The following is a 288,358-nucleotide window of genomic DNA, read 5'->3' as shown; positions in this document are numbered from 1 at the left end:
GATCCCTGTGAAAGCTTTCTAGCCATAAAGTAGCCTTGCACTTAACCACGAGAACCATTGGAGCAATTATGTGCAGAAGCCGCCGTTTGGGAGCTGTTCACTTCAGCATAAGGGTCTCAGTAGCTGTCCGTGTCAACACTCAGCCGCATTGCAGCTGCATACTTAAGCACCAGCACACAAGGAGGTATCCTCTGCAGGATCAGCCGCTGGAGAGCAGTTCATTTTAATACTTGCTCCTTAAGAGATAGTAGTTGCCGTCTTCAGCACTGGGACCAGGGGAGCTCTATAGGTGCAGGACAAGCAGCAAGGTAGCTGTTCGTTTCAGCACTAAACCCATTGGATCGTTTCTCTGCTTGGAAAAAACAGCTCTGTCCTATTAGCATAGGTCCTATTGTTCCTACCTCGGGTGGTAGCTTTGATGCACTGACTATACAAATGTTGTCGACATTTTGTCTACCCATTCCCTAGAGGCAGTCATTTCTGCATATCCTCAGCTCCAGATGATGTGCTTACTGCTGCATCACCTGTGTCTGTAGAAGATAGACCTTTCGGCCAATCTCCACTTTACGGGCACTTTACTCTTTAGAGCCACTACACATGGGCTGTCAATTTGGGTAAACTCAGTTGGTTGCAAAATGATATTAGGACACCCCTCAGTCTACAGTACCTTGTCAATCACAAAAAACTGAGTTCTGTAGGTTTTCAGCATGGTCTTTATGGCGAGGACACAATGTAACGTCATAGAAGCTTTATGGGGAAGAGCTTTCAAATTCATTTAACACAACACCACCTATGTGAACTATACCTTTTATCATCATGTCACCTGCCCATCCCAGCACGTTGTCCAGCTCCATAGCAGCCGGTATTCAGTAGACACCTTCTCTACAAGGCCTCCACATAGGAGCCCACGTTTTTCTTTTAAAGGACTTCCATTTCAGCACTTCATTAGTTGTACAGGAGCTGTCCTTTTCAACGCAATACCTCGTTTTTAGGAGCCGTCTATCTCAGCACCATGTCTTTCTCAATAGGTACTCCCGGTTCAGCACCATGGCCAGCTCTATAGGTGCAGTCCATTGTTGAACATACACAGCTCTGCAGGAGCTGTCCATCGCAGAACACACCGCTCTTAAGAACTGTCCATTTCAACCCCTACTCGGCTCCTTACGAACTGTCCATTTCCAAACATGCCCAGCACTTAACAAACTGTCCATTTCAGACCATACCCAGCTCTATAGGAGCGGTCTATTGCAGAACATCCACACCTCTCTAGGAACTGTCCATTTAAACGTATACTCAGCTCTTTGTGAACTCTCCATTTCAGAACATACCCAGCACTTTACAAACCATTCATTTCAGAACATAGCCAGCACTTTACAAACTGTCCATTTCAGTACATAGCCAGCACTTTACAAACTGTCCATTTCAGAACATACCCAGCACTTTACAAACTGTCCATTTCAGTACATACCCAGCACTTTACAAACTGTCCATTTCAGTACATAGCCAGTGTTTTACAAACTGTCCATTTCAGAACATATACAGCGCTTTACGAACTGTCCGTTTCAGAACAAACTGTCCATTTCAGAACATAACCAGCTCTTTACAAACTGCCCATTTCACCACACGCCTAGGTCTTTGCAAACTGCCCATTTCAGAGCATACTCAGCACTTTGCAAACGTTCCATTCCCACGCAAACTCAGCCGTTTGCGCATTGTCCACTTCAGGACATTCCCAGCTCTTTACAGTCTGTCCATTTCAGAACCTACCCAGCTGTTTGGCAACTGCTGTTTCAGAACACACCACACCCTGCTCTGCTATTGCTCCTTCCTCGCACCAACCATAATAATAACATTAATTACCACCCCTGTTGTGCCATCACCCTCCCATTTCTGAGGCCTCTTGTTTTTCTTCATGTTGAACCCAATATGTAGGGTTTTTTTGGTGGTAGAATGTAGGCACCCACCCCCCGCACCTTGCACCTCGACGGGGGGAGGGCTCCAGAGGCCACACAATCCCCACCTCAGGTGGCCGAAACCCATATGTAAAGGTGCTGTTCATGTGTGAGCTGAAGACTTTTCACTCCAAATTAATAGAACCATTAGCGCCCCCAATAGGGGGCAGTATTGTTTAGCATTGCACTTTATCGTCTCATCTATATTAATCTAGTCCAGTACTAGTATATAGTCGTGGAATGTACTTATAGCTCTATCTATATATGTATGTATATAGATACACAATTGTCCGTGATCGAAGGTTTATCTACGCTCCATCCGCTTGACATTGGACAAGACCTACCAACCCTAAACTTCACCGTCATTTTCAACCCTCACACTGCCGTCACTTTGCAACAAACCAGCAGATCGGAAGCAAAAACAAAAAAAAGGAGGGAAAACATTTAAAGACGAAAGCCAGCAGCGACGATGGGAAGGCGAAGGCGGACTTTCAAGACAGTGGTTCCTTTTGCTGTCACCCAAAAAAACCTACAAAAACCGCAAAAAAATTTAAAAAATAATAATAAAAGACATTATTTGCTCCATCTTTTTTGCATGAGCTTCCGGTCTTGGTGCCAAATGGTCATCCTCACCTTGGCACGCTCCTTTTTAACAGAACTCCTCATATTTGTATTTTTATACCCAAATCTTTGTTATAAATGATATATGCTCGTCTGATGTCTCATATTTGCATCTAAGGGGGTCGACCCTAGATTTATTTTTCATGACAGTCAACGGAGCGAGATTTTCTGAACATAAGGCTGTTAAAACCTGTGGCTGATCTCTGTTCTACATATATATATATATATAAATATACATATATCAGTATTTTTGGGGCGGGAGGGAAGAAAGGCGCGGGAAGAACTTGTTGGACATTCTTCGGGTTTTATTTATTTTTTTGGTGCACAACAATGTCGATGCAAGTATCGATTGGGCACGCGATGCAGTCTGCAGCAGTGGAAGCTCAACACCAACAAGCAACACCTGCATTGAAAACGACACAGAGCAAAAAAAAAGGAGCTTTTTATTTAAAAAAAAAAAAAAGGACTGTATATTTGGCAGAAGATGTCGCGTGCCCTGGTGGTATTTCCGAAATCTGAAACTGTGATTTCCGCTTTGTTGATGGAATTTGAGACTGTAACCCGGAAACGTCCAAGAATTCTATTGCACTGTTTACGAATGTCGCCAAATAACGTGTTGGTTATTTGAGTCCCCTTTCTTGGGATGTTAATAGCTGTGTTTTTAATTTTGTATTTTTTTTTATTTTTAAAAAACGCTTACTATGGTCTGATGTGCATGGAAAACCTGAATATTTTCAATAATACAATGTCATTTTATGAATACAACGAAGCAAAAAATGTATCATGACATTCTAAGAATGACCCATTGTACATTTGACACACCATTTTCACTGTATTTGGTGAATCAATAAAAATAATAAAATATAGCGGTAAAATCCAGACCTGGCGCCTCTGGTCAAATGTGTCTGAAATGCTGGAAGGATGCGGAAAACACAATAACTTGTAAAAGAGAAAAAGTTTGAAAAATATACTGCAAAAAGAAGGAATGGAGTGATGGAAGGGAGTGATGAAAGGAAAAAGAAAAAGTGAGAAAGAAGGAAAGGTGTTAGGAAGTGATCAAAAGAAGAAAGTGGGGCTGGCAGAAGGAAGGAATTAAAGTGAGAGAGAGCTAAGGAAGGAGAGACAGGTGAAAAGGAAGGGATGAAGAAAGGGGAGGAGATTGACAGAAGGGAAGAAGAAAGGGAGAACATGGCAGGTGGAATGTAGGGAGGATGGGTCAAGCAAGCGGAAGAGGGGAAGGAAAGACAATCATGAAAAGAAGGACAAGGGTGGAGGAGGAGACAGAAATAAAGAGAAAGAGGGAAAGGTGAAAAGCAATGGATAAACTAAGGAAGAAATTAAAGAAACGCCAAAAAAGGAAAGTATGGACATTGGGAAGGAAAGTAAAGAATAAAGAGGAAAATAATTGAGTGGAAGTTGATACTTGAGGGTGGAAGTGATAGAAAGGTGGATTGGCCGTAAAGGGAAGAGAAGGAATGGCGGAGGAAAGGACTGGACTAAGAATGGTGTCAGGGAGCAAAAGAAAGGATGAAAAAAGTGTTTCACAAGAGAACAAAAAAAGAAAAGTTAACACATAGGAAGAAAGAATGAAATAAAAACAAAAGAAAGTGAGAGAAGTTAAGAAATGGGAGAATGGAATTTATTTCTTCTGATTTTAAAGTTGAGGGTTTCGATGAAGAACATACTTTGTCCTTCTGACTGACTGATAAGAAAGTCCACACTGCATTATCCCAGTACCAGAATGTTGCAGTCTGTAAAAGCTCATTCCAGACCGTGAGAGCTTAATTACCCCCGCATCAGTCTCTATGAGCTGTAAGTGCACATTTGCCCATGCGGCAGTTTCTGTAGACTGTGAGAACGGTTGTGCTCCCCGTGACAGCCCTATACAGGCTAGTTAGAGCACGGTACACTAGCAGTGCTCTGAAAACAGTGACCACCTACAGCCCCTGTAGCAATCGTCAGTAGACCATGAGAGCACATTGCCCCCGCAGCAGTCGTTCTGCAGACTTTGAGAGTACAATGCCCCTGCAACAGTCCTCTGAAGACTGAGAGCACATTGCCCTTGCAGCAGTCTCCTGAAGACTGTGAGTGTACATTGCCACTGCAGCAGTCTGCTGCAGACTTTGGGAGTACATTGCCCCCGCAGCAGTCTCGTGCAGACTGAAGCCACATTGCCCCTGCAGCAGTCCTTTGAACACAGTGAGTGCACATTGCCCCTGCAGCAGTCCTCTGAACACAGTGAGTGCACATTGCCCCTGCAGCAGTCCTCTGAAGACGGTGAGTGCACATTGCCCCTGCAGCAGTCCTCTGAACACTGAGAGCACATTGCCCCTGCAGCAGTCCTCTGAACACAGTGAGTGCGCATTGCCCCTGCAGCAGTCCTCTGAAGACAGTGAGAGCACATTGCCCCTGCAGCAGTCCTCTGAAGACAGTGAGAGCACATTGCCCCTGCAGCGATCCTCTGAAGACAGTGAGAGCACATTGAACCTGCAGCAATCCTTTGAACACTGTGAGTGCACATTGCCCCTGCAGCAGCCCTCTGAAGACTGAGAGCACATTGCCCCTGCAGCAGTCTCCTGAAGACTGTGAGTGTACATTGCCCCTGCAGCAGTCTGCTGCAGACTTTGGGAGTACATTGCCCCTGCAGCATTCCCCTGAAAACTTTGAGAGTACATTGCCCCTGCAGCAGTCCTCTGAAGACTGTGAGTGCACATTGCCCCTGCAGCAGCCCTCTGAAGACTGAGAGCACATTGCCCCTGCAGCAGTCTCCTGAAGACTGTGAGTGTACATTGCCCCTGCAGCAGTCTGCTGCAGACTTTGGGAGTACATTGCCCCTGCAGCATTCCCCTGAAGACTTTGAGAGTACATTGCCCCTGCAGCAGTCCTCTGAACATTGTGAGTGCACATTGTCCCATGCAGCAGTGCTCTGAAGACTGTGAGTGCTCATTGCCCCTGCAACAGTCCTCTGAACACTGTGAGAGCACATTGCCCCTGCAGCAGTCCTCTGAAGACTGAGAGCACCTTGCCCCTGCAGCAGTCCTCTATAGACTGTGAGTGCACATTGCCCTGCAGCAGCCCTCTGAAGACTGAGAGCACATTGCCCCTGCAGCAGTCTCCTGAAGACTGTGAGTGTACATTGCCCCTGCAGCAGTCTGCTGCAGACTTTGGGAGTACATTGCCCCTGCAGAATTCCCCTGAAGACTTTGAGAGTACATTGCCCCTGCAGCAGTCCTCTGAACATTGTGAGTGCACATTGTCCCATGCAGCAGTGGTCCAAAGACTGTGAGTGCTCATTGCCCCTGCAACAGTCCTCTGAACACTGTGAGAGCACATTGCCCCTGCAGCAGTCCTCTGAAGACTGAGAGCACATTGCCCCTGCAGTAATGCTCTGAAGACTGTGAGTGCACATTGCCCCTGCAGCAGTCTTCTGCAGACTTTGGGAGTACATTGCCCCCGCAGAAGTCCCCTGAAGACTGTGAGTGCACATTGCCCCTGCAGCATTCCCCTGAAGACTTTGAGAGTACGTTGCCCCTGCAGCGGTACTCTGATCATTGTGAGTGCACATTGCTGCTGCAGCAGTCCTCGGAAGATTGTGAGAGCACATTGCCCCTGCAGCAGTCCTCTGAAGACTGTGAGAGCACATTGCTCCCGCAGCAGTCCTCTGAAGACTGTGAGAGCACATTGCCCCTGCAGCAGTCCTCTGAAGACTGTGAGAGCACATTGCCCGTGCAGCGGTCCTGTGAACATTGTGAGTGCACATTGCTGCTGCAGCAGTCCTATGAAGACTGTGAGAGCACATTGCCCCTGCAGCAGTCTCCTGAAGACTGTGAGCGTACATTGCCCCTGCAGCAGTCTGCTGCAGACTTTGGGAGTACATTGCCCCTGCAGCATTCCCCTGAAGACTTTGAGAGTACATTGCCCCTGCAGCAGTCCTCTGAACATTGTGAGTGCACATTGTCCCATGCAGCAGTGCTCCAAAGACTGTGAGTGCTCATTGCTCCTGCAACAGTCCTCTGAACACTGTGAGAGCACATTGCCCCTGCAGCAGTCCTCTGAAGACTGACAGCACATTGCCCCTGCAGCAGTCCTCTGAACACAGTGAGTGCACATTGCCCCTGCAGCAGTCCTCTGTAGACTGAGAGCACATTGCCCCTGCAGCAGTCCTCTGAACACAGTGAGTGCACATTTCCCCTGCAGCAGTCCTCTGAAGACTGTGAGAGCACATTGCCCCTGCAGCAGTCCTCTGAACACTGTGAGAGCACATTGCCACTGCAGCAGTCCTCTGAAGACTGAGAGCACATTGCCCCTGCAGCAGTCCTCTGAACACAGTGAGTGCACATTGCCCCTGCAGCAGGCCTCTGAAGACGGTGAGTGCACATTGCCCCTGCAGCAGTCCTCTGAAGACAGTGAGAGCACATTGCCCCTGCACAGTCCTCTGAAGACAGTGAGAGCATATTGCCCCTGCAGCAGTCCTTTGAACACTGTGAGTGCACATTGCCCCTGCAGCAGTCCTCTGAACACTGAGTGCACATTGCCCCTGCAGCAGTCTTCTGCTAACTTTGAGAGTACATTGCCCCTGCAGCAGTCCCCTGAAGACTGTGAGAGCACATTGCCCCTGCAGCAGTCCCCTGAAGACTGTGAGAGCACATTGCCCCTGCAGTATGCTCTGAAGACTGTGAGTGCACATTGCCCCTGCAGTAATGCTCTGAAGACTGTGAGTGCACATTGCCCCTGCAGCAGTCTTCTGCAGACTTTGGAAGTACATTGCCCCTGCAGAAGTCCCCTGAAGACTGTGAGAGCACATTGCCCCTGCAGTAATGCTCTGAAGACTGTGAGTGCACATTGCCCCTGCAGCATTCCCCTGAAGACTTTGAGAGTACGTTGCCCCTGCAGCGGTACTCTGATCATTGTGAGTGCACATTGCTGCTGCAGCAGTCCTCGGAAGATTGTGAGAGCACATTGCCCCTGCAGCAGTCCTCTGAAGACTGTGAGAGCACATTGCTCCCGCAGCAGTCCTCTGAAGACTGTGAGAGCACATTGCCCCTGCAGCAGTCCTCTGAAGACTGTGAGAGCACATTGCCCGTGCAGCGGTCCTGTGAACATTGTGAGTGCACATTGCTGCTGCAGCAGTCCTATGAAGACTGTGAGAGCACATTGCCCCTGCAGCAGTGCTCTGAAGATGGAGAGCATATTGCTCCTGCAGCAGTCCCCTGAATACTGTGAGAGCACATTGCCCCTGCAGCAGTCCTCTGAAGACTGTGAGAGCACATTGCCCCTGCAGCAGTCCTCTGAAGACTGTGAGTGCACATTGCTCCTGCAGCAGTCCTCTGAAGACTGTGAGAGCACATTGCCTCTGCAGCAGTCCCCTGAAGACTGTGAGAGCACATTGCCCCTGCAGCAGTCCCCTGAAGACTGTGAGAGCACACTGCCCCTGCAGCAGTCCCCTGAAGACTGAGTGCACATTGCCCCTGCAGCAGTCTTCTGCAAACTTTGAGAGCACATTGCCCCTGCAGCATTCTCCTGCAGACTGAGAGCACATTGCCCCTGCAGCAGTCCTCTGAAGACTGAGAGCACATTGCACCTGCAGCAGTCCTCTGAAGACTGAGAGCACATTGCCCCTGCAGCAGTCCTCTGAAGACTGAGAGCACATTGCCCCTGCAGCAGTCTTCTGCAAACTTTGAGAGTACATTACCCCTGCAGCAGTCTCCTGAAGACTGAGAGCACATTTCCCCTGCAGCAGTCCTCTGAAGACTGAGAGCACATTGCCCCTGCAGTAATGCTCTGAAGACTGAGAGCACATTCCCCCTGCAGCAGTCCTCTGAAGACTGAGAGCACATTGCCCCTGCAGCAGTCCTCTGAAGACTGAGAGCACATTGCCCCTGCAGCAGTCCTCTGAAGACTGAGAGCACATTACCCCTGCAGCAGTCTTCTGCAAACTTTGAGAGTACATTGCCCCTGCAGCAGTCCTCTGAAGACTGCGAGAGCACATTGCTCCTGCAGTAATGCTCTGAAGACTGTGAGTGCACATTTATCCTGCAGCAGTCCTCTGCAGACTGTGAGAGCACATTGTCCCTGCAGTAGTCCTCTGAAGACTGAGAGCACATTGCCCCTGCAGCAGTCTTCTGCAAACTTTGAGAGTACATTGCCCCTGCAGCAGTCTTCTGCAAACTTTGAGTGCAAATTGCCCCTGCAGCAGTCTTCTGCAGACTTTGGGAGTACATTGCCCCTGCAGAAGTCCCCTGAAGACTGTGAGAGCACATTGCCCCTGCAGTAATGCTCTGAAGACTGTGAGTGCACATTGCTCCTGCAGCATTCCCCTGAAGACTTTGAGAGTACATTGCCCCTGAAGCGGTACTTTGATCATTGTGAGTGCACATTGCTGCTGCAGCAGTCCTCGGAATATTGTGAGAGCACATTGCCCCTGCAGCAGTCCTCTGAAGACAGTGAGAGCACATTGCCCCTACAGCAGTCCTCTGAAGACAGTGAGAGGACATTGCCCCTGCAGCAGTCCTCTGAAGACTAAGAGCATATTGCTCCTGCAGCAGTCCTCTGAAGACCGTGAAAGCACATTGCCCCTGCAGCAGTCCTCTGAAGACGGTGAGAGCACACTGCCCCTGCAGCGGTCCTATAACCATTGTGAGTGCACATTGCTGCTGCAGCAGTCCTATGAAGACTGTGAGAGCACATTGCCCCTGCAGCAGTGCTCTGAATATGGAGAGCATATTGCTCCTGCAGCGGTCCCCTGAAGACTGTGAGAGCACATTGCCCCTGCAGCAGTCCTCTGAAGACTGTGAGAGCACATTGCCCCTGCAGCAGTCCCCTGAAGACTGTGAGTACACATTGCTCCTGCAGCAGTCCTCGGAATATTGTGAGAGCACATTGCCCCTGCAGCAGTCCTCTGAACAAGTGAGTGCACATTGCCCCTGCAGCAGTCCTCTGAAGACTGTGAGAGCACATTGCCCCTGCAGCAGTCCTCTGAACACTGTGAGAGCACATTGCCCCTGCAGCAGTCCTCTGAAGATTGAGAGCACATTGCCCCTGCAGCAGTCCTCTGAACACAGTGAGTGCACATTGCCCCTGCAGTAGTCCTCTGAAGACTGTGAGAGCACATTGCCCCTGCAGCAGTCCTCTGAAGACTGTGAGAGCACATTGCCCCTGCAGCAATCCCCTGAAGACTGTGAGAGCACATTGCCCCTGCAGCAGTCCCCTGAAGACTGTGAGAGCATACTGCCCCTGCCGCAGTCCCCTGAAGACTGAGTGCACATTGCCCCTGCAGCAGTCTTCTGCAAACTTTGAAAGCACATTGCCCCTGCAGCAGTCTCCTGCAGACTGAAAGCACATTGCCCCTGCAGCAGTCTCCTGAAGACTTTGAGAGCACATTGCCCCTGCAGCAGTCCTCTGAAGACTGAGAGCACAATGCCCCTGCAGCAGTCCTCTGAAGACTGAGAGCACATTGCCCCTGCAGCAGTCCTCTGAAGACTTGGAGCACATTGCCCCTGCAGCAGTCTTCTGCAAACTCTGAGAGTACATTGCCCCTGCAGCAGTCCTCTGAAGACTGTGAGAGCACATTGCCCCTGCAGCAGTCCTCTGAACACTGTGAGAGCACATTGCCCCTGCAGCAGTCCTCTGAAGACTGAGAGCACATTGCTCCTGCAGCAGTCCTCTGAACACAGTGAGTGCACATTGCCCCTGCAGCAGTCCTCTCAAGACTGTGAGAGCACATTGCCCCTGCAGCAGTCCCCTGAAGACTGTGAGAGCACATTGCCCCTGCAGCAGTCCCCTGAAGACTGTGAGAGCACACTGCCCCTGCAGCAGTCCCCTGAAGACTGAGTGCACATTGCCCCTGCAGCAGTCTCCTGCAGACTGAGAGCACATTGCCCCTGCAGCAGTCTCCTGAAGACTTTGAGAGCACATTGCCCCTGCAACAGTCCTCTGAAGACTGAGAGCACATTGCCCCTGCAGCAGTCCTCTGAAGACTGAGAGCACATTGCCCCTGCAGCAGTCTTCTGCAAACTTTGAGAGTACATTGCCCCTGCAGCAGTCTCCTGAAGACTGAGAGCACATTACCCCTGCAGCAGTCCTCTGAAGACTGAGAGCACATTGCCCCTGCAGTAATGCTCTGAAGACTGAGAGCACATTGCCCCTGCAGCGGTCCTCTGAAGACTGAGAGCACATTGCCCCTGCAGCAGTCCTCTGAAGACTGAGAGCACATTGCCCCTGCAGCAGTCCTCTGAAGACTTAGAGCACATTGCCCCTGCAGCAGTCCCCTGAAGACTGTGAGAGCACACTGCCCCTGCCGCAGTCCCCTGAAGACTGAGTGCACATTGCCCCTGCAGCAGTCTTCTGCAAATTTTGAGAGCACATTGCCCCTGCAGCAGTCTCCTGCAGACTGAGAGCACATTGCCCCTGCAGAAGTCCTCTGAAGACTGAGAGCACATTGCCCCTGCAGCAGTCCTCTGAAGACTGAGAGCACATTGCCCCTGCAGCAGTCCTCTGAAGACTAGGAGCACATTGCCCCTGCAGCAGTCTTCTGCAGACTTTGAGAGTACATTGCCCCTGCAGCAGTCCTCTGAAGACTGTGAGAGCACATTGCCCCTGCAGCAGTCCTCTGAACACTGTGAGAGCACATTGCCCCTGCAGCAGTCCTCTGAAGACTGAATCGCTTTTGGCCACTATAGGTGTGGCAGGGTATACTCAGACAGGAGTCCCTTGCTCACTGCTCCATCAGGATTCAAGCAAGCCGGGCCGACGAGGCTGAAATGCCAGAAACCGGTCCCCGGTAGCTTGTATCCTTTCTGGTGAAGAATTGGCTTGGTAGTTTGGTCTGCCCTGTTCCCATGATGCACTGGGCCAGGGACAGACTTATTTGCATATAGCCAGGTTCTGAGCTGGGATGGGGCAGTGAGCTAAATAACGGTGATGGATCAAGCCCTGATCTTTGGACTGGGTAAGAGTGGTCTGCTTAATTCAGACACTCTGTTCATCACCACCCCCCTTTTCTGAATCGTTTTTGGCCACTATAGGTGTGGCAGGGTATACTCAGACATGAGTCCCTTGCTCACTGCTCCATCAGGATTCAAGCAAGCCGGGCCGACGAGGCTGAAATGCCAGAAACCGGTCCCCGGTAGCTTGTATCCTTTCTGGGGAAGAATTGGCTTGGTAGTTTGGTCTGCCCTGTTCCCATGATGCACTGGGCCAGGGACAGACTTATTTGCATATAGCCAGGTTCTGAGCTGGGATGGGGCAGTGAGCTAAATAACGGTGATGGATCAAGCCCTGATCTTTGGACTGGGTAAGAGTGGTCTGCTTAATTCAGACACTCTGTTCATCACCACCCCCCTTTTCTGAATCGTCTCTGAAGACTGAGAGCACATTGCTCCTGCAGTAGTCCTCTGAACACAGTGGGTGCACATTGCCCCTGCATCAGTCCTCTGAAGACCGTGAGAGCACATTGCCCCTGCAGCAGTCCCCTGAAGACTGTGAGAGCACATTGCCCCTGCAGCAGTCCCCTGAAGACTGTGAGAGCACACTGCCCCTGCAGCAGTCCCCTGAAGACTGAGTGCACATTGCCCCTGCAGCAGTCTTCTGCAAACTTTGAGAGCACATTGCCCCTGCAGCAGTCTCCTGCAGACTGAGAGCACATTGCCCCTGCAGCAGTCTCCTGAAGACTTTGAGAGCACCTTGCCCCTGCAGCAGTCCTCTGAAGACTGAGAGCACATTGCCCCTGCAGCAGTCCTCTGAAGACTGAGAGCACATTGCCCCTGCAGCAGTCCTCTGAAGACTAAGAGAACATTGCCCCTGCAGCAGTCTTCTGCAAACTTTGAGAGTACATTGCCCCTGCAGCAGTCTCCTGAGGACTGAGAGCACATTACCCCTGCAGCAGTCCTCTGAAGACTGAGAGCACATTGCCCCTGCAGTAATGCTCTGAAGACTGAGAGCACATTGCCCCTGCAGCAGTCCTCTGAAGACTGAGAGCACATTGCCCCTGCAGCAGTCCTCTGAAGACTGAGAGCACATTGCCCCTGCAGCAGTCCTCTGAAGACTGAGAGCACATTGCCCCTGCAGCAGTCTTCTGCAAACTTTGAGAGTACATTGCCCCTGCAGCAGTCCTCTGAAGACTGTGAGAGCACATTGCTCCTGCAGTAATGCTCTGAAGACTTTGAGTGCACATTTATCCTGCAGCAGTCCTCTGCAGACTGTGAGAGCACATTGTCCCTGCAGTAGTCCTCTGAAGACTGAGAGCACATTGCCCCTGCAGCAGTCTTCTGCAAACTTTGAGAGTACATTGCTGCTGCAGCAGTCTTCTGCAAACCTTGAGTGCACATTGCCCCTGCAGCAGTCTTCTGCAGACTTTGGGAGTACATTGCCCCTGCAGAAGTCCCCTGACGACTGTGAGAGCACATTGCCCCTGCAGTAATGCTCTGAAGACTGTGAGTGCACATTGCTCCTGCAGCATTCCCCTGAAGACTTTGAGAGTACATTGCCCCTGAAGCGGTATTTTGATCATTGTGAGTGCACATTGCTGCTGCAGCAGTCCTCAGAATATTGTGAGGGCACATTGCCCCTGCAGCAGTCCTCGGAATATTGTGAGAGCACATTGCCCCTGCAGCAGTCCTCTGAAGACAGTGAGAGCACATTGCCCTGCAGCAGTCCTCTGAAGACAGTGAGAGCACATTGCCCATGCAGCAGTCCTCTGAAGACTATGAGAGCATATTGCTCCTGCAGCAGTCCTCTGAAGACTGTGAAAGCACATTGCCCCTGCAGCAGTCCTCTGAAGACTGTGAGAGCACACTGCCCCTGCAGCGGTCCTATGAACATTGTGAGTGCACATTGCTGCTGCAGCAGTCCTATGAAGACTGTGAGAGCACATTGCCCCTGCAGCAGTGCTCTGAAGATGGAGAGCATATTGCTCCAGCAGCAGTCCCCTGAAGACTGTGAGTGCACATTGCCCCTGCAGCAGTCCTCTCAAGACTGTGAGAGCACATTGCCCCTGCAGCAGTCCTCTGAAGACTGTGAGTGCACATTGCTCCTGCAGCAGTCCTCAGAATATTGTGAGAGCACATTGCCCCTGCAGCAGTCCTCTGAACAAGTGAGTGCACATTGCCCCTGCAGCAGTCCTCTGAAGACTGTGAGAGCACATTGCCCCTGCAGCAGTCCTCTGAACACTGTGAGAGCCCATTGCCCCCACCGGCAGCCCTCAGCAGACTGTGAGAGCTCATTGCCCCCTCCAGCAGCCCCCAGCAGACTGCGAGAGCCCATTGCCCCTACAGCAGTCCTTAGCAGACTGTGAGAGCCCATTGCCCCCACCGGCAGCCCTCGGGAGATTGTGAGAGCTCATTGCCCCCTCCAGTAGCCCCCAGCAGACTGCGAGAGCCCATTGCCCCTGCAAAAGCCCTAAGGAGGCTGTGAGAGCACATTGCCCCCAGAAGCAACAGTCAGCAGCCCTCAGCAGACTGTGAGTCCATTGCCTGCAAAAGCCCTAAGGAGGCTGTGAGCGCCGATTGCCCCCAGCTGCAATCCCCATACAAACTGCGAGAGCTTACTGCCCCTGCAGTAGCCCCAGGAGGCTGTGAGAGCATATTGCCCCCAGAAGTAGCTATCAGCAGCCCTAAGCAGACTGTGAGTCCATTGCCCCTGCAGTACCCCTAAAAGGAGGCTATGAAAGCCCATTGCCCCTGCAGTAGCCCTAAGGAGGCTATGAGAGTCCATTGCCCCTGCAGTAGCCCTAGGGAAGCTGTGAGCGCCCATTGCCCCTGCAGTAGCCCTAGGGAGGCTATGAGAGTCCATTGCCCCTACAGTAGCCCTAAGGAGGCTATGAGAGTCCATTGCCCCAGCAGTAGCCCTAAGGAGGCTGAGAGTCGATTGCCCCCAGCAGCAATCCCTGTACATACCGTGAGAGCCCATTGCCCCTGCAGTAGCCCTAAGGAGGCTATGAGAGTCCATTGCCCCTGCAGTAGCCCTAAGGAAGCTATGAGAGTCCATTGCCCCTGAAGTAGCCCTAAGGAGGCTATGAGAGTCCATTGCCCCTGCAGTAGCCCTAAGGAGGCTGTGAGAGCCCATTGCCCCTGCAGTAGCCCCAAGGAGGCTATGAGAGTCCATTGCCCCTGCAGTAGCCCTAAGGAGGCTATGAGAGTCCATTGCCCCTGAAATAGCCCTAAGGAGGCTATGAGAGTCCATTGCCCCTGCTGTAGCCCTAAGGAGGCTGTGGGCGTCCATTGTCCCTGCAGTAGCCCTAAGGAGACTATGAGAGTCCATTGTCCCTGCAGTAGCCCTAAGGAGGCTATGAGAGTCCATTGCCCCTGCAGTAGCCCTAAGGAGGCTGTGAGAGCCCATTGCCCCTGCAGTAGCCCCAAGGAGGCTATGAGAGCCCATTGCCCCTGCAGTAGCCCTAAGGAGGCTATGAGAGTCCATTGCCCCTGCAGTAGCCCTAGGGAAGCTGTGAGCGCCCATTGCCCCTGCAGTAATGCTCTGAAGACTTTGAGTGCACATTTATCCTGCAGTAGTCCTCTGAAGACTGAGAGCACATTGCCCCTGCAGCAGTCTTCTGCAAACTTTGAGAGTACATTGCTGCTGCAGCAGTCTTCTGCAAACCTTGAGTGCACATTGCCCCTGCAGCAGTCTTCTGCAGACTTTGGGAGTACATTGCCCCTGCAGAAGTCCCCTGACGACTGTGAGAGCACATTGCCCCTGCAGTAATGCTCTGAAGACTGTGAGTGCACATTGCTCCTGCAGCATTCCCCTGAAGACTTTGAGAGTACATTGCCCCTGAAGCGGTATTTTGATCATTGTGAGTGCACATTGCTGCTGCAGCAGTCCTCAGAATATTGTGAGGGCACATTGCCCCTGCAGCAGTCCTCGGAATATTGTGAGAGCACATTGCCCCTGCAGCAGTCCTCTGAAGACAGTGAGAGCACATTGCCCTGCAGCAGTCCTCTGAAGACAGTGAGAGCACATTGCCCATGCAGCAGTCCTCTGAAGACTATGAGAGCATATTGCTCCTGCAGCAGTCCTCTGAAGACTGTGAAAGCACATTGCCCCTGCAGCAGTCCTCTGAAGACTGTGAGAGCACACTGCCCCTGCAGCGGTCCTATGAACATTGTGAGTGCACATTGCTGCTGCAGCAGTCCTATGAAGACTGTGAGAGCACATTGCCCCTGCAGCAGTGCTCTGAAGATGGAGAGCATATTGCTCCAGCAGCAGTCCCCTGAAGACTGTGAGTGCACATTGCCCCTGCAGCAGTCCTCTCAAGACTGTGAGAGCACATTGCCCCTGCAGCAGTCCTCTGAAGACTGTGAGTGCACATTGCTCCTGCAGCAGTCCTCAGAATATTGTGAGAGCACATTGCCCCTGCAGCAGTCCTCTGAACAAGTGAGTGCACATTGCCCCTGCAGCAGTCCTCTGAAGACTGTGAGAGCACATTGCCCCTGCAGCAGTCCTCTGAACACTGTGAGAGCCCATTGCCCCCACCGGCAGCCCTCAGCAGACTGTGAGAGCTCATTGCCCCCTCCAGCAGCCCCCAGCAGACTGCGAGAGCCCATTGCCCCTACAGCAGTCCTTAGCAGACTGTGAGAGCCCATTGCCCCCACCGGCAGCCCTCGGGAGATTGTGAGAGCTCATTGCCCCCTCCAGTAGCCCCCAGCAGACTGCGAGAGCCCATTGCCCCTGCAAAAGCCCTAAGGAGGCTGTGAGAGCACATTGCCCCCAGAAGCAACAGTCAGCAGCCCTCAGCAGACTGTGAGTCCATTGCCTGCAAAAGCCCTAAGGAGGCTGTGAGCGCCGATTGCCCCCAGCTGCAATCCCCATACAAACTGCGAGAGCTTACTGCCCCTGCAGTAGCCCCAGGAGGCTGTGAGAGCATATTGCCCCCAGAAGTAGCTATCAGCAGCCCTAAGCAGACTGTGAGTCCATTGCCCCTGCAGTACCCCTAAAAGGAGGCTATGAAAGCCCATTGCCCCTGCAGTAGCCCTAAGGAGGCTATGAGAGTCCATTGCCCCTGCAGTAGCCCTAGGGAAGCTGTGAGCGCCCATTGCCCCTGCAGTAGCCCTAGGGAGGCTATGAGAGTCCATTGCCCCTACAGTAGCCCTAAGGAGGCTATGAGAGTCCATTGCCCCAGCAGTAGCCCTAAGGAGGCTGAGAGTCGATTGCCCCCAGCAGCAATCCCTGTACATACCGTGAGAGCCCATTGCCCCTGCAGTAGCCCTAAGGAGGCTATGAGAGTCCATTGCCCCTGCAGTAGCCCTAAGGAAGCTATGAGAGTCCATTGCCCCTGAAGTAGCCCTAAGGAGGCTATGAGAGTCCATTGCCCCTGCAGTAGCCCTAAGGAGGCTGTGAGAGCCCATTGCCCCTGCAGTAGCCCCAAGGAGGCTATGAGAGTCCATTGCCCCTGCAGTAGCCCTAAGGAGGCTATGAGAGTCCATTGCCCCTGAAATAGCCCTAAGGAGGCTATGAGAGTCCATTGCCCCTGCTGTAGCCCTAAGGAGGCTGTGGGCGTCCATTGTCCCTGCAGTAGCCCTAAGGAGACTATGAGAGTCCATTGTCCCTGCAGTAGCCCTAAGGAGGCTATGAGAGTCCATTGCCCCTGCAGTAGCCCTAAGGAGGCTGTGAGAGCCCATTGCCCCTGCAGTAGCCCCAAGGAGGCTATGAGAGCCCATTGCCCCTGCAGTAGCCCTAAGGAGGCTATGAGAGTCCATTGCCCCTGCAGTAGCCCTAGGGAAGCTGTGAGCGCCCATTGCCCCTGCAGTAGCCCTAGGGAGGCTATGAGAGTCTGTTGCCCCTACAGTAGCCCTAGGGAGGCTATGAGAGTCCATTGCCCCTGCAGTAGCTCTAGGGAGGATATGAGAGCCCATTGCCCCTGCAGTAGCCCTAGGGAGGCTGTGAGAGCCCATTGCCCCTGCAGTAGCCCTAAGTAGGCTATGAGAGTCCATTGCCCCAGAAGTAGCCCTAAGGAGGCTGAGAGTCGATTGCCCCCAGCAGCAATCCCTGTACATACCGTGAGAGCCCATTGCCCCTGCAGTAGCCCTAAGGAGGCTATGAGAGTCCATTGCCCATGCAGTAGCCCTAAGGAGGCTATGAGAGTCCATTGCTCCTGAAGTAGCCCTAAGGAGGCTATGAGAGTCCATTGCCCCTGCAGTAGCCCTAAGGAGGCTGTGAGAGCCCATTGCCCCTGCAGTACCCCCACGGAGGCTATGAGAGTCCATTGCCGTTGCAGTAGCCCTAAGGAGGCTATGAGAGTCCATTGTCCCTGCAGTAGCCCTAAGGAGGCTATGAGAGTCCATTGCCCCTGCTGTAGCCCTAAGGAGGCTGTGGGCGTCCATTGTCCCTGCAGTAGCCCTAAGGAGGCTATGAGAGTCCATTGCCCCTGCTGTAGCCCTAAGGAGGCTGTGGGCGTCCATTGTCCCTGCAGTAGCCCTAAGGAGGCTATGAGAGTCCATTGCTCCTGAAGTAGCCCTAAGGAGGCTATGAGAGTCCATTGCCCCTGCAGTAGCCCTAAGGAGGCTGTGAGAGCCCATTGCCCCTGCAGTACCCCCACGGAGGCTATGAGAGTCCATTGCCGTTGCAGTAGCCCTAAGGAGGCTATGAGAGTCCATTGCCCCTGAAGTAGCCCTAAGGAGGCTATGAGAGTCCATTGCCCCTGCTGTAGCCCTAAGGAGGCTGTGGGTGTCCATTGTCCCTGCAGTAGCCCTAAGGAGGCTGTGGGCGTCCATTGCCCCTGCAGTAGCCCTAAGGAGGCTATGAGAGTCCATTGCCCCTGCTGTAGCCCTAAGGAGGCTGTGGGCGTCCATTGTCCCTGCAGTAGCCCTAAGGAGGCTATGAGAGTCCAATGCCCCTGAAGTAGCCCTAAGGAGGCTATGAGAGTCCAATGCCCCTGAAGTAGCCCTAAGGAGGCTATGAGAGTCCAATGCCCCTGCAGTAGCCCTAAGGAGGCTATGAGAGTCCATTGCCCCTGCAGTAGCCCCAAGGAGGCTATGAGAGTCCATTGCCCCTGCAGTAGCCCTAAGGAGGCTGTGGGCGTCCATTGCCCCTGCTGTAGCCCTAAGGAGGCTGTGGGCGTCCATTATCCCGAGCAGCAGCCCCCCCCCCCCGTACATACTGCGAGAGTCCCTTGCAGCAGTCTCGTGCACTCTTTGGGGGTCGCCTTTGTGTTCGCCTCATTCTCCCATACCTCGTAAGGCGGGGGGCTGCAAGAGAATCAGGCGCGGTGCGTCCATTGGGGCGTAGGGGCGAAGCCCCACTAAGCCCCATGGACCCACCACGTCCTCACCAGAAGCCAAACACAATTATTTTTAAAAATCGCGCTATCTGCCGGCCGGGAAACCGGGAGACACCCGACCTTCCCGGAGTGCGCAAGGGGGGGTGGGGGGGGGGGGGGAAGGATCGGGCTGCTGCAGCTGCGCAAGTGTATTTTTGGGCACAAACATGCCCGCGCATGCGCTGATCGTTTTCTTGTGAATTCCCCCTTAGAGAGAGGACCAGGGGGCGGGCCGCAGCCCCCGGGGTTACACAGGGCGACTGGGCGAGGAGTCATGGTGCCCCCCCAGCCAATCCTGGCGCAGGATTGGCTGGTCACTACATAGCCCGGTTACATAACCCCTGACCGATAGCACGGCCGACTTTGGTGCTGGGAAACCAGGTTCGAGCCTCTTATCGAACCATAAAAATGTATACATGACTTACTTTGGTGTTAAATAAATAGATATTTTAAAAAACAAATAAAAATGATGTTCCGACTAAGGTGTGAAATTGGTGTCGAATAAATACATGTTTTTAAAAACAATTAATATTAATCATGTATCATTGGTGCTGGAGTACAAGGTTCGAGACTGGTATTAAACACTGACAAGCTGTGTGCAAGTTATATGGTCATAAAAATACATGAATGATGGATGCAGGATGGGTGGATGCATGAATGGATGCAGGATGAATGATGGGTGGATGAATGGATGGGTGGATGCATGAATGAATGATGGATGCAGGATGGATGCAGGATGGGTGGATGGGTAGATGAATGAATGATGGATGCAGGATGGATGCAGGGTGGATGGATGGGTGCATGAATGAATGATGGATGCAGGATGGGTGGATGGATGGATGATGGATGAATGATGGGTGGATGAATGGATGGGTGGATGCATGAATGAATGATGGATGCAGGATGGGTGGATGAATGAATGATGGATGCAGGATGGATGCAGGGTGGATGGATGGGTGCATGAATGAATGATGGATGGATGGATGGGTGGATGCAGGAATGGATGATGGGTGGGTGGGTGGATGGATGGATGGATGGATGCATGAATGAATGAATGATGGATGCTGGATGGGTGGATGGATGGATGGGTGGATGAATGAATGATGGATGCAGGATGGATGCAGGGTGGATGGATGGGTGCATGAATGAATGATGGATGGGTGGATGCAGGAATGGATGATGGATGGGTGGGTGGATGGATGGATGCATGAATGAATGAATGATGGATGCTGGATGGATGGGTGGATGAATGAATGATGGATGCAGGATGGATGCAGGGTGGATGGATGGGTGCATGAAGGATGGATGGGTGGATGAAGGAATGGATGATGGATGGGTGGGTGGATGGATGGATGGATGCATGAATGAATGAATGATGGATGCTGGATGGGTCGATGGATGTGTGGATGAATGAATGATGGATGCAGGATGGATGGGTGGATGCATGAATGAATGATGGATGCAGGATGGATGCAGGATGGGTGGATGGGTAGATGAATGAATGATGGATGCAGGATGGATGCAGGGTGGATGGATGGGTGCATGAATGAATGATGGGTGCAGGATGGGTGGATGGATGGATGATGGATGAATGATGGGTGGATGAATGGATGGGTGGATGCATGAATGAATGATGGATGCAGGATGGATGCAGGATGGGTGGATGAATGAATGATGGATGCAGGATGGATGCAGGGTGGATGGATGGGTGCATGAATGAATGATGGATGGATGGATGGATGGATGGGTGGATGCAGGAATGGATGCAGGATGGATGATGGATGGGTGGGTGGGTGGATGGATGGATGGATGCATGCATGAATGAATGATGGATGCTGGATGGGTGGATGGATGGGTGGATAAATGAATGATGGATGCAGGATGGATGCAGGGTGGATGGATGGGTGCATGAATGAATGATGGATGGATGGGTGGATGCAGGAATGGATGCAGGATGGATGATGGGTGGGTGGATGGATGGATGGATGGATGCATGAATGAATGAATGATGGATGCTGGATGGGTGGATGGATGGGTGGATGAATGAATGATGGATGCAGGATGGGTGGATGGATGGATGGATGGGTGAATGATGGATGATGGATGCAGGATGGATGGATGGGTGCATGAATGAATGATGGGTGCATGAATGAATGATGGATGCAGGATGGGTGGATGGATGGGTGGATGGGTGGACACATGAATGGATGCAGGATGAATGATGGGTGGATGCATGAATGAATGATGGATGCAGGATGGGTGGATGAATGAATGATGGATGCAGGATGGATGCAGGGTGGATGGATGGGTGCATGAATGAATGATGGATGCAGGATGGATGGATGGGTGGATGCAGGAATGGATGCAGGAATGGATGATGGATGGGTGGATGGATGGGTGGGTGGATGGATGGATGGATGGATGGATGAATGAATGATGGATGGATGGATGGATGGATGGATGGGTGGATGAATGAATGATGGATACAGGATGGATGGGTGGATGGGTGCATGAATGAATGATGGATGCAGGATGGGTGGATGGATGGGTGGACACATGAATGGATGCAGGATGGATGTTGGATGAGTGGGTGGATGGATGGGTGGATGGATGGATGCATGAATGAATGATGGATGGATGATGGATGGATGGGTGGATGCATGAATGAATGATGGATGGATGCAGGATGGATGGATGGGTGGATGGATGGATGGATGGGTGGATGCATGAATGAATGATGGATGCAGGATGGGTGAATGCATGAATGAATGATGGATGCTGGATGGATGGGTGGATGCATGAATGAATGATGGATGCAGGATGGATGCAGAATTGGTGGATGGGTGGGTGGGTGGGTATGTGGATGGATGGATGGGTGGGTGGGTGGATGGATGGATGGATGGGTGGATGGATGCAAGGTGGTTCGGGCTCGCTCGCTCGCTGCGCTCGCTCGCTGCGGTGCAATATGCAAATTAGTTTACGCCACACCACTTTCAAATGTCACCAGCCGCCCCTGAAGAGAATCCAATTGACCTACTTTGTGCCCGATACAAAACAAGAGGAAGAAAGGCGCCGATGGGGATGAATTTTAAACATTCTCCGGAAGGCCGGGGAAGCGCGCGCTCCCCGGGGGCCTGGAGGATGATGGGAGGACGGAAGGAGGGTCTGAAGCCTGCACCGGCCGGCAGGGGACTCCGCGGATCTGATGATAGCGCCTTGGGGACTCCTCAGATCTGATGATAGCGCCTTGATTCTGGATGTCAAACTATCTCCTGCCCAGCAACGTACTCTGCCCCAGCCCTGCTGCCCTGACAGGACTCTGGCTGTACGCCAGCCCTAATATCCTGGCAAGTCATACAACTGACTCTGCCCCAGCCCTGCTGTCCTGACAGGCCTCTGGCTTTACACCAGCCCTAATATCCTGGCAAGTCATGCACCTGACTCTGCTCCAGCCCTGCTGTCCTGACAGGCCTCTTGCTTTACGCCAGCCCTGATATCCTGGCAAGTCATACAACTGACTCTGCCCCAGCCCTGCTGTCCTGACAGGCCTCTGGCTGTACGCCAGCTCTAACATCCTGGCAAGTCATGCAACTGACTCTGCCCCGGCCCTGCTGTCCTGACAGGCCTCTGGCTTTACACCAGCCCTAATATCCTGGCAAGTCATGCACCTGACTCTGCTCCAGCCCTGCTGTCCTGACAGGCCTCTGGCTGTACTCCAGCCCTAATATCCTGGCAAGTCATGCAACTGACTCTGCCCCAGCCCTGCTGTCCTGACAGGCCTCTGGCTGTACTCCAGCCCTAATATCCTGGCAAGTCATGCAACTGACTCTGCCCCGGCCCTGCTGTCCTGACAGGCCTCTGGCTGTACGCCAGCCCTAACATCCTGGCAAGTCATGCAACTGACTCTGCCCCGGCCCTGCTGTCTTGACAGGCTTCTGGCTGTACTCCAGCCCTAATATCCTGGCAAGTCATGCAACTGACTCTGCCCCGGCCCTGCTGTCCTGACAGGCCTCTGGCTGTACTCCAGCCCTAATATTCTGGCAAGTCATGCAACTGACTCTGCCCCGGCCCTGCTGTCCTGACAGGCCTCTGGCTGTACGCCAGCCCTAACATCCTGGCAAGTCATGCAACTGACTCTGCCCCGGCCCTGCTGTCCTGACACTAGGCCTCTGGCTGTACTCCAGCCCTAATATCCTGGCAAGTCATGCAACTGACTCTGCCCCAGCCCTGCTGTCCTGACAGGCCTCAATCAATCAATCAATCAATCAATCACAGGCATTTATATAGCGCACTACTTACCCGGAGGGTCTCAAGGCGCTAGGGGGGGGGTGCTGCTACTGCTCGAATAGCCAGGTCTTGAGCTTCTTCCTGAAGGAGAGGTGGTCTTGGGTCAGGCGCAGGTCGGTCGGTAGGGAGTTCCAGGTCTTGGCGGCCAGGTAGGAGAAGGACCTTCCTCCCGTTGTCGTTCTTCGGATGCGGGGGACGGCGGCGAGGGCGTGGTTGGCTGATCGGAGGTGTCGTTTGGGAGCGTAGAAGTTGATGCGGTTGTTGAGGTAGCTGGGGCCTTGATCGTGTAGGGCTTTGTGTGCGTGGGTGAGGAGGCGGAAGGTGATTCTTTTGTTGACGGGGAGCCAGTGCAGGTCTCTCAGATGTCCGGAGATGTGGCTGTGTCGTGGGATGTCGAGGATGAGTCTGGCTGAGGCGTTCTGGATCCGCTGGAGTCTCTTCTGGAGCTTGGCGGTGGTTCCGGCGTAGAGGGCGTTGCCGTAGTCCAGTCGGCTGGTGACGAGGGCCTGGGTGACCGTCTTCCTGGTCTCGGTGGGGATCCACCGGAAGATCTTCCGTAGCATGCGCAGGATGTTGAAGCATGACGAGGAGACGGCGTTGACTTGTCTGGTCATGGTGAGGGAGGAGTCCAAGATGAAGCCCAGGTTGCGTGCGTGGTCTGTCGGTTTGGGTGCGCTGCCCAGGGCAGGGGGCCACCAGGAGTTGTCCCAGGCAGAGGGTGATGATCCAAGGATGAGGACTTCCGTCTTGTCAGAGTTCAGTTTCAGGCGGCTGCTCGACATCCACTCGGCTACGTCTTTCATCCCTTCGTGAAGGTTGGCTCTGGCGGCGGCGGGGTCGTTGGTCAGGGAGAGGATCAGCTGGGTGTCGTCAGCGTAGGAGATGATGTTGAGGTTGTGTTGGCGTGCGATGGCCGCGAGGGGGCTCATGTAGACGTTGAAGAGTGTGGGGCTCAGCGAGGATCCTTGAGGGACGCCGCAGATGACTTCGGTGGCCTCTGACTTGTACGGTGGTAGACGGACTCTCTGTGTTCTTCCGTTGAGGAATGAGATGATCCAATCCAGTGCCTTCTCCTGGATTCCGATGTTGCTGAGGCGCTGCACTAGGGTGCGGTGGCAGACAGTGTCGAATGCCGCGGAGAGGTCTAGGAGGATGAGGGCCGCTGTTTCTCCGTTGTCCATCAGGGCTCGGATGTCATCGGTGGCGGCGATGAGGGCGGTCTCGGTGCTGTGGTTGGCCCGGAAGCCCGACTGAGAGGGGTCGAGGGATCCATTCGTCTCGAGGAAGGTGGCCAGCTGCTTGTTGACGGTCTTCTCGATGACTTTGGCCGGGAACGGGAGGAGCGAGATGGGGCGGTAATTCTTGAGTTCGGTGGGGTCCGCTGTAGGTTTCTTGAGTAGGGCGCTGAGTTCGGCGTGCTTCCAGCTCTCCGGGAAGGTGGCGGTGTCAAAGGAGGTGTTGATGATGTCCCGCAGGTGGGGTGCGATGATCGCGTCGGCCCTGTTGAAGACGTGGTGAGGGCAGGGGTCGGTCGGAGATCCGGAATGGATGGAGTTCATCAAGCGGATGGTGTCTTCGGTGCTGATCGGAGTCCAGGCGCGGAGGGTGGTGGTGGGGGGCGGTGGTTCGGTTGTGACGTGCGTCGGTTGAGTGCTGAAGCTGTTGTGTATGTCCGCGATCTTGTTGTGGAAGTAGGAGGCGAGGGAGTTGCAGAGGTCTTGCGAAGGGGTGATGTCATTGTTTCCGGCGTTGGGGTTGGAGAGCTCTTTGACGATGTTGAAGAGTTCCTTGCAGTTGTGTGCGTTGTTGTCCAGCCGGTCCTTGAATGCGGTTTTCTTAGTGGCGCGGATCAGTTGGTGGTGCTTCCGGGTGGCAAGCTTGAGGGCGGTCATGTTGTCCGGTGTTGGTTCCCTTCTCCAGGCTTTCTCGAGGGCTCTGCAGTTCTTCTTGGAGCTCTTGAGTTCGTCGGTGAACCATGGGGCCTTCTTGCTGCCGTGTCTGCTAGGCGGGGTCCTCAGCGGGGCGAGTTCGTCCGCGCAGTAGTTGATCCACTTCGTGAGGTTGTCGGCGGCCTGGCTGGGGTTCGTTGAGCTGGCGGGGGGGTGCTGGCTCAGGGAAGCGGCGAGCTGGTCAGCTGTGATCTTGTTCCAGTTTCTTCGAGCAACCGGTTGCTGGTGGTTGTGGATCGTCCTTCTTGTGAAGGTGAAGTGGATGCAGCTGTGGTCTGTCCAATGGAGTTCGGTGGCGTGGCTGAAGGCGATGTCTTTGCTGGATGAGAAGACGGCGTCGAGTGTGTGTCCTGCGCGGTGGTGGGGGTGGATACCAGCTGCTTGAGTCCGAGGTTGGCGAGGCTGTCGAGCAGGGTGGTGGTGTTGTGGTCGTTGTTGTTCTCCAGGTGGAAGTTGAGGTCCCCCAGGAGGATGTAGTCAGCGGAGGGGAGGGCATGCGGGCTGATGAAGTCGGCGATGTCCTCGCTGAATTGTGTGCGTGGTCCCGGGGGTCGGTAGATCAGGATGCCTCTGAGGGTGGTCTTCGGGTCGGTGCGGATCTGGAAGTGTAGGTGTTTGGCGGTTTTCAGGGTGTCGTCGGTGTTGGTCGTAATGTGGATTGTGTCCCTGTGGATGATGGCGATGCCTCCTCCAGTCTGTTTGATGCGGTCTCTTCGGGTGATCTTGTAGCCCTCTGGGATGGCGATGGCGATGTCGGGCGCTGAGGAGTCGTTCATCCAGGTTTCCGTGAGGAAGGCGACATCAGGAGCTGTGGTGTCGAGGAGGTTCCAGAGTTCGATGGCGTGTCTGTGGACGGAGCGGGTGTTGAGCAGGATGCACTTGAGGTGGTTGCTGCTGGTGTTCGGCTTGGCGGGTGCTGGAGTGGGGCAGGTCCGGATGCAGGTGAACTTGCAGGCGTGGCAGCTGAAGGGTCCGTGGGTGCGCTTCGGGGTGGCTCGGTAGCATCCAGGGGTTCCGACGGTGTTGAGTGCGAGGAGTTCGGTGGCGTTGTAGGACAGTCGGGTCGTCTTCCGTCGGTGGGGGCCAGGGGTCCGGGCCCTGGGCGCGGTCCAGGCGCGGACGGGCGCAGACGGGCTTACCTTTGGTGCGCCTTCGGCGCACAATCGGCGCGCCCGCTGCGCGTTCGCACGGTCGCCATATATGGCGAAGTGCGAGGGAGGGCGGAGCAGCTGGGAGGCGGGAGCGGGGAGGGTACAGAAAAAAAGGGCCGTGGTTAGCGGGGGTGGCGGGAAGCGGGGAGCGGGGAGCGGGGAGGGAGGAGACCGAGAAACAGGGGACAGGCGAAAATACAGGCACAATACAAAAGTACAAAAAAGAACAGAAATTGAACACAATATTACTCAGCAGTCAGGGGGGCACACAGCAGGAAAACGGGGTACAGGAGCACAGCGCTATCATGCAGGAGACCACGCCGCTCGGAGGCAGGGGGCGTGGTCACACGGCGGCAGCAGGGGCAGCGAGGAGGCACACGCAGCAGCTGGTGGCCGTGCGGCGCGGGGGTGTCCTAGATTAAGTCACCTCTGGCTGTACGCCAACTCTAACATCCTGGCAAGTCATGCAACTGACTCTGCCCCAGCCCTGCTGTCCTGACAGGCCTCTGGCTTTACGCCAGCCCTAACATCCTCCTGGCAAGTCATGCAACTGACTCTGCCCCAGCCCTGCTGCCCTGACAGGCCTCTGGCTGTACGCCAGCCCTGATATCCTGGCAAGCCATGCAACTGACTCTGCCCCGACCATGCGGTCCTGACAGGCCTCTGGCTTTACGCCAGCCCTAATATCCTGCCAAGTCATGCATCTGACTCTGCCCCAGCCCTGCTGCCCTGACCGGCCTCTGGCTGTACGCCAGCCCTAATATCCTGCCAAGTCATGCAACTGACTCTTCCCCAGCCCTGCTGCCCTGACAGGCCTCTGGCTTTACACCAGCCCTAATATCCTGGCAAGTCATGCAACTGACTCTGCTCCAGCCCTGCTGTCCTGACAGGCCTCTGGCTGTACTCCAGCCCTAATATTCTGGCAAGTCATGCAACTGACTCTGCCCCGGCCCTGCTGTCCTGACAGGCCTCTGGCTGTACGCCAGCCCTAACATCCTGGCAAGTCATGCAACTGACTCTGCCCCAGCCCTGCTGTCCTGACAGGCCTCTGGCTGTACGCCAGCTCTAACATCCTGGCAAGTCATGCAACTGACTCTGCCCCAGCCCTGCTGTCCTGACAGGCCTCTGGCTTTACCCCAGCCCTAACATCCTCCTGGCAAGTCATGCAACTGACTCTGCTCCAGCCCTGCTGTCCTGACAGGCCTCTGGCTTTAGCCAGCCCTAATATCCTGGCAAGTCATGCAACTGACTCTGCTCCAGCCCTGCTGTCCTGACAGGTCTCTGGCTGTACGCCAGCCCTAATATCCTGGCAAGTCATGCACTGACTGTGCCCCAGCCCTGCTGTCCTGACAGGCCTCTGGCTGTACTCCAGCCCTAATATCCTGGCAAGTCATGCACTGACTGTGCCCCAGCCCTGCTATCCTGGCACGTGGCCGACTCCACCACAGTCCTTCTGACCAGGCATGCAACTGGCTTTGTCCCAGCCCTGCAGACCTCGCATGCAGCGGACTCTTCCCAAATCCTGTTCCCAAAATGCTTCACTCCATGGCTACTAGCCTGGGCGCGACTGCCTGCCTGCCCCAGCCCCGCCAACCTCCCACTAACTTAACGTGCTACCCAGTCTTCCATAACCCTTCTAACTTGGCTCACAACTGACTCTATCAGAGCCCTACACGTAGTGCTTAATTTGTAAAATATTAAATGCCAGGGCTCTGACCGGGAGGCCACTGCAGCTTGCACCACCCATTGCCCTTGTCATCGTTGCCAAAACAGCTACTAACCATCTCTCTCGCATGTAAATGCGACAGTTCAGAATATTCCAGGCCCCCAAAGCTAAAGGAATGGCTTGGGAGGCAGGTATGAGCATTATTTTAATGTATATTGTATTTCTAAACTACGGTTGTTCTCCTCATCTCTAAATTAGATGAGCAGCACACCATGTGTTGGATTGTTCTAATTATGGTGTTGACAATTAGGTGCCAGAGCCAAGCACCGGAAACAAATTAAGTGCCGGTGCTTAGCACCAGAAAGCTCCGGCTCAAATTAAGCACTGTTAGTGCAACAGCCTTTTAAGCTCGAGGCCCACGGCGGATACAGCCAGATTACCCACGGTTCCATTTTGTGGTGCTTAAAAGTTATTCACTGGTTAAGTTCCCAATGAAAAAGACGTAACTACCCAACAGCTCACAACATGGCTCTTCACCCTTCCTCCCCTGTACCAGTGCCCCCCTCAATCCAATGCTACTCGCACCCTCATCCACCCTCTCTGAAAAGTGCATCCTAGCGCTTGGCGCTACAAACCTTGAAACCTCAAGACCAGTCTAAAATCCTGGCCTTGGTTTAACGTCCTGGGATTCTGGACAAGTCAGCTCACCTCCCTGGGGCAGATTTACAAGCCCCTTGCGACACTTTTGCGTTGCTGTTGCGTCATTTTTGTGACGCAACTCAAACAATGCGGGCAATTTACAACATGGCGCATTACGTGACGCATCTAGGGAGATGTGTCACGTTGTAAAGCCCTGCGTCACGTTATACCTGCATCAGGTATAATGTATGCAGGGTAGGCGGCCCCTCACGGGAAAGCCTTGTAAAAGTGACCCAGTGAAATCTACAAGATTTCCCGGTGTGACTTTTAGGATGCCACTGCTTCAAAACCTTACGCCTGCTTCCAGGCGAAGGTCATGCTATATATAAAAACAAGCATTGGCAAAGCCGATAGGTCTCTGCAATGCCCGAGCTATTGGCCTTGTCAATGTGAAAGTCTTTTAGCCATGCTGTCTGGCAGCGCATCTGCTGTTCAGCATGGCTGAAAGTTACTGAAAGCCCAGAATCACAGCGAGTTGAGCCGACGCCGAGTCTCTTCGCCCTCTCATGTTGAGTTTATTGTCCTGCCCTTCCTAACAGAAATAGGCACTATTATGAGGTTGCTCTGGCTGCATTACAGCACTTTTTCAGTGACTTTCAGCCATGCTGAACAGCAGACGTGCTGCTAGACAACATGGTTAAAAGACATTCACATGGACAACGCCAAGAGTTCGGGCATTGTGGAGATCTATTGGCTTTGCCAATGCTTGTTCGGTGTTGACACGGTCTTGCTGAACAAATGTGGAAGTGATCTTGTGAAACAGTTGAGGAGCTTTGAAGTGAAGCGAGGATGTGGTGTAACCAGCCACGGCCCGTGTAGGGCGTGCCACCGGGCGGTGACGTGGGGCAGGGGAGGGGCAGGGTTTTAAAATGCGGGAAACGGACAATTTCAGGTAAGTACCGAAAAAAGAAATAAAATGAATTTCGTTGCGTGAGATGCATCGCCAAATGTGATGCAGCGGGCGCAACAAAATTAGTTTTTTTTTTTTCCGGTACTTACCTGAAATCGTCTGTTTCCCACATTTTAAAACCCCCCACTCTCCTGCGTCCCACGTCACTGCCCGGTGGCACGCCCTACACGGGCCGTGGCTGGGTGTAACATCCAGAGCTGCTGACAGGGGAAATATTGAACCATGTCCGAATCTCGGGGTCGGCTGAACAATTTGGGATTCTGGGTGAATCACTTACACTTCCCCTGCCTGCGACAATGAATGTGTCATGGTGTAATGGAACTGGTGAGCACTAAAAGCTCTCCAGTACCATCGGCTGGTGTTAGCCCTAAGGCCAGATGGAGGACGGAACAAGCGCTCCAATACCAATGGATCGTGCAAAAAAAAAAAAAAAAATCAGCAGTGGCGAGGGAGGTAGTGGGGGGACGCGCCAAGCAGGGAAGCAGGAGGGGATGGGGAGATGGGCAAGCAACAATGGGAAAAACAAACCTTAATTGAACAGTGACAAAAATGAATTTGTCATTGTGTAACGTAACTGGTGAGCACTTAACCCCTTCCACGCTGACGACGAGCTGGGCTCGTCATGAGGTAGCCTCCTGGTACGCTGATGACGAGCCCAGCTCGTCATGTAAAGTGCACTTTCTAAAACCGCCGCGTACGGCGAAAAAAGCCGCCGCACGCATGCGGTTAAAGGGCCCCAATAGCTTTGGCTTGTGTTCACGCTAAGGCAAGACGGACAACAGAGTGTGCCCCCCAATATCATCAGATGGTACAAAAAAAAGTACTGTTTGGGTTTTGACAACTTTGTAAGAAATGCACTTGTTTATGTACACCTGCATTCCTGTTAGTGGTATGTGTGTATATCTAAAAGGGGATGGCCGAAAAACACAAGCACTCCTATGGAGTGCTTAAAATTGAAGAAAAAAATAGCTCCTCAAACCGGGAGCAGTGTAAGGAGACATGTACGTGGTCATTGCGCTGTGGGAGCCCCAAGCACAATTAGAGCGAATTACGCCTGCATGCCATGTTGAATGGTATCAAAGAAAATGGGAGCGACGATGAAGTTTACCAACGTTGGTGGCGGCTTATCCCGATGCGACGTGGTAGGGTGGCAGCAGGGGGAGGATACATAAATATAGAAACAAAGAATAACCTTTACAAACAGATAAATTATGACTAACCTTAAGCTGTGTCCGCTTCCTCTTGCTCCTCTCCCAATCCTCAACTGGTGCACACTGCGCAGGCTCCCAGATGCCAATCCCAGTGCTTCTCTCATGCTGGGAATACTATTGGGATTGGTCCGAGCAGCCTGGTTAGGCGCTCAGACAGTGCCTGGGACTGTTCTCCACCTGGCTGTGCAACACAGCTGAGTGGAGAAATGCTAAGTGCGCATGTCAGTTTGGCCTGCCTAAGAGCTAGTAGTTTAGAAAAACAGGGTTAAACCCACAAAAGTCTAAAAGGACCTGGGTGATTGTCGGTATGAAAGGAAGGGGTCCTAGACATGAAACAAATAGTTCAAACTTTTCAAACTTATGTTCAATAAATTCCAAGAGCAAAGCTATTGAATGCAAAAAAGTTTAATTCAGATTTGCATATACATCCTATTGAATGGTTGATTTTCATAATACACTAAATTAATACATTTTCATAAATGTACGTGCCCACATTCACAACGGGAGGGGGTGAAGTGAGGGAAGTGTCAGGGATAAGGTAGGGTGTTCTGATTCATTCAGTGACAACAAGTCTTATTCTCAATATTGAAGACTATGTAAGAGTGGTCCCTTAGACCAAGGGCCACATCATAAGGCTCAAAAAGAGTCCAAAAATTAACTGATGAACAAAGGCCTAACTCCGCTGTAGCCGTCAATGTCTTGCTTGGGGTTGGAGTTGGTTGTTGGTACTGTAGTCTACGTTTCGACCCAGATTCAAAGTAGGAGAGTGTTACTTACAAAGTGGGTCTTCATCAGGACAAAGGGAGTTGTGGGCGGGCACCCTCCTGGGGAATGGTTAAAAAAGAATCAGTTAGACCTCTCCTGTCCTATTAATTGTTACAAGGAGGGCAGATCATTCGGAAAACACTTTTGAAAGAAACGTGTTGTCAAATTGTGTCGAAGACACAATACACATATCGTTGAGGATTATATAGATTGAATTAATAGCTCACCTATCGCGAGGGCGAGAGGGGCTGGATCGACAGAGGTTTGGATTCTCCTGGTCAAATTGATATTGTGTAACTGCGAATAACGAGAAAGCAGAGGGATTACCAGTTGTTAAACCTCTATACAAATTACAGAAAATGCTTGTCTGGTCAGTACTACCTATTCAGTAACACCCTGAATGTAAAAAGGTATCTCAAATTACCGACATCTTGTCCAATATATGATAAACCATATCTAAAAAGGCACCCGATATCAGCAGCCTTACTCGTCTCAAGTTGAAAAAAGCCTTGCTCTAATATTCATGTACAATTTCATGATTAAATAAATTATCCAACTATATCAGGATTGTAAATAACTACTAACCGTGGCTTATAATTTCTCTCTAGTTTCTGAGGGTTCTTGGAACGTCTTGACCATGCAGTAAAGATTCTTCAGGAATTATGGATTGGATCACCTTAAATTAGGAAGACAAAGTTTTTATTCATTGAGGCAAGATGTTTCTATTACTATGAACATCCAGGATAGTCCATTAAGTATGGCTTACCACTCTATTCCATTTCGATAACGAAAAAGATGGATTCTATGAGACTGTGCACTTCAAAGTGTTCAGAGCCTATATATTACTGAGACCAGAATTTTATTACAGGCCACCTACGTGGGGACATAGAAAAGAACCAAATTGTAAATTAATTAAACCACTGTCTAGGCACATGTTGAAAAAACAAACATAAGTGGTTGCCGAGATTACCTCACATGGACTGTAGTTTCTCGGAGCATCGGTTAGTGATATTTGATTTAGATTGAGTTAAGCCTGGAAACATAGGAAAAGCGCCTTTAAGGATATTCGTACTTTAAAATAATTAAGGAACGGGGCGACTAAGTTGTAAACCTTACCCCCACAGGTGGAGACTCATCTGGAGGTAGACCGCATGTGAATTGATTTGTATACCCTCCTGTAAGACAGTAAGGCATACCCGGGTTGTAATTTAACTATGTTTCTTAAATTAATAGAACCAAGAAAACGGGATGAACTAATTACCTTGGAAATTTAGAAACCCTCTGAAATCAATCCGACCTGTTCCCGACGCTACTTGCTCAGCCACAGCTTGCGTGTATGCATTGACTTCCTGGTTAGTGGGAAAGGGGCGGGGCATTCACTGGGGATCATGGATGTCGAAAAAACACTCAAGCCCAATCTGGTGTTTTTGTAATAAACGTGATATTCATTGCTTCACAAAGTTAAAAATCTTCTAGAGATTATTTGGGTTGGTGACTCTCTTTTACTCGAAATTGTAACATTATTTCAGAAAAAAACGGGTGGTTCAATGACAGTACACAAATGAGAACGGGCGGTCGAACCAATGCAGAACTTGATTACAGATCGACCCCTTCATGGAATACTGGTTTCATTGCTCTGAAAGAGCTAAGTTCAACACACCTTGCCATATTAAATGGTATTTTACACAGATCAGCTCTACACCATGAAATGCATGCGTTATGATCTATCAGGACACATTTTACTCATGTGTGTAGAGTGCACTTATCTCAAAGGATAGTGTAGACTCATACAATTACCGTTCACAAGAAAAAAAAATTTTGGGGGATAAAAAATAAAAATAATAATAATAAATCAAAATACAGAGCACTTTACATCCTAATAAGTTATACTTCTAAACATTTCTACGATATGTTATCAAAAACATTCTATCTATAGAGTAGAGTGCACTTATCTCATAGGATAGTGAAAACTCAGACAATCCATTTATAGTCTTGTTTTGAAACATACTCGAAACATTCAGTCAAATATACTCTTATGTGATTCTAACAATTGCATATGTTATAACACATGACCCTGGGAAAGAAAATCAGAGACTTACTCGAAACATTCAGTCAAATATACTCTTATGTGATTCTAACGATTGCATATGTTATAACACATGACCCTGGGAAAGAAAATCAGAGACTAGCTAGTTGCACAAAACTGTTCTCAGATTCATTTAAACCTTCGGCTACAGAGTTGAAAATATGCATCCATTTTAGCTCTCTGACATTTAGAATGCTGGTTAGGTCACCACCCCTTGGGCCTAGTATGACATGTTCCAAAACCACCCATTTCAATGATTCAGGCTGATGGTTTTGTCTAGAGCAATGTTCAACCAGGGGTGCCCCAGGTACCTTACATCTGATTCGGCTGCAATGGGAAAGAAATTGTGCTTTAACACGCTGCTGTGTTTGGCCTACATAAATGAGATCACATGGGCAGAGTATGCCATAGATCACATTCTTGGTGTTGCAATTAGTATGGCTTTTATGAGTATGTCGGTGATTTTTGAAAATAAATTCTTTGGATTGGATCGTTGAAGGGCAAGCTTTACAGTTACCGCATCGAAAATGTCCGACTACAGGTGGTTGTTTCCAGCAGGATGCCAAGGTAGGTTCTGGTGGACACTCCAAGAAGGATGAAACTACATAGTCTTTCACATTCCTCGCCTTTTTAAAGGCGTGCAAGGGTACATTCTTAATCTCTGATTATTTGCGATCAGACCCCAATGTTTGTTTATCGCCTTTTTGATGGAATGGCTCTTCGTTGAGAAAGTTGTTACACAAATCAAGCGTTCTTCTGGTTGGCGATTACGTGCGGAAGGTTCCAAGAGTGTTTCGCGATGGCAAAACCATGCTCTCTTCCTAGAGCGTTTGATTAAACGTTTAGGATAGCCTCTCTCTATAAGACGTTCCATCATGATGTCAGATTGTAACATATAATCTTCCTTTTTACTACAGTTCCTACGAACCCGAAGGAACTGACCATAGGGCAAATTGTCTCGAAGGCTTCGTGGGTGATGACTAGAATACTGCAACAAAGAATTCCGTTCAGCAGGTTTTCTGAATAGCGTAGTATACAGAGTGCCCTCCTCTGCTACTAGCGTGATGTCGAGGAAATCAATCTTCTTGTTGCTAGATTGCATCGTAAATTGGATATCAGATGATTTAAGATTCAGCCAGGAATGAAATTGTTGAAGTTCCATGTCGTTTCCCTTCCATATCAACAGCACATCGTCAATATAACGGACCCAAAGTTGTATTTGGTGCCGAAAAGGGTTGTGGTCACAAATGACAAAAGTTTTTTCAAAAAAGGCCATGAACAGAATCGCCAAGTCCGGGGCAAAGGCTGCCCCCATTGCCACGCCCTTAGTTTGCAGGTAGAATACATTCTGGAACATGAAGAAGTTTCTCATCATTGCGATCTTCAATAGAAGAATTATAAATGAAGTAGGTACTTGTACAGGTGCTTCCCGACTGTCAAGGTCTGCAGTAGCCACCATTAGGGCCTCCTCTTGGGGGATGCTCGTATATAGCGACACAATGTCGCAAGTTACTAAAAGTTCGTCATCAGGATTGAAGGGTTTCCCATCTACCAAAGTAATGGTATGCGTAGTGTCTCTTAGATATGTGGGAGTGGCTTCCGCTAATGGTTTTAGAAAGAAATCCACGTATCGGCATAGAGGCTCAAGGATGGAACCACATCCGGAGACGATAGGTCGTCCCGGGGGATTGTGTATATCTTTATGCACCTTGGGTAAGGTATATATAGTTGGTATGCGAGGATGACTCAGATTGAGGTACTGGTATTCGTGATCCGTGAGGAAACCTTGTTGGACACCTTCTTGTGTCACCCTCTTGATTTCTACAGCCAGGTCCCTCGTGGGGTCGGATGATAGTCTTTTGTAACTAATACCATCATTCAATTGACGCCAGATTTATTCCTTGTATTTAGAAACATCTTGTATTATGATGGCCCCACCTTTATCAGCTGGCTTCACCACAACATTGTGATTGGATTTGAGGGTGTCAAGCGCTGTTCTTTCCGTCTTACGAATATTGTACTTCACATAGGTCTTCTCACTCAAGATTGTCTTGACCTCTTCCATGATGATACTCTCATATGCCAGTATTCGATGGCTCATTGTATTGGACGAGGGTACAAATGTAGAAGGTACCTTAAAACCGGTTATAGATATAGTCTTAGGTGGTGGTCTGTTCTTAAAGAAGAATCGCAGTCTTATTTTACGGAAAAATTTAGAAAGCTCCATTAATGTGTTGAAACAATTTGGAGGAGTTGTAGGGACAAAGGATAGGCCCTTACTCAAGATCCTGAGCTCATCTTCATTGAAATCATGTGATGACAAGTTGATAATAGGTGTGTCAGTAGGTTTGTGGGCACGTACATTTATGAAAATGTATTAATTTAGTGTATTATGAAAATCAACCATTCAATAGGATGTATATGCAAATCTGAATTAAACTTTTTTGCATTCAATAGCTTTGCTCTTAGAATTTATTGAACATAAATTTGAAAAGTTTGAACTATTTGTTTCATGTCTAGGACCCCTTCCTAAGAGCTAGTAGTGGCCACAACTCCTGCTCCTGAAGCTCAGGATGGCCCGGCTTGGCCCCGCCCTGTGACTCGGCTACTCAGCAGAGGCAGTGGTGAAAAAGAAAATGATTATAAAATTATTTTATTATCATTTTATTTTTCATGGTTGCCTCTGCTAGGTAGCAGCAGTGGGGCGACGCTCCTGTGAGATAGTGAAGGAGCCGCCCCTGACTAATAGTAGGAAATTGGTGGCCTGTAAGCCCACAGATAGAATAAGAACACAACACGTCACGTCGAGACATCATATGCGCTGTCTAGCCGAGACCTAAAAAGGCAGCCTCTTCTCTGATCAGCCAAATCACCAATCACTCCATGACCTCTATGAGTGTATTCAACAATTCACCAAGTGGCATACCTAAAGAACGGCGATAAATAAACGCAAAGTGCGTTTAGCGCTTTTTTATTTATTGCCGCCTATCGCTGTATTATATCGCCCTGATAGCGCGTTATTTACAACGCGTTTCCCCAGGGCGATATAATTACCAGCGATAGCGGGGAAATCGCTGTTTTGCACGGAACATAGCTGGTTTTCCAGCGATGTTCCCTGCAAAACGGCGATAACATTGCTGATACGACCCTGTGGTCTTATCAGCACAATCCACCCCCTATGTTAAGCATAAGTAGGTCAGGAATTTAGCAGACGTTAGATTTTGGCGAAAACTGCAGTTTTCACCAAAATCTAACATGTGCTAAAATCCTGTGGGCTGCCTTGTAAATATCACTATGTGAATATCAGCGATATTTGCAAGGTAGTCCATCTGGGGTACACCCAGTGTCGCCCACGTTTCATCTAATTAGAGATGCAAAGGGAGGCGTTGGGAAAAAGGGTACTAACATACAATTATGCATGTTAGCACCCTCTTGTAAATAGGGCGATTGTTTTATCTCCGCTTTTTTGGCTTTTTAAGCCAAAAAAGCTGTAGATAATGCCCTTGTAAACATGCCCCTTAGTTTGCCTTAAAAACATGGGGCTGCGCAAAGTTTTTTTCCGGCCCTAATCTTGCTAAATTTCTCATGTTCATCCTTATGAAGCAGGCAAAGTTTTCCACCTTCTCCCATGCAGTTTTTTTTCTCAGCAATAGAACCACGTCACACAGCAGCAGCTGCATGCAGGCATGCTACCTGAATATTTGGGACATATTTCCAGGAAGTTCAGGAAACCGAAGATATATATAAAGAAGTTTTAATGGATACAGCACAGTACACGCAGACTGCCCAGGGGAAATCCTTCAGAGCATAGCACCTGCTTACAATGGGGCATGTAACCTACAGGGTAGCAACTGCTTACACACAGTGGGCCCGATTCACAGAACTAACTTAAGACAAAATCCTAAACTTACTACTTTTGGTATTCACAGAAGTTAGGATTTTGTCTTAAATTTGTCTTAAGACAGACTTAAGACAGACTTAAGTTAGGATTTTGTCTTGTCTGTCTTAAGACAAACTTAAGACAAAATCCTAACTTCTGTGAATACCAAAAGTAGTAAGTTTAGGATTTTGTCTTAAGTTAGTTCTGTGAATCGGGCCCAGTATTCAAACATAAGCAGGGAAAATGCCACAGTAACAAAGAAGACACAAATATAATATAATAATAAATAGAACAACAAACTTACATCATTCACAGCTTTTCTATGCACAATGACTTTTCAGATGGAAAAAAACTGTTGTCTACAGAGTATATTTCTATAGACATGTTTGTTTTAAATCATTACATGAGGCTGTGTAATAAAAGCCATGATTTTCATCATGTGGACAGTGCTTAATTTGTGCCGGTGGTGACAGTGGCGTAGCTAGCCCTCTGGCCGCCTATGGCGGTCCCTGGGTTTGCCGCCGTGAAGAGCGGGGGGTTGCTGGTGAGTTTTCTCCATTTGCCACCCGCAGCAAATGCATTGAGTAGTGGGGGGGGGGGCAGGAGTGAAGCGAAAAACCTTGTATACTATGAGAATTCTGAAAGCTGCTTAAAATTTAAAAACAGATAAAAAATAAAAATAAAAATTTGCAAGGCCAATAGGTGTGGCTTGCGTTTCATCCTGGTCATAAATTTAAAAACAACTCGCTGCAGTGGAAAAAACAAAAAAAAAGATTGTTTTCTGTTAGGAATGCATCTATGCAATAAGAAATTTACTGCATACGAGGTGGAATGATGCACTAATTTGTGCTGGTGGTGACAGTGGCGTGGCTAGCCCTCTGGCCACCCATGGCGTCCCTGCGTTTGCCGCCGTGAAGAGCGGGGGTTTGCAGGTGAGTTTTCTCCATTTGCCGCCCGCAGCAAATGCATTGAGGAGTGGGGGGAGGACCCAGGAGTTAAGCCAAAAACCTTGTATACTATGAAAATTCTGAAAGCTGCATAAAAATTAAAAAAAAAAGATAAAAAATAAAAATAAAAATGTGCAGAGCCAGTAGGTCTGGCTTGCGTTTCATCCTGGTCATAAATTTAAAAACATTCCCCTGCAGTGGAAAAAAAAAAGACTTTTCTGTTTGCAATGCATCTATGCAATAAGGAATTTACTGCATACAAGGTGGAATGATGCACTATGCAGCCAATAGCAAGAGGTAAAATACTCCTGGTTGGCATCAAAGTATGTTCTGCATATTTTAAAGAATTGCTAACAACTGGTCTTGCAGATAGCTGAGATGTCAAACCACACCTTCAAACTTATGCACTCTAAAAAAAAAAAAGAACATTAGGAGAAGAACACTGGTCACAACAGCGTCTACAACCACTCGCCCGAGCTGGTTGGTGGAAAGCCGCCAAGGGTTTTGATGTAATGCTCTAACTCAGATGGCCCCTACTCCGTCAGGCAATTGGAGGAAGCATTCCATCGACAGAGCCAACAGGGTCTCTGCCGTTGGACCGCTGATGGTTCTCCCGACTCTAAAGGAGGTGGGCATACTTAGTGTTTCGAGGACAGGGTACTGTGTCATGTTAGTGTACCTATGCTTTCCCAGGTAGTTATAACCTAGTTTCCATAGGAAAAACATTTTTTGATTTGCTAATAACTTAGGCATCATTTGACGAATCTTCGTGAAAATCTCAAAAACAAGTCTATCCATGTCAGCTCCTATCCTGAAAGTTTGGGGGGGATTCGTCAAGTGGGGGCTGATAAAAAAAAGAAATATATAAAATAAATACCACTGTGCTCACTCATATCTTATCATGCACACAGAGCACAACTTAACACACAGAGGAAGACACACACACACGCAAGAACCCCACCATACCAGTCACACATTACTCAGAAACACACATTTGCAGATTTCCCTACAGTACCTACACAAATATACCCAATAAACCATTGTATGTGCATACAAACTGCTTCACACAGCCACAGAAAAGTACCCAACTAAGAATACATAAAATTATCTACATATCACCACAGAATTCCACCACATAACACACACAAACACATGAACACCCAACTCTACCAGCCACATTTGTCAACAGAAGTTCACAAACACCTATTAACAAGCATAGCTACACAAGCACACCAGTTTGTGCAAATACACACTACTTCACAGAAACACAAACACCCACCCTTTCCACTGATATATTGGCAATTGATAATGTGCAGTCAATGTAAGTGCAGGTCGAGGTAAAAAATGTCATGTTTTGGAATCTAAACAAGGGGTTGGGGGGGGGGGCTCAGGGATTAATCTGGTTCCGCACACGTCCCTCATTCAATATAGAAAAAAACCACAAAATGGTGTGCTGTTCCAAGAAAAATTTTGCGTAAAAAAATCCCTGAAGGTGAAGTTTTTTTGCCATGTGAAAATTTTTCACAGAGAACCAAAATAGGCTTTTATTTTATGCTTTTTTACATTTTTTTACAGGTCGTTAATGGGGAAGCATCCCTTGTCGGATACACAATCCCTCACCCCGAAGTGTCATGCTTCATCATAGGGCTGTGCTCCTCGTTGGGCAGGCGCTGCAATGCCCAGCGGGCCCCTACGAGGAGGCTCTTTGCCAGAGATCTTTTATTACCCAAAAATCCAGGTATTGCTTCTACCACCAAGTTGGAGAGAGGGATGAAGTGGTTTATTGGGAATATCAGTGGTTTAAAATTGGCAATGGGTTCAAGATGACGGAAACCTTTAATGAAAACAACTGAGAAATCATGCCAAGCTATAAAAAAAAAGCGACAAACCCAGAGAGACGCCAATGAATCCTGGGTTCATGGAAATGTCTACATGTTTCGTGCCTGAAACTGCTCAGGAAGGCGTCAATGGCCATTCATCAGGATAATGAGATAGTGCCTAATGTACCTAATCAGACATACTGAGTGGATATAGATTACATCCCAACTGTGATATAGGAAGCACCAGTCATATTAGATTAATGTATAAAAAGGGATCCCACCGTGAGGATCCCTTACGTGTAATGCGATGTTGAGATCCAAATGTAGCGCAAAAGAGGCCCTGGGAGAGAAACTGAAATGTTGAGATACAAAGGGAATATAAGGGGCAATTTGGACTGGAAAAAGGGAGAGCCACTGGAAGGTTGAGATCCAAATGTAGAGCAAGAAAGGCCCAGGGAGAGAAACTGAAATGTTGGGATGCAAAGGGAATAAAAGGGGAAAGTTGGACAGCTAGGAGAGAGCAACTGGAAGGTTGAGATCCAAATGTAGAGCAAGAAAGGCCCAGGGAGAGAAACTGAAATGTTGGGATGCAAAGAGAATAGAAGGGGAAAGTTGGATGGCAAAGAGAGAGAGTAGCACAAGTGTTGCAATTAAATGGAGAGGAAAGGGGATGTTGGGATGGGTAGGAGAAGCAAGAGGAATGTCTGGATTCAAAGGCAGGGTAGGGTGATTGTTAGAATGGCTTTTGAGAGTAACATTCATGTTGTAGTGCACTTGCAAGCCAGGGGACATTCCGAATGCTAGGGGATAGTAACAGCACAATCTGGATGCATAGAAAGGTGACCTGCTAAGGAAGTTCACTGGGAAAGTTGGGAGTAAAGGGAGAGCAATGAGAATGTTGGGACATTTGGGGCAAGCCAGGATTCAGGGAGGCAGAGGGAGAAGAAGGGAAAAGTGTGAAGCAGATGAAAATGGACACATTGTGTTTCTCAGAGTGGAACGCGTGCAATGTTGGGGTGCTTTACTGTTGAAAGCACAAGGACCATTCGGGACACACGAAGAGCAACAGGAATTTTTAAATTAAGGAGTAATGTTGAGATGCAGGGGATGATCTGTGGCCAGGCGTTTCCCCTTTGTTTTTCTCAATGAAACATACCAGGGGCCAAATTATGGAAATTTGGCGGAGCAGTGGCGCCGGCGCACCACTGCTCCGCCAAAGCTCGCATTGCCCGCCAGAGTGCAATGTATTTTTAGTCTGGCTGGCGGGCGGCGTGGCGGTTCCCATTGCGGTGCCTTTAACCCTTTGCGTGCTCGTGATGGAACGGTTCCGTTACGAGCCTCGGGTGGGCTGTGCTGGTGACGGAACGGTTCCGTCACGGCCCGCTCGCCGCGCCTGCGCGGCGCAAATTCCGCGCCTGCGCTGATGTTCTAAAGAGCGGGCGGGGCCGTGACGGAACCGTTCCGTCACAAGCACAGCTCACCCGAGGGCCGTGATGGAGCTGTTCCGTCATGAGTACGGGAGCGCCACGTGGCCCCGCCTCCCCCTTAGCGCTGCGGTGGAATAGACGCCGCAGCTAAGGGGTTAAAAGGTGGCTGTGCCTTTTAACAAGACACCGCAATGGGGACGCCTCACAAGGTTCCTGCACGGCATGGACTTGTGAGTCCATGCTGTGCAGGAACCTGTGTGCATGCACACATAGGGGCACATGTTACGCCCCCCTGTGTACATCCATATATGTCTGAGGCACAGGGGGCCTTGTAGGGCCCCCTTTGTTTTCTCTGTCAGGCTTTTCATGGCGATGGAACTGCCATGAAAAGCCTGGCAGAGAGGAAACTCGTAATATGCTTGGCAGGACAGTAGCGGTCTCACCAAGCATTTTGCGGTCTCTGACCGCCACTCTTGCACCAGGGAATGACATTTCCCTGGCGGTACCGGTTGTCCTGGTATGGTCTGAGTGCCCAAGTTGTAATCGGGCGGTCGGACCACAGGTGCGCCGCTGAGCCACCACGAGTCTGGTGGTCCGAGGACTACCAGACTCGTAATCTGGCCCTAAGTGGATCAGGTATTCCAAGACATAGGACCTGTAGCTTGCCGTGTGGTAGGCATCAAGCTCCTCCTTACTGGAGAGGTACCGGAAGACTTAAGTCAGTCTAGGATTGCTTGTGTTTGCTTAGGGGGTGTGGCAGGGCTCAGTCCTAAAAAATAAAGTAGGGGGACTAACCAAGTTAGGCAGTATGCAAGTGACATCATGGCACATGACATCACAGTGCGTGACATCACAGTGTGTGACATTGCACGTGGCCTAACAGGAAGTGGCATCACAACGCATGACATCACTGGAAGTGACATCACAAGAATGATCATATCTTAAGAGCTCACACATATGTTTACCAGGTCTATCATGAGCACAGTTGAGCGCATAACAATATTTAAGAAATTAGATTTTGTGTCAGGGTTGTGCCAAAAAAAGCGAAGCAACCCAGACACAAAATCTGGACCTCAATTTATACATTTGTGTTTTAAATTCCTGTCACAAAGAAATTGGCAACAAAGAGAAGGTGGCAGTAAACATGTTCTGCTCAATTGGTTGCAAAGTCTGCATTTTGAAATATCTTATGGGGGTTAAGGCATCTGCTGTTGAGATCTTTGTGTGCCAACTAAATCTTAGGGGATTATAATAATGGTAAAATAACTCGGGAGATTTATGTATTTGCTGGAGAGATCTGTGTTTTGTCTAGTCCCAGTTTTGAATCAGAGGGTTAATATGTCTCCTGCAAAGCACATTTTGTAACACGCAGATGACAGATTCTTATTTTATGTAAATAGGTAAGTGGGTTACTGCTTTTAACACTGAGATCCTTTTGTTGCCTGCAGTTCATAAATTGCAGTTCTTCTAATATAGCACAGAGAGCTGTGAAGGGCATGGGGCTCCCACACCTTGTAACCCTCACTGTCTAATGTATCACATCCTCACACAATGATTAACACACATATGATTCATTGTCAATGTTTAATGTGTATGTGTGATGTAAAGTGTTTGGATGCCCTGCATTGGGATGAGTAGCGCTATAATAGAAATAAAACAAAATAATAGTATTAAAATTTTTATTTGTGTAAATACTGGATGCATATCTCTTATGCACAAGAACTGAACAAATTAAAAACCATGCCTCTCTTGAGTACCTGTGAAGTGATGAGTTGTGTGCCTTTGTTTCCCCTCCATTACATTTAGGTGTGAGGCTCCGGGTAGCTCCCAACCAGGATACTCTAACAGAAGGAGGCCTGATGGCCCCCTTAACTGTGTCATTTGTAATGGGCAAACAACAACGGAAGAGTAGCTACTTGAAACAGCTAATAAAGAAGGGACACACAAAAGTTTGTTTTAAGGACCCTCACTCACCAACCTGGTGGTGACATGCTTCATAATGGGGTCCCCACCATGGAAGCCGAGTGCCTCCCTGGTGTGCTACAACGCCTGCAACTGCAGCGGAGCTGGTTGTTTTGTGTGGAGGGTCAGTGTGAATTTAAAAAGTCGCCAAATACTACCTATAAAATCATTTATTCCAGGTGATTTGGTTACTGTTAAAAAACTTGGTGACGGATCTGTACTAGCTAATAAGTGTAGCCAGGGGGATCCTATAGATTAACGTGAAAAACGGTCAACATGTTTCTGCTTATACATGCACTTTCTGCAAAGCTTTCATCAGGACCAACAAAGGAAAGACCATGGCGGTATACGCGCGCTAAGGCGTATCCTAACCTCTGTTCTTAAGTGATGGCAAAACTCACGGTTTGCCACTTCGTTGTTGTTTGTAGATTTATCTGGGGGACTAAGAGTGCTATTTTCCCTCACTCTCTAGTTGTTTTGATCATTTGTAATGGGCCCAGCTGGAATCTTATATGCCCCTACCCCCTGGACGTTGCTGCTCGGAAGGAAAGCAGACAATGTACAGGTGCTGCTGAATGTGTCTGAAAATTACACTAGGACAAGTTTAGCATATTTCTGTGGGACCCAACTTCTCAGCAGGGTAGACGCCATCTACCCATGTGATCTACTACAGGCACCCCCTGCTTATGGCATAAGTTGCACAAACCACCAAAGTAAATGGCATAATTATGAGGGGAGTTATGTAGCTCTTGCACATGCAATATGGTGCAAGTGTGACGCAAACCTAAAATGCGATTTATGAAGCCACGCAAGGTCACCTTCATTCCATGGGCGTAGCTGCCACTGGTGCAGGAGGTGCAGTGCACCGGGGCCCGAGGGACCAACTGAATCCCGATCAGTGCTGTATTTCACAGTTCGAACAGCGTCCGGGGGGCCATTTCCTTAATTCACTAGGGCCCATGACCCACTTCCTATGCCACAGCTCCATTCCCCTCGGGAAATATCCTTTACAACGGAACCGTTACAACGCAATACCGTTACAACGCAGGATTTACAACGAAAGTCGTTACAACGACTTTCGCTGGAGGGTGCTCTAGGATAGGGGATAGTTTAATTTACTATCCAACACCTTCCCTACTATCCACGGGGACTGGAGTTGGAATAGTAAATTAAACTATTCACTATCCAGCACCCCCCAACGCAAGTCGTTTCAACGACTTGCGTTGTTAAACCTGCATCGTAAAGGTACTCGTTGTAACGGTACGCGTTGTACCGTCACACATCCATTCCCCTCTGTCTCTCTCACTGTGCACCCCTCCACCTCTCTCTTCTCCCCATCTCTTTCTTTTCCAGTCCCCCTCTCAGGTACCACCCTGTGAAGGCTTTCTGTGGGTGCAATCACACGGAAGGACAGCGCCAAACGTCACGTGCATCAGGCCTCGCGCATCCTTTGGAGTGTGCAGTCAAGGGCAACATGGAGTGGAATCTCCCCCTGGAGGTCAGGATAACCAGAAATAATGGCATTAAGATGAAATGAGCGCCAGCAGCAGCTCTTCTCTGAGAGGAGAACAATGCAGAGGCCTGCAGCTAAGAGGATTAGAGGGAAACACACAGCTCTTTGAGCCAGGACAAACATGAAGTCAATTGTGATGTGCGCCTGGGCAGGAGAGAAAATGGCCTTATGTAACATTCTTAGCAAATGGATTAGCTGAGAAGGGCAGTGCCTTTGGGGTTTTAGTGACAGTCTGTCTTGGGTCTAGTGATGTCTATCTATTAGTCGGAATAGCTACCCATCTATTTATCCCTTATCGTTGATATTGCGGTCTCTCGCGTCAAATGAGTGCACAAGACCATCTTGTCTCGATGGGCTCCCAATGTGGAGTTATGGATTGATTGCTGATTCCCAGATTCAGCGATGCTATAGTTATTTGTTACCGTTAGCTCCTCTGAATTCAATACCTTTCAAGAAAACCTGGCTATTGCAAGGGTTGGGCAATTTCGTATTATCGACACCTTGTCCTGAGGATGGTCTTGCATACCCATTTGACGTGAGAGACCGAAACGTTGACAACATATTCACTTCAACAATCACTCAACAACACTTAACAGCCAATGGACGTTTGCTATTGGACTGTTTTTCTTATGGATATAAATAGGTTGGGTCAATTGACCAGTTGCCATTAGTTACCTCCTGATTAATTTTGATTGCAATACTTTATGACTACTGTGCACATGGTATACAATTTATATTTGTGACCCTAAAGTAAAATCAATCGAACATCATTATTAAAATATTATGGGGCAGATTTACAAGCCCCTTGCGACACTTTTACATCGCCGTTGCGTCACTTTTGTGACGCAGCGGCGGCGTAAACTATGCGCCACGTTGCAACGTATTTACAACGTGACGCATCTAGGCAGATGCGTCACGTTGTAAAGCCCTGCTCCACATGAAACCTGCATCAGGTTTCATGTGGGCGTTCTGTCGCAGGGTGGGTGTTCCCTCGCAGGAAAGCCCCGTAAAACTGACGCAGTGAAATCTACAATATTTCACTGAGTCAGTTGTACGTCGCTGCTGCGTCAAAACCTTACGCCTGCTTGAAGCAGGCGTAAGGAGTGAGGCACCATGTTGAGTATGGGCAGCCCCTGTGCATTACAGGAGTTGCGTCACTCTTGCGACGCGACTCCAGCAATGCGCCGCCCATGCGCCTCAAGATGCATCATGCATCTGCTCCTCCTTGCACCATGGTGCGCCGCATTCTAAATGCGACGCATCTGTGGTGGCGCAAGGGGGGGGATTACGTGACGCATCTGTTCTGGCGCATCCCTGCTGATTTGCAGAGATGCGCCAGAAGACGAAAATATGCCCCTCAATGTCTCTTAACTTATTCAGAGTACACCTCAGCATTTTCCATTGCTTTCTCTTTTCTGATATTTTTCATTATTTTCAGTGATTGGATTCATGTAATTCCAACGACCCTTATTAAATTTGAATTGTATGGAAGGTGCCCCTTCAGGAGACTTTTCTGCTTGTTGGTACTTCTAAAGACTGGCTCTGTTCACAATTACTTGCCACCACTCTCCTGTTAAATCTAGAGTTCAAAGTTACATTTTAAATGCTAGAATGGCATGCACAGTCATATTTTGGGTATAGAAACTGCTAGGTCTTTTGTTATTTTGTGGTTGGGCTTATTCTATCTGTCCTTCCTTACATGTAAATAGAAGTTATAAGTTTGGACAGTTATTTTATTGTGTGCAATTACCGTACACTTATGTACTGTCGGGACATGTTAACATTACATTTCTTCATGTCTTACTTTTCAATACCATGCACTCTGCCTTGTGGGGGACAACGCCTACATAAAGGTGGTTTAAAATGTTTTTAAAGGGTGGTATTGACCTTTCAAAAAGGTTTCTTTTGACATTTCGAACTGCAGTTTAACACTGTTACTGTAAGGCTAGACTGGCAGGCCTGCAGTCATGTTTGCACTGCCACTGTAGAGGATGGCACAGTAGGTGCTGTAGGCCACTAGTGACATTTAAAATACAGGCCCTGGCGGAATTTTGTACCACATACTAAGGACTTATATATACAATTTAGACATACCAATTAGGAATATGTTAATTTCACCAGATTTAAAGGAGGAACCAAGGCACGTTATCACTGATTTTCAGGGCTAACCCCTTCCATGCGTTCGCCGGCCAACGGCCGTCGCAAGCACTACCTCTGTAGTGCTGCACATGTTCGTTGGCCGACGCGGCCCCACCCACTCGGCTAAACTGCCGCACCGTGGTGGAATTGCTGCCGCGGTTAAGTGGTTAAAGTGCACAAAGGTCTAACACTAGCAAAAATAAAGGGTCCAGTAGAAGGCTAGAAATACAGTGTGACGAGGCAGAAAAAGCTAATTTCATACACCTATCTAAGGATATTGACTTTGAAAATACTCCAACAGGATGTTAAAATTGAGATTTTTCTAATCCATTGCTCCGCCTTCTGTTTTTTGTTGGATTTATACGTATATTTGGAGGATGCATTAGGCTGGTGCCTTTAACTCGTTTTTGTGTATTTACTCTCAGTTATCTTCTCTGTCGAGCTGAAAAATGCACAATGTTTGTTCTTAGTTCTACTTTAGAATTCCATAGCCCCCTTGTTTGCTGATCATGCCTTTGCTTGCTTGGACTCAAAATACTTACACTGAGCACAAATCCCAACTTGAAAAATCTCTAGCAATCTCAGCCTTGTTTTCAATATTAGCCACTATACTGGAGGTCCTGGTTGGACCTGAGGTTCAGAGCAATATGCTGTTTAAGTCAATTCAAGAGCACTTTTTCCCAGGGTCGATGAGCCGGCTACAGTATTACCCACCCCAGTTAATTTGCCCAACGGGCCAGCATTTGCTAGCTTAATCGAATGCGCGCCGTAGGGGAAAGAGCTTTGGCAAGCCCTATCGACCAGCTGGTAAAGGGTGAAGAGATATCACTTGTGATCATATAGAGTCAACATAGTTAGAGCACCATCCCAACACAGCACAGAAACCCACACGAGGGACCCTTACACTATATCACAATACACGGAAACAACAGGCTAATGTTTATTATTACAACACACTGTAGAGAGGGGGGACGGGGAGCTATTAGAAAGAAACTCAATCAATCAATCAATCAATCAATCAATCAATCAATCAATCAAAGCATTTATAAAGCGCGCTACTCACCCGAAAGGTCTCAAGGCGCTAGGGGAGGGGAGGTCCGCTACTGCTCGAACAGCCAGGTCTTGAGCTGCTTCCTGAAGGCTAGGTGGTCTTGGGTCAGGCGGAGGTGGGTCGGGAGGGAGTTCCACGTCTTGGCGGCTAGGTAGGAGAAGGACCTTCCTCCTGTGGTGGCTCTTCGGATGCGGGGGACGGTCCAGTACCATTGCTCCCAAGGACTAACGTGGTATACACTGAGGGGTAGCAGTTCCTAAAGAAGAAAATAGAGTGGCAACCTATTCTGGTTTGCACATAAGTGTAGGAGTTGCATGTCTCAAATCAGTTGGGATATTTTAGAAAAAGGGTGAAATTCTCCTTTAGTATGTAGTGCCCTCACACATCCTTGCGAGTGTCATGCTTCATCATCGGGCATTGCTCCTAATGTGGGTGGCGCTGCTGTCCCCCACAGGCCCCGCGAGAGGGCTCTTTATCGGAGATCTTTTTAGGAGATGCCACTATTGTGCATGCGGGTGTGTGGGCCTAGAACAATGAGTGAAAAAGTGAGTTAAAATGACCAGCCGGTACGAAAAACCTAGTTTTATTCGGGGGTCTGGATGGTAAGGTTAAAATAATTATTACAATGGATATGGAGCTCCTCTTGGAAAACAATGTAGAGGGGGATAAATGTGGATGTAATCCCGTCGCTCTCAATATCCGTAAGGGTGTATAAAAAAGATTAGTGTCAACATGTTTCGCGCATCGTGAAGGTCCCTAAGGTATCCATGGGCGCTTCGTCAGGACCGAAAAAGGTGAAAATAATAATTTTGAAAAGGAAAGTGACCAGGGATCAGGGACAAAAGAGACCCCTGTATACCTGTGATACCTATAATCAGGTGTTGATGCGCTTCAGCGCTAGTAGGAACATGTACTTCAAGTTCCTTTGCCCAACCCCCGATTTGGAAGTGGAGGTTGGCATTCACAGCGGCTAAGTAGGAGAGTATAGTCACTCATTCCCTCTGATGCCCTGTACCTGCCCGTCCGTCTGGAAATCGCTAATGTTTTTTATGCCTTTGGAAACTGTTTTCTGAGCCACTACATACACTGGAACCATAAAAAAAACTGGATCCAGCTTTACTGCACTGGTCTGTGGATGCAATAATTGTACATTGTGGAATGTCAACTACAGCTTGAGATTTTCATACTGAAATGATGAAGAGTGAATTGTGTGAACTCAGTAGACACACTCCCCGTTTTCAGCCTCAAGTCCAGTAGAGTCACAGAGCGCCTGATGTCTCTAAACTGACCCAGCCAGGCTTTGATACCCGTTAGTGGTCTGCACTCACTAAGACCTACTGCACTTGCCTTAGCCAAGTGGTGATGAATACTTCTGCCACAAACCAGTTTCAATCTTGGACTGAACACCACATTTCCATCAATCCAATAAAAGTGGTCATTGCTTCCCACTTGACTACAAGGGTCATCCTGGCCACGCATGTGTGATGCTCAGCATCAGTACCACGGCAAGAGTCGCTTAACTGAATGGACCGCAGTTAATAATACGTCCTCTTTAATGGTGATGACATGGATCTGATGATCTGCATAATCGACCAATTCTTCTAGTTGAAGAACATCTCAGGAATTGCCCCCTGTACCGTGGGATGCATATGAAACTTTCCTTTGTGGTCACAACATTTGGACAGTAGACAAATTGACTGAGCTTTTGGGCTGGTTGACTATTATAAATAGAGATTAAAAAAATGAAATCCAAGAACATTCAATTTTGATACAAAACAGCCTCTTAAATCTGTTACTTTAGGGGTCTGACCAGAAAACCAAACTCAAGAAAAACTAGGACAGTAATCTGGGAAGTGTAGGGCAGTAACAAAGTGGGCCCCTTATCAACATGTATGTCAGACACTACGAAGACCACCTCTAACTGCATAATAGAAACTAAGTCCTTGACTATGAGTACCTTGATAAATTGAGGTCTATGGTGGGAGGGGATTAAAGGGTTAAAGAAGTCCCTTCTGGCACCCCTGGATGTCTAGTGAACCAGCATCCTTGGTGGCACGCCCTCTGACCCGTGTCGTGTGCGCAGCATCCCTGTATCCTCAACCCTTGGTGTCTGCCCTTTTTACTGCCACCTTTCTTGAGAGCCCATTGTCCTCAATCCATGGCCTCAGCTCCCCTCACACACATCCTATATAGCTCGCTCTTGCTTGCTGTGCTGTGCAGACTCCCTGTGAGGCTGCAGACTCCCTGTGAGGCTGTGCTGACTCCCTGTGAGTCTGTGCAGACCCCCTGTGAGGCTGTGCAGACCCCCTGTGAGGCTGTGCAGACTCCCTGTGAGGCTGCAGACTCCCTGTGAGTCTGTGCAGACTCCCTTTGAGTCTGGCTGACTTCTTGTGAGTCTGTGCAGACTCCCTGTGAGGCTGCAGACTCCCTGAGAGGCTGTGCTGACTCCCTGTGAGGCTGTGCAGACTCCCTGTGAGGCTGCAGACTCCCTGTGAGTCTGTGCAGACCCCCTGTGAGGCTGTGCAGATCCCCTGTGAGTCTGCAGACTCCCTGTGAGTCTGTGCTGACTCCCTGTGAGTCTGTGCAGACTCCCTGTGAGTCTGTGCTGACTTCTTGTGAGTCTGTGCAGACTCCCTGTGAGGCTGCAGACTCCCTGTGAGGCTGCAGACTCCCTGAGAGGCTGTGCTGACTCCCTGTGAGGCTGTGCAGACTCCCTGTGAGGCTGCACAGACTCCCTGTGAGGCTGCAGACTCCATGAGAGGCTGTGCTGACTCCCTGTGAGGCTGTGCAGACTCCCTGTGAGGCTGCACAGACTCCCCGTGAGGCTGCACAGACTCCCCGTGAGGCTGCACAGACTCCCCATGAGGCTGTGCAGACTCCCATTGAGGTTGTGCAGACTCCCTGTGAGGCTGTGCAGAGACTCCCTGTGAGGCTGCACAGACTCCCTGTGAGGCTGGGCAGCCTTCCTTTGAGGCTGCACAGACTCCCTGTGAGGCTGGGCAGACTCCCTTTGAGGCTGTACAGACCCCCTGTGAGGCTGCACAGACTCCCTGTGAGGCTGCACAGACTCCCTGTGAGGATCTACAGACTCCCTGTGAGGCTGCGCAGAACCCCTTTGAGGCTGCGCAGACTCCCTGTGAGGTTGGGCAGACTTCCTGTGAGGCTGCCCAGACTCCCTGTGAGGCTGCGCACACCCCCTGTGAGGCTGCACAGACTCCATGTGAGGCTGCACAGACTCCCTGTGAGGATCTACAGACTCCCTGTGAGGCTGCGCAGAACCCCTTTGAGGCTGTGCTGACTCCCTGTGAGGCTGCACAGACTCCCTGTGAGGCTGCACAGAGTCCATATGAGGCTTCACAGACTCACAGTGAGGCTGCACAGACTCCCTGTGAAGCTGCACAGACTCACAGTGAGGCTGCACAGACCCCCTGTGCGGCTGTGCTGACTCCCTATGAGGTTGCACAGACTCGCTGTGAGGCTGGGCGGTCTACAGCTCATCTTAGCTGTCATCTTATCTTATATTGACTAATAGAGCGCATAGGTACCCTGAGGTTTCCCAGCGCTGTGAGTCAGAATGCATACACCTGCAAGTGAGCCATGTGGCCCTCGTTAATTAAGATTAGAGCTCCCGGATTTATGGTATTTTTTTTGTGACATTTCTGTCTGTATTTATCCATATTTATTTTGGGTTTTGTGAAACAAATGAGGCTGAAACTGGTATATTTCCACTTTTATTTACAGATAAATATGAACTCATGCTTGAAAGCCTGCCAGGTTTCAGTGTTACCCACATCCGAAGAAGATAAATCAATGCGCCTTATGTGAAAATATGCAAATTTCAGTATCAACCTTGTGCATATCTACTGCTGTTAAATCCTCTGCAGTAAATTCCCTTTCTTTTTTAACCCTTTAGTCTGTTATTTGAACTGAATAGGATAATGGAGGGATAGAAGAGGGAAGAGTCTAGAAAGTATTTTTTGGGAGATCACGCTAGTCTTTGTTGTTAGGCGCCATTATTTCCCTTTCTTCCTGGCTCCAGCCAGCCCTCATTCTTTCCTGATTTTTCTGTCTTCTGCACTGGAATTTTATGAATACCAGAAGGTAAAGAATCACTGCAAGTGATTTAAAAAAATATGATAATCTTTATGTAAGAATCTGAGATCCTCAACGAGGTATGGAAATCAGCACAAAGGCTGCCTGAGATTCGAACTACTCACAATAAATTACAATAACAATAGGGTCCTTGACTGAGTGCAGCACTTTGCAGAAATTGCCCCCTGAGTCCAGTTTAGTGTTAAGAAAAACAATTAACTCTCAACTCCCTCCAACCTCATCTCATCTGAATGCAGATGTGCTTGTGAACTTTGACCTCTGATGAGACATCGATTTCCACTCTGCACATGTATTGATCGCACTGACATATATTGGATTTCTCGTGGGTGTCAGAAAGCTCCATGGTCTGTGGCCATCACTCCCCACTTAGGGCAGGGTGAATTCTTCGACACAGGTCTACTGCTAATGTGCAAACAATCCTAAGTGTGCACTGAAATGCACTTAATACGGATTAAAAGTTGACAATTCACCTAAAACAAAATCATCCATATTTACAGAGACTTAACAGTAATTGCTTACAGAACTAGTGCAGAGTAGCAAAATCTTTAGGTGAGTTAATGGAACCCTATCTCCTCCTTTCTATAGCAGGACATTTTAATAGGAGAACTCTCACTTTTGGGCCTTTTGGTGGAAAGTAGAAGCCACTGCATGAGGCTATGGCTAGCGCCATCAGGTGAAGTCAAAAAAGCAACTTGCAACAGTCGTGTAGATCTCCACTTGCATGTGATAAGTTTCTAGTAGTAACTTTACACTCATAAATCCCTTTGGGGGAGGCTTCACCGGGGTGGAGACATAGATATAAATCTACACTCGGAAATGGTGAACAGCAAAAAAAGGTTTCGCCTTTAACCTAGATGTAGTAGAAATAATTTACATGGCTTAATCTACACTTCTATAGTTACATTTGTGAATCGGCCCCAAACCATGGCTTCCAGTCACTAAGAGGGAAAGGCGCCTCGTATGTCCATCTCCCATGGAATGGAAATCAGCTTGTAGTCAGGGCCGGACTGGCCATAGCGGGTACCGGGCAATCCCCCGGTGTGTCGCATGGGTGGGGGCCGGGTTTGGGCCCCTGGGGGCCGATTTTGGTACAGGGCCATTTTTGCAGCATAGCTGTAAAATCGTCCCTGTACCAAAATCGGCCAAAAACCAGCCCCGGCAAAGAGCTCGGCGGCACCTCCAATCCCGCCACCCCAAGTGGATAGGGTAGGCCGGCCGAGCACTTTGCCAGGGCCGGTTGTGGTTCCCAGTCCGGCCCTGCTTGTAGTGGTGTTTTACTTACTGCGATATACTGCCTCACAGAAGCATGTATCAAATACTTTACACCTGCAAACAACGCTCCTAATAGTCTCAATATCTCTTGCGTGTGATTTTATCATTTTGCACAAATTGGATCCCTGCATCCTGGTTTTTGTTACATTCATTTCTTAGAGCAAATATATATGAAAAAACTCCATGGCAATAAACCATATATGCAGATGCACAGAGTATAATATGCTATTTATTACCATTGTTGAGGAACCGGGGGGCATGGTGAGTCACCGACACGAAGCAGCATAACTCCTATTGGTACTTTGTATTTACGCACATACATTGGATGTTAATTTGCATAGAAACAGTGATGTGTTATTGCCAGCTACAGTATTTGAAACTAGGGCCACTTCTATGTGCATATGATTTAGAAACCACAAACATATGCCTGATTATGGAGTCGGGTGATTTATTGTAAGGACAAAATATGTCTCTTGGGTCCTGTGGGTGGTTCTGAAATACTAGCATACCTCATTAGTTATCCTTCAGAACTTCAAGTAAAATCTATTGCTTTTTAACATTATTTTTTAAAGATTTTGCTGCATAGTGCACCGTTTGATCTATTTTTTTCAAAACATTGTTCCTCCCCATTTTTCACACTGGAGATTTTCTGTTGCTATGTTTGTGTGCTGAAGTTTGTGGCTGTTATTAAAACAAAATCCAGGCTGCTTCAGGTTCTTAGTCCAGGCCTGTCTAATGGCAATTCATCATATACCCTGCTAGTCTTAACATTATTAACTCTACTAACTATCTTGCTACTTATCTCTTCCCCACCCCTAACCTTTCAAAATCCTTAGTTCATCCCTTGGATGAGTCTGATGAACAGGACTCAACACCATACTTAGAAACTCTGCCAACAAACTGGTCCTAGCAGGCAATGGTACAACCATCATACCACAAATCAGGAAACAGCCATCACAACGCCGGCACAACAACGCACTACCATTACAACAAAACTTTTACAACGCAAGATCCATTACAACGCATGCTATTACAACGCATGCCATTACACCGCAGATGCTATGACAACGCATGCTATTACAACGTACGTATTGGTAAGTATTTAATGTAATTAATATTAATTTAATTTAAATTTAATTTACTTACCCAAATTTTTATTAATTTAATTCAATGTAATTTTAATTTAATTAAATATATTTTAATTTTATTTCATTTAATTTTAATTGTATTTATTTTAATCAAACCCCTACACTATCCAACACTTACCCTACTATTACACCCCCTTGGAGTTAGAATAGTAATTGTAACCCCTACACTATCCAACATTTACCCTACTATTACACCCCCTGGAGTTAGAATAGTAATTGTAATCCCTACACTATCCAACACTTACCCTACTATTACACCCCCCTTAAGTAAGAATAGTAATTTGAACCCCTGGATGTATGACATTACAACGCATGCTTTTACATCGCATGCCTTTACAACGCTGTTTTTACAACGCATGCCTTTACAACGCATAGTGCTTTGGGGCGCTGGATAGTGAATAGTTTAATTTACTATTCCATCTCCAGTCCCCGTGGATAGTAGGGAAGGTGTTAGACAGTAAATTAAACCTATTCCCTATCCTAGAGCGCCCCCCAGCGCAATGCATTGTAATAGTTTGCGTTGTAAAAGTTGCGTCGTAAAGGCACTGCGTGGTAAAAGTTGCGTTGTAAAGGATGTTCCCCGAACCCCTACACTATCCAACACTTACCCTACCATTACACCCCTCTGGAGTTAGAATAGTAATTTTAACCCCTACACTATCAACACTTTACCTACTATTACACCCCCCTGGAGTTAGAATAGTAATTTTAACCCCTACACTATCCAACACTTACCCTACTATTACACCCCCTTAAGTAAGAATAGTAATTTGAACCCCTACACTATCCAACACTTACCCTACTATTACACCCCCCTGGAGTTCGAATAGTAATTTTAACCCCTACACTATCCAACACTTACCCTACTATTACACCCCCCTGGAGTTAGAATAGTAATTTGAAACCCTACACTATCCAACACTTACCCTACTATTACACCCCCCTGGAGTTCGAATAGTAATTTTAACCCCTACACTATCCAACACTTACCCTACTATTACACCCCCCTGGAGTTCGAATAGTAATTTTAACCCCTACACTATTCAACACTTACCCTACTATTACACCCCCCTGGAGTTAGAATAGTAATTTTAACCCCTACACTATCCAACACTTACACTAATATTACATTACCATTAAGTAAAATAAAAAAATACTTACCCATACTTACGTTGTAATGGCATGCGTTGTAATAGCATCTGCGTTGTAATGGCATGCGTTATAATAGCATGCGTTGTAATGGATCTCGCGTTGTAAAAGTTTTGTTGTAATGGTATGCGTTGTGAATGTATGCGTTGTAACGTCATACATTCCCACAAATCACCCAACATCTCGCCCAACAGGGAAGACACAGCCCAGGTCTTTACTCTCAGGCATGAAAATCATATAAACAAAAGGCCATCCCGGACACCATCATTTAAGCCATACTAATCACAGCAACTCTCAGAGCAAAACACAGAGAACCCTTCAGAGCAACCACTAGAACTACCACCAAAGCGGTCCTATGTCAATCTCTGCTCAAGTGTGGCACGCCCAAATGAGCCATCCCAATCAACAGAGCAGTTCATATCCTCATGGCATATTCACTGCAAAGGACATCTTTGTGGTCAATGGATACAGCTGGTTATCGGGAATGGTCACCATATCACCTCAACGTAAGCCTCCCATCTGCATAACCGGCCTGCCCATCCAGCGCCGTCTCTTTTAACAGATCAAAAGATGTGGCCTAACGCTAGAGCGGTCAACCTCGAAGCTGGGGAACGGGGTTCGGGTCTCGGCAGGGACGCTCATCATCCTGTGATTTTGGGCAAATCACTTAATCTCCCTGTGCCTAACAAAATGAATGCGTCCGTCTGTAACGCAACTGGTGCTCATGTAAAGCGCTCTGATACCTTCAGGTCAAGTTTGCGCTATATAAAACTCCACAAAAAAATAAATCATAGATGAGTTTGAACGTTGACGCATTCTAGTTAGAATTCTCTGCAACAAGAGTACTGAACCCATTGAGGTTTGTTAACCAATTTTACCTCTGGCCCATTGATGTTTTCAATAAAGTGGTTTCTTCATGCTTCTCTACAGAGGGAACTACAATAGAAAAGAAAGTGGACTGGCTCAATTCAAACAGAACCCTAGAAAAAAATGAAAATTAGAATCTCAGAAAAATAGTGGAGAAAAACATGATCTGGAAGAGACACCCTGGATCAGAAGCAATACAAAAACTAGAAGGCAACAATTAAGAAGGTGAAGAATTCTATTTACTCCCTAAGTATCTCAGTTGCCACCAACTAGCAAAAGGACTATTCAAAATTACTGACAAATTTCAAAAACCGGATTGCAGCCTAGACTGTGCCCATTACTTGCAAGAATTCTGCAACCATTTCACAGTAGACTTTGAAAAAAAAGGCAAAATAACTGAATACCCACTTCCTCAAAGAGAGAGTCAGGAGCGAAATCTGCCTGCCAATCAGGTGGAATTATTCCTTTGAGGTTCTGTAATTTTCGAGTCTGACTCCATTTTGTTTTGTGCCACCATTTTGTGTTGCCCTCACGTAGGCCTGTAAAGGTAGCCTGGAGAACAAAGTGGCCTGGCCTTCTTAGTTCATGTATACATTAACTAGGTTTCTTTTTGACTCTGAAATGAACTGTAAGAAACTGACCTCTTCACCTGAAACTGACCTCGCAAAGCCAATTTCCCTGATCAATCTTTGTCTGAGATTGCCAATCAATGTTCAGGACATCGTTAACTTTTTAGTTTCCTTGCACATGCCTTATCTTGTTCAGCATCTGTTACTGTTTCTATTTTTATGTTTCTTCATTACATGGGTTATACTTTCAATTATAGGTTTGTCCGGCTTGTGGAGATTGAATTTGGGACATTCCTAATAATTAACTTTTGGGTTGGGATACTGTAAATTGAGTTTTTGCTATGTGATACTTTGTTTGAAAATGTATCTTATTGGCTAGAATTTTGTGCAGTGGGTGTACATTTATAATGTGAATATTGGGTATAAAAGGAGACGTCTCGCCTTAGTAAAATTAGCATTCGCCTGAGAATTTACACCGTCATGTATTTCTAGGATCACTGTTACTAGCTGCAGCTAATAAACTTGGTCTCTGACGCCATCCAGAAGTATTCCGTGTCTTTGAATACCAAGACAGGTGAACTCGAAGATCTTAGGCATGCCCCTGACACGGCTGGGTTAAACCCAGGTTCTTCACCTTAATCTTCTCTCCATAAGGAAAACAGAACAAATAATGAAACTCTCCATGGCTGGACCACTTGCTGACCCTTGACCCCCAAGTATGTCCAAGTACATTCTTAAAGCCACCTCTGTCCGATTTGCAGAACCCCCAGCACGCTTAAAACAGAACCAACTACTAACCATTAAAGTGGGGAGGAGATGTGGTGTAATGGCCAGAGCTTCTGACTTGGGAGCCTCGGCATCTGCTCAACGTCCTGTGATTCTGGGCAAATCACTTAATATTCTGTGCCTACCATGAATGTGTTCTTAACTGGTGCTCATGAAAAGGTTGTTGATGATTAAGTGCTGGTGCTGAGCACCGGAAACGACCCGCTCAAATTAAGCACTACATCAAGCCAACCCTCAAGAACCATGGACCTGACCACAAAAGACCTGAACAGCACCTGGAGTCCCTCACGGATGACAAGTAGCGCTCTACAAATCTACTGAATGATTGATTAATTAAACCCAGACCTATTTCAAATGGACCACTTCTGGGTGACAGGTAGAAAGAGCAGCATTCAGTCATATCTCAGACTTCCTCAGGAGAAGCGACCTTCTCTCTGACCAACAGACGGGCTTACAACACAGAAGAAACTCTGAGTTAGCATTAATTATGGGGATAACCTCAAGAAGCCTGTTGATTGCGTTGGAGCTGATGCATCCCTCCTGCTTGACCCAGCAGCAGACTTTGTTACAGCCAGCTACCAACTTCTACTCCAATCAAGGGGTGACACTTGAGGGCAGAGCCCTACAATGAATACTGTCCTACCTCACTGAGAGAACATGAATCGTGTCTCCGTCTCCATTCCTTTCACCACCATTCATGCAAAAAGTAGATGTTCCCCAAGGGGTTGGCCTCTGGCTGTGAGATGATAGTGAAAGATTGGATGTGAATCTATAAGGGGAGAAAGGTTGGATTCTGAGATGAAGGTGGTGTAGCTAACATAGGAGAGAGGTGTGATGCTGGGATGAGATCGCAGAATGGTGCAAGCACAAGGGGGGAGAGGTGTGATGCTGGGATGAGAGCGGAGAGAGGTGTACCTGAGAGGGAAGGAGAGGTCTGATGCTGAGATGAAAGTGCAGAGTAGTGCATCTAAGGAGAGGGTGGTCTGACTGTGAGGTGAGAGTAGGCCACCAGTATTGGAAAAGAGTGAGATCTAGTTTTAAATGCATATTGAAATAATAATCAACTGTTGTTCTGCTCATCTTTAAATTACACAAACAGTGCCACCATGACTATTATAAGTGCAGATGTTGGCAATTAAGTGCCAGTGCCAAGCACCTGAAACCCCAGGCTCAAATTAAGCACTGCAGGGGAACCTAAGAGTAGGTCACGGGTTGATAACACAGGCCATGACTTCTAAAAGTTCTTAACAAACTTTTCTCTGCCTCAGGACATTTGTAAGATATGAGGACCTGTGAGAATGTCAGTTGCGTTTGCCTATCTGTGTGAATGGTGACCTATACAGCACACAACACACGCTTAATTTCTTTTATATTTAATAAGTGCCAAATACTACCCCAGGGAATTAATTTTTTATCTATCTTGAAATAGCAGAAGATTGAGTTAAAAGCCCCAATGTTAAAACAAACGCTTTGTAGTCTACAAGGAGTTATTTGAAGCAGCCACAATACTTCTTCAATTATTTTAACAGAATTGTAAATTGTGACCACAAGTAATACAAGGGTTTCTACAATAACCTCATGAACACCCTGGTCCATCTTACTTAAAAGAACAAAGTTGTGGTCTAGTTCAGAACTGGCAAATACATGAAAAAGGGGCAGATGTATCCACATCAAGATTTGCGAATCTCAAATAGCGATTTTTTAGAAATCGCTATTTGAGATTTGCAAATTGGTATGTATGTAGAAAATCACATTTTGTGTGTGATTTCTTAAAATTCCTTAATTGCGATTCGCAAATTGCGAATCGCAATTAAGGAATAATTTCCCATTCATTTCTATGGGCCAGGAGGCCCATAGGAAGGAATGTGAAGTTATTCTCAATTTGCGATTCTCAATGTGAGAATCGCAAATTGAGAATAATTTCAAGGGTGCAAGGTGTCATAAGGACACCCTGATGCACCACTGAAAGTCACATATGTGGGCATATGGCGCACATACATGCCCTAAGGGCATGTATGTGCGCCACATGGCACCTTCACAAATGCAAAAAAGTGCTTTTGTGAAAGAAATCGCAAATTACCACCAACTTCAAGTTGGTGGTAATTTGCGATTTCTTAATGAGAAATCGCACAACTTGGGTGCTTCCTACATTGCATTTAAGGAATCGCAAAATTTGTGATTCCTTAAATGCAATCGCAAAATAAAGAATCGCAAACTTGCAATTCCTTATTTTGCACTCAAATTTGCTACATACATACCATTTAGCGAAAATGAGTTCGCAAACACTGAAATTCTGCAAATGTTGGTGTTTGCGAACCCATTTGAGCTTCATACATATGGCCCATAGTGACTGTTGAGAGAGGTCGCTACTGAACTCTCTTTTTGTTTCCTGCCTGTCCTTCAGGGACATCTTAATTATTTTGGGGCCTTGGCAAACATATTTTTGGGGCCCCTGTTGGGAAGAACTTTGAATTTATGATCCAATTTCAACTCTTTCATACCTTCTTTTTCCAGGTCACTGAGAGTGCACAGGCACACTCCTCCAAATTCTAAATGTGTTTGCATCTAATATTTATGGATAGCGATGTGTGTTTTCATTATTGCACCATAGCAGCTGCTCGATAATATTGCTGCAAATAATGAGGTTCTGTGAATTCTGAACCCATGGGTTCCATTTTGTGTATGGCAGCCATTTTGTGGTTGCCCTCACATAGGCCATGATTGTGGCTGAAACAAGTCTTTTAAGGACATGTAGACCTTAGCTTGAGTTCATGCTGACTCCTGTTTGACCTGAGTGAACTGACCCTGTTGCCTGAAGCTGACCTTGTTAAACCAGTTCCTGCCCTTAAGCTGATCAAGATTGAGGATCAAAGCACAGGACATTGTATAGTTTGGTATGCACACACAACCCTTATCCTGCTTTCTGTTCCTTCTTTTATGGTCTGTTTATGATATGGGTTGTGGTCCTTTTATTATGGGTTTGTCCGGCTTGTCTAAAGAAGAATGTTGGGTTTGTTCAATGATTGATTATGGGCTGGACAACTGTAAAATGGGTTTGTCGTTTGGCAGACCTTGCATGTCCATGTTAGGCATTTTTTGCATGCTTGCAAAAGCTAGGACTGCCCCTTACTTGTATGCTGAAGTTTGTAACCCTAAGCATATAAAAGGCCTCAGTTGCTACGGCTTCTGTGTGACGTGGCCTCACTTATTAAATTTAATAAAGATGTCTTTTCATATTTTCAGCTTCTGTGCCAAGTTCTTTTTTATTAGTAAGTATTCCCTGAGAATGAAGATTTCAGTTCTACAAATGGCGCGGCCAACGTGGGCTTCATCAGAGAAGTGACTTTCTGAAGGAGTGATCTTGTCAGGAGACTGAAATCTACTGAGGAGGAGAGGATGGGACTCTGCTACTTTGTGCACAAGGATTCTGGAGATTCTCTGTCTTCGCAGCCCGGTATATTTCTGATCTTCCTGATTTTGATCCTCCACATGATGTCACTCCAGACTGAGAACCTTTTTGGCGTGAGTATTCTAAAAAAGACCGTTAGGTCATGTAGAACTTGACAGTTAGAATTTGGATAACCTTTTGATTAGTAAAAATAAGAAGTACAAGTGGGTCGCTCCCACAACTTTGTTTGGTTTCTTGGTTTTGATTTGGTTATTGCAATTACCAAAGCCGAGGGTCTCGTATATTTGCGAGTATATCGTTTTTGATAACCCCTTGAAGTTTGAAGCTAGATTAGTGAGCTATAAGATGCCTGGTCTTAGCAAATTTAGGACTGTAACTTTGGAACTTAGGAATTTGTGTTGGCCAACTTTGGATTTGTATAGGTTTGTATATGCAAATTGCAATTTGTGTAGAACAGGTAATGAGGAGAATTTTCTCTATTCGGTTTAGTGGAACGGTGCGCGTACGAAAAGTACATTAAGCACTACATTGATTATAATATTGTATATTTTGCAATATTTTTGGCATGCCTGTTTAAAAGCTCACATAAGAATGTGTGGCTTTATTTGGAAGGTACCATAGTGTGATGTGAAATTAATTAGCCGGCTCTCCTAGAAGAAATACTTAAATAGGTTTAAGTATACAAACATATTTCTTACTTTTTTTTTTTTTTTTTTTTTTTTTTTTCAAAAACCTTTATTGTGCTTGAGAAGGAGAACAAATACGGGCCTACAACCAGCAGGCCGGCCACGATACTGTAGGCACAGATGTAAGCAATGCAATTCCCCAGCGGCATCAGACAATACAGCATCAATTAGCAGCAGTTACACTATACGGGAGCAGGTCGCCAAGGACAGGAGCAATGAGGTTTAAGTTTTTTAAATATGATCTAAATAGAAGTCAGTGAAGAATAGATTCAAGAAGAGCTGAGTCCGTACAGTAGCTTCACAACACGGGTAGGCAGCATAATTAGGATCAACAATAGAGATAAACACCCCATGGTATGGCAGTACAATGCAAACAACAGGAGTATCAGTACACATTTATGCACCACCTACAGCGCCACCCACTCCCCACTAATCCCATGTCAGACCCAGAGCAGAAAAAGAACAAGAAAGCGCAGAAACGATAGAAAAACAAGGCCCATAGAAACTAAAAAGAAAAACTAAATCCATCCCCCCACCCTACAACAATCCGGAGGCTACGGCCTACCCCCCCCGGTAAAGTGCCTGTCGCCCTCTAAAGAACCCGAAATATAGAGAAGAGAAAGAAAGAAACGAAAAGAAATAAAGATTCTCACTCATGAAGAGGAGAAAAGGTAAAGAAAAAACTCTCACAAGTGATAAAGGGAGCAAGGAAGGACAGTCCCAGAACTCCCATTAAAGAAGGGGGGGGAGGAGCCAATACAACAACAGAACTCCCGGACACCCAGCCAAAAAGGACCCATACGCCAGTAGAATCGAAAAAGGACAAAGGCCGAAAAACAAGGGGGTTACAAATGCGGTACACAAGAGCACAAACCGGACCCATGAAACACCACCCCAAGTGTAGAGTAGACAACAGGACATGAGCCGCTCCAAACCACAGTCGAGGTGTCAGGATAGACAAGAAGCAAATTAAATGTGAGGAGCTGAAGCGTTGATACGCGCCAAAAAGGCGCCACAGTTATGAACCACAGAAAATAGGCCATTGCAAGTGAACAGTCGGAACCCCCTACCTCTACATCAGTCGCAAACGATAACTACATCATGGTACCCGCCCGAAACCCGCCCCAGCCAGAACAAAGATTAAGACGGCCGCCCCAGGCAGGGCAGAGACAAAAAGAAATAAAATGGACGCCACCCTGTACAGGCAATCCCCCGTCCCACGGAACATTGCTGGCAAGTCAGGCACCCAAAATTATTTCAACAGAGCCGACGGCTCGCTAGGTACAGGATAGCCTGTTGTAGCGCCGACTACGCCGCAGACAAGAGTGCTATGGTAGAATGGATGCACTGCGAGCGAGAGCTGAGCCATAAACAATAACATCCAACCAGCTGGAAAATCAAGTCGCACTCTGCGTGTGGTCACACAGCCCCCCTTACAACATCTCAAACCCAACCCCCATCAGGTAAGAGAACAGTACAGCAAAGAGACCGTCTAACCCTGGCCCGACTTCAGACGCCCTCCAGTACATAACCCTCCATGAGTGTCGATCCCCTCCACAACAAAAGAATAAGAGGGAAACAAAAAGGAGGGGGTAGACTCACGAATACAAAATGGAAGGCGCCACACATCCACGAATGTATCGGTCACAATAAAAGGAGTCACAAAAGTACTCAGAGAAAGCAGATACAACAGGGGGAAAGGCGGAGGCTCTGAAGAGATAGTTTTCAAGGGGGCCAGGAGTAGAATAGACAGCAGTCCCATCTCCGGTAATAGCAGCGAAGGTGATGAAACCGCAGCCGACTGTGGGAACAATGTATCCAAGGCAGAGTCGATGTGCGATCGTCCGCAAACGCCAGTCACGGCAGAACTAAACTCAGTCCAACTGGAAACACTCGGCAACACAGTGTCATTAGCAGGAATCATCAAGGGAGCGATCAGTGATTGACGAGAGCAGCCCCTCCGAATCTGCGCCAGGTCCAAGGCAATGTCGTCGAGCGTGTCACTTAACCCCTGGGAGCCTCGTAGTAGCGTCGCCCGCAGGTCACACAGGGCCGACAGGATATCTCCATAAGACAGAGTAGGCAGCGCGCCCCCACTGCCCACAACACCGGTTGAAGCAGGCAAGGCGATCCCCGGCACAGCCACGATATCACGAGCAAGGGGCAATGGCGGACGGCCATCCCCGTCCCACAAGTCAGCGGGGACATACATGGCGCCCACAAGCCAGTAGCAGGAGCCTGGGGGGTGCGACACAGGGCAGCAATTACTCCGTCTCCCACCGCTGCGAGTTAAAATATAGCGTCGCCAATGAGGAGCCCCCGTCAGCAGATTCAGGCAGTTAGGGCAAACGGGCGGTCAGCCAGATTCGGGAGAGTCCCGCAATGGATTCGAGTCATCCCCTCTCAGCACGAAACAAAGGAGCCGGAGTGCCGTGCGGTCATCCCTGTAGTGCTTGTCGATCACAATGTGTAGCACTCTGCGGCATCCGAAACGCTGTCGACCACGTTCCAGGGAGAGCTGCCACTGTCAGGATGCGGGCGCTCTGCAGGCAGGTTTCTCGTCCCCACCACGCCGAGGTCCGGTAGTGAGCGGCGAGGAGCGCTGGGGCAATGGCGTCGGGACGGGCACCCGGTTATCTAAGCCTTCCGGACGAGCTGAGAGTCCGGCGGAACACGGGCGATTGCAGCACTTCGCCCCCGTCAAAGCAGTCGACGGGTCGGGCAGGATAGTAGGCAGGATAGCTTGACGGGGCTCAAGGGCTGGCGGAGCCGGGAGCCTACGCGTCCGCTCCGGTCGCCATCTTGGCTCCTCCCCCCCATATTTCTTACTTGGTGATTCTGTAATCCCCAGGGAATTAAAATATGACATAATACATATAAGGATCCTTTGTTCTGCGCAATGTTATGAAGGAAGATATGCAGAGCGATTTTTTGGTGTTCTGCTAGCCAAAGCTAGTGAATTGAGTGTATTTTCGCTTCTTGGACATACATCAGTCTGTTGGGCTGTTTTTGCAGTCTTTTGAAACACTATTGAGAAGCGTTTCTTGTAAATATGACTTATTTACAAATGGTTTTGTTTAAGTACAGTCTGTGGGCTGTCCTTGGTTTCTGTCCTGAGTATTGATTTGTGGGTTAAATTTGTGTTTAAATGTCTATGTGGTTTTCCCATTAGTGCAATTTCTGTAAGTGAATAGCGTTGGCGCTATTTATGAAATGCATGTCTAAAGCGCGCCGTATTGTGTGTCCTGAGTGTTTCACCCCTTTCTGTTTAATTCTGAAATAATGGATGCAGCTTGCTTTTATATGTAAAATTAGCCAAAATGATTGGATTTATGAAAAATAATTATTAAATTATGAAAAATAATTATTAAAAATAAGTGCTACAAAATTCGTGTTTTACTATTCATGAAGCTTAATGCTCATACTGTGACCTCCTAGCATTATAATTTAATTTGAGTTGTGTTGCACTGCATAATGAGGACATTAGCATATGACATCTCACTTAGCGCAGGCGTAAAAAACTCATTTTTCTAAGGATTTACATGAGATATGTCTAATGTCTAATATCTGTAATATGTAAAGAATATTCTGAGGATGATTAATATGTAACATACTTATAGGATATTTATTTTTAAGTGCCCCAAATATCAAAGTCGAATTTGGGTATTTTTGCCATTTAAAATAGCTTTAAAGTGCCTTAGGCTTCAGTAAATGCATACATTTAGGTATAAAACACAAATGTGCAGGTTATTCTCATTTGGGGATGCTTTTAATGGCTCAGTCAGCCAGTGTGCCTGGTACAGAGGTTTGAGTTTAATATTAGGGTTGAAGGTTTTTAACTTTGGCTGGACCCAACTGAGACCTTCATCTATTTAAGGTTGATGAAATAAGTACCATTGCAACAAGCACTTGTTCTAAAACTGGTATGTGTGTTATTAGGTTCTGTGAATTATTCACAGTAAATGTTGTTTAATAATCTGGAAACAGAGATCATTTTTTTAGCGCATAAAAAGGAGACATTATTTTTCAAAATAGAGTGAATTATTGCAGGTTAGGAGGAATTAGGAAGGCTTTTTGCCTTTATCAGCCTCAGAATGAGCAGAGGGTGGGGGCTGGAAGAAGCTGCAGCTGGCTCAAGTCGCGCTGAGGTGCTATTTTTGGTTTCCCTGTAAACAATGGAAGGAGGCTGTCATGTTGACATTTGTAACCTTTTAAATTAGGGACTTGTCTCTGTGAAATGCAGAATGACCTTGCTAAACAGGCCTCTAAAAGGAAGGGTTTCTGGTTTCTCCACAAAATTAAAGAACTTAATTCCAAAGGGAAAATATGAAAAAGGTTTCTTTGAAAGTCCCAACACATGCTAAATGCTCTGCAGAAATGATATATTTGTATCTCTGCCTCTAAAAAATAATGTCTGCTAGTTGCTTTTATTGGAGAGGTGTGGCGCCGCGGCCAGGGCGACTGACGCTGGAATCTGGGGATCACGGTTCGATCCCCGGCTCCGGCGGCAGGTTAGCCCAGCACCATGCGACTCTGGGCAATAGCTTGCTTAATCTTCCCGACGGCCCCCAGCGCCTAGAGACCCTAACGGGTGATTGTGCGCGATACAAATGTGGATTATTATTTGACCGAAAATGGAGCATTGCATTAAGTTTTAGACAGAAAATAAGACGAAGCTTTTTATTGAAATTTTGAAGGCTACATGCCTAAGTGAGAATGAATTGTGGCGCAAGGCTAACATGGAGTGTCAGTGAAAGAATTTTACTTTTGGAAAGATAAAAGGGCTTCATGTTGCAAGGTGACTGACAAGATGGTAATAGTTAAGTAATGGAAATTTATTTTTGTGTCTGTTAATGTGTATTATGTTTTGTCTTCTGATTAAAAGTTATAATTGATGTCTGTTTGTTATGAGAAATGTCTCTCTTTTGTGTGTTGTGTATTTTTTTTTTGCTTCTGCCAACAGATCATTCATGGATTGTTCTGGGTGATTTTAAGGCTGACAAGACACGTGAGTTCGGTTGGTTGAAAAGAGATGTGTTTTTGCGTAATTTCTTTGAAAAGAAATGTTTGTGCATTTTACATATTCTTGCATTTTATCCTTTTATGAATTGTTCCTGCTGGTCCTGTGTGTCAGAAGTGACACACAGTAAGTTGCATTTGACAGCTAAATCTCCACTACCTGGTGATCTGCTGTCAAAAAGGAGGGTAAGGAAAGTAAAAGTAAGTGTGAGGAAAGTAAGTGTGAGGAAAGTAAGAGAAAGTGTGTAAAAGAAAGTGTAATTTTGATGAAAGTGTAATTTTGATTTTAAACCTGACAAATTAAGAAGGCCTCAATAGTGGGTTTTGGGCTGCAGGTTCACAGTGCATAAAGTACAGGACTTGAAGTGGGTGCGTCACCGCTCATTTACATATGTTATTGTCTTGTCTATGTTTTTTGTGCTTGATATACAGCAAGTATATCTGATGGCTTGACATGTGCGTTTTGTGCGTTTTTTTTGCATGTTTTTTGTTTTATGTTGCTGCTTTTAATACTATTACAAGTTTACCTGTGTTGTGAAGGGATATACATGACGATGTGTATCCTGCAAACAGTTGGGTAGATTTGCTTTGACACTAAATTTCACAGAAAAACAGACAACACTTCATCAGTGTATGTCAAATTTAGCTTTAATGGTATTTGAAGGAAAATAAAAAAGAGATATACAGAATCAAAGTGTGTCACATGCTGTTAGTCACGTACTGCCCCTCCCCTTAAGGAACAGGCAGCCCTAAAATTATATATCCTGAATTGGACGTAAGGATAAATTATAGATTTGTGACTCTTGTACATGGTGACCTAATTTTTATATTACATTAGTCAGTTTTGTTCTGCTTCCTAAGTAGTGTATGGCTTTGTACCATAAAGGAAACAAGGTTTCATTTTTCCCTGAAGAAGGGAACTGGAACATTAGCTAAGATTACCGTATATGGTGTAGAGGCCAGCGGTAGAGCTGACTATCATGAACTATTTTGATTTTTTATGTATCACCCCCACTCTTGGTGTTGTGTCACATGCCTGACTATCACCCAAGTAATTTCTTGTTCTTCCTATAGATTTTTCTTTCGTCACTTCTCCCCTGATTGATGTTGCATCGTCCCTAGTAATTGGGGATGTTAGCTGTGTCCTAGTCCCATTTTCCCTTTTCCATATTCCTTTCACCAGTTAGCCTTCTTTTATTATTATTATTGTATTAGGTTCACACTTCCAGATTGCAGTAATGTACCAGAGACCCCCTATATAATGTATAATTCCCTTTTGTATGACTAGACTGTTTTTTTAAGAATTTTCTTTAGGCCTAACTCGATGTTTTTCAGTCTAACCGTCATGGTAGTGATGGACTGGTTAACTGACTCAATGCTATTATAAGACAAGTTTCCACATTTTGATTATTAGTCTGTGTATTGCGTAGTGCACTTGATGCACAGTTATTAAAAGGGAGGTATCTACATGTCCATGATAATCTGTATTATGTGATTTCTCTTTTGAAATGTTTTAGATAAGGAATTTAGGAACACCTATATGTAATTATTGAGAGAAAAGATGTGTTTACCCCATTAGACGATGTCACTATGTGTGAGGACATCCATTTAGATAAAATTCTCATATAGTTATCTACCCTTAGATGGTAGAGGATATGCTCTCACATGGAAACCCAATTGAAGAAATTAGAGGCACTGTTTTGCTTATTGCCTTTGTCTTTGTATTCTATGAGAATGACAGTGTGTTCTAGACCAGAATTGTCTCATGGCGTATGGCCACTCCCTTGCAGATTGCAGGCCACCTGCTTGCAATCCTCTTGTTAAAAACAAACTGTTTTTCTACTAAATTGAAGGAAAATAACGAATGTGTCCCATTTCCTACGTTACTAGGTTCTGCGGGATTAAGTCATAATAACCTGCGGACCTTTGATGAAAAGCTAATTCCCATCAGTGACAGTCCCAGCACCCAGGCAGCGATCGCCAACGTGCCATCAGTGGTATCTCCAACGTTTTGTACTTGCTTCATCAGAAGGCGTTGAACATCAGAAAAGAAGGAGGAGCTGGTTTTGCCACAGAACCAGAGTTTCAGTGCAAAAGAGCGAAAGAGAAGGATTCCAGTTATTTTAAGTTTTTAGTTTCTCACCTGTCATGTGCTGGTAACCTCTGACAGTAGGCAGTCCATTGAGCCCCTTGGCCTGAGTTTTGGCCACCCCCCCCCTTTTCTTTGCTCCAACAGAAAGGCAGTGCACCAGAGGATCCAGGATTGGAAAAAGGCACTACATTGTGGTACCTATGATTAAATGAAAGAGCAGCCCGAGCATCCTCTGACACTGAAAAGCGAGTGTTGGAGTCTGAAAGTGTTGCTGAGTATGAAAGCCTGTTGCTCTTTCCTGATTAATAGTACTTGGGTCTGCATGAGATGATCTGTGCCCATGATCAATGGAGAGCACACTATCTGTAGTGCCTGCCGCAGAGGAGAGATATTGGTGCACTGCCTTGAGACATTGAGACTGTCAAATAAGCTGCGAGTGTTTGCCAGGAGGGCACTCCAACGGATACTGGGAAGGACCATTTTCATGAAAGGCCTGAATGAAGAGGCCCATGCGGAAGAAAACAACAGAAGATGATTTGATGAACAATAGAAGCCTGCCGGAGAGGCTTGGACGGACTCTGGGTATTTCCCGTGCGATTGCATAAAATGGGTGTTAAGAGACTGATTTTTGCTGTTTTGCTGGCATTTCTTTAAAGTAGTATTCTGTTTAGTAAAAGCAGAATAAAGTTCATTCCCTGTGGAAGAGTATCCCTTTTCACCTCAGAGCATTGATGAGGATCACCACTGTTTCACCTGAACATATAATAAGTTACTGAAATGCATAGGAGCCATAAAAAAATGTTACTATATAATTTTAGGATTTGCTTTCTGCTTAGAGTTGTGAAAAATTATAATTTTGTTTGTAATAGTGGTCATTACTTTCTCCTGTTGTCCATATGTTCTTAATAACATGTTTTCTAGTATTTTTAAGCATGACGTTGTCTTTTGTGGGTTGGATCGTTTTCACTACCCAATTGACTTCTGCACCCACCTCCCAACCTATGTCTTTTCCTACTACTACTTCTTTGCATTCTTTTCATATCTTACCTGAACACGAGCAGATTAGAAGGTCGGAATTTGTGAATAATTCCTTTGTACAGTTTCAGCATCAATACCAGTTAGTAATGAACACCACTAATTGTTGGGTGTGTGGTCTTATGCCACATACTACAGATAGAGGTATTCCCTATTTGGTTCTGTCATTTAGTTACAATGGGTCTGTATGGGCATATCAGACGATGTTTTATGCCAACGAAGTCTATCCCTTGCGTTCCATGAAAGATAACTCGAGTAATAATGCCTTAGTGAAGGGAATAACGGATAATATTGACATCGATTCAGATACAGACTGAGTGATTGCCTATGTAAGGGCAAAAGGAGGGTCTGAGGTTCTGTGAATTCTGAACCCATGGGTTCCATTTTGTATATGGCAGCCATTTTGTGGTTGCCCTCTCATAGGCCATGATTTTGGCTGAAACTAGTCTTTTAAGGACATGTAGACCTTAGCTTGAGTTCATGCTGACTCCTGTTTGACCTGAGTGAACTGACCCTGTTGCCTGAAGCTGACCTTGTTAAACCAGTTCCTGCCCTTTAGCTGATCAAGATTGAGGATCAAAGCACAGGACATTGTAGAGTTTGGTATGCACACACACACTCCTTATCCTGCTTTCTGTTCCTTCTTTTATGGTCTGTTTATGATATGGGTTGTGGTCCTTTTACTATGGGTTTGTCCGGCTTGTCTAAAGAAGATTGTTGGGTTTGTTCAATGATTAATTATGGGCTGGACAACTGTAAAATGGGTTTGTCGTTTGGCAGACCTTGCATGTCCATGTTAGGCATTTTTTGCATGCTTGCAAAAGCTAGGACTGCCCCTTACTTGTATGCTGAAGTTTGTAACCCTAAGCATATAAAAGGCCTCTGTTTTCTGTATTCCTCAGACTACCTCATTCAGTTGCTACGGCTTCTGTGTGACGTGGCCTCACTTATTAAATTTAATAAAGATGTCTTTTCATATTTTCAGCTTCTGTGCCAAGTTCTTTTTTATTAGTAAGTATTCCCTAAGAATGAAGATTTCAGTTCTTCAATAATCTCTGTGACACCCTCCTGTGAGAAGTTGGCCTGATATATGCTGTCCACTAGTTATAGTGGACACCTTGCACCAGTCCAAACAACCCTTATTGATGTTTAGGTTTAAGACAACCTTTATTGAAAGCTATCTTAGTGGTAGCTATGGAGAGCAGCCTTCCGGCTAAGTCTTGAAGAAGTGTAAAGCAGCTTGGTTTACCAGATTATAGCCTCTTGAATGACCAAATGAAAGGAGAACCACACAAGGTATATATAAAATATATGTATTTATTGCTAAACACTCTCTACTAACCTCTTTATGAGATTAGAGAGCAAGATACACAATATTAAAGCACTAGAACGACAGTAAATAGCACAATATACAATGGGCCCCAGGGGGAGACCAAACCATATATTAAGAGAGTGGTATAAGAACCACGACTTGACTAGACGCAGTGCTTAGAGCATGTAGAATCGCTAGGACCCCAAGGAACCACCCAAGGTACTGACACAGGGGACCCACGGGGGATGAGTGCAGTGTGAGAACACAGCCGCGAGCTCCATACAATCCTATGGGAAAGTCGCGATTGGAATTTTAAAGATTTGGGACAATTTGGAGAGGACTTAGAGCAAACCCTTTTAAACGTAGAAGGTTCTATGGCCAGCACCCATGTGAGCACCGGAGTACTCGTGCTACCTCACCCAGGGAAGCCGGGTGCATCGGTGTCAAATGGTGTCGGGAATCGTCGCTGTTTTCAATGGTGAGTTGATGCAAAGTGCTGCTGCACTGGAAAGGAAAAGTGTCCGGTGTGATCCAAGCCTCAATCAGAGCCGTGAAGAACCTGAAAGCAGAGGGGACAGAGTCTGGTTCACTTCAGGGTGACCAGGGGCACGGTAGACCAATGCCCACCAATGTCAGGTGTCTCAGGTGCGATGAGGTAAAGCTTGACTCCACTGCTACGGGGACCAGGAGACATCGATGATGACCAGAGTCTACAGGCAAGCTGTCCCACAAAGGATGTTGAGTGCTGGGGGTCGGTACCCAGATCAGAGACCAACAAGCCTTGGCAACAGCAACCCATGCGGTGAGAGTAAAAAGGCTTCGGTGTGGACCAGCAAGGTCCTGGTGACTCCCAATGCGATGGAGAGTCAGGGCACATCTGGAGTACCCAGATAAGCCCATTGAAAGTTTACAGTACCCTTCTCAGGGACCCACAAGTAAACGGACAAGGGATCGCGAAGGGTCAACGAGAGGAAACACTAAATACTAGCCCACGGGACACTCATGAAGTGTAGGCCAGTAATCTTCAGTGGAATCACTGCTCGGGTTTGGACTACAAATAGCCCAAAGCACAGCCTCAGAGATTACAAAAAAGCATATGCTGCTGCAAATGTGCACCGTGTCCAGGGGTTCGGGTTGCACGGTCCCCACGATGGCTTTGGATCTCAGGTTTGCTGAGAGCACGGATCGGCCTCGGGGAAGCTTGGAAACCCACCTGCTGTGTTGCTCAGTCTTCAGAGTCCTTCAGGAGCTGCGTAGTTGCAAACCAGACAGATGCGTCTTTGGTGCCTGCCTTGCAGGGGAGTAACTCCTTTACTCCTAGGGAGATTCTTGGGTCATCCAACAAAGTGTAGATAGTTGAAGTTCTGGGATTCTGTAGCAGAGTTTCGTCCAAATAAATCTAAAGTCCTGTAGTCAGGGGTTCCTACTTTATACCCAAGGAAGGGGTGGGACAAACTCTGGGGACCCACCTATGGGAGGGTCAGGATAGAGGGGTGGCTACACCCATATCCTTTGTTCAGTTTCACGCCAGAGCAGGGGCTTATAGCCCCTGCAACCGGTTTGAGCTGGACTATGCACAGGGACACCAAATGTGCCCCCAGAGCAGACTTCAAAGCACTTTCCGAGTGCACCCACCCAGCACCAATACACTAAAGCCTGTCTGGGAGTTGGTCACATCTCCCTGTGACAGGAAACCTATTGTCCAGCCTCCCCTGACGGAGTTTCGTCCAGCAGTAGGAAGGCAGACTCGTGTCTGTGGCTGGCAGCATCCATTTTGTGATGCCAGGGCTGGCAAAGCTGGTACAGGGTGTACAGGTGCGGTCATGGTTCTGCCTCTAGAAGGGTGGAATCATACCTCCCACACCAGTTACTGGTGTGGAGGTATGTTTCCAAGGTGTTTGACACCAAACACGACAGGTTTCCACGAAGCCATTTCAAAGTTAGCATTTACCACAAGGTTATCATGCACTTAAGAGTATATGGTCTGGCTGCATCACAAACAACCCCGCAATAGAGGTTCCAAAGGCTGCATAGGGGCTCTGCTCATGCATGGACAACCTCTCACATAAAACCTAGCACCCTGCCATCAGGGTTAATAAGGCCTGCCATAGGGGTGACTGATAGGTATATATATATATATATATATGTATATTGATATGGATAGATATAGGGAACCTATATCTATGTAAGGGGTGCATACACCAAATTACACATGCTGCTGTAGCGGACCTGTTGTGTCATTTTGGATGGTCTCTCAGGGGTGGCTTAATACATGCTGCAGCCCCTGAGAGGCCTCTGGGGTACCTCTGCCCTGGGTACATAGTATACCATATACTAGGGACTTATAAGGATACCCCCGAATCCAATCTGGAAAGTACCTAAAGCACATAAACAACCACTTTAGGGAGAAAGCAGAGAGACTGGGGTCCTGATTAGCAGGATCCAGTCAAACTAAGTCAAAAAACAGCAAAACAACAGGAAAAAAGTAGGGGTGTGAGAGGGGAGAGAGAGCCGAGAGTGAGAGGGGAGAGAGAGTGGAGAGGGAGAGGGGAGAGAGAGTGGAGAGTGAGAGGGGAGAGAGAGCGGAGAGTGAGAGGGGAGAGAGCGGAGAGTGAGAGGGGAGAGAGAGTGGAGAGTGAGAGGGGAGAGAGAGTGGAGAGTGAGAGGGGAGAGAGAGCGGAGAGTGAGAGGGGAGAGAGAGCAGCGAGTGAGAGGGAAGAGAGAGCAGAGAGAGAGCAGAGAGTGAGAGGGGAGAGAGAGTGGAGAGTGAGAGGGAAGAGAGAGCAGAGAGTGAGAGGGGAGAGAGAGCAGAGAGTGAGAGGGAGCGGAGAGTGAGAGTGAGAGGGGAGAGAGAGCAGCGAGTGAGAGGGAAGAGAGAGCAGAGAGTGAGAGGGAGAGAGAGCGGAGAGTGAGAAGAGCAAGAGAGTGGAGGGTGAAAGGGGATAGAGGTCTGACACTGAGATGAGAGTGCAGGGACGGTGACAGCAGAGAGTGCTCTGACTCAGAGGTGACAGGCGGGTGAGGGGGTGGTTGGGGTCCGAGATGAGACAGAAGCCGGGCCTCAGCACCGCCGCGCCCCACTGCTCAGCATCAGATCCCCCCACACCCCCCTTTACCCGCGCGCTTCACACAATGGGACATTAACGCAGCGCTATAATACACTGCAGGAAGGTGCCTGTCCCCACGCGGGCCGGGGGGCGGTGACTCGTGTACTATACAGCACAATTTGCATGCACGTCACGGGGACACAGCACTGAATCACACAGTGAACGCAGGCACACTCACTCCCTACCGCCCCTAGGAGCCACCCCCTTCCCCGCAGCGCCCACCCCCCTCCCCGTCAACGCCCCTACACCCACTCCTCCCCCGCAAAGGTGGGATGCATCAGTGACTGCTGCTTGGAGCATGTGGGAGAGCTCCCAAGGTGGGCAGCCGCAGCCTGGGGGTCTGCAGCCCCCACACACCCGGGCACATCTGTGGTCTGTGCACACACACCCCCTGAAGGCAGGCCTGGAATCTGCGGCCTGTGCGCCAAAGCATGGGTGTTCACAGCCAGCCATGGACTGAGGCACGCGCACGCACGCCATATGGTCTGGAAGACACCTGTTACCTGTGCTGTGAAACATGCATGATCCAAGTCTCACATAAACATGCACGCGCGCGCCTGGAATCTGTGGCCTATACTCGAGGCACACGGTCTCCCAAGACACACCTTGAACACAGGTCTGCAATCTCTCTCAAGTACGCACCACGCACGCACACACACACACACAAGGACAAGTGTGGCTCAATGGTTAGAGCGGCAGACCCTGATGCAGAGGTCTGGCCCGGGACCAGGGTTCAATTCCCGCCTCGGAGGGTCTTGGGCTCAATTTCCCCGGACCTGATAATTCTCGCCTCGGTGCCTATTCTAATCATGGGTCCCACTCTGCAACTCTGGGCAATAGCTTGCTTAATCTCCACAACGGCCCCAACAGCGCTGGGATGCCTGGCTTCACCTTGGGGGTGCCCAGGAGAGGACACCTCACAGGGGAAGGCCAGGATGGGTTCCACAGCGGTATGTGTACAGCGACTTGAGACCCCTTCGGGGTGATTTGTGCGCTATATAAGCACTACATTTACATTTTTACATTTACAAGTCTTTCTTCTCCCCTTGCTCAACCCAAGGACATGGCTCGAATCGGAAGCCCATATTCTGAACATATGGGCTCCCTCGGCCACCCCCCCCCACACACACACACAAACGCAATCACACTTGAACCTGCATAACGATAACTCTCTGCAGGGCTTTAAGTGGGCCGGGTCTCACCAGGGCTGAGCACCGGCAGTTTTTTGAAAAAGTGATGTGTGAAAGCGTATGTTGATTTTTTCCTGGGAAGTAAATTAATTGAGCATTATTCCCAAGAGTCTAATTAAGTGCTAATATGTACTGATGGGAGGTGGGGAGGGCATAGGCATGTGAATGACATATTTGTGTGCCCTTCAAAGATTCGGCTTAAACAATGAGGACTTATTTTTAAGAAAGGGGGGGGGGGGGTGGAGTACAGTGTGTGAATGGAGGAAAGGACAGATGGGCGAAAGATGGAAATACGGTGAAAACAGAAAGGCGAGGCGGGGAAAGGGAGAAAAAGAGGAGGTTTTGTGCCAGAGCGAGGAGAAAATGTGGTTAGAGCAAAATGAGAAAATAAAGACAGTCGGTGGAAGGAACAGACAGGGATGTCAAGAGAAATGAGAGGAAAAATAAAGGTAGGAGACAGAAATGTGAAGAGTGAGAGAAAGGGGAAAACAAAACAATACCAGGTCCAGGATGACGAGCAAAATAGGGATATGAGTGTGGGGATTAGGGAAAAGAAAAAAGAAAAAATAGCAACCAAAAGCAGAAAAGAAAGAAAGAAAGGGAAGACGCGGTGAATGAGGGGAAAAAAGAACATATCAACTGTGAAAAGGGGGAAGAGAAGAGAGAGTGGAACAAAGAGAAGGTCAAAGGTGATGGGCTTGGGGGAGCTGTGTCGGGCATGAGGACAGAGGGGTGCACGGACCGAGGAGAGGCGTTTACAGAAGGCGGAGAAAGGGAGGGAGAGGAGGCCGCGAGTTGAGCCCAAGGTACCCCCTCCCCTCCGGGCCCAGAGATGATGGATGGGAGAGTTACTGTGATTCAGGGATTCTCGGGCAAATACATTACCAGGCGGAACGAGCCGGGCTACTGGCAGCGTGCCACTCCGGCGAGAGCGGGAGGGGGGCACCGGAAGTGACGTCACGCCGAGCACGTCCCGAGTGACGCAGGGTGCACTGCTGTCTGTGTCCTTCTCTGTGCACAGACGGCGTGCTCCCCTCTCTTCGGTGCCTCACTGCCCTCAATGACCCCCTGTGCTGCTAACCTGCACACAAGGCTGTGATCACCCCTTCCACAAACCCTTCTCACCTCCTCTTTCCTACTCACCTCATATCACTCCTACCAGAAACCCTTCTGCCTCTACCCTATATAAGCCATAGATTGCATTGTTTTGTATTGTAATTGCCTTTGTATAGCGCTTACTACCCCTGACGAGGCGTCAAATCGCTTTTTCGGCGAGTAGCACGCTACTCCGGGACCCATAGAGAATTAGTGTTGAATTAGTATAGTGAAACATGTAAATACATTTTAAGTGGTGGATAGGTTAGTCCGTTATTTGGCTTCGGAAGGATGTTATGTTATGTTATGTTAGGGTGATTTATTATGCGCACAGATACTCCAGCCAAGGAGCGTCCCGGCGCAACGACAAGGCAGAACATAACACAACAGGAAATAAAAACCACACAGCTAAAACAAGAAAGTTTTTATCGCCCTCCGGAAGGTCAAAAGGTCCTCCATCAGACGGATTTCAACAGGGAGGGAGTTCCATGCTGACGCAGCCATGACCCTAAACGAACGGCCTCCCATACGACTGAGCCTGAATCTGGGGACCACCGCAAGGGCCAAACCCTGGGAACGGAGGCTGCGGGTGGGGACATAAAAGGAAAGGCAGCTCGACAGGATTTCCGGACCGATACCTCTCAGGATCTTAAAAGCAAGACACAAAATCTTAAAGAGAATGCGCTTCCTAACCGGAAGCCAATGTAAAGAGTGAAGGACACCTGCCACAGAACTGAATCTGGGCAGGCCAACAATCGCTCTCGCCGCGGCATTCTGAACCCGTTGCAGACGGGTTAGTTCGGCCTGGTTAGCCCCAGCCAGGAGAGAACTGGCATAATCCAGGCGAGAGATGATGGTTGCCTGGATCACCAGTTGCCTGGTTGGGGCATCAAAGAACTTGAGAACTGGTCTCAAGCCCCTTAGGAGTCCAAAACAACAGGCCGCAGTTTTTTGTGTGTGCCCTACAAAGGAGAGGCCGGCATCCAGCCATACCCCCAGATTTTTCACCTCCGACACCGGAATCGGAGTGGGTCCCAGCTCTGAAGGCCACCATTGGTCGCCCCACAGCTCCACTCCCTTACCGACGACCATCACCTCCGTCTTTGTGGCATTAAGCTGAAGGCAGTTGCCTGTCAGCCAACTAGCCACCGCCTTCAGTCCAGACTGAAACCTGGGGGCCGCAATTTCCGCGTCCCCGCTGAGAGTAACCGCCAGCTGTGTGTCGTCGGCATATGAGACCAAAGTTAGGCCCCACTGCCTAGCGACATCAGCCAGCGGTCTCACGTAAAGATTGAACAACGTGGGACTCAGCGAGGACCCTTGCGGAACCCCCATGGCCAGCGGTTGGTAATTGGACTTGAAGGGAGGGATGGCAACACAGAAGGAGCGGTCGTCTAAAAAGGAGCGGAACCATTGCAGCACCTGACCGCCAATACCAGTCTCCTCGAGCCGGTGCAGGAGGATGCTGTGGTCCACCGTGTCAAAGGCGGCGCTAAGGTCTAACAAAATAAGCGCCGCCGTTTGACCAGCATCCAACCTTGCCCGGAGATGTTCCACCATCACAAGTAACGCGGTTTCCGTACTGTGCCCAGCACGGAACCCGTTTTGTGTGGGATCGAGGGCATTGGTCCGTACCAAATGCTCAGACAGGGCCAGATTGACGTGGGCCTCAGTAATCTTGGCTGGCCAGGGTAGCAACGAGATGGGGCGGTAACTTTCAGGCTTAGATGGGTCCAGGGTGGGCTTTTTAATAATTGGGGACACCACGGCTTGTTTCCACTTGGCTGGAACAACTCCCGTTTCCAAGGACAGGTTGACAAGGGAGCATACAGCTGAACGCCCCATAAAAGCCTGATCCCGAAAAAGAGCAGGCCTTACTGGATCGGATGGAGATCCAGATTTAACTTGCAATGCAAGTTTGTCAAAGCCGTCCAAGGTGAGGGGGGGGAAAACAAGCAGAGTAGTCTGATGGTGAACCCCATTAATACTTTCCTCACTGTGCCCTGTACCAGGGAATGTCCGATAAATAGCTTGCACCTTCCCTAGAAAGTAGGATGCAAGGGATTCACAGTGGGAAAGAGAGCTTTCGGTCGTAGAGGTAGTCCGCTTCGTCGTAAGATCTTTGACGGCCTTAAAGATGGCTTTCGACGGATTAGAACTGTTCCGGAATTCAGTGGCATAGAAAGCCGCACGGGCTCGGCAGATAGCTCGATGGTAGAGCTTGACGGACCTGGAGTATGCGGCTTTTAGATCAGCCCCATAGGTCTTCCTCCAAGCCCTCTCAGCCCGTCTGCAGGCACCCTTTAGGGCCCGAAGAGCGCCATCGTACCAGGGGCTCGACTCTCTGGAGTTGATTTTAGTTGATACAGTAGGTATCAGAGAGTCCAAGGCCCTGGTGATCCAAGAACAGAAGAGGTCGTACCCCTTTTCTACATCCGTCAAAGGGCCGAGCGGCTCCTCTAATAGAAGACGATGGAAGTCTTCTAACCGAAGCTTTTTCCAAGCCCTCTTCTGAACCCATCTAGCCGAAGAGATGGAAGGGGTGGCAAAGACAGGGCATAGAATGGATACCAAGAAGTGGTCTGTCCACTCCACCGGAGAAACAGAGGTAATTTGAATCCCCGGCAGATTAGTGAACAAGGGATCCAGAGTATGCCCCCCTGAATGGGTAGGCTGGGAAACCATCTGAGGGAGTTGAAAGGCCTCTAAGTCAGAGGAGATGGAACGTACTGTCAAGCCAGAGAGGGTGTCGAAATGCAGATTTAAATCTCCCATGATAGAAAAGTTGGCACAGTCTGCAACCAGAGGGCCAACAATATCGGGGAAAGCTTTTCTAAACGCCACATCACTGCCGGGTGGACGATAGACGACCATCCCGGACAGGGTAAACTCAGGGCTGACAGAGACCTTGAACAAGGCACTTTCACACCCAGAGATGCTTAGGGCAGTCCAGACACAGGGATAGATGGATTTTACCACTAACGCTACACCCCCACCCCTACACCGCCTATTCAAGGTGTACATAGAATAGCCGGGTGGGCAGGCTAGATTAGTGATAGCGGTGTTGGCATCCTGTAGCCACGTTTCAGTCATGGCAAATAAGTCTGGAACTTCCTCCTCAATGAGGTCATAGATGTTCTGGTAGTGTTTCAACACAGACCTCACATTCAGGTTCAAGATCTTCAGGGTAGAAGGAATGTCGGTAGTACGGCAGGTCTCCGAGGGCAGAATCCCTGGGAGAGGACGCGGAGAATCAAGAGCCCACCCATTACATGGGCAATGGTATGGGCCACACAATGGGTGTACCGGTGGAAGGGTACAACAGCGGCTTACCTGACCGATGGCAAACAGGCAGTCCCGCGAATACGTCCGCATGATGAACCCACGAAGGAGTAATAGTCAAATAGTCAATAGCCAGAGCCAGCCACGTCCAGCACGTCCTGTCGCGGACGGGCGCAGACGGGCAGGACTCTGGCACGACTCCGGCCACGCGAGGACGCGCCCGCTACAGAAGGATAGAAGAGGAAAAAAGGTTTGTATTTATATAGCGCTTGTAACCCCTGATGAGGTGTTGAAGCGCTTTTTTGGGCGAGTAGCATGCTACTTCAGAAACCCATAAAGGGTTAGTAATGAATTAGTATGGTGAAATATGAAAGTAATTTGAGTGGTGGATATTAGTCAGTTATTTGGAGTGAGAAGGATAGCGGAGGGATAGAAGAGGGAAGAAAGATTTGGATTCGTATAGCCCCTGTTATCCATGATGGGTGTTGAAGCGCTTTTCTGGCGAGTAGCACGCCACTCCGGCAGACCCTCAGAATTAAGTACTTTGCTGGGCACTTCAAGGAGCTACTTCCATGGTACAGGCGAACTCCCAACAGCTCCAGAACCATCTTCAGAGTCCATCTCACCCCTTTCCTAAACCCCCCTGCTATACACCCTTTAGTGTTCACCCTTTCACCAACCCTTTCTCCTCACAGACAGTCTCACCCATGCTTCTATGCGCCTCTCGCACTCCACGTGCCGCCCATCTCATTCTGTCTCACTCGTTTCATTGGCTCTCCTCTAAATTACCTCTCCTCTCATGCGCGCCCGTGCCCTCCTTTCCAGCCACACCTCTCTCTTCGCTAGGCCTTAGAGTCACTTTCCACACTTTTTTCTCTGTCTCTGCACAGCTGCTAAGTTTCCCAGGTCCCTGTGTGATGTGCTGCTCTAGTCCAGGAGTTTTTTCTTTGAATTCTAGGACTTATAGGCCCATTTTATAATGGAAGAAACAAGACTACAAGTCCCAGAATTCAATGGAAAAACTTGGACTGGGGCAGCACATCACACATGGACCTGGGGAACCTGGTTTGGGACCCTCACCCTCGCTATTTCGGGCACAGTGTTGTGATGCCAGGTCTTCCCATACTGCATTATAAGCTACTGGAGCTGTTGCCTTGAGCAGCATTGCACAGCTCTCTATATACCCCCTCCTGTCCTTACTTCAACTACTTCCCTGTCATCTTGCTTCTTCTCTGACCAAAGCCCCTCTGCTTCTTGACCTCTACTTCCGGATCTTTACCAGCTCCCTGTAACCTACTCCTCTCCCCTCTCTGTTCAGTGCCCCTCCACTCCATACGCTCTCTCCCCTCTTTCCTACTCCCTCTCTCTATATACCGCCAGGGGCGGCTCTAGGCTCATGGCGGCCCTGGGCAGGGAGCGTAGGTAGGGGGCCCCGGAAGAGGGGGTCCGGGCGGGGCGGAGCACAGAGGCTAGTGAAGAGGGGGGGTTAGGGTGTTTGCAAGTGGAACAGAGCCGGAGACCGCCAAATCCCTGCCAGGGGCCGCCACGCAAATATGTATCCATCCTCAGAGGATTATTATATTAAGGATATATATTGGCGTGGCGGCCCCTGGGGTTTGGCGGCCCTGTGCAGGTGCACAGCTTGCACATGCCTAAGGCTGCCCCTGATACCGCCCTCCACACACTTCAAATTCTCATGTAGTATATTTTCTGGTTGTGCGAGAGAACCCTGCTCTGCTGCTGCATACATGGTCTGTGTTACCACCATTTTGTTTTGTGGGTGAGTGTCATGTGAGTGTGAGACAGGGATTCCTGCATACCCATTGCCCATGTGTTGCTTATTCTATGTGTTTATGTGAGGGTGTGAAGCAGCTTGCCTTTCTCCCTGTTGTGTGGAAGTGTGCACTTATGTCTCAGGAGACGCTCTTGACTGGTTGGGTTCCTTTTTGAGCGGAAGGACCTTCCAGGTCATTGATGGCGACTCCTGCTCCACTAGCAAACCTCTAAACTGCGGGGTACCCCAAGGCTCCTCCTTAAGCCCCACGCTGTTCAATGTGTACATGAGGCCGCTAGCTGAGGTCGTCCGACAATACGGTATCAAGATCATCTCGTATGCGGACGACACTCAGCTGGTGGTCTCTCTGGCACAGAAGAACAGCCGGCTCCCCCAGTCCAACCTAGCAGCTTGCATGGAGGACGTCAGGAGATGGATGACAGCATCCTCATTAAAACTCAATGGCGATAAGACCGAGATAATGCTCCTTGGCCCCCCCATTCTCACTCCCCTGGACCAGCTATGGCCTCCCAGTTTGGGTCCTCCTCCATCCCCGAAGGAGGACATTAAAAGTCTGGGAGTCTGGCTGGACAAATCCCTCACCTTTAACACTCAAGCAACCAAAACAGCAGCAACTTGCTTCGGGATTATCCGAATGTTGAGAAAAATCCTGCCGATCCTGCCCATGGAAGCCAAACAGGTTGTCATTCAGGGCGTCATCCAATCTCGGCTCGACTTTAACAATGCCCTTTACTTAGGAGCCCCTGACTACGTGCTGCAGAAACTCCAGCACACACAGAACTGTGCAGCTCGCACGCTACTCCAAATCCCACGCAGAGAATCAGCTAAGCCAGGGATTAGGTCACTTCACTGGCTCCCGGTTAGGGATAGAATAAAATTTAAGACCCTGTGCATATCGCACCAAGCCTTCCATAGAGCCAGACCTGAGATCAACCACACACTTCTCACTCCCTATTGTCCCGGTAAGTCACTTCGCTCAGAGAACGCATTCCTTGCTGCAGTTCCCAGAGTCAAAAGGTCCAGAGCAGGAGGCAGGTCCTTCACGCTCAACGCTGCCAAATTATGGAACTCCCTCCCCTTCTCACTTAGGTCCAACCCTATCCTTTCATCCTTCCGTAAAGAGCTAAAAACATACCTTTTCAGAAATTAGCTCCCCACCTGGACTTCTCCCCTTCTCCCTCAGAGCTCTGTTACTTTTTACATAGCGCTTGGACGCCTTCAGGCAGCAGCCGCGCTTTACAAATCCCCTTCACTTCACTTCACTTCACTTCACTTCACTTATGCTGCCCGTGCAGTGTCCTTGTCCGTGTATGTATGATTTGCCTTCCTACTGCATGTACTCTATCAATGTGTTCATGTGTGTGGAGCTTGTGCTGAAGCTGCCCATGTGGTGCATATTGTGTGTGTCTGCGATTGAACGAGTTTTGCACTTCTGCTCAGATGTATGTATGCATATATGCGTGTGGGTGTGTATGTGTGTGAGACTTGCAGTGGTGGTACCTTCCAGTGCTGGGTGTGTGTACATGTATGAGATAGAGTGTGCAGGTGTATTTGCATGTGTTTGTGTGTGTCTTTACCTCTTCTCGCTGTTTGATACATGCTGCGTGTGCACATATTTGCGTATGTCTTGCACCGCTTCTTGCTGCTCTGTACACTCGGCTCTGTGCATGTATGAGCAGGGGCGTTGTGAACCACCACTTCAGTAGCTACCGCAGGGATGGAGGTCATGATTGGCCTCTTCTGTCTGCAAATCGTCAGACAAAGGCTCATAAACAACGTGGAAGGGTGGGTGGGTGCCTGAGTGACTGAAAGTATGAATGGATGTGTGAGTGAGTGAAATGGTGGTTGTATGTGTTAGTGGCGGAAAGTATGGCTTAGTAAAAGTGTGGATGAATGGGTAAGTGAGTGAAAGAATGGATGGATAGATGGGTGTGTGAGGGAAAGGGAGGACGGATGGGTGAGTAACAAAGTATGGATGGGTGTGTGCGTGAAAGGGAGGGTGGGTGCATGAGTGACTGAAAGTATAAATGGATGAGTGTGTGAGTGAAAGGGTGGATGGTTTGATGGGTGAGTGAACCGGTCAAAGGGTGGGTGGATGGATGAGTGAAGTAATGGATGGATGAGTGGAAGGATAAAACTATAAATAATGAAGGTATAAAGGATGAATGGATGAATGGTGGGTGGATAAGTGAAAGAATGGATGGATGAATGAAAGGAAGGGTGGATGAATGAAAGCATGGATAGATGGATGAGTCAAAGGGTGGATGGATGGATGAGCAAAAGGGTGAATGGATGATGAGAAAGTAAAGATGCATGAGTGAGTGAAAGTATTGATGACTGAGTAAAAGGATGAATGGATGGATAGATGGGTGGAGTAACAGGGTGGATAGTCGAAGGTAACGGGTGTATGGATGAATGAAAGAAAGGATGGTTGAGTAAAAGGATGGTTGCTGGGGCGTCATGGACCCCCAACTTTAGCATCTACAGTGGGAGGTGAAGTTCTTGATGGGTCTATTGTGTCAGCAACTTGGCAGACAAAGATCAGTGAGTGAAGGCAAGAAGGGATGGTTGGATGTGAGTGAAAAGGTGAATGGATGGGCGAGTGAAAGGATGGATGGATGAGTAGATGGATGAATGGAAGGATGGATGAGTGAAAGAATGGATGGATGAGTGTGAGGGAGGATGGATGGATGAGTGAAAGGGTAGATGAATGGATGATGAGAGAAAGGATGGACGAGTGAGTGAAAGGATGGATGGGATGAATGAAAGGTTGGATGGACAGCTGGAATGGAGAAACGGGGGATGGATGGATGAGAGAAAGGATGCAAGGATGAGTGAAAGGATTGATATACCTAATAAAGGATGGATGAGTGAAAGAATGGATGGATGATTGAAAGGGAGGCTGGATGAATGAAAGGGTAGATGGAAGGATGAGTGAAAGGACGGAAGGATGAGTGAGAGGGAAGGTGAATGGACAGATGAGTGAAAGGATGGATGGCTGAGCGAAAGTGTAGATGGATGGATGAGTGAAAGGGAGGATGGATTCAGTGAAATGATGGATGGAGTCAAAGAGTGGATGGATAAGCAAAAGGATGGACGGATGGATTAATGACTGGAAGGATGAACGTATGAATGAAAGGGTGGATGGAGAGATGGACTGGTTAGAGGATAGATAGATAGAATTGGAGCTGGGTGGATGGACGGAATGGTGAAAGAATAAAAGGATGACAATGTAAAGGTGAAATGGTAGATATCAGCAGGTGAATGGAAGGGTGAAAGGGATGAATGGATAGATACTTGGATGGAAGAGACAAGAGAGCTCTTCTGGGGACGGTCGTGATGGCTTGCTTCTTTTGCTAGGTGCCATAAGAGCTTTGTTTCCAAGCAGGGTATGTTAATGTTCTTGCTACTCCCTGTGTATGAGCTCAAGGGGTGTAGCTATCAATGGTGTAGTTGGTGCATCGACGGCAGGGCCTAGCGACATGACAGCCGCACAAACCATGTTTATTGGTGTAATTCACAACCCAAACAGTCGAGGTCCATTTTCCGTGCTTGCGCTAGGAACTGCGGCCACTGATGGGTGCATGTGTGTTTAGGAGCGCGCGCATCTAGCATTGTGTTTGGGGTGTGTCAGCGCAAATGTCTCGCGCTGCTCCCCGCGCGCGCTCTGAGGGGCAGATTTACAATAACTGGTGCATCCCTGCATATCAGCAGGGATGCACCAGTTATTGTGTGTCAGGGCTCTGCCACCATGGATGCGCCGCATTTACAATGCGGCGCACCATGTGGCAAAAACGGACAGATGCATGGCGCATCTGTGCCGTAAAGGCGGCGCATTGCTGGAGTTGTTTTGCAAACACGACACAGCTTCAGCAAGGCTCTGGGGTGCCCTATCTGTACAATGCTGCGTCAATCCTTACCCCTGCTTCAAGCAGGCGCAGGGTTTTGATGCAGCATGGCCCTAAAAGTGACTGAGTGAAATCTTGTAGATTTCACTCAGCCACATTTAGGAGGTGTTCCTGCACCGGAACGCCCCCCTGCGCAGGAACGCCTTCTTGTGGCGCAGGGCTTTACGAGATGCGTCACGTTGTAAGTACCCCACACCATGGTGCTGGATATGTGCCGCCGCTGCGTTACAAAAGTGACGCAACAGCAGTATAAAAGAGGCGCATAGGGCTTGTAAATCTGCCTTAAGTGCTTGGGGTCCTCGCGCCGCTTCCCGCTTGGGAGTGTACGTTGCGCGCGCACGTCTCGCGCTGCCGCCCTGTCCTCGGCACGCCGCTGCCACCTTTGTTGATAAATATGGCGCCTCCCGTTCTCGCTCCCTCGCCTCAGCTCGCTCAGGAGCCCTTCATGCATGCATCACTCCATCGTTAAATCTGTACAAGCCAGCTGAAGTGGTTAAACTCCTCTCCGGTGGTGCACCCGCCCACCCCCGCCGTCCCACCCCCCGAGCAGTCGGCCTCCGAGAGAGAGGACATGAAGGAGGCCATTGATTTTTTGGAGAGACGGATCCATCAAAACCTCCGCGGATCCTCCCGCCTGTTGCGTGTAAAGAGAGTGAGACGGATGCCACCGGAAGAGCGCCTCGTTTCCCAGCAGCGCCTTTTGAATCCGAGGCGCTGGAAGGCTTTCCATGAATCCACGCTACCAAATATCTGAAGAAGCGTAAATCAAACTGTTGCAACCACACACACACGTGTCCGTAGCTGCGTTTAGTACAAGAAGCACATGAGAACAAAGGGGGCACATTAGTGAACATAGCTCCACTGCAGTGCTGCAGCTGGCACTGACTGACTATTGGACATGGTCACTCTTGCACCTGTCGATCACTCTAAATTACCTTTTATTTTTTTTCGTTAGTCCAAGAGTGGATCTTGCAATGGTTAGGTCGGTGCAAAATTGCACAACACTGGGATAAAGTTCAGGTAATGAGGTTTCCGCATCGAACAGCCACTTTTAATGCACGTAGATGACGTCCATGAACCTGCTAACGGCATTGTGCGGACCCGGTGCATGCTGGGATCCTGACTCTGGGGTAGGCCTGAAGTAGGTAATGTAAACCTTCCACTGCTGCATCCGAGCTTGAGTGGTAGTGACCCAGGGCTTCAGCCGGGTGGAGTGACCCATGAGTGAAAACTGGATGTGATCGGTGTATAGGTGGATACTGACATCCTTGACCACCACAAGGACTACCAGAGGTTCCCACAAAGAAGTGGCACATGGCTGGCAAAAGGATGGATCCTTGAGTGATGAAACATGGCGGACGGATGGTGTTGGGTAAGGGGAGCTCACCTGGACTACTTTGGTTCTGTTCATCTGAGAGGACATAAACCGCTGATGTATGATGCCTTCATAGCCCATGTAGTGCACCTTGATATGCATCATAGTTTCGTGGTCAACAGTATTGATATGTTAAGTAGGATGAGAAGTCTGTAGTCGTAGTTGCAGTGATCTGCGGACTCATCCACTAGTTGGACAGTCACTGTCTCCATGCTGCACTGTGGCTGGAAGCTGGACTGGTGTGTTTGTAGAGGGTGCTGCATTTAACCTTGTGATGGAGAAGTTTGGTTAAGACCTTTCCCAGTGATCTTTCTGACAAATGGTAAATACCTCATTGTGCTATAGACAGCCAGATCAATCAATCAATCAATCAGAGTACTTGTAAAGCGTGCTACTTACCCGTGAGGGTCTCAAGGCGTTGAGGGGAGGGGGTGCCGCTACTGCTCGAAGACCCAGGTCTTGAGGAGTTTTCTGAAGGCGAGTAGGTCTTGGGTCTGCCGTAGGTGGGTAGGGAGGGTGTTCCAGGTCTTGGCGATGAGGTAGGTGGTTGTTCGTTGGATGCAGGGGACATCGGCGAGGGTGAGGCTGGCGGAGCGGAGCTGGTGGGTGGGGGTGTAGAAGTTGAGTCTGCTGTTCAGGTAGGCTGGTCCGGCGTTGTGGAGTGCTTTGTGTGCGTGGGTGAGGAGCTTGAAGGTGATCCTCTTGCCGACGGGGAGCCAGTGTAGGTCTCTCAGGTGGGGGGTGATGTGGCTGTGGCGGGGAACGTTGACGATCAGTCGGGCGGAGGCGTTTTGGATGCGTTGTAGTCGTCGTAGGTGTTTGGCTGGGATTCCTACGTAGTGCGTTGCCGTAGTCCAGTCTGCTGCTGATGGGGGCCTGTGTCACCGTTCTTGTTTCGGTCGGGATCCACTTGTAGATCCTGCGGAGCATGCCGAGGGTGTTGTAACAGGAGGAGGAGACGGCGTTGACCTGTTTAGACATGGAGAGGGAGGAGTCGAAGATGAATCCTAAGTTGCGTGCATGGTCGGTGGGTGTCGGTGCTGTTCCCAGTGTGGTCGGCACCAGGAGTCGTCCCAGGCTGAGGGGGTGGGTCAGAGGATGAGCACCTCCTTCGAAGAGGTCTTTTGAGGAGTACCAGGATCTGTCCAGTTTTGAAGGCATCTGGGAATGCGTCTTCTAAAAGTGACACATTCATCACACAAAGTATCTGCATGAGTGGTTCTCCATTTATTTTCCTCTCTATTGTTAAGGGAAAATGTCATTTGTGCAACATGTGGCATACAAAGACAAGATTATACTTGCAAGGTGCTCTGCGAAGGGGCTAGAAAGTGATCCATTCAGGTGTGTTGCGCGGAGGTATTGTAATGAAAATTTGCGGTGTTGAAGTTCTGCTTATACGGTGTTGGATTTTGTTGATCTTACTCCTGAAGAAGTTGTTGATAGCAGAATACCTTTTCTTTGAGTAGGCGACTGTGAGACCAGCCGAGACGTTGATGCAGTGCTTAATGAATTTGTAGAGCTCTCTAGGTTTGTTAGAGACCCGGCTGATGGTGTTTCAGCAATAATCAGCCTTGGTTTGGGTGACTGGCGGTTGGGCTTGGGTAGTGCAGAGAATTTTTTAGGCAATTGTGGCGATTTAACATCTCCACTTCTTTTCCTGGTGCCTCATTTTACTTTTGCTGACAGTTCTTTTCTGACGGTACCCATAGTATGAGAGCAGCACGGGGATTGCCTGAGCCGTTGGAAAGACGCTCCGCTCAGACTAGAGAGTCTGTGGGGGTTTCTCCAGCCTAGCTGTTCAATACAGCCGGGCTGGAGAAACCTAAATGCGCATGTGTGTTTTGGTCGGCCCGAGCTGGCCGGCCAAACACATATGTGTACATGCCCCGCCCCTCCCTGCACAAGCTGGCTCAGAGCCGACAAATGGAAAAATAAAACAATGCTAGAACATAGTTTTATTTTTCATTTGCTGGCTCTGTGTCAGGCAGTGAGGCGACACCCCTCCGCCATTGCGGAGGAGCCGCCACTGATGGATCAGCGGAATAGTGGTAGATTTCCTGTTTGTAAAGGGTGTCATTCTGTCATTTTATTTTCTGCTCACGCTCACCTCTCCATGAAGCCTTGATTGTCATCAGCAGAATGAAAGCTTCCTCACCTCTGCTGGCCTTGTGTCCACTTCTCGTTATTGCGACCGTGCGCTCAGGTCAATGGCGCACAAAGGCCTCCTTCGATCAAGACCAGTTTCCTGGAAGATTCTGAAAAGACAGTCATTGTCTCGCTGTTAAACCAGATATTCTTCTTTGATCCGGCTGACTTAGCAAACCCGCGGACTCGTCGCCAATGTGAGGCCTCTTTCCAAGAACTAACAGACGACTGCAGCTCCGCAATAACAGCGCCAATCGGTTATTTTATTTGAAAAAAACAATGATTACATTAACTTAGAGCTATATGTAGGTGGCTAAATACCGGTCGGTAACGCCGAAATTCCATAAATTTCAGCATTACCGACCGGTATTTAGGCATTTGAGATGTAGGGAGGATTCGGTATTAAGGAATCTGTATATACCGATTCCTTAATACCGATTCCTTATGGCCTTGAATTTAAGGAATCAGTAATACCGATTCCTTAAATGCAATGTAGGCAGCACTTAAAACTGCACCTCAGCCTTAAGGAATCGCTATTTACCACCAACTCCAAGTTGGTGGTAAATAGTGATTTCCTTTCAAAAAGCACTTTTTTGCTTTTTGAAATGTGCCATGTGGCACACATGCATGCCCTTAGGGCATGCATGTGTGCCACATGTGCACACATGCACATTTCAGGGGTGCAACAGGGTGTCCTTTGGATACCCTGGCACCCTTGAAATACCTCCCGGTATTACTGATTCGCTAATACCGAATCGGTAATACCGAATGTCTTCACATTCATTCCTATGGGCTTCCAAGCCCATAGGAATGAATGGGTTGGTATTCGTTAATACCGAATCTCAATTACCGATTCGGTAATAACGAATATTAAGAATTCTGCATTTTTTACCGAATTCTTACCTTCATCTGAAATAACGATTCCTAAATACCGAATCGGTAAAATTAAGTATTTAGGAATCGGTATTTCCCAGTTACCTACATCTAGGCCCTTGGGGAAGTATATGACATAAATGTATAAGAAATCGTACTCCAGTTAAACAAAATATCTGATTTAGTTTCCCTGTTACAACAAAGTATTGAATCCTCCAGCAAATGCACAAAATAAAATGTTCCAAAGCCCCTCTTCAGACTGAATAGCTCCCATTAGCCATTGTGATCCCAAAAAGCTCCAAAACCCTGCAATTAACAGGTGTTACAGTTACCCAATTTACCAACATTCACTTTTCTGATATTGGAAGGATGGAATGCTGGGTTGACCTTGCCAGGATTTGAAATCATAACTTATAGCTTAAAGGAGATGTCAGATTGGAGCCTTTAACTTACTGAGCAATTCTACCAGATATTCCAGGTGGATCTTGGTTTCCCCACAGGTGAACTCTCCCAAACTGCACTAAAAGGGGGCGCCAATCAGGACATGACGAAGAATGAGGGATCTTTGCTGCTTGGGGAGTTTTAAAATGGGCCATGCCAAAGTGTGCAGCTTAATAGGTAGACAGGCCTCCCCTGTTGTGAAGGATTGGCTTAAATTGGGGGAGACACACAGTCTGGATGTGACACCTGTAAGATAAAAGACAGAAAAACGTGGCTTGCACACCCTGTGCTACATTTCACTTTACACCACATAACAAAACACTATTAAAAACTTGTTTCTTTACCTAGGCATTAATACTACATTTCTGCTGTTTCCAAACAATTTAAGTAAGAGCTGCTACTCTTAGGCACTCAAATTACATACTTTGAGACTATGTAACGCAGATTCGGCCGTGTCAGATTTCAAAATTGTGCCTTGCAGATCACAACAATCAATCAGCGTTAATTCACTGTGTCATCATGTCAAAGTTATGTTTAGTTTCAGTGACTTTTGCTGAAGTTTTCAACCTGAAAAACCCCTGATGCTATGCATTACAAGTGAGTAGTACATCATACAATCCACCCCCACCCCCCAAATCATTCAAAGGTATGTTTAGTAAGGCCTGCACAAATATGTGTTCATTACCTTAATAGAAAGTAAGGGCAAAATGCTTTATGAAATCCTTGTAACCTAAACAATTATGAAGTCATTCAGACATTAGTGAAAGTGTTACAATGAGCACAAATGTAAATGAAACAAATATAAATGAAGGAAATGCAATTCCAGCCAGGACTAAAAATTGAAGAATAATGGGTTTTGTAGATCAGTACACAATATTAGTTCTGGGCAATTGAATGCATTCTTTGAGAGACATTCAAAATCCAAGTTAAATGTAATGCAAGAAGCCTTAAAACATACAGGTTTGTTGAAATAATATATATATATATATATATATATATATATTCCTTGAAACGCGATTATAACAAAAGCGTGGCGCACACAGTCTCTTATATTTTCAAATTACTTTATTCTGCTCCCCTTGGCAGACAAACGCGTTTCGGCCATGCTGGCCTTTGTCAATGTCGTGTAAACATTATTTTCTTACAAATATATATATGTAATTTCCCATAATTTTTTCCATCAGTTGAGACAGAAAGAGGACGGGGTATCAGAGTCTCTCCCAGTTTCTGTTGATTTCACGGCGGCCATTTTATACTGCACATGTGAACAGTCTAAAAAAATTATATATATATATATATATATATGTATATATAAATATATATATATGATTCAGTCTGCAATGTGCAGTGTATGAGTGCAAGTGATCCAACGCACTTGGTGAATGAGTGAGTTGTCATAGAAAAACAAATCAATGATGGATACTAATTGCCTTGAGGAATAATATAGAAAAAATGTATGCTTAAAGGGTCATTCTAATTCAAATGACCACAGGGTGTAATTAATTGAATTAATCCATGCTTCTCTAAATTCAAGCGGTTGGGTTGGTGTCAAAATGATGACTGGGGCAAAAGTAAGATACATAGCACCCGGGATGATTTTTGAATTGATCTTATTTCTTTTAATGTAACATTTGTAAAGCGATTTGATACCCTCACCGGGTCTAGTTCGTGCTATATAAAACGATATAAATAAATAAACCTTTAGTTAATCATTCAATTCAACATGTTTGTCTTCAACACGTTTCGACCCATTAATTATTACTAAAGGTCTCATTAGGAAGGTTGACCGACCCGGTGTATAATTATACATACTACCCTTAAACACTACCCATCCATTAAGCTCCAAAACCCCTTACTACCTTTCCCATCCCTGAACCCGATAAATCCCACAGTACTTCGGTATGTTAGCCACTTATGACACCTAAAGACTCTTTACTACCCTATACGCTAACCATCCATGAACCTTTAAAATCTGTACTTTCCCTAAACAACCCCTGAACCCTAAAATCCATACGACCCCTTTATGCCACCCGTCCCTTAATCCCAAACCCCCTTACTACTCCTATACACTATCTACCCCTAAACCCTTAAAACTCGATACTACCTCTGTACACTACCCCGCCATAAACCTTAAAACTCCTTACAACCCTATACGCCAGCTATCCCTTAATCCTACAAAAACCTTTATTACCCCTACACTCTACCGATTCCTGAATCCTAATAATCTTACTACTCCATACACTACCCATCCCTGACCTCTTAAAATCCTATTACTCTAATACACTCCCCATACCTTAACCCACAAAAAAACAACCCCTTAGAATCGTTGTACACTACCCAGCCATGAACCCTAGAAACGTCTTACTACCCCATACAGTACCCATTTGGGAACCGTAAAAAACCCTTACTAACCCATATACTACCTATCCCCAAAACCTAAAAACTCCTTCCTGCCCCATTCACTACCCCGCCACGAACTCTAAATATATATTACTACTCCTATGCACCAACCACCCCATAATCCTAAAAATCCTCTGCCACCCCAAAATGTAAACCATGCCTAACGTTCTTACTAACCCCAAATACCACCAACCACTACCCATCCTTATACTCTTAAATGCGTTGCAAATGTAAAGTCTTGTAACTTACCTCGTTACTTACCTCATTGAGTGGTAAATGCATTGTTGTAAATGTTTTGTATTGGTCCATTGTAGCGGCTTTATTGTAGTGGTGTGATAAAATTTTTGAACACAAGATTGGCATCACAAACCGCCAGCACTAGAGTTGATCGCCACTTTTGTGCAATCAATAGTACAATTGTACAACAGGCATTTTTTAACAGGCGTGGATCAAATTTGAGGATATTGACAACCATCACCTGGAGTTTTCTAACACAGATAGCCCACTCCAGTGGCCCTTCATCTCACGGTGTTGCTCCTGCTAGCCAAGAGGGCTAAGCCAGTTTGGAAGGCGTTTTTTGCACTGCGGAATGACACCAAATCTGAACATTATTTTACACAAATTCTGCTGTAAGCGGCACAGAATTCCAATCTCACTGGTAAATGATATTAATATGCGTCATATGGTGCACTAATGTCTCATTTGTACGTTCTGGCTGACAGTTTGACTAAGGGTTGTAGCCAGAGGATAACTAATACTTGATCTATCTCAAGCAACAGTTTGGAGATTAACAAGGTCTCTAATTTAACAATCTTGTAGGGAACCCATACAAATAGGTCAGAGGTGGAATGGCAAAAAGTATTAATTCCATTTACATATAGGACAAAATATAGTAATTTGATAGATGATAGATACTGTGAGGTGCTTGTAGAATGATTCAACCAAAAGGTCTCACTCCTAGTATTTTGTCTTTGGCATGCCTTGGAAATAACAGTAAATATAAAATATGTCTACCAAAAAGGCTCAAAAAATTAGGAACATAAGTCATAGGATTTAGTTTGTACTTATTGCACTACCTACTAAATGATCAAGAGCTTATCATAGGATTAATGCAAAGAGTTCTTAATCAGAGGCAATCGGAGTACATACACGTTCTGCCCAATCGTCTGTATGCACAATTTGTCATAAGTGTGCAGATGTAACACCCATTTTAATATAACACTTCAAATTCCAAATGGACAATGGCAGTCACGAATTTGAAATCAAGGTTAAGGGGAATTCTCAGGTAGAATCTGAAGTTACTTAAAAAATTACAGTATTCACGAACCAACATTTCTGAATCATCAATACCCAAAATGATCAAATTTAGAAAAATAAATATTAAAAAAAAAACATATTTTATTTCAGTCAACAGCTAAGAATGTGCTAAATAGATTCCCATCAAACTTTATAAGACCACTAGGTTCCCTGACCAACCAAAACTGCCAACTCCGACGGCAGTAAATTACATACACCAAATCATTTTAATGTTAAAAAAGAGAAATTAAAACTACATTTTATCACATATATAGTCCATTTTATGTCCATTATTATTGCTTATAGGGCCTCGGATCCAACGGGACTTGTGAGGAGCACCGCTGTAGGTTTTAGGTTCCAATTTTGAGAAGTCACAGCATTTAGTGAGATTAACGAACACTATTGTACGCGGACCACCATTTGTAAGTAAATACATGTGTCTTGTCTTACCCTGTACTCATTTATTAACCAGAAGTTATTGGATAAATTACTAGTGTCACTCTTGTGGGCCTGCAAGCAACAACTGCATTGATTTGTTTTGAAATGTTCGGGTTGTTGAGCAATTTGACAGAACACCAGACCAGTGGTCCTTAGGCGTATATCAATAGGTCATCGTGAGGGAGCCCCAGGGGATGCTCTGATTGGCACTATTGACTGTACCCAAATTAGCATAATGGTAGAAGACTGTGCCCATCCCACACCCCTAAATAAGGTATTATTCTGGATCCATACTCTTTCAAGTGATCAATGTTCTTGTATCCTCCTGAGTGTAAAATAAGGCATACTGTGGCGGAAGATGAATCGAGCCTGTGGTCCCCTTTACATTTTGTAACATTTATCAGAGTGATGTAAATCTCTTCCATCGAAACGCGAATGCGCAATCACTCAGTTGTGGAATATCAGGGTTCCTTACTGTTTTCTTATCTGTAGCATCTCACAAATTGTTGGTGGTTGGTTCTACAAGTCAATGGCATTTAGGTAGTCCTCGTTTTCTTCCGCATCGAGCATTCTGCCGGGAGGTGGTGGAATGTTGGGTTGCCAGAGCTTCTGTCCCAGCTCGTGGTCCTCAGCGGACAGCTCCTCCCCTTTGCGCATGACGTAGAAGAAAAAGTGGAAGTCGCTGCCGTAGGTGGAGCAGCTGATGGACCACGAATAACCCGGCTGGGCATAGTGGCGCTTTCGAAAGTGCGGCTGAGCAAATGTAATGGAGATGAATCGTCCTCCTGGGCGAAGAACTCGGCTCACCTGTAATCACGATAGAAGGACACAATATATTAACTTTTAATAAATGTCACCATCTTACATTCAATACTAATGTGTAGGGTAGTCCATTTGGGACACAAGTACTCAACAAATGGCAACAACTTAACAACCGATAAAAACAAACATGGAGGAAGGGCAGTGGCTCAGGTCTGTGTATTGATAGCTGAGATAAAGCTTTTTAAAGAAAACTCACAGAACTTTTAAATGAGTTTCCCTTTACGGTTGATTATGCCATGCATATCCATTGTACTTCTAAAAACACTTTAAAATGTAAATATCTTGAGGCAATCATTTACTGTTTGTGCAAGATACATTTCCAGTGCCCTCCAGGGTTTGCCAGCGGACTAAAAACATCAAAAGTCTTGCCTACTTTGGTAATCCGTGAGATGCCATGTAACTAAAAAAAAATGTCTACAGGCTTTAACACAGAACAATAATAATCCATCATTTAATGCCTGGTAGCCTTAACATTGGTATTTCAAAGGAAGTACATTAGATCTACTTGTATTTTTGTAACTTTCCATAAAAACAGGTCAGACCTATTGCTTCTGGTAGGACATTCCCATTGAACCCATCAGACCTGTTGCTTTATCAATAACTTGTCATCGTAATTAACTCCAGCATATTGTATTGAACATACTCTGTCCTGCAAGGCAACCATCAGGCTTATCGTCCTAAAGTTACAATTGTCAAAGCACTGTACGGTCCCTTCTATGAGGGCTTAAATAGGCTTATTACAGTGCAAATCTTCTTCCCGAAGGCTTTATTAGAAGGGACAACCCTTGCCTACTTGTAAGAAAGTGGGTTTCTGTTGCAGTACCCTCCCCCACACTTTTTGACTGGCTGTGATGCAACTTTGACTGAATGTGCACTGGGTCATTGCTAATCAGGTTCCTCGTACCTGTGTTCTTTCCCCAAACTGTACCTTTGTTTCTACAATTGAGGACTAGTGACCAGAGGGATGTATGACAGTACAACGTGTGTTTTTACAACACGTACCGTTACGACGCAGGTTTTACAACGCAAGTCGTTACAACGACTTGCGTTGGGGGGCGCTGGATAGTGAATAGTTTAATTTACTATTCCAACTCCAGTCCCCGTGGATAGTAGGGAAGGAGTTGGATAGTAAATTAAACCATTACCTATCCTAGAGCGCCCTCCAGCGAAAGTCGATGTAATGACTTTTGTTGTTAAACCTGCGTCGTAACGGTACTTCATTGTAAAAGTTCCGTTGTAAAGGACGTTCCCCGACCAGTGAGGGTCTCGAAGGGCTGCAGCATGTATTTTGCCACCCTCAGAGACCCCTCACCTAACACATGCACACTGCCTTTGCAGACTGGGTTTTGGTGCAGACAAAACTTAAAAGTCGACATGGCACACGTCCCTGTGTGCCATGCCCCCAAACACTGCCTGTGGCATAGGTAAGCCACTCCTACAGCAGGCCTCACAGCCCTAAGGCAGGGTGCATTATACCAAAGGTGAGGGCATAGTTGCATGAACAATATGCCCCTACAGTGTCTAAGTCCATTCTTAGACATTGTAAGTCTAGTGAAGCCATAATGAGTACATTGGCTGGGAGTTGTCATTACGAACTCCACAGCTCGATGATAGCTTTACTGAACGCAAAGAAGTTTGGTATCAAACTTCTCAGAACAATAAACCCACACTGGTGTCAGTCTTGGATTTATTGTAAAATGCACTCAGGGGTCATCTTAGAGATGCCCCCTGAAAAACGACCAGCTCCCTGGTGTACAGCTGACTGGTCTGCACCAGCCTGCCACACACAGACATGTTTCTGACCCCCCTGAGCCCTTGCGCTCTTGTGGGTCAGGAACACAGCCTGCTTGGGGTGGAGGTGCTTCTCACCTACCCCAAACAGGAACAGCATTCAGTGCAGTGAGCCTCATAGGCTTCCTGCCCTTTGTTATGCTAGCCAGGGCCTCACCAGCTAGTGGTGGTGCACTACCCTCCGACCAGGCCCCATTTTTGGGAGCAAGGTTGGCGGGAACATTAGTAGTCAGGAGAGGTGTATCCCCTAAAATGTCAGAAACACCCCTACGGTGTCCTGAGCTGAAGTGACCCCCTCCTTGGAAAATCCTCTACAATGGATTAAATATTTTAGCCAATAGGATTAGGGGATGCCCCCTCCCCAAAGGAGGGGGGACACAAAGGGTGTAGCCCATTGGCTACAACCTGGCAGTACCTATAACGCTCCTAAATTTAGTATTTAGGGGCACCACTTAACGTTGACCCTCAGATTCCTGCAACCTACGAAGAAGATGCCGTGCAGCAAAGCTTGAAGACGACTACTGACTTGACCCCAGCCCCATACGCCTGTTTTCAGCTTTAAAGACTCTGCAAAGAAGACTACACCTGTCCTGTGGCTAGCAATTTCCAGAAATCGGAGGAAGACTGCCTGCTCTTCAACAAAGACCAGATCTTCCGAGGACAGAGGGTCTGTCCAGAAGAATGCAACTACAAAGGACTCCGGATTCAGCTGGAACGTGACTCCTGTCCACTCTGCACCCGACGCCCACGGCAAAGTCTGAGGGGCTCACCTGTCCAGTGAAGTCTCACCTGCGATCCTGACCTCAACACCATCTGTGGCTGACCTGTCTTGGACTCCACAAAGCGCCTGCAGCCTTATCACTAAGGGTCCCTTTGAATGCAACTGACTCCAGTAAATAAAACACCACACCTAAAGGCCCCCCTGCAAGCTCAGACCCTAACTTTGGGGATCCCAGCTGACGGTGCCCAGGCGTCCACCGACACCTCTACTTACCTGCGCCAGCTGTTGGTCACCTTCGTCCGGCATCCTGGTCTGAGCCTGCAGCCTCTTTGTGCACCCGAGATTCCCATTCGCTTGCATTTGGTGCCCGGCGCCGATTTGTACCCTACTGCCTGTGTGCCGCTTGTGATGTATGGTTGGTGCTGTCTTGTGCCCCCCCTGTATTTGCTTTAACCTCTTAAGGTACTTACCTGCAACCGGCACCTCTTGTGGGCGCCCTAAGTCTCCATTGACTACCATTGGGCCCAGAGACCTCTACACCCGGCCGCCCCAGTGCTGCTGGTGGTGCAGCCCCTACCTTGATCTGACCCGTGCCCAGTGTTGGTCTAAACCACCGTATACTAGATGTATAAGTTGAGTACTTACCTGTAAATGTACCTAACAGTTTTCCTCCCATAGGATTGCATTGTCTTTCTTGTTATTTGCACTGTGTCTATCTTTTACGGTGCTAAGTTACTGCTAGTGCTGATTGACACCACAAAGTATTTTCACTATCACTGTAAAGTATTTTTAGTGCTTTTGCAAACACATTTTCACTGTACCTGAAAAATATTGCTATTTTAAAACTGGTACTTACCTGCAACTGAGTTCTCTTGGTTCTAGAAATAAAAGTAACAAAGTAATGTTTTTATACAAAAAAATTGGTCTTGGATTCAGTCTTTCAGTGTGTGTAATAATTTCTTGCCTGAGTGTGTACAATAAATGCTTAACACAGCCGTCTGATAAGTCTAACTGCTTAATCACACTACCACAAAAGAGAGTAAGGTATTATCTACTTTAACCTCTGTAAAGCAACTGGGGATCGACTGGACTCTGTGCACACTATACCGTACTTTGGTATAGTTTAGACAGAGTCAGCTTCCTACAATACTACAGTCGTCTGTGAGACTGCATTCACAAAATATTTGTTTACGGGATTTAACAGAGTAATAAAAATCGACCCTGAAAGGTCAATCGGCTCTAACTTATGCTTTTTGCAATAAATAAGACAGCCTATAGCGTTTGTTTTTAACTTGTCATAAAAACTAAAGAATGCCTATGGCCTCAGATTTAACTTTTCCAATAACCTAATGAAACCAATCAGATCTATACCCTTTAACATCGACTTGTTACCATAAAATCGTAGGACCGCTCTATTGAGGCATGAGGCAAAAAGCACTCTTTTTCAGTGGAAGCACATAACTTCTACCCAATCAAATGCTGTAGGGAAGGGGAGCAACAAGTGGGTGGAGTCAAAGTCCCTCTCAATATTGCTTCTTAGAGCTCTTTTTCTGGTGATTACACAAGCTCTGGCAGAGAGTTGTGTTGTATAACTAGACCTAAAAAGTACCAGCCTCCCTGTGGCGGCTCTTCCGCAATGGTTAAGGAGCACCGACCCACTGGCTCTGAGCCAGCAGCAAAAAAATAAAACGATATTTCAGTAGTGTTTTATTTTTAAGCCGCTGGTTTAGCCAGCGTGTGCAGGGAGGGGCGGGGCTGAGGCATGGGAGGGGGGAGGAGGAGTGCTATGTGCACTTCACTCCCTAAGTGCTCATGTGTGTTTGGCCGGCTGTCTCAGGCCGACCAAAACTCACATGCCCTCTTAGGGTTCTCTAACCTGGCTGTATTAGAGAAACCCCACAGACTCCCTGACCTGAGCGGAGCGACTTTCTAGCCCACTCAGGCCGAGCGCGGGGATTGGACAGGGAGTCTGTGACATAGTCACAGTGTCTGCTGGGACCAGGAAGTCCCAGCACTGAGGCATGACGTGGTAGGCGGCCGGCAGTACCCAAGTTTAACGGTATTTTTTTTTTAACATTATTATTAGGGTTCCCCCACACCCCCTCCCGTGCTCCATCTCGCGATCCTGCCTCGCACTCCCTCCCTACCACATTTTGTATGTGGCGGCCGCCACTGCAGCCTCCTTTGCCCGCATTTAACAGTCAGCCTGAAACTTTGCCCCCTGAGTGCGGCTCGCCCGCAAAAAAGGTTTTTGATGCCACACGAATGACCTCTTGAACCTTCCCAGCTCGACCATCTCAGGGCAACAAAGATTATGATAAGCCCGGGCACTGGTGCTCAAGGCACCAGCATCTATGATAACACAGTCGGCCTCCAAAAGTACTAGGGATTCTGACCCATGACACAAGCGTATAATGTCATCCTTCGCAATTCTAGTCACTGAGGATAGCTAGCGCTACCGGGCACGATGGTGGTGCACTGCGCACTAATACCGTCATCGATACATCTAGATGCAAGAGGTTAGTCTAGAGTATTCAGGCACGGCACTAGTGCGTGTATCACGAGTGTTGTCATTTACACTCTCAGATCACAAGGATGGTGCATCACAGCCCAGGGCAGTAGTGCACTGGTCAGCAGTGGTGGCATTCCCATCAGTGATGGCATAACACAGGCCCCCACAGCCCCCGGGGTGCAGGGGGACCAAACTTGCAGGGGGCCCCTCAGCAGAGTACCAAGTACTGATTAACGCCTCCCACGCTTGTGACGGAACCGCTCCGTCACGCCCCTCGGGTGGGATGTGCTGGTGACGGAGCGGTTCCGTCACGGCCCGCTCGCCGCGCCTGCGTGGCACTGATTTTGCGCCTGCGCGGCACGTTCTATTGAGCGGGCGGGGCCATGACGGAACCGCTCCGTCACCAGCATCTACCCGAGGGGCATGACGGAGCGGTTCCGACACAAGCGTCGGAGCACCGCGCGCCACCCCCGCCCCTTAGCACTGCGGCAGAATTGCCGCCGCAGCGAAAGGGTTAAATCCGGAGCGGGGGCCCCTCCATGCACCTTGCAGGAGACCCCCTCAAGTTCTGTTACGCCATTGGTCTGGTGCAGGTTTCCACTGCAGGGTCCCTTTTCGCAGCATTCGGGCTGCCCTCCACCCAGGATCTTATCTCTCTTCCTCTCTCTCTCTCTCTCTCCCTCTTTCTCTGCATTGGGGACATAAAACACTCTCCCAGGCATCCTGAGGCGCGAGGCGGCCAAGCGCCATTTTACCCGCGCAGGAGGAGCTCGACTTCCCGCTAATAGGACGAAGACGAGCATTAATTTCCCCGCTCGGCTTTCTCCAATGTCAAAGGGACGCTCTTCAGGCAGCGGCTGACGTGCTCTGGGTGCTAACGGCCTGCTTATGGGCCATCAGCGCCGGGATCTCCCTGCCTGGTGCTCCCAGCATGCCCTGCGCGTGGGCGGCGGGCCAGCAAGGCCTCCTCAGACCTGATGCTAATATGCAAGCGAGCAGGGTGAGGAGGGGGGCTCTGGGGGCGAGCTGTCATGGGGGGGGGGGGTGCGAGAGGGAGGACACCGCCCACCAGGACTGGGATCACCCCATTCCACGGGGAGTACTAGGGGTCCATTGTAGACCATTGGAAGAGGAGCACACCGTGCACATACGTATGCGCTGAGAGTTACCTGGATGTGTCCATATCATGTCACCTGAAAAATAAATCTGACAGTTTGTAGCTGTCAATGGTGCAGCAGGTGCATTGAAACCGGGGTGTTAGGTGGGGTGTGGGTGGGGGAGATGGGGGATGCAGTCAGGCGTGCAACGCCCATACGGCTCAAAGGGCTGGAGTCCGTCTTATTGCAGTCGCACCCCAGTACTTCACAGGTCTTTAACGCCTTCCACGCGGGGCTAAATCCCCAGCGGTGCGGGGTGGGGGGGCGCGCGTGTGGCGCCGCGGTGCTCGTGATGAGCCCAACCCGTCATGCTGCACAGTGGAGCTGTGCTCATGGCGAGCTGGGCTCGTCACGACTCCGCCCACTCCTATAGAACGCCCGCACAGGTGGGGAATTAGCCCCGCGTGGGCGTTCCGCAGCAGTTATGTCGAGCTAAGCTCGTCATGAGCACAGCTCCACTGTGCCTCATGACGAGCTGAGCTCGTCATAAGCATGCAAGGGGTTAAAATACCATATACTTGTTAACGAGGCTTTGTTGTTTTTCCACCCCTTCTTAGAGCCCCTGCATCTCCACTCTGTCTATTGCTGGATGAATTAGCCGCCCCCTCCCCCCCCCCCAAAAAAAAATGGCTCTAGTTGCGCCTCTAGGTGCAGTGGCGGACTACCTAAAGGGCCCACTGAACTCCGATTACTGCTGTATTGTACTCCCCAAACAGCAGTCATGTGGGCTCATTTTGCTTATTGCACTAGCCCATTGCACCCCTGCTATGCCACTGGAATCTGCGTCTGCACCCACAGTGTTTCTGCCACTGCAGAAGGTGGGACACATTTTATAAGGTGCCTCACCCAAGACTCTGCACTCTGTTGTAACCCTCCTTCTGTGGTGCAGTGGGAAAATAAGGAAACACCCTACTGCCCATGAAGAACTATACTTTGGTTCTACTACTATGGTAACTCACCTGCACCCAGGGCCCGATGTAGGTAAATTAGATTTACCGATTCATAAATACCGAATTTTACCGATTCGGTATTCATGAATCGGTAAATCTAATGTAGGTAATCTTTCGGTAAAAAATACCGAATCGGTATGATTTGGTATTTACTGATTCTGTAATTACAGAATCGGTATTTGTCATTGATTCCTATGGGCCTTGAAGCCCATAGGATTCAATGGCAAATACCGATTCGGTAATTACAGAATCGGTAAAATTACCGAATTGCCAAGGGGGACAGGGTGTCACTTTGACACCCTGTTGCACCCCTGTTTGTGGCTTGTGTGCCATGTGACACACATACATGCCCTTAGGGCATGTATGTTTGCCACATGGCACAGGTGTACATGCACAGATGTGCATGTACACAGGTATTCGTTATTTACCATGCAATAGTATTACATGGTAAATAACGAATCGGTAAGGGCCTGTGGCACTGTTTTTAGTGCCACCTACATATTGATTTACCGATTCGGTAAATTTACAGAATCGGTAACTTTACCGATTCGGTAAATATACCGATTCTGTAAATTTTAAGGCCCCTACATCTCCATTTGCAAATACCGGTCGGTAACGGCCGAAATCGGCCGTTACCGACCGGTATTTGCCGACCTACATCTGGCCCCTAGTCTCTTGTCTCTTTCCATTATCAACCTGTGGAAATCACTATTACTTAGGGGCACTCCCCAAAGCTGTTGCTTTAGCTGTTTTTACAAATACAGACCTTAGAGCAACAGTATTGCACATGCATGTGTACATCATAGGAGGCACACCGCCATTTCTGCATGTATGTGCACCATCGCCATTTATTTCAATATAGGAGCCAATCAGAGTATGTTTTCTTTGATCAATGAAGTAGTCTGCATAAGAGTAATGGAATCACCGTAAAGTTAGCTTCATCCTACTCTTACAACTTGGTCCCTTTCCTTTCAAGAACTTTGAGTAGGTTCCACAGGACCTGAGAAGGTGACATGGTGGGGGTTAAATGCATCACTGGGCAGCTCAGACATAGGGAAAGAAGTTTTGTGGAAATTCTTGGCCTAATTTGACATAATTTCAGGAGTTAGCCTCTAGGGCATGGTGTCGGAAGTATACATAGAAATCGAGGTCAGAGAGAGATTGAAGCAGTTGTATCAATCATTATAAAGCAGGGGTAAAGGGGGCACTTCAGGTTGAAGGAAGTGATGTGTGGGGGTTATTTTAAAGCAGCTGTGGGTGGTATGAGTTTCAGAGCGAGGCTGAGTGTGGTTCAGTGGTGTCTGGAAGCAGCAAGAATTGAGTCTGGTGGAGGCCCGTACAGGTTCTGCAGTGGTGTGGTGACACTGGATTTGAGATCCTGTGGTAGTAGGCGGTAGCCTTTGCAAGGCAAGGTGATGGTGAGGCCTTGAATATATCTTTTTACTACTAGAATTAGTGAGACATAGAGAGATCAGTAGTACACTGTGAGCTAGTTGACTGGAGGCAGGTAGAAAAGAATCATGGAAGCTCCAGTCATCCATGTAAGGAAATTCACACCATTGGACACCAGGATACCAAACGATAACCCAAAATAAAAGAGAGACTGTTTGGACATTTTCTAGGCATGCCAATATAAGAATATTGAATTGGAGAAATGTGGAAGATTGTGCCTTCTTGAATTACACGTGTTTATGTTGATCACATTTCTAGCATCCTTCGGTATTTTTCAAGTGTGTAGTATTTATTTATGTTTCCATACATGGAACAGGAACAAGGGTAGTGAAGGAACAGCCGACACGTGTTTCGCCCAAATGGCCCATCGGCTGAGGGCTTTTTCAAGGCTTTAATACGAGGTATGATGATCTCTGCAGTCAATTCAAAGGGTCTCTGCGGTCCCGGGTACAGTAGCTATTGAATATTGAATTGGACTCAATAGAAAAGGAGAGAGGAAGCTATTGAGAACTATGTAAAGTGTGCCTGCCTGTGTGTAAGAGAGAGTGAGTGGGAGAACAACCAGTAGAAAGAGGCAGAAGGAGAGAGAAACAAAGAGAGAAAAAGGAAACGAGAGAAAGAGAAAATGGAGAGATGCAATTTGTAATGGTGTGAGCAAAAGTAAGAGGTTATAAAAATTGTATAAAAGTAGGGAAAAGAGTGCTGATTATCAAAAATAATGAATTTACTTTGAAACAAGCATTAACCAATAAAGATACTTCAATATTTTTTTAATTCAGAGACCTTTTAAATCCACATCTTTTCTAATTTCTGCATTAATTCGCTTTCCTTCAAACTTAAACAACACTTTTTGTATAATACTACGTTCATGTAAAAATGAAGATACATCATGTGGCATTTTGTAAAATGCTAATTGAATTCTTTGTTGACAGCTAACTCCTGTCTTGAAAGTAGCAAGAACATTTTCCACCTCTCCACCTTCTGTTTTAGCTGCATAGACTTTTAAAATTGCAAGTTTAGTCTGGCCAATTAAAATGTTTGAAAAACAGAAAACATCATCTTTAGCATATCTAGTGACAAAAATAGATCGGCTCTGAAAAATAACATTCTAGTTCTGTCAAAACATTAAAAAAAAATCTATAAGGTGCGATAAAAGCAGAGACCGCAGGAAAATCAGAACCATCCCATGCATATTATAAAAAGAATATACCATATTGCTTGGCTGTTTAAAAGTGAGTCTTGTGATTGGAGGGCTCACAATACACAGGGACCAATGAGAGAAAGTGACAAGAGGTCACGCTCCAAGTCATGCCTCCTCCCAAAAAAATATATTCCTTCTGGAAGATGTCCTACTACCCTGACTCAACCGCCTGCAACCAATACAGAGGAAGCACTCCACCTACTCCCAGTCACAAATGAACCATATGAGGGAGGGCTTGGGGGGGGGGTTGTATTGCTTAATTTGAGACAGTGGTTACCGGTGCTCTGTACCGGCATTTAATTGCAGACACTGGCACTTATGACACTCTGCCACACGGTGGCGCTGTTTGTCTTATTTAGAAATAAGCACAACAACAGTTGTTTATTAATTCAATATATATTATAAAATACTAATATATGCCACCCAAGCAATTATTATAGCTTAAGAAGCCAGGAATAGATTGACATGTTTGCTTCTAGCTCAAATGGTTCAAAAGTTACTAATAATGCAGCAACATGAGATGCCACGCAGTGGAAGGCCCTTTGCAGAGTTGGAGTGGCCACCTTTCTGTTGCTTGCTGCTATATTTGGGTGTTAAACTGGTACTGATGAGGTGCAACCAATGCCAAACAGTGTTACCAAGTTTACATATGATGAAATAATGAAGTAATACTATTACAAAATGTGCTGCAATATGCCACATAATTTGCCTTTTCTTGCTGCATAACTTACTCAACCCTGCCGCATAGTTTGGCCCTCTCCTGCCACATAATAAATAACATTCTAGTTCTGTCAAAACATTAAAAAAAAACCTATAAGGTGCGATAAAAGCAGAGACCGCAGGAAAATCAGAACCATCCCATGGATATTATAAAAAGAATATACCATATTGCTTGGCTGTTTAAAAGTCGGTCTGGTGATTGGAGGGCCCACAATACACAGGGACCAATGAGAGAAAGTGACAAGAGGTCACGCTCCAGGTCATGCCTCCTCCAAAAAAATTATATTCCTTCTGGCAGATGTCCTACTACCCTGACTCAACCGCCTGCAACCAATACAGAGGAAGCACTCCACCTACTCCCAGTCACAAATGAACCATATGAGGGAGGGCTTGGGGGGGGGGGTTGTATTGCTCAATTTGAGACAGTGGTTACCGGTGCTCTGTACCGGCATTTAATTGCCGACACTGGCACTTATGACAGCCTGCCACACGGTGGCGCTGTTTGTCTTATTTAGAAATAAGCACAACAACAGTTGTTCATTAATTCAATATATATTATAAAATACTAATATATGCCACCCAAGCAATTATTATAGCTTAAGAGGCCAGGAATAGATTGACATGTTTGCTTCTAGCTCAAATGGTTCAAAAGTTACTAATAATGCAGCAACATGAGATGCCACGCAGTGGAAGGCCCTTTGCAAAGTTGGAGTGGCCACCTTTCTGTTGCTTGCTGCTATATTTGGGTGTTAAACTGGTACTGATGAGGTGCAACCAATGCCAAACAGTGTTACCAAGTTTACAAATGATGAAATAATGAAGTAATACTATTACAAAATGTGCTGCAATATGCCACATAATTTGCCTTTTCTTGCTGCATAACTTACTCAACCCTGCCGCATAATTTGGCCCTCTCCTGCCACATAATTCCAGCGGTCCTGCTTTTAATACGGGCCCAAGAGTGCGAGCTCTGTAAATAGCTCAGTTGACATTAGCTGTGTTTTGTCATCCAGGATCCCTCTTCAAACTGTAACCATTTTACAGGTACGGCCTTGCTCAAGCATGCAATTCATCCTTCACCAGTTACGAGACGTGATTTCACAGGGAATAGTCTGAACTATTGATGGCTTCAATGTTTCCTTATATCATGGGCCAGCCTGGCCATCGTTTGTTGTCTGTAGGTAACTATATTGTAAATATCCACATGTGAATGGGAGTTTGAGTGCAAGTAAGACTGCTGCTACTATATGTATATGCATCAGAAACTTATAGGACTACGAAAAAGTTTTACGTTAGTGTTCAATGAGAGTGTAGGACCACACAGTGGTTGCAAAAGTGTATATTTCACCCCATGATATGAGAATTCATCTTATTTACTAGCAGTGTTTAATTTGAGCCAGTGGTTTCCGGTGCTCGGCACCGGCATTTAGTTGTCAGCACTGGCGCTTATAACAGTCTGACACATGGTGGCACTGTTTATCCAATGTAACTTTTGAGTGCAGTAACATCTGTTTGTTAATTCATCCTACATTGAAAATGATACGTGCCTCCCATGACATTCTTAAAGCTTTGGGGGCCTGTGATAGTCTCAATTGTCATGCTTGAAGGGTGTGATGGTTAGTAGTTGTGTTGCTAATTGTCATTGGCAGCGCTGGCAGGAGTAATGTGTGGTGCAAGCTGCAGCGGCCTCCTGACGAGAGCCCTGGTACTTACTCTTTTACAAATTAAGCACTGTCCACCAGTGAGTGAATTGATGTCTTTGGAGAATATTAGCTGTCTGCTATCCTGAGGAATCTGCATATTGTCAAGGCTGACATCAGTTAATTCTTTAATATAATTGTCATGATAAGTATGAGAGAGAGAGAGAGAGTGTGTGTGTGTGTGTGTGTGTGTGTGTGTGTGTGTTTTCTCTCAGAAAGATGGGTGAATATGTGCATGCCCACAGCCTGGGGGTCAATTTAGCACTATGAATCCAGCAGAGAGGGTGATTGTTTGAAACTGACTGCACTAAAGTCTAGATTGTGTGTGGCTTTACACTTCTGCAACACCAGCCAATCATGGGACCTGTTTGGGTGGTTCTGGCACTGCACGAAAGACTGGTAGTAGAAGGAGGACCCCCTGAATTCGGATAATGTTCCTAGGACAGGGCTAATACAATTTTGAGAAAAATTTCCTAGGCAACAAATGTCCTGAGCATGCTCAGGTAACCAGTTCAATAGTACATATATTGAAACCTCAATGCACTGACTTAACCACAAGTTATTTAAAAATATATATTTATTTAGAAATATTTCATACACCAAAAACACAGTTGAATTGTTAAAATAGGTGGCCCAAAAATAGAGCTAGGTGGCCCCTAGTTTAGTTAAAAATGAATTAATCTACACAAGCAAACATAAAATAATTTTTGTATGAATTGAAACAATATACACATGTCAAAAAATCAATTTTTTCAGTTAAACCATATATAAGTGATCATCATCATTTGTCTCATCTGCACATCCCCCAGTCCATTGCCCCTCCTAAGCTCCAGAGTGCACTCAGTCCAGACAGGCACTGCTGTTTCTCACACTGAGTGTGCTCAGCTGCAGAGAGGTAGTCTCAAGCTAGCAAGGAACACGGTCTGCAACAAGCCGCTCACAGTAATCACGTCCTCAACCACAAAGGGCAGCTCCTAACCCTAGGCTGGTTGGAAGTTCACAGCTCAACAAGGCTTGGCAAGTCAAGAAGAAAAGGTCTGCAAAAAAGCATGCATAGTTGTACATTGCAAACACAACCAGATGATGGACAGGGCGCTGAAACATTTCAACCACTCCCCCCCAGTCAAGAGATCTGGGTTGAATCCATCATTCTTTTGCTCAATACAGCACCCCAGTTTAGACCCAACGATTTTCAAATTAGTCTTGACTATATTCCTCATGGGAACGGTCCAGCCGGAACTGCCAGGCCAGGTCCTCCCTGGACCGGAAACAAGCATTCTGGGACCAGTTTCGGGGTATCACTCCTCATCAGGCAGGATAGCATGAATCCAGTGGCACAGTGAGCAAGGTACCCACCTTTGGGCACACCCTGGCCACTTAGTTGTAGGTTGGGCACATGCACAAATAACTTACATGAGACTATGATACAAGAGGGTGTCAGTAACGCATCACTGATACTTGCTACTGAGCGCATGTGTTACAGAAAACTTTAGCCTTTCTCTAGAACCATACACAGCCATGTTGTTACAGGTCTCCATGCAACCGCAGGGATCAACCATGTACTTACAAGCAGTCCTGATTTGCACTTTCACCCTACCCATCGGATTCATGGCAGTGGCATCCCAATATTTTAAAGCGTTATTAGGAGTAATGTGCATTCTAACACTGCATCCCCAGATGTAGCAACTATGCTTATGTTCATGCATTACAGTTTGCATAAGCAGGGGGATGATAGAGTTTTTAAGAATCGCAAGATATCTGTTAAAAGGGCCAACCAGTGAATGACGTCACATTGGGTCTGAAATAATCAAATAAAGAAGCATTCTGGATTTGATATTGATGAAGGTATGGGAAAAAATAACTTTTCCCCCCATTTTATTTGAGGGCCCCTTCTTACTTATGTGGGCCATGGACATGGAGTTCTATCCATCCAGGGAGGATGATGCAAACAGTTGGACGAGGCTGGGTTGTGTCACTAGAGCAGAACAGACTGTCATGGCAGAGAAACTGTTATGATCAAACTGCACAAGCATCTCCATTACTAGTTGTGAAGACCAGATGTGGAACCAGATGGCTTTCAACATAGCACAATCTGGGCGCCATATCTTATTTTAAAATGATATACCCATTGTTCTGATATCTTATACCGAGTATAGCGCCAAGTGCTGGTCACTGAGATATACTTGGATGAACGCTAGAGCCATATTAAATGAGATTGAACTATTAGATGGTACATGTGTCAAAGCTTGTAATATTTAGGAATTTACAAATGCTGACATTATGTGAAGCTTTTTGAAATACAAGTGTCAGCTGAACATTTGAGGCACTTGTTCAGAAAAGATGTATTGTGTTCAGCATACATGTGACTACTTACGGTTCGATAATCGCGAGGCAAAAATTTAATCTACCATTATAGTGTAGCGGAACATATTTGATGCAAACAGAGGTAAGTATATGTGAACGGTATGAACTGGCTGCAAAGCATGGGGAAACAGCCTTTACAACAAGGTTTTTACCATGATGTACCTTTAACACGCATTTTTTACCACGTATGTTTTTAGAACACATATGCTTTTACAATGTGTGTCTTTGCCACATATTTAAAGTAAGTTCAGGAGTGTGTGTGGGGGGGGGTCTCCCCCCACAAATACATTGTTTATATATGTGAGCAAGGTGACAGGGATCGCCGAAACACGTCTACGAAATGCACTGATGAATGAATAAAGAACTTTGTATTGCACCTGCAACCAGCGTATGAAAGTGTCTGTTACTCTCCTGACGGTGCTCGTCATAGCATTTGGAGTTATACCTGATAATATATATATATATATAAATATATGTCAGAATAGGTCACCACACGTAACTGGGTGGAACACAAAATACTCGCACTCCAGGGTCCGTGTAGGAGTCGTTTATTGGCGACGCGTTTCGACCTGACGGTCTTCTTCGATAGCCAGGATATATAAATATATATAAATATCTATATATATATATATATATATATATATATATGTTTCAGCAAGAGCGCAAGCGCTTTGATGAGGGCTCACCACAGCGGCCCGAGCCTCCGGCCTCTATGTGGCACCCAGTGCAGAGCCTCGATTCCCTCCTAAGTAGAAGAGATAAGTCCGACGCGTTTCGGGGCCTGAACACGCCCCTTAATCATGGACTGATGAAAGAAAATGCCAAGTTCACCTTACAATGTTCAAACACATATTTATTTGATCATGGGCGTCGTCCGCCCTAAGTGGGAGGAGTTAGCAGCGCCAGGACTTCTGGGATTTGTAGTCCTGTAAGGTGAGTAATGCGTTATGCCCTTAAGTAGGTTTGGCATTCCTTCGTGTTTAGCTGTCCTTTAAAACCTTGAGTAGGTGGCGAAGGAAATCTCCAGCTCTGCTATCAATTCAGGGGTCGTTGTGCTGACAGGCGACTGTCGTTTCCTCGCCTCAGCCTCCAGTGGCAGAGAACCCTTGATCCGCCCTCGGAGTGGAGCTCCTCATCCCGGCCATGGCGGGCCGTTAGTAAATGTTTCAGCAAGAGCGCAAGCGCTTTGATGAGGGCTCACCACAGCGGCCCGAGCCTCCGGCCTCTATGTGGCACCCAGTGCAGAGCCTCGATTCCCTCCTAAGTAGAAGAGATAAGTCCGACGCGTTTCGGGGCCTGAACACGCCCCTTAATCATGGACTGATGAAAGAAAATGCCAAGTTCACCTTACAATGTTCAAACACATATTTATTTGATCATGGGCGTCGTCCGCCCTAAGTGGGAGGAGTTAGCAGCGCCAGGACTTCTGGGATTTGTAGTCCTGTAAGGTGAGTAATGCGTTATGCCCTTAAGTAGGTTTGGCATTCCTTCGTGTTTAGCTGTCCTTTAAAACCTTGAGTAGGTGGCGAAGGAAATCTCCAGCTCTGCTATCAATTCAGGGGTCGTTGTGCTGACAGGCGACTGTCGTTTCCTCGCCTCAGCCTCCAGTGGCAGAGAACCCTTGATCCGCCCTCGGAGTGGAGCTCCTCATCCCGGCCATGGCGGGCCGTTAGTAAATGTTTCAGCAAGAGCGCAAGCGCTTTGATGAGGGCTCACCACAGCGGCCCGAGCCTCCGGCCTCTATGTGGCACCCAGTGCAGAGCCTCGATTCCCTCCTAAGTAGAAGAGATAAGTCCGACGCGTTTCGGGGCCTGAACACGCCCCTTAATCATGGACTGATGAAAGAAAATGCCAAGTTCACCTTACAATGTTCAAACACATATTTATTTGATCATGGGCGTCGTCCGCCCTAAGTGGGAGGAGTTAGCAGCGCCAGGACTTCTGGGATTTGTAGTCCTGTAAGGTGAGTAATGCGTTATGCCCTTAAGTAGGTTTGGCATTCCTTCGTGTTTAGCTGTCCTTTAAAACCTTGAGTAGGTGGCGAAGGAAATCTCCAGCTCTGCTATCAATTCAGGGGTCGTTGTGCTGACAGGCGACTGTCGTTTCCTCGCCTCAGCCTCCAGTGGCAGAGAACCCTTGATCCGCCCTCGGAGTGGAGCTCCTCATCCCGGCCATGGCGGGCCGTTAGTAAATGTTTCAGCAAGAGCGCAAGCGCTTTGATGAGGGCTCACCACAGCGGCCCGAGCCTCCGGCCTCTATGTGGCACCCAGTGCAGAGCCTCGATTCCCTCCTAAGTAGAAGAGATAAGTCCGACGCGTTTCGGGGCCTGAACACGCCCCTTAATCATGGACTGATGAAAGAAAATGCCAAGTTCACCTTACAATGTTCAAACACATATTTATTTGATCATGGGCGTCGTCCGCCCTAAGTGGGAGGAGTTAGCAGCGCCAGGACTTCTGGGATTTGTAGTCCTGTAAGGTGAGTAATGCGTTATGCCCTTAAGTAGGTTTGGCATTCCTTCGTGTTTAGCTGTCCTTTAAAACCTTCAGTAGGTGGCGAAGGAATCTCTTCTACTTAGGAGGGAATCGAGGCTCTGCACTGGGTGCCACACAGAGGCCGGAGGCTCGGGCCGCTGTGGTGAGCCCTCATCAAAGCGCTTGCGCTCTTGCTGAAACATTTACTAACGGCCCGCCATGGCCGGGATGAGGAGCTCCACTCCGAGGGCGGATCAAGGGTTCTCTGCCACTGGAGGCTGAGGCGAGGAAACGACAGTCGCCTGTCAGCACAACGACCCCTGAATTGATAGCAGAGCTGGAGATTTCCTTCGCCACCTACTCAAGGTTTTAAAGGACAGCTAAACACGAAGGAATGCCAAACCTACTTAAGGGCATAACGCATTACTCACCTTACAGGACTACAAATCCCAGAAGTCCTGGCGCTGCTAACTCCTCCCACTTAGGGCGGACGACGCCATGATCAAATAAATATGTGTTTGAACATTGTAAGGTGAACTTGGCATTTTCTTTCATCAGTCCATGATTAAGGGGCGTGTTCAGGCCCCGAAACGCGTCGGACTTATCTCTTCTACTTAGGAGGGAATCGAGGCTCTGCACTGGGTGCCACACAGAGGCCGGAGGCTCGGGCCGCTGTGGTGAGCCCTCATCAAAGCGCTTGCGCTCTTGCTGAAACATATATATATATATATATATACAATGCGTGGTAAAGGCATGCAAAGTATTTCCCTGCGTTGTTACCTCCTACAACCCATAGAATGTGAGTACATCTTTGAGGATCAGCAAGTTCTGACCCAGTGATGGGCTGGGGAGCATGTGGTATCCAGAGGGATTTGCCACCACCAGCAAGGAAGAGTTTTGGCTTTTGTAGAACTTACTACCAATGCTGGAGTGTTTAGCTACTTACACAATATGGCTGAAGGGAGGTGCAGTGAGCGAGGGGAAGAGCAAAGTTAAACGCCATCTGAGGAGTGTGTGAAGATTGACCATTAGCATCCTATGGATTCAGAGTTTCCCGCCAATGTTGGGTGTGTTTAGCCGAGAGAAAAGTTTGCCTCGTCTAGGTACTCACCTCCAATCCCCGCTTCATACATACCTGAGGACTTAGCCCCAATTTGTTGCTCTTCCAAGGAGGACTCAGTGGAAGAGAAGAGGCCTGTTATGGTGCCCTTTTGGGATGAAAGGAAGGCTTTGTGGTAAGCGGCGGCCGGCACGGATCTGGGGTGGTGAGGCAAGGGGGCGAGGGGGGTAAGGGGGTGTACAGGGCCGGACTGACTACCGGGCGTTTTGGAATTCTGTCGAGCTGGGGGCTGATTTCACTGCGGTGGGGGCTCATTTCGTTCCTGGAGACCTGTGTGTACTTCGAAATAATTAGAGCAAAACCAATTTTGTTCAGTACACGCAGGTCCCCATCAACGAAATCAGCCCCCAGCTCAGCAGCATTCCAAAACACCCGATAGCCAGTCCGGCCCTGGGAGTGTAAAATAAAAAAAAGACACTTACCTCCTCACTGCTCTCTCCCATGTCGTCTCGCCTCCTCGTCGGCCAAACAGGAAGCAGCCAGGCTCCCCTGAGCCAATCACAATGCTGCAATGTAGCATTGTGATTGGCCCCCCTAAGCCAATCACAACGCTGAAATGCAGCATTGTGATTGATCTGAGCGCTGTAGTTCGTCGCTCAGACGGGGACTGGGGGCCTGGGCTTGTTCTCCACCCAGGCTGTAGTGCTGCCTGGGTGGAGAACATTGAAAGTGCGCATGACTGTTTGGCCGGCCAAAGCCTCTTGTGCGCTTCAGTGTGCCCACCACTGGCCTGCTCTGTGAGCGGAGAAGCCCCGTTCCACCCCCAGGCTCCCACAGCAGGAAGAAATAAAAGAATAATATCAAGTTATTATCATTTTATTTTTCCTTTCTTTCACTGCTGCAAAGCTGTGAGGCGTCACTCCTTCGCCATTGTGGAGGAGCCGCCACTGTTTTTGGTAGACCTTAGACTAAGAGGGGACGATTATTCAAGGTATCTGTACGCAGTCACCCATCTGCCAGAGAGCTAGAGAAAGGCTATGCAGCTCCTGGCGACAGGGTGCCCGGTGGGCCATACTGCGGCTCCCTGGTAGGGCAGGGGATTTGCACTGCGCGTGCGTGATGCGAACACCATCAAAGAGCTGCCCCAACGCCGCAGAACGAGCGCAAAGTTCGTAAATCAAAGGGGAGCGCTTGGACCAATTCACCACTTGGCTGACCAGAGAAATTGGATTTTTAATTAGCCGCTAACCTGGCTAGAGATTTACTTCATCTGGCAGGCGGTTGAGCATCGGCGCGGGCTGTGAATGCGTGGGGGGGGAGAAACTCAGGAAAGAGTGGGAGGAGGACGGGGAGAGCAAAGAGAATGGAAGACACTAGGCAGCAGGGGCGGAAGGCGGGGGGTTGCGGGGTGCACACAGTTAAGAGAAATGGCGGGAAAATAAGAGTAGATGTTAAAAGGCACTTTCTGGTGCAGAATTGTTTATTCAAAGCTCAGAAAAAATGGCCACTGCGCCTTCATGCTATATGGTGATTTATGGGCAAGAATATTGTCGCTTCAATGTGCTTACATAGAGGGGCTTAATCAAGCAAACATAACTTTACCAAGCATGTTGTGTATATTTATGTATGTATAAATAATTTACATTATGCTATTTAAAAATAAAAATCCCTTCCGGCCTTCCCATCCTCCTCCCTCTGTCTCATCCCAAACCTTTCTGACTACTGTGAACCTCCAAAAATCCTTCTTAAACTTTTACCCTTCTTTTTTAGCCATGCCACCCAAGTAACAAGCACACGCCACCACTATGTACAAAAAAAACATACTACCTCACCCTTTCGATTCCATTCACATCCTTCTAGCTCTATTCCAAACTCTCGCTTTTCAAACCCATTCTTATCGTTTGGTCCCTACTCCAAACTCTACTAAGCACGCATGAAATCAGGAGCACAAATCGAACACAACTAATGCTCAAGAAAGAACTACGGGCCATATGTATCAAGCAAATTCGCATTCGCAAAGGCCGAAATTCGCAGAATTTCGGCCTTTGTGAATGCGAATTTGCTACATGGTATGTATTAAGCAAAATCTGGTGCAAAATAAGGAATCGCAAATTTTGCAATTCCTTAAATGCATTGTATGAAGCAAAATAAATTTGCAAAATGTCCTTAAGGAATCGCAAATTACCACCAAGTTCTAGTTGGTGGTAAGTTGCGAATTCTTTGAAAAATGCACATTTTTGCATTTTCAAAGTGCCATGTGACGCACATACATGCCCTTGGGGCGTGTATGTGCGCCACATGTGCACCCATGCATATTTCAGGGGTGCAACAGGGTGTCCTTTGGACACCCCTGCACCCTTGAAATTATTCTCAATTTGCAATTAGCATATTGCGAATCGCAAATTGAGAATAATTTCCCATTCATTCTTTTGGGCCTCCTGGCCCAAAGAAATGAATGGGAAAGTATTCCTTAATTGCGATTCGAAATTTGCTAATCGCAATTAAGGAATTTTAAGAAATCGCTAAAAAAATGTGATTTTGTACATACATACCCATTTGCAATTCTCAAATAGCGATTTCTTAAAATTCGCTATTTGAGAATCGCAAATGGGTATCTTGATACATATGGCCCAAAAATATTTGTATTAACTACTAATCTTGGGTTCCGGAGTGGCGTGCTACTCGCTGAAAAAGCGCTTCAATGCCTCATTAGGGGTCGTAAACGCTATATAAATACATTTACAATTTACAAGATGGAAGCACAAGGTGCTAAATCCATACAAACTCACTGGTAGGTTCAAATAGGCTCTGCAGCGTATAGCGAGAGCCTGTCATGCGACAGGGCCCTGCAGTCCTACAATAATGCTTGTTAGATGGCCTGGTCCCGGGCCAGCCCCTAGGAAGTAAAGACACAAACACTGGATGTCCAGTTACAGGAATGACTACGAGCGGTCGCCACCCCTTTATTTCAACCCTTGGCCGCGTCCGTCCGTAGGGTGGCTTGCTGAAGACCCTTAGTACGAACCGGGTGCATCAGTACATACCCCAGTATCTGATAAACATTGTAACCCGTGAGCAGCATACATATGCCCCTTATAGAAGAAAGCAACTGAGAAAAGTGGGGTTCACTCACAGCTAAGAAAGGTTCGAAAAAAAGGCGAACAATTAGTATTTTACAACACATTTTCCCAAATAAATTAACTAAAATTTTTAAATCTGCCTTTTAACCCCCCTCTTAGACTAGTCGCTGTCAGGTCCGGACTGGCCATAGCGGGCACCGGGCAATCCCCCGGTGCACCGCACGGGTGGGGGCCGGTTTTGGGCCCCTGGGGGCCGTTTTTGTTACAGGGCCATTTTTGCAGCGTAGCTGCAAAATCGGCCCGGTACATAAATCGGCCGAAAACCGGCCCGGAAAAGAGCTCGGCGGCACCTCCACCCCCCCTGAGTTGGAAGGGGTGGGGGGCGGCCGAGCACTTTGCCAGGGCCGGTTGTGCTTCCCAGTATTTGTTGACATTATATGCCAAGGTCGGAACCAGGACCGGACTGGCCATAGCAGGCACCAGATATTTCCCCGGTGGGCCGCCAGGGTGGGGGCTCGTTTAAGACCCCTAGGGGGACGTTTTTGTTACCAGGGGCAACAAAGCTGTAACAAAAGCAGCCACAGTGTTTTCCACATGCCCCCCCACCCCCGTGAGGCCTGTCCTTCTCATTTGCCAGGGCCGGTTTGCGTTCCCAGTACGGCCATGGTAGGTGCCCTTTTTGAGGGCCACAGACAGAGGGCTCATTGAGAAAAGGCAGAGAGTAGGGCATGCACTAAAGATACAGATGTATGGGGCAGTGACTGAAGCAGCTGGCAAACAGGGCCTCTACTAAGCTGCCTATTCCAACATATCCCCTCCTTCTCCTAACATTAGCTGAGTCGACAGACACCTTGCGTGACTCAGCTAATGCTGCCAGGTGGGGGCGCTTGGGGAGCTTTTGGCATTGGATAGGGTAAGAATGTTCAGCCTGTGTGTACTTGACACTTGTGTTCATGTTCCCTGCACTCTTTGATCAGATCAAGGTGACCTTGGAATCCAGACCAGTTGTACAGTGTGTACCAGTGCTCCAAGTGCATTCAAAAAGTATGGAGGCTGTGATCCTGAGTGCAGTGGGACGGGGTCAGTGAGTGTGGGGGCGGGATCAAAGGCGTGGCTAAAAAGAGCAAAATATTCTGCAACTATTTTGTTGTTCTTTCACCTTCATGTAACTGCATATAAAATAATGCACACCTGAAATAAAAAAACGAATGCACGTCTAACTAATCTGTGAAAGACACAATTTTTACTACAAAACCTCGCTTAGTCAATGCAGTCTCTGCACATATTTGTGTATGTGACAGAGAACGACACCTGAATTCAGGTTGGTGCAGTGGGGAATAGTGACCTGTGTGTTTTTAGTGATATGAGGTCCCAGCCTATGTCATCGAGCAAAGTGTATATCTCATTTGCTCGACTGAACATACACATTCTCCCTGTCTAATGTTGGCATCCCTCTCTCTCGTTCATCTAGCAGGCTCGTCTGCTTCTTCAATTTCTTGTATTCTCTTACATACAAGGGTGACTGTGTAAGTTACTAAATTTCCTTTTGCATAATTATGTAAAATGCAAATCTGGCATTTAGCTCTATATTTTTGATGCAAGGATACATTTTGCTCTAAAATTATTGCGAAAATAACTCAAATGTCGCGAACAACAGACGCTCCTTTTCTGTTCACCTGCACTGTTCCTGTGCTCTCGGAATATATGATTTTTACCCGATCAGACTGAAAAAATTCTGCTACGTGGCGTAATTTTGGAATTTCACATACCAAGCATAAATGAAATGCAGAAAGCGTATGCAAGATTATGCCGGCATAATGAATATGTCGCTTAGGGCTTTGTACATACCTTATCTTGCCCCATGCTCAATGATATTTTCTTGTTCTGCCTGGAGCTCTATCTGGCCCACAAACCCCTCTTTGTTTTTGTTTTTTTAGTTTTATATATCACAAACTCGACCCGAAGGTATTGGAGCACTTTACATGAGCAACAGTTGCATTACACAAGGCCACATTAATTTATGGTAGGCACAGGGAGATTAAGTGATTTGCCCAGAATCACAGGATGTTGAGCCGACACCGAGGCTCGAACCTGGATTCCCAGCTCCAAAGTCGGCAGCTCTGGCGGTTACGCCACATCCTCTCCCATGTTCATATTTGTCCCGACACATAAACCTCACTGGATCCGATGTTCCTCTCTCTCTGTCTCTCTCGCCTTCCCTGGTTCGGGCACACTTTCCTCCTTGTTTTGTAATGCAGCATAGACAGGAGATTAGGAAAGAAAAGGGAACACGGGCTTCAGATACCAAGCTCTCGAGGGACACAATTATCCTAGATACTGAATTATACATTACAGGGTTTTACACTGAGAAAAAATGAATGGAGCAAAGGATGACGGGAGCAAAACAGAATGAGAACAAGGAGAAGGAGGAGAAAAGGTTGAAGACAAGCAAAAAGTCAAAGGAAAGAACAGATGCAGACAGCGTAAGATAAAGAGGAGCCGTTACAAGGTCTAAACATCACAGAGGGAGGTATCAAGTATGGCATAATATCGAGTACCTACACATTCATAGAATCGACAATATCTACTAAAAACCTAACGTCAAGGTAAACGTACATTGGGGAGTATAGATTTATTCAGTGCTCAATTTGAGCTGGTGGTTTCCTGTGCTCAGCACCAGTACTTAATTGTCTGCACCGGCACTTAATTGTCAACACTGGCACTTATGACAGCTGCCACATGGTGGCGCTGTTTGTATAAATTAGAGATAAGCAGAACAGCAATTGTTGTTTAATTCAGTACACATTAAAAACAACTAATATCTGCAGCCCAAGCTATTTTGTATAGCTTTGGGGCCTGGAATAGGCTGAACTGTCACACTTGTAGGACTGTGATGGTTAGTAGTAGTTGTGTAGGTTCTGTCATTGGCAATGATGGCAGTGCCAAAGGGTGTTGCAAGCTGCCGTGGCCTCCTGACTAGAGCCCTGACACTTATTTGTTTTACAAATTAAGCACTGGAATTACTATTCTAGCTGCACATCTGATTACCATTAGTCGATATTGCGGAGTCGACAAATGTGCAGGTCGATATTAAAGCTTCGGTATCATGGTACCACGTCACACAGAGGGGCCCTGAAATGAAGACATCTCAGCAGCCAACGTGGCTTCTTCTTTCCGGATAGTAGTAAGCTATGGCCCAGCTTAACCTATGTTTAAGGGACATTAACAAACCAATAAACAAGAAAGGCAGGTGAGAGCATATATGTAGAGAAAGGAGGAAGACAGAATTTCAGAAAGCTGGACACCCCATCTCAACTATTCATTTTTTTCCACGGTCACGCCCTCCCTGGCAATTGATACCCTCTGGGTAACGTGTTTTGAGCAACTGTGTGGTTGAGTTGGACCATCACTGAACCCTGCTTTTCATCCGTTTCACTGTGAAGCTGGTAATCACTTGCAGGGGAATGGAACATACTATCTGAAAAACCAGTTAAGAGTCAAACTGGTTCCTAAAGCTGGGTGAAATGGCAAGGAACTCCCACCATTGGTGGGATGACCAATGTATTCCCCATAGGGAAGAAAATCTTCAGAACGGATCCTTTGGGGTCAGAAGTTTCGGTTGGTATTTATTTAATTATTTATAAAGCGCTACATTTATCCCTTCGGGATATCACGGCGCTAATGTGGCGGGAGGGTGGTGAGCTAAGCTGGTCTCTTTGAGGTCGGCGGCAACAGTCCTAAGGAAAGAGGTAGGTTTTTAGTTTCTTCCTGAACGCCATATATTCTTTAGTCAGCCGTAGTTCCAGCGGAAGCTCGTTCCAGTGCAAAGCTGCGAGAAGCGAAAAGGTGCGCCCGCCTGCCCTGCTCTTGCTGATTTTTTTAGTCTCAGCTAGCGCTTGCGAGCGTGACCTTAGGCACCTGGACGGGGTATAAAATGTAACTTTATTCTGGAGAATCTTCGGGCCTGCATGATGGAGTGCCCTGAGTGCATGTCCTAAGAGCTTAAATCTTGCTCTTTGGCGCATCGGTAGCCAGTGGAGTTGCCTCAGGCATTCCGTCGCGGAACTGTATCTGCCCTGGTTACACACCAGTTTGGTAGTAGCATCTACTTGGTCCACTGGATCACCAGTTGTGACTGGGGAAATGGGGTGTAGGCTTTTGGTACAACAGTCTTAACACAATGTAGTATCTTGAAACCGTAAGGCCTAGTAAGGAGATTAAACTTTTCTGGATCAGGGTGACTGGCCGTAACCAAAAAGATTTGATCGTAAAATCTAGGTTCATGAATAAAAGAGTTTGATGTCCCACAGTGGCTTGAAATGGGCAAATAAGGGCTCGCCCAAACACAGAGGTGATAAAGGGCTAAGAGGATGCAGGTGTGCCATGCAGCCCTTGAGTCCTCCTACGGGTTCTCTCTTGACCGCACAGGCGCTCTGTGGTCCATTCTGGCGAGCTTGGCTGCAATGTTCTTATGGCTCCTGGGTAGGTCGCTTGCTCTAGCCGACATCCAGGCCGGCATCAGACAGATGGGTCTTGCCTCCTGATTGTCGTCATCTGGAGCCTGCTTCTCTCTACACCAGGTCACAGAAGAAGGGTGTCCACCCACATCCTAGCCTAGTCCTGGAGTGGGTGGGGAAAGAAACAAGCCGAGTCATGTCTCCGGCAAGCGTTCTTCTGGATGGATGGATGATGGATGAATGCAATTCCCGTTGGAGTCTTGATGTAGTACAAGTTAGATGCTGATGAAGGCCAATAGCTTTCAACTTTTGGACCAGTGGTGGTGGACCATGCTAATCAAAATGCAAGTCGACTTCAAAATGTAAAGACTCTTGCAATCCGGACAGAGAAGAGCTTTCTGGACTTCCAATGGTCTTCACAGGCTTTCAGAAAAGGGGGAGAAGAGCCTGTCAGCAATTGGTCAAGCTATGTATATTAGCAGTAAACAAACTCAGACTCTCTCAGTTCTCTTGGTTGCTAGGTGACACTTTGAACAAAGCTTCAGGGATGGAGGAAGCAGCATCATGCACTGGCCTGGGCAGATACTTGTCTTTGACTTCTGCTAGCTTTCCAGGACATCTCCAGGACACGTGGGATTGACTCCTAGGAACAGTACCAGGAAGGTGGTCACACCCACAAGCAAGTCAACTTCAAGAGGAAGCAACATGTAGTGGAGCAATCTTCGTTATTTAGACAGAATATCAGAAACAGAAATATCGCGGACCAAAATATTGTGTCAAGAATATCGAGGACACAAATATTGAGAAGTAAGCTTCTTTATGTAAGCAAAGATTTGCTATATATAACTCCACATATTTGTACCTTGATGATATATATATATTCAAGGTACGTAGAAGTGGAGTTAAGAATAGTGAGTTGTACTTACCTTCGCGATATTATGTCCACACAATATTTCTGTGTCCGATGTTCTGCCGGTGATCTGTATTCTTCACCACTGTGCCGTCCACAGGACACCATTCACTCTGCACACAAAACACATTGCAACACACAGTACCGACACCCAGTTGGAGACATAAGCACCACAGTTATGGTGACTATGCACATATCGCCTTTGGGGTTTCAGGGACCCAGCAGACCTTCCTCCCACCAGAGGTATTGGTAAAGAGGACGTGTCTTTGGAAATTCAGGACATACGTCACTTAATATTACATGCTTTACATATGAAATTAAATGAAAGGCATTGGTAAAGCGCACGCATACTCCAAAGACTGTCTCTGCAATGAATTGTAAGGTTGCCTTGGGTAGAAAATGTAAGTTTTTTCTTATTAATCTTTACTAATTATATTACATTTATATCAAGTGATAATGTGTAGTTTTTGGAAAAACAAAATCTATTTTTGATAAGTAATTCCTACCTCTGACATGAATTTATGCTTAAAAAAATTTATTTGACAACTATATGGAGGAAGAATGTACAGAAAATGAATAATTCTGATATCCAAATATAAAGTTTCTATTATCATTCTAAACTTTGTGAGTTTGAGCTTTTCCCACTGATTGCATTGACCCATACACTCTTGCCGCCCAAACATACTTGTTTGGTTTCCTTTTTGCTCTGGAACTTATGTTTTATTGGTGCACAAAGTCAGTGCTTCCAGTTGAGGAAATGCTAATATTTGGCCAATAAAACTGTAAATCAGCAGCAGTAGCAGTGGCATCTGATTGCTGCAAACAGCAGCCCTTGGTTTGGCGTCCTTGCTGATGGCTTCACTTTGGCAAATGTTATGCCTGCTGTTTGTGGTGGTATTTTATCGAGGTACTGCTGCTATTTTTAATGTTACACAAATTTATATGCAGTAGAGCTACTGTGAGGGTTTTTAAGGCTTATCGGGGAAGGCCACACGTGGGTTATTACCACATTTGGGATAGTACAGCCAAATTTAAGTATGTAGATGAGTAATCTCTGGTGGAATTTAGAAATTACCAGTGCACTCTAAGGGGCCGATTCCAATCTCGGTCGGAAGGGCACCGAATTGGGTTCAGCATTAGCGGATCCGATTCGGATGCTGGATTTCCGTCCGAGTCGTACACGGGTCCGGACATCGAAGTACGATGCGAACAAGCGCGAAATCTCCAACCGAACTGTTTCCGGGTCCGAACCGCTCCGTATGACTCAGTCACAAGCAAACCGTGGCACGCAATGGAGACGTTTCACGACCGAGCTAGTACGATGCTCGATTCGGATAGCCGGATCGAGTCGGAGCGTCCGGCTCGCAATAGCTCTTGGAGTTGGACTTTAGGGGTCCGCGTCGGACCCCCTGTTACCCACAGCCTTATGGCTCGGGGGCGCACTTGTCCGCGACATACCCATTCAGTCAATGAGAGGCCATGTACACGTTGTACAACCGGCTCCCATTGACTTCTATGGGGGTCCGACCGAACCGAGTCCGACAGCATATGACCGCATCGTACTCGCTCGGTCGGACTTCAGGAGTCCGGATCGGTCGGAAATCACCCCGGACCCGGATCGGTCGGAGTGCTTTCCGACCCGGATCGGAATCAGCCCCTAAATGAGAAACCCCGAAGGTGAAAAGTGTCCTCTAGTTCATGCAAAAAACAAAACAATTTTTTTTTACCAGTTGGCCTGGTGTAACTGTGCTCTCCCGAGGACCTTTTTGTACTATAGGTTTCTATTCACGGGGGAATTATGGAGTACTTAAAGGGGTATTCCTGCACAGTGGCGTAACGAAACTTGAGGGGGTCCCGTGCAAAGTACAAGGAGAGTACCCCCTCTCATCCGGACCCAGTCAGGAGCTCTCAGACCAGAGGCCACCCGCCCGTGCACCGTGCCGGAAGGGCTGCTTGGTAAGCCACTATTCCTGCAGTATCTTTTATGCACTTGTACATGACTTTGAGACTTGGCCCCAAAACATATAAAATGCGAACAAAATGTGACTATTCAGGGAACATTCATCTACACTTAGTACAAATAGAAAGGACTCTGCCTTCGTTACACTCTTACAAATAGGAAGCTGAAGGCATCTGTGCTGATTCTTAAAAGCACGTACATCTAGCATACTCCTATAATACTCCCTCCCATACAGATAAATACTTTCGTGAATCAGCCTATGAACGCACAAGAGAGCATCAATACATTGACTGAACACCTACATACCAGCCACCTCACACGGTGCCACAGTGTGAGACACGATATCGACTCCCATCACACGGTCTCCCGGCGAGGAGCCGATATCACACAGTGGCAGGAAAAACAAGCTGAAAACCAATGTAAATAGAGATTTTCCAGCTTGTTTTCTGAGGCTGTGAACTGCCCACATCCATTAAGAGGTGGGAAAACACCACAGGACATCAGCACCAGCCTCTGCAAGCTTTTGTTTTGGGGACGAGAGGGCTTGGGGGTGGGGTGGGGTTCAAAAGTGTCTCCTAGGTACTTCTCGGCATGATACTCCACCCCCTTCAAGGCCCTGCCCCTCCTCATGTGGTGAGATTGTTCTTCAAGTTCGCCGTAATGCACCTATCACGACAAATGAGGGAGTCACACGTCTTAAAAATACCTTGCTCCCTATGCAGGGCTCGGGTCGGGTCGGGGGTAGATACGGGTAGATGCCATCTATCCATTATTTTCAGAGGGTAGGTACCATCTGTCCGGCTGCAAAGCTGGCCGATTTCAGCGGAGTGCCACATATGCTCGTCCCGCTGTAATTTTCTGACACGGGACAATTTCAGCAGCGCTTGCACGTTGTCTACATTTGTTCCGAGCAGCAACGTGCATGCGAGGAAGGGGCTAAAAAGGGTCGAGCTGGGCCCATAAGAAAAGCAGAGTTACAGGGCCATTAGGCCTCTTTTTGTTGGAGTATCCTGCTTGGGAGCTCTCAGGAGCCTCACGCCGATATGCACTGGAGGGGAAACAAAGGCTCACATCTTATCACTACACAGGTACTTAAGAGAGAAATGCTTTTGACTTTGTTCAGTCCCGGAGATATGCACACGTGGGAGAGGTGTGGCGCCGCGGCCAGGGCGACTGACGCTGGAATCTGGGGACCCCGGTTCGATCCCCGGCTCCGGCGGCAGGTTAGCCCAGCACCATGTGACTCTGGGCAATAGCTCGCTTAATCTTCCCGACGGCCCCCCAGCGCCTAGAGACCCTTACGGGTGATTGTGCGCTTTACAAATGTGGACTTTACTTTACTTTACACACTGTAAGAATGTCAGATGTGTAGGTCGCCCCAGTATTAACACAAATAACAATTTAAATACCACTATTTTGTTTTATTTAGTTTATAGTGCTTTAGCACTACAGTAGTGCTAAAGCTCTATAAAAGAAATTAAAAAATATAGTGGTATTTAAATTGTTATCTGTGTACATGTGATGTAAAGCGCTCTGACACACTGACTACTCATCCCAATGCAGGGTGTCAGAGCGCTTTACATTACACGTACAGATTATACATTGACAGTCAATCATATGTGTGAACATCAATATAAAGGACGTGTTACATAAGACAGTGAGGGTTACAAGGTGTAGGAGTCACCTGTCCTTCATACCTCATTGTGCTATATTAGAAGGATTAGAAGTTATGAACTGCAAGTAACAAAAGGATCTCTGTCTTAAAAGCAGTAATCCACTTACCCATTTACATAAAATGAAAATCTATCATCTGCGTGTTACATAATGTGTTTTGCAGGAGACATATTAACCCTCTATGCTACTTCGATTCTAAACTAGGGCTAGGGAAAACATGGATCTCTCCAACAAATACGTAATCCTCCATAGTTATCTCACCATCATTAATATTCCCTAAGATTTAGCTGAAAAACAAGGATCTCTGCAGCAGGTGCCCTAACCTCAAAAGATATTTTAAAATACAGACATTGCAACCAATTAAGCAGAACAGATTTACTTGTTTCTCCTTGTTGCCAATTTCTTTGTGGCAGGTTTTCAAAAAAATAAATGTATAAGTTCAGGCCCAGATTTTGCGTCGGGTTGCGTCAAAATTTTGGCACAACTCCAATTTAAAAATCGAATTTGTTAAATACTGTAATGTGCTCAAATGTACTCATGGTAGACCTGCTAAACTTATGTGAGGTCTAAAGATCTGATGTCACTTCCTGTGAGGTCATGTGCTCTGATGTCACTTCCTGTGATGTGTCACACGCGGTAATGCCACATGCGGTGATGTCGCACCCATTCTGCCTAACTTGGTGAGTCCCCCAACTTCTATTTTTAGAACTTGAGCCTTGTCCCTACGCTTATGCACAACAAACAGGGACAGTGTCTCACACGCCGCCATATCACAGCCAGTCAGGCAGGATGGGAAAATAAAAACATTTCAGGCCTTTTTGCAAGATAGCAGCTCTGAGAAAACATGTCGTTTCCATCTTCCATCTGCCTAAAAATATGTTTGAAGAAAGCAGGCGTCGCCTACGCCGACATCTTGGCGCGCGCTCAGCGAGCCAGGCTGCAGCGATGCTCGGATTAGCACTAACTAGAGGTGGCTTGGTGAAGCCGGGCACCCGTGGGAAAGCCAGGTTGTACTTTAAGAAAGCAAAAAACAAGCAATATTTCAATTCAAAAGCATATCTTAAAAAGCAGGTTCCAGAGCTAGATTGGCCCCTTCCACATGCAGATTCAAAACCTGTGTTTACTTGGCTTGTACTATTGAAAATGTGCTTGTGTGTTTTGGTTTAGTACGCAGTGGATCCAGAAGTCTTCACAAGACCTCTGCCTTCGAATTTCCAGATTTTGTTTTTTCCTTGCTATATGTTATTTCAGTGGCGGCTGTCATCTACTGCGGGGGGCGATCAGCAAATAAAATTAAAAAAATTAAATTAAATGAAACACAGAGTCCTCCACACCAGACCTCTTCTTTCTTCAACTGCAGCCCGGCCACCAGGAATGTCCCTTGACCAACCCTGGCACTGCTCTCGTGTAGGATAAGACAAGTGTCCTGATTGGAGGGAGCAGCCTCACTCAACGCTCCACAACGCTCTGGAGGCCTGCACTTGCTATAATCCAACAGTTTTAAGACAGCTGGGTTAGTGATGTTTAAAGTGAGCATGTGTGGCTGGCTGTTGCAAGACGGCCGGCCTAAAAGACATGTACACTTTAAACAGAGCACATACAGCCCACCCACCTCCCTGCTGCTGTCACTCAGCAGACTCCGCCCGATGTTCTATTCTGAATTACCATTTAAAATGTTATCTCTGGGACTTTTGGGTCATTTAAGAGGAGCCGCCCCTGTGTTATTTACACTTCACCATATTGGGTGGTTTAAAAAACATAACAGGTACAAAGTCACTTTTTTATTTCCTATACGTCTATTTTACATCTTTTTTTTTTTTTGCAGAGTTTTATATAGCGCGAACTTGACCCGAATCACGTATCAGAGCGCTTTACATAGCACCAGTTACGTTACATGAGGACACACATTAATTTTTGTTAGGCACAGGGAGATTAAGTGATTTGCCCAGAATCACAGGATGTTTTAGCGTCATTACCGAGACTCGAACCCCGTTCCTCAGGTCCGAGACCAAGCGCTCTAGCCGTTAGGCCAACTCCTCTCCCTGCTCTACCTGCACATATGTCATATTAAACCAAATATTTTTGCAGTGGAGAAAAACAGCTTGCGGAAGTTGACACTGAGAAAGTGAGCTCACAGGCAATAAGTGTGATGATGCTTATGTGTTTACTTTGAAAATGCTAATACTCCTCTGTGGTGTTAAGAGCGCAGCCGCACATTGACAATCAATTACGATTCATTCTTGTACCAGCTTGAAGATCACTAAAATCTTAGTATCATTGCACATCTGCAAACATTTTAAATGAACTATAGTTCTGTTATTCCTTCTAGCACACTGTACATTTCTGATGAACTATGCTAGCAGACCATAGCCTGGAGAAAAACGAGAACGACCTACCGCCCATTCTAGATAGTCTGTACTTGGGCACACAGAATACGTTTTGTGAGGAGGAACGGAGAGAACGAGAAGGGGAATAGGTTTTGACAAGAGATTGCAAGTAACTGGGAGCATTCCCAGCCTTGATCTTGTGCATGTAGCTCAAGGCTTTAAATTTCACTCGGCTCTCAACTTTAAGCCAGTGAAGTTCTCGGAGACGTTCTGTGATGTGGTCAGTTTTGTGACAGCAACAAAGCAAGCGTGCAGCAGCATTTTGTGCTAGTTGGAGTCGTCTCGGGACTGCCTTGGTCGCCCCCAGGTAGAGTATGTTACCATAGTCAGTAGACCACCATGTCTGTGATTGCTTTTTAGGTCTCGGCTAGACAGCACATGCGCTGTCTCGAAGAGACGAGTTGTGTTCTATCTGTGGGCTTACGGGCCGCCCATCTCCTACCTCTGGAAAACGTCAGCATCGCTCTCATTTTCTTTGATGCCATTCGTCATGGCATGCTGGCGTGATGCATTCTTCTTGTGTGTGGCCTCCCATAACGCATGGCCCAAGTACATGCCTACTTACACCGCTCCTGGTTTGCAAAGCGATTTTATTCTTTGTTTTCAAGCACTCCATAGTACTTGTGTTTTCAGGCTATCCCCTTATACACATACACACACCACTAAAATGCATGCCTGTGTACATAAAAAATGCATTTCTTAAATAGTTATTAAAACACGAACAGCACCAGTTTTTTTTTTTGCACGGTCCAATGGTATTGGAGCGCTTGTTCCGTCCTCCATCTGGCCATAGGGCTTACACCAGCCGATGGTATCAGAGTGCTTTAAGTCCACATCATTTAAATTACACAATGACACATTCACTGTCGTAGGCAGGGAGAAGCGTAAGTGACTTGCAAAGAATCACAAATTGTTCAGACGACCCTGAGATTCGAACCTGGTTCTCCAGTTCCCGTGTTGCCAGCTCTGGCCGCCACACCACATGCTCGCTTTACTTAAAAGCTCAACTGTTTCTCACTGTCATTTCCACATTTGTTCAGCAAGACCTCGTCAACACCGAACAAGAATTGGCAAAACCAACAGATCGCAGCAAGGTCCAAGCTAGTCGCCATGTCAATATGAATGTCTATTAGCCACGTTGTCTAGCAGCATATCAGATGTTCAGCATGGCTGAAAGTCAATGAAAAAAGCACTAAGATGCAGCAAGTGCAGGCCACGTCATAGCGCTTTTTGTGTTAGGAGGGGCAGGACAATACACTGAACATGGGGGACGAAGAGAGTTGGCATCCGCACAACATCCTGTGATTCTGGGCTTTCTATCATTTTCAGCCATGCTGAACAACAGATGTGCTGCTAGACAACATGGCTAAAAGACATTCACATTGATAAGGCCAATAGCTTGGGCATTGCTGGGACCAATTGGCTTTGCCAATGCTTGTTAATAAAGTAGTCTTATTTTTTTATTTTATTTTTTAAATGCAGCCCGCTTTCCTTAAAGAAAAACAGGATGCATTAAAAAGAAAAAATGAAACTTTGCAGATTCATTTTTTAAGACTAGGTAGTGGTCTTAAAAAAGTATTATTTGGTTGGGGGGCCTGGCATAGGCTTGTAGGGGATGCTTTGGAATTGTCCTTTTGATTCTGTATGTAATTAACCTTGCATTGTCCAGTTTGTTACATACATCCTTCTGTAATCATGGCATCTTGCCGTTTTGCTGGTACTTTGTTAAAAACCAATAAAAATGTGTTTATCAAAAAAAGTATTATTTACATTCTCAAAGGGGAACGGGTTACCACCAGTTCTAAACTGGGGGTAAAGTATTACTATTTTACGACCAGAATTTGGTCACAAAAAAGTTATACAAGCCATACCAATTCGGTATTTGGATGGGATGCCCTAAACATGCCCTTTTCAAATACCAAATCACAAATGCAAAATGCAATTCAGCAACAAGTTACTAAATCGCATTTTGACTATCAGAAAAAACATCTATGAATCGGGCCTTTTGTGGCTGGAAAACTCCTTTGTACATCTGGCCCTATAATCACAGTTCACTTCGGTCACATGTTTTTTTTTCTCATCACTTGTATTGAGTTAAATGTTGTAAATGCAGCCTGAAAACCTGTGGATTTTAGCATTACGTGCTCCAGGGAAGCTCTGGTCCGTTGAAACAGCAATTGCCTTGCTTAATTTTGAAACCTTGCTGGCTATTGTTGCATTAGACATGTTAGACTTCTGTGCTTTCCTTTAATACATGATTAGAACATTTTCACCCAATAAAATATTTCTAGCTCAAACGGATCAAAAGTTACTAAACAAAAAGTGCCACGCGTGGTTCCGCACAGTGGCAGAAGCTTTGCATGGGTTAACTGGGAACCTTCCAGTTACTGGTCAATTAATTCTGGTGTTAACCTGGTACAAATGAGGTGCAACTTTAGTTCCTGGCACTAATAATATTTGTTGAAACAACAAGATATTCAGTGGCTTTGCAGATGGGTGCATCAGGCGAAGAATCAGTTTGGCAACGATCACCGCTGTACTGTTTTGTATAAGGATAGCAAATCACGTACAAGCAAATAAGAGGTGAGGTGAGACCATTACATACTAGAAAGAAACCCAACTATTTCATCTTTCTAGATCTCAGAGGTACCCCATTGAACACCTACTGTATCTATCGATAAACACTGCATGTTGGTAAGTCACTCCTCTATCACTTAACCCCTTTGGTGCTGCGGACGGCCCCCGGCCGTCCCACGTGATGGTGGGCGTGTGCGGAGGACGGCCAGGGCCTGTCCGAACCATGTCCACTGATTAAAACGTCCGCACCGCGGCGGAATTCGTGCCGCGGTCAACGGGTTAAGAACTTCCAGGCCTAGAAGCTTCTCCTGACACTCGTGGGGGGAGTTTGAAGATCACTTTCCATTGGCGGCTCTATATAGTGCATCCTTATAGATCCTGTCCCAGTCTTTATAGGAATTACATATAGAACATTGTCACTAGTGCTATATCTAGAACAGTGGATCCCAGCATGTGGTCCGGGGACCACGTGGGGTCTGCAAAGCCTCCTCAGGGGATCTGCACCTACTTAGAAAATTAAATAATATTAACAGATTAATAAAGCGTATATAAATAAAGAAGCTAAATGCACAATTGAATATTTTAAAATGTACTTTAAATGTGAAGGAATTTGAAATTGGAGACTAAAAATTAAATTATTAGCCTTAGATGAATTTGTGGGAGCAGTGAAGGTGCATCAAAGAGAATATAGTGTGGATGATGAGGGGCCTCAGTGAATTTAGAAAAGCTCCAACCTTCATATTAAAATTTAAATTTTTTTTATTTATATGTGTTTGCGAATTAAATAAAATGTGTCATCATTTGTATATGTGCTTGAATATTTGTTTCTGTAATGTTTTGTGTACTGTTTTGCAGTTCAAATCATCGACAATGCTTAGGCTCAGGCCGTCGGCTAGCAGTCATGACTCAGCGGGGGTCCCTCTGATTCAAATAATGATATTGGCTGGGTTCCAGGAATGATTAATTGGGGGTCCCCAGAATTCAAAGGTTGAGAATCACTGATCTAGAACATACCACTGGGTACCCTACGGCTCTTTTGTCACCCGAGAGGATCTGCAGTGCGCTATAAAGGTGTGACACATATGCACGTACAATACAAAGTCTCTGCATTTATATAACACACACATCTTATATTGTCAGAGTGTGTTTTTATTGATTCCTCTGGTGGTTTACATGTGTTTAATTAACTTTTGGAAATCAATATGTATGGGTTCTTATACAGCCGGATCCTCCTCTACGGAAAATATCGATGGATGCGGTGCTTTTCCAGTAAATGCAAAGTATGTTTTTGTAGCTGTGCATGTTCAACATGCTTATGAATATTGCAAGCTGCAGATGGTTCTGCTCATTGGTAGTGCAGGTAATGGACTTCTTCGTGTTGACCTTAATGACACATATTGCCTCCCTCATGTCCATGGACCTGGGTTGGTTGATGGGGCCATTAATAACTCAAGACTTTGTTATATTTTCATATTGTTTTAGAAACCAATGTCTACTAATCGTTGAACTACTTATTAGAACATTGGAACGTTGAGAGCTCCACTAAAGAGAATGGAGTGCTCCGGGATTATAATGGCTGGTATAAGCCTTCTGCTCCAACATTCAAAATGTTTCTCCCTTTTTAATTTAGAACATTCTACCCTCAGTTGGTGGAATGTTCTAATAGACATATATCCCTTTTGCCTTGAGCTAAACCAGTTTTCTTTGGGGGTTTTATATAGTGTGAACTCGACCCGAAGGTATCAGAGCGCTTTACGTGAGCACCAGTTGCGTTGCAGACGTACTCATTCTTTTGAGCGTCCCCGCCAAGACTCGAACCCGGATCTCCAGCTTCAAGGTCAACTGTGGCTCTAGCTGTTAGGCCACACCCTCTCCAGATTCTGTACCAGACACATTGAGTGGGCTCCTGCTTCATGTATAAGGAACGCCTGTACCTGCACTCACGTGCGAGTTTCTGTACCTGGCCGGGTGTCCAGGTACCGGCCCATGTACAGGGAGTTTTGTGCACCCGACAGAAACTTGTTAACATTTTCTGATCAAAAAGAAGTGGGATTTTTCGTGTTTTTAAAGTGCTAATGGTATTGTAATCAGAGCCGGAATGGAAACCAAAACTGGCCCTGGCAAAGCGCTTGCCAGGCCCCCTGGGGGTTGGGGGTGCGGCCGAGCTCTTTGCCAAGGCTGGTTTCGGCCGATTTTGTTACAGGGACCAAAAACGGCCCCAAGGGCCTAAAACCGCCCCCCGCCCAGGCGGCCCACCGGGGGAATGCCCGGTGCCCGCTATGGCCAGTCTGGCCCTGATTGTAATGTCAGAGGAAATGGCATATGACATTTGACCTAAAAATCACATCACAGGAAATGACATCACGTTATAACTACGTACACAAAGAGCGACCAGGGAGATTTACACTGACGCAGTTTCCGTTACTGTGTTGCGTTTTCATCCTCACAGGCTCTGATTGGAGCTTGCTTCATTTGAAAGGGTACCTATAATTTAGCTGGCAATTTTATGTAACAGGCTCATTAACCCAATGAGATTACTTTAATTACTAACCGGCTGTATACTTAAAAGCTATAGTTTCAAGGTATCTCCTGTGGTTTTATGGAGGTAGTGACGTCATTTCCTTTGATGTCATTGTCATTTCCTATGACAGCCCCACCCCATTTGAAAACTGAAAAATCCTCCCTCTTTTTGGTCACAGAATGTTGGAAAGTATGGTGGAGGGCCCCGGCCCACGTGCACGCCTCCGGGGATAGCCGGGCCCAGCTCCATGCCGCTGATTATCCGCTAATCTCATTAAAGCGAGAGCTCAGAGCGGATCTGTAAGGGGATTAGAGGCGCTGGCTGGAAAGTCCCTTCGTCCCAAGCCACAACCAGATTATTCGAAGTCAGATTTCCACATCCAGGTCAAGGCACAGTCAGCGCAAGAGGATGTGGCATAATGGCCAGAGCTGCCTACTTTGGAACTGAGGAACCAGGTTCGAGTCTCGGCGTCGCCTCAACATCCTGTGATTCTGGGCAAATCCCTTAATCTCCCCATGCCTACCAAAAATGAATGTGTCCTTGTGTAATGTAACTGGTGCTCATGTGAAGCGCTCCAATACCTAAGGGTCGAGTTTGCGCTTTATAAAACTGCAAAAAAAGAAATCAGCCCAACACTGATTGATTTCTGAACAAAGAATGCATGCAACGTTAAGTTAATCAACATCCGCAATTTAGTTCTCATTTATATTTTATTTAATTTTGCATTCCTTAAGAGTGTTCACTATTTCCAGGATGTTGTGTTCCTGTACTTTTTTGTGCTGCATACTAATCTCGGATAGTGCATACTTTGAACCGAGTCGCCTCCAGGTGTTTATAAAGGGCCACAATTGAGAAGTCTGGAGTTGAGGCTGTAGGTCATGAGAGGTTCTCAGAGCGCCTGTCAGTGGGTCAAAAAGGTGTTCAGAACTCATGCTCATCCAATCTTTGGCCTCTCTGCGGAGGGCACAGAACAGTGGTCTCGTATTCCGGTTGCGATTGTTATTTTGTGCAAATGTGTTTGAAGTAGGAACACAGTTGACAAAACAATGATAAGGCAAAAGTAAAAGAAAAGCAGGGCTTACAGGTGACTGTGTGCGTTGTGTGTTGTGTGTTTGGAGGGTGGTGAAAGAAGGAGATACGAGGAAGAATATATGACATTACAACGCAAACAATTACAATTCATGCTTTTACAATGCAGTTCTTACATCGCAACTACCATTACATCGCATGATTTTACAATGCATGCCATTACAACGCATCTTTTTAAACTACCATTACAATGCATGCCATTACAACGCATCTTTTTAAACTACCATTACAATGCATAATACTTTTAGGGTCACAGTAGGGTAAGTGTTGAATAGAGAAGGGGTAAAAATTACTATTCTCACTCCAGTGAGTGCAACAGTAGGGTAAGTGTTGGATAGTGTAGGGGTAAAAATGACTATTCCCACCCCAGTGAGTGCAACAGGAGGGTAAGTGTTGGATAGTGTAGGGGTAAAAATGACTATTCCCACCCCAGTGAGTGCAACAGGAGGGTAAGTATTGGATAGTGTAGGGGTAAAAATGACTATTCCCACTCCAGTGAGTGCAACAGTAGGGTAAGTGTTGGATAGTGTAGGGGTAAAAATGACTATTCCCACTCCAGTGAGTGCAACAGTAGGGTAAGTGTTGGATAGTGTAGGGGTAAAAATTACTTTTCCCACTCCAGTGAGTGCAACAGTAAAGAAAGTGTTAGATGGTGTAGGGGTAAAAATTACTATCCCCACTCCAGTGAGTGCAACAGTAGGGTAAGTGTTAGATGGTGTAGGGGTAAACATTACTTTTCCCACTATAGTGGGTGCAACAGTAGGGAAAGTGTTGGATGGCGTAGGGGTAAAAATTACTATTTTCATGTACCCCAAAACCCATACACACCCTAAAACAAAAAAATTACCATTACTTACCTTATAATGCGTTGTAATGGCATGGGTTGTAATGGCATGGGTTGTAATGGTATGTGTTGTAATGGCATGTGTTGTAATGGCATGGGTTGTAATGGTATGTGTTGTAATGGTATGTGTTGTAATGGCATGGGTTGTAATGGCATGGGTTGTAATGGTATGTGTTGTAACGGCATGTGTTGTAATGGCATTTTTTGTAGTGACATGCGTTGTAGTGGCATGCGTTGTAATGGCGTGCAATGTAAAGGCAGGTGCGTTGTAACAGTTGCGTTGTAACAGTTGCGTTGTAATGACTGGGTTGTAATGGATGTTTTCCACGAGGAACTGTGTGAAGGAAAGAGTGAAAAGTGGGTGCTGATTAAGAAAGAGATGTGGTGAAGGATTGCAGATGGAGGGGATGTGGGGAGAATAACTGAGTAAATGTCTAAAAGAGTGAATATAACTGGAGTGTTTGAGACAGTCTGCAAAATCTTTAGGTGGCTTCCAGTCACCATCAGAAGGACCATCACAGAGACCCTCATCACCAGCAGGCTGGACTACAGGAACGCACTCTACGTCGGAATCACCGCACGTCCCTCCTGAAGAGACTACAAATAATGCAAAACTCAGTGGCATGACTCAACCTCCCCAGAAGGACGCACATCACACCTCAAGAAACTACACTGGCTCCCAATCCAGAAGAGATGCCCGTTCAAGATGCTGACCCACGCTTACAAAGTCCTACACAATGAAGGACCAGCATACATCAACAAACGCCTGACCTTCCACCAACCGACCAGACACCGACTATCTGCTTCCCTCTTCCTCGCAGACCACCGAACCAACAGCGGAGGACGTTCTTCCTCTCATCTGGTGCTTATTAGCTGTTTAAGGTAAATGAGTAGCAACAATCATTTTTTTGTATATAATATTGAAAATATTTCAATTCGGAAATAGTGAGACTGTGAATTAAACATTACGGAGGCCTGTGGAAAGGGTAGTGGTCTTCCAAGTGTCAATCAATCAATCAATCCACCAGTCAATCAAACATTTATATAGCGCAGCAGATCACCCACGAGGGTCTCGGGCACTGGAGATACTGGCTGCTATGTGGTGGTTTGTTCATTCGAACATCAAGGTCTTGAGTTCTTTCCTGAATGGCTGGATCGATTGGGGGGCAGTCCTGAGGTGCAGGGAGAGGTTGTTCCACGCTACTATCAGAAACTACCCCCATCTAGCCCCTAGTTGGTCACTTTCCACCTCATCGAAGACATTTTAGTCACGGAAATCATTTAGTTCCTCAATATGGCACCGGTCAACTACTCCAAAAACAGATCTCAAAAGACTTCTCCACCAAGTAACCATAAGAAAATTCTCTATAACCTCCTTCACAAGCGCTACCTCAAGCAAAATATCACCAAAACTAACCCCTTCCAAAGGAAACATCCTATGTCTCTATCGCAATTGCAAAACCTATACGCGACTCGAGTATGACACTGAACGAGACAGATTGGTACGCAATTGAGTCCATCATACACCACTCAAGGACAAATCGTGGCGACCAAGCAACTGTTGAGGTCCTTCAAAGAACTAAAAACTCATCAAAACCAAAATTGCCTACTAAACATTATACATGATGAAAATGTTCTACAGAAGGCAAGCCTGCTTCAGAAGTGGTAGCAAGATCATTCAACCACGCTAGACTTGCGTACACTGTACTCAGTTGATAAGTGCAACATAAGTAAATGCTTCATCGCGACGAAAGTAGACATTGTGAGGCGCTGCATCAGCAGAAACATGTCGGCTCTTACCAATGACCCATCACCTCATACATCATATTACAAAACGACTACACTCAAGACGCTCTCGAACACAGACCTTAGCCACTACTCGTGAAGATGACATCGACTCATTGAAAACCTCTCTGCGGAGAAGCGCAGAGTCAGAATCTTACTCAGGCCGGGCATCTTCCTAGATGAACTTGATAGACAGATTTTCCCAGTACTGAAGAATGCAAGCCACAACATTTCGAATTTTCAAAACATTTCCAAACTCCCTCAGTACAGAAGAAATTGACAGCTGTGGTCACATACAGGTGGAAGCATGCACCTGGTTTTCCATCTGACAATGGGACTAAACTTTCTCTGAGGTGAAAGAGGTTTGGAGGAGCAGACAGGGCGGCTGAGTCCGGAACACCCGGGCTAACGGTTCGAACCCCGGTGCCAGCAGCAGGTTAGCCCAGCACCATGTGACTCTGGGCAATAGCTCGCTTAATGTTCCCGACGGCCCCCAGTGCCTTGACACCCTTAGAGGTAATTGTTGCTCCTAAATAGCATTAGTGGGGCGGGTTAAAAATTAAAATTAAAACACTTACCGGCCGGCCGCCGCCTCTCCTTGGTCCTAAGCGTCCTCTTCCTTCGTTCTGCTTAGCTGGAAGCAGGAACAGGAACCACACACCCACCTCCCCATAGCTAATCAGAATGCTACAATGCAGCGTTGTGATTGGTCTGAGCACCGTGGTTCGGCGCTCAGCCAGGGAATGGGAGCCTGGGGCATGTTCTCCACCCAGGCTGTAATGCAGCCTGCTTGGAGAACATGCAAAGTGAGCTTGAGTGTTTGGCCGGCCCGAGAGGGCCGTCCAAACATTCATGTGCACTTGGAGAAGGCAAACCCCTCCTCCCCTGCGAGCAGAGCAGCCCCGCCCCGCCACAAAGCTGCCTGAGCATGGAAAATTAAAATGATAAGAACATCTCGTTATTATCATTTATTTTTCCTTTTTTTTTGCAGTGCTGGAGGCAGTAGGGCAGCTCTCCTCCGCCTTAGTTGAGGAGCCGCCACTTATTATAGCAGCGCTTCATAACTAGGCCTTTGTCTGGAAAAGGCTACGAAGCTCGAGCTAGTCAGAATATGGCTGCTCACAACACCGACACCCGGCCACATTCTGCATCTCAACACAACATGACAATTGGGTCTGGAAACGTTGGTATGCGACACAGGCCCCCGTATCTGTGGCACAAGCGGATACACCTTTCAAAAATCCATTCAAGGGACTCAGCCAGGGTATCTCAGACACGTGCGGCCACATGCATGCAAACAGTGCGAATCGCATTTTTCGGCCGTTTGCGAATGCAATTTCCTGATTTGGGATGCACCAACCCTTTTCAGAAATTCGCAATTTAAGAAAGTGCACAATTGCGATTTCTTAAATTGCGAATGCATTTAAGGAATCTCAATTAGAGATTCCTTAAATGCAATTCATCATACTTTTATAAATTGCGAATTTTGAAATTAGAAAAGCAAATTACCATGAAGTAGACCTTCATGGTAATTTGCAAAAATATAGAAAAATGCTTTTAAATGCATTTTTCTTTGTTACATGTTACACACACACGTGCCCTTGGAGCATGTGTGTGTGTAAGATGTATCCAAAAGCAAATTTCAGGGGTGCAACAGGGTGTCTTTTGGACACCCCTGCACCCTTGAAATTGCATTCTCAATTTGCGAATTCACAATGATGAATTGCAAATTGAGAATGCCCTCCAATTCATTCCTATGGGCCTCTAGGCCCATAGGAATGAATGTGTAGAAATTCCTTAATTGCGATTCTCAATTAGAGAATCGCAATTAAGGAAAATTACTGAATCGCAAAAAAAAAAAGCGAATTATTCATGCATTGCCGTTTGCGAATCCTTAATTGCGATTCCTTAATTTTTGCAAATAAGGATTCGCAAACGGCAACATTGATGCATGTGGCCGATGGCCTCAGCAATAGGCTATGGAAAGGTTCTCTTTGTCTTACAACATCAATGAATCAGAAGTCCTAGCCCAATTTAATAATCTTGGAAATTGAGTCATCCGTTCACAAATTGATTTACGAACACTCCTTCGGCTTTTGACGTCAGATGTGCCTCCAATTTCCGCCAGTTCTACACTCGATGTACGCTTCAAGCTTTTACCTTAAGTTGATTTCAGCCTGCCCATTGCATGTGCGTGGGTGAGTATCTCAGTTTCCTGTTGATGCTTGCTTCCTAGTTAAAACTTTAGAAGTCCTCCTTAGAAGGGGTCTGGTGGCTCAGTGGACTAATGCATCCATTGCAGGGGTCTGTGTTCGACCTCATGGTCACAGGTTCAAATCCCGACAGGTCCACTCAGCCTTTCATCCATCTGAGGTCGATAAAATGAGTACCATTGAGTTGGGTAACAATGAACATCTGTTATTCAGCGCCAAGAGACCTCTGGGTGAACGTGCTCTTTACAAATACACGTTATGTTATGTAAGGGGGAAAGGAGCAACACTGTAGCATTATAGCCCACTGCCGAGGACTACGGTGGTCGTTAAAGGCCCGTTTCAGAAGGCCTATAATGAAGTACATTTAACCCCTTGGGCGTGGGCGCGATTCTGCGCCTGTGCGGCACTTCTAAAGAGTGGGCGGGATCATGACGCCCCCCAGCCGTCATAAGCACACGCCCACCGTGTTGCATGACGGACGGGGGCCGTCATCAGCATGGAAGGGGTTAAAGTCTCAGATTAGTCCATTACAGATAGGATGTGATGCTACTAGAACATTCCACTAACCGAGGGCAGAATGTTCTATACTAGGGAGAAACAGATAGATAAAACAACCTTTGACGGTGCAGATGGCCTGCGTCACGAATGATTGCCCCGCCCCCCACACCACTGTCTTCAATTCAACTCCGAACATGATTCAAACTGCTTAATTCAGAAAAAAACCTGTTCGGTAGCCTGGCATTGTGAGGTGGCTGAAGGAAGAGAGAGGGCTGCCAGGAAAAAGGGTGTAGAGTTGTTGAAAGGAGAAATGCGGGCAGGGAGGGATGAGTCAGACGCAAGAATGGCGGTCCCGGGTGAGAGGATAAAAGGAGGCGAGGGAGGATAAAAGGAGGCGAGAGTGAAAGGCGGAACAAGAAAAGGAAAACACATGAATGTATAAAAGGAATGACGAATAGAGGGAACATAAGAGTCTGAAAACATGTGGACATGTTAAAAAGAGCGGGAAGATCTGTTAAAAGATAAAGACGGTAAGGGGGGGGGGAGGACGAGGGAGTGGGGAGAGGGAGCGTCTCTCACTATCTACCTAATTAATAACAGCCCCGTAGGCATCTTTTGCTTCCATAGCAACATCAGGGCCTAGTCAATACTGAGGATGGTCTCCATGGCAACCGGCGGAGAGTGTGATCTGGTCCAGGTCTCCCTCAACAACTTGTGTCTTCATCCAAGAAGATCGTCAGGGGCGGCAGGCGCTCCGCAGCGCGGCGAGGGGATGGCGGCGCTTTAATTAAAACTAATGTTAAGAGAGTGCGCGCAGATGGTTTGCCTCAATCAATATGGCCGCCTGGGAGGCCCGCGACAGGGTGTCGCGACACTGGCAGCTGCAGGGAGCTGCACCGCGAGCAGGGAACAAAAGAATGGGCTCGCGGCCCACTCCAGTGGCGGGTCGCTACTCTGGCTGGGGCAGGCTACGGTAGATCTACAGAGACCCGTAGGTGCCCGAACGGTCCCCGCGTGGTCGCCAGAAGTGCTTCAGGCATGGAGTGGTGTAAAGTGGAGTGGTGCAGAGTAGAGTGCAGTATAATGGAGCGGAGCAGAATAGAGTGGAGAGGCGAACACTGGCAAAGCGCCCAGTAGAAGCCATGGCTGAATATAAGGGACCACGGTCTGCTATTTTTGGGTACAAACAGTGCTTTAAGGGGGATGAGAAAGATACGGGGTTATCTGAAAGCAGAGTGGCCAAATAACCGTAATGCTGAATATTTTTAAGCAGGCTTGACCTATGTAATTAAGGGCATGGTTTTTAAACATTTCATCTAAAATCCTGCACATAACAGTGTGGCGCCTGACCAGTATATGGCTGCGCTTCTGCTAATTTTCTGTTACTGCATCAAGTCATGCCATAGAACAAGCGACTTATTAACCTTTAACCAGCCAGATCTATTGGCTTTGCCAGTGCTTGTTAATGGTATCAAATTAATGAACAACAACAATTTTGTTGTGAACAATTAGAATTGACAATATTACAATTCTGGAAATATATTACTGTGAAATAAACACTACTATGGTCTGTGGAAGGGGTAGAGGTCTTCGGAGTGTCTCAGACACTCCTCCTGTTCCCCCCCGTTCACATCCTTTACTTCTGCAGTCTCACAATCTGTGAGACACTTACGCCCTTTTTCTCCTCACATCTATCTGCACATCTCACTCTTTATGAAATTTACAGATATGCGACCATCACTGTGGGCTCCGCAGAGAGGCCAATAATTGTATGTGTTTGTAGACTGCACAGGCCCTGTGCAACACTCTCACTGTGTTCTGCCTCATCTTCAGAGCTCTCAATTGGGCGCAGTCATAAACACCCACCCACAACGTAAACGCACTTAGACATCTGGAGGCGACGCAGTTCAAAGTGAGCCCTACACTAGTGGAAACAAGATGTGGGAAAGCAACGGGGAGTATTCGGGGGCACGAGGAAGGGAACAACATAGGGGTATGTGGGGAGAAGCACATGAGGGAGAGAGAAACAGTGTGGGAGGAGCAGCACGTGAAAGAGAGAGACAGCAACACAGAGTGTGGGGGGGATGTAGGGTGAAGAAGTGCAAGGGGGAGAGAATGAGCAGCCATGTGAGAGAGAGTGGTGGGTATTAGGAGGGGGTGGAGACAGACACACAAGAGGGAGAGAGCTGGAGAACACATGTATTTTGATAGAGTGCTTAACCAAAAAAAAAAGAAGTTCCCTAAAAGTGAGCAGTGGAGGGATACAAGTCAGCCAGGAAAAAGGATAGAATAGAGGATATGCTAGAGGGGACGGACAAACACAAACAGAAGCTGAACAAGGGAAACCATCAAATAAGAAGTCAAGAAGTGAGAGTGGCAATAAAGCCAACAATTGGTAAACAACGGCGGGGAGCGCTCTAAGCCTCTGCAAATTCTTGGTAAGCCCACAATAGTCTTTTGCAAGAATCGCAACCAAACAGCTTGTGCAATCTGGTACACTCGAACCAACAAGCATAGACAAAGCCAATCGGTCTTGCCTATGCAAGAGCTATTGGCTTTGCCAATGTGGTATAGCCATGTGGTACACCGGCGTGACTGCTGTTCAGCATGGCTAAAAGTTAGTGGCATGGAGGAGAGTGGTGTGGAGTGTCATAGAGTGGAATGACAAAGCGTGGAATAGAGTGTTGTAGAGTGAGTAGCAGAGAGTGTTGTGTATTGGAGTGGCATAGAGTAGAGGCGCGTAGAGTGGCGTACAGTCAAGTAGCATAGAGTAGAGTGGACTGGTGTGGTCTGCATTGCCGTAGAGTGTTGCAGAGTATAGTGGTGTAGAGTGCAGTGCTGTATTGTGCAGTGGCATAGAATTCAGTGGCGTACAATGCAGTGGCATATATTAGAGTGTTACATAGTAGAGTGCAGTGGCGTAGAGTGCAGTCATGCAGAGTGGAGTGGTGGAGAGTAGAGTGGCACAGAGTGCAGTGGTGTAGAGAGGTGCATAGAAGAGAGGAGTCTCGTAGAGTAGAGCAGAGTGGACTGGTGTAGAGTAGAGTGACGTGGAGTGGCATAGAGTAGAGTGGACTGGTGTAGGGTGTTGCAGAGTATAGTGGCATATAGTGCAGCGGGGTAAAGTGTAGCAGCATAGAATTCAGCAGCGTTCAATGCAGTGGTGCTGCATAGTAGAGTGCAGTGGCGTAGAGTGGTGCAGAGTAGAGTGGAGTCTCAGATGGACCCTCGTAGAGTGGAGGTGCGTAGAGTGGAGGTGCATACCGTGTAGTGGCGTAGACTGCAGCGTGTAGTGTGCAGTGGTTTAGAGTAGAGTGGTGTTCAGTGGAGTGGACAAGAGTAGAGTGGCGTAGAGTAGATTGTTTGCAGAGTAGAGTGAAGTGATGTAGAGTGGAGTGACGCAGGGTAGAGTGCAGTGGCATAGAGTAGAGTGGCGCAGAGTGTAATGAAGTAGAGTAAAGTGGTGTAGAGGGCAGTGGCTTAGAGCGCAGTGGGCCAGAGTAGATAAGAATGGATTACAGTGGATTGGCGTAGAGTGCAGGGGCATAGAATTGGGTGTTACAGAGTAAAGTGCATTGGTGCAGTACATTGGCATAGAGTGCAGTGTTACAGAGTGCCAAAGAGTGGAGTTGTGCAGAGTAGATTGGAGTGGCCTAGACTTGAATGGTGTAGAGTGCAGTAGCGAAGAGTGCAGTAGTGTAGAGTAGAGTGCCACAGAATAGAGTAGAGGGGGGTAGAGTGCAGTGGGGTGGAGTGGTATAAAGTGGAGTGGTGCAGAGTAGAGTGCAGTGGTGTGGAGAGGTGCAGAATAGAGTGCAGTGACGTACAGTGGCGTATGCATAGTGTGGTAGCACACTGCCATCACAGACAACACATTTTTAATTGAAAATGACCATTACAATTGCACAGACATACAATTTTACTCATAAAACTATACAGCGTACAAACGATAATGTGTGGAAATGGCATCACCTAGTGTAATCATTTGTTTTGATTATATTCAAGTATTTGTTTCCAACACACTTCAGAATCACCACAAACATGTGCTTCATTTGTGTTCCTAATTCTTATATATTCTGAAATACTTGCATGGTTCATTTAAATATTGTTGTGTGCTAGAAAAAAACTTTTCCTACCCCCAGTAGAAGATTGTCACATAAATCCTCTCACTTTTAAGTCGGAAAATAAAAGCAAACAATACACCAAGCTCCATCTTAAGACAGTTTGACCTCCCTCTTTGAATGCAAACAAATGTGACAAGATAAGAACAAGATTTACAGGCCTGTTTACAGAAATGGGAACTAGTGGAAGAGTAAAAGGGCAGATAGTGTGAAAAGACTGTGCTTCTTGGGAGGGACGAACTGAACCTGGACAGACTAAAACAAATAAAGCCAGCAAATAGAAAGCCAGAAAATGTGAGTTACTAACCACAAAGCCAATGGTAAGCAAGGGACAAAATGCACTCCTAGGTCGGCTTTCCGAATGTACCCAAGATGTCTTTAGCAAACCAGACAGCTGCACTGTCTAGTAGGCTTCAAACTTGAAAATGGCTTTTCAATGGAACATTTGGCTAGACCATAACTACACAGTAGTAACAGTCACTGTGTGATAAAAGACAAGCAAATCAAACCTGTGGCTATGTCTGATACACCTTGAAATACATTTTCCCATTAACCAAACAGCTGTAGAGCGAGCCCTCGGTTACTCGGCATTACTTCACCAATTTGCTGTCTTCTTTTTAGTGCCTCTTGCACTACTGATTTTACTGGTTTCTTTTTTACCAATGTATGTATATGTGTACACTGTTCTTTGAGCATTGCAAAAACAAAAATAAAATAATAACACAATGGTATTATCATTTTATTTTTCCGGACTGAGGCAGTTTTATGGGTTGGGCGGGCGGGGCTGGGCTGTTGTCACAGCCAGCGGAGGTGGGGGAGGGGGGGGGGACGGAGTGGTTGGTGCACTTAAGTGCACATGACAGTTTGACCGGCTGTCTTGTGTCGGCCAAACATACATGCGCACTTAGCATGTTCTCAAACCTGACTGTATTGCACAGCCTGGGCAGAGAACAAGCAGAGGCTCCCAATCCCTGTCTGAGGGCCCAACCATGGTGCTCAGACCAATCTCACATAGTTTTCATGTAACTTCGCAGAATTTCGCAGAGCGAAATCCTGCAAGTTCCGCCCACCCCTTGCTGTGAGCGGATATCCCAGCTGTGGTCCACTGAAGGCCACAATGGGGCTGATCAATTCCAACCCACGTCCTGATATGTACAATGGAGCATAATGTATCAGCAGAACGACAGGAGCACTGCCACACGAAAAGGAAGAGAATGGAGGAAACGCGACTGCCAGAAAAACTAGGAAACTAAGTCACAGAAGCTGCTTGAAAAGGCTCATAGCCATCAGAACCTGGCATGGTAGACAGCCTTCCAAGTAAGGAACAGGACACATCTTAAGGCTCCAACCCATTTACCAACTAGGAATACGTGTCCCACAAGAACCTTTGCCCTGAAGAAGACCTTCCTCATAACAACAGCCCAGATCCACCCCAGAAGGTTGAAACGCGTCGGCAAAACCAGCAGAGGCCAAGAGCTAGCAACTACTGCTACAGTCAGTGCACAAGTGGCACTGTACCCGAGCCTAATACCAAATGTTCTGACCTCCCACGGGCAACATAATAGCATTGATATGTAAATAAGATAGAGGACTAAAGGGAACTATGTCCCCACTATAACCACCATAAGGACACGAGTTATAATATTTGATGCTTGTTACACTCAGGATTCATCCTGAAAAGATTTGAGGTGTGAGGAATTTGTAAATATGTGTTGTATATATGTACTGTAGAACCATACTGTCATTTTTATGTCTCTGTAAATGTAACACTTGTGCAATTTAAAGTGTTGTACGTTGTCTAAAAAATTGGTAGATACCAACTGTCCTGTATTGTCATGGTGAAATATGTAAATAATCTATGTATATGTAAAAAATGAGTATATCATTTGAATCAGAAAAAAAGATAAACACAAATTTGGCAAACTAATGGCAAAAGATTATTCTTTAAAACAAAAAATCAACTACGGGGCAGTACTTTCTATTTAGAAAAAAATAACTAAAGACAAAAAGTCAATTTTTGGACTTGAATAGGACGACTCCTGTAGAGTCTTATTCCAAATATGCATGAAAATTCGAGGTCTGGGAAGCACATTGATGTTGACAGACATGTACAATGGAGGCACTGGGATCATAACGGATTCATAAGGTCAATAGTGAAAATCTGAGTTACACCAATGAAATATCCAGGCTCGCACACGTCACAATGTTGGATTGCCCAAGTGTCTCTATAGGGGCCTCCCATGGTATGGAAGCTTCTTTAGAGGTCATGTGACACCTCAGAGGGATAACATAAACAACATCTTGCTTCCCGCTGCTTGAAGAATATATCTAGTCTATTTAAAAAAAAAAAAAAAAAATAGCGCAAACTTGACCCGTATCGGGTGTCAGGGTGCTATGCATAGCAGCAGTTGCGTTACAAGAGTACACATTAATTTTTGTTAGGCACGGAGAGATTAAGTGATTTGCCCAGAATCAAAGTATGTTCAGCGTCATTGCTGAAACTCGAACCCAGATCCCCAGATTCGAGGTCGACCGCCCTAGCCGTTAGGTCAGCTACTCTCCCCAAATTCCCAAATTGAAAGATTTTTTTTTTATTTTTTTATTAGGGTATTTGAAACTTTTAGGATAAACATTCGCAGAGGTAGACAAGGGTGTAGGCAAACAGATAGAATCAGTCCATACAACCAGACATAAAGACATCAACAAAGAGCTAGAAAGATAGGCATTCAGTTAGACAGAGCTATATAGAATAAGTGACAAGTATATCTATAGTCTGTGTCGCATGAAGCAAACAGCCTTTCAGTGATGATTCGAAGAGGCATTCAAGTAGCAAGCAAAGACCCTTTCAGTAAAAAAGCATTCACTATCATTAGCAATCAAGCAAATAACAATTTGGTAGAAAAAAGGAACTAGCCAGTAAAAGAACACTACATTAAAACATATTGATAGCAGAGCAAAGGACAATTCCATAGACACAGCAAATAGTTATAATAGAGCAAAGAGCCCCTCAGGTGCTGAAAAAAAGTGCCATTCCGTACTTCAGCAAAGAAGGGCTTGGTACCATCAATAATGAAGCAAAGAAAAATTCAGTAACTAGCCAAATTAGTATTCTGTAAGAGGAGATAACCATCCAGTAGGATAAGCAATAGAGCACAGAAAAATTCAGTAACAAGGAAAGTGCCATTTCGTAACAGAAGAAACAACCATTCAGTAGGATAAGCCTTAGAGCAAAGAATAATTAAGTAACAAACAAGGAAAGTGCCATTTCGTAACAGAAGAAACAACCATTCAGTAGGATAAGCCTTAGAGCAAAGAATAATTAAGTAACAAGGAAAGTGCCATTTCGTAACAGAAGATACAACCATTCAGTAAGATAAGCAATAGAGCAAAGAACAATTCAGTAACAAGTAAAAGTGCCATTTCATGATAGAAGAAACAACCATTCAGTAGGATAAGCAATAGAGCAAAGAATAATTAAGTAACAAGGAAAGTGCCATTTCGTAACAGAAGAAACAACCATTCAGTAGGATAAGCAATAGAGCAAAGAATAATTACCCACATCAATGCTACAGCAATTCATCCTCTGTGCTGCAGATCCTTGAATCCCATTGTTCATGACGAGCTGAGCTCGTCATGAGCATAGAAGGGGTTAAGTAACAAGGAAAGTGCCATTTCGTAACAGAAGAAACAACCATTCAGTAGGATAAGCAATAGAGCAAAGAATAATTAAGTAACAAGGAAAGTGCCATTTCAGAACAGAAAAAAAACATTCAGTAGGATAAGCAATAGAGCAAAGAACAATTCAGTAACAAGGAAAGTGCCATTTTGGAACAGAAAAAAACAACCATTCAGTAGGATAAGCAATAGAGCAAAGAATAATTCAGTAACAAGGAAAGTGCCATTTCGTAACAGAAGAAACAACCATTCAGTAGGATAAGCCTTAGAGCAAAGAATAATTAAGTAACAAGGAAAGTGCCATTTCGTATTAGAAGAAACAACCATTCAGTAGGATAAGCCTTAGAGCAAAGAATAATTCAGTAACAAGGAAAGTGCCATTTTGGAACAGAAAAAATAACCATTCAGTAGGATAAGCAATAGAGCAAAGAATAATTCAGTAACAAGGAAAGTGCCATTTCGTAACAGAAGAAACAACCATTCAGTAGGATAACCTTTAGAGCAAAGAATAATTAAGTAACAAACATGGAAAGTGCCATTTCGTAACAGAAGAAACAACCATTCAGTAGGATAAGCCTTAGAGCAAATAATAATTAAGTAAAAAGAAAGTGCCATTTCGTAACAGAAGATACAACCATTCAGTAAGATAAGCAATAGAGCAAAGAACAATTCAGTAACAAGTAAAAGTGCCATTTCATGATAGTAGAAACAACCATTCAGTAGGATAAGCAATAGAGCAAAGAATAATTAAGTAACAATGAAAGTGCCATTTCGTAACAGAAGAAACAACCATTCAGTAGGATAAGCAATAGAGCAAAGAATAATTAACCACATCAATGCTACAGCAATTCATCCTCTGTGCTGCAGATCCTTGAATCCCATTGTTCATGACAAGCTCAGCTCGTCATGAGCACACAAGCAGTGTACTGCATGACGAGCTGAGCTCGTCATGAGCATAGAAGGGGTTAAGTAACAAGGAAAGTGCCATTTCGTAACAGAAGAAACAACCATTCAGTAGGATAAGCAATAGAGCAAAGAATATTTAAGTAACAAGGAAAGTGCCATTTCAGAACAGAAAAAAAACATTCAGTAGGATAAGCAATAGAGCAAAGAATGATTCAGTAACAAGGAAAGTGCCATTTTGGAACAGAAAAAAACAACCATTCCGTAGGATAAGCAATAGAGCAAAGAATAATTCAGTAACAAGGAAAGTGCCATTTCGTAACAGAAGAAACAACCATTCAGTAGGATAAGCCTTAGAGCAAAGAATAATTAAGTAACAAGGAAAGTGCCATTTCGTATTAGAAGAAACAACCATTCAGTAGGATAAGCCTTAGAGCAAAGAATAATTCAGTAACAAGGAAAGTGCCATTTCGGAACAGAAAAAATAACCATTCAGTAGGATAAGCAATAGAGCAAAGAATAATTCAGTAACAAGGAAAGTGCCATTTCGTAACAGAAGAAACAACCATTCAGTAGGATAAGCCTTAGAGCAAAGAATAATTAAGTAACAAACAAGGAAAGTGCCATTTCGTAACAGAAGAAACAACCATTCAGTAGGATAAGCCTTAGAGCAAAGAATAATTAAGTAACAAGGAAAGTGCCATTTCGTAACAGAAGATACAACCATTCAGTAATATAAGCAATAGAGCAAAGAACAATTCAGTAACAAGTAAAAGTGCCATTTCATGATAGAAGAAACAACCATTCAGTAGGATAAGCAATAGAGCAAAGAATAATTAAGTAACAAGGAAAGTGCCATTTCTTAACAGAAGAAACAACCATTCAGTAGGGTAAGCAATAGTAACAAGGAAAGTGCCATTTCGTAACAGAAGAAACAACCATTCAGTAGGATAAGCCTTAGAGCAAAGAATAATTCAGTAACAAGGAAAGTGCCATTTTGGAACAGAAGAAATAACCATTCAGTAGGATAAGCAATAGAGCAAAGAATAATTAAGTAACAAGGAAAGTGCCATTTCATGATAGAAGAAACAACCATTCAGTAGGATAAGCAATAGAGCAAAGAATAATTCATTAACAAACAAGGTGCCGTTCCGTAATACAGCAAGTTTCCATTCAGTAGGATAAGCAATCGCACAAAGGGCAATTCAATGATAAAACCACGTGGCTTGGGCCTAAAACCTGTGGACAGGGTCCTGCTGAGGACTATACCGGATGTTACATGAGGACTATACCAGATGTTACATTCAGTAGTTGTACAAAGACGTTAAAGTGGATTGCAAAGTATGAATGAATGAATGAATATGTATTTATATGGCGCATGGCTACCCTAGGGCATCCCAGCGCACAAGTAAGCCATGCAGAGTGCGCCATCGAGTTCCTCGGCTCCACAACAGGTCACAATGACACAGTAGAGACAGGTAACCTCTCAGAGTGTACTTTATAAGTGTTTTTGTAAATCAAGCTGCCGCCACAGACTGAGCATGCTAAGTGTTCTCAGGAGGCCATAGCATTATCTATGTTAACAATATTCTATATTGTCAGTAAGGGATGGCCGCATGGTCAGCCTGGCGGCCTCTCCAATGGTAAGATGGTTCGACAAAAGATATCAGGGGGTGGACCACATACCCAAGCAGCCCACCCGGTGAGCCCTACACCCAATGACAAATAGATGCACTGGAGAGAAACAGAGAGAAGGGGATCTCGTGAGAAAGTTCCACCCCCACTGCCCTAAATGCGGCTCTGATCAGCCGCGAGCTGACCTAAGAAGCAACTCCAACACTGCCTGGACAGAAGAGAGCAGTTAGCACCTGATAAATGTATCTGTTTTTTAAAAAGTAATTTCCAAAAGCATGGATACATGTGACAGCCATGTTCATTCTGAATGGGTAATACTCTATGACACCAGAAAATATATTTTAACTCATGAATTCCAAAAGCAGGGTTTAAAAGGCTCCCATTTGCAAACCCTTACCTTGAAGCCCTTTCTCTAACCTCTCTCTCGAGGGTCCATCAGTATAGTACCGTCTCAAGGGCGCCCCCGAAAGAAGACTCTTACAATTAGAATTGCTTTTGCCCTCTCTGGAGTCACAAACCAAGACGGCTAAGCCAACCAGCCTTGATTATGAAATACTTGATCAAAGCTTCTTTATTAACTCGCCTTCATTGTGGGATCATTGGCCAAGGAGTTTTCGTCGACTAGCCATGATTCAGGAATTGTTGGACAAGGCGTCTTCATGAACTAGACAGGGCCGGTCCTAGGACTTTTGGGGCCCTGGGCGAAAGGGAAGATGTGAGGCCCCTCTAATTGGGGACATCCAGTGCCGGCGTTAGTGCTGGTGGCCGTCGGTGCGACAATGTTAGTTGGTCGCCTCGCCAATGAGCTCCTTCGCTATGAATTCCCTCACTACCACCCTGTAACAGTGCTCCTCAAGTTATGCTATGTAGATTTATTCTATGCAGATTTATAAAGTAGTTAGCCGCCTGAGGGCTTCCCAGTGCTGCGTGAGTCGATCGCCGTGTATACTAGCGTGATTCTGAGGCGGTACATGTCTAGAGCAAGTGGGGCAAAGCCATGTTTTAAGCATTTTCTTAATCTGGTCCATTTAGTTTCTGAGATCAGTGGGCATAGCATTCCAAAGCTTAGGGGTCAAATGCGAGAAGGATACACACACCCCAATCTGATCTTTGGACCTGTAGCAATCAAGCATTGTAGGATGTTAAGTCCTGCTAGGATTGTAAGGTACCAGGAGGGTCCATTGTAGTTGATTCCCCTATGCACCAAGGAAAGTGTCTTAAATTCTACCCTTTCCTTCACTTGAAGCCAGTGCAATTTTTGCTGAGGTATGTTTGGGAAGCTTTAGGATAGTCCTTGCTGCCACACTTTGGGCTAACTGGAGTCTCTTGGTGATATATTTGGGTGAACCCATATACAGGGAATTTCCATAGTCCAAGCAGGAAAAGAATCAGCACTTGGGCCACTATTCTCCTAGATTGTGTAGGTAGGAGGTCTAGGATTTTCCGTAGGGTTCTGATAAAGCCAAAGCAAGATGCTGTAAACGTTTTTACTTAGGCCTCCATAGATAGGGAGCTATCCAACCACATACCTAAGATCGTAATGGGGAGGGGGAGAGATTGGTAGTGCCCCCAGACACTCTGGCCATCCGAGGGTTGTTTGCGGTGTTGGCTTGTTTCTTAAAATCATCAGCTTGGCTTTGTTTCCCTTCAATTTAAGTGAGCAGTTAGCCATCCATTATGCAACTTTCTCTAAAAAAGGGACTAGTTGTTGCAAACCTTTTCCCAGGTAAAGGGAGACTGCCAGTTGGGTGTTGTCGGCAAAGGAGACCATCAACTCCTACAATTCCTTGACGATGTCTGCCAATGGACTTAAATAAATGTTGAAAGGTGTAGGTCTCAATGCAAAGCCCCACGGAACCCCATACTACTCATTCAACAAAGCCCAGCATTACATTCCACTGTTTAGTTGGAAGGCTCAAGGAACAGCTTGGCGTCAAAAGATTACAATCATTTTCATTATTTAGAGATTTTTCTTTACAGCCTAGCGCATGAGCATATATTCCACAGTCAGATATTAAAAATCGATGACTTCATGTCAGGAAACTGCCCTGCGATCAATACTTAGAAGCGGGTGTTACAATCTCCTCTAATGAGGACAACTGCGTTTGCTAACCTGATATTAAAGGTAATTTAAAAAGCTCTGCCCGGTAGTGATATGTGGCAGACCAGTTATTTTTGGCACATGCCAACCCTCTGTTCTGGCCCGGAGGTCTATATACTTCAGACCTGGCAACTGAAATGGTGCCACTGCATGATGTGCTGTTCCAGTCCAGGTTTTTTCTTTGATTTCTGGGGCTTGTTGTCTTGCTTTATAATAGCATGAACAAAACTACAAGCACCAGAAATCAAAATAAAAACTTGGGCTGTAGTAGCACATCTTGCATGGCCCAGGGAAATTTAGCAGGTGGCCCCTTAGTGACATACAACCAACCTCCAAGCCAGCCTGTTCTCGCCCAACGCCATTATATGTGTATTAGAAAAAAATTACATCCTATAGCCTTTCCTTTTACATCAGCAAGATTGTCACATAGATCAATTTGTAAAGTCCTCTCACTTTGCACTCAGAGAAAAGAAAACAATCTCTATGTTAAAAGAATAGGCAGCAATTTGTCAGAACACATCCCCAGATATTTGATGTCTGTCTTTGAAATTTACAGGCATCTTTATTGCTCATTCACCTTCCAAACTCCAGCATTTTAAAGTTAGGGGTCCTGCAGCTGCCCCCCCCGCCCCCACACTCCTACTTCCAGCACCTATAGCCTTCTTTGTCTCCTATACGGCATGTATTTATTTCTTTACACTTTTCCTTACCTCCTCCTGGTCTAAGCACACTGTTTCCCCATAGTCAGAGTGTGTTGCTGCTATTTACTTCTCTCAAGTATCCCCTTTGCTTTCCTCTCTCAGCCTCCCTCCAGCATCTTGTCTCTTTATCACCTTTCTCGTCCTAACACAAACTGTCTCATGTATGAAGTCTTCCCATTTCCCCTCTATTGCTATATGTTATCTTCACACTTTCGCTCCGCACACCCCCATCCACTTATCTCCTAAAGGGCAGGGTACACCACAGACCCAGATGTTAACACACACAACAAATGTGACAATATAAAAGCAATAATTCAAAAGCATCTTTATTGCTTATTTACCTTTGGAAAACAGCAGGGTTATTTAGGGGGTGCTGTAGCACCCCACTCACCCCTATTTCCAGCGCATGTGAAAATTCTCTGGACTGCCCACACAGCAAATGCACCCACAAGTGTAAAACTCGCTGTGTTACATGGACTGTGGCAGTAAAGTCAGGCATGACTCAGTTCCAGAACGTGAGTGGGGGCCCTACCCTGGGTGTCAGAGTTCTGAATAATGACTGTATGTCCCAGGGCAGGGGCCCCCAAACTTGGGCTTAGAGGTCTGATCCATTGCTGCAGGGCACAAGGGGCCTCTCCTACCCTGGGCCTCTTTGCGCTGGATAAGGGATGTGAGGCCGAGAGAAAGGGGCCCCACACTTGGGCCCTGATCCAGTGCATGGAAGCCCAGGGAAGTGGGGGCCACCTCCCCCGGGCTTAAAAGAGGTGTGGTGCTTTTACTATAAACTTTGCCCAGCCACGGCTTCTCCCTCTTCTACTGCGCCGCCACTCCACACCTATTACATTTCAGCCGATCCTGAAAACAAAAGGGCCATTTGTTGCTTGGAAACGCAAATGGCACCTTTTCAACAGAGCCCAGCCTGGCCCTTGACCTGCTCACACACAATAGTCTTCCCTGCTGTTCCAAGACCCCTGGCCATTCTTTCCATCCCTCCATGCCCGTAATCCCAGGACTGACACCACGCCTTTAGAACTGCTCAGGTTTAGGCACCTCATTAGCAAAATGTAAAATTGCAGTGATCGGAGGGGAGGGGGGCCTGACTTTAATGAAGCCTTTCACGTGGAAGCGAGGCCCCATGTTTTTGAGCTGAGCGCGAGGCCCTGGGCGGCTGCCCATACTGCCCATGCCTAGCGCCGGCCCTGGAACTAGACACCCTATGCATATCTGTGGCTAGTAAACAGAGCATATTACACCCTACTCTTCAAGAGGTCGAAGCATCCTATGTGTATACGTGGCTAGTAAACAGAGCGTGTTACCCAGATTCTATAAGGCATGCTGGCACCCTATGCATATCCATGACTAGTAAACAGAGCGTATTACCTACATTCTATAAGGCATGCTGGCACTCTATGCGTATCCGGGACTAGTAAACAGAGCGTATTACCTACATTCTATAAGGCATGCTGGCACTCTATGCGTACCCGTAGCTTGTAAACAGAGCGTTACCCATATCCTATAAGGCGCAGCTTGCCAAACTTTTCATGTTGGTGACACACTTTTTGGAGACGCATCATTTTGGGACACAGTAAGGCAGTGTAGCGAGCGAGCGTAGCGAGCAATCCCGAACCACTTAAGGGGGGTTCGGGAGGGACCAAAATTTTAAAATAAAAGTGGGCAAATGGTGCATTTTCAAGCAAATTTGAGACCATGAGGTTGAGCACAGGCCCCTGCAGCGGATTCCTTCGTCTACTGAGCCACCAGACCCGGCATACAACCATCTTTTTCTCTCTCTCTCCCTCCCTCTCTTTCGCCCTCCCTCTCTCTGGCTCTCTCTCTGTGTCTCCCCCTCTTTCTCTCTTTAACTGTCTCCCTATCTCTGCCTCCCTCCCTCTGTCTCTCTCTCTCCCTCCCTCTCTCTCCCTCTGTCTCCCTCCGTCTATCTCCCTCTGTCAGGCTTTCTCCGTCTCCCTCTCTCTGTCTCCCTCTCTCTCTGTCTCCATCTCCTTCCCTCTGTCTCGCTCTCTCTCTCTCTGTATCCCTCTCTCTCTGTCTCCCTCCCACTCCCTCCCACTCCCCCCCTCTGTCTACCCCGGACTCCCTCCCTCTGTCTCCCTCCCTGTGTCTCCCTCTGTCTGTCTCCCTCCCTCTGTCTCCCTCTCTCTCTCCCTCTGTCTAGCTCCCTCTGTCTCCCTCTATCTGTCTCGCTCCCTCTGTCACCCTCCTGCCTCTGTCTGTCTCCCTCTGTCTGTCTCTCTCCCTTTGTCTGTCTCCCTCTGTCTCCCGCTCTCTGTCTCCATCTCTCTGTCTCCCTCTGTTTCCGTCCCTCTGTCTCCCTCCCTCTGTCTCCCTCCCTCTGTCTCTCTCGGTCTCCCTCTGTCTCCCTCCCTCTGTCTCCCTCCCTCTGTCTCTCTCGGTCTCCCTCTGTCTCCCTCCCTCTGTCTCCCTCCCTCTGTCTCTCTCGGTCTCCCTCTGTCTGTCTCCCTCTGTCTGTCTCCCTCTGTCTGTCTCCCTCTGTCTGTCTCCCTCTGTCTGTCTCCCTCTGTCTGTCTCCCTCTGTCTGTCTCCCTCTGTCTGTCTCCCGCTGTCTCTCTCCCGCTGTCTCCCTCCCGCTGTCTCCCTCCCGCTGTCTCCCTCCCTCTGTCTCCTCTCTCTGTCTCCCTCTCTCACTGTCTCCCTCTGTCTCCCTCTGTCTCCCTCTCTCTCGCTTTCCCCCTCCCTCCCTCCCTCTTAATTAGCAGAAGTTATGTGCTAAGTGCCCATAAATACTGGTGTCATCCTACGACACACCCACTATTTGCAGGCGACACAGTACTGTGTCGGGACACACAGTTTGGAAAGCTCTGCATATAAGGCATGCTGGTGCCCTATGTGCACCCGTGGCTAGTAAACAGAGCGTGCTACCCACTCTGTATAAGGCATGCTGGCACCCTATGCATATTCGTGGCTAGTAAACACAGCATGTTACACCCTACTCTTCAAGAGGTCGGAGCAACCTATGCATACCCGTGGCTAGTAAACAGAGCGTGTTACCCACTCTCTATAAGTCACGCTGGCACCCCATACGTATCCGTGGCTAGTAAACAGAGCGTGTTACCCATATTCGATAAGTCATGCTGGAGCCCAATGTGCACCCGTGGATAGTAAACAGAGCAAGTTACCCACATTCTATAAGGCATGCTGGCACCCTATGGGTATTCATGGCCAGTAAAGAGAGATTGTTACACCCTACTCTTCAAGAGGCAGGAGCAGCCTATGCGTATCCGTGACTAGTAAACAGAGCGTATTACCCACTCTCTATAAGTCATGTTTGCACCCTATGCGTATCCGTGGCAAGTAAACAGAGTGTGTTACCCACATTCTAAAAGGCATGCTGGCGCCCTATGCACACCCATGGCTAGTAAACAGAGAAAGTTACCCACAGTCCATAAGGCATGCTGGCACCCTATGTGTTTCCACAGCGCCTAAACAAAGCATGTTACCCACACTCTTCAAGCACTTGTGTCTATCTGTAGCTTGTAAACAGTGTTACCTCCACTCTACAAGCAGTGCTGGCCTCCTATATGTACCCGTGGCTTGTACACAGAGAGTATTATCAACACACTATAAGCTGCCACACTATGTGTCTCTCCAACTTGTAAACAGATCATCTTTCTCACCCTCTACCAGCTGCACTTGCACCCTCTGTGTATCGGGAGCAAGTAAAGATTGTGTGCTACCCCCCACCCTACAAGCAGCGCTTGAACCATGTGTATCCGTTGCTAATAGACTGTGCGCGTTAACCATTCTCTACAAGCCATGCTGCCACCCTCTGTGTTTCAGTAGCTTGTAAATAGTGTGTTACCCACACTCTACAAGCCGGGCTGACTCCATACGTTTCTCATTAGCTAGTAAATAGCGGCAGCGAGCAATGACCAAATTTGTTTTGCACAAGCTGTCTGTTATCGTTAACAGTGGGCTTAGAGCCTGCCCATTACTTACCATTGGTTGGCTTTACTGTCACTCTCAATTGCTTGCTATTCATTAGTTAGCTTGTGGGACTTTCCTTCTTCTTCTCTTGTTTGACCCTCCCCTGGAGCTAGGACACTTACTTGTGCCTTTCCACTGTAGGCTTTTCAAGCAGTATTTTTTTCTTTTGGGTGACCCCCTCCATGAGAGGGGCTTACCCCTCTACATGATGCTTCCCCCACCCATGTAATTTTTAACGCTTCCTTCCACCAGGGGCGGCTCTAGGCTCATGGTGGCCCTGGCCAGGGAGCGTAGGTAGGGGGCCCCGGAAATGGGGGTCCGGGCGGAGTGCGGAGGCCAGTGAAGAGGGGGGGGTCAGGGTATTTGGAAGTGGAACAGAGCCGGAGGCCACCAAATCCCTGCCAGGGGCCGCCGCACAAATATGTATCCATCCTCAGCTGATTATTATATTAAGGATATATATTGGCGTGGTGGCCCCTGGGGTTTGGCGGCCCTGTGCGGGTGCACAGCTTGCACATGCCTAAGGCCGCCCCTGCTCCCACCCATCTCCTTTGTGATGCTTCCACCCTCCCCCCACAACATCCTTAGTGCTCCGTCCTCACGTGCATCAAAACAATAAAAAAACAAAAAATGCTTTTGGGCTACCTATTTTTTTATTTTATTTGCTGACCCAACTCAGTAAATAATAGAAAAAAAAGCGCTCGCATCATTTTGTAGGCAAGTGCATGGTGCACACATACACAAAATAACGTGTCTGCCACGTCTTGCCACTTTTTTTTTTTAGCCATGCTGCACCATCGGGTGCTGTACAGCATGGCTACAAACCAATGACAAAGGCAATAGGTCACAGGCATAAGACCTATAGGCTTTGTCAAAGCTTCTTTGTTCCAGAAGTCCAAACAGTAGGTTATGACTTCTTCAGTGTCTTTGCATCTTGCCTTGTGATTGGCCACCAGAGCATGCTGTTTGCAGTGATCTGGACTTGGCAACCCCTTGTACTGCAGACCTGCAAGGTGCTGGGCGTCCTTTGATGAAGAGCACAGAGAGTCCAGAGCACTGCAGAGCACAAACTGACTGCTGAAAGGCACCAGCTGCTGATGGACGCACAATGCTGCAGGTGCAGACTGCCATGGACCACTGACTGCAGAATGGTGCAAACTCCCCAAAAGCTAAGACTGCAGAGAGACTTACATTGCAGCAAAACACAGGCTGCGGAGAGACATACATTGCATCGGGGCACAGACTGCAGAGAGACGTCCATTGCAGCAAAACACAGACTGCGGAGGGGCACAGGCTGCAGAGGGGCACAGATTGCAGAGAGCCATACATTGCATCACACCAGAGACTGCCGAGAGGCACAGACTGCAGAGAGACATGCATTGCATCAAACCACAGACTGCATCGGGGCACGGACTGCAGAGAGACATCCATTGCATCAAACCACAGACTGCAGAGAGACATCCATTGCATCAAACCACAGACTGCAGAGAGACATCCATTGCATCAAACCACAGACTGCAGAGAGACATCCATTGCATCAAACCACAGACTGCAGAGAGACATCCATTGCATCAAACCACAGACTGCAGAGGGGCGTAGACTGGAGAGAGTCACACATTGCATCACACCAGAGACTGCCGAGAGGCACAGACTGCAGAGAGACATACATTGCATCAGGGAATAGACTGCAGAGGGGCACAGACTGCAGAGAGACATACATTGCATCAGGGCATAGACTGCAGAGGGGCACAGACTGCAGAGAGACATACATTGCATCAGGACATAGACTGCAGAGGGGCACAGACTGCAGAGAGAAATGCATTGCATCACCCCACGGACTGCAGAGGGGTTCTGAGTCAGACTGCAGAGAGACATACATTGCATCACACCACAGACTGCAGAGAGACATACATTGCATCACACCACAGACTGCAGAGGGGTTCAGACTGCAGAGAGACCTACATTGCATCACACCAAAGACTGCAGAGGGGCACAGACTGCAGAGAGACATGCATTGCATCACACCACAGACTGCAGAGAGACATACAACGCATCACACCACAGACTGCAGAGAGACATACAACGCATCACACCACAGACTGCAGAGAGACCTACATTGCATCACACCACAGACTGCAGAGGGGTGCAGACTGCAGAGAGACATGCATTGCATCACACCACAGACTGCAGAGAGACATACAACGCATCACACCACAGACTGCAGAGAGACATACATTGCATCACACCACAGACTGCAGAGGGGTGCAGACTGCAGAGAGACATGCATTGCATCACACCACAGACTGCAGAGAGACATACATTGCATCACACCACAGACTGCAGAGGGGTTCAGACTGCAGAGAGACCTACATTGCATCACACCACAGACTGCAGAGGGGTTCTCAGACTGCAGAGGGGTTCAGAGTCAGACTGCAGAGAGACATACAACGCATCACACCACAGACTGCAGAGAGACATCCATTGCATCAAACCACAGACTGCAGAGAGACATCCATTGCATCAAACCACAGACTGCAGAGAGACATCCATTGCATCAAACCACAGACTGCAGAGGGGCGTAGACTGGAGAGAGTCACACATTGCATCACACCAGAGACTGCCGAGAGGCACAGACTGCAGAGAGACATACATTGCATCAGGGAATAGACTGCAGAGGGGCACAGACTGCAGAGAGACATACATTGCATCAGGGCATAGACTGCAGAGGGGCACAGACTGCAGAGAGACATACATTGCATCAGGACATAGACTGCAGAGGGGCACAGACTGCAGAGAGAAATGCATTGCATCACCCCACGGACTGCAGAGGGGTTCTGAGTCAGACTGCAGAGAGACATACATTGCATCACACCACAGACTGCAGAGAGACATACATTGCATCACACCACAGACTGCAGAGGGGTTCAGACTGCAGAGAGACCTACATTGCATCACACCAAAGACTGCAGAGGGGCACAGACTGCAGAGAGACATGCATTGCATCACACCACAGACTGCAGAGAGACATACAACGCATCACACCACAGACTGCAGAGAGACATACATTGCATCACACCACAGACTGCAGAGGGGTTCAGACTGCAGAGAGACCTACATTGCATCACACCACAGACTGCAGAGGGGTGCAGACTGCAGAGAGACATGCATTGCATCACACCACAGACTGCAGAGAGACATACAACGCATCACACCACAGACTGCAGAGAGACATACATTGCATCACACCACAGACTGCAGAGGGGTGCAGACTGCAGAGAGACATGCATTGCATCACACCACAGACTGCAGAGAGACATACAACGCATCACACCACAGACTGCAGAGAGACATACATTGCATCACACCACAGACTGCAGAGGGGTGCAGACTGCAGAGAGACATGCATTGCATCGGGGCACAGACTGCAGAGAGACATGCATTGCATCAGGGCACAGACTGCAGAGAGACATGCATTTCCTCACAACACCGACACCACAGGCTGCAGAGGGGCACAGGCTGCGGAGGGGCACAGACTGCGGAGGGGCACAGGCTGCGGAGGGGCACAGGCTGCGGAGGGGCACAGACTGCGGAGGGGCACAGACTGCGGAGGGGCACAGGCTGCGGAGGGGCACAGGCTGCGGAGGGGCACAGACTGCGGAGGGGCACAGGCTGCGGAGGGGCACAGGCTGCGGAGGGGCACAGACTGCGGAGGGGCACAGGCTGCGGAGGGGCACAGACTGCGGAGGGGCACAGGCTGCGGAGGGGCACAGACTGCGGAGGGGCACAGGCTGCGGAGGGGCACAGACTGCGGAGGGGCACAGACTGCGGAGGGGCACAGACTGCGGAGGGGCACAGGCTGCGGAGGGGCACAGACTGCGGAGGGGCACAGACTGCGGAGGGGCACAGGCTGCGGAGGGGCACAGACTGCGGAGGGGCACAGGCTGCGGAGGGGCACAGGCTGCGGAGGGGCACAGGCTGCGGAGGGGCACAGACTGCAGAGGGGCGCAGACTGCAGAGAGACATACATTGCATCACACCACAGACTGCAGAGGGGCGCAGACTGCAGAGGGACATACATTGCATCACACCACAGACTGCAGAGGGGTTCTCAGACTGCAGAGGGGTTCAGAGTCAGACTGCAGAGAGACATACATTGCATCACACCACAGACTGCAGAGGGGTTCTCAGACTGCAGAGGGGTTCAGAGTCAGACTGCAGAGAGACATACATTGCATCAAACCACAGACTGCAGAGAGATATCCATTGCATCAAACCACAGACTGCAGAGAGACATCCATTGCATCAAACCACAGACTGCAGAGGGGCGTAGACTGGAGAGAGTCACACATTGCATCACACCAGAGACTGCCGAGAGGCACAGACTGCAGAGAGACATACATTGCATCAGGGCATAGACTGCAGAGGGGCACAGACTGCAGAGAGAAATGCATTGCATCACCCCACGGACTGCAGAGGGGTTCTGAGTCAGACTGCAGAGAGACATACATTGCATCACACCACAGACTGCAGAGGGGTGCAGACTGCAGAGAGACATGCATTGCATCGGGGCACAGACTGCAGAGAGACATGCATTGCATCAGGGCACAGACTGCAGAGAGACATGCATTTCCTCACAACACCGACACCACAGACTGCAGAGGGGCGCAGACTGCAGAGGGACATACATTGCATCACACCAGAGACTGCAGAGAGGCACAGACTGCAGAGAGACATACATTGCATCACACCACAGACTGCAGAGAGACATACATTGCATCACACCACAGACTGCAGAGGGGGGTAGACTGCAGAGAGACATACATTGCATAGCACCACAGACTGCGGAGAGGCATAGACTGCAGTGAGACATGCTTTGATGCAAAGCATGGACTACAGAGGGGCAGGGACTGTAAACTGGCACAGACTGCAGAGTGGACAGCCTGCAGAGGGGCACACCTCACAGTGGGTCACATGCCACAAGGGTCACAAAATCGTGGCCAGAAGATTCACATGTGTCATGGACCTCTGTGTAGCACAAACTGCCCAAAAGCAAGGGCTTCTGAGTGGCACAGGCTGCAGAGGGCATAGTCTGTGAGGGTGATACAGACTGCACAGAGGTCCCAGACTGCGTAGACAGCACACATGTCCAGAGGGTGCAAACTGCTGAAGGGAACTGGGCTGCACAGGGGCAGAGACAACCGCGGGGGCAGTTTGCTCCGAGACACGTATCAGGGGTGCCCTGAAAGCTGAGCAAGTGGGGGCAAGCAAGAAAACTTTCCTATGTGGGTGGTACAATCAAATACGCTGCACCCTCAGAGTAAAACAGAAAAACTGCCGCCAGAATTTGCAATTCAAAAATAAAATACAAGTTTTTATGAATCTATACAAAACATTAACAGAATATTCAGGCACCCTCTCGAACATAGATGTTTCACAACTACAAAAACAAGCATTAGAAATGCAATAGGTCTCACATTTTTTTGAGTTGGAGCTATTGACATAGCTCAACAGCTACCGGACAGAAATTGCCACTTTGCCAGTGCCGAACAGAGCATTATTGCTCCTTGAAACGGCCTGAAAAACTTAAAACAATGTTGATATCCTATAAAATAAAAAGGAAGATCAGGATGACCAGGAGGAACTGGACATATTGGGATGGCCAACGCAAGCAAACAATGAGTGAAATCGCCTGGGCGTGACCCAAGCACACAAAGGCGGGAGAATCAGACCCAATTCACCAATAAACACCCTGTATTTCTAAATGGCACAACAACGAGCAAATGGCAATTTATGGGCATGCCAAAAGCAGATAGAGGAGATAACAACAGGTCTTGCAGACAGCGCTTGCACGCTGCCTAGGATCGACCTAAAAAGATATTAAGATCCACAACTTCCATATTTTCACCACAACCTCTTAGGCTGCAATTTTTTTTTCATTTCAAACTGTTTTCGAATTAGGTCATTAACCCCTTAGCTGCGGCTAAGGGGGAGGGGGGGCCGCGCGGCGCTCCTGTACTTGTGACGGAACCGCTCTGTCACGAGCCTTGGGTGGGCTGTGCTTGTGACGGAACGGTTCCGTCATGGCCTCGCCCGCCTAATAGAACGCTCAGCGCAGGCGCGGAATTCGCGCCGCGCAGGCGCGGTGAGGGGCCATGACGGAACCGTTCCGTCACCAGCACAGCCCAGCCGAGGCTTGTGACGGAACAGTTCCGTCATGTTATGTTATGTTATAGGTATTTATCGTGCGCACAGCTGCTCCAGCAAAGGAGCGTCCTGGCGCATGACATGGTGAAACACAACACCGCTAACAGCAGGAGCAGAAAAAACAGCTATAAACAAAATTAAAATAAGAAAGTTTTGATAGCCCAACGAAACTGTAGAAGATCCTCCAACAGACGGATCTCAACCGGGAGAGAGTTCCAGATAGCCGCAGCTCTCACTCGAAAGGAACGGCCACCAGCACGACAAAGCTTAAACCGGGGCACTATGGCAAGAGCCTGGCCCAAAGATCGGAGAGAGCGAAACGGAACATAAAAAGATAAAAGATTAGTCAAGATCTGGGGAGCAGTGCCCTTCAGAATTTTGAAGGCCAGACCTAAAACCTTAAACTGGATTCTCATCCTCACCGGCAACCAATGGAGGGAGCGGAGGACGTTAGAAACAGAGCAGAATCTAGGCAAGCCAACTATGGCTCTAGCGGCAGCATTTTGGACGCGCTGTAGGCGAGTAAGTTCAGCCTGGTTAGCCCCCACCAGGAGAGAGCTGGCGTAGTCAAGCCGGGAGATGACCGTCGCCTGAATCACCAGCTGCCTGGTCGGGGCATCAAAAAATTTAAGAACAGGTCTTAAGCCCCGCAGCACACCGAAGCAGCAAGCCGCAGTTTTCTTTGTATGGCCAACAAAGTTAAGGCTAGAATCTAGCCAAACTCCCAGATTTTTCAATTCAGAGACCGGAGTCGGACATGGTCCTAATTCCGAAGGCCACCACCTGTCTCCCCAGAGCTCCGCTCGCCTACCGACAACCATAATCTCTGTCTTACTGGCGTTAAGCTGGAGACAATTCGCAGTCATCCAGCTAGCCAGTGCCTTCAGTCCACTCTGAAACCTAGGGGCATCCAAATCCACATCCCCGCTGAGAGTAACCGCCAGCTGAGTGTCGTCAGCATATGAAACCATAGTCAGGCCCCACTGCTTGACGACCTCAGCCAGCGGTCTCACGTAAAGATTAAATAACGTGGGACTCAGCGAGGAGCCCTGCGGAACCCCCATGGCCAGAGGATGGAATTTGGACTGATAAGGTGGAATGGCCACGCAGAAGGAGCGGTTGTCGAGAAAGGAGCGGAACCACTGCAGAGCAGACCCCCCAATGCCAATCTCCTCCAACCGGTGTAGCAGAATGCGATGAGAGACGGTGTCAAAGGCGGCGCTAAGGTCTAATAATACAAGCGCCGCCGTCTGACCAGCATCCAACACCGCACCCAAATGCTCCACCATAGCAAGGAGGGCCGTCTCCGTGCTGTGACCAGCACGGAAGCCGTTCTGCGTAGGGTCCAGAACATTGGCCCGAGTAAGGTGGTCTGAAAGGGCCAGATTGACATGGGCCTCCGTGACTTTCGCCGGCCAGGGGAGTAATGAAATAGGGCGGTAGTTCTCGGGTTTCAAAGGATCCAAAGAGGGCTTCTTCAGGATCGGAGAAACCACCGCCTGCTTCCATTTGGTTGGTACTATACCAGAGGCCAACGAAAGGTTGACTAGGGAACACACCATAGAGCGTCCCACAAACGACTGGTCTCTAAAGAAAGCAGGTCTCAATGGATCCGAAGGGGAGCCAGATTTAATTTGCTGGGCCAGTTTGTTAAACCCCTCAGGTAGTAATGGTGGAAAAAAATGCAAGATGGTATGTCCTTGGGCACCGTCAGTGCCTCCCAGAGCTGGCCCGGTATTAGGAAAGGCCTGGTAAATAACCTGGACCTTCTCCAAAAAAAAGGATGCCAGAGCCTCACAGTGGGCGATGGAACCGGTTGGCAGGGAAGAGGTCCTTTTTGCCAAAAGATCTTTCACCACTTTGAAGATGGTTTTTGATGGATTCGGGCTATTGCGGAATTCCAGGGCATAGAACGCCGCGCGGGCTCTACAGATGGCTCGATGGTAGAGCTTAACGGAGGCCACATAAGCAGCTTTCATATCGGCCGCATAGGCCTTCCGCCACGCCCTTTCCGCCCGTCTACAGGTACCCTTCAGAGCGCGTAAGGCACTGTCGTACCAGGGACTCGACTCTCTAGAGCTCAATTTGCTCAGAGTGATGGGAATCAGGGAGTCCAGCGCTCTAGAAATCCACCTGCAGAACTGATCATACCCCCTTTCCACATTGTCCAGAGGGCCTAACGGCTCTTCCACCAGGATCCGATGCAGATCCTCCAACCTGAGCTTACTCCAGTGCCGCCTATGGACCTGTTTAACAGATGGGATGGACGGGGTCTCTGGCAAAGGGCACCGAATGGACACCAAGAAATGATCCGTCCACCCTAGTGGAGAGATGGACAGGACACTGGGTCCATCTACGTTTGTAAAAAAGGGGTCTAAAATGTGGCCCCCAACATGGGTGGGCTGAGATACCTGTTGGGATAGCTGAAGGGCCTCAAGATCAGCTAAGATATTACTAAACACCGGGATGATCTGGTTATCGAAGTGAAGGTTCAGATCGCCCAAGATGGAAAAATTGGCACAGCCCATCACTAACGCGCTAACGGCATCTGGAAAGGCTTCTCTGAACACTACATCGCTACCCGGGGGTCGGTAAACAACCATCCCAGAGAACGTAAACTGGGGGATGATCGAGACCTTAAAAGAGGCACTTTCGCACCCCGCGATGTTAAGTCCATTCCAGATACAGGTAAAACAGGACCTAACTATAAGGGCAATGCAACCACCTCTAGTAGGCCGGTTCAAGATGTAAATAGAGTACTCAGGGGGACAGACCAAGTTAATAATGGCCACATCAGCCTCCTGAAGCCAAGTGTCCGTGATGGTAAGAATATCGGGAGATTCGTCCTTGATAAGGTCATGGATAGCTTGGTGGTGCTTCACCACAGACCTAGCATTCAGATTCAACACCCGAAGCATACGCACGGGGCAATTGCTCCGAGGGACAGATATAATATCCCTCTGGCGAATAGGCACAGGGGAGTTGAGCATCCATCTCTTGCAGGCGCAATGATAAGGGCCACGCAAAGGATGAATCGGTACACAGAAGGAACTAACCTCAAATGACCGACTAGCCCGCTGCGCCCCGCGCGTCCTTAGCGCGGACGGGGGCAGACGGGCAGGACTCAGGCACGACTCCGGCAACGCGACGGCGCCCCAGCTGCGCGTCCCGCTGCGCGGGGGGAGCGACATTAAGTAGGCGTCCCGCGAAGCTGCCAGAGCGCTACCACGCTCAAAATGGCGCTTCCGATGGTCCGAGCCCTCACCCAAGATGGCGCCCACAACACAACTGCCCCGGGAACCGGACCCGCCCAAATGGCGGTGAGATCACAAAATTATGTGCAGAAAGGGGGCTCCTATTAAAAACAAGGGGTAAGGGAAACAAAAAATTAACAAAAATAGCAAAACGAGGGAGAATTAAAATCGAGCGCGAGCGCTACCACAATTAACGCAGCCGCGTTAGAAACCTTGTCAGGTGCAGGCAACGGGTTAAGTCTGGACTTAAAGCTTCAGATTGGAAAAAAGGGAAGTTGATGCATTAGAAATCTCTGGCCTGCATCCAGTTTCCAAAAATGTTGCCATAACAGCCTCCTGGCTACTGCAGAAGCTCCTGTCCAAGTTGCAGAGGATCACAGAGTCAAAAGTCGAGTCCGATAGACATTTTGCCAGGAACTCCATCTTCCCCAATCAATGCTTAACATGAGCCCCTGGTTTCCTGTGCTCGGCACTGGAACTTATTTGTCCACACCAGCACTTTTAAGGTTCTGCCACATGGTGGTGATTTTGTCTAATTTAGAGAAGAACAAAACAACAGTAGTTTATAAATTCGAAATACACTAAAATTACTAATACCTACCGCCCAATCCATTCTTATAGTTTTGAGGTCCTAGAATAGTCTGAATTGTCACACTTATAGGACGATGAAGGTTAGCGCTTGTGTTGGTACTGTCCTTGGCAGCGCTGGCAGGGGCAATGAGTCGTGAAAGCTGCAGTGGCGTCCTGACGAGTGCCCTGGAACTAATATTTTTGGGACAACTTATACACTACCAATAGGCCAGGTAAGAGCTAGAAGTCATATGGGATAGGACTATATTTACTTTGGCGCTTGAGGGAAGGCCTCAAGCTGATCCCTCATTCAAAAGAAACGAGGAAAACTGGATTTAGATGTAGAATTGTATTTCTTTATCAAAAAGTTCTTTAAATTGACATGAAGAGGAAGGCGCTCCATATCCTGGGCATCACGTTTAGCACAAAATCCTTCGCTTGGCCACTGAGAGCCGACTGAGAGGACCAGCATATCCTGGAAGGGAAATGTCCTTCAGACAGAAGCCGGGATCCCGCTGTGCCTTTACAGCACCGGCAAAAGAACGAACGTGTCTTTAGTACGCATTCGTTCAGCACTACAAGTCGTTATAACAATTTGCCTTAGGGGGGGCGCATCGGTGGAACGGTGTTGGATTTAAAGTCCAACACCTTACCGACTGTTGCACATATTGGAGTTGGAATAGTAAATTAGCCTATTCCAAAATCCACCGCTCCTCTAAGGCAATTCGTTATAACGACTTGCGTGCTGAATGGATGTATGACGTTACAACGCAGGCTGTTACAACGCCTGCCTTTACAACGCGGTTTTTACATCGCCGTCCATTACAACGCATAGTGCTTTTGGGTGTTGGATAGTGAATAGTTTAATTTACTATTCCAACTCCAGTCCCCGTGGACACTAGGGAAGGTTATTGGATAGTAAATTAACCTATTCCCTATCCTAGAGCGCCCCCCAGCGCAATGCGTTGTAATAGTTTGCGTTGTAATGACCGCGTTGTAATGGTAGTGCGTTGTAAAAGTTTTGTTGTAAAGGTTGTTTACCGTGCTGAATGGATGTGTACTAAAGATGCATTGGTTCTAATAACGGCGCTGTGAAGGCACAGCGTGATTCTGGCTTGCTGAATGCCGTCCCACACATTCATCCTCTAATTAAGCCCTTTTGCACAGCTCTGCAGTCTGGCACTGCATCCCAATCGTCGCCAGTTGATAGTTCAACTACTTTTGGGTGCATGGCTCATTTAAAGTGGCTGATGCCGCCTCCTGAATCATTGTCTGTAACTCGTTTCTTGTTAAAGAGATGACCTCATGATCATCTTCCTGCTCTGCATGGTGCCCACTTTTGGGAGAATTTTCTGGGCACCATATTCATGGTAAGTGACCCAACTATCGTGTTCACAACAGTGGGTACTGGTTCCTAGGGGGTTTTATAGCAACCAAATATCTTCTTGCAGGATCTGGTACACCCTAGAAAACCTCTGGTGCTTGCCAAAGTTATGTCCCTCAGCGCGCTAAGTGACGCAGAAATAGTTCTTCCTCCAAGTGTTGGTACTATGAGAGAGAGCGAAGGTGGAGGAGGTAGAGGGGGAGTGGACATTTATGATTGGAAAGAGAAGTGGAATCATGAAAATAGAAGAGTTACTTCCTCTAGAGAGTGTGGGGAAGAACCGGTCTCCAGGGGGTGGGGCACCTCCTATTCCAAGGACTGTGATGTTAAGGATGGCTGAAGGCCAGTGTTTAAATTGAGCCGGTGGTTGCCGGTGCTCTCTACTGGCACTTATCTGTCAACATTGGCGCTTATAACAGTCTGCCACAAGATGGCACTGTCTGGCTAATTTAGAGATGACCACAACAACAGTTAATTATTAATTCAAAATACATTTAAAAAGACTATTGCCGGCTGACCAAGCCATACTTATAGCTTTGGGAACCTGGAATAGTCAGAATTGTCACACTTGTAGGAATGTGATAGTAGTGTGTTTTGTACTATCATTGGCAGCTTGGCTGGGGCAATGTGTGGTGCGAGCTGCAGTGGCCTCCTGACAAGACCCCTGGCACTTATTTTCTTTTTTTACAAATTAATCATTGGGGGTAATGCACACCATTAATATATTGGTCACTAATTGATGCTGCTAAGATACACTTGCTCCTCTGTTATGCTTATTGTGATAGTAGTCACTAAAGGCCTCATTACGAGCCTCGTGTTAATTCATATTTGGTCAGTAAAGGGAGATGCCAGTTGAATTGGTATTACAGGCATCAGGGGTCTTTCACCCACAGATTTAGACTGCTGAAGTCAGACAAAATCTTTGGCGAAATACCGGGCACAAATATGCGGAAATAGGTACGTAAACACCCATTTCTGTTTGTTATAACCCAAATTCTGTATATTAGAATCAGCCCTCTACCCCCTGCCCCCTGCACTTCCACCTGAGTTATTGATGCCCCCGGAACTCCTGGGAGGAAACATTTGGCAGGAGGGCACCTGGATGGTAATTGGCGTTTAACCCCTTGGGTGCTTATGACGAGCTCAGCTCGTCATGAGGCACAGTGGAGCAGTGCTCATGATGAGCTGAGCTCGTCATAACGGCCGCGGACGGCCCACGCGGGGCTAATTCCCCGCCTGTGCGGGCGTTCCATGGGAGTGGGAGGAGTCGTGACGAGCTCAGCTCATCATGACAGGGACATCTTAAGAATTTTGGGGGCCCTGGGCCAAACGTAATTTGGGGACCCCCGTTTGGAACAGTTTTGAATTGATGATACAGTTTCAGCTCTTTCAGGTCCATTTTGGCCAGAGACAGACACATTGGTCCAAATTCTAAATGTGTTTCCATCAAATATTCAGGGATAGTGACAATGGTTTCGATATTGTAACACAGCAGCAGCTCACTAATATTACTGCAGATAATCTCTGTGACCCTCTACTTTTCTAATATGAGGTGTCCTCTTTCCATCTAAAAGAAACTTCTTTATGGGCGTTGCATGGTGTCCAAACACATAAACACAACATTTCTGTGCAAAATGTCTGTAATAGACTCCCACACATTACCCGTATTAAAAAATACAGAATGATTTATTTATTTATATAAGGAGTTTTATATAGCGCTGGCTAGACCCATGTGTATCCTCATTCAAATTCATCAGGGCAAGACTTTCTGCAGAGCAGAGCTGGCCCTGTCAGGGATGACCCTGAAAGGCTGGGGCCCTGGGCCAGAGCCCACTTTGCCCATGCCTTAAAACGTCTCTGCATCATGAGCATAGCTCCACTGTGCAGCATGACGAGCTGGGATCATCACGGGCACCGCGGCGTCGTGCGCGGCCCCCCCGCTCCACGGGGAAATTAGCCCCGCGCGGAAGGGGTTATGTGTTTATGAGCACTTAAGATTATTAACTACTATTGATGAAGGAATACTAAGAAACTAATCAGTATTGATGGCTTTTGAGATAATTATCAATAATGTTTACTTGAAACAAATCACTAATGTGATTTGGTGTGTGTGCACGGTGTGTCTCCGTATATGGAAATTGATGCTTTGCACATACCTTCCAACTTGAAGAACAATCTCACTGTGTGAGGAGGGGATGGGCCCTTGAAGGGGGCAGGGCCTCCATCCGAGAAGTACCCACGAGGCACTTTTAAACCCCGCCCCCAAGCCCCCTCCTCCCCCTCCCCAAAAAGCTTGCTGGTGCCGACGTCCTGGGATGTTTTCAGACCCCTTAACAGACGTCGGCAGGTCAAAGCCTCCGAAAACAAGGTGGAAATCTACTGTTTTCAGTTGTTTTCAGCTCGTTTTCCCTGCCACCGTGTGGTACAGAGTTTTATATAGCGTGAACCTGACCCAAATCGGGTATCAGAGCGCTTTACATAGCACCTGTTGTGTTACATGAGGACACTTTTTTTTTTGTTAGGCACAGGGAGATATGGGGCCATATGTATCAAGCGCAAAATAGTATGTATCAAAGAAATCTGCGTGTAAAATAAGGAATCGCAAAATTTGCGATTCCTTATTTTGCAATTGCATTTAAGGAATCGCAAATTTTGCAATTTCTTAAAAGCAATGTATGAAGCATAAAAAAAATGCAAGTTTGCTTCAAGGATCGTGGTAATTTGCGGATTCCTTGAAAAATGCTTTTTTTGCATTTTATTTTTCAAAGTGCAATGTGAGGCACGTACATGCCTTTTGGACACCCCTGCACCCTTGAAATTATTCTCAATTTGCGATTCTCAAATTGCGAATCGCAAATTGAGAATAACTTCCCATTCATTCCTAAGGGCCTCCTGGCCCATAGAAATGAATGGGAAAGTATTCCTTAATTTCGATTCGCAATTTGCTAATCGCAATTAAGGAATACTAAGAAATCGCAAAAAAATTGCAATTTGGTACATGCATCCCTATTTCCCATTCTCAAATAGCGATTTCTAAAAAATCGTTATTTGAGAATCGCAAATCAGGTTGATGATACATATGGCCCTAAGTGATTTTCCCAGAATCACAGGATGTTCAGCGTTGTTGCAGAGACTCAAACCCAGTTCCCCACATTGGAGGACGACCGCCATAATAATAATAATAAAGCCATTTCTAAAGCGCCTGGCTGCACTAGAGATAGTGTGTCCCCGCGCTAGGTAGAGGCTAAATCTCGAGAGGCAGGACGTTGAGAGCGAGCGAAGTCAATATCCGAGAAATGGGGAAATTAGATCGCTGGAAACAGGTGGGTTTTGAGTTTGGCACGGAATCTGGTTTCTGAAGGTTCCATACGGAGGTCAAGCGGTAATTCATTCCAGTGCCTAGGAGAACAACCTCCCATCCTGGCTCTGCGAATGCGGGGATATTAACAGCATCGCTCCGGACAACCTCAAGTTCCGGGTGGGGCGGTGAATGGTGAGGAGCTTTTGCAGGTAGCGTGGGCCTTTGCCCTGGGCGATGCGATGCGTGAAGCATAAAGCTTTACATTGGATGCGTTCCTTGACCGGTAGCCAGTGAAGCCTCGCTAGGGCATTCTTCTTGCCATAGCCGTTAACCCAACTCCTCTACCCAATGTGAAATCAGATCCTCACCGGGTGACCGTGTGATGGGAGTCGATATCGTGTGTTGCAGGGTGGCACCGTGTGAGTTGGCAGGTATGCTTTGCAGCAGTGAGCATCCGGTGCCAGAGGGTTACGAAAGGAATTGGCCTCAAGGCTGTTTCAACCAAGAAATCTCTGCAGTGAGAACAGGAGGAGGAGGAGGATTCCAAGAACTGGGACACAAAATCCTCTTTATCAGCAGATCCGAGGGCTCTTGATGGCTTGTCAGCTTTAATTTGTTTTCCTAAACAGAGAGGCGTATTAATGCCCTACACTGTTCGATGAAATGTTATGAGCCTCTTGAAATCAATTCTCTTGGTTATTGGAAGCCCAGGAGGTTTTCTGTCTGATAACAAGAGATGTAGGCTAGGGCCACCATGCTCTCGTTCATAGAAAGATCGTATGAGTGAATGAATGAATGAATAATTTATTGTATGATTACTTAAAATCATTACACGTTTGTGCAATTCAAGATACAAATGTATAATAAAGTGCAAGCATTGCTTTAAATCATTACAAGTTTGTGCAATTTAGATAAAAACATATAATAAAGTGCAGGCAAATACTAAAATCAGTTGATACATAATAGTAGTGGGATGCATTAAATGCTTCTATTCCAGAATCAAGATGGTTCAGAACATACATGTTTCCAAAGAAAGATTAGCAAATAAATTCAGTTTGTACCCCCAGTTTATAGGGCCCGGAGAAGCAGATATTATGGGTCAGGTATGAGGTAAGGAGCTTGTTAAAATCAATTAATTTGTGCTGACCAATAAAAGACATTAGTATTTTTTGTTTTTAGTGCAGCAGACTGCTTGCAGCGTTTAAGCATTTCCAGATTCATATTAGCCGATAAGATCAATTAGACCCCCTACACAGTAATCGATGTTATGGGTTGGGGCTAAATTTGTTGAGCGATCAGCTGGTCCTTATTAAGGGGCTAGAAAGATTGTATGTCTTCTGTGGCAGTGGGCAGAAGCACAAAAGCTTCCGTCATTTCCTTCCTTTTCTTACTGAAACTGTGTCCGCCTGCAGGATCCTACAGAGGGAGGCTTCTGGGCGCTATCTGGAAGTCGCTGGACCGTTTCAACTACACAGAAGGAGTTTCCTGATCAGGCTTTGCATTGACTTGCATACTGCGTTGGCACCATGCTAGGAGTGCCTCCACAGGCCAATGCGTGAATGAATGAATGAATGGAACTTGTAAAGCGCACTGTTACCCAAGACTAGGCACCCTGGTTCCAGAATGCACTTAAGTAACACCTCCGCAGAATAGATTTTCCGGGTTAAGTATTTAGAATATTACAAGATGTCTTGGCAGATCCCCGACTCACCAGAGGGAAGTGTTCCCCCTCTCTCAATAAGGGCAATGGTGTATTCTTGATCTGCTGGCACAGCCGCAGCAGCACCCACGCAATACCAAACTTGAAAGCCTCATTTACTCATGAATGCCCCCTATTCAGTGCTTTGCAAGCTCCTTTTTTTCACTGCTGCAATAAAATGGCTCACAGGTCTAATGAATCCATTGTAGAGAACTGTGTGTGATCTGAAGGACACAGGTTTGTATCCAGATAGATCCTTTAGCCTTTCATCCTTCAGAGGTTGATACAATGAATTGGATAATAATGGACTGCATTTATTAGTATCTACAGCCGAGACCAAAAGTAAAGTATGTTGATGTATGCTGGTCCTTCATTGTGCAAGGCCTTGTCGGCGTGGGTCAACATCCTGAACTGTCATCTCTTCTGAGTCCGGAGGTAGTATAGGTTCCTGAGGTGGGGTGTGATGTGATCTAAAACTACTTGATGGTTAATGTCTTTAGCTTTGTAATTTATTATTCACATAACCTCTTGAGGGCATCTTCGGGCCACAATGCACCATTATCGGCAAGAACAATGGCTGTCAAACTCACTCCCCCTACTACTGTCCCGCCAAATCAGTGGTGTTGCCAGTGCGACATGTGACCTTGTGCAAGGGAGGGGGCAGGGCTCGAGTCAGGGTACCTCGAGGTACTCACTTATTTTACTGGGAGCTCGGTAACTGGAGCAAATGGAGCCACACATTCACTCTTTGGCCTCTCTGGGGCGAGATCGGAGCCCATTCAGAACGCTGCTCACGCGCTGGCTTCTCTGATACAATCGCATCTAAGCGGTGAGCGAGGGGAGGTAATGAGTCTGATGGTGCAAGCCACCTTTCGCAACGTCACTTCCTGTCATGACGTCAGCGTCCCCCCACTTCTTTTTTTTAGGACCTGTGCCCTGGGAGAGAGGAAATGGCCCCCCCTAGACACAGTTTGAATCGTAAAGGACAGTAATAATCAGCACGTGGAGGGCCCCTCGAACCTTTGGGTACCGGTTTCACTGCACCTGCTGCACCATTGGAAGCCTTGCATTGACCCAAGGGTATCCACAGTCCATGCAACTGGTGACATGATCTTCGCTTCCACTTAAAGAACATTGGCTGTACAGAGGCCGCGCGCCTGCCTGCCTGCCAAAGTAAATTAAAACGAATAAATGTCTGCGAGATATATCAGCTACATTAGTAGAGTTTCTGCGTGACTCAGGAGGAAGTACACGCTTTCTTTGAGGGGGTGTTGGGGGCCACGCTGCCCACGACCCTCCTCCAGGGACCGCTGCTGAGCATGAGGTGTTGTCCACAAGAGCACCTCACCTTCACCGACTGCGCATGCGCGACTCACAGGCCCAGCCAGGGCACCCGTCCTGGACTCTCCCTGCCCCTCCCTCCAGGGCGTGAGGCCTGCTCGGCCCTCGCGCTGCTCCGGCCACGCGCCACTGGCCAGGAGAGCTCGCGGGCTCTGCGGCGCTGCCATGACAACGGCTGACTCATCCCAGCACAGGGATGGAAGGTTGTGGAAGGAAGGGATTTTTACACCTTCATAGGCAGGAGCTGCAGGGTTAACCCCTTCCGGCAGGGATCCAAGCACCCACCCGGCATAGCACCAGGCAAGCAGGGGAAACAGGCATAGGGGGAGACTCCGGGAAGAGGAGCATCTCTCTGGAGCCAGAGAGGGAGGACGGGGGTCAAGCGCATTATGCCCTCTTTTTTTATTTATTTATTTATTTTTAATGCGATTTTCTATAGCGCGAAAATTACCCGAAGGTGTTAGAGCGCTTTACAAAAGAACCACTTGCGATGCATAAGGATTTAGGATTACATAGTTACATAAAAGATACAAACAGGGAAAAAAATGCAAATGTACAAGTTGTAAAGTCTCACAGGGAAGAGATACAAATAGAAAAGAATGCAAATGTACAAGTTGTAAAGTCACAGGGTAGAGATACAAATAGAAAAAAAATGCAAATGTACAAGTTGTAAAGTCACTCAAGGAAGAGATACAAATGAATACACTCTAAGAATCACATAGGAATGGCAGTGAGTACAAAGGTCTACTCTACTGCATATACTAGTGGTTAGAGTTATCTCTATATACATATATAGTGGAAGAGGTGTGGCGCCGCGGCCAGGGCGACTGACGCTGGAATCTGGGGACCACGGTTCGATCCCCGGCTACGGCGGCAGGTCAGCCCAGCACCATGTGACTCTGGGCAATAGCTCGCTTAATCTTCCCGACGGCCCCCCAGCGCCTAGAGACCCTTACGGGTGATTGTGCGCTTTACAAATGTGGACTTTACTTTATATATACAAAAAGTAGATTTTCTCTGAAGGCACCTATCCCAATGAGAGGCTGCAGCATCCCTGTGCATCCGACACCGCACACAGAAGATCTCCGTTTCTCCAGTGCACCTCTGATGAATGGTCTGATGCACCCAGGGCTTTAAGTGGGATGAAAAAACTGGGGAGGTCTCTCAAAGGGGCGTGACTTAAAAACACCGAAGCTGAAAATCTGTGCTTAGCTTAGTGTGCTATCCGACTGATATTTTGCTACTTCTGTCAATTACATCCAGATATATATTACAGCAAGTAAAATTACACTCTCAGCAAGCCAGTACTATTGCCGCTGTCAATGGTTGTTAGTTGCATAACATAAATAGGCAACAACCATGGCTGCTGCAGAGTGAAGGTGTATTTTTTTCACCCTGAGGGTGAGGGCATGATTGGAGAGCCCGATAGGGACCCGTCTCAGCACCTGCTTTTTGGAACTGAGCACTGGCAAGACCCGGCCCACTTAAAGCCCTGGATGCACCCATGCTGCTGCCGCCAAGCCGCTCCCACGACCGCACCTCAATCCTCACCCGCCACGCACAACTGTCCTATTACCAGGGCTTTAGTGGGATGAGAAAACTGGGCCTCATCCCCTGGCCTGGAGACTGTGGAAGAGCTACATAAGTGTAACTTTGTTGATCTTTGCACAAGAGACCTGTGAAATATTTAGTTGCATGGACACATGCAGTTGAATCCATGCCTGTGCTCTCTCCCCACCCACGTCCTCAGAGCTGTGGACACACAGCTGGTGAGGGAAAACCGAAGCATACACTGCACTTAGGCCCCCAACCTACTTAGAATCTCAACCACAACAGCCATAGCAGGGTATTAGCCTCACAAATAAAGAAACTTTTCTTGAGTAGGCTGGCTGAGTGAGGAGAGACCTCCCTGCAGTATTAAACAGAAGAAGCGTGCCCATGTCACAGCCAGGGACATCTTAACCGCTTCGCTGCGGCACACATTTCCCCGCTTTGCGGGCGAATTCTTCGCGTGCGCGAATCGGAGGACCCCCAGCCGTCCAATGCACATGCCCACAGTGACAGCCGGGGGCCGTCCGATGCACGGAAGAGGTTAAAGATTTTGGTGGCTTTGGGCCAAACTTATTTTGGGGGCCACCGTTCAACAGCTTAGAATTTATGATCCAGTTTCAGCTCTTTCATGCCCTGTTTGGACAGTGCACAGGCACACTTGTCCAAATTCTAAATGTGCTTATATCTAATATTCAGGGATAGTGACCTGTGTTTTCAATATTGTAACATGACAGTCCCTCACTAATATTACAGCGAATAATCTCCGACACCCTTCCATTTCTCATAAGTGAGATCTTGTTTTGATCTAAAAGAAACTTTTTGATGGATGTTGCATGAAACATAAACACAACATTTCTCTGCAAAATGTCTGTAATAGATTCTCACACATTACCCACATTAGAAAAAAGTTGAAGGAAAACGGTATTTAAAACAATCTGTTTAATAATTATTCAAGGTCATCAGGGCAAGACTCTCTGCAGAACAGAGCTGGCTCTATCAGGGGGCCCCTGAAAGGCTGGGACCCTGGGCCAGAGACCACTTTGCCCATGCCTTAAAACATCTCTGGTCACAGCTGTGATACCAACACCGAATAAGCGTTTAAAAACATGTCACAAGAGAGGACTGAAAAGGGAAATCCTCTCCTTGGGGACATGATGCTTTGAAAAAGTATTAACACATTGGGAGGCCATATCCTTAACTCCTATTTACAACAGTCACAGGATTAGGACAGGGTGGTCCGCACTGGCGAAGGGCGCAAAGATTTCCAGTAACAAGTGTGCTGATGTGGACCAGTCCAGTAGGTCAACGAGGGCAGACAACCAGAGTCGATCCATCTTCTGTGGTTGCCGAAAGCTTGTCCGCCCCATGTCAAGAAGTGGCCTATCTAGAATGAATATGTGAGAACAGACTACTGTTTTTTTCACCCTGTGTTTGGCAAACTGGAATCCGGTCTTCTAGTCACTATGGGCCAGATGTATCAATAATCAGTTTTGAGATTTCCCAATTGCGAATCCTTGCAATTCGCAATCAGGAAATCAAAAAACGGCATTCATGAAAGTGTTTTGAACACTCTCTGCGATTCCTAATGGGTCGCAAATGACCTACCTCATGAATATTAATGAGGTAAGTCGCAATTTGTGATTCAGTAGGAATCACAAAAATCACAGGGATGGTGGCCTGCTGAGATCAGCAGACCACCATGTCTGTGATTGCTTTTAAATAAAGCAGTTTTTTTTTGTTGTAAAGCAGCCCGTTTTCCTTAAAGAAAAAACGAGATGCTTTACAAAATGAAAAGTTTTCTTTTCTTTTGCTCTTAAAATTTGTGAATGGGTTACACCTACTTAAAGTAGGTGGTAAAATGTGAATGTTTTGCGACCGCATTTTGGTCCCAAAACATTCCTACATACTGATACGATTCGGTATTAGGAAGGGATGCCCTATTCACGCCCCTTCCCTTCCTAATAGCGAATCTCAAACCCATTTTGCGATTCGGTAACAACCTAATTGCAAAATAGGGTTTGCTGCATCTGAAAATGCATTTTTTGCGTTCGCAAATGGGCCGATTTCGCTAATCGGCCCGTTTGCGAAGACAAAAATGCTTGATGCATGTGCCCCTATATTTTTTAGGGTCAGACAATGATGGTGCCAATGCCATTTTGAGGCATAAAGGGACTGGGCATGTTGTAAACCTACGGTTACTGGAAGCTAATGGTGGATAGGCCTACACTATGGATTAAATTAGGGCATCCCTACATTTGTTGGTAATCCCAGGGCAAACTTTTAACTGGAATTTTCCCCCTGAAAGATGGTTGATAGAGTCCAGAATTAGTTGGAGAACAATGTTGGACTTCTTAGGGTCCTCGGAGGATGTAAAAGATACTTACCCTAAAGTGTTTATTTTCAATTCAGCAGTCCGCAGCATGAATTTTTTTTAACGCCTTAACCGCGGCGGTTTTTCTGCCGCGGTGCGGGTGTTCTAAAGGATGGGCGGGGCTGCGTCGGCCGTTGGCCGACGGCAGCACTGGGGAGGGAGTGTTCCCGTCGGCCAAAGGGAGCACGGAAGGGGTTAAAGAAAAGAGTCAGGTTAGTTGCATAACACCTGTGAAGGCATTCTCTGTACGCTTTGTGCTGTCAGCTAGCAGCAACAAACATTTTAAAAGCTCCTTTTCGGGAGCTGATGCTTCCAGACCTCGCCGGCGTAAAAAAAAATAATTTTCTTGTCTCATTAGGTGAGTCTTTCTCTGCCAGCCTTAGTAGTTATGGTTGGCATTCGATGCACAATTTGCGTCCCTGTTGCCTCTGTAATGGCTTCGCCCCCTGTTACCATGGAGAATACTATTTCGAAAGTTTTTTTTAAACGAGGACATAATTTTGGTAGGAAATCATCTGTATAAACTTTTAACAGCCTAGTTGGGTAGATGCTCCCGGCATCACCATGGTCACCCGGCTATTCAGGATCCTAAGTAGTATCTTGAAAGATAATGTAATAATGATCTAATCTACATATTACTTCTTTGGAGATGGATTCCAAAGGCCTTGTTTCTGTCACTAGGCTGATGTGGATACAGATTGAGTGGATGTGAGACAAACACTGGAAATGATATGATGTCTGTCTGAACCAAACATCGCTTAATTTGAGCAGGAGGCGACCGCCGGCACTCATTTTTGGGGTCTGGGTCTTGTTTTTCATCATCAGACTTTGACTGAGAGCAAGGTAGAAAAGGGAGAAAAATAATGACGAGAATGAATGAAGAGTTTCTTATAAATAAGGCTCCCTGTTTTCCGTTTTTACAGATTTGTACAGATAAAGAGACACAAAACCATTTATTTTCTTGTCTGCATTAATTTTTAATTGTGGATAAAAACAGAAAATGGGTACTTTTTGAGTGATTCTAAATACACTTTGCCATGACTGCCAGGCCAATAACTGTGTGGATTGCGAGGTAAAGGGGTTATAAAAAGCAATTTTAGTAAAGAGGCTTAAACAGCAGTAGATATACACAAGGTTGATACTGAAATTTGCATATTTTCATATAAGTGCATTGATTTATCTTCTTTGGTTTTCATATCACTGAAACCTGGCAGGCATTCAAGCATGAGTGCATATTTATTGGTTAAATAAATGTGGAACTATACCAGTTTCAGCTTTATTTTTTTCACAAAACCCATAATAAAAATGGATCAACACAGATAAAGATGACAAAAAATAAATATGGATAAATACAGATGGAAATGTCAAAAAAATAAATACCATAAAACCAGGTGCCCTACTTATAAAGCCAAACCTCTGCTTCAGTAGGAGCGTCCTGGCGCTGCACGGGTCAGGTAAGCTTGGAGGGTTCCAGTAAAACCAATCAGGAGTGGTTTTAGCTAAGCCTTGAACAGGCTTTCACTGGAGTTGGTGCCAAGGGAGGGTGGGAGTGGGTTCCAGAGATGGGTGGCCAGAACATCAAAAGATCTGCCTCCTGATCTGGCATTGTGGAATATGGAAATGCACAGAAGCTGGCGGTAGCGAAGAGCCCTTGTGGGAGAGTAGTAATTGAACTTGTTTTGGATGTATCTGTGGCCTTTCTGGTGGAGAGCTCTAATCTATACTACTATAATAAAGGAGAAACTTTCAGGCTTGGAGGCGTGTAAACTCCGGAACCACTGCGCCAATCTACACACCCGATACACCGTAGAAATCGTCAGGGTGTGTAGATGGTTATAGGCTATAGAAAGTTTAAAAATAAACCTTATTTAAAAAATGTATTTTAAAAAAAAGTAGTCCCCCCAAAGTAGCGTCGGCTGCGACGTGCGTGCTCACGTCGAGGAGCGGCGTCAGAGCGGCGTCAGAGGAGCGGCGGACATGGCGCGGGGGAGGAGCGGTCACGTGAGGAGCAGCGGACAGGCCAGCAGCGGTGTGACCAGCGGAGAGGCGGACATGGCGCGGGGGAGGAGCGGTGGCGGACAGGCGGTGAGGAGCAGAGCGTCGAGGAGCTGTCAACTCAGGAGCGGCGGCTGAGGTAAGCAGACGGGTGTCGGGCCAGGCGGGGGACGGGGAGTTACAAAAGGCAATATCGGGGCAGGCCGGGGTCGGGGAAGGCGGGGGACGGGAACTAACACCTCCATTGACTCAGGCCAGGCGAGGGTCGGGCCAGGCGGCAGGCGGGGGCACGGGCTGCTGGGCAATGTCAGGGCAGGCGGGGGTAGGGGGAAGCCTGAAAGCTCCCGGACAAGGTCGAGACAGGCTGCTAGTAATTATCATAAGTATCTTAAATTTTACTCTGGAGTTGATTGGGAGCCAGTGTAGATTTTTAAGTCCTAGTCTGATGGACTGGTGCTTGGGAATGTTCAGAATGAGTTTAGCGGCGGCATTTTGTACTCGCTGCAGACGAGACAGCAGATACTGTGTGTCGCCAAGGTAGGGCACTTTGGCACCATCTAGTGTGGAGGTGATTAGTGATGTCTGATTCCGCTTTCGTGGAGGAGCGTCGCCCCACCGCTTCAAGCAGTGTAAAGGAAAGGAAATATAAAATGATATTAACTTTTAGTTATCATTTTATGTTTCTTTTTTTTGCGGGTAGGCGGGGCTGCTTTGCTCTCGGAGCAGGGCAGGGGAAGAGTGGTTTGCCCACTCGCAAGTGTGCAATGACTGTATGGTTGGCCCTCTCGGGCCGCCCAAACCAGTCATGCGCACTTTCCCCGTTCTCCATGAAGGTTGCATTACAGCCTGCGTGTAGAACAAGCCCAGGCCCCCATTCCCTGGATGAGTGTCGAACCAGGACGCTCAAAACCAATCACAACGCTGCATTGCAGCGTTGTGATTGGTCAGGGAATGCTGGGTGCTTACCACTCACAACGTTGCATTGTAGCATTGTGATTGGTCAAGGGAGCCTGGCTGTTCTTACTGGCTTCCTGTCCCACGAGGAGAGCAGGAGCAAGGTGCAGGGACGCAGGACCTGGCAGCAAGGTAAGTGAGCAATTAAAAAAAATAATCTTGTTTTTCATTGCGCTACCTCTAGCCCGCGCCCCCGCCCTGCCACCAGCGAGTCATGATGGTCGCTGCTGGGCATCAAGAGTAGTCCAGCTCAGTATTCGTTTGGCAACCATGGCAGTGGACATCAATGAAAAGATTTGGGCTCCAGTACTTATGTTTTGTCACAAATTAAGCACTGCTGACTTCTCATTGCCTGGAGGGTGTGGCTGCGGGGCGGCCCTGCTCACTGCAGACTTCAAGAGGCTCCTCCTCCCGGCAGAGGACCTCAGGCCCAGAGGAGGGCGTGAAAGTGGCGGTAAGGGCCACTTTCATGGCATGTCCTCTTTAATGCAAACACATGCACAGCTGACTTCCAGTCACAAATCAGAAACATTCCTGACAGATCTTGAAGACTTGTGACACTGTTTGATGGCTCCCTTCGTGAGGGCTAAATTTAGCTGTAATTCACAGCTACTGGTGCATACCACCACACTTAACGTGCCAATCACAGACTATTACTCAGATTTTCTGCTAAAGAAAACAGATATACTGTATTTAAAAAAAATATCTTTTAGAAAAGTTTGCTTCGGCTTTTTTCTTGTCGGCTGCAGAGCTGCTACTTTTGCGACCATTTTAGTGGGTGACGGAATTAGGCGATTGCCTCCAACATCATCAGAGCTGCAGAAGGACTGCCAAGCAGCCCTGGAATATGTTGTAATAGAAGAAGGCCTTTATTAACTAAACAAACACAGCATGCACATCTTACTCTCTGTCGGGCTATTGTGACCGACAGAATCCGTCAAAATGCAAAGTTTAACCCCTTGGCCGCGGCGTGAATTTTGCCACGGTACGGGGGGTCGTGACGGAACCACGCCGTCATGAGTCACGGGCGGCATGTGCTCATGATGGCGTGGTTCAGTCACGGCCCCGCCCGCTCATTAATTCACCCGCACAGGCGGGGAATTAATGCCGCGTGGGCGGAGCGGCAGCCGCATGATGGAACCACGCAGCCCGCGGCTCGTGACGGCGTGGTTCCGTCATAAGCAGGCAAGGGGTTAAAGACCAAGATAAGCACAAAAGCTGCATTTGTATTTTTCCTCTCCAGGTTTTATTTGTTGGCTTCAAGCATGGCAATGCTCTGGTACCTTGAGAGGCATTGGCCAACTAGAGATGGCCCTTATTTCAGGCAGGTTGATTGGTGTTCAGTTTGTCTCTGCTTTTCAGGTGCTAGAGCAGCCTTTGAAGAAAATGGACACCGGAAGCGGCGGCCAGGGTAAATCCATCTTGGGGGAAGGGAGAGATGCTATTGTATTTCTTCAGTTATGTGATGTGGTGAGTGGAGTATTAAGGAAGCTTTTGGTGGTGTTGGGGGCATCAAGAAATCTAGTGGGATCTCCTAGTTTTCGGGTGGGAAACCAGACCAGGGTCTGGGAGGGTATTCTCAAGTCTACTTTGGGAAGATATCACGTGAACAACACAACAGAGATGGGGTCAGAGCTATTTTCTACCTGCACACTAGTCCACTGTATATAGTCTTTTATCAAGTGCTCAGAAACCTGTGCGTATTGGTCGAGGGCGTGACCAATAAACACCCCCTAAATAGTGATGCAAAACATCACATACAATGAGAAAAACAACGTGACCCGCACAAGGGAAATTATATACAGATTATATTTTTTGCTAAATAATGCAACAGTATATTCCAGACATATAACATGAACGCTTTCCAGAGAGAAGTGAAGTCCGAGTCTTGAAAGTTGTATTGGAAGACTTTTTATTCATGAAAAATAGAAATTCAGAAAATTGCTAGCTGCCAACGCGTTTCGTCACCAACGTGACTTCTTCAGGGCTCTAAAGTCAGTAGAACTGTAATAGATAGAGCTTGCATCGCTTGGACAGAGATACATCAAAGAGGGGACATTTAAAAAACTGTTTCCTAGTCCCCCTCGTGTTCAGTCTGGCTTTTTAGATATGTTCTGTGTTATACAGCAGTTTTCGATATTTTACATCTGCATCACAAAGATAATGTCAAGGGTAATCTGATGTATCCCCAGTGATATCTTTCTTTCTTTTGCATGTATAGATTTTGTAGTGTTATGGGGCCCATCAGGGTTTCTTCAGTAAATGACAGGCATTTTTAGCGTACCGCCAGCGTCTTGTACATGGTCCTTTCCAAGTGAGTGGAAAGGACCATGTACAAGATGCTGGCGGTACGCTAAAAATGCCCGTCATTTACTGATTACCCTTGACATTATGACAAATGTCCCCTCTTTGATATATCTCTGTCCAAGCGATGCAAGCTCTATCTATTACAGTTCTACTGACTTTAGAGCCCTGAAGAAGTCACGTTGGTGACGAAACGCGTTGGCAGCTAGCAATTTTCTGAATTTCTATTTTTCATGAATAAAAAGTCTTCCAATACAACTTTCAAGACTCGGACTTCACTTCTCTCTGGAAAGCGTTCACGTTATATGTCTGGAAAATACTGTTGCATTATTTAGCAAAAAATATAATCTGCATATAATTTCCCTTGTGCGGGTCACGTTGTTTTTCTCAAGATATCACGTGACCCTGCTTAGGGGGTCATACTTAGCACCAGACTGTCTGTATTTTCTTGACAGTATAGGCAGGGGCACTGGAATTATGTGGCAGGGGAGAGTCAAATTATGTGGCAGGATTGAGTAAATTATGCAGCAATAAAAGGCAAAGTATGTGGCTTAATGCAGCACTTTTTATAACCGTATTATAGCATTACTTTGTCATTTTTAGTTCGAGCCTAGACAGCGCTCGCGCTGCCAGGTGATCTGTTGTATGTACTTTGTGGGGCCTGACTCCTCCCATGGGTTTGGATTTGTCTAATCAGTTGTCTTTTAAAAATCTTGCCTTGCCAGTGGGTAATTGGGCTTCCTGTCCCTCCTCTTTTTGAAGTTGTTCACTACCCTGGTGTATTCACGTATTGTTTCTCCTGGTCATCCCTTCATTAATTCTGTGCAAGTCACATCACCTCACAGAACATTACACTTGTAAACACTGTCTGGGAATTGGTTGCACTTTATTTGATCCAGATCAACACTCAAATATAGCAATATGTAACAGAAGGAAGGCCAGTCAATTTTTGCAAAGGTTTGAGCTAGAAACAATTTTTTGGGGTAAAATCTGCAGATTATGCAGCAGAGGGTGGATTTTGTGGTAAATGCAGAAAATCTATAACTATGCAAAAAAACGCAGTGGCCGCACAATCGCATAATTCCAGTGGCCCAGACTACAGGTTCGAGTTCATGGTCACTTAGTGATTTTAAGTATGTAGGGAGTTGTGGTCTGGAACATCCAGGTTTAAGTTGTGGTCCCAGTGCTGATTTGGACTTGTTTGGTGCAGACGACGATAAGATTGCATTCCATGTCGTTCAATTACAGTTTGAGAGGTCAGCGCTTCGCTACATGATAGGTTGTGGAGGGCTAGTCAATGTCATTAATTGTGGAGACTGTCAGGTAAACTTTACGTGTCAGATCCTGATTCCACCAGTAGGAATGGATACGCTGAGTGCTTCCAAGTGTGGGTGGAGTCACAAGGGAGAGGATGTATCCATTTGAACTACAGTCCACTGGCTGCCGAATAAAAGAGCTATGCATCAATGTTTTACGTGGTTTGAGGGAAAGGTGATAGTGTGACCATGTATTATATGAGATAAAGTACCCCCTGGAGATGCCAATGTGGACAACATGGCATTGTTTGCTGTCAGTGAATCTCACACAAGCTTAAAGTGTGTTGATGAGGGTTTGATGGTCAATTGTAACTGTGACTGCTGAGGTGTTGAGTAGGACAAGGATGTAGGAGTCATCCTGTGAGCAACGAAGATGCAATCATCAACAATCTGGACAGCAGCTATCTCTATGCTGGAGCGAGGTCTGAAGCCGAACGGATAGTCGTACAGAAAGCCAATTTATGTTGATCTGTTCTTATAAATGGATGGGATTGTTTTGTCTATTATAGTGCTTGGATACCCTCACAGGTGACAAGAAGCACTCTACAAATCTACTGATTGATTATTTTTCACAAATGTGTGATGGCAGAGAAGTTAATTGACTCTTTTTAGTAGGAAGAGCATCTATCCTGTTTCAATTGTGCCCAGGAAGATGCCTTACAGGAGGGTGACCGCTACGGGGAGAAGCAAGGTGAGGTGATGGAGGCGAACATGTCACTTTTGTAGGCGGTTAACTTTAGAACTTCAAGACAGCCTGTGATGCTTGTCATCGAAAGCATTCTCAAGCATGGGCCACTGACATATAGTCTGTAGTTCTGTTGGTGGCGGGTGGCTTTCGACTTAGTGCTTTCGGTATTGTTGGATGGTGTTGATTTTATCTACGAAAAAAGTGTTCATGGCCTTGAATTTGTCTGTTGAGTGGTTCATGGGGGAAGCCCATTATATGGATGGAGTGTTTGGTGCATGTGAAAATGTTTTTGCTTCCATTACAGTCTTCTGTAAACAGTAAACATTTATTAGGAAGTTGCCAATACAGTGGTATGTTTCTGAATGTGGGTCAGAAACTGGAGTTTTAAGAGGTCATCTTGGGATTGTGTTTTGTGCCATTTAATTGTACGTTTGAGGAATGAACATCTTGTTTTGGTGAATTTCTGGATGAGCCAGACAGCAAAGGGTGTTGAAACATGGAACTCCCTCCCCGCACACCTACGACTGACCCAGGACCATCTCACCTTCAGGAAACACCTCAAGATCTGGTTATACTAGCAATAGCGCCCCCCCTCCCCCCTCCCTGCAGCACCTTGAGACCCTCACGGGTGAGTAGCGGGCTCTACAAATGTATTGATTGATTGATTGATTGATTTCAAGGATTGAACGTTCTTTAGAGCATGGATATTGATATTGGGTATAATGGTCCCGTTGAGAGACTCCAGGAGTGCGCAGACACTGATTGTGAACTAATCGCGGTTTGCAGCGCGATTGGTTCTAGTTTATTGGCATTGATTGGGACTCCTGGGAAGATGGGGAGGGTAATATTAGTTATTTAGAACGCGCTGGCTGGAGATTGTTAAATGGTGGCGCCACTTTATTTGAGAGGCTCAATGGCCCTAAAGAGACACTATATCATCTCATTATAATACGTGGCATTCTGTAATCCCTTTATAAGCGTCAGCCTCTCATTCCTTTACAATCGGTGAAGCATCAATAAAGAAAGGACATCAGCACTAAACTATTATCAATTATTACAGTCGGGTGCTGGTGTCACAATACCTCCTACCAGCAGCTGAGGTGAAAGACAGGTCAGGTCAGGTCACAGAGCACAATTAAAGCAGCTGTTTAAAGCAACAACAACAGAATGTTACTTTTATTTTGTCTGCTCTATTTCAATAGCTTATAATGACAAGCAGGGAAAATATGTTTATATTTTGCACACCTTTGATAGAGAAAAGCTAGAATATTTTGCATGCTTCTACACAATTCAGTTACAGCAGCTTTTTTTAGGTCGAGCCCTGAGCTAGCACACAAGTGCTGCTCTGGGGTTGATCTGGGGTAGTTCAGTACGGGAGAGCAGCCCCACCAATATTTTTCATTGGCTTGTGTGTTTGTCCTTGTAAATGCTGTCTTCTGATTGATTATGAGGCTTGTTAGTCCTGCCTTATTATGGCCATGCCGTCATCTGTACTCTTCCATGGCTACTGGCCCCTTTACTACGAGTGTTACGCCGTAGGGTATATGTTATATAGACTGTGAGCACTATCTTTTTCTATGCCTTCTCCGCCCTCCCCCCACCCGCACTCTCGTTGTCCGTGCCTCCCCCCTCCCGTTGTCCGTGATGCAATGCAATAGGTCTCACATAAATCTGAGTCCTATTGCATTGCAGATGCTTGATTTTGTGTGTTTAAACTGACTTGTATTGAACGGTTTCTAATATCTGTTTGCCACAAATATCTGACAGGTTTTTGCTGTGCTTAATTTTGCACTAGAGGTTTATTATTATTTTTTCATGTTTGCAAGCATTGTCGCTCTTTCACCTTGGTGCATCGCTCTTTCAAAGGAAAGAGCGATGCACCAAGGTTTTAAGTGGTTTGTGGGGAAGGTGATGGTGTGGCCCTGTATTACATGGGATAACGTATCCCCTGGTGTACATGATAATAATAATAATAATAAGGCATTTCTTAAGCGCACAGCTACCCCAACGGGGTGTCCCGGCGCTGTCACAGACAGAGAGTGGAGCCGCAGCCAGGCTGGAACTAGTCCTGGCGACTAAATAGCCAGGTTTTGAGAGATTTACGAAAGATAAGGGTATTGCAAGTCCACCTTGGTGTTCCATAACCTTATAAAGGAACGCCAAGGTGGCTTGTAATATCAGTATTATGCATGCAGGGGGTACTTTATCCATTTATATCATAACATTACCGTCTGAGACTGTAACTCTGGTTGCCATGTCCACAAGAAGTGCATTTTTTCCTTAGGTAATAATTTTCCTTCTTTTTGTTGAAACAGAATGAAATCTGGCAGCAAACTTTCTGCACAGATTAAGGGGAAATGGAAGACAAAGTTATTGTGGGTGGGGGGGGGGGGTGCTGGCTGGAATGTCCCCTGCATGGTGTACAGGCATGTTCCCTTGCCCTTGAGCACCCAGTTGCATGTATCTGTAATCCTGGTGTTTGATTTTTGGCCCTTGTGTCACACTAATGTAGCACGTGCACCGAGGCCTTGACATGATATTACTTGACATTAGGAGGTCCTCTACTTATCCCGTAACCTGCAGGGGTGCACCAAGGGTACCCTCATGTACTAACATCCCTCTCCTGAGTTTAACTTACAGAGAGGTAGCATCAGTGAACAGTGTTTTGAGAAACTATAGTGTGATCAGAGCTTTTTACCAGAGTCACTGGAGTGAACACTGTGGCCCACTCATGTAAAGTTATAGTTTTATCTATGAGCTTACCCAGCTCCCTGCGTTAACATCTCACATGTGTGATGCATGTTGATATGTGTAGCCTGCATTGTGCATTCGTGGTGTGTGAGTGCACCGGAGTATAATAGATGCCAGTGGGATCCATTCTGGATAACAATGGCCTGGCTTGGAAAGGTGTGGTACAGCGGCCAGGGCAGCTGACTCCGGAGCACAGCGTTCACGGTTCGATCCCTGGCTCTGGTGGCAGCTCAGCTCAGCACCATGTGACTCTCGGCAATAGCTCACTTAATTTCCACGACGGCCCCAGCGGCTTGAGACCCATAAGGGTGAGTAGTTCGCGCTTTACAAATACGGATTTACATTTGCTTTGCACAAGATAGAGAGGAGGTTGTGTTCCCAGACAGTGGATGTGTATTGATCACATTCCTGAAGCTGGAGGGAGGAGTCCTAGACACGGAAGTGAGGGCAGAGGAGAGAGGGTTCCTTTAGATATTAATTGTTGTTGTTGCAGTCTTATATAGCACATACTTGACAAGGTATCAGAGCGCTTTACATGAGCACAGGTTGTATTCCAGATGGGCACATTCATTTTGTGAGGCACCGGGAGATTAAGTGATTTGCCCAGAGTCACAGGATGTTGAGCGTCCCTGCCGAGACTCGAACCCGGTTCCCCAGCTTCAAGGTTGACCACTCTAGCCATTAGGCCACATCCTCTAGGCCTTTGGCTGAGAAGGGAGCTACTGATAATTCTTCCTGAACATTGCTATCTGGTGGAGGGTAAAGGTGGGGAGTGGGACTGCACCCTATGTTGTGCAAGGAGAAGAAACCTTTAGATGGAGCACAGACTTTGCCTTATTACCCCTTCAGTTGGTCTGATGACAGCCAAGCGCAAAAACATCACAGCTCTTTGTGCCTCTGATGTAGTTGCTCTATTTTCGAAACAACCCTGCTGTGAGAAGCATCACCCTACACAAAGGCTGTGTCTGGAGAACAGCCAGTAAATGACCATTGAAAGAAGAACCACTGTAAACCTCTTCTACAGTTTCAGACTGTGGATTCATATCTTCGGTTTGACATTTGTGTATAAAAATGGGACCGAGAGCCCCACGAGTTACTCCAGTTCCAAGTCCTCTGTGGTGAAGAAATAGGATATCCCGTAGCAGACTGATGTGCAAGCTCAGGTACACCTGACCGGCAGTCTCCCAGAGGCGAATGGGCATTACCTGAAGTCTGGATCACTTGTGTAAGAACTTTTTCACCAGTCCGGAAGGGGAACATCGTTTACAACGCAGGGATTACATTGCAATGCTATTAAATTGCGGTTTTCACAATGCAAGTCGTTACAACGACTTGCGCTAGATGGCGCTCTAGGACAAGGAATAGTATAATTTACTATCCAACACCTTCCCTACTGTATGTAGACTGGAGTTGGTATAGTAAATTATACTACTCCTAAGTCCAGCGCCCTCCAACGCAAGTAGTTGTAACGACTTGCGTTGTAAAAACTGCAATGTAATGTACTGCAATGTGAATGTATGCGTTGTATCGTCATACATCCATCCTGAAGGGTCTAGAAGCCTGCCTGCCTGCCTGCTGAGAGAGGGAAGGAGCCTACCAACCCACAGAGGACTGACTGTCCAGGAGGAGAGAGGTGCAGCATGACAGAGATGTGGTCTACCAGAAGGGGTAAACTGTGGAAAGCAACCTGCATGCCGCAGAGAGGTCAAGCAGAAGCCTCTCCCCTCTGTGGTGCAGGATCGAAGATCGCAGGAGTCCAGTAGGGGCTCTGATACTCAACAATGTGAACAGAGCCCATGTGCCAGAAGAGAAAAGTTACAATGTGACCTCAGATACTGTGACAACAAAAAAGTTGAGGCGTGACCTGAGCTACCGCACCCAAAGACAACCCCGCAGAATAATGTGAGCCCCATTCACCATAGAGTGAGAACTGTGCCACCTCAACAAGACTGGCCTGTGTATGGCTGCATTATCCCAGGACTAAACCTGTGTGGGTGCAGCGTCATGGATCCAATTGGCTGAAGAAGGGCTACACGGATCTTGGAATACATTCTTAGTTAGCTCATGTGCCATCCAGAGTCTCTTGGAAGAGCCATCCTTGCCTGTGAGGCGCCGCCACAGTCATCGAGGAATGCTGGCTTGTGCGCTCTCAGAAGCGAGAGAGTAGGCTAGCAGAATCGGCCACAGGTGTGCCCAACCCAAACTCGTTCAGAGAAGTCTTGGTTCGTGGGTGAAAGAAAACTGTGGGAGAAACTGTGCATTGAGAGAGTAGGAAAGTTCTGCATTGTAGGCTAATCACATATGACACTGACCCTGTGGGAGGATTTTCTGGACATATGGGTCAACAGTCGCAAAGTGTGCCGACAACCGCAAGGACCCAAGACCCAGCTTCTTCATGTTGTACGTGCAGTATTTGGTCATTTTCTTCCTAAAAGTAAAGCACAGGGGTCGCCAATCATTTATTACGCTTGTGTGTGTTTGTTGAGTGCTAACCTCAAGCACCCCTACCCTACCACTATAAGAAGCCTGTGACTGTTTCCCATCGCTATCACTGGGAGTCAAGTGCAGAAGGGGTTGTACTTGGACGAGTTAGCAGAGCCATTGTAGAGTGGACTACGGCACATCAGAGGCAAATGACCTCCCTCCTCGCTTTAAGGTCCAGTAGCTGCTACTTACAGGGGGGTTTAAAAGATCTATTTACCATTGTACTTCATTTTGCTCTTTTCTACTGCTAATTCTGCAGCACAGATTTACTCCAGTTTTGACATGGATGGGAACTGGGAAGAGGTGTGGCGCAGCGGCCAGGGCGCCTGACTCCGGAGCACGGGGGCTCACGGTTCAAATCCCAATGGCATGTTAGCCTAGTACCATGTGATTCTGGGCTATAACTCGCTTAATCTTCTCTTCGGCCCCCCAGCGCCTTAACACACTCGGGTAATTGTTCGCGCTTTACAAATACTGGATTTCATTTCATTTCAACTTTGCTCAGAACAGATCCTGCTTGATGCAGATTTGAACCACGTGGCGGAAAGAGCCCTTTTAAGTACATATCAAACCAAAACAAAATCGGTTAACTTCCTTTATGTGGTCCACGGTTATAGATTACCACATGGCATTCACACATCCCTTGGTACAGTGGGTCAGGGTTACATACACACAAGCAGCACTCAAATGTTGCTGAACTTGTAGTGAAATAAAACTTTGACCATGTCAAGAGTCTCTAGGAGTTTTAGTTTGGAATAATTGCAGCTTATTATCAAATCCTAGCACATATAGTCGCATTGGCAATAATGGGCTGTTATTTCTGCTCTTTTACATATTTCCCCATCAGACGCCCACTTTTCCTGATGAAGTGCAATTCATTGGACCTGCCATACAAATACCAGAAAATCCCCCAATGGACTGGAAGAAAAGAGGCTGCTTCTAAGATACAAGGGTCTAAGAGTCCAGAGAAGGTTAGACAGGCTTTGCTGCTGGGGACAAATAACTCTCCTCAGCCTCTTCCAGATCCTGAAATACTGTTAAGTCAAACTAGTTTACCTTCAGCACTGCCCTTTAATTCTCTCTCTTGTTGCCAATTTATCAGAAGATAAGTGCTGTTATATCCATCATTTGGTCTTGCGTTGGCTCGGACTCACAAGCCGTGCATGGGTGGCCCAAAATGGGGCTAGTACTGAATATTTTCAACGGTTGCCTTCAGTAGAATCCTGTTGCCCCGGAACCTCTGCAGAACTTACAGCCTTCGACTCATGATCTCCAATAGAACACGTGCTTTGACATGTGGACGATGCAAGCTCTATTGAAATCTCTATATAAACAAGATGGCGTCCTTCACTTCACAATCAGAAACAAAAGACAACTTCCAATCAGAGAAACTGGAGTGTTTTGTGTTTGCTGTAATTTCGCGATCTTGTAGCTCAAGGTTCTGTATTACGCATCACCGATGTAGGCTTTTCTTTCAGGAATAATTACAAGGCTTGGTTATGCTTGATGGAGAGATACCAGTCATCAGGGTAAGTACCACTTCAACCATCTTCAAGAGGGAAATTAGTTCTGTGGAATCAATAGCGCCGGGGACACAGTAAATGCCAGAAGCAGAACCAAAATCACAGAAGGACAGGAAGGGACATACTCGTATGAAGGTTTTAGAGATGGGAGGTACAGACGTTGACATTCGCATTGAAAGGTGATTTTTAATTAATTTCGATGTTATATTTTCTATAGCGCTCGAATGCCCGGAGGCGTCTTGGCACTGCTTATGCAACAAACTATTGCTGGTCAATAGTGACCTATAAATGAGTTCCAAAGAGCCATGTTTTCAATAGTTTCCTGAAACATTGGGGCAGTTTTTTAAATTTAAGGGTAGCCTGTTCCATAGCTTGGCTGTTCCTGCTATGATACTTCTCCCTCCCCAGTCTGCTCTCTTAGTTCTGGGGATCACCGCAAGTTTTCCAGTGGATAATGGCAGAATTCTTTTTTGGAATGTACCAGACAAACTGGTTTTAGGTCGAGCATTTGAACCCTCTTGTATATACTTTAGTATATACTTATATGTGTCAAAACAAAACCCTTTCAGGCATAGAGTGACGCATAAATTATGCAAAAAAGAAGGAGAGAACTCTGGGTAGGTCTCAGTTTAGGTGGAAAGCAGCTCCTGTTTGAACACTCTCAACACCAGCGACACTCTAGATCTGCTCACCTCAAATGTCTGTTTTTCTATCAAAGTTTTTAAGCATAGGATTAGACAGTGCTATCCATGCCGAGATAGGAAATGACAAAGCCTTTCGCCATTTAAACAGCAAAGTCTTTAAGCATAGGACTAGTACAGTGCAGTCCTTGCCGAGCTGTCAAATAACAAAAGCCATTTATCACTCCAGGCACAATATTACAGCTTTGAATTGGTAAAATACCAACTCAAGCCAACCTGAAATGAATAAAAGCAACCCCGGACACAGTATTTCGCTCTAATTAGAGCTCTTCAGAGAGGCGTCTTGGCACTGCTTATGCAACAAACTATTGCTGGTCAATAGTGACCTATAAATGAGTTCCAAAGAGCCATGTTTTCAATAGTTTCCTGAAACATTGGGGCAGTTTTTTAAATTTAAGGGTAGCCTGTTCCATAGCTTGGCTGTTCCTGCTATGATACTTCTCCCTCCCCAGTCTGCTCTCTTAGTTCTGGGGATCACCGCAAGTTTTCCAGTGGATAATGGCAGAATTCTTTTTTGGAATGTACCAGACAAACTGGTTTTAGGTCGAGCATTTGAGCCCTCTTGTATATACTTTAGTATATACTTATATGTGTATGTACTTTGTGGGCTCTGGAGGTCAGCCCTAGGACTTGTCTGCTTCCGCTTAGGGACTTTTTTTTCTGTTCAACTACCTCTATTTAACTGTCTTGATAGAAAATGACCTGTAGAGGTCAGTAAAATACCAGAATTGCTTACTGCTGAGGGATTTGTATTTTTTTTTATTTTTCTGGCGACTGCCTCTATATAACTTACTTGATAGAAAATGACCAGCAGAGGTCATTAAAATACTAGAATCACTTTAGCATTCTCTAGATTCCAGTCCATGAAAATTGTCTTCCACGAGCACCCGTAGACAATAATATTTTTTTCAAATCTTGTATTTTCAGTGAGATGACCAGCGATGGCCCTGATTTTATATTAAAAACAGAGCTTTGGATAATACCTTTTAAAGCTGAAAGGCATTATTTCTCTCCATATGTTCCCATACCTGGAGTGTCACGCAGTCTGGTGCTTACTTTCCCTCCATGTTAAAGAACAGTAGATGTTTCAGCACCCAGGCTAATGTGCTGCATAGCTAAATACATATAAGGTCCCAAAGGTGAGACCGAATGCATTGCCAATGCTTGTTTTAAGTAGTCTGGGCCTGCATTGTACAGTGCTTTATAAGCTAGACAAAGGGACTTAGATTTGATCCTATTAGCCACTGGAAGCCAATGCAGTTTGATTAGACCTTGCAATGCTGACTGATGCTTGGGAGTGTCCAAGAGCAGTCGGGCCACGGAATTCTGTAAGACCTGCAATTTCTGTAGGAGTCCTTTTTGTATATTTAAGTATAATGCATTGCCATAGTCCAATCTGGACAAAGCCAGGGCGGACACAAACGTTTTTTTGCAAATCCCTAGAGATAAAGGGGCATGTTTTCTTAGTCAGTTTTAGAATAAAAGCACTGCTGAAGTTAAAGCGTAGACCTGTTCCTTAAAAGCTAATCTGTCATCAAAAGTAATCCCGAACAGGCTCGAAAAATCTGAAAAATGGTACTAGTCCTGCAGGTCTAGTACCTTGAAAAATCTCCTCGACCTAACAGTAACCTACTTGACCTCCGTCTCTGAAAGCGGAGGAAATGTGACAAGATAACAAGATTTAAAGGCATCTTTATTGCTCATTTGCTTTGTGAGCAATAAAAAGGCATTTAATAATATTAATAATAATCCTGAACTTATAAAACGCCTGGTTACACTTAGCCAGTGTGTCCCCACGCTGTGCCGCTGAGGAACCCATCCTGGCCTGTTCCTGTGAGGTGCCAACTCCTGGGCACCCCAAGGTGAAGCCAGGCATCCTAGCGTTAGGGCCGGTGTGGAGATTAAGCAAGCTATTGCCCAGAGTTGCAGAGTGTGACCCATGATTAGAGTAGGCACCGAGGCGAGAGAATTATCGGGTCCGAGGACATTGAGCCCAAGACCCTGCCGCGATGGGAATTGAACCCTGGTCCCGGGCCAGGCCTCTGCATCAGAGTCTGCCGCTCTAACCAGTGAGCCACACTTCTCCTCTCTTCTTTAAATCTTGTTATCTTGTCACATTTGCTCTGTTTTCAAAGACAGAGGACAAACGTTAGTAGGTTTTCCGACTCGCCAGAAAGGGCGAGTAGGACCTAAAAGTAGCTTGACCTCATAAAATTTACCTCGCAAATGCGAGCGGTCGAGTGGATTTGTCGAGCCCTGCCCTAAGTTCCTCACCATATTCACTGGTGAAGCGAGAGAACCCAGCTCGTTCGGCCACCAGCTGGAGAACCAATAGTCAGGATCATTGCAAAGTAAAAACACCTCAGTTTCCCCTGAGTTCAACTTTAAATGGTGACATAGTTCTGGGCTAACGACTTGCACTCTGCACTGTACGGCCCTCCCAGTTTAGCCATGGGGGAATGTGTGTAGAGAATGCTTGTGGCAGCAAGAGCTTCCCGGAGTACTCTTGTAAATGCGGGAAATTGCCGTACTTGACAGAGGTAAAAAAGGCGTACAACCATACGCGGGAAGTACTCGCAGGCTATAACCGCTTCCGGGTTAGTGGTACATAGTCATCTCGCTGTCCTTGGCTTGCTGACCGACAAATTGGAGCGCTTGCACATCATGGCCTTCAGAAAGGTTTTCAAGCATCCATATTCGACAAGGCGCACACTGATTCATCTAGAATTCAATATCACAGCAATGGACATAGAATGTAAAAAAGATATAGTAAAATTCCATCATCATGTGATTAAGGCAAGTCCAGGTACTATCAGGGAAGCACTACAAATAGCCTTCGCCAATAACACTAGTCGTTGGGCAAGGTACCTCGTGACAGCCAACATTACAATGGGTTTGCCAGCTGATCTTCTAACGGATAATCAATTAACAATGGCCAGTCTAAAAAACCTGCCAAAGAAGCAGGGAAAGTTCACTTCAAGACAACAGGCTCTCGAACGGATCAGATCCATTTGAGGCACAACGGGCCTTGTCTACTCACTCAAAGCTATCCCATGTCAACCATACTTGAAAGCAGGACTGGGCAGGCAAGCCCTACAGAATGTATTGAGGACCAGGCTCCGCAGTGGATGTAGTTTGTGCCAATATCACACAGAATCTGCAGAGCACGTCATCTGCTGCTGTCCAGTCTTGTTAAGCCCGAGGCGTCTATACCTAATAACTATGTTCATCCAAAATGGAGTAAGATCATGCAAGGTGGCTCTAATGTTTATCCACACCACCACAGTGCCGATGGAGCTTGCACGAATTGGGAAGTTCTATGCGGGAGCTGGAATGACTACGCTCAACGCAAGAACAGAAGACAACAGCAAAATATTATACAAGCCACACATCACCAACTGTGGTAGCAGTCTTGGTATTACGACTCTGTACCTACGCTTTTGCACTATCACTCTGTGGAAAAGTAAATTTTGCCATGTTCTGTGTCCCTACGCCCCATCCATCATATGTTATGTATGCATGACCAATATGCATATGTTATTCCCCATTTCTGATTAATGACGCAATTACAGTTGTGTCCACCTCTAATATGTTAGTTTCCAGTCCTCGTGAATACTACGAATATCAGGCCTATGTAAAATAATGTTGCCACGTTTCTCAGTGTGCACGTTATTCCATTGTAAAGTCCCCGTTTCTAGGCCTCAAAAGGGCCCGGACCCTGGATTCAGCTCCTGTCTCCTGAAAGCCTCGCTGAGGAGCGATACAGCCCCCACCTGTATCCTCGACCTTTCACTTACTTCCTGCCTCGCACTGCCCGGTGCAGCCCGGCCCTGCCTCTAAGTCTGCCAAAAGTATGTTATAGTTCCAGCTATCAGTTCAGTCCTCCTCCTTTGCATTCCTAAGCTACTGAACTGCATCAATAGTTTCCGTCGTTGTCTAGCCTTCTCGTCTCCCTGTTAGAGAAATACTGTATTTAATGGTCATTTAGTATTCTTCATCACGCATTTCATGTAGAATAATGCATGGTCCAGTCTTAGAATCAAGTTAGCCTCTCCCCTCATGACTTCTAGTTTATATCAACATGTTCCCTAAACATTAGATACCAGATAGGGTTTAGGTACATGTCGCTCCGACCCTCCAGACTCTGGTCTCTGCTCCTAGCACAGAGTTCGTAGCCCCCAGCTTCTCCTAGTAACACGTCATTGCCAGTTTTCGCGCACCATTAGGTTAGAGGTCCCGGCTCCTTAGGTAGCCCCCTCCTATGTGTCCGCCCATTCATGACATATTCTGTTACGTTTTACTTCACATGTCTAAGTAAACTCCCAGTTACACCTCTTTTTACTGTTATCTCTCGCGACTGCTACACGTCATGCCTTCTGCTCCACCCACTGCTACGCCTACTGCAATGTAATGCTATGTGTTTGCGTTATGTATATAAATGAATGTCTTGTTATTGAATGTTAGCGAGCTCATCCCAGACCAAGCCCCGGCAGCTGCCGGGCCTCTTTTCCCCTGTCATCCTGTTCCTATGCAGGTTGTCCTGATCCTGTCCTTATGCTGTAATAAACCTGCAGAAACTCCTACTACCTCGAATCTTGACTCTTATTTTATTGAGCTATCTGTTATTCATTCATTCATCCAAAAATAGGGTATTATTTATTTATTTACCACATAATGGCGCCCGAATAGGTACTTGCCCTTTCCCCACGCGTCGGTGAAGCCACGCCGACCCCCTGACCCTCTGCAGTCGTGACGGAACCATACCGTGCACCTGGCAGATATTTCTGCTTCAAGTATCCCTCAGGCCCACGGAGGAGACGGAGGAGGCGGTCCAGCATCCGAACGAGACGGTGGAGGAACGCGGCGAGTCCCGACCAGAGCCCAAGCCGAGAGTCCAAGGTCCGAGGTATCCGGAGGTCCACCCGTAACTGAAGTCCGAAGTCCGAAGTTCGTCGTCGTAGTCCAGTCCCGTCCGAGGCCTTCCGTTCCGTGCTGCCCGGTGAGTACCATTGCTGGGGTAGTGTCTAGACAGGGTCAGTCTAAATTGACTCTGGTCCGTGGGTTGGTGGTACCCAAGCTCACAAACGAAGTGTTCACCTAGGTGGATACGGGTCTTGATGTGTTCCTTTATGGGACCGGTATGTTCCGTACTGTTATAGCAGTGCATCCAGTAACTCTAGTCTGTTCCGTTCTCGAGAATTCTGTTCTGTTTTCAGTATTTTCAGGTAGTATTCTGTTCGAACTGTTATTTATAATATTGTTTAATGTATTTCCAATGTCGTGGTATGCCTGAATTGTTTCCCCAATTGTTATTGTTTTTCGTGTATTGTATTGTGTTCCGATTCAAGTTTAGAATGCCGCTCTTTTCCAAGTTACGTCAGTTAAAAACTAGAAAGGGTCTGCTGGAAGCAGCAGTTCCTGTTCCGCCTAGGGACAGTCCAGGTCACTTTATGTATCAGAAACATGGCATAAGCGCCATATTGTATCTAGATTTATGGGTAGAGTATACCAAACAGTTAGAAGAAAAGTATAGATGGCCCGTATCGGGTACATGGGATGCCGAATGTATCATGCGAGTAGAAGAAGCATTATGGAAAAAGAAAGCCAGACAGTCACAGAAAGATGCCATCGAGTTATGGCGTAAGGAAGCTCATAAAAGAACGGAAAAGGAAGTCAGAAAGTCAGAGTTAAGTAGAGAATCCCAAGAACGAACCCAAGAAAGAGAATTAATCGAGATAGGTGAACAAGTTAAAGCCGAACAGTCAGACAGACAGAGGCATGCCCTTATTAAGGGTATGTATCCTCTCCTTGCCGAAGGCTCGCCAAAAGCGACCCCAGAGGCACCCAGTAATTTCCCGCCACCATTAGTTCCGACCAAGCTACGTCACAAACCGACCGCTGCTGATATTTTTATTTCGTCCTATTTGGACGACACAGTCCCAGAATATGCAAATCCTGTTCGCGCTCCGCTAGTCCCTGTAAATCAGGCACTTCCCGTTCCTCCAGACACCGGAGTACCTGTTACGGTACCCCCGGGTCAGCCTGCCATACAAGTTCAGCCCACGTTACAATTACCGACCCTGCAAGCACGAAGAATGTCAGTCGACGATTCTAGTCTAGGGGCCGCAGGAGGAGGTCCTCCTCAAACCCCGCCGCCACACAAACGTTTATCAGCACTCGAATTACATGCTCAAGCATCACAGCGTACTCCTAAAAGTAATAAGTCTGTTACAGAAATCAGACAAGCCCTTGCCGAATGTGTCTATGACACAGTCCCAGGCGAGTATAATATGGTTTTATATTCCGTACGTGTAAGAAGGGTGACCGAGTATCTAGTCACCTTACCAAATATGAAAGAAGATCTAGACAGAATATATCGTTTCATCCGTACAGGGGATGATCCAGAAAGTATTGGCGAGATCATGTCTCAAAGGAAAGCCGAGATTCAGCTCATGATATTAAAGTTCCTGATCAATTGTCTAATAAGAGAACAAGATTACCCGTCTAAAGATCCCGCCGAAATGAGAATCCTGACAAGGTGGAGTGATAATATAGCCGAGGGTAAGCACAAGACCATTAGTGCCATGGAAAGTATGTACAAGAAAATTCGTAAAGAAATAGTAAGGTTACACGAACAGCGTAAAGCAGCACAAGTAAGTGAAAAAGAAAGTATCTCTGATCCTGAAGAGGAAGACGAGAATCCCGCCAGAATAGCGTATGTAGGGAAATCCAGATTTCCAGATCGCCATTTACGTCTAGAACCCAAGTCTATTTTTCATCATCCAGCACCAGAACGAGAGCCTTGTTCTCTAGAACAAGTATTTCAAGCTACCGATCACATTCTGAAATCACGAGTCGGTTATAGCGAGTTAAGCACCATGCATGAACAAGAAGTAGCCCGATCAGCAGTCCGATGGATTACTGATTCTACCACTTTTCCAGACGAAATAGTGGCACAAATGTTTCTGAAACTGCCCCCAGCCGAGCAACGACTGGTGGGTATGTATATGATCCAGCACCTCATTACTCAGTATGAGGGTCAACACTCTGATCCAGGCCCGTTACACGATATCCTGAACGAGTTACTCCAGTACAGATGGAGAGGTCTAGGTACCGATTTAATTAGTGTTATTCTAGAACAGCGTCACAAGTATAGAACGTTCCTGAACCCGTATTTTGTTCACGTCTCACCCCCAGAAAGTAAACCATTCTACATAGACAGACAGAATCCGTTACGAGAAGTCCACCCAGTCCAAGGGACGGGTGGCGAAATGCAACGAGTGTTTGTATACACTCCGATTTCAAAGATGGAACTCCTCGAAATGAAAAAGCTAATTCCCTGTCATGACAAAGATCCAGCAGGGTTCCATAGAGAATTAAAAGACATGCTCCGTATGGGAGAATACACGTACCCAGATGTCATTAAAATGTTAAAGGTTCTGCTACCCGCAGGGGTGTATGAAAAGTTAAAGGAAAAAGAATGGGAGGTGGGAGAGAAAAAGATCGATTGGACAGCTCTAGAAGCTGAAGACAAGGCACGAGTACCAGGTACCGGTCTTGGAGATAAATGTAAAGAATTACCAGAATTATTGATTCAAGTTTTACCCAGATTATTGACAACTAGAAAAGAAGACTGGGATGCCATCTCAGCCTGTAAACAGAAACAAGATGAAGACATTAGTGATTTTTATTCTAGATTTGAGAAATGTTTCAGTATTAATAGTGGTCTCAAGACAAGTAGTGAGTCATACCCTCATCTTTTCGTTACCAAATTAGTCGAGAATTCAAGTCCACAAATTAAAAACCGAGTTTTGAAAGTCGAAAGCACCTGGCAAGCAAATACTCCGTCCCAGATGCTCCAGATGCTCCAGTATCACCAGAATAGAATTAGAGAAGAGCAAGAACACGAAAGAAAACGTATGAAAGACACGAAAATGAAAGTGCTAGTTGCACAATCTATTCCTCAAGACAGTCAGAAGAGGGGTCCGATTCAAGCCAGTCATCCTGCGGCTCCCGTTAAAGGGAACTGCAATTATTGTAAACAGCCAGGTCATTTTATAAACGAGTGTGCAGTTCTGAAACATAACATAGCTACTGGTAAAACTAAAGAAAGACCACGTCCGCCTAGACAAGAACAAGTTTCACAGATTCCTCAGTCACAGAATGCACCACAGACAGTTACAGTACCGCAGCCTATTGCTGCAACACAGCACGTTACATCGCAGATGTACCAGTATGCACAGTCCGAGTATCCAGAATACCAGTCATATTCATGAAACAGCCTAGAGAGGGAGGTAGGCTTGCCTCTCATCGAGATACCTGTAGACCAAGAAGGTCCCTATGTACACAGTCAAGTATTAGGGAAAGACAGAAAGTTTCTGATCGATACAGGGGCAAGTAGGACCACAATTAGTCACGCCGAAGTTCCAGGGGCTCCGCTCTCAGGCTCAAGAAATGTTTCCCTTGGATTTTCAGGAAAACCCATAGTTAATGAAATATCTCAGCCAGTTACTCTAGAAGTAGGTCCATTGTCCCGTACTACTGATCTGTTACTTACTAAGGCATGTCCAGAAAATCTGTTAGGTATTAAGACACTGAAAGAGTTAGGTGCAGTTATTTGCTGTTCCCCAGAGGGAATACGTCTGTTCCTACGTGACTTTAAGGGTCACTATGTATTACGAGATTTTGATTCCAGATTGTCTAATGTTCCGCAGCATTTATGGGCGCAAGGTCCAACTGATGTAGGTTACATGCAAATCACACCCTATCGTGTGACTCTCAAACCAGGTGTAGTGTTACCCCGAATCAGACAGTACAGATTGCCACCTGAGGCTGTAGCAGCCTTATCCAAAATTATTGACGAGCTCATGGCTCAAGGAGTAGTTGTAGAAACTGACTCCAATGTATGCAATTCTCCGATCATTCCAGTCATGAAACGTACTGATCCAAATGCACCCCCAGTATATCGATTAGTGATTGATTTACGAGAGCTTAATAAATGTATTATTCCTCAGTATCCAGTTGTTCCAGACATTTCTTCCCTGTTAACTGCCATTGATTCCGAAGCCATGTTTTTCACTGTTATTGACCTCAAGAATGCATTTTTTAGTGTTCCAATTCATCCAGACAGCCAGTTTCTTTTCGGATTTTGTTTAAATGGAAGGAGCTATATGTTTACACGCGCTCCTCAAGGTTTCACAGAAAGCCCTAGTATTTACAGTCAAGCACTCAAGAGACAACTAGACAATATTCACATGCCAACTGGCACTGCCCTGCTCCAGTATGTCGATGATCTACTGATCACAGCCCGTTCTGAACGTGCTTGCGAGCGAGCATCACTTACAGTTCTGTATTTTCTAGCCGAGATGGGGCACAAGGTGTCACCTTCAAAGCTTCAATTCTGTGTCCAGCAAGTGGTATACTTAGGACACTTGCTGTCCAAGAGGGGTAGGCAGTTGACACCCGACCGTATCCAGTTAATAGCGAATCTTCCCCAGCCCAGAACCCAGAAGGAGGTACGTGCTTTTATCGGCCTTACTTCTTATTGTAGACAATGGATTCCCCAGTATGCATTTCTAGCCAAGCCACTGATACAGTTAACGACACAGGAGGCAGCCGTATCGACTGTCCTCCCTTGGACATCTGAACATACACTTAGTTTCAACGAGTTAAAGAAAGCCCTATGCCAAGCTCCAGTTCTAGCTACACCGAACTACAGTAAGCCTTTTACACTTTTCGTTACAGAACGCGAAGGTACAGCATTATCTGTTCTCACACAAGATCAAGCAGGTCAATACAAGCCCTGTGCTTATTTTTCAAGCACATTAGATCCAGTCGCCCAGGCGTTGCCTGCGTGCCTCAAGTCAGTTGCAGCCACAGCACTAGCTATCAGACAAAGTGATTCCATAGTTTTAGGACATTCCCTGACGGTACAAGTTCCACATTCAGTAGAAGTTCTTTTAAACCGAACACAAACTCAGCACTTGACAATTGCACGTTTAACAGGTTATGAATTGACACTGTTCCAGCCACACATAGAAATTAGACGCTGCAATGTCCTGAATCCTGCTACACTGTTACCATCAGTTAATTCAAATCCAGACACACATGACTGTGTGGAAGTAGTTAACGTTACGACAAAGCCAAGACAAGACCTGACAGACATTCCGTTACCAGATCCTGACCTGACACTTTATGTGGATGGTTCATGTATGAGAACTAGTACAGGAGAACTAGTCGCCGCATATGCAGTGACTACTGACACTGAAGTTATTGAAACACACCGTATTGATACCCTGTCCGCTCAAGCAGCAGAGCTAGTTGCTCTGACACAAGCCTGTATACACGCCAAGAACCTGAAGGTTAATGTTTACACAGATTCACGTTACGCATTCGGAGTTGTACACGACTTCGGAGTGCTCTGGCAGGAGAGAGGTTTTATGACTTCTCATGGAACCAAGATTCAGCATGGTCTCCTTATTCAAGCTCTGTTAGATGCCATACATTTACCGACATCTATTGCTATCATGAAGTGCAAAGCACATACGAAAGTTACTGACATTATTTCCCAAGGTAATGATCTAGCAGACCGCACAGCCAAGCTTACAGCACAGACACCAGACATTCCAGTAAACATGACACATACTCCAGATCTGATTACATGCATGACAGTTAAGGACCCTACACAAGATGTCATAGATATTCAGTTACATGCTACTCCCGATGAAATCAAGAAATGGTCTGTACAAGGAGGGGTCCAGACAGATCAAGGATGGTTAACGAAGGGTAGAGCCACATGGTTTCTCCCCGATTCTATGGTTCAAGTTATTATCAATACCGCACATAGTCCAGCACATTTAGGAGAAAAAGCTATGTTAGACAGTATCCAGAACATTTGGTTCAACAAGCATTTACGAGCTGCAGCCAAGCAGAAAGTCCGTACCTGTATGATATGTTGCCAGTTTAATCCAGGTAAAAGTGTCCCGGTGGAACAAGGTGGTTTCCAGCCCCCTGACCACCCTTTTGAGGTCCTCCAGATGGATTATATTCAGATGGAGCGATGTCGAGGTTTCAAGTATGTCCTTGTAGTTGTATGCGCTTTGTCCAGGTGGACAGAAGCATATCCAGTCCCAGATTACACAGCCGCGACCACTGCCAAGCAGCTGGTTCGTGAATTCTTCCCTAGATACGGACTCCCTAGAGTCGTATATTCTGACAACGGCCAGCCATTCTCATCCGAACTCATGAAACACGTTTCCCTGTTGTTAGGGTACCAGTGGAAGTTCCATTGTGTACGCCATCCAGAAGCAGCTGGACTAGTCGAAAGACATAATCAGACTCTGAAAATCCGTATAGCAAAAATCTGTAAAGACAAGGGTGTGGACTGGTTAGTAGCTTTGCCAGTCGCTCTATTTTACATACGTATGGTCGCACATTCCAGATCAGGTCTGTCCCCGTATGAGGTCGTATTCGGCCGCCCCCCTAACATGTGGGGTACTCCTAGACCCCGAAGTATTACCGATGTTTCATGTAATATGCTGACAGATTACCTAGCTTCCTTGATGTCTGCCCTCAACTCATGTCGTTCACAGGTTGCCGCCGCATTTCCAGACAATACAGAGGTGGCACCGCACGAGATCGTTCCAGGATCCTTGGTGATGGTCCGCAATTTTGACAGATCAAGTCCGCTGGAACCACGTTGGAAGGAGCCACGTCAGGTCCTCTTGACCACCCGAACTGCCGTCAAGTTAGAAGGCAGGAAGGGGTGGGTCCACCTCTCTCATGTAAAACTTTTCAAAGGACCAAAGCCGGACTTCAAAGACATTGCCAAGAACATTTCCCCGGATTCGAAGGATTGCCAGAACATTGTTTTAAAGGACTGTCCCGCACCAGACTTTATTACAACCCCTCCCTTGGTAGAGAAAACTCCGCAACAGGAGTATAAGTTAAAGCTCAGGTCTAATAAGTCAGCCAGTTTGATTGTATAAGTCCTCCCCTAGGTGAAACGGTTAGACTGTTTCTGACATGTATAAAATAGACCCCCATAGTGAGAGAGTCAGTCGAAGTTCACTGCAATGTATCGTTTTTCTGAGTTTCATACTATTCATCAGCATAATGATTTCCTGCACCAGTTATGCTTTCTATCTGTGTTTTCCAGTTCCTCATGTAAATATGTCTGCTCATGCTACAGTAGAGCACACGTTTAGTGATCTGCCTCCTCACGAATATTCATACCGCCTCGCCATGCGTAATAACACATTCATCCGTATGTTACATTATTCACACCAGACCAGCAATGCCACTAATTGTTGGGTGTGTGGTCGACTCCCCCCTTTCCAGACATCGAAGGGAGTTCTGCCACTGTTTCCTTATCCATTTTCACACAATGGTTCGTGTGGAGCATGGTCTACGCTAACGTCATCCTCAACAGATATGTCTTTTCTTAACAGTACATGTTTCCCAGACAAGCAAGGTTTCCCCCATAGAACAGGTTTAGATCTAGAAAATGAAGTATATAATTTAGGAAATTATTCGTCGAATTTCATGGTTCTGAATGTTCAGTCTGATACTACTCCAGATTCACCCGCTATTTCAGTACTACCAGTCAAAGGCGAATTATGTGTCCGTAGTTATGGTTCTGTACATATAGGTCATAGTGAATGTACTACTGTTATCCAGTATAGTGACAGTAGGAAATCTATTTTTAAAGCTTCACGTCATTCTTATTTTGTTTGTGGTCAAACTGCATATGTCCGTTTGCCCCTCGATTGGGAGGGAACCTGTTACATTGCTTTCCTACTGCCACCTGTTTTTCTAGCCCCACCTGATTATCATAGGAATTCTTTCTTAGTACACACTAGACACAAGAGAAATCTCCCGATTGTCGATTATACTGAAACCGCCGCAGAGCAATTCATTGATATAGATAAAGGTGTTTTCCCTTATTTAGGTACAGTTGTAAATAGTAAGTTAATTCGTAGGTTAACAAGAACCCTTGAAGCTGTAGTAGATGAGACTGCCTCTGCTCTAGGTAACTTAACTGAAGAACAATCCTTTATGAGAATTGTCGTTTTACAGAATCGTCTCGTCCTTGACGTCATACTGGCCGATAGGGGCGGGGCCTGTAGAATTCTCGGATCCAGTTGTTGCATTTTCATTCCAAATAACGCGCCGTCTGTTTATTCAGCTATAACCAGACTCCATAAAATTGCCCATCTGTTACATCAAGATCCAGGCACCTGGACATGGTCCGGTTGGTTCTGGAATGTAATTTCCGCATGGGGATGGAAAGTCCTGTCCTTTCTAGGTATTGCAGTAGCGATCATATTTAGCTGCTGCCTCTGTATACAATGTGGCCCTGCGATTTGCAGCATGTGTGCTACCTCTTGTATTCCCAGTCCCAAGCCCCGTTCTAAATCCCGTTCCAAGACAATTCGAGACGAGCAAATGGTACTGTATGAAATGATAGACGGTATCATGAATATTGATGTTTCCTGATGGAAACGTAGTGACAAGGAGGGAATGTGGAAAAGTAAATTTTGCCATGTTCTGTGTCCCTACGCCCCATCCATCATATGTTATGTATGCATGACCAATATGCATATGTTATTCCCCATTTCTGATTAATGACGCAATTACAGTTGTGTCCACCTCTAATATGTTAGTTTCCAGTCCTCGTGAATACTACGAATATCAGGCCTATGTAAAATAATGTTGCCACGTTTCTCAGTGTGCACGTTATTCCATTGTAAAGTCCCCGTTTCTAGGCCTCAAAAGGGCCCGGACCCTGGATTCAGCTCCTGTCTCCTGAAAGCCTCGCTGAGGAGCGATACAGCCCCCACCTGTATCCTCGACCTTTCACTTACTTCCTGCCTCGCACTGCCCGGTGCAGCCCGGCCCTGCCTCTAAGTCTGCCAAAAGTATGTTATAGTTCCAGCTATCAGTTCAGTCCTCCTCCTTTGCATTCCTAAGCTACTGAACTGCATCAATAGTTTCCGTCGTTGTCTAGCCTTCTCGTCTCCCTGTTAGAGAAATACTGTATTTAATGGTCATTTAGTATTCTTCATCACGCATTTCATGTAGAATAATGCATGGTCCAGTCTTAGAATCAAGTTAGCCTCTCCCCTCATGACTTCTAGTTTATATCAACATGTTCCCTAAACATTAGATACCAGATAGGGTTTAGGTACATGTCGCTCCGACCCTCCAGACTCTGGTCTCTGCTCCTAGCACAGAGTTCGTAGCCCCCAGCTTCTCCTAGTAACACGTCATTGCCAGTTTTCGCGCACCATTAGGTTAGAGGTCCCGGCTCCTTAGGTAGCCCCCTCCTATGTGTCCGCCCATTCATGACATATTCTGTTACGTTTTACTTCACATGTCTAAGTAAACTCCCAGTTACACCTCTTTTTACTGTTATCTCTCGCGACTGCTACACGTCATGCCTTCTGCTCCACCCACTGCTACGCCTACTGCAATGTAATGCTATGTGTTTGCGTTATGTATATAAATGAATGTCTTGTTATTGAATGTTAGCGAGCTCATCCCAGACCAAGCCCCGGCAGCTGCCGGGCCTCTTTTCCCCTGTCATCCTGTTCCTATGCAGGTTGTCCTGATCCTGTCCTTATGCTGTAATAAACCTGCAGAAACTCCTACTACCTCGAATCTTGACTCTTATTTTATTGAGCTATCTGTTATTCATTCATTCATCCAAAAATAGGGTATTATTTATTTATTTACCACAACTCAACTATTATCACTGTACAGTTCGCCCATCTTTCACTCCGCATATTGTCTTACTTTTTAGATGTACTCATAAAAACGCATTTATCTATGATGTAAATGTCATCGTATTGCACGCCTACGCTGTATCTTGCCTTCTCTTTCAGATGTTTTTACAACTTTTTTAGAATTTTTAACCAAACAAATGCTTTTTTCAATGACGTAACATGTATTGTATTTGTAAATGATTTTAGGTAATCATACAATAAAGAATTTCAAACATAGTGGTACACTCTTTGCTCTTGCCAGTTTCTCATGAGGTTTGGTAAACTTATGGGACATAACTTGCATTTAGCTTGCGTCCACATATCTGGCTATACTTCGCCTCTCGTCCCCACCCGCCGAAGCCGCATTCCTGGTGTTTCCTGTATCCTTCGAAGAACACACGGGGAGTGCGTTAAACCATAGTCACCAGACTTATCCCCCGGCACAAAATCCGTGAGTACTAGCGCATGGAGCGTAGTCTGAAAAACTCTGCTTTTGATACTTGAACAGGTGGATGAAGCGTTGATGAAAACCCTGTTTATTGGGTATACACTTGCGCATGGAGCGCGTTTGAGACAGTGTTTATGTATAATTGAATACGTGCATGAAGCGCGTTGGGGCATTACTTATAATCAACTGAACACATGCCTTAAGTGCGTTTAAAGACATTTGTTTATTGTGATCGATGACGCGCATGAAGCGCGTTTGAGACACGGCTTGTGTAGTATTGAACACGCGCATGGAGCGCGTCTGCAAAGACTACACTGAGATTATGAAACGCTTTTGGAGCGCGTTTTCAGTACATTTCCACACGCTGAAACAGGCCGCAGGATGCTGTCCAGTTTGTGTGCCAACTCACAAAACACAGTCAGTGAAACCTTAAATTAGCCTTTCTTTGGAATCCTGAACTACCAACAAATCCTATCATATCCAGGTTATTATCCTTAGGCACATTCCAAGTGGCCTGAATGTATGTGTATGGAAGATTAAGTGTTTTTGTGTTTTATAAAATCTTTCCTCCTGGGTGGTTCCACAGCCCAGCTACTTCCGGTACTTCATCCTACACCCAGAACCCAACTGATGCATTCACATGTGTCCCTTCTGTTTTGCAGGTAGATACAAGTACCTAGGGTTGGCGGGAGCACACTGGGGGACAGATACACTTTTATGAGTACTGACCCAGTTCCTCCCTATTCGAGGTGGAGCAGCGCTTACCGAGAATGAATACTGCTCTGGAACACCCAGGGCCTCCCCCCTGTGCCCCAACCTACTTCCTTGTCATGTTGATACACAAGAGGAAAGGGACTGTGGAGTTGGTTCACATCATCTCTGAGAGGCCACATTGTGGGCTCAAGGTAAGGTTTGCGGTGGTTTGACAAATGGTTGTAGAAATCCCTGAGGTTGGACAGACCCTCATAATGGGTTTGGAAGGTAGGGCAATAGCAAGGGACATCTTGCATGATTATGTACAAACAAGAACTGCTTGTCTTGAAGGTAAAGCTTTATGGGAAGATTGGAACGGTCTGTAAGGTGTATCGAGCTCTTAGGATGACGGCTAAGTACGAAAAGGGCGAGAACGCTAGTGAGGTATCTGAAGTAAATGAATAGGCCGAAGTCTAGAGAGAGCCTGGGGGTAAAGACAGGGAGAGGTTATAGGAAACGATTGGTGATACCTTGGAGGTACAAGAAGGAACCCTCGTAATTTCACTATCAGTAGCCCGATTGGTTGGATGGTGCAGAAGCGACCTTTGTTCAACCATGCCTTGATACGGATGCAACATGGGTGTCCAGCTGCGCTTCACCACCACAGGCAGAGACCTAACTGTTCACCCAAGTCACCCAATGTGTTACTGTTACCCTAAAAAGAGATGTGCTGCCCATCTTACTCCAGGATTAGTCAGTACCAGAGAAAGCGGGCGCTGTTGATGCATCTGTGCGGTTATCACAGAATTCCTGGTGGTCCCCGACATATCAATTCTGCAGATCTCCAGGAAAGTACAAACAACAGATTCCACAAGCCTTGCCCTCTTTCAATCACCTTACTGAATAATAAGACTTGGGGACTCAGATTCCTCCTTTGTTACATCATGCTGTCTTCTGTATTTTTTTTTAACGCCTTAACCGCTGCAGTTTTTCCGCCGCAGTGCGGGCGTTCTATTGAGTGGGCGGTGTAGTACTCCCGTCGGCCAACGGCAGCACGGAACGGGTTAATATAGCTTTTACACCAGAAAGGCTAAATATGATAAAATAGTGGTACATTAGGTCATTGGTAGTAGATTTGCTAGAGAGAAAGGTAAAGAATGGGAAATCACATTAAATGTAAAAATTTAATGATGTGCAAACCCTGTTATATCATATTATTAACAATTGGGGTTTTTAGCAATTAAGAGCATTAGAAAATGATGTGCTTAGTCGAATCATACGATTGTGGCGCAAGTACCGAAGGAAGGGTTAGCACGCTGGTCTCTGGATCTCAAGGTCAGCAGCTGAGCCACTGCACCACATCACCTCCCAACGCTCCTCACCTCTTTCAAAACTTTATCGAGGAGCTCTGCTGTTTGCGGAGACACGTTCCAAGGATCTCGCTCTTCGACCATCATGGCATCCAAGGTGCCCTTCTCCAAGACTACATCGAAGCTCTCGTTGGGGAAGGCGAGGGCTCGAGCATCCATGACGGTCCAAGCCATTCCATGGCAGTCGGCGTGCTGCCGGCTCATCGCTTCGATGCACACTGGTGAGTAATCGATGTTGGTGATTGAGGTGTAGCCCTTCTGGAACAGGTCATAACTCAGAGAGCTGTCTCCACAACCTGGAAAAAAAAGACCTTTGAGTAAGTGTTTACACTTTAGTAGGTGTTGTGGTCAGCAATTAAACCAGCTAGCCAGTCCATAGCCCTACTACTGGTATGCTTCAAAAAAAGGGCGTTAGAGCGATGCTATTCCCTTACTTCTGCTTCTTCGTGAGGGTATCACACTATCATGTCTGTTGCGGGAATGCACATGTATGACATTGTAGGATGGTTTGTCTCAATCTGCAAACCATACAAAAAGTACACTGTGATTATTTTTGAAACGCGGGTTTAACACAAAACAAGTTCTTAAAGAAGAGGCTTCTTGATGTAGAGATGTCTTCTTACAAATCACAGCGGATCACTCAGTGGTTACTAAGAAAACCTGGAAGGGCTTGCAACGAAACTTGCATAGTCCATGCAACTCTATATTCAGGACTCTCAAAATGCCTTCTCTATGAGTCGTAGAGGGAAAGGCCTCTACAGTATCCCACTGTGGGACCAATCAGGGCACTTCTTGTGTGCAAGGAAGGCCACTCGTGATTATTCTGCAGAGGTAGGAGGTGCTACGCCTAAATTGGATCCCTCTATTTCCCCACTCAAAAGCATCTTGGACCACGCAGGTTATACACAAAGATATTAAAATAAGTGCTAACTAAGGAAATGCACACCAATCTTTAGTTTAAAAAGAAAACCCTCATTCGTATATCTGCTGATTTTTCTTGGTATTTTTAGGACTTTATAAAGGCTTTTGATGCACATTGTTTATGTGTCAAAATAACACATTTCTTGTGAAAGAAAAGCACTCAAACGACGAGATCAAGCCCCATGTACAATCAAGTTGGACGTAACATTACAGACATATCTTTAGGTGGGTAAAAGACACAATAAACACCATATCTCTGATTGCTGTACTGGAGTACATCAAGAATTCAGACAGCTTCAGTGATCCCCCAGCACTGCATATCCTGGACACATTAACATAAAAGTGTCTGTAATTTGCTATCATTATTGGGTCCATATTTTACAGTTTTTAGTGTGTTGATCCATTTTTCTTAAATACATTTCACTATTCCCTCCTCTTCCATCAGACATTACCTGTTTGGCCAATCGGATTCTCCCTAATATATCTCTTTCAGCTCACACATATTTATGTATATTTATGTTCCCCTAAAAGTCCAATTATTTGTTCAAACTTAAAAATCAAAAAATGAAAAATTTCTGTGGGACTTTCCACAATTAAAAAAATGCTCTGTGCACCACTAATAGGTATGTCAGTTCAATTTCGCGTAATTCAGGATTCTTCCTAGCAAGGACTTGAAGTCTTACCCCTTTTCATTGATTTTGATCTATCAAATGCTAGAATTTTTCAAGAAGTTGTTCTCTCTGTGGGACTGATAGTATTTCTTCTTGAACTATACAGTACATTTCATAACTTAAGACTTCCAGTATGCACATCTGGTAGCTCACTTTTTGTGCTCGGTTTTCAGTCGACTGGGTCTGATGTTTTTTTCACCGACACAGACGTCTGCTAATACTCATATAGTACAAAACCATCTATCTCATACCGGTATGTGAGCATAATTTAACTTTCTCTGGCAGTCTAGACATATTTTGAGACATTTGCTAATCTTCCTTTAATTTTTGTCTTTATCTTTTGTTTTTTTTCTACCCTATAGAACTAGCACTCCAAACGGGATTGATGCTTGAATACATTTTTAGAATTTCAGAAAATATACAGTGATAGGCTACACACAAAATAAACAATGATATGCTACCTGAACGGAAAACAAATAAAAATCTGTTGTAGACAAGACATTGGGCCAGATTACGAGTTTGGTGTACAAGATTACTCTGTCACGAACGTGACAGGTATTCCTCGCCTCCAAATTACAATGATCCCGGAACTTGTGATCTTGGCGGACGAGGATTAACTGTCAGTTCAGTGAAGGGTAATCCCTTGTACACCAAACTCCAGTAATCTGGCCCAATGTCTTGTATCAATAAAGATTGACTTTACAAATATGACTGTTTTTTTTTCTCATAATGAAATAATCAAATTAATTCAATTAAAAGATGCTTGATTGATTTACAACACATGATATAACTAGATAAATATAAACACAGGATAAATATACACATAGATACAGAACACAGGACAGCTGGACGCATAGACATAAGATAAATGTACTTGATATACATAGCTATAGGATAGCTACATATATGCACAGACGTAGGGCACATGATAGTCAGACAGTACACAGGAAAGGTATCTACATAGAAATAGCATGCAGGATAGCTAGATACACTGACATTGGGCACAGGACAGATCTGTACACAGCTCTAGGGTACAGGGGAGATAGAATCAAAGAAAGAGGGAGACAGAGGGAGAGAGAGCAGGAGAGAGAAAGGGGTAGAAGAGAGTCGAGAGGGGGACAGAGAGGGGGGAGAGAGAGGGAGAAAGAGGGAGAAATAGGGAGAGAGAGAGATGAGAGATGAGAGATGGGATAGTGAGGGGAGGGAGAGAGAGAGAGCGGGGGAAGAGAGAGGGGAGGGAGGGAGGGAGGAAAAAGAGAGAGAGAGAGAGAGAGAGAGAGAGAGAGAGAGAGAGAGAGAGAGAGAGAGAGAGAGAGAGAGAGAGAGGGGTAGGGATGAATATGAAAAGACATCTTTATTAAACTTAATTAAGTGAGACTACGTCACACAGAAGCCTTTAGCAACTGAATGAGGCAGTCTAAAGAGTACAAAACACAGAGGCCTTTTATATGCTTAGGGTTACAAACTCCTAATATGGACATACAAGATCTGCAAAATATTAGCCAATAGGAGAACATTCAAAAAAAGCATCATATAACCAGAACGTCCCCTTACGTTGTGTTTCTGCCCAACCCACAAGTAAATTAATTACAGCACCTATAGGTCAATCAGTAATGGCAGGACATGTCTGTATGCAGTTAGGCCAGCTGGTGCCTGAGATTGTCAAAGCAAGGACAGAGGGGGGTTTTCAACACGTTGCAGTCAAAAGGGCAGAGACACTTCATGAATAGAGCAGCCTGTGTAAAGGCAACGCAAATTGACGACAAATGTAAGATCGAGTCAAAATTAAAGAACCTCAGGGAGTGGGAGAGAGAAAAGGAGATAGAAAGAGCGGGAGAAGAGTGAGAGAGAGGAGTAGAAGACAGAGAATGAGAGGGTAGAGAGAGAGAGTGAGAGAGAGCGCAAGAGAGAGCTAGGGGAAGATGAGGGGGAGAGAGAAAGAGAGAGAGAAAAAAGGAGGGAGAGAGAGAGAGAGGGAGGGAGAGACAGGGGTGAGAGGGGTAGAATATAGAGAGATGAGGAGAGGGGGGAAGAAGAGAGCAAGGGGTCGAGAGAGAGGACGAGAGAGCAAGAGAGAGAGAGCGAGGGGAAGAAGGGGGAAAGAGGGGGAGCTAGAGAGAGAGGGGAAGAAGAGAGGTGGGGCGAGAGAGGGAGGGGAAGAAGAGAGAGGGGGAGGGAGAAAGGGTTAGAAGAGAGAGGGAGAGAGAGATGGAGAGAGAGATAGGAAAGGAGAGAGAATAAGAGTGGGGGAAAGAGAGAGAAAGGGAAGAAGAGAGAGGGAGGGGAGAGAGAGAGGAGGAGAAGAGAGAGAGGAACAGAGGTGGGGAGAGAGAAGGAGAGAAAGAGAGAGAGGGGTGAAGAGAGAGAGAGAGGAGAGAGAGAGAGAGAGAGGGAGATAGAGAGAGAAGGAGAGAGAGAGTGTGAGGTGGGTAGAGAGGGGGAGAGAGAGAGAAAGAGAGAGAAAGAGAGAGAATCAGCCTGAGTGAAAGACTGCCTGTGAGAGTAAACGCACAGTGGCAGTGACAGGAGAGTTGGGGCGGGGGAGGGTTAAGAGGATAGAGACAGATGTAAAGAGAGGTCTGGGCCCTTACCCTAACCCTATGTAACAAGCACATGAAATAGCAGCAGTCTGGGATTATAGCCGAATGAGACACAGAACAGCCGCCCGCCCTGCAGACGACCAGGCCCTTCAATGCACTAGAGTGGAAGCCCTACAAAGCAGCCTTGGAGCGCCAGAACCCCTTATAAACAATGGCAGCTGATAATTATCAATTCAAAACACAAAGTCAAGACTTCCCAGCAAAAAACCTAAAGCAGAAGCCAACCAAAGCCAGCTTAAGCTAAATGGGAAACATAAAATATGCACATAATTTAGCACTAAGGTCATGAAGGTTCACCCAAGTCTGAAAAACCTCCAAAAAAGGTAATGCAAGCGCAGTATGTAGGTCATAAAGAGAAAACATCACAAATGAACCCAGGACGAAGAACAGCACAGTCTGCCTACATGAAAGAACCACTGAATTAAACAGAAGCCCAACAGAAAGCACCCACCTGAGAAATGGGAAGGTGTACTGCAGTGCTTAATTTGAGCCGGTGGTTTCCGGTGCTCGGCACCTGCAATTAATTGTCAACACTGGCGCTTGTGACAGTCTGCCACAAGATGGCGCTGTCTGAGATTAGCACAACAGCAGTCAATTATTAATTGACTGCGGTTGGCTGCGGTACAAGCTTTAGTCATCCCTCGGATAGACTACGGACTCGTGGCCCTCAGCGGACTCCCGCTATCCACAACTGCACCCTTAAGAGCCTCCCTGAACGCTGCAGCGAGTCTCATAACTGTCTCAAGAAAGCATTCACATATATCCCCAGACTTAAAGTCTCTAAAATGGCTGCCTTTTGAAGCCAGAATACAGTTAAAAATTGCAATTATGACACACGCGGCCGTGCACCACAATGCACCCAACTACCTCGCTCAAAAGTTGTCTCTATCAGGAGGTTCGAGATCCAATAGAAGTTCAAAAAACTTACTCCTGAAACCTCGTAGATTCCGGAAAGAGAAAACATACAAGCGCTCCTTCTCTGGAATGGCACCCAGGATCTGGAATGCGCTCCCACCTGAAACCAGGCTGATCTCCTCCACTGCACTCTTCAAGAAAGAGGTGAAAACCATCCTTCTGGCCAAGATCTCCTGAACACTATTGGTGCTGGATCGGAGACTCTGCATTGCTTTGTATCACTGCTCACCTGTCCTCTGGCACTATACCTCTAACTTGATGTTGTCACTACCAATATATGATACACGTTGGTTTACTGATTCACTCTCCCGATACCCCCTCTCAGTGTTCTCTCTACACTAAGGCTTTGGTTTAAGCCATCCACACACCCAAGGTGCACCTGAACACCTCTGTGTTGAGATCAATGACTTGTACCATCTTATATTACTTGTTTACCTGAGTGTATATTGATATGCTTTATTTATGTTACTATTATCCTACCATGTTAGTGACTACTATACTGCTCCCATTATCTCTGTTCACTCCTATTGCCCCTACCCTGTCTTTGTGAAGCGCTCTGAAATCTGTAAGGATCTTGTTCGCGCTATATAAAACTTTGAATAAATAAAATAAATAAATAATTCAATATACATTCAAAATGGCGAATACTTGTTGTCCAATCCTTACGCGGTCTGGAATAGTCCGAATCGTCACACTTGTAGGAGTATGAGGGTAAGTAGTTGCCTTGTTACTATAATTGGCAGCACTGGCAGGGGCAATGCGTGGTGCAAGCTGCAGTGGCCTCCGGACGAGAGCCCTGGCACTTATTATTTTACAAATTAAGCACTAACTGAATGACCACAGGAACACCCAACAACACCCGCTGAATGCAACTAGGAAGCCAATCATTTCTCGCGGCATGGCAGGCAGCCTATGAGTGAGACCGTTATTATGACCCCAATGGTCACATTCCCTTTCGCCATGATGTATGGACCCCCGCCTGCCCTGTACCCTTACCGGGCCAGAAATGTCCCAATGGGAAATGATTGGGTAAAATAATAACGTTTATTTTTTCCTACAAAATATGAAAAATATTTGTATGTAAAATAAAAATGTAAATTATTTAAAATAATAATTAACCGAGAACATATAACATAAATGTTAAAGCACATTAGGTCATCAAATTAAATACTTATGAAATAATTAGATTCTATTTAATGTATACATATTTTTCATCACACTAAAAAATAAAAATCGCTAGCATTTTAATATTTAATGTTTATTACATTTTATAGTTGTATTTTTGTGTTAATTTAAAATAATTTTTCTTTCTGAGAAGTGTAGAATTTTTAGGAGTAAGTATTCCCCATTTTCATGCTACTCTCCCTTTTTCTTTCTACATTTACTACCAAACGAATACATACTGGCGCAGACATATCTGCACATGTGGGAGGGATCGTCGCACATAAAATATAGGAGTGCAGCCAGCAGCGATGTCTGAAGGGAGGTTTGTGAATTGCTTTTTGTAGTACATAAGTTCTTCCACTACAGCACTACTGAACGTACTACAAAATGTAGTTTGTGAATCGGATCCGAAGGCAATAAGAAAGACTCATCCAGATTCCACAAACCTAACTACCTATTTTTTCACTGCTCAGCTCTACTCGTGATCGCGCCAACACCATCACTACATTCTCTATTGCCACATCATCAGATATTGAAATACTTTTGTAACAATTAACTATAAATTCTAAGATATATACACACATATATATATATATATATATATATAGCTTTTGTTTTAAGAAAACCATTCCAAGATGGCTGCTGTGCATCCACATGCAAAACCACCATCTTCAAAAACGTTTTCTTCACGCAAAAGAAAAAGCATTCCATAATACCCACTATGTGTGCACTTGGAAGCCCTCGTTCTAAAAGAAAAATACATTACAGATGTCAACCGCATGTGCGCACAGCAGGAAAGGAATAGGCAAAGCAAATTGTTCTGCAACCGGTGTCGTGGGCATTACCGATTGCATTTGCTAATGCTTATTTACAAGAATAGCTACTCTGCTAAAACACTGAGCAGCTCATTAATGTGTACAGTGTACAAATAATGAGATGGATAAACAGCATATACTGTAGAAGAGTAGGGGAAACAGGGGTGATGGAAGGAGGCAGATGTGGGTCTTGGGCTCAATTTCCCCGGACCTGATAATTCTCGCCTCGGTGCCTACTCGAATCATGGGTCCCATTCTGCAACTCTGGGCAGTAGCTTGCCTGGCCTCACCTTGGAGGTGCCCAATAAGGGGGAATCTCACAGGGAAAGCCAGGAAGGGTTCCACAGCGGTATACAGCGCCAAGATACGTTTCAGGTGATAGTGCGCTTTACAAGTATACACACATTTACATTTACATGTGAGGGAAGCCCAGGAGAGCGGAAAGGAAGAAAGCAAGGAGAGCAGAAAGGAAGAAAGCAAGGAGGGAAATAAAGAAAGCAAGGAGAGAAAAGGAAGAAAGGAGAAGAAAGGAAGAAAGCAAGGAGCGGAAAAGAAGAAAGCACGGAGAGGAAAGGAAGAAAGCAAGGAGAGGAAAGGAAGAAAGCAAGGAGGGAAATGAAGATAACAAGGAGAGGAAATGAAGAAAGGAGAAGAAAGGAAGAAAGCAAGGAGACGAAAGGAAGAAAGCAAGAAGAGGAAAGGAAGAAAGCAAGGAGGGAAATGAAGAAAGGAAGAAAGCAAGGAGAGGAAAGGAAGAAAGCAAGAAGAGGAAAGAAAGAAAGCAAGAACAGGAAACGAAGAAAGCAAGGGAGAGAAGACGAGAGCAAGCAATGAGTTAAAGAGCACACTAGGGGAGGCAGTAGGTACAATGTCACTCTGTGGCTATTTCAAAGCCCTGAGTGGGAGGCATTTCCAGTCTGCACCTGCTCTTTGTGAGGTACAAGTCACTCGCGAAGCTGTCTCTTAATACCTGAATAATGGTTTAATTGTCTGCCAATTCAAAGGGACATGTTTTATCGATCAGGCAAGGAGGACATGATGAATCAGGCTTGGGTGATCTCACACCAGTCCTAGACTAAAAGCTGTGAGCCATCCTACAAAGAAAAAAGAAATAAGGCACATGTGAATCATGGCCGTCTGTAGTTTATCAAGGGCCAACCCCCACATTGAGAAAAACAAATCTGTTTCTGTGAGTTCTGGGGAAGTCCTTGCATTACCGCATATTGGTAAACTGGTTTACCCCTGATGTCCAGGGCCACAATACTGGATAACTGGATAACCTGTGCTCCCTGCAAGCACTGGACTCCCTCAAGGTAGCGAGGGCCAGCAGTCAAGACTTACTCCCGGAGGGGAGGGGCTTAGAGACTCCGATTCAGTAGGAATTCCCCAGATAAGCAGTTTTGTTTTCTTGTTTTTTTTATATTCTTTTTATTAACGTTGCAGAAAACAGTGGTGATCGTCACAGTAATACAATACATTACATACAATTTTACCTTAGGAAGCCAAAGCTTACAGGACATGCAAGGTTGGAAATACTCATTGCAGTTTATCGCTAAGCAGTCAACAATGCGAGTGGTTCGTCAACCGGGGCAAACTGGGGGGGTTCGCACATATGACCCCTGTATTCGTTCCAGTTGGACCATATTGCAGCCCACTTCCGGGGACACCCCCTGGCCACATAAACCGTTTTCTCCTGGAGCATGCACCAGTCCATGTCTGTTTTCCGTGAGCCCACTTTCGGAGGATCCACTGCCCCCCATAGCCTAGCTATGTTTCTCTTTGCTATTGCGAATCCCAGTGCGGCCCAGATCCTCCCACGGGGCGGCAGATCTGTGGGCTCCCAGATATTCAGGAGACACCGCTTTGCCTCAACTCTGAGCTCCACCTCCCACACCTTTTGCATGCATCGATGTATCCGTTGCCAATAAGTCTGGATCAAAGGGCACGCCCATATTATGTGGAAGAATGTCCCCCCGTCTCCACATCCCCTCCTGCAGAGCCCATCCTCACGGCGGCCCATCAATTGCAGTCTAGTCCCTGATATGTAAACTGGGTGGAGAATTTTAAGCTGAATCAGCCTGAGTCTGGCCGATATAGCTACTTCCTTTGGGGACGCTGGGGCACCCCTCCACTCCTCCTCATCTATTTCTAACCCAAACTGCGGTGGATACGACGCCACGGAGCCGAATGCTACAGAGATAAATATATGTTGGAGATATAAAAACCCAACGTATTACAGATCATAACAAAGAAACAATCTGACCAATGGATACCAGAAAAGATACTGTGAACACTTATAAGAGATTTTAACGCAGTATTCTTTCTTGACTATACTGAGGAAGCAATCTATTTAGACTTAACAATAGTGAAGGAGCGAATTTTCCGGTACAACGGGAATCCAGAAAATCTTTCCATTGAGAATTGGATCTACATTTACGCTAGCAGAGAGGTTCTCCTTATGAACTTTAGAGACCGACCAAAGTTTATAATCTTAGCCCTGAAGAAGTCCTTGTTGGACGAAACACGTTGGCATTGGCTACAGTCTGTTTTTACTGAAGAAAGAGCTTTTGGAATAAATAAAGAATTTATAAATACTCCACTGAAGATTCATCATTTACCAAGATTTAATAATATCAACATCTGAAGAAATTGAAATAATCTTGTGTGATATAGACCACTATTACCTGTTTGTAGAGTGCTGGACTTGAGAATATTGTGTACTGTTTGAGACTTGCTAGTCTTAGGAGATCTAGGGGCTTTGGATCTTCAGTCATTTGCACCTTGAGTTTAAGATAAAACGTGACACTAATGGATAGGTGCAATTGCATATAGCCCCAAGCCCCAAGGTTCTGTGTGTATTAAATCTATTTCTAACCCATCCGCCTCCCACTTCCCTTTGAGGGGATTAAGTAAGTCTGGGGAGTTATTAATGATTTTCTTGTAAGATAAGCAGTTTTGACCACAACAAAAAGCTGCCAATCCAGTGAAATGTTGCTCGGTAATTGATAAACCTAGTATAAGGAGGGGCCTTACACATGTTTATATCACAATAGATAAGATAACCTAGTTTTAGAACATTGTCCAAAGTGGCCGGGATCCAGTTTGGAAGAGTGGAAACAAATCTGCATCCCCCAGCTAGGACTCCAATTCATGTAGCAGCAGTTTTGCATTAGCCTTTGATCTCCGCTCCCATGAGTACTAAAAACCTAACTTTTTTAGTTGTGAAGAATCAACTTCCTTTATAAATGCTAACACCACCTGGCGAGAACTGCACTGGAACCTTTTGCTGTGCCAAATTGGGTTCCAATTTCAACAAATTGGGTTCCAAGCAAGAGATAACCTACAATTTAGAATGGGACAATTTGCATATAAGAATCTGAGCACTAATTAATTTCTGGCCCTAAAAGCATGGCCAGAAGCCAAAGTTATAATTTTCCTAGTTGGACACCGAGACCATTGCTTTATATATAAATTCTCGAATGCATAGGCAGCTAATGTAAGTGCTTGAAAATTGGGGTGATAGGTCAAAATGTAACCCACATGATCAATCTTAACCAGCTGGACATCTAGGGGAGGAAGTGCCAGCAAGACAGGATTTCCAATATCATTGAAGGACAAAGGAAAGACCCGCGCAAGTGTCTTAAAATCAGAAAATGCAAAAGGACGCATTCTGAGTGCAGCAAGTGAGAATCAGCTGCAAACTTTTTCTAATGCATTTTTACACATAGCAGCCATAGCCGGCACACCGGGGGTTTGTGAGAAATTTACTCCAGGTCTTAATGGGAGGGAAATGCATGGACAAAACAGCGCAGTGTGGGAAAAATATGTGCAAAATCACCCCACCCCAAAGAAACTAAAATTACACCAAGAATAAATTACACAAAAAAACATGAAACACATAAACCGGAACAAAAAATTACCCAAAGAGGAGTACAAATTGTATTTCAGCAGGCGCCTTTTACACTGCACACCCTGAAATGCGGAATGAGGCCAAAGTGCATTTGAAAGTTATAAAATTGAAAGAAAAAAAAAAACTTTCAGGGTGGCACCGAGTCCGAGGGAAAAGGGAAAATCAACCTACCTTCCAGAAATTTCACAAACGGGCCCGGTTAACTGGCAGCGGGCTGGTGGAAGGGCTTTCTCTGTTGGCTCATATCTCGGCATTTCTTGGAAAGCAGGTTTTTATCTAGCAAGGTTTTCACTACTATAAGTCTGAGGAAAGATGCACCCACCAGGACTTGCTATAACCATGACAGGGTCTGATGGCCTTTGTGTTGATCTGTGACGAGAGGGTATAATTGTCTGCCATCAGCAGACTGCAAGACAAGGTCCTTCAAACAAAGGGTATGAAGCCTGAGCTGGTAGATGGCAGACACACAAAATGAGGAAGGCTCTTGGAAAAGGACCAACCTTGCACCCCATCTGGTGTTCTTGAAACCAATAAGATTTATACAATTCTTGAATTTAGCGACAAACAAAAAACACAAAGCCCAGCTGTCTGGAAACAATGTCACGACGAAAGCCCAGGAGTACCATCTGTGCAAGAGTCAGTTCGTTTCCCCAGCCCAGCTGACCAGGAAGACGGGCTGAAGGCATGCCTTAAGGATTTTTGGGGACCTCTATTTTAAATGGGATCATGCAAAGGCAGCTGAAATATGTCTTGGTGGGGGTTGCATAATCCATATTATGACACTCGGTAGAGAGAGGAAGAGTCTGGGGTAGGGACAGGAAGAGAGTGGTGACGAGGTTTTGTTTTGACATAAATGTTGATGAGATAGACAGAAAAATTACTTTCTTGGTGGGAACCTGTAAGATGAGCGCCCTGGGAAGCTGCCCACTTTGCCTAGGCTTTAAAACCTCTCTGCTGCCCCATCGCCTTCATCATCATGAAGCTTGAACCTGCAGAGTTCCTGAACTGCCCGGTGAGTTTACGTACCTTTCTTGATCCCAGAGGGAGCAGCAGACGGCTGGTCCTTCCACCTGGTTGTGGGTTCCGGTTCTGCAGGGTAGAGGGGACCTCAGTGAATCCAGAACCATTTGAACAGCCTCTCTGGCCCCTAAACTTCCACATATATTACAGGTGAAACCCACTGTCCTATTTTCCATGGTGTCAATCAGAAGTCTGTGGTTATTGGTGCCACGTGAGCTGGCTGGCCAGCACTCTGAAAACCTCCAGCCAGACCCCAAGATCCAACGGCAGGACCCCCGTAAAAAAGGCATCTTTGGTACATATAGTGGCAACTGGCCCACTATTTTCCAGACGTCCCCAACTAAAGTGAATGCAAAGGCCTTTCACTGCTCTCTGGGCTCCAATAAACTGGGTCGTGTCTGTCCTCTAAAGGATGAACTGGCAGTGTCTGTACTCTGAAAGAGGGTCTGGGCGTGCCTGTCCTCTGAAGGAGGGTCTGAGCGTGCCTGTCCTCTGAAGGAGGGACTAGCCGTGCCTGTCCTCTGAAGGAGGGGCTGGCCGTGCCTGTCCTCCGAAGGAGGGTCTGGCCGTGCCTGTCCTCCGAAGGAGGGTCTGGCCGTGCCTGTCCTCCGAAGGAAGGGCTGGCCGTGCCTGTCCTCCGAAGGAGGGGCTGGCCGTGCCTGTCCTCCGATGGAGGGGCTGGCCGTGCCTGTCCTCCGATGGAGGGGCTGGCCGTGCCTGTCCTCCGAAAGAGGGGCTGGCCGTGCCTGTCCTCCGAAGGAGGGGCTGGCCGTGCCTGTCCTCCAAAGGAGGGACTGGCCGTGCCTGTCCTCTGAAGGAGGGACTGGCCGTGCCTGTCCTCTGAAGGAGGGTCTGGCCGTGCCTGTCCTCTGAAGGAGGGACTGGCCGTGCCTGTCCTCTGAAGGAGGGTCTGGGCGTGCCTGTTATCCAGAGGAGGGACTGGCCGTGCCTGCTTCTGAAGGAGTGACTGGCCGTGCCTGTCCACCAAAGGAGGGACTGGCCGTGCCTGTCCTCTAAAGGAGGGACTGGCTGTGCCTGTCCTCCAAAGGAGGGACTGGCAGTGCCTGTCCTCTGAAGGAGGGACTGGCCGTGCCTGTCCTCCTAAGGAGGGACTGGCCGTGCCTGTCCTCTGAAGGAGGGACTGGCCGTGCCTGCTTCTGAAGGAGTGACTGGCCGTGCCTGTCCTCCAAAGGAGAGACTGGCCGTGCTTGTCCTCTGAAGGAGGGTCTGGCTGTGTCTGTCCTCAGAAGGAGGGACTAGCCATGCCTGTCCTCTGAAGGAGGGTCTGAGCGTGCCTGTCCTCTGAAGGAGGGACTAGCCGTGCCTGTCCTCTGAAGGAGGGACTAGCCGTGCCTGTCCTCTGAAGGAGGGGCTGGCCGTGCCTGTCCTCCGAAGGAGCGTCTGGCCGTGCCTGTCCTCCGAAGGAGGGGCTGGCAATGTCTGTACTCCGAAGGAGGGTCTGGCCGTGCCTGTCCTCCGAAGGAAGGGCTGGCCGTGCCTGTCCTCCGAAGGAGGGGCTGGCCGTGCCTGTCCTCTGATGGAGGGGCTGGCCGTGCCTGTCCTCCGAAGGAGGGGCTGGCCGTGCCTGTCCTCCGAAAGAGGGGCTGGCCGTGCCTGTCCTCCGAAGGAGGGGCTGGCCGTGCCTGTCCTCCAAAGGAGGGACTGGCCGTGCCTGTCCTCTGAAGGAGGGACTGGCCGTGCCTGTCCTCTGAAGGAGGGTCTGGCCGTGCCTGTCCTCTGAAGGAGGGACTGGCCGTGCCTGTCCTCTGAAGGAGGGTCTGGGCGTGCCTGTTATCCAGAGGAGGGACTGGCCGTGCCTGCTTCTGAAGGAGTGACTGGCCGTGCCTGTCCACCAAAGGAGGGACTGGCCGTGCCTGTCCTCTAAAGGAGGGACTGGCTGTGCCTGTCCTCCAAAGGAGGGACTGGCCGTGCCTGTCCTCTGAAGGAGGGACTGGCCGTGCCTGTCCTCCTAAGGAGGGACTGGCCGTGCCTGTCCTCTGAAGGAGGGACTGGCCGTGCCTGCTTCTGAAGGAGTGACTGGCCGTGCCTGTCCTCCAAAGGAGAGACTGGCCGTGCTTGTCCTCTGAAGGAGGGTCTGGCTGTGTCTGTCCTCAGAAGGAGGGACTAGCCGTGCCTGTCCTCTGAAGGAGGGTCTGAGCGTGCCTGTCCTCTGAAGGAGGGACTAGCCGTGCCTGTCCTCTGAAGGAGGGACTAGCCGTGCCTGTCCTCTGAAGGAGGGGCTGGCCGTGCCTGTCCTCCGAAGGAGCGTCTGGCCGTGCCTGTCCTCCGAAGGAGGGGCTGGCAATGTCTGTACTCCGAAGGAGGGTCTGGCCGTGCCTGTCCTCCGAAGGAAGGGCTGGCCGTGCCTGTCCTCCGAAGGAGGGGCTGGCCGTGCCTGTCCTCCGATGGAGGGGCTGGCCGTGCCTGTCCTCCGAAGGAGGGGCTGGCCGTGCCTGTCCTCCGAAAGAGGGGCTGGCCGTGCCTGTCCTCCGAAGGAGGGGCTGGCCGTGCCTGTCCTCCAAAGGAGGGACTGGCCGTGCCTGTCCTCTGAAGGAGGGACTGGCCGTGCCTGTCCTCTGAAGGAGGGTCTGGCCGTGCCTGTCCTCTGAAGGAGGGACTGGCCGTGCCTGTCCTCTGAAGGAGGGTCTGGGCGTGCCTGTTATCCAGAGGAGGGACTGGCCGTGCCTGCTTCTGAAGGAGTGACTGGCCGTGCCTGTCCACCAAAGGAGGGACTGGCCGTGCCTGTCCTCTAAAGGAGAGACTGGCTGTGCCTGTCCTCCAAAGGAGGGACTGGCCGTGCCTGTCCTCTGAAGGAGGGACTGGCCGTGCCTGTCCTCTGAAGGAGGGACTAGCCGTGCCTGTCCTCCGAAGGAGGGGCTAGCCGTGCCTGTCCTTTAAAAGGAGGGACTGGCCGTGCCTGCTTCTGAAGGAGCGACTGGCCGTGCCTGTCCTCCAAAGGAGGGGCTGGCCGTGCCTGTCCTCCAAAGGAGGGACTGGCCGTGCCTGTCCTCCAAAGGAGGGACTGGCTGTGTCTGTCCTCCGAAGGAATGACTAGCCGTGTCTGTCCTCAGAAGGAGGGGCTAGCCGTGCCTGTCCTCCGAAGAAGGGGCTAGCCGTGCCTGTCCTGCGAAGGAGGGGCTAGCCGTGCCTGTCCTCTAAAGGAGGGACTGGCCGTGCCTGTCCTCTGAAGGAGGGACTGGCCGTGCCTGTCCTCTGAAGGAGGGGCTAGCCGTGCCTGTCCTCTGAAGGAGGGGCTAGCCGTGCCTGTCCTCTAAAGGAGGGACTGGCCGTGCCTGTCCTCTGAAGGAGGGACTGGCCGAGCCTGTCCTCTGAAGGAGGGACTGGCCGTGTCTGTCTTCGGAAGGAGGGTCTGACCGTGCCTGTCCTCCGAAGGAGGGTCTGGCCGTGCCTGTCCTCTGAAGGAGGGTCTGGCCGTGCCTGTCCTCTGAAGGAGGGTCTGGCCGTGCCTGTCCTCCGAAGGAGGGTCTGGCCATGCCTGTCCTCCGAAGGAGGGTCTGGCCATGCCTGTCCTCCGAAGGAGGGTCTGGCCGTGCCTGTCCTCCGAAGGAGGGGCTGGCCGTGCCTGTCCTCCGAAGGAGGGGCTGGCCGTGCCTGTCCTCCGAAGGAGGGGCTGGCCGTGCCTGTCCTCTGAAGGAGGGGCTGGCCGTGCCTGTCCTCTGAAGGAGGGGCTGGCCGTGCCTGTCCTCTGAAGGGGGGTATGGCCGTGCCTGTCCTCTGAAGGAGGGACTGGCCGTGTCTGTCCTCTGAAGGAGGGTCTGGCCGTGCCTGTCCTCTGAAGGAGGGTCTGGCCGTGCCTGTCCTCTGAAGGAGGGTCTGGCCGTGCCTGTCCTCTGAAGGAGGGACTGGCCGTGCCTGTCCTCTGAAGGAGGGTCTGGGCGTGCCTGTTATCCAAAGGAGGGACTGGCCGTGCCTGCTTCTGAAGGAGTGACTGGCCGTGCCTGTCCTCCAAAGGAGGGACTGGCCGTGCCTGTCTTCTGAAGGAGGGACTGGCCGTGCCTGTCCTCCTAAGGAGGGACTGGCCGTGCCTGTCCTCTGAAGGAGGGACTGGCCGTGCCTGCTTCTGAAGGAGTGACTGGCCGTGCCTGTCCTCCAAAGGAGGGACCGGCCGTGCCTGTCCTCCAAAGGAGGGACTGGCCCTGCTTGTCCTCTGAAGGAGGGTCTGGCTGTGTCTGTCCTCAGAAGGAGGGACTAGCCGTGCCTGTCCTCCGAAGGAGGGGCTAGCCGTGCCTGTCCTCTAAAGGAGGGACTGGCCATGCCTGCGTCTGAAGGAGCGACTGGCCGTGCCTGTCCTCCAAAGGAGGGGCTGGCCGTGCCTGTCCTCCAAAGGAGGGGCTGGCCGTGCCTGTCCTCCAGAGGGACTGGCTGTGTCTGTCCTCTGAAGGAGGGACTTGCCGTGTCTGTCCTCAGAAGGAGGGACTGGCGTGCCTGCCTCCAAAGGAGGGACTAGCCGTACCTGTCCTCCGAAGGAGGGGCTAGCCGTGCCTGTCCTCCGAAGGAGGGGCTAGCCGTGCCTGTCCTCTAAAGGAGGGACTGGCCGTGCCAGTCCTCCGAAGGAGGGGCTAGCCGTGCCTGCCCTCTGAAGGAGAGACTGGCCATGCCTGTCCTCCGAAGGAGAGACTGGCCGTGCCTGTCCTCCAAAGGAGAGACTGGCCGTGCCTGTCCTCTGAAGGAGGGACTGGCCGTGCCTGTCCTCTGAAGGAGGGGCTAGCCGTGCCTGTCCTCTGAAGGAGGGGCTAGCCGTGCCTGTCCTCTGAAGGAGGGGCTAGCCGTGCCTGTCCTCTAAAGGAGGGACTGGCCGTGCCTGTCCTCTGAAGGAGGGACTGGCCGAGTCCGTCCTCTGAAGGAGGGGCTAGCCGTGCCTGTCCTCTGAAGGAGGGGCTAGCCGTGCCTGTCCTCTGAAGGAGGGGCTAGCCGTGCCTGTCCTCTAAAGGAGGGACTGGCCGTGCCTGTCCTCTGAAGGAGGGACTGGCCGAGTCCGTCCTCTGAAGGAGGGACTGGCCGTGCCTGTCTTCCCAAGGAGGGTCTGGCCGTGCCTGTCCTCCGAAGGAGGGTCTGGCCGTGCCTGTCCTCCGAAGGAGGGTCTGGCCGTGCCTGTCCTCCGAAGGAGGGTCTGGCCGTGCCTGTCCTCCGAAGGAGGGTCTGGTCGTGCCTGTCCTCCGAAGGAGGGTCTGGCCGTGCCTGTCCTCCGAAGGAGGGTCTGGCCGTGCCTGTCCTCTGAAGGAGGGGCTGGCCGTGCCTGTCCTCTGAAGGAGGGGCTGGCCGTGCCTGTCCTCTGAAGGAGGGGCTGGCCGTGCCTGTCCTCTGAAGGAGGGTCTGGTCGTGCCTGTCCTCTGAAGGAGGGACTGACCGTGCCTGTCCTCTGAAGGAGGGTCTGGCCGTGCCTGTCCTCTGAAGGAGGGTCTGGCCGTGCCTGTCCTCTGAAGGAGGGACTGGCCGTGCCTGTCCTCTGAAGGAGGGTCTGGGCATGCCTGTTATCCAAAGGAGGGACTGGCCGTGCCTGCTTCTGAAGGAGTGACTGGCCGTGCCTGTCCTCCAAAGGAGGGACTGGCCGTGCCTGTCCTCCAAAGGAGGGACTGGCCGTGCCTGTCTTCTGAAGGAGGGACTGGCCGAGCCTGTCTTCCTAAGGAGGGACTGGCCGTGCCTGTCCTCTGAAGGAGGGACGGGCCGTGCCTGCTTCTGAAGGAGGGACTGGCCGTGCCTGTCCTCTGAAGGAGGGACTGGCCGTGCTTGTCCTCTGAAGGAGGGGCTGGCCGTGCCTGTCCTCCAAAGGAGGGACTGGCTGTGTCTGTCCTCTGAAGGAGGGACTAGCCGTGTCTGTCCTCAGAAGGAGGGACTGGCGTGCCTGCCTCCAAAGGAGGGACTAGACGTACCTGTCCTCCGAAGGAGGGGCTAGCCGTGCCTGTCCTCTGAAGGAGGGTCTGGTCGTGCCTGTCCTCTGAAGGAGGGACTGACCGTGCCTGTCCTCCAAAGGAGAGACTGGCCGTGCCTGTTCTCTGAAGGAGGGACTGGCCGTGCCTGTTCTCTGAAGGAGGGACTAGCCGTACCTGTCCTCTAAAGGAGGGACTGGCCGTGCCTGCTTCTGAAGGAGGGACTGGCCGTGCCTGTCCTCCGAAGGAGGGACTGGCCGTGCCTGTCCTCCGAAGGAGGGACTGGCTGTGCCTGTCCTCTGAAGGAGGGACTGGCCATGCCTGTCCTCTGAAGGAGGGGCTGGCCGTGCCTGTCCTCTGAAGGAGGGACTAGCCGTGTCTGTCCTCAGAAGGAGGGACTGGCGTGCCTGCCTCCAAAGGAGGGACTAGCCGTACCTGTCCTCCGATGGAGGGGCTAGCCGTGCCTGTCCTCCGAAGGAGGGGCTAGCTGTGCCTGTCCTCTAAAGGAGGGACTGGCCGTGCCAGTCCTCTGAAGGAGGGACTAGCCGTGCTCGCCCTCTGAAGGAGAGACTGGCCATGCCTGTCCTCCAAAGGAGAGACTGGCCGTGCCTGTCCTCCAAAGGAGAGACTGGCCGCGCCTGTCCTCCGAAGGAGGGACTGGCCGTGCCTGTCCTCCGAAGGAGGGACTGGCCGTGCCTGTCCTCCGAAGGAGGGACTGGCCGTGCCTGTCCTCTGAAGGAGGGACTGGCCGTGCCTGTCCTCTGAAGGAGGGACTGGCCGTGCCTGTCCTCTGAAGGAGGGGCTGGCCGTGCCTGTCCTCTGAAGGAGGGACTGGCCGTGCCTGTCCTCTGAAGGAGGGGCTGGCCGTGCCTGTCCTCTGAAGGAGGGACTGGCCGTGCCTGTCCTCTGAAGAAGGGGCTGGCCGTGCCTGTCCTCTGAAGGAGGGGCTGGCCGTGCCTGTCCTCTGAAGGAGGGGCTGGCCGTGCCTGTCCTCTGAAGGAGGGGCTGGCCGTGCCTGTCCTCTGAAGGAGGGGCTGGCCGTGCCTGTCCTCTGAAGGAGGGGCTGGCCGTGCCTGTCCTCTGAAGGAGGGGCTGGCCGTGCCTGTCCTCTGAAGGAGGGGCTGGCCGTGCCTGTCCTCTGAAGGAGGGGCTGGCCGTGCCTGTCCTCTGAAGGAGGGACTGTCCGTGCCTGTCCTCTGAAGGAGGGACTGTCCGTGCCTGTCCTCTGAAGGAGGGACTGGCCGTGCCTGTCCTCTGAAGGAGGGACTGGCCGTGCCTGTCCTCTGAAGGAGGGGCTGGCCGTGCCTGTCCTCTGAAGGAGGGGCTGGCCGTGCCTGTCCTCTGAAGGAGGGACTAGCCGTGCCTGCCCTCCAAAGGAGGGACGCTTGCACTGGGGTTGCCTCCACTTTGAAGAGTGGCGTTTCTATTGCTTTTGCCCTGTATTACTAAAAAAATAAATAGGATATTTGAATATATTAGCATAGCATGCTTAGCCCAGTCAGAAGCATTTGCTGGACCTACAGCAAAAAACAGTTGCAGGGCCCTGACCCAGGAACTCTGCTTTCAGTCACAGCTTGACCGACCGCTGTGACGTTCCTTTTCTTCCCTTTGCCTCCTTTTCTGTGAGAAACTTGAAATAATTCAGGTCGGAATGCACACTGAACAATAATCTCTTTCGTGTATGGTTTTATAGACCATACTGTTGCTCCATCTGTAAAAATAAGGCCTCATATAGGCGAAACAAGACAAGGAACTTGAGTCAGTAACAAAATGGTCACAGCAGAAGGGTGTGGGTCACTAATTCTAATACAGGCCACTCGTTGTGTTTGTCCTGCCTGTATAAGAGAATTGTGTAATGTTCTTCCTGCAACTGCCACCTGTCCTATCCTCCTGTGTTATTCTGTGTGTTAGGGCAGGTTGTGCTGCTGTCCATGTTGTACCTTTATTGTATAGGGACACTTGGAATAAAACTTTCCACTGCACTTGAGAAAAATCTATCCACATTACCAATGCTTGTTTTAATGCATGATGCGCATGTGTGAAAGGGTGGACACAACATATGGAAGCCAAGTTTACGTTTGCTTTTAGGCACGAAACAAGCTGTTTTGGAGAAGGAGTTGGCAACGTTGTAAAATGTTAAACCAGGGCTTACAAGTGGGTCTCTGTCATGGTAATAAATACCTCGAGCCAGTTCTGTCATTTTAGCCAACATCTCTATGCATGTCGGGGTTTTATGACCACAATAAAACTGTTAAAAGCAAAAAACTACAAGTCCCACAATGCAACACGCTGTTGGCTGGAAAGAAACAAACAGCAAAAATAGTAGATGGCGTCCTAAGTAGTAGTGGCACAGCTCAGAGTTGTAAATAAAAACTAAAATGTTGTTCCTGGCTACCTGCCTTTTTTTCTTGAGACCAAACATGGGCAGTGGGTGAAAGGGGAGAGAAAGCCTTTCGTATGCTAATCAGAGCATCTGACTGTTAATAGGTTGAAATTAGCACTCCTGGGCAAACTGGCCAAAGGCACTGTTTACCCTCAACAATGTGAACAGTTAAATGTGTCTGGGGGAAGATGAAAGGTCAAAAGGGCGTCCGCTCACACTTGCCCAGCACACCCAGCGCCTAGAAGTCGCTGTGCTCTGTGTTAAATAAGTGTAGCGCTTGCTGCAGCTGAGGCCCCGCCAGGGCTCCTCAGCACTAGGGTGTTATCTACTGGCACAAGCGCCTTGGCGCATCGTCTCGGGGAATAAAAAGATCTATAAAAATTAAATTACAACACACAGCAGCACAACTGCAATTTTGGAAACACTTTTAAAAAATAAAAATTAAAACTTTACTCGCGTTACCCTCCTAAAATATTTCAGTGGCTTACACTGAAATGTTGAGTGACAGCTGTCACGCCTTGGAAGGAGGGCGCCACACGTTTGAAAGGGGGCCTCTACAAAAGCTTACATAAGGGGTTCACTTGACCCCCCACCCCAACGCCCCACCTCCCCGCCCCCCATCGTCCTTCTTACTAGGCTTGGGCGGAATTCGCGTAATGGCGTTACGCAAATCTCCGCGAAACGGTAAAAAAATCTCCGCAAACACTCAATTTCTGCGAGCACGCGGAATTGCCTGTTCGCGATGCTTTTTCCCCGTTCGCAATTGCTGTTTGCGTGCTTGTGGGGGAAATATCTAGCGTACACGCATTTTGAGAACGCGAACAAGCAAAAATTTTGGGCAATTTCACGTTCTCCGTGAAATGCGAAATTACCCAAATTCCGCGAGCGGAACGGAATTTGCCACCCAGGCCTACTTCTTACTCCCTGGGACAGACAGAACCCACTGTTGTCGCAAACATCGCCCCCACCTCAGAGGAATCCCTCTCCCTACACCTCCCTCAGCGGCTCGCCCTTAAGTGAACCTATCCCCCTATCCATCACCCCCACGCACCCGGTGTTGCTTCCCCTCGCGGGTGACTCAGCGATGCATCAGACCCGTTCCAGTAATTTTCATCAAATAGATTAAGACGTTCAGTACAATATACACCCCTCCGGCTGATTAAATTAACGAGGAGGAGGGGGCTTCGGGCTCTCTCTGCACGTCACTCCTGAGACGAAGGAGCCTGTGCTCGAGAGAAGCCACACAAGGGGGGGCCTTCCCCCTCTCCAGAGACACGTGAACGCCTCGGGGTACCCCCCATGCTATGAAACCCTCCAAAATGATATTCATAGCACACTTACCCCACTCCATGGGTCTCTAGGCGCCGATGACTGCTGTTTAATATCATGCAACGCAAAAAGATGATGGACGGAATGTTGAACATTGTCAAACATTCACCCCAGTCACAGATCTGGGTTTAATCCATCGTTATTTTGATCACCACGCCACCCCAGTTCAGCCATGGCCATATGCAAATCAGTCTGGACCCTGTGCCTCATGGGAACAGTCCAGACTGAACTGCCAGGCCATGTCTTCCATGGACCAGAATCAGGCATCCTAGGACCGGTTTCGGGGTTTCAGCCCTCATCAGCCAGGCTAGCTTGACTCCAGTGGCGTAGTGAGCACGGGACCCACGTCTGGGCATACCCGTCCCACTTAGGGTGAAAATGCAACACAAAAAGATGATGAACGGAATGTTTAATATCACCCACCGTAGTTCTACTCATTTTATGACCATCAGCAGGATGAAAGGTTTGGTGAAGGCAAGCAAAGCATAACATAACATAACATAACATACCATAACGTGTATTTGTAGCACACGTTCCCCCCGCAAGGGTATCTTGGCGCGGAGTAACAGATGTTTATTGCCTAAAGATGTTTATAAACCTACCTCTGGAAAGGACAGTGTCCAGGCTAGAGCTTTGAAACATCCACATAGGATGGAGTTCCCTGATGAAACTCAAGGAAACTTATTTACAAAGCCAGTGGTTATTGTAAAAATATGGCACAGATCCAACCGGCTAGACTCCTCTCTCTCAATGTCCAGACAAGTCAACGCAGTCTCATCCTCGTGCTTCAACGTACTTTGCATTCTCAAAAAGATCTTCCGCTGGATCCCCCTCGAGACAAGAAAGACCGTCACCCACGCACTGGTCACTAGTCGGCTGGATTATGGTAATACATTATACGCAGGAATCACAGCAAAATCACAGAAAAAACTCCAACGCATCCAAAATGCATCAGCGAGACTCATATTAGACGTCCCTCGCCAAGATCACATCACCGGACACCTAAAAGACCTCCACTGGCTTCCCGTCAACAAAAGAATTACGTTCCGTCTTCTCACCCACGCACACAAGGCCCTCTACAATCTAAGACCCGAATGCCTCAGCTCTCGACTGTCCTTTTACAAGCCCACCCGCCAACTAAGATCGTCCAATCAAGCCCTCGCCGCAGTCCCGCGCATCAGAAAATCCACCATGGGTGGAAGATCCTTCTCCTTCCTGGCTGCCAAGACCTGGAACTCACTCCCCACTCACCTCCGCCTTACTCAAAACCATTTCTCCTTCAGAAAAGAACTTAAAACCTGGCTATACGACAAATCATGAACCCCTTCCCCAAGCGCCTTGAGACCCTCTGGGTGAGCAGCGCGCTATACAAATGCCCGAACTTGAACTTGAACTCCTTCACCTACCTAGGTGTGTTAAAAAAACACAACATGCGGCAAAAACCATTAGCCAGTGGCGGCTCCTCCGCTAAGGAGGAGGAGCGCCGCCCCACTGTACAAAAAGAAAAAGAAAATGTGAAAAACGTATTGTTAATATCGTTTTAGTTTTCCTATTGCAGTCCGTGACTCTTGGGGCGGGGCAGGCCAGGGCGGGGCTGGCCAGAGCAGGGGGAAGAGAGGATTACACTCCCTAAGTGCGCACGACTGCTTAGCCGACCCTCTTGGGTAGGTCAAACACTCATGCGCACTTTGCATCTTCCCCACCAGACTGCATTACATAGCCTGGTGACGAAAATGCAAAGCCTCCCAATCCCCATCTGAGCGACGTGGTACGGTGCTCAGACTAATCACAACGCTGTATTGCAGCATTGTGATTGGCTCAGGGGAGCCTGAGTGCTACCTGCTGCCGACCAGGACTGCAGGAAGAAGGAAGATGACGGAAGAGAGGCGGCAGCCGTACGTTCCAGGTAAGTGGGTTTTTGTTTTGTATTTTTTGTCGGCTTTCTATAAGCCCCCATAAGTAGATTATATATAGGGCTCCCGGTTTTATGGAAATATATATTTGTAGACATTTCCGTCTGTATTTATCCATATTTATTATGGGTTGTGTGAAAAAAAGAAAGCTGAAACTGGTATATTTCCAAATGTATTTAACCAATAAATATGTAGTCATGCTTGAAGGCCTGCAAGGTTTCAGTGATATGAACACCCGCAGAAGATAAATCAGTGCACTTATATGAAAATATGCACATTTCATTATCAGCCTTGCGCATATCTACTGCTGTTTAAGTCTTTTCACTAAAATTCCATTCCTTTTTAACCACCTTACCTATCAATCCACAGTTATTGGCTTTGCAGTCATGGCAAAGTGCATTTAGAATCACTCAAAAAGCACCCAATTTCTGTTTTTATCCACATTTAAAAAGTAATACAGACAAGAAAATAAACGGAAAACAGGTAGCCTTAATTATATATATTCTGAGTAAAATTGAAAGGCCTTGGCTAAAGCAAGACCTAATAATGTGCCAAACAATGTGTTTTTTTAATATGAATTGCAAGCCAAGCAGGGTACTAAGGAACAGCCAAATTTCAATGGATGTATGACATTACAAAGCATGCTTTTACCACGCATGCCTTTACAACGCTGTTTTTACAACGCATGCCTTTACAACGCATAGTGCTTTGGGGCGCTGGATAGTGCATAGTTTAATTTACCATTCCAACTCCAGTCCCCGTGGATAGTAGGGAAGGTGTTCGATAGTAAATTAAACCTATTCCCTATCCTAGAGCGCCCCCCAGCGCACTGCGTTGTAATGGTTTGCATTGTAAAAGTTGCGTTGTAAAGGATGTTTCCCAATTTCAATATGTAGGCACTATTTAGTGCTATGAAGCAGATACTTGGAACTTTTAAAACAGTGTGTAAAATATACAAATAAATAACTGAGCTCGGAGTGCGCCAAGCTTGGGAGCGCAAGGAGACGCAGGCCCCCCGCCCCCATATTTTTATGCATTTTCAAATAGTTATTTTTAAACAGTTTTATAGCTTAGTGTACCTCCCTGCCTCCTTATGGCTTCCATAAAAAGGTAGCAGTGGCAAGTGCAATGAGATCAGAGCTTATGAACGATTTCATACAGAGAAAATGATACGTTCTCCGCGAGTCACGTCGCGTAAGAAAAGAAAGTAATAACATGCACAGAATACATATTTTTTCCTGCATTCTGCAGGTCTTTCTCCCAACAGAGAAGCAACAAAGCACAGGGGAGGCAATAAACGCTCTGGAAAAACCCACATATTCAATTGCTTTATGAAGCTAGTGAATTTTCTGCATGTTTTGCGGAGCTTAATTGTGTGTTCCATAGTAATTTTTTGCTTTCAAAGTTTTTATTGCATAGCACACACTGAAAAATTACCACCCCGCGGCGTTTGCGTTAACACATCGGGCCTGATTCACAAAGATTTTGCTATGAGTAGGTATGACGTCCTTCTGAAATCTTGAATAAGCCAGGCGTATCAAACAGTAAGTCACAGGCAAATCTTTGCGAGTCAGGCCCAGGGTGCCAATTTGGCAGGCATGAATGGTGCTACGCTGCGACGTCTATCCTCACTTCGCCCGTCAGCGTCCAGCGGACCGGGGCTCGGCAGGTAGGGGGACCATCTACTTCCAGGTCATTACAGACACTGTTTCCAGTCCTGGACTTTTATCTGATAGTTTAACCCGTTCCGTGCACGCGTCGGCGCACTACCTGCCCAGTGCTGCGCACGACCGTTGGCCGATGCAGCCCCGCCCACTGTTTAGAACTCCCGCACCGCAGCGAAATTCGCACCGCGGTAAAGGAGTTAAGGCATTGTGTGTGTGGTGTTGCCATGTTGTAGTTCCACTGAACTACTTAGTCTAACACACCTAGGGTGACCAGATCTTGAGAACCAAAAACCGTGAATTTTGGAAAAATAGAAGAAGGACTACAATTTTTCTTTACGGAATGGCGCAGAATGACAGCTCTCATCAACATAGGATCACAGAAGAACCATTAAGAAAATTAACCCCTTCCATGCTGATGACGAACCCCAGCCGTCACACTCCACGGTGCTCGTGTGCTGATGACGGCTGGGGTTCGTCACGGCCCCACCCTGTTCTTTTGTTTACCGCACAGCGGCCGAATCGGCCCAGCATGGAAGGGGTTAATAAAATGTAATTTCTACAACCAACATCATACCTATTAATTAAATTGCTTACTTATAACGGCTGCTAACTAGCACAGCTTTACAACACCCAAGAAAGTGCCTCTTACTGTTTTCAGTTGACCCCCTATAAAAAAAAAAGGGACATGAGCCGAAATTGCCAAAATCTGCTGGGACAGCTGGTGAAAAACCGGGCCTGTCTGGGCAAATCCGGGACATCTGGTCACCCTAAGCACACCTGAAATGAATGATTTGTAAGTGAAACATTCAGGGCTGTCGACGATGTCCATAATGACCTGTAGGGAGGTGGTCACCATTCTGCCTGGCTATCAACCCAATAGGGCACCGCATTCCGGGACGCAAACCACCAACCAATGGCCAACCTCTACAGAGACAATGCAATGATATCTAGATTACTTACCAGTAATCCCCATTACTCCTAGGCCCACTCTTCCTTGTCACAGTCCCTCTTCTGTTTTAGTTACAATTCTGGCCCAGCGACTTTGTTTCGGTCTCCCCCAAAGGGATAACTGCCCGGTTATCCGAGGAATTATCGATAGAGTACCCAAGCAACAATGTCGAAGCCAACACCCCTTGGAAGCAACTGTGGCTTGTAAGGACTGACAAAATGGAGTGGGCATGGCAGTAATCAAGAAGACAGTAAGTAATCGAAGCATTACCCCCTCACCGCTCTCCTATACTAATGTTCCACAGAAACTTCCTGCAACTCGGAAAAAAGGATGCGATGTTCCCCAAATGGATTTTACCTGAACCCCATCCGGAATGGCCATTTAAGAAGATCACAGATTAAAATTTGGGTAGGGCATACTTAGCCTTTCATATTTTAGAGTCCAATAAAATAAGTACCATTAAGGTGAGCTCTGACGAAATAGCAGCCAACAATGACGCGCCTAGAAACCATTCAGATTGGTTCATGGCCTGTTTGGGCATAGACATAGAAACTATGCCCTCTGTCACCAGTCCTTCCTACTACTCCCCCACATAGCGGAAAAGGACAAAGACTACGCACTCTTCTCAGCCCAAAGATACCAACAAATGAACCACGCCCTCAACCTGGCCAACCAACTTGTGTGTAACCAGTATACACATGTTCTTTCCTTTGGACTCATAGCATGTCTTGGTGGAAACCCCAGCACTTGAACATCAAAGCAAAGAGAGCACCTTTCCCGTAGGAGGCCTTCGCCTCTTCATGCTTTTCCAGCTCCCAAAATGAAGTCCTTTCTTCTGGCGCCTACAAACCCACGTTTCTTCCCAGAGCAGGTTTTTAAATAAGGGCGGCCTCTAACTCCAGGCTTCACATAGGCCGTTCACAAATGGATTAAAATACGCTATTCAGAACAATAACTATTTTCTCTGTGCCTTGACGATTGGCTTTGTCATGGCTCTTCCTTGTCCAATGGACTTACGGTCTTGCCCGCTCATGGTGAGTGACTGCCTGTGGTTTATCGAACGGGGTCGTCCAGCATCCAAACGGATTCCTCGATCAGGCTTGTGCATGGCACACCGGAGTAGTAGCTCACTACACTTTTCCTAGTGTCTTTTCCATCGCTGATGAGCCGCCCAAGTGGACTTCACTATCAGAAGTGAAAATGAAAACAGATGGCGCCCTGAATTGACAGGGATCGGTGTTCTATGGCGGATGCTTTTTGGTCGAGCTTGCAAAGTTGGCTCCTATACGGCTTTCGAGGTTCTCTCTCTAATCCCGAGTGATACTGAAGTTTGTAAGTTTGCTGAGATGCTCCATCATCCTGATGGCCCCGCTAAGGACCGCTCATATCCCTACTTCAGGTGGTCGGACTGGAACCATCTATTGGTGACGGCCACCGTCTGGACAGAGCGCACCAGGTAACGCAGCATGGTGGACCAGTTTGGGCCCCTTGGCACCTGTCCCTTGGCTTTGCCAAGGTAATTCAAGAGATCTTAGTTTACAAACTTTTCAGTCGACTAGCTGGGTGTTGTCCAGGCTGCTGCAGTAAGGTCTTCACGACAAAAACATTTACCCTCTCTCTCTCTTGCAATTTCGATAAGTTTTCTTAGGTCTGCATCTGAGCAAGTCTGAAACAAAAAGGAAAGCCTGCAGATTCCTCTAACATGTACAATCAGGCCCCTGTGGGAAATTCAAAACCTATCATGAACCTTCATTTTCAATGTCTGATAGGCTTTTCCCTTTGTTTGGGGGCCTCACCCAGTGTGGGATTAGACTTTTTGGTGCTTTCAGTCTTGGCTTATACGCCTTTTATGTCTAAAGTTACCAAGAACATCAACCTATTGGCATTAAGATGGGTTTCTCTGGATGCCATTACCTTTGTGGAAAGAAGGAGTAATTTACAGGCTCCGGCTTGTTCCTAGCCTTACATAAAGTTGGGTATCTGCCTCTCATTCACTTCTCCTACAGGCACGGTCAGATATTCATGTTATCCTGTAGAATGTGATTCCTGTCTTTTTTCCCAAACCAGTTCACTGAAGTCAGGAGGAGCTGAGGTTCTACTTGTACAGGATCAAACCCATCTCTTTTTCTTGCAGGCTGTCAGTTGGCCATGTTGGTTCTTCGTGTGAAGATGGCCTCCAGTGCTCGTCTGCTGGTCATCAATATCTGAGAATGTCACAAAGTTGTTGGTCTGTCGCCTTCATGCACCATGGTTTCTTAACCCGTTTGCTGCTTCGAACGTTCAGCGCCAGTGCTGAACGTTCGAAGAAACGGGTGCGGCCGCGTCGGCCTTTGGACGTGCGCAGCACCAGGGAGGTAGCTCGTCCAACGGCCGACGGCAGCAGCGAAGGGGTTAAAGGTTACTTGTGAGGTGGTTACCCCACATTCCCCAAACGCTCTCCTACGGATAGGAGCTCTCGTGTCTAAGCCGTGTTCTTCTGGTGCAATTGCCTTCTTCAACCCAGTATCTCATAGCTGGAGACAAGCTACTCTGCATTTCTTCTGCAAATATTTATTTTTATTTATAAAGTTTTATATGGGGTGAACTTGACCCTAGAAGGGTATCAGAGTGCTTTACAAATGGTTAGGCAAGAAGAAGCAGGACAACCGAGAAACACAAACGCTGATAATACCCGTTGCAAATCAGGAACAGGTAAATGAGTTAACAAACCAGGACGTAGACGGTGAGTGATAACCATGGATGAAGACATTGCGTTGAATCAGTATCCAGATAAATGAGTCACTTAAACGAAAACACACATCTTAGTATCAACCATGTGTATATCTGCTGCCGTTTATGCCTCTTTACTAAAATTCCTTTTTTTTTTTTACCCCCTTGCCTGTCAATCTCTGCAGCTATTTTTGCAATCATGACTGACAGCATTTAGAATCACTCAAAAAACAACCCAATTTCCGTTTTTATCCACATTTAAAAATAAATACAGACTGGAAAATAAATAGGTTTCTGACTGTATTTATCTGTAAAAATCAGTAAAAACAGGGAGCCTTAAATATAACCAACAATGAGATAGACATTGTACCTAACCTCTGTGCATGTTGAACCGTCATTTTGTGAAGCCAGTGCACGGTTCCAAAGGTATGGGAGAAGCACCCCAGTGCAATGCAATGCACACACACTGGGTGTTACAGAAAAGCTGGTCAGACATGCCATGACTCGAGAACCGTGAGCCACCAAACACATTCCTAGTTCGGCAAAGGCACTTTTGTTTGTCTTTTGCTTCTCAAACGTTGGGTTGATTAAATGCAGCATTTGAGGCACAGTTTTTCACGGAAATGTTCCTCTGGTAATAAGGGATTTTTAACCGCATCAGCGCTAGCGGTTTTCCCGCTGTGCGCTGACTTTTTGAAAATACCGCGTTACATGACGAGCTGAGCTCGTCATGAGCGCGGAAGGGGTTAAAATTCAAATGTGAAATGTTACAAAAATAATATTTTCTGTTTTTGTGCCTGTCCACAAGGGGGAGCTAAAAGTGGGAGACAATCTGAGGATGAGTTTGGCAGTCCTAAAGAATGATTTGCCAAGAGAATATATGCTCCAACAAGCTCCCAAAAATAAAGCAGTTTACACCAAAACAAGGCATTCATCTGCTCCCTGAAGTCTGCCAGACCACAGGACAGAGAGGAGGAGACAGTTGCGAGAGGGGTTCAAAAGTTACTTTCTTGACGCGGTGACACAAGCAAGCTTACTACCTTTGGCGTGACTCCGAGTAGAGGAATACCAGAAATCATCGCTAATTTAGGTTCAATTTTGGGAGAGGAAGTGGCAAGTTGACATGCCTAAAATTTTAGGTCAAAATTCCCCCTATTTGAATGTTTAAATTCAGCGATGGACAACATTTTGGGAGAAATTGGATGCCATGGTAAATAATCATTGGCAAAGCCAATAGGTCTCGCGTTTGATACCTCTTGGCTTTGCCAATGATTCTAGACATGCAGTGTCTGAAAAGTTTCAGCGCTACGTCCATCATCTCCTTGTGTTTGCTCGAGCCATGCAGCATGCCTTTTAACCCCTTACGCCTCTCATACGCTCATGACGAGCTGAGCTCGTCATGAACCGCGGGTTTTCGAAAAAGTCAGCGCACAGCGGGAAAACGCGTAGCGCGCATGGGGTTAAACAACAAAAATTGGCGATACAGGCCACGCCGCTTTGTAGGCACATGCATGATGAACGTCCACCTAGAAACTGACGCGAGTACTTTTTTTTCCCTGTTTTCCAATCCGAGTTTATATGTAAGCCACGATTAAAAAAATTAGGGCAGGTGGTGGAAGCAACACAGGGAAGTGGAAAGCAATGAGCGTGGGGGGCCACACCAAGGGAGGGAGAAAGTAACACTGAGGGGAAGTAAAAGGATTGGGTGTTGGAAGCAATGCAGAGAGGGGGGTGAGGGTGGAAGAAGAAACAGAAGATGCGGGGAAGGAAAACAGAGGGATAGCAAATGGGGAGAGAGAGAGGTACATGTGCTGAGGAAACAAACAAGAGAGAGCGTAATGCAGAGGTGGGGAGAAGCACAAGAGCGTAAAAGCAACACAGGGTGTAATAAGTGCACAAGGGGAGAGGGAAGCACAGCATCGCGGAGGGAAAGACGCACACAAGACAGACAGCAGGAAAACACGAGCACTCTTTCAGAGTGCTCACACAAAAAGACAAAAGTAGCACCTGAAAAAGGTGTGTGGAAGAAGGACACAAGTAATAGGTCCATGCTCCATGGGAGGGACAAACCAATAAAGCGAAGTGAAGCAAACATGCACAAACCAATTAGAAGCAAGCAAATCAGAGTGACAATGCAGTCAACCAATGGTAAGTAAAAGGCGGGCTGTAAGCCTACTATAAGTAAACAAAATGTCATCCAAATGACAGAGCGCGCTGTCTGAGGAAACCTACACACGTGGAAGACAATAGACTAGCGAGGTGCCAGGCAGAAACATTTCGTATTGTTTTTTCTTTATTCTGATATCAAAGCAGACAAAAAGAGCAGTCAGTCAAACACATTTGCAGGAGACCCAATCAGCCGAAAGGGAAAACACTGGCCATCATTGTTTTAAGGTTACTTCTCTCAGTAGCTGGAAGTCATAGTTTAATCACAATGCCATAAAATCTGATTTATAGGCTCCTATCTCGATGTTGTGATTATTTTTCCTGGACTATACAAGAGAAAGGTGATAACCTAAGAGACTGGCAACATATTTTACACTTAGATGTTCTAATTTTTATGTGCATTTTCATCTGGACAGGAATGGGTTGTTCAAGGTAGGTCATACAGGAGCAGACCAGTCACATTTTCAGAGTAGCACTGCAAGCAAAATTTACATATAGTGATTTAAACTTTTGTTTGAGCAGTTTTATAGAGCGCGAACTGGCCTCTAGCTTCACATAAACACCAGATTATATTACACAAAATCGGATTCATTTTTAGAGTGGGATTATATAAAGTGATTTGCTCAGAATCACAGGATGGTGAGGCGGCGCTGAGAGTCGTATTCTCCCATGGACTTATTTACGTAGTACGTGATAATCACCTTCAAGAAAATCTTAATAACCTATCCTTGCCATGCCTCATATACAGCATCCTGGGCGAAGGTGGCTTTCCTGGCGAGTGTGACACCCCTGGACAGATGTCCCCTGCAGAGCCCCGTTTTGTGCTCTGACTCGTGCATAGGCGCCTTGCCGTTTCATTAGAGGCCGCTGACTGCCGTCTTAAGCACCGGGGCTTACAATTACCACCACGAACTGGAAAACAGGTTTGTTTTTCTCAAAAGCCTGCAGACGGTATCCGGGGATGCACCATAAAGGCCGGGTGGGGGAGGGGCGGGAGCGAGAAGATGAGAAGTCTCTCCCGCGTGTTTAATGATCAGAGAAGCAAGCAGCACGGTGCGTTTGAAGGAGCAACAGCGCCCCCTGCTGGAACTCAGTTGCAAATGCGAATAAAAAGAAACCGATAACGTTTTTGTCCTCTAATGCTTCTCTCAATTTGCATAAGGTTGAAACAAGTCTGATTGATGTATTATGGAATTTAGGCGCCAAATGTATGTCACTGAAAACAATTTTCCCAACACACTTTTGGCGTTTTTGGTGCAAATGCTGGAAAGTTGTGTTGAAACCAAGCTCAAACTTATTTATAAATTAAGTTAACCGATCAAAGGGACTCCCCTCAAGCTTCAGAGGCGGAAGCAGCACGGGAACTTCAACTAGAAATTGTCCCCAAGGCCCTTCGAATATTGATTTTTTATTGATTTAGTGCATTTTTATAAAGCGTGGCGAATACCCGAAGGTGTCAGAGCGCTGTACAATAGAACAAGTTACGTTACAAAAGAACAGTGGGAACACAATACGACATAACAAACTAAAAATGAAGATTACATAAACACAAAATCCAACAAAGCACGCAGGAGAGAGGAATGTACAGGAAAATAAATAAATAAATAAATAAATTAGCTAAATAACAGAATATTGAAAAAAAAAAAATTTACGATGAGTGAGTGAACTTCCAAGAGGGGCACGAGGGACTCGTCTTTCCTCAGTCTCCTGGACTTTTCAGCGGCCTTCCCCACGATGAATCACCCCCTCGCGCCTGAGTTAGGTGTCACTCGCCTAAAATTGCCCCTGCTTCAATATTAACGAACGGGGGAAAATACATTCCCCCGATTTTTTTCAAAATCTCCCAGTTTGAAAATGTGGGCATGTAAGCAACAGTGCCTGCGAAATAACTGCTACTTTAAGTACTGATCCGGTGATGTAACCGTGACTTTGCAAGAAGAGTGAAACAAAATATGAACGTGACAAAGAAGGGATGTTCTTGCCTCCCTGTTTGAATTACATTTACGTATGTAAGGTGTCTGTTTCCTGCTGCTGACAAAGGCCCAATCCCCCCTCCATCAGCAGGGCGTGTTCTCACAGTGCATGTAGCATTCTTCCCTGTTTAACTCCCCGGATGTATCAACCTGCAGCTTACAGGTGGTATTTCAGCGTTTGCCATGTCCGGGAAACCCTCGGTAATACAGAAGTCCTGGTTTTCAAGGAGGGCTGAACAGATGCTTATATGGACATTTGGTGATGAATTAACTATCACCGCTGGCTCAGATCACTCATTTCCAAGGAGCAAGCATCAAAGTCAAAACACAATTCAGTGGTTAATTTGAGCCGGTGTCTTCCAGTGCTCGGCACCGGCACTTATTTGTCGACACCGGCGCTTGTGGCAGTGTGCCACAAGGTGGCGCTGTCTAATTTTGAGATGACATCAACAAGTTAAGTATTAATTCGGTATACATTAAAATTAAATTAAAATACATTTTTGAAAACTAAAAATTACTAATAATCTGCTGCCCAAGCCATTCTTATATGTTTGAGGGTCTTGAACAGTTGGTTAGTGAACAGTGGGAGGGGCTATGTGTAGTGCAAGCTGCAGTGGCCTCTTGACGAGAGACCTGGCACATATAGCCGAAAAAGCGCTTCAACACCTCGTATGGGGTAGTAAGCGCTATATAACTGCAAATACAATATAAATATATATTTTTTTTTACAAATTATGCGCTGGCACAATTAGTACACTCTACTTGTTGGTTAGATTAGGACACAAACCCCATCCGCACCTTCCCTTACTGAGAGTCCAATAATAATGCAACTATTTCCCTCCAGTAAAAGACATGGCTGGGCTGGCTTCTAACCGCTACACCAGGCAAAGCGCTTCAGCCTTGAATGATTCCCTTTACCCCAAGTGCCTGGTGCTTACAGGTAAGTTCTCCAAGCAGAGCTCACGTGCGATGACGGTTAGCAAATGGTCCTGGTGAAAAGGTGATGCTGTCGAGCTCGCTCTATTGATGGGGAAGTGTGGCGGAGGGCTTTGGAGACAGAGGGAGGCAGGTGAATGTCTCTGCTGTTCAGGAGCTATCGTAAGCAGGGTCACCGGAATTATGCGATTGTGCTGCGATTTTTGCATAACTGAAAACTTGCAGTGAAAAACACAAGACTCCCCTAGAGTTATTATACAAGATTACTGCTACTTTTACATCCGTCAGAAAAACCACACTCACTGGTGCTCTCAAACAGTCCTAGGGATACAATGTACCTTGAAAACAGTCTCTGTATAATCAATCAAATAATTAAAGCTAGAATAACCCACTATGATTCAGATATAGCGCATACTAAATCGTGGTTTCATTAAAATGACAAGTGGTAGAGTTAAAAACAAGAGGAATATTCCTCAAACTCATGAAGTCATTTTCAATACAATTCCTTATCCTATATAGTTCAAAACCCAGTTTAAACATACAATGCAAAGACATATGAATACATGGAAAAATGACAACATAAATTTCATATACAAAAGGAAACCCTGTTGACACAGATTTGAATTCCGTTGTCAGAAAAGGTCCATCCAGATTAGTGAGGGGCAAAAACCAGGTCAGAGCCCTGATCTTATCCTTGTGGTTATGCCCTGTTGGATTCCTTATAAAAAGTAGCGTCAACGCGTTTCGGTGGTACAACGAAAATGTAAAAACCACCTTCTTCAGGATTATAAAATAACAGGATTTACTCCTCCATCCAATCGTCTTGGATGTCAACAATCTACTCTTCAAGTGTACTTTCACACCACTTCATAAAACACTTTTGCAAGGTATGGTTCATCCAGCACTTTACTATATGCAAATACCATGCCCATCGATGATGGCACCTTAAAAAAGTTTCCCTTTTTCTTTATTCAGCATCCTGTTTCTTATGGCTGCAACCTCAGTTTATAAACCGTCACTCTGTTGTAAGGGGACGTAGATAATTCTATGTGATGAAACAGACGATAGCAGCAGAATACGGTCTACAGGAGATCCTCTGATGTCTGATCTTCCTGTTTAAAAATTGTCCGCCTAGTTAAGGTCGGATCTAGTCATGAGCTTTTATCACTGTACGTTTCCCTCTGAGGTTCAGGCTTTCTAAACTGAAAACTTGCTTCGTTTGCCACATAATCCGTCATCTGCCAAATAATCTGCAGATTTTAACAAAAAAACATTTGTTTCTAGCTCAAACGGATCTATTGTTAGTTAAAATGCAATGACGTGTTGCTGTGCGGTGGAAGGACCTTTGCAAAGGTTGACTGGTACCCTTTCTGTGGCTTACTGCTATATTTGGGTGTTAAGCTGGTACTAATGAGGTTCAACTAATGTCCAGAAAATGTTAACAAGTTGAAAAATGACTAAATAATGAAATAATACTGTCACAAAATGTGCTGCGTAATTTGTCTTTTCTTGCTCCGGAATTTACTCAAACCTGCCGCATTATTTGAGCCTCCCTTACCGCATAATTCCAGTGGCCCTGATCATACGTACCTGTTGATGGGGTAGTATTAAAAGCCTCTGATGACGGGGCACGATTAGAAGCCTCTGGCGACCGGCGGTATTATTTAAAAATTCTTGTGGCAAGGCACTATTAAAAAACTCTGGCACTATTAACCCCTTGCGTGCTCGTGACGGAACCGTTCCGTCATGAGCCTCGGGCAGGTTGTGCTGGTGACGGAACGATTCCGTTACGGCCCACTCACAGCACCTGCGCGGCACGAATTCCGTACCTGCGCTGAGCGTTCTATTAGGCGGGCGGGGCCGTGATGGAACCGTTCCATCACAAGCACAGCCCACCCGAGGCTCATGACGGAGCAGTTCCGTCACGAGTACGGGAGCGCCGCGCCCCCCCCCTTAGCACTGCGGCGGAATAGTCGCCGCAGCTAAGGGGTTAAAAAAACTCTGGCAAATGGGGCACTATTAAAAAAATCTGGGGATGGGGCTCAATAAATAACTTTGGCGATTAGCACTATTAAAAGACTCTGGATACGGGCACTATTAAAATACTAGCAACGGGATAGTTATAAAACTTTCTGGCAACTAGGCAGTATAAAAAAAATCTGCCACTGGGTCAGTATTAAAAGACTCTGGTCAAATGAAAGTATGAAAAGACGATGTTAAAACCAGTGTAAAAAAGACACTGACTAGAGAGCAGTGTTAAAAGACTCTTACAAAAGGGCAGTGTGAAAAGACTATGTCAAAAGGGCAGTGTGAAAAGACTATGACAAAAGGGCAGTGTGAAAAGACTGATGACATGGCAGTGTCAAAAGACTCTGATGACAGGGCAGTGCCAAAAGACTAACAGGGCAGCGTTAAAAGACTCTGTTGACCGGGCAGTATTAAAAGACTAGCGACGGGGCAGTATTAAAACATTCTGGCGACGAGGTGGATTTAAAAGTCTGGTAACTGAGCAGTATTAACATATTCTGGCGACGAGGTAGTTTTAAAAGTCTCTGGTGACCGAGCAGTATTAAAATACTCTATATTTTGTTGCTGTAGGCAGGGCACGAGTTGGGGGTACACGCAGGTGGATGGCGTCCACCCACTATTTTGACATGGTGAACACGGTCCACCCTACCAAGAAGTTGGGCCCCACTAAATAACGTGCTGAACTCGTCCCGGTGTAATTTCCAAACACTGGGACATTTTCAGCAGCACCTGCACTTTGTCTGCTTTCCATGTGCAACAAGCAACAACATACATGGGGGACGAGGCTTTCTTAGTTCAGTCTCCTGCTGGGCCCATAACAAAGGCCGAATTTGAGGGGTCTTCAGGCCTCCTTTTGTTGGTGTTTCCTGGCTGGGAGCAGTCAGGAGCCTCACACCTACAAGCATATGCAACAGAGGAGAAACAAAGGTTAGCACTGCACACATACTTAAGAGAGGCAGCTTTTCACTTTGTTCAGGCTCCGTTTACTCAATATGCATGCACTGTAAGAATGTCAGATGTGTTGGTCTCTCCCAGTAGTTACGTAATACGAAATGTAATTAATATAGTGCTTACTACCCCTGAGGAGGCATTGAAATTATTTCAGTACCACTATTTCTTCTTGTATAGCGCTACTCATTCCAAAGCAGTGTCAGAGCGCTTACATATTAAAGTCGTGGCTTGTGATGCCACTTCCTATGATGTAAATTCCTATGATGCCACTTGTAATGTCATGCGCCGTGATGTCACGCGCCGTGATGTCACATGCCGTGATGCCACTTGCATACTGCCTAACTAGGTTAGTCCCCCCACTTCTCTTTTTTAGGACTTGTGCCCTGGCTGTAGTAATACCTCTAATGCTGATTTCTTCTCAGTGATAGCTCCTTCCCACACCCCTCCTCCCAAGCAGCGCTACAGCAGGGCTTTCCAACAAGGACATTGGCTAACACCTACCCGGGTGATCAGAAATGTTTTCAAGTGCACCAGGCATGCAGCTTGGACACCGGTCAGTAAGAAATCCGGTGACCACTGCCCCGAAAACATTACCCCGCAGTCTTACTAGGCCAGCAGACTAAAATGTGTATTCCAGAACACTACTTTGTTTTGGGAAATGCCTGATTTTGGGGACGACACCCATTGCCAGGTGCCGATCAGGCATCAAACGTTTGATCTGCCAGTAAAGAGGGGCAGAACAGGACGAGCCCTGACTGAACAAAAAGAAGAAAGCCACAAAAGGAGAGTGGCCACCACAAATAATTGTCTGCAACCTCAACCCTGGGGAAGAGGAAAGCAGGAAGAGGACACATCCAACGACCATTTGATCCCCACCCATCCTTCAGGGGAGCCTGGTCCATCTCAAATGCAATTTTCTTGGGGCTTCTGACAATTCAAATCCCTGTATGGCAAGCTCACTCTGTCCTCCATTTTGCCAGCCACTGATACAAAGGAGTTTCAAAATGGAGTCCTCTGTCCATAGTTAAGCAGACACATACCCTCCGCGCTCATCCTACTACATGCAGACACAATAAACATGCATTTATCATAAACGTCCCACATAGATGGACCTAGGAATCCAGATTTTTAAGCAGACTGGCAGACCAATTTAAACAGGGGAGGCCAAAAAGCACTCTTCCACTGAGGGTAAAAGGACGAAGGCCTGCCCTCCCAATAGAATGAATATGCTGAAGCTACTGGCAGCATTTTCCTTCTCTGGGAGATGGTGGTATCATTCTCCAAAAGAAAAAGTACACTTTTGGTGTCCCTTTGGACCGCAGAGCTCCAATTGGAGCTTCACATCAAGTGCTTCCTGCGGTGAACATAGATGGTTGTTGTGCACCCTTCGACAAAATCCCCACAGAGCCTCGTGATTAAGGAAACTCGCAATAGGGGTGCCCGTTGTAGGAAAGTGCCCCTTTTTGCATGGTTGCCCCAACTTTTTGCCTAATGTTGATGTACTTTGACTGGGTGTGCCCTGGGTTCCTTCCAACCAGGTACCCAGGGTCTATGTTCTTTCCCGAAACTGTACTGTTGCAAAACCCAATTGGGAACTCTTTGGCCACTCGTAAGTCCATTGTGAAAGGTACCAAGGGCACGGTGACCAAGTAAGGCTTTTAAGGGCTGCAGCCCTTATTGTGCCACTCTTAGAGGCCCTGTAGCTTTACATACACACTACCATTGCAGGATGCGTGTTTAGGTTCATATAAAGTGAAGAATCGACACGGTACACATCTTTGTGTGCCATGCCTACAACCCACTGCCCTGGCATAGGTCAGCCTCCCCTCTAGCTGGGTGCATTACACCAGTGGTGATGGTACAGGTGCATGAGCCCTATATCCCTACAGTGTTAAGCCAATTCTTAGACTTTGTAAGCGCAGTAATACCATAAAGAGTATATGGTCTGGGAGTCTGTCATTAAGAACGCAACAGCACCATAATAGCTTTACTGAAAACTGGGGAGTTTGGTATCAAACTTCTCAGCCCATTAAACCCACACGGATGCCAGTATGGGATTTTATGAAAAATGCACTCAAAGGGCATCTTAGAGATGCCCCCCTGAAAAAAGACCTAAGTTTAGTTTCCTGGCTGAGTGGCTGCTCGCCAGCCGCCACCACCAGACATGTTTCTGGATCCCTGGGTCAAGAGCCTGCCGCTCTAGGGGTACTGAAACAAAGCACATCCTGGGACAAAGTGCCAAGCCTCCTCCACCAGGTTGGGCGGGGTCCACAAAGGGGGAGCTTCAAAAGCTTGCGACTTTTGTGAGCTACAGCAGCCATTTGCTTCTCCCAGCAACTGGCCCCCACCGGTTCTGACCCACACGTTAGGTGGGAGAATCGTCGGGAAAACCACGTTAGGAGGAGAGGTGTGCCCACCTTTGTCAACCCCACCCCTCAGGTGGGGAGGTGAGGTGAAGCACAAGTCTCAGTCGACGGTATCTTGCAGATGGGGGACCCAGCCAACCAGAGTGAGGCTTATGCCCCCCTTCCACTGGAGGGTGGCATAATAGGGGGGTGTACCCACCCCAATAAAGGGACCTGTTGGTCCCTGACCTGTATCTACCTGTAACATCCCGAACTTTAGTATTTAAGAACTACCCCGAACCTTGCCTCCTCATACAACAAGAAAGAAGAAGGACTGAAGAGCTGTGCGGAGGAAGAATCGGAGGACACCAACTGACTTGGCCCCAGCCCTACCGGCCAGTCCCGACCTCAACCGACCACAGAAAAATCCTGGTGTGTCCTGCAGCCAGCAGCCCCAAAAACCCAGAGGACCTGCCTTGCCTTACCAAACCAGACTTTGTCTCCTGTGAGCATCGGATTAGCTCACCCACAGACTCTGGCTCCGGCCAAATCCGCAAGTCTGAACCGCTCTGCACTTGAGGCCACAGCCCGAGTTCTAGTGGTCCATCACCACAAGGAGATGTCCCCAGCAATCCTGCCCTGGGATCTGGTGATCCCTGACCTGCCTCAAGTCTCCAACTGACGCCTGCAGACCCTTTCTGGAAGATACCCTAAACCGCCACTTGAGCCAGTAAGAAAAAACGGACGCCAAAAGCCACCCCTGCACCCGATGTCCTACGGCCTTGGGTGTCCCAACCAACGGTGTCCCGGCATCCCAAGACATCCCAACTTACATCTCCAACTATTGGTCACCTCCAGAAGATCTTTGTCCCAGAGCCTGCAGTGTTTGTTGCAACTGGAGAATCCCCATTGAAATCAACAGGGCACCCAACGCCAATCAGCACCTTGCACCCGGCCACCCCTGTGCCGCCGCACCTTGTGTGCTAAATCGGATCCCCCTTTGCCCTGAGCCTAACACCAGGGGCTTTACTCCCACAGCCTTGTACTCTGCTCGTGAGCAGCCACCAACCGGAGGCCTGCTATTTTTCATTGGATAACGTTGGGCCTCAGAACTCTGCACCCGGCCACCCTAGTGCCGCTGAGAGTGCATCCTTAACCCAAGGAAACCAACTCCCAAGACCGAGTACTTACCTGTAAACCGATAACACTGTTTTCGCCCTGAGGACTGCATTGACTGCTTTTCTATGAAATATCTACTAAATGTGGAATTGGTTTGTATGAAAACCGTAATAAACTGAAAATGTGTAAAAACTGAATTACTTACCTTTTGTCTAGGAAATGTCCTAGTGTGATATCTAGGCATATCACACTCAGTAACAAAAGTAACTTAAAAATGAATCCAAGAAGTTACGTACACTGTAATCTACAAAGTAACTGAAAAGTTATTTTGACTGTTAACTTACCTGTAAATCAACCAACAGCATTGAACCTGCATGCAACTGTAATTTACTGCATAAATATTACAAAGTATTATTATACTTACCTGTACCAGGCCTGGCTTGGTTCTAGAAAATAAAATCCAACAAAATAATATTTTTATACAAACAAATTGGTCTGAGTTCAATCTCTGAGTATGTGACATAATTTCTTGCCTGAGTGTGTACAATAAAGGCTTAACACTATCCTTTGATAAAGCCTTACTGCTCGCCCACAATACCACAAATAGAGAGTAAGGTCCTATCTACTTTCACCTCTGCCAACCTTTGGGGTTCCACTAGACTTTGTGCACACTATACCTTACTTTGGGATATTATATACAGAACCAGCTTCCTACATTACAGAGACGTACAGAGGACATGCCTGCCCCAACAGGTCGAAATTTAAAGACTGGTGATAGCTCAGTTTTAAATGACTGGTGATTAAATTAGATTATGACAAATGCTCAGGTATTACTCTGAGACTGAAAATTCAAAATTCAGCTGAACATTAAAATAAATGATGGAGGTACATTATCATCAAGGCCACTGGAATTATGAGATTATGCGGTGTTTTCTGTATAATTACGGATCTGCCATGATAATCCATCATCCTCAGTGGATTTTAACATAAAAATTGTTTCTACCGCAAACTGAAAAGTCACTAAAAGTATATCGAAGCACTTTCCTGCGTAGTGGAAGGCCATTTGCAAATGGTGACTGGTCATCTTTCAGCTGCAAATTGCTATATTTGGGTATTAAACTGGTACTAATGGGTGAAATTTTTTACCAGACAGTGTTATCATGTATAAAAGTGACAAAATAATGAAGTAATACTATCACAAAATGTGCTGCGTTATTTGCCTTTTCTTGCCGCATTTTTTAGTCAACATTGCCCATAATGCCAAGGGGGTCTGAATAGAATACTCTGAAGAAGAGAGAGTATTAAATCCTTTGGTGGTGGGGGAAATATTATAAAACAAGCATTTGCAATGCAATAGGTCTCCTATTAGGAAAGTTTGAGCTATTGGTATTGTAAATGACAAATTTTTTATTTAGGTTTTGCTTTTGAAAATAGCGAAATTAATAGCTTTGTCATTTACCATGCCAATAGTTATAACTTTCGCAAATGTGACACCTATAGCATTTGTAATGCAATATGTGTTGTATTTACGTGACTTACATGTATTGATATTACAAATAACAATGGTTTTTCATTTTTTTAAATAATTAATACTTAAATAAAAGTCTGATGCCTGATGTTTGTGGATGTCTGACACTTGTGGATGCCTGGCGCTTGTGGATGCCTGACGCTTGTGGATGCCTGACGCTTGTGGATGTCTGACGCCTGATGCTTGCGGATGTCTGACGCTTGCGGATGTCTGACGCCTGCGGATGTCTGACGCCTGCGGATGTCTGACGCCTGCGGATGTCTGACGCCTGCGGATGTCTGACGCCTGCGGATGTCTGACGCTTGCGGATGTCTGACGCTTGCGGATGTCTGACGCTTGCGGATGCCTGACGCTTGTGGATGCCTGACGCTTGTGGATGTCTGACGCCTGATGCTTGCGGATGTCTGACGCCTGCGGATGTCTGACGCCTGCGGATGTCTGACGCCTGCGGATGTCTGACGCTTGCGGATGTCTGACGCTTGCGGATGTCTGACGCTTGCGGATGTCTGATGCTTGCGGATGTCTGACGCTTGGTGATGTCTGACGCTTGGTGATGTCTGACGCTTGTGGATGTCTGACGCTTGCGGATGTCTGACGCTTGTGGAGGTCTGATGCTTGTGGATGTCTGATGCTTGTGGATGTCTGATGCTTGTGGATGTCTGATGCTTGTGGATGTCTGATGCTTGTGGATGTCTGACGCTTGTGGATGCCTGACGCTTGTGGATGCCGGACGCTTGTGGATGCTGGAAGCTTGTGGATGCCGGACGCTTGTTGATGCCGGACGCTTGTGGATGTCTGTTGCTTGTGGATGTCTGTTGCTTGTGGATGTCTGTTGCTTGTGGATGTGTGACACTTGTGGATGTGTGACACTTGTGGATGTGTGACACTTGTGGATGTCTGACGCTTGTGGACGTCTGACGTTTGTGCATGCCTGACGCTTGTGCATGCCTGGTGCCTTTGGATGTCTGATGCTTGTGGATGCCTGACGTTTGTGGATGTCTGATGCCTGATGTTTGTGGATGTCTGTTGCTTGTGGATGTTTGATGCATGTGGATGCTTGATGCTTTTGGATGCCTGACGCTTGTGGATGTCTGATGCTTGTGGATGTCTGATGCTTGTGGATGTCTGTTGCTTGTGGATGCTTGATGCTTTTGGATGCCTGACGCTTGTGCATGCCTGACGCTTGTGCATGCCTGACGCTTGTGGATGTCTGATGCTTATGGATGTCTGATGCTTGCGGATGTCTGATGCTTGCGGATGTCTGATGCTTGCGGATGTCTGACGCTTGCGGATGTCTGACGCTTGGTGATGTCTGACGCTTGTGGATGTCTGACGCTTGTGGATGTCTGATGCTTGTGGATGTCTGATGCTTGCGGATGTCTGAGGCTTGGTGATGTCTGACGCTTGGTGATGTCTGACGCTTGTGGATGTCTGCTGCTTGCGGATGGGCGGATGGGCAGGACACTTGTTGAAAGAAATACAGTGAAAAGCGTGCAATAGAAACACACCAGTATAATATGAGATCTCCCTCCACCAATCAGCATAGTTGACAATCCGTTGACTTTCCGATGAGGGGGGGAGGAGGGGGGTTAGTCATGAGTATAAGAGAGAGAGATCCCTTTAAGCTGAAAGCAAATGGACAGTTTTAAGAGGGAGATAAAAGGTTCGAAAAGAGGGTGACCCATTAAGGTCTGTGCCTGTGGATGCATTTTGTCAGGATGGTGAATATGTAATGAAAGAAGATGGCAAAGGCACAAAAAAACGAGCCTAACGGGGGCAGAAAAAACGCGGCCGCGAAATGAAATCCCTTTGAGGTCAAGCTGCTGAATGATAGGGAATCTGAAAGGCCTCTAGGAACCTGTAAAACAAGCTCTTGGCATTGCTGTGGGGAGGGGGGAGGAGAAATGCGAGTCACGGCCGCCAGGCCGTGAAGTGTGAAGCAGTGGGCGGGAAAGAAGATCCCTTTAAAGCTGCTGGGCAGAAATGCGAGCTCACGGCCTGGCGGCCGTGAAGTGTGAAGCAGTGGGCGGGGATGCAGGAGCAAATGGTATGGGGAGCCTTTGAAGAGCAAGCCAGAAACACCAGGGGGGCGGAGGAGCAGATTGCCTAGGAGGCAGGCAGAAGGCTCGGGCTCGTGCATGTGCACATGCACTCGTGGAAAACCTCTTTTTGGTAAGACCTTAGTTTAAGTCTTGGTTTCACTGCTATAGACTCGTCCTATTCCATTCCTGCGGAATGGGAATAGGCCGAGACCTAAAAAACTGGTGATGAAATGCCAACTTAAGGTTCTGTCGAAGGGGGTGTATCCAAAACCAGCTGCATTAGTCCACCAGATGTGGGCCTACTGGACAGCTACTTCAATATGGCGGAGAGAGAACCACAAAGTGACATGATCTGAAAGCTGAATGGCAGCACAGTTTAAATAAAAAATAAAAAATTTAAAAAAATACCTGGGCCCACGGTGTGTTATGAGAAGCTACCGCAGATTTTACCAGTAACTGCCCCTGCCAGTACTCCCAACAGTCAGCACACTCCTACAAATGTGACCACTAGGACTATCCAAAGGAACAAAGTTATAAAAATGTGCTGCCTGCACTGATGTTCATGTCCTGGTTCAAAAATAGTCAAACAGTGCCACCATGTGGTGGACTGGCATAAAGAACTGCTGTTGTTCAGAATTAGGTGCTGGTGCTGAGCACAGGCAAACACTGGCAGAAATTAGGTACTGCATGGCAGGCCCCAGCAGGGGATATGGTCATAACCTGCGATCATGCATTCCTTACACTGTCTACCGACCTGAGAACATATATTTTAATTAAGGAACTACTTGTAGTTCACGAAATTCACAATGCCTTTCCTGGCTGCAAAGTTTTAACCTTTATTAGCCATGTTGTACCCCGCAGTCTTCCAAACTGTGGCTTGCAGAAGTCGCAAAAACAAATAGGTCGTCACCTGAGACACACACTGTTAATCAATAGCGCCAAAAATCTTTGGTGTACATTGCACTTTACACGCATACATAGTGTAACGGTGTATTGGGGAGGGGAGAAGAGGTGTCATGACATCTGGAGCCTCCTCTCCAACGCCCCCATCTAGACTCCTGGTGGTGGCAGTGGGCACACAGGATCCCCTCTTGGGTGGGCAGTAGTACTGCACGGATACAGATGGTGCAACAGTTTCTCATAAGTTGTCATTAGTGGGTTCTGAGGAGGGAGCACATACATATATACACTTTGGCATCTTCTTATGAGACTGATTGACTGCCTGAGACATAGGGGACAACCCCTGTGTTTGACGTCCTGACTGCTCTCTGTGCATATATTTTGGAGGGCAAACGTGGCTAGGGAGTGGTGGGCAGCTGACTATCGTGCAAGGGCCTGGGGATACAACTAATATAATTTGGGACAAAGTTTTGTAAATTCCAGCAGCTGCTTTCTGCAATAGTTGGGCAGGGAGAACCTATCCATAAAAAGCCCCAATTGGAGTCCAAGGGGTGCAGCACGCAGTATTCGTACATTTTATTATTGTTTTAGTTTTATATAGCACAAACTCGAATCGAAGGTATCAAAGCGCTTTACAAGAGCACCAGTTGCGTTACAGACGGACACATTCAATTTTATTTGGCACCGGGAGATTAAGTGATTTGCCCAGAATCACAGGAGGTTGAACGTCCCTGTGGATATTAGAACCCGGTTCCCTAGCTTCGAGGTCAGCTCTAGCCGTTATGCCACATCCTCTCATGCCCGGAATCATTTGCAGCTGCCGAGAAGTAGTACTCCTGGCTATTGCGTAAGGCCTTGAAGTTTTGGAATATGTCAGAGGCCCATTATGCCTGTGAGGACGTTTGTAGACTCTTTGAAATAAAGTTGAAAGAATGCAGCGCGTGCACTGGTGTTCATTTTCTGTGTTCAAAACTAGTCAAACAGCGCCACCTGTAGGCCGGAGTGGAGAATGTTGATCCTTTTCAGCCCTTGTTTGGTGCTGGTATGCTTCTGACGGTGCGTCTGCAAGGAGAGGGTTAACATAGCCAGAGGTACTTACTCCAGCACACAGACAGCTCCAACGCCGTGTTCTTTCCTGGGTTTAATATTAGGGCAGCCTAAGCCAGATGTAACTTTTATAGGATTCAAATATGGGGGGGGGGGGGGGGGGGGGGGGAGTCACAGGATGAAGTGGGGAGAGTTTTCAGTGGCTATACTTTTCAACCAAAATTGTTGACAATGACCCATCTGGCGCTATGTTTTTATAAGGCAAGACGTTTTAAAGATACGAGCCCCCCTTTTCTCCCCTGGAGAAGGCCAGTGCAATACAGGAAACATTACAATATTTTAGAGTGCTGCTTTCAGGCACAAGACCAGTTTTGGTCCTATGTGTGTGTCCCTGAGACTGAGAACTGTAGTTTAGGTTTAAATCTGTTTTATTGTCACATTTGCATATCAAAATAACAATACACTTTGAGAGAAGAGTCTCTCCGAATCGTAAAATAATAATGCAACTTTTAAATCCCTTTATGGAGACCGGGTATCCCCCACCCCAACCCCCCCTTGTACCACCACCCACCCGACCCCAGTACCACTTGCTGCGTAAACTATGACGTCAGGGTAATTGCAAGATACTCATGTATGTTCTCCGTGATCTAGGTAGCATCTAAGTCAGCCAGGCGCAGTAGCCGCAAATAACTGGGGTAGGTCAGTTCTCTAAATTCCTTAGTTAATAATGTCACGAAGGGGCGCAAAATGGATCTTAATATCTCGCCCGTGATGTCAGTGTGAGGGTGAGTTTTTCCATCCCCATAGGCGTCTAAGCCACGTGTGTCAGAGCAGCGGGTGTGCCCCCAAGGGCCAGGATAGTCTGATGGGTGGCCCTCAGGGCTATGCTAATATGGCACCCTCTACAGGATGAGAGAGGGTAAGTGAGAGGGTTAGGGTGGCCTAGTAGAATATGTGACGTTACAACGTGGTCGTTAGACCGCGGTATGTTACATTGCAGTTGTTACAACGACTTGCGCTGGAGGGCGCTAAACTTAGGAATAGTATGGTTTACTATTCCAACTCCAGCCTACGTAACAGTAGGGAAGGTGTTGGAATAGTAAATCATACTATTCCTTAGAGTATAGCGCCATCCAGCACAAGTCGTTGTAACGACTTGCGTTGTAATGACAGTGATGTAAACCTACTGCGGTGTAATGACCGCGTTGTAAAGGTCGTTCGCCGGCCTAGTAGTGTGTATGATGGAAATCTGGGAAGCGGTGTAGAGAAGTGAGAGTAAATGTCATCCAATATTGAGACCCAGAACGCTGTGACCCCATGGGCAATCCCTGAGTAAGTGAGTGCGCGTGCCTTTTGCCCCACACTGGCGCCAGCCTACGTCACTGCGGGCCGGCTTACCCCTATGAAGTCGCACCGGAGTTAAGTACCAATAGGAGATAAGTTTAACAGCTGTTTCTGTGCTCACTATGTTGTAGGTGGTGTGTCGGGCTCAGTGGTATATGTCGCGCCATTCCTTGGGAGAGAATGGGTGGCCTATTTCAAATTCCCAGAACTCTAAAATGAGGTGTTTCTCTGTGCGTTTGCCCAGGAGCTATTGCTCATACAGTGTTGGCAAGCTCCCAGCACCCTGACAGATCGACGGGTGTGCTACCCAGTGCCTAATTTGGAAGTATCGAAAGCGTTCAGATTCGGGGATAACATAATCCGTTCTTAGGGTGTCAAATGGAACCAGCCCTTCCTGGTCAAAAGAATGTCCTATCGCCCTGCAGGGCGCCACCCGCCATACCTGGAACGATGCTCCCAATCCGGGTGTAAAATCAGGGTTATCAGCTATTGGAGTCAGGGGGGACGGCAGGGAGGTCAGCCTCCCCTTGCATCCCATACCTGTAGTAGAGACTGTTATCGGAGAGATGTATAGGCTGGGAGCTCGGTGAGCTCGTGGCAGAAACAGGACCTTCGCCAGCGATGTCCCAGCCAGGGCACTGCCCATAAACAGCCAGTGCTTCTCTGACTCGGCCCTAGACCATTCCACTAAGTAGCAAAGCTGGGCGACCTGGTAATATCTAATAAGGCAAGGCCCCCCAATTCCCCCTCCATAGGGGAGTGGGCGCCAGCTCCGCTCCCTGCTCATTGTGGGACGTTTTCCTGCCCATATGAAGTGACTCAGTGCTGTCTGAAGGGTCGTAATCGTTGCAGCCGGGGGGCCAGTGGTAGGGCATGAAATAAAAAGAGGATCATGGGTAGAGTAGTCATTTTTTATGGCTGCAACACAGCCCAGTAGGGAAAAGGGTAGTGATGTCATCGTTCCAGTTCAGTACAAATTTGACCTGTCAGTGCTCCGTAATCCAGGACGTTTGTCTTCTCTAGTGTCCGGCATAGCTGAACTCCTAAGTACGGGATAGAGTTGGATGCTCAGCAGATCGCGTAGAATCGCATTATTGTCTCCAACTCAAGAGGGGTGATTGTGAGGTTGAGAGCCTGAGACGTATGGAGATTCATCCGGAATCCGAACTCTGGTAATTCGGTAAGAAAGGGGGACAGGCTTCTGACTAGGTTATCCAGCATTACCTTAATGTCATCCGCGTACGGGCGAAAGTGGTGTGCTTCCAATCCCAAGGGAATTCCACTAATTAGGGGATGGTCTCGCACCCGTTGCGCGAAGTGCTCCATATAAAGAGAGAATAAGAGAGAGGAAAACGGGCAACCCTGTCTCGTGCCTCTGTGTATGGGAAAGCTCTTTGAACTCACCCCGTTGACTCTCACCGAGGCCAACGGTGGCCTGTAGCCACTAACAACCCAGGATCGAAATTTCTCCCCAAATGTGAAATCCACCAGTGTCGCCTGAAGGTAGGGCCAGTGGACCCGATCAAAGGCCTTCTCGGCATCCACTGCGAAGAATATGCTGGAGCCCTGGTGTTGTCCGCGCAGTGCCTCTGCGGAACAAATCCCGCTTGATCGGGGTGTACAAGACCCTCCATCAAGGGGTTGAGGCTAGCTGCAAGGATGCCTGTGAAAAGCTTTGAGTCCGCGTTTAGGAGCGATAGTTGGCGCAGGACCGCTTGTCCTTCCCAGGCTTGGGGATGACTACGATGGTCGCCTCGAGCATAGAAGCAGGGAAGAGAGCCCAAGTCCGCAATAGCGTTAAAGAGTCAAGTGAGGACTCGGGCGAGCTCCAAGCAGAAGGCCTTGTACAACCCGGAGGCGAAGCCGTTCGGGCCCGGGGACTTCAACGGCTTCTGCCTCGAGATGCCGGAGATGACTTCTTCCCTCGTATTGGGTCATCAAGGGAAGACGCTTGGAGTCGGTCAGTTTGGTGATGGGCCAGCTGTGGAGATAGCGTGCTGTGGCCTCACGGGGGACGGGTTGGTCCGAGTAGAGCGCCGAGTAAAAGTCCCTAAGCCGGGCTGCTATGAAAGCGTCGCTCACCAATTCCTCTCCATTCTTTGTGTGTCTCGAGCATCAGTGCAGAGTGATCGGAGAGCGCTCTTGGCTCGATCTCAACCAATCGGAGGAGTTGGTGTAAGTCTTGGGTACCCAGAAAATAATCTAAGCAGACATAGGATTCATGGGCGTGTGAGTAAAATGTGAAGTCCCGAGTGCCGGGGTGGGATGCTCTCTCCAGATCTATTAGTCCCGCCTCTTCTAACCAGGCAAGGCCATCCGTTGACAGTGACCCAGATCCCCGCTCCCTATGTACGGAGCGGTCCATGTTCTTGTCAAGAATTATATAAAGGCCCCTATCAGGACCAGTCTGCCATGCCTGCGCTGTTAACGTCCCAGCTAAAGCCTTCTGGATAAAGCGGTCCCGCCCTTCATTAGGCGTGCATAGGGTGCCCAGTGTATGCGTCTGTGAACCCAACTGTATTTGGTAAGCCAGAAGACGTCCTTTAAGTTCCCTCAGTTTGGGGCCAATTGAGCCTCGAAATGTGTGTTGAGAAGATGGCCACCCCTGCCGTCTTGTGCCCTGATGAGAACAGCTGCTGTGGAAGGATTTAGATTTAAGCCGCTGAGAGTCACCCGCCAGGAGATGGGTCTCCTGTAGGATGCAAAGATCTGCCATAGTGTGCTTTAGATAAGAGAGTACAGCCTTGCATTTTACTAGGTTATTTAGCCCTTTGACGTTCAGAGAGATCACCTTTAAGGTGTCGCCTATAATCATTGCGGGCGAGTGTGATCTAGCTGTGATGAACTGGTCTGTCCCGTCACCCCCCTGTCAGTGTTGCAGTGTAACACAAAACCTGAAATATTAAAATTGATACACCAGTACCCCTCAGTAGTGCAGCACAGTGGTAAATTTCAAACAAACATTCATAAACAGAGAATAAAACAGAACTCCCCAGGATACTAGATAGAGTCTCTGGAAGGAAGAAGGCCAGTAACGCAGCCTCCGCCCTCCAACGTGAGAACCACAGGATGGGGTCCATAGTGACCTGAAGTCTTCACCCCCTCACGGCCCCGGAATGCGCAATGTGTGCCCCAGCTGTAAGCAGGGCGAGCTGTGCTGTGTCAGTCCGCCCCCGGGTGCTCGATCCCCAACCAAGCTCTCCAGTACCGCCTTTCTCTCCTGTGCCATCACCTCAGGATCGGGTTTTAGGGGGCCCCTGCCCCTCTGCCTCAGTGTTTGTCACTCCCAACGGCCAGCCCATATCCCTGCTCTGGCCGCCCTCCCACTGATGCCTCCGGCTACTCGATCTGCAGTAGGGCACAGGCCGCACTGAAGCAGCGCATCTGGCGTTTTTTCCCTCCCATGTGAAGATCAGGCAAAAGGGGAGACCCAGGTGTACAAGATGTTATGGTCTCTGAGAAAGGAGGTCACTGGGCGGAATTCTCTTCTCTTCAGGTGCGTGATCACCGACAGATCCTGGTACAATTGAAGCAGATGCCCCCGAAAGTGTGTCGGATCGAGCCTCTGACAGCCCATAGAATACGTTCCTTGAAGGGGAAACTGTGCCTGCCGGCTAGGATATCCAGGGAAGCATGCTTAGAGCTCTGGGGGGCCCTGCCCAGTGGACGCTGTCCAAGCGGATGTCCGACTCAGGTTTGTCACCTAGGTTCTGGGGTAAGAGAGCCTTCACGGATTCCTCCACCTTCCCTGCTACAGTGGAGGTGGGAGCGTTCCGGATCCTGAAGTTATTTCGCTGCGACCTTTTCTCAAGGTCCTCGGCGTGGGCCTATAGTTCAATCTGTCTGTCAGAGAGGCGGATTATTTCTTGTTGAAGTTGCTCCAGTTTCTCTTCTCTGGCAGTCTCATTCGATTCCAGTGTGTCCACTCTCCACCAATATCAGAGCTCTCTTTCCGAACTCCCTGCATATCCCGGTCCAAGTCTCCTTTGATCGAGTGCAGATCCTCTTTAAGCGACGTGAATATGGACTTGAGGTAGGAGCGAGTGATGGGGCCTCTCCATCGTCCGGACACTCCTGGGATAAAGAAGCTGTCTGGGGGTCCGGGCGGTCCTGAGCCAGTGCCTTGACTAGCATGTCTTAAGGTGCAATCTATTTTGACTTGTGCAGTCGCCATCCTTTCCGTAGGATGAGGGTCCTGGGATTGCTTAGGGAGGGAGGAAAATGATCCTCGTCTACAGGGATACAATGTATCTATCAAAATATTGCTCACGAACGGTAAACGTGGCCGCGTCTGAATCAGCAAACAGGGCGTTGCCGCGATCTCAGGAAAGGCAACACCAGCGGGGGAAATAGTCTGTGACCGCCGGCTGAATTCACACAATGCCTGCAAATTCAAGTCAGGGAAAATGCGTGCAGGCAAAAAGCACAGAATGCAACAAGCATTGAAAATGCAATAGGTCTCGCAATAGAAGAGTTTGGCCTTTTTCGTTTTGCAAATGGATGAGTGGCGTTGCGTGGATGAGTGGCGTTGCGTGGGTGAGTGGCGTTGCGTGGGTGAGTGGCGTTGCGTGGGTGAGTGGCGTTGCGTGGGTGAGTGGCGTTGCGTGGGTGAGTGGCGTTGCGTGGGTGAGTGGCGTTGCGTGGGTGAGTGGCGTTGCGTGGGTGAGTGGCGTTGCGTGGGTGAGTGGCGTTGCGTGGGTGAGTGGCGTTGCGTGGGTGAGTGGCGTTGCGTGGGTGAGTGGCGTTGCGTGGATGAGTTGCGTGTGTGAGTGGCGTTGCGTGTGTGTGCTGCCTGTGGCGAGTGCAAACTACAATCAATTGGCACAGATTAAAATAATATTTTTAAAACATGAGTTTATTATGCCAGTTTCAAAACAACTAGTAGTTTCACTTAACCTGCATTAACAGTAGCACTTGGAATATAGGTATTTAAACTCTTTGATGTCGCACATACGGCATTGAGTTGGGAGATCAACAGCTGAGCTGTACATTTTCAGTTTTGCGTGTAATTGTGTTATATCTAGGGAGACGGACGGACGTGAAAGTGATCGGGGGAGGAGGGGGGTGGGGAGCACGTGAGTGGTGTATGTATGTGCCTAAGCGAGGTGCTTGGGAGAGCGAGGCTGTCCAGGAGGGAGGGGGAAAAGGGAGGGGTTATGGCAAGCAGGGGGCCTGATTATGGCCACAGCTTGAAGTCTTTGAAGTCTCCGCATGCTGGCAAATGGTGATGAGGCAGAGTCTTTGATTCAGAGTTGTACTTCTGGATTGCTTTACTTAGGGAGGAGCCAGACAAGCATGAGGGCCTTTGAAAGTCGGTAGTATAGACGGTATGTGAATGGCGACTTTGGGTGATGTTATCATACATGGTTCATGGCCCTGCACTGCAGAGCCGGCATAGCGGAAACACTTTATTATTTACTGTCAACGAGAACTGAAGGCGAGGGTGCTAGGCAAAATGCAAATCTGGCGGGCGAGACAGTGCAGTGGCCCGAAGATGGGGGGTTGGGTAGTGTGGGGTAAACAAGAGCCCCCCAGCAGCAAGTGAGCGGGAGGCACCACTTGTAGGGGGTGGATGTGAAGAGGACTCGTCCCTGTGCACGCGAAAGTGAAAGCAGCGGCCACATCAAAAGTGTGCAAATTTAAAATACAAACTGCAACGAAGTAGAGCATAAAAAAGAACCCGCTGTAGACTTACTGCAATTTGAGAGATGCTGTCGCGTGAAGGGACAAACTGAGTGTGTTACTGCAGTAGAAAGTGAAGAAAGGCAAACCAAGATGAAAAAAAAGTTAAAACAAGAATAAGACCAAAAGAGACAAGACGGAGGGAAGGCAGAGAAGGGGAGGGGGGAGGAGAAATGCGACACGGCGGGCAGGGGAGGGGGCGGAGCGGGGAGAGGGTGTGAAAGCAGCAGGGGCCTGGAGTGCGGCTGAGGGAACTGAAGAAATGCGACACGGCAGGCAGGGGAGGGGGCGGAGCGGGGGGGTGGGAGGAGTGCGCCTGAGGGAAAATACATGCAAGGCAGGCGGCTGGGGGCATGTGCACGCGCTTTTAAGCTCAATGCGCATGCGCATTGAGCTTGAATTTCACGGGCACTGCAAGGAATCGCCACGATTCCTTGCAAGTTGGTTAAAGACTGTTTAAGCCCCCATAGTCTCGCAAGCTCGATGCGCATCGACAGGCGAGACCTAAAAATGAGGTATCCAATAATGGAGTTCCTACGTGGCATCGGGGAATACAGGTCTCAGGAACAGAGAGAGCACAAGTTGAACAAGGAAAGAAAGGGAGTGGAGTCAGATTCAGGAAACTGAAAGCCAAGCAACGGCTTCTCGGCGAGTCAAGGTATTTAAAGGAAAGGAGTGTCTACAAACTCCACCTCCGTTAGGGCGGCAAGGGATCTGCTTTAAAGTGTGTATTTACCACAAAGCCAGCACTCAGCCCTATCTATGACTTCAAGGGACTAAGCAGGAGGCCTGATGTCGAACACTGGGCTAAGTCAGGCTTGGACTTAGCCAGGGTAGATCTAAAGGCGTCAGGGTTGATTTTGGGCATCAATCTGAACTGAGTGGGCTTTTTTTGGGAGGGGAGGGTCTTTAAGGCACCACGAGAATGGAATAACAGCATGGTTAATCCAAGTGACTTGAAAAGGGGGTTTAACAATAATGGGAAAATTAGATCAAATAGTGTCTAAGATACGACCTCCACAGTGGGTAGGGGAATTGACCCATTGTGATAACTGGGCAACGTGTAGTGAATCATTGAACTCCCTCGTATCCCCAGCCTCAGTACAGCCTAGATGTATGTTTAAATCCCCTAGCAGAAGAAAGTGGGAGAAGTGTAATGAGTGAGGAATGATAATGTCATCCAATGCGTTCAAAAAGGTGCCTGCAGGACCAGGTCTATAAACCAAAATACCACCCAGTGAGAATTGTGGGGAGATGGTAAGGGAAAAATCCAAAGCCTCACCCTCTCCAATACTCACAATATCTCCTTGTTGCAGGGACCACTTTTCCCTATACACCTCCGCAACCCCGCCTCCTTTGCCCGTTAATCGATCAACCCGGGACACTTTAAAACCCCTAGGAATAGCTAGTTCTATAGCGGGGGTTGGCAAACTCATGGAGCCACGTCTCCGTAATGAAAAGCAGATCCAGGGACTCATCCTCGATAAGGTCCCAAATATCCTGAGAATGGCAGACCAAGGATCGAGTGTTGATGAAGGCTGCCTGGATAGAGGGGTCTGCTTGACTGTCGTCTTAGGGACACTGGGGCGGGAATGTCTGTTGTACACAGTGAGAAGTTACACAACTCACAAATAAAGTCATGGTTTTCCAAGACTTCCCAAGGGAAGCACGGGCAGAGTAGAGTATGAAGCTGGCACAGCTCGGCTCTACAGTATCCTCGAAGTGCGCCAGAAGGCTGAGGGATAAAAAGCACAGAGTGGCCGGCGCTGGTCGCCTCCGGGACGCTGACGGGCGCAGACAGGCTTGCCTTAGACGCGCCTTTGGAGTGCCCGCTAAGTGCATGCGCAATGGTCATTTTTTATAACCCTGCAGCCCCTAACAACTAGAGCACGCACTGCAGAAATGGCGTCTCTAGCTTGAACGCGGAAATCAGCCCCGGAAAGAAGCATGCAGGGAAGGGAGAGATCTCCGTCCCAGGTGCAGTGCAGGTAACATTTTAAAGCATCAACATAAAATTTTTCAAGCCACAGTAGTTTTAAAATAACAGTTAAAACCAAAGCACACCACAGTTTAAAAACGTAGTGTAAAAGCTAAAAACAAAGGCAGTTTGCATGCAGCTCTTTGATGACAGTTAATACCGCCCCCTTCTATGTTAGGATTTAAACTTATAAACGGCAAGTAACAAAAGGATCTCTCGAATAAAAGCAGTAACCCACTGACCTATTTACATTTGATGCACTTTGTGATCTGCGTGGTACATGTTCTTTGCAGCAGGCACATTAACCCCCTGTGAAACTTGACCAACTTTACCTTGAGTCAAAACTTCCACTAGACAAACCTCAGATCTCTCTCTAGGAAGAGCATTTATCACTGGAGTTATCTTGACATTTCGTTGCCTGAAAATTACTGGCGGCCAGGAACGTGGCAGAAGGAGCTTTTAAATCCATAATAAGCTAGCAAACATGACACCCTCACCCCAAGTCCGTGCCAAGTGCAGTTGCACCGGTCACACCACCCTAGATCCAGCCCTGCTAATGGAATTATCATCGGGAGGGAGGGGGGAATGTTTCTAAGTTCAATTTAAAAACTATCACTTTTAATGAATACCTCTCAGTGTATTGGTATAAACTTAGGTGAAACACTTCCATTTGTTAAATAAATATATTTTTTTTAATTTTAAAGGGCCTTATTATATTTAACATGATAGCTGCATGATTTACATGACATTTTTAAGACTTTCAGACCCAAGTCAGACCCTTGACTCTTATTAATAATTTGTTAGCTCGCTCACCTCGGCATAAAGCGCTTAGCAGCCATTAGGGATGCCATCTTTCTTAGAGAAAAATACTGACCTTGTATTCATGGTTTAAGAATCTGCAACGCCCAGACAGGATACTTAATTAAAACTTTATTTTAAATTCCCTGTTTTAATTTTTAAAGTTTAAGTTGAAAGTACTTGATAAAGCGCACTGCGACCAAGCGGCTTCCTGGCGCTGGGATTTGACAGAAGCACACAGAGGCGAACCTGGGAAATTTAAAAAGGATAAGCTTGGGCAAACAGGTGGGTCTTAAGCGCTTTGCGGAACTGGGGGTAGACAGTGATAGACCTGATGGTCAGAGGGAGACTGTTCCAGAACCGGGGGGCTAGAATGGAGAACCTAGTTCCACCAACTCTGGACTTGCGGAAGCGAGGGACATTGAGAAGGACCCGATTGGAGGAGCGGAGGGTGCGACTGGGAGTGTAGAGACTGATCAGGGAATTTATGAAAACCGGGGCAGTGCGGGCGCGGGCTATAAAGACTAGGCAACCCATCTTGAAGAGGGTTCTCTGAAGAATGGGGAGCCAATGAAGGGACTTGAGTAGGGGAGTGATGTGATGAAACTTGGGAAGATGGTAAATGAGACGGGCGGCTTGATTCTGGATGGCCTGAAGACGGCGCAGTTCGTAGGCAGGAATGCCCACGTACAGGCTGTTCCCGTAATCTAGACGGGAGAGAATCATAGCCAAAACAATAAGTTTAAGGGCACCAGGAGAAAAAAAACGAGAGATTTTACGGATGATACGGAGGGATAAGAAGCAGGATGAAACGACTGAGCTAATCTGGGGATGCATGGATAGGTCCTGGCTAACTTTAATACCCAGAGTCCTAACTGAAGCAGAAGGGACCGGGGGAGGACCAAAGGTGGAGGGCCAAAAGGCAGCAGACCAGGGGCTGGAAGAACCACCTGTCAGGACCAACTCCGTCTTATCCGGATTAAGCTTAAGATGGTTATGATTCAATCAGTCGGAAATAAAAGTAAGGGTGGTGTGGAATTTCAAGAGTGAGTCAGGGGAAGGGGAAAGGTCAAATACAAGCTGAAGGTCATCTGCGTAGTTATACACGGAGACCTTCATGTCAAGCAGAGAAACAATAAGGGGGTGAATGTAAAGAATAAAAAGAAGGGGGACAGGGAAGAGCCTTGGGGAACCCCGCAGGGTACCAAGCAGGTGGGGGCAGAGAAGCGTGAAAGGTGGACCGCCTGCGACCGCCCTTGGAGAAAGGAGGCGAGCCAAGAGAAGGCGGTGCCCTGAACGCCCACTGCCCTGACACGGTCGAGAAGGATGGAATGGTCGACCGTGTCAAACGCAGCGGACAGATCAAGGAGCACCAAGGCTTGAGGTAAATTGGAGTCAGCCTTGCTCTTCAGCTCGTCCAGGACGGAAAGGACCACTGATTCAGTCGAGAGGACCGGACGGAATCCCGCTTGGTGGGAGGCCAAGAGGTGGTTGTCCTCGATGTAGGCAGAGAGGCAGGTGGTAATATGACTCTCGAGGATCTTCCCTAGGTAGGGGAGAAGAGAAATGGGCCTAAAATTAGTGGCAAGAGTAGGGTCTGAGCGGGGTTTTTTTAAAATGGGAATGACTATGGCCGATTTAAAGAATGATGGAACTGATTCTTGAGATATAGATCATTATTAACAACAGGGGGTACCCGGTAAACCAAACGGCATCTGGGTGAATATAGTAAATTACGGAAAAGAGGATGCCACGGTATTTTCTTCAGGAAGATTATTTATCGAGACAAACACTACTAATTATCTGTCTCATCACAACATAAATTGTATGGTATCTATCGGTCATCTAATATAACGTTCATCCAATGGTTATTACCAACAACTAAAAGTAAGAAAAAACACAACAAAACAAAAAATTCTGATTTGTAATTAACTTTTAAAGATCCTTTTTCATTTTATACATCATTAGTACAAATCAGCAAAACACGCAATATTCAATCTTGTGTGGAATAATGTTTCAAAATCCAAAAACCAAGTATCTTATTCAAGATCCAAAAGGTCAAGATGTCTTATTGTTGTGGACCCTTAATCCAAGGGTTGTGTAAGAAGCCCAATAATTTATTCACAAGGAAAAAACTGGCAATGTCTTTTCTTGGCCTTATTTTCCTTTTCGAACACCAAAGTAACAAGGAGCATAAGAAGTCAAAAAAGTCTTTGTGGCTTCAAATCACAGTAATGCTCCTGGGGAATATATCCAAACAATCTCCAAATCAAAGCAGGTGTCGAAATCAATGATAACTGTCGACGCGTTTCGGCCTTTCAAACAGTTTCAGGCCTCATCAGGACAAAGGGCAACAAAATTCATACAAGTGATCCAGCTGATAATTATACAAATATTAAAGCCGATTTCTGCTAGGGTCTTCGGGGGCTGCAGATGTAACTCCGGGATATGACTAAAGCCAGGACGAACTCCCTTTACTGTACACACCTGTGCTTATCCGAATATAGTTTAGTTCTCCAACAGGTAATCCAATCACCTGCATCCGCAGGGTGTTTCAACCAGCACCAATGCTACGAAACAAGCCAGAGTCTTCTAATACTCGGCACTTATCCCAGCCACAGGGAAGTTAATGCCGAGCTAAGAACCTTCAAAGCGGAACTTGAGATATAGAGGCATTGAGGAGATAGAGGGGAGGATCAGGGCAGCTAAGGAACAGCTCCCTTAGGATGCGAGCCGGCCCACAGTCCGCGGGGGAACCAGACTTGACTTTCCTAAGGAGGGCAAGGAAAGATTCCTTTGAGATAGGAGGAAAGTGATCAAGAAGGGAAGAGGGCAAGGGAAGGAGAGGGGGGGGGAGAGAAGGTACCAGAGGAATGTTACGTTTGAAATTAGCGATCTTCTCTATGAAACAATCATTAAGAGAAGAGCAAAAAGCTTGGGAAGGAACAAGATTAGGGTTGACTGTCAGAAGCAACCAGATTGTACACAATGGAGGTTTTGGCTGAGAGGACAGCTCTCTTATAGCTGTTAAGAAGAGATTTATATTTGTCCCGCAAGGTGGGGCAATAATTGCACCTCCACGGGCGTTCTGACCATCTAAGGTCCAATTTAAGGGTTTTAAGTTCGTTAGAGAACCATTTGTTAGCTTCATGGGGGCGGCAAGCCTTAACTTTCCTGAGGGGGAGACCAAGTCGCAAGAGGCGGACAACCAGGAGTTTACGGCATCCACTTGGAGATCAAGGGAGAGCTCAGATAGATCAGGAGGGGAAGAAGCAAGAGAGGTGCAAAGAGAGTTGAGGTCGACCCGGTTCCAGTTCCGGGCTAGAATGTTCTTGGGTAGAAGGGGTTTAATAATGCGCCACGGTCGATGGAAAAAGAGATCAACGAGTGATCCGACCAGGTGCATGGGAGAATAGTGGGAGAAAAAATGGCACGACTGGTCGACCAGATTAGGTCCAGGGTGTGTCCATGAACGTGGGTGGGGGCATGAATATGGGGAGAAAAATTGAGGCAATGAAGAGTAGCCGAAAAGTCTTTAGAGGTCTGGTCTTCCCTGGGGTCCCCAGGCCAATAATTGAAGTCGCCCAAGAGAAGGACCGACGAGTTATTGACTACCAAAGTAGCTAGGAGTTCCTGCAGAGTAGACACAAAGAAGGGCGTGTTTTGAGGGGGGCGGTAGAGAAGGACTATAGTCAGAGGAACCAGAAGATTCACCGAACGGACAACTAGAAAATCCACACTGGAGATGGGGGGGTGGGGAAGGAGCTGGAACTGAAGATTAGACCGGATGATCATAGCCACACCCCCTCCGGCTTTCCAATCCGGGCAATCCGCCCGGAGGGCGTAATAAGAGTCGGGGAGAGTGGATAGGACATCAGGCAGAGAATCTGCGGAGAACCACGTTTCTGTGAGAAACAAGAAATCCGGGATTTCAGTATCAGTGAGGTTAAAAAGTTCCAGCTGATGCCTGCCTGCCGAGCGGGTGTTAAGGAAATAAGCAGAGGCCACAGTAGGTGGAGGGGGGGAGGAAAAAGGGGGGAAACCAGAGGGACAGCTAACGGGGGCATGAGCAGGGGGAAGGCAGGCGGGGGGGAAGAGGGGCAGAGAGCTCTGATGCGGCAATACGTTTAAGCAGAAAAGTGCTGAGAGGCCAGTTACCATAATGAGCGAGAAGTTGAGCAGGAGAGTAAGTCAAACGAGGGGCAGGGTCAGTGGCCCCGGGTCCCGACCGGTCGCGGACGGGCTTAATTTAGGCGCAACTTGATTTTCTGTCCTGGTTTACTTTATAATTCAGGGATCATTAAGGCAGCGCTAGGATATGTTTTAAAGTGCTTTTCTCATATTTTCTGTTTAAAATATGTACCGATATAGAGGAAGACAGCGGCTTTTGGCTATTATACAAATTTTTGCACCGGCCTGGACATTAAAATACTCATCATGACTGTGTAAAAAAACAACAAAAAAAAGCTGCCAGGTGCCAATCATGCAGCCATCTAGACTGGAGGCGTCTGCATAACGCCAGCTTCTGTGTGAAAAAGGAGAGAAAGAGGTAGCCATCTAATGCTTGAATTGCATAACGTGAAATGAGAAAATGTGGGATCAATCCTGCCTTCCCCGCTTGACCAAACTGTGCAATCCTAGGCAAAAATGGATTTTATAGAGCCTCCTTTTTTTTCGTTATTACATATGACAGTGCTATCCAATACATGAATTCAGGGTGTGCACTGTACAGAAATAATCTGAGTTATTAAGGTGAAACGCTTCCGCATGTTAAAAAAATACGTTTTCTAATTTTTAAAGAGTGTCATATCGTCACATGATGCATGTTGCATTATTCCGATGACATCTATTTGCAGAGTCACCTCGCACAGAGGTTCCATGCTCAGCTCTCCCTGTTAATTAGCTGGCTCCCCTCACTTGTATCCAGTCCTTCCAAAGAGCCTCACATTCATGAGACTTCCCAAACGCCCTGGCCAGTATATTTTTTTAATTATTATTATTGTTTAAACATTTTTTACAAAACAACTCTTCTGGATCAACATCCCAGCCAATTCCAGCTAATCAGCCAAGAACGAAGTGCATTCTGGGGCTCGATGTTTAACATTTACCATCAAAGTTATGAATACATCAGAGTTCTTAGATGTCAAAGAAAGCAATCAGCTCATTTGGTCCGCAATGTCTCTGTGCGGTACTTGTACTCATATAGTTACCAGAGGCAATGGAACTACAAATCCCAGAATGCAAAACAAACATACAGATAAGGACTGGGTGAACTCGTCAGGGTGGAGTGAATCTAGGAAATTTAGGAGCTCGGTACATGTGGAAAAAGAATCAAGAGGGTTTAACACTTTAGCCAGCTCATAATAGCAGGAAAAACAAAGTGAGGATTAAACGTGTTGGATCTCTATAGCCAGGGCTTTAAGTGAGCTTGAAAGGGGCGGGGGGACTCTCAAAGGGGCTTGGCCTTTGTAATTAAGAGCTTATGTAGTTGCATTGAGCTATATAAAGCAACAAGTAACATTACACCTACAACAAACCAGGACCATTGGCTTTGCCAATGGTTGATAGTTGCATGAACTAAATAAGCAACAACAATGGTTTCGTTGTATAGACTACTGAAAATGCATCTGTTCAAAAATGAGAGTAAAATAACTAAAATGAGTCTCTGGAGTTACCTCAAAGGCAGTGAAGGGTGCCACTGCTGCAGAAAAGAAGATTTTTTTTCCCACATGAGGGTGAGGGCACAAATGGAGAGCCCGATAGTGGCCCGTCGCTCTCAGACCCTGCTTTTTAGAGCTGCTGTGCTGAGTGCCGGCGGGACCCGGCTCACTTTAAACCCTAAGTATAACTAAATTACACTAGGGTGGAGGCAAGCTTAGCTAACAGAGACCCCCGGGGAGGCCGCTCCGTGGCGGGCACGTACCGAGCACCAGCAGCCGGTCCTCCGTCCGCAGCTGCGCCTCCAGGAGGCCGCTGAAGCTGCTCAGGCCGCCGAACCAGTCCCGCGGGGGCCCGTCCGCCCCGTACCGGCCGTCCCAGAACCGCACCGAGGAGTACAGCGCGTTGGAGCCCGGCGGAGCCTGCATCTCTGCGGCCAGCGAGCGGAGCCCCGCCGGAGTAGGGCGGTACAACCGCGGGGAGGGGGTGGGGGCCGCACACGGGGCGGGTGATACCCCCGCGGGAGTGGGCGAGGGCACCGGGGGAGAGATGGGCAGCCCCTGGGGGCGGGGGTGAAATCTGCCTGTAGGCCTCATTGAATCCCCGGCCTTTCCTGATCTGCGACGCCGTAATTCACCCTCCCTCCCCGGGCACGCTCAAAGACAAGCTCTGGGAGTTCCATCCCAGCACACGTGGAGTTGCCAGGCAGCCTTCTGTGCATCGATCAAAACCGTCCCCCGGAAACACTAGCAGCGGAACTTCCTGTCACGCAGCTACAGATAGTGCATATGCTATAATACCTATTCCGCCGGGAGACTCACGATTTTTAAAGCCAAAAATGGCTTTGTTTTGGCTTTCTCCCGCCTGGAATAGCCTCTGCTGCAATATAAGTTAATGGGGACGTACGTCACCAGTAAGATCCTGAAGGTCAATTACAAACTAGTTTTCAAGCTGCTTTTAATAGTGGGGATACAAATAAAAAACTCTTGTCCCCAGGAAGGGAAAGCAGAACTGGCTGAGTTTGTAAAAAAAAAAAAAGATAGTTGCCAGGGCTCTAGTCAGGGGGCCACTGAAGCTTGCACCACACATTGCCCCTGCTATACTGCCAATTATAGTAACACCACAACTACTAACCATCACACTCCAACAAGCGTGACAATTCAGATTATTTCAGGTCCCCCCGAAGCTATAAGAATGGCTTGGATGGCATGCAATAGTCATTTTAATGTAGATTTTATTATTAATGAACTGTTGTTGTGGTCAGCTCTAAATTAGCCCGACAGCGCCACCTTATGGCAGACTGTCACGCTCCGGTGTTGACAATTAAGTGGAGCCACCAGCTCAAATTAAGCACTGCCTGGACTGTGCCGGAGCGGGGGGGGGGGCTTGGAGTTTGGGGGTAATGCTAAGCCACTGCAAAACTGATCTCCGGTTGTTTGTGGTTCCCTCGGTGCGGACCTGGCCTGACAGTTAGACTATTCTGTTCCTATTGGAGCGAGGCCAAGCCTGATTTGCATGTGGCTGGTCTCACCCAGAGTGGCAATGTGGGTGAAATGCACTGTACCGGAATGTGACTGTGATTGATGGCTAACATTAATCCAATTTGCTCTGAAGCATGCCTTAATTTGCTTAGTTCATATGACTGATGAGAACAAAAAATCATCACTGTCTGTGAGACTGTAGGAGGGAGAGATAGAGACACCATTAAATCTGCCGCTCTTTGTTTCACTGTAAACTCTCATACTTTAGGTAGTACTAAAGAACCACGGGGGGGGGTGATGTGTCAGACTTCTGATAGTGGGGTGCAGGATGTGTATGCAGAGGCACTGACAGGACCCCTGCTGTAGCCGCGTCTGTGTCTTTGCAGCAGCACCTTGCTTACCTTTGGAGGGGGGGGGGTCTGTGCCTTAATCCCTGGGCACTTGGTCTCCCTCCCAATGGGTGCCTGTGGTGGGCACAACAACTGTGCACCACCCCTGAGGATGCAGTTGGCACTTCCTTCAAAGGGAAGGTGACCAGATGGCTCCATGTCACTGGTACCCCACCTTTCCATTCCTAGACTTTCCTTTTACTTTGCAGTGCATACTGGGAGTTGCAGTCTTGGTTCATGTTAATTCAGGCAATTGGACCTATACACCAGATGACTATACAATGATATGTAAAAGTAAAGTTTAGGAATGGAAAAGTGGTGTTCCACTGATATGGTCACCTTAGTGTTTAAATTGTAAGAAAAAAAAAAGTAGGTGCCAGGGCCCTTGTGTGGACGCCACTGCAGCTTGTAGTAGCATCCATTACCACAGCAATGACAATACCAACTCAACTACTGAGCATCACACTCTAACAAGTGTGACAATTCACACTATTCTGGGCCACCAAAGCTGTAAGAATGGCTTAGATGGCAGCTACTATCCATTGTTAATTCATTTAATGAACAGCCGTTGTTGTGCTCATCCTTAATTAGACAGACAGTGCCACCATGTGGCAAACTGTCAAAGGAGCTGGTGCTGACATATAAGTGCTGGTGCTGAGCACCGGAAAGCACCAGCTCAAATTAAGCACTGGGTCACCCTCCTCAAAGGCCTATTTGTATAAGCGCTAGCATATTCCATATAGCCAAGGCAAACACGTTGCTTCCTGTGCATTGAGGAGAACCCATTGGCAGAACGGGTGAACATTCTTTGTGCCTGCAGGATACACTTTGCAAAAAGGGTGGTTCATGCACTTTTGGCCTGCTTTATAACCCCAAAGGGAGGAAACCAACTGTAAACACCCCTTGTGCCCCCTGGCCCTTTTGAAAATATAGTTCCTTTTAATTAGGATTTAAAGCTGCTAATGGACAGGGGTGTTTGCCTCAAACAGAATTGTCTCAAAGGTGATAAGATGTGGCTGGAGCGCCCCCACCTGCCACTCGTGAGCAGCTGTGAAGGCCTCGACCTGCTATAATTAAAAGCAAACCTTGGGGGCAGGAAGGTGGCTGACTGTGCTACACAGTTGTGGCACAAGTAACCCATGAAATGCCTGTCACCAGAGTGTGCCCAGCGAGGGGCAGTAGTCCGGTTCACAAGTCGGGGGTGGCATTACAACAAGCTCAGCTTCAATTACTACTAAGTTGGCTGTTAGTGCCTCTTTATGTCACATTAGGTTGTTCTGCTGTTATCGGCACGTTAAGCAGTAGCTCTCTCTGCTGCTATATATATTTCCAGACAGCTGGGTGGGGGAAGGGAGGTGGAAGGTGGTGGGGGGTCCAGGATCGAACTAGGACAGAAAATAGGCCCGTGCACCAAAATATTGTGAATATATTAAAGAATGAAATAGCTTAAAAAGAGCCCTTCATTCAAAAATAAGCTATAAAAGTGCCCTCACTAAAGAATAAAAAAGCTAAAAAAAACGACCTATATTTGTAAATCGGGGCAGTTGTGAACGTGTAAAGATGTTTGCTTGCTGAGAGGAGTGACATCCGGGACCCTGCTGGCAAGTGCACTTCCGGCGCGCGCCCCTGGCACCAGTGTACAGTAGCATATTAGGGTGTCTTGTCTTAAACAGTGGTCCTTTTGCTACTTGTCAGTAGCACACTGTTTCCGGTTCCTGCCTACTTGTTACTGACAGCTGTATTCCGGTCCTAGCCGTCCACGTGACTCTATGGAGAGGCGTGACTACAGTTCCCAGAATGCACCGATTTGTCAAATGTGATTAGCATATTAGTGCACCGGTGACATCATGGAACATGTGGTCGCCTTATCTTGGAGCCCTCAGCACAGTCTATCTTGCTCATCTCCACTACCCATTCTCCTACCCCCACCCCCGCCCCATCTGAGAGGACAACTATAGTGTCTCGGTGGAACCCCCCATGAACCTGTTCAACAAATCTGCCCTGGGAGACACGCGGATCCAGTGAGGCTGAAAGTTCAACAAATGCTACAAGACCCACCTGCCAGCCAATCCATCAACTGCCACCGAAACTGCATTCCAGCAACAAATCGACTAAGATCAGAGGCTTTAAAAAGCAAAGAAGTTAACTCTGTAGCTTGTTTTTCTTGCACATAGTGACATTTGCACATGGAGTGTGTAAACAGACAACCGAGAGATAAACAGCCAGATTCATGAAAGACAATTCGGCTCGCAATGGGCCAGATTCTGCGAATCTGGCCCTTTGCGAGCACAATTTTTGCATTTGGGATTCATCATCCCAAATGCAAAAATCGCTATTAGCGAAATCGCATATTTGCGAGGAATTGCATTTAAGGAATCTCTATTTGAGATTCCTTAAATGCAATTCATTAACCATTTTTAAATTGCGAATTCGCAATTTTTGGTTGCTATTTACCACGAAGTCTGACTTCGTGGTAAATAGCGAAAAAATAAAAAAAAGCACTTTAGTGCTTTTTTTTCAATTGCGCAACACCTGTGTAAATTTGCATTTCAGGGGTGCTACAGGGTGTCCTTTGGACACCCCTACACCCTTGAAATCGCATCCTTATTTGCGATTAGCTAATTGCTAATCGCAAATAAGGAATAACTCCCCATTCATTCCTATGGGCCTTTAGCTAATCGCAAATAAGGAAGCTGTAGGAATCGCAATAAATATTGCGATTCCTACATGAATAGCGTTTTGCGAGTCCATAATAGCGATTCCTTATGAATCGCTATTATAGACTCGCAAAACGGGTCTTTGATGAATCTAGCTGAAAGATACTACAGCTACAGATAGTCCAAAGATCTGGGCCCAAATCCATCGTTTTTCCACTCCACACCACCCTGGGTTAGACAATGGCGATATGCAAATCAGCGCTGACCCTGTGCCCCACTGGAATCAAGCTAGCCGGGCTGATGAGAGGTGTTACCTCGAAACCGGGCCGGTCCTCGGATGCTTGTTTCCGTTCTGGGAAGGACATGGCTTTTGTAGTTCGGACTGGACTGTTCCCATGGGGCACAGGGTCAGCGCTGATTTGCATATCGCCATTGTCTAACCCAGGGTGGTGTGGAGTGGAAAAACAATGGATTTGGGCCCAGATCTTTGGACTGGGGTGAATGTGTGACATTGATCCACATTCTGTTCATCATTGTTGTGTTTGCAGTTACCGCTCTAAGTGTACTGGGGATGCTCAGACGTGAGTCCCAGTTACTCCACACCACTGGAATCAAGCTAGCCGGGCTGATGAGAGGTGTTACCTCGAAACCGGGCCGGTCCTCGGATGCTTGTTTCCGTTCTGGGAAGGACATGGCTTTTGTAGTTCGGACTGGACTGTTCCCATGGGGCACAGGGTCAGCGCTGATTTGCATATCGCCATTGTCTAACCCAGGGTGGTGTGGAGTGGAAAAACGATGGATTTGGGCCCAGATCTTTGGACTGGGGTGAATGTGTGACATTGATCCACATTCTGTCCATCATTGTTGTGTTTGCAGTTACCGCTCTAAGTGTACTGGGGATGCTCAGACGTGAGTCCCAGTTACTCCACACCACTGGAATCAAGCTAGCCGGGCTGATGAGAGGTGTTACCTCGAAACCGGGCCGGTCCTCGGATGCTTGTTTCCGTTCTGGGAAGGACATGGCTTTTGTAGTTCGGACTGGACTGTTCCCATGGGGCACAGGGTCAGCGCTGATTTGCATATCGCCATTGTCTAACCCAGGGTGGTGTGGAGTGGAAAAACGATGGATTTGGGCCCAGATCTTTGGACTGGGGTGAATGTGTGACATTGATCCACATTCTGTCCATCATTGTTGTGTTTGCAGTTACCGCTCTAAGTGTACTGGGGATGCTCAGACGTGAGTCCCAGTTACTCCACACCACTGGAATCAAGCTAGCCGGGCTGATGAGAGGTGTTACCTCGAAACCGGTCCGGTCCTCGGATGCTTGTTTCCGTTCTGGGAAGGACATGGCTTTTGTAGTTCGGACTGGACTGTTCCCATGGGGCACAGGGTCAGCGCTGATTTGCATATCGCCATTGTCTAACCCAGGGTGGTGTGGAGTGGAAAAACGATGGATTTGGGCCCAGATCTTTGGACTGGGGTGAATGTGTGACATTGATCCACATTCTGTCCATCATTGTTGTGTTTGCAGTTACCGCTCTAAGTGTACTGGGGATGCTCAGACGTGAGTCCCAGTTACTCCACACCACTGGAATCAAGCTAGCCGGGCTGATGAGAGGTGTTACCTCGAAACCGGTCCGGTCCTCGGATGCTTGTTTCCGTTCTGGGAAGGACATGGCTTTTGTAGTTCGGACTGGACTGTTCCCATGGGGCACAGGGTCAGCGCTGATTTGCATATCGCCACTGTCTAACCCAGGGTGGTGTGGAGTGGAAAAACGATGGATTTGGGCCCAGATCTTTGGACTGGGGTGAATGTGTGACATTGATCCACATTCTGTCCATCATTGTTGTATTTGCAGTTACCGCTCTAAGTGTACTGGGGATGCTCAGACGTGAGTCCCAGTTACTCCACACCACTGGAATCAAGCTAGCCAGGCTGATGAGAGGTGTTACCTCGAAACCGGGCCGGTCCTCGGATGCTTGTTTCCGTTCTGGGAAGGACATGGCTTTTGTAGTTCGGACTGGACTGTTCCCATGGGGCACAGGGTCAGCGCTGATTTGCATATCGCCATTGTCTAACCCAGGGTGGTGTGGAGTGGAAAAACGATGGATTTGGGCCCAGATCTTTGGACTGGGGTGAATGTGTGACATTGATCCACATTCTGTCCATCATTGTTGTGTTTGCAGTTACCGCTCTAAGTGTACTGGGGATGCTCAGACGTGAGTCCCAGTTACTCCACACCACTGGAATCAAGCTAGCCGGGCTGATGAGAGGTGTTACCTCGAAACCGGGCCGGTCCTCGGATGCTTGTTTCCGTTCTGGGAAGGACATGGCTTTTGTAGTTCGGACTGGACTGTTCCCATGGGGCACAGGGTCAGCGCTGATTTGCATATCGCCATTGTCTAACCCAGGGTGGTGTGGAGTGGAAAAACGATGGATTTGGGCCCAGATCTTTGGACTGGGGTGAATGTGTGACATTGATCCACATTCTGTCCATCATTGTTGTGTTTGCAGTTACCAATTAATCTGAAAGGCATTACACCTGAATAGCCCCAAGTATCTAGTGCAGAAACTGACCATCTATGGAGCCTTTGATATGGTCAGAAGCAGAACTAACCCTCGCCTTCAAAGTAAACGCTTTTATGAAAGCTCATTTACTGGCCATTCCCGCTCAGGTCAGACGCCTAAGACATAAATCCACATTTGTAAAGCACGAACAATCACCCGTAAGGGTCTCTAGGCGTTGGGGGCCGTCGGGAAGATTAAGCAAGCTATTGCCCAGAGTCAGATGGTGCTGGGCTAATCTGCTGCCGGTGCCAGGGATCGAACCGTGATCCCCGAGTCAGTCGCCCTGGCCGCGGCGCCACACCTCTTCCTACTTGGACATGGAACTCCCTACCAGTGCCCATTAGACTGCTCAGCTCATCAACTTATTAAACAGTTCTCTGAAATCATGTTTGCTGACAGATTGCTCACAACTTGATATTTCCTCATTATTTAAGGTGTTCATGTCTGGTTTTCAAAGCAAATACACCTATTTGAAGGTATTGCATTTAAAAAGAAGAAATTTACCTGTGTTTATCCGAGCAAATGCATACTAAGCAAGTAACTACCTGTTTTTAGAAAACGTCTACTATTTGTACCCTGTGTTCCATTAGTTCACGCTGATTTTGGATGCTGTCGACAACGCACTCTTCACTATTTCACTGTCATTTAACAAGACACAATAATATTACTTCTTTGCATCTCCTGTACTTTTCAAATGTGTAATTGTGAGGTGTTTTAATGCTGTTCAAACATACAAATATAAATTCAGGACTATAAGTGGGCCACCCTCCTCCTGGTCACAGACACAGTAGTAGTTCAAAACATCAATTGAAATGGGTTCCCATAGGGCCATATATTCACATCCTTAACTTTGCTGGCGAAAAACAATGATTGATTTCTGAACAATGAATGTTAAAAACGTTTAAGATAATCCATGTCAGCAGTTTATTGCCTATTAATATTTCACATTCATATGACTCTTGTATAGTGCATATTTTGAACTGAGTCCCCATCAGGTGTTTATAACAGGCCACAATTGAGAGCTTTGGAGTGGAGCCAGAACAAAGTACATCTTTCTCACAGTGCCTGTTAATGGTCCAAAAAGGTGGTCAGAATACATGATCATCGTGCAAAAGTTTATAAAGGATGTATACAGCTGCCAAAATATTGACGGGCGAAAGTAAATGCAGGGCTTACAGGTGAGTGGGTGCATTGTGCGTTTGGGGGTGGTGAAGTGAGAAGATGAGAGGAAGTGCATTCAGGAGAGAGAAAAAAGAGGGTGCTGAAGAGGTAAGAGATGAGGTATCAGATTTGTAGATGTACAATATGTGGAGAGAAAAGGGTTGTATATGTCCAACATAAGTGAGCATACCAGAACTGATTGGGACACTTTGAAGGCACCTACCCCTTCCACAGGCCTCAGTGATATTTAAATCACGATTTCACAACTTCAGAATTGAAATATTTCGATTACTTTTTTTTTACAACAAAATCATTGTTGTTACTCATTTATCTTACACTGTCAAAGCCAATAGTCTTTGGCTGGTTTTAGGTGTTTGTCCATTGTTGTGTTATATATGGGGATGCAATAATAGAAAGCCAGGGCTTTAAGCGGACCGAGTCCTGCTGGTGCTCAGCACCAGCAGTTCTAAAAAGCAGGTGCTGAGACGTGTCCCTATCAGGCTCTCCATTTTAGCCCTCACCCTCAGAATGAAAAATAAATCTTAACTCTGCAGCAGTGCCACCCTTCACTGCCTTTGACGCAACTTCTAAGAACCTCGTTATAGTTCTTCCATAGTCTCATAATTTCAGAACTTAAGTATTTTCTATATTACATACAACAAAGTCATAGTTGTTGCTGATTTATCTTATGCAACTAATAACCACTGACAAAGTCAATGGTCTTGGCTTGTTGTAGGTGTAATTTTACTTGTTGTAGTATACATCTGGATGCAATGAAATAAGCCGCAAAATACGAGTAGGATGGCACGCTATGCCATCTACAAAGTTCTAGTTTACATGTTTTAAGCCGAACCCTTAATTGCATCGGCCACACACCTTTGAAAGACCCTCAGTGTTTTCATCCCACTCAATGCCCTGCAGAAAGCTCACAGAGGCCCCAATGGCACATTGTCGGTATCACAAAAAATGTGCTCAGCATTTAAGGACTCCTGTAATTACATAAGCCATGCCACTTTTAAGACCGCAACTCCCCACCCCCCTTACACATTTGTTTCATACACCCTCCAGAAGTTGGGTGACCAGGTGTTCCGGATTTGCCTGGACAGTCCAGTTTTCTCACCAGCTGTCCCGGCAGATCTCAGGAAATTAAGCTCATGTCCCGGTTTTTAGAGAGGGTCTGCTGAAAACGTTGGGAGGTGTGATATTTGAAAGAGGGGAGTTGCAGGGGCCTAGGGTCAGGATAGCGGTTCTAGGGATTACTGGGCCTATAACTGCTTCGGGCACAGTAAGGCACTACCACACTCCAGAACTCGTCTGGGCGCGTCAGCCACGAGCGCTGACGCCACCTTTATTAAATACTCCCCGGTCCGCGCCCGGCCCAGGGAGTTGGAGTGGTTACATTGTAGTGTAGGAGCCGGGTGGCTCACTACATCCCATCTCACCAATCTTTGTTCAAACATCAAACTAAAATAATAACAACAAAAGAATAAACTAACGTAACAAACTCTTCTTTGTGACTGGCCACTTCGCTGATCAGTTCTTTAACATGGGAAGTCTCCCAGCCTCTCACTAGGCTGCGGGTTGCTCCTCAGTCGATAAGGATGTCTTCTCTCGGGGGAGATCATCTTCTGCTGCACCGCGACCCTCTGCTGGGGATAGCTCTGTCTCACCATTCTCTTCACGTGCTTGCTCCTCGACATCACCGGGTACGGTTCGGTCATCACACGGACTCCGCCGTTCTTCAACTCCTGCCAAGTCCATCACTGGCTATGTTGCCTTTTTGAACCATGACGCGTTCCTCGAGACCTGGTGCTGCCCTCTTCTCACCGTGACCATGGTTCCTTGCACTCAGACAACCTCCCACAGCTCCTTCTCGAAAGATGTCCGGAACTTGCCTCCCGGATGCCTGTCCTTTACTACAACGTAGTCTCCTCTTCTGTTGGTTAGATAACGCGCTCCCCCATGACGGCTAGCGTTGTCATTGTTATTCCGTCATTTGGTCTGGGCTCCTGCACTGTCTAGTACTCCCGGTATCCACTCCTTACTCACAGGTACCACGTCCCGGACAGCCCTTTGCATCACCCGATCACTTGGTGCGCACCGTGTCATGCTCTGTGGCATCTGGCGATAGGCTCTTAGGAACCTGTGGAGGCATCCTTCCAGGTCTTTTCTCCGGTCTACCCCAATACTCAGTGTTTTATTAATGGTCCTCATAAATCTTTCAACGTCACCGTTGGCTTGAGGCCATTGAGGTGTTATCTTCCTGTGATGTATGTTGTATTGTATCAAATCAAGAGGGAGAATGGAACACTTGTACCTGTGGAACCAGGGTCTATTGGTGTACGACTGTTCCTTAAAAAAGCCCTCATATACGTGCACAGGTTGTGGGCGGTATATCTTGGTTCTCCGCCTGTTAGTGACGTGGCAGCATCATCATTGGGTTTTTAGCATAGGTATGCTGGCCTCCACCTGGAGGAAGACCAGTTGGTATTACAGTAGTGTCCAGAGATGCAAAAAGTGGTGCAGTGCTCGTGTGGAGTGATTTAAAATTCTCTACATCACCATTTAAGAAGATTCTTTAATAGTGTGGAGTTGTGAAAAGACATAAAAACAGTGCTGGTGCATTTGTAGATCAAGCTACTCATCCTACGCACACTATGGTTCACCGATGGTCAACATGTTTCAGCCTCATTGTCCAAAGGGATCTATAGGCTTTCTTCAGGACCAAAAAGAGGGGTAGATGCGCCTTGTGGCAACTACGGTAAGTCAATTGTGCACTTACCCGTTTAGTAGAAACAGGTCAGGGCAATAGTACCTGTACCTGTAGATAAATGAAAAAGATGCAGTGATCTATTTGTCATCATTCATAAACATTCAACAAGCTTATCCCAAAATACTAGCTGCTCAGAAAGTGGTTATTTTAATGTGGTCTTGGAGCTGCAGTGAATGGAGAAGACGCTTTAGGCACAGGTCATGCACACTGTGATAAATGCACATGTTCAGTGGTGGAAAGACTCAAGGCATTGTTATATGCAGTAACATGATCACAAAAGTTTGCGTGTGATGAGTTTACCTCACCAGCTATCGGACGTCACTTTCTGAGTAGCTAGTATTTTGGGATAAGCTTGTCCCCCATAAGATCACTCCTTCACCACTTTCGCTCCGCTCTTCTCAGCATCTCCACATCCCGAGACGCGCTTCTCGCTCCTCTTCAGACAGTCTCCCCAATCCTTCCAGAAACCTCTTTCACTGATGGCTATGAAGCATCTCCTTCACAGCCAGCAGGTATGCATCTTCTTCCGTCGCCACCGCGATTTCTCCACTGACAGCGCTCTGGGACATGTGGTGGTTACAAGTTGCTTGACAAACGACTCCGCACCCTCATCTACTTCACTGGGAGAATCTGGACAGAGGGCCATCGGGTGCCGTGACAAGTAGTCCGCAGGATTGCTTGCTCCAGGACGCAACTCAATCTCAAAGTTATAGTGTTGAACTTGCACCGCAAACCTTTTGATTCGTGGCGGCCCACTCCTGGCCGTGCCTAGAAACAAAGGCACCAATGGTTTTTAGTCGGTGACCACTTTTAAGCTATGTCCACACAGATATATATCGAAATGTTGACAGGCCCATCGGATGGCCAGCGCCTCTTTTTCAATCTGCAAAACAACAGTCGATGGACAGAATGCAGAACAATGTCATACATTCACCCCAGTACAGAGATCTGGGGCCTAAATCCATCGTTTTTTTGCACTCCACACCACCCCAGTTCAGACATGGCCATATGCAAATCAGCCTTGACCCTCATGGGAACAGTCCAGCCCGAACTGCCAAGCCATGTCTTCTCTGGACCATAATCAAGCATCCTAGGACCGGTTTCTGGCTATCAGCGTCTTCAGCCAGGATAGCTTGACTCCAGTGGTGTGGGGAGCATGGGACTCACGTTGGAGCATACCCATCCCACTCGGGGTGACAAATGCTTGCTCCCGGACGCAACTCAATCTCAAAGTTATAGTGTTGAACTTGCACCGCAAACCTTTTGATTCATGGTGGGCCACTCCTGGCCGTGATTAGAAACAAAGGCACCAATGGTTTTTAGTCGGTGACAACTTTTAAGCTATGTCCACACAGATATATATCGAAATGTTGACAGGCCCATCGGATGGCCAGCGTCTCTCTTTCAATCTGGGCATACCTTGTTTCCACCGCTGTGAGAGCTCGGCTTGCATATGCGATTAGCACCCACTCATCGTTCTGGCCTTTCTGCAGCAGCACCGCCCCCAGCCCTCCCGGGCTGGCATCGACAACTAACTTGGTTGGTTTCCCAGGCTCAAAATATGTCACAGTCACTCCTTGCAACAGTGCCCCCTTGATCTCCATGAACGCTTGAGCTTTGACACTGGACCACTGCCACCTGACATCCTTTTTTGTGAGCGCTCATAGGGGTTCTGACATTGTGGCTAAATGCAGTATAAACCGGCCTCAGTTGTTCGCCATCCCTAGGAAGCTCCTTACCTCAGTCTGATTCTGAGGTGTGGCTGCCGCCCGAATGGCTTCTACTTTCGCGGGGTCCACTTGCAAGCTGTAGAAAGCGCATTTTTCTTTGTGCAAGGTCAGCCCCTATTCAACCAACCTCTGCAGTGTTGCTCGTAGACGTATATGGTGCTCCTCTAGGGACTTTGAGAAAACTAAAACATCATCGCTGACGTTTATGGCCCCAACCAGGCCAGACCAAGCTTCCCCGATGGCATCCTTAAAGACCTCTGCCGCCGACGATACTCCGAAACTGAGTTTCTTAAAACTCCTCAGCCCCACATGCGTGAAAAACATGGTTATGTATCAGCTTCATTCGTCCAGCAGTAGTTGGTGATAGCCTGAGTTTAGGTCCACTTTAGAGAAACATTTGGCACCGTTAATATTGGCCACTATCTCATCAATGGTGGGCGTCAAATGCAGCTCCCTTTTAATCGCCTATCCACACATAGACGAATGGCCCCTGGTTGTTTCGGCTTTGGTGCTATTACAAGTGAGTGGTGATACTCATGGGGTGGGACCAGAGACCTTTTCAATCACCCCTGCTCTCTCCAGACGGTCCAATTTGGCTCCCACCAGCGGCCTCAAATGAAATGGTACTCTTTGATGTTGAAGTGCCACGGGTTTGATGGTCTCGTCTATGTGGAGCTTCACTGTCACCCCTTTTAAGCAGCCTAGACCTTTAACCCCTCCGCAGCGGCCGGAATTCTGCACCTGTGCGGCACATTCCGATCACGGGTGTGGTCATGACGACTCCCGGCCGTCATCAGCACACGCCCACCGTAATGCATGACGGCCGGGAGCCGTCATCAGCACCGAAGGGGTTAAACAGTTCCAGGAACTCCGTCATGATTCCCTCTACGTGCGACTGGTGAATCTGTTTTGCAAACATCACCAAGCCCAGATCTTCTGCCGAGTGGCAGCCCAACAGAATCCCTGCACTGTCCTTGGTTACGTGGAACCTTGTCATTGCAGACGAGTCCCCGTGTGTGACTTCAACTTCAATCACCCCTTGGAGGGGAATGGGGGTATCTTGTCCATACCCGTCTTGAGAAGTGGAGGTTTGGGTACGAGTTGGTCTTACTGCATAGCGTCAAGGATATTGACCGACGCCCCCGTGTGTATGAGTGCCATGATATCGTTCTCTCCTATGCAGATTTGGCACATTGGAGGTGGTCTTTTCTTCATGTTTGCTCTCCTCGTATACGATATCACGAACACTCTGTCCTCTTCATCATCCTCCGTGACATTCATTCTTCTGCACATACTTTCAGCCTCGTCTACCGACTCTGCCGCATGTACCATGTGTTCGCCGTTTGCCTGGTCATGCTCATGCAGACTTTCGCAAAATGGCCGCATTTGTTACACCTCAGGCACTGCTTGCCTTGCACCGGGCATCCCCTCGGCGGATGATTCTCCAATCAACAGTTTCCACAACCTTTGCTTCCTGAGTTGCCACTTCCATTCCCACGTCCACACCTGCTCCCTTACGGATTACATCAACCCATTCTTCCTTGATGGTGTTAGGCTATGTCGGATGATGCCCTGACGAATACCATTTGCAAGAATACTGTCCCGTTTCTGTCATTAACTACAAAAGGGCAATCTGTCGGCCATACTATTTAGTCCAGAATGTGCTGGCACGTACCCTCCTCCCTAGCCTCCGAGGGTTTGTTGTACAAAACCTCCTGGAGGCCTGGCGCCCAGCACTTATTGTGCAGCTCAGGCCTTACACTTACAAGCCAGGCGCTGCAGACCTCTCTTTTCCCATCTCCTTTCTGCTGTGGGTGATTTATTCCACCTGGGATGAGAGCCTCCTCTGCTCTAGTTCTAGAATCAACAAGTGACCCATAGAGTGAAGCCTGCTGAGCATACACGCGCCACACTTCATGTCGCTGCAACAGCAGCACTCAGTCAGACAGAGATTAACACAAACTCGGCCCTTCTGAGCGCATGGATGAGAGCAATAGCCTCTTGTTCATGGTAGCCAAAGGCAAAGCAGCCTGATGAGAAGTGTATCCTACACACCCCAGGAATGAACATTGCCTTTGTGTGTTATCATGTAATGCACACGATATCTGGGAGAGGTGTGGCACCGTGGCCAGGGTGACTGACTCCGGAATCTGGGGATCACGGTTCGATCCCCGGGGCCAGCGACAGATTAGCCCAGCACCATGTGACTCTGGGCAATAGCTTGCTTAATCTTCCCGATGGCCCCCAGCGCCTAGAGACACTAACGGGTAATGGTTCGCGCTTTACAAATGTGGATTATTATCGCATGACTGTTTATGTGTGGTGTGTGCAGAGAAGTTTATTTAGGTGTCACTTTCTTGACAGCATAAGTGGTGTATTTGTCAAAGACCTTTTGTGGGCTGTGGCCATACAGCCCGCCGACTGCTTACCACTGGGTGCCTTTATTGTCATTCTTATGTACTTATTTCTTATTCCATGGCTTGTCTTCTTTTTTTGTTTGTTCCAACACTGGAGCATATACCCTTGCCCAGCCGCTTGATTACCTGACTTGTATGCTTCCACCTCTCATGTGTGGGAAAGTACTTTTGTGTTTTGATTAGGCATTCCTACTCTCTCTTTCATGTGCTTCTCCCCTGCCAACACCCCTCCCCGTTTTGCTTTCTTTCATCCTTGTTATCTCCCCTGTGTCCTTATCCTCTGCTCCCCTATGCTTTGTGTTACTCTCCCCTTTGCTTCTCCCCCAACCTGTGTTGCTCTCTCCCTCGTGTGCTGCTCACACTCTCTGGTGTACAGCCCCCTGCCCCAATGCAATCCATATTCTTTCCATTGTGTCTGCCCCCTTCTCCACCCGTTGCATTCTGCCTTATGTGCAGCCTTCCTTCTCCCCCACCTATTCTCCCACCAACTCCTCCATTGCCCCAACCCTGATGTCTTTTTGTTGTAGTTTTTCTAAATTTCTTATTAAAACAAGCATTTGCAATGCAAAAGGTCTTGCATTACTGATAGTTTGAGGTATTGGCATTGCAAATAATAATGCCACGCCAATAGCTCATACTTTCAGTAATGCAAGACCTAGTGCATTGCAAATGCTTGCGTAGTGAGCCAGGAACCGGCATTGTATGTCTCAGTACAGTACCGCAAGCTGCTAACAGAGGTCCCTAGTGAGCAAGGCACCAGCACTTCATGTCTCGGTGCAGTGCTGCAAGTTGCTCTTAGAGGTCCCTAGTAAGCATGGCACCAGCACTGCATGTCTAGGTGCAGTACCTCAAGCTGCTCCTAGAGGTCCCTAGTGAGCAAGGCACCAGCACTGCATGTCTAGGTGCAGTACCTCAAGCTGCTCCTAGAGGTCCCTAGTGAGCAAGGCACCAGCACTGCATGTCTAGGTGCAGTGTTGCAAGTTGCTCCTAGAGGTCCCTAGTGAGCAAGGCACCAGCACTGCATGTCTAGGTGCAGTACCTCAAGCTGCTCCTAGA

At 47.3% G+C, this 288,358-nt stretch overlaps 2 protein-coding genes across 2 annotated transcripts in view; one reads left to right on the top strand and one right to left on the bottom strand.

Moving 5' to 3' along the window:
- The window catches only part of CAMK2N2 (calcium/calmodulin dependent protein kinase II inhibitor 2), a 24,187-nt gene extending 20,735 nt beyond the window's left edge, over window positions 1-3,452 (top strand). The window contains exon 2 of the mRNA XM_078665380.1: window positions 1-3,452. This exon is cut by the window's left edge and continues 1,947 nt beyond it. The gene's annotated coding sequence lies outside the window, so the exon portion shown is untranslated.
- Window positions 3,453-94,546: 91,094 nt separating this feature from the next.
- On the bottom strand, window positions 94,547-272,737 carry EEF1AKMT4 (EEF1A lysine methyltransferase 4). The gene is made up of 3 exons (XM_078668004.1): window positions 272,390-272,737; window positions 210,788-211,071; window positions 94,547-95,894 (listed from the first exon to the last, which is right to left on the bottom strand). Exons 1-3 carry the CDS (start codon window positions 272,718-272,720, stop codon window positions 95,607-95,609), a joined length of 903 nt encoding a protein of 300 aa, XP_078524130.1. The 5' UTR covers window positions 272,721-272,737; the 3' UTR covers window positions 94,547-95,606.
- Window positions 272,738-288,358: the final 15,621 nt, after the last annotated feature.

Source organism: Lissotriton helveticus, chromosome 11, assembly GCF_964261635.1.
Source record: "Lissotriton helveticus chromosome 11, aLisHel1.1, whole genome shotgun sequence".
Lineage (NCBI taxonomy): Eukaryota > Metazoa > Chordata > Amphibia > Caudata > Salamandridae > Lissotriton > Lissotriton helveticus.
The sequence above is the reverse complement of the archived record's forward strand: the minus strand, read 5'-3'. Positions and strand labels throughout refer to the sequence as shown.

Excerpts from the sequence above, each read along its gene's own strand:
- EEF1AKMT4 (XM_078668004.1), bottom strand. The coding sequence starts at position 272,720 with ATGAGGCCTACAGGCAGATTTCACCCCCGCCCCCAGGGGCTGCCCATC. Across the intron at positions 211,072-272,389 it reads GGACCGGCTGCTGGTGCTCG|GTTGTGGAGACAGCTCTCTG; the intron begins GTACGTGCCCGC and ends TTTTTTTTCCAG. Across the intron at positions 95,895-210,787 it reads TCGATAAAGTTTTGAAAGAG|GTGAGCCGAGTTCTTCGCCC; the intron begins GTGAGGAGCGTT and ends TCGTGATTACAG.